This window comes from Crotalus tigris, unplaced genomic scaffold (genome assembly GCF_016545835.1).
Source record: "Crotalus tigris isolate CLP2741 ecotype Arizona unplaced genomic scaffold, ASM1654583v1 scf7180000017725.2566008, whole genome shotgun sequence".
Classification (NCBI taxonomy): domain Eukaryota; kingdom Metazoa; phylum Chordata; class Lepidosauria; order Squamata; family Viperidae; genus Crotalus; species Crotalus tigris.
Window position 1 is genome coordinate 2,074,758 of NW_024096593.1, and position 288,358 is coordinate 2,363,115.

The 288,358-nt window shown below is 37.2% G+C and overlaps 4 protein-coding genes across 11 annotated transcripts in view; 3 read left to right on the forward strand and 1 right to left on the reverse strand.

Moving 5' to 3' along the window:
- The first annotated feature begins 27,648 nt into the window (after nt 1-27,648).
- LSM6 (LSM6 homolog, U6 small nuclear RNA and mRNA degradation associated) lies at nt 27,649-32,900 on the forward strand. 2 transcript variants are annotated; one of them, XM_039338999.1, is made up of 4 exons: nt 27,649-27,691; nt 29,328-29,441; nt 30,519-30,632; nt 32,670-32,900. In XM_039338999.1, the coding sequence occupies exons 2-4, from the start codon at nt 29,348-29,350 to the stop codon at nt 32,702-32,704; spliced, it is 243 nt and encodes an 80-aa protein (XP_039194933.1). In that variant the 5' UTR covers nt 27,649-27,691; nt 29,328-29,347; the 3' UTR covers nt 32,705-32,900. The 2 variants fall into 2 exon arrangements, with proteins under 2 accessions (XP_039194933.1, XP_039194931.1); XM_039338997.1 differs by lacking the exon at nt 27,649-27,691 and adding an exon at nt 27,698-28,141.
- A 4,903-nt stretch (nt 32,901-37,803) lies between these two features.
- Nucleotides 37,804-56,057, forward strand: REELD1 (reeler domain containing 1). 2 transcript variants are annotated; one of them, XM_039338898.1, is made up of 7 exons: nt 37,804-37,839; nt 39,521-39,737; nt 43,386-43,608; nt 44,020-44,192; nt 44,966-45,260; nt 48,663-48,726; nt 55,254-56,057. In XM_039338898.1, exons 1-7 carry the CDS (start codon nt 37,828-37,830, stop codon nt 55,866-55,868), a joined length of 1,599 nt encoding a protein of 532 aa, XP_039194832.1. In that variant the 5' UTR covers nt 37,804-37,827; the 3' UTR covers nt 55,869-56,057. The 2 variants fall into 2 exon arrangements, with proteins under 2 accessions (XP_039194832.1, XP_039194833.1); XM_039338899.1 differs by lacking the exon at nt 37,804-37,839 and adding an exon at nt 38,921-38,946.
- A 17,013-nt stretch (nt 56,058-73,070) lies between these two features.
- On the reverse strand, nt 73,071-240,377 carry SLC10A7 (solute carrier family 10 member 7). 4 transcript variants are annotated; one of them, XM_039339000.1, is made up of 12 exons: nt 238,392-239,815; nt 234,463-234,545; nt 233,407-233,543; nt 231,924-231,999; nt 196,009-196,047; nt 127,336-127,371; nt 110,876-110,959; nt 98,953-99,118; nt 97,423-97,474; nt 92,352-92,425; nt 77,860-78,005; nt 73,071-75,877 (listed from the first exon to the last, which is right to left on the reverse strand). In XM_039339000.1, the coding sequence occupies exons 1-12, from the start codon at nt 238,489-238,491 to the stop codon at nt 75,833-75,835; spliced, it is 1,038 nt and encodes a 345-aa protein (XP_039194934.1). In that variant the 5' UTR covers nt 238,492-239,815; the 3' UTR covers nt 73,071-75,832. The 4 variants fall into 4 exon arrangements, 3 of the variants coding, with proteins under 3 accessions (XP_039194934.1, XP_039194935.1, XP_039194936.1); XR_005556198.1 differs by lacking the exon at nt 73,071-75,877 and adding an exon at nt 89,723-89,881 and having other exon boundaries at nt 77,871-78,005; nt 238,392-239,819; XM_039339001.1 differs by lacking the exons at nt 73,071-75,877; nt 77,860-78,005; nt 92,352-92,425; ... (3 more) ...; nt 127,336-127,371; nt 196,009-196,047 and adding an exon at nt 226,773-227,701 and having other exon boundaries at nt 238,392-239,814.
- A 46,318-nt stretch (nt 240,378-286,695) lies between these two features.
- Nucleotides 286,696-288,358, forward strand: part of POU4F2 (POU class 4 homeobox 2) — a 3,607-nt gene continuing 1,944 nt past the window's right edge. The window contains exons 1-3 of one of the 3 annotated variants that reach the window (XM_039338901.1): nt 286,696-287,215; nt 287,351-287,397; nt 287,925-288,358. The exon at nt 287,925-288,358 is cut by the window's right edge and continues 1,944 nt beyond it. In XM_039338901.1, coding sequence (XP_039194835.1) covers nt 287,115-287,215; nt 287,351-287,397; nt 287,925-288,358 — 582 coding nt within the window. In that variant the 5' untranslated portion in view covers nt 286,696-287,114. Of the gene's footprint in view, nt 287,398-287,924 lie in introns of all 3 variants that reach the window. The other 2 variants (XM_039338902.1, XM_039338900.1) reach the window with 2 other exon arrangements.

Sequence of the window (288,358 nt, forward strand, 5' to 3'; positions counted from 1 at the left end):
AGCTGGCGCGGGGTCAGCTTCTACTACTGGCAGAGGCAACCTACTGAGGCCATCAGCATGGCCCATTTCTTTCCCAGGCTTGTGGAGTAATGAAAAATCATATGCAGACAAAAAATAGACCACCTAAGCATTCTAGGGGAAATGATGTGGGGAGTCTGCTTACGTGTGGTAAACAGTCCCAGCAGAGGCTTATGGTCAGTGAAGACCGTGAAATGCCTGCCATATAGAAAATCGTGGAATTTTTTAATTCCAGCAACAACAGCCAGAGCCTCCCTGTCTATCTGAGCGTAGTTGCGCTCGGCAGAAGACAGTGTTCTGGAGTAGTATGCAATAGGAACCTGAGTTCCATCAGACCTGAGGTGACTCAGGACAGCTCCAACCCCGTAGGGGGATGCATCACAAGCGATGCACACAGGAAGAGACTCGTTGAAATGTGCAAGAACACTGTTAGAAGTGAGCAAGGCCTTGACTTCTTTAAAGCAAGCCTCATGTGCTTGTGACCACAGCCACACAGCTTGTTTGTCTAGTAGCCTGTGAAGAGGCTCAGCTACACTAGCTTTATGTGGAAGAAAAGAATTGTAGAAATTCAGGAGGCCTAGGAAGGCCTGAAGTTCGGCCTTAGACTTTGGCCTGGGTGCTTGTAAAATAGCAGTTAGTTTGGATTCAGCAGGATGAATCCCAGCAGCATCAATTTTGAATCCCAGAAATTCAGTAGAAGGCACCCCGATCTTGCATTTGTCTTTTCTGAGCTTGAGGCCTGATTCCCTGAATCTTAACAGGACAGCCCTAAGTCTTTCAGCTAGAATGTGTGTGGAGTCTCCTGCAATCAAGACATCGTCAAAGTAGGGGCAGACCCCTGGTATACCTCGTAGTGTGTTTTCCATTACGCTTTGGAAAATCCCAGGAGCGACATTTACTCCAAACTGTAGCCTTTTTACTTTAAAGGCTCCCCTGTGGGTCACAATGGTCTGAGCTATGGCAGCATCATCATCAACAGGCAGCTGTTGATATGCTTGAGCTAGGTCAAGCTTTGCAAAAACACGCCCCCCCTTGAGAGAGGCCAGGATGTGACTGACCACAGGAACAGGATAGGCATGTTGCTGCAATGCCTTATTGAGTGTGCATTTGTAATCAGCACAAATGCGAATGTCCCCATTTGCCTTTAGAGGCGTGACAATGGGGGTCTCCCACGGGCTGGAATCAACAGGTTCTAGGATTCCCTGTTGGATTAGTTTGTCTAGTTCAGTGTCAATCTTACTTTTTAAAGCAAAAGGGACCCTTCTTGCTTTAATCCTAATGGGAGTGACAGTGGGGTCTAGCTTTAAGGACACAGGTGGTCCTTTGAATGTGCCCAGCTGGGGGCTGAAAACATCTGCAAATTCTTTGCAGACTTCCTGTAGGTCGAGTGTTTGTAAGCTGTTGAGTCCTGTGACGTGTATCCCCAGGGCCTCAAACCAATCGAGTCCTATGAGACTCGTTCGTTCACCCCCTACTACTAATAAGTCTAGTGGACCTTCAAAACTCTTGTATTGCACGTTAAGGGTGGCCTCCCCCTTAACACACACTCTTGAGTTCTGAAAATCTGTTAATACAATATCAGAAGGCCTTAACTTGGCCTTAGACCCACTACTGGAACAAATCTTCCTAAATGTATGCAATGAAATGATGGACAGGGCAGACCCTGTGTCTAGTTCCATAGATAATGGAACCCCTTGTAGCTTCACGTTGAGTGACAGCTTTTTCTTCATGGGCTTGTGTGTGCCTGTTCTACAGATGCTTCTTCGCGAAGCGCAAAACCCTACCCTATTCTGGCTGGGGAATCTGGTACCTTTCAGGCGTTCTTCTTGGGGTTGTGCCTTTCGTCGGCTCAGACACACAGCTGCAATATGCCCTTGTTTGCCGCATGCCCGGCAGGTAGCGGAGCGGAACTTGCAGTCGGTTCTCCTGTGGCGACCTCCACAGCCGATGCACTTGAGCAGAGCCGAAGAGCTTCCCTTCTGGTTCTCTTCCTTCGCGGGGTGTAGACGGTCGACTTCCTCGTCCGGATCCTCCTCGGAGTTTCGTCGGACGTCTTCCTGGTGCACGGACGCACCCTCTGCACTGTTTCTGATCGGCCGCATGTTTTTGATGGCGCTGCCTGCTGCTTCTTCTGCGGTGACTTCCCTTAAGGCGTCTTGGAAGGATAATTCTTCCTTGGCAAAAAGTCTCTGTTGTAGCTCTCGATGCCTTAGCCCGCACACGAATCGGTCCCTCAGTCGTTCCTCGAGGTCCTTGAACTCGCAGGGCTTGGCGGCCTTCCGTAGCGCGGCGATGTATTCCTTGGCTGTTTCACCGGACCGTTGATCCCTCTGCTCGAAGGTGTGGCGCCATGAGATAACGGACACCTTGGGGTGGAAGTGCTCTTTCAGCAGCTTCTTCAGGTCTGCGTAGCTTACAGACTCTACTGGAACAGGTGCTGCAAGATTTTCTGCGATTTCGAAGGCGTCTTGGCCGCAAACGCAAAGCAGGGTGGCGGCCTTCAAGCTATCTTCCCTCACTTGGTTTGCCTTGAAGTAGTTCTCCATTCTGGATACGTAGGACTCCCACCGCTCTGGATGTGAGACGTCGAATTCCGAAAGCCTTCTGATTTTCGCCATCTTCGGATCTTCAGGAGACGGGTCTATCAGCCAGCCTACCCCCGAATGCGCACCGGATTGGCGGGTAGCTGCCGAGTCGACGCCGTTCCTCTTCCGCCGCTCAGGACTCCTTGGGTAAGCTTACACTTCTTCCTTTCCAGGTAGTGCAAGGCATCCCACCTTCGTCGCCAGTGTTGCGTCCTTGGCGGGAAAACAGACACGAGAAGCAGCTGGAGTTCTCAGTTTCTTTTATTCAGCGTTCAGCTTACAGGAAGATGGCTTCAGCCTCGCCCAAACGCCTCGCAGCCTCTTATATAGGCAACTCCCGGGTAAATGGGTTACTTTTCCCGCGCCAGCACCCGCGCATGCGCACGGCGCTGGCGACAGCCTGTCTGGTCCCGGGCAGCTTTGCACCTGCCCGGGACTGCCTGCAAACGCCCGAGCCATTTGCAAAGGCTCGGGACATAACAGATATAATTGCAGAATCTCCTTTCCAGCTCCTCTGCAGCACATTGTGCATTTTCTGAGATGCTATATGCAATGGCAATGGGATGGGGCATACTTACCTTCAGAATGGATTCATTTTATATCAAAGCTCAAATGGATTATTCTTACACACTAACTGGAGATTTCAGATCATTTTTTAAATCATTGCACCTATGACATCTGTCCATAAGGAGGGATACAAATTTATACCAATATATAATCTAGTGTAGTTTTTTTTTAATTATACATTCTGTTTATTCAGTATCAATTATTAAAAATTCTCTGGGTCTATTTCAGGTAATCTTTTTCCCCTCTTAATCTATCACTCAGGAAATTATTAAATAAATTTAGAAGAGTGTTAAATAATTTGAATTCTCTACTGTAAGTCTTGGTTAAATAATTCCATCTATTATCATTTGCTATTAGCTATTGTCATCCACTCAATTAACAGAGCAGAGGGTTTTTAATGTATTGTATATTTCCTATCTGTAAATAAACATTATGAGATCAGTCAGGGATATTACTGAGTCATCATACTTCTCCGTTTTAATCTCTGCAAGCCTAATTCCACAAAAGGCTCATATATGTATCTTCAATAGTGTGAAGTCCAAAGCAATACATAAAGGAACATATTTATATAGAATCTATATTAGACTGCCCAGACAAAAACACATGTTTATTAATCAGAAGACAGAACCTAACATTGCAGTCAATTAAAGAAGAAAATATTATTCTAACATATTGCTTGCCTACTTAATATCAGTCTCTGGTACTTTATTTCTTATATGCTTCAGAAAAGTAATTATTGGAAACGACATTGAGTCAAATCAAAAGAGGACAAATATGAAAATTAAGGTACATGAAGTGTGGTTGCAATTGCAACCTAAACGGAAAAAAGGCCACTTGATGCCCTCCAGCAGATGGGAGGAGGTGGTTAGGAGAATTAGGTTTTGGGTTTTTTTTAATTCACAAAGTCAGGACTAACTACTGTTGAAAAAAACATATTATCCAAAAAAGAGTTAATTATGCATAATGACATTTTAGACAAATAATTGCATCTTGTGTGTTTCTCCAAGTATTAATCTTCTATTCTTCCTCCATTCTGTATTTTACCAGAAACATTGATACTAATGAACCCCAATTGTTGGTCTTCATCAGGTGTTGATATGCTCTAATCAAATTAGTTTTGAATTTCTTCTTCAAACAGTGATTCTGACATATGGCCTGGACAATCAGCAGCTAGTAGCTTGATTAGCCACAACCAAAATGATTGCATGTTGCTTCTCACACAACAATATTCTACTAATAAGAACTTTATAGTCATTGGTTGACATTTATTTCAAATGTGTCTTTGTGATATTTGCTTTTAGTTTCCTGTATTGTTAAAAATGACAGTGGATACTGTTGCTAGTGTTGCTGTTTATAGCTATATCTTATTTCACTAAGACTTCCAGTGGAGAACTTTCCTTATTCATAGATTGAACTGAAGTATGGGGAGGGAGAAATATAATATATGATGACTACCTTGTAACTAAGCAAGGGCAAGAACATTGGGCTATTTCAGAGAAAACTGGAAAGCCAATTTTCCATCAGTCGAATGAGAACACATAAGAAAAGGCAGTTTTTGTTCTTCATAGCACTTGTTCAGGCCCATTGTTGGTAGCATATCAATAAGTAATCAGTCCTTCTGATAAACCTTTTATACACTGTTGTGATCTTTTTTTATTACACAAAGACTGTGACACATGTGAAAGGAAGTTGGCTTATTTTACTAATGGGATTGGAAAATAAAAGCTCTGAAATGCCCACTCCAAAAGAGCATAAAAATGGAGAAGTATGTTCATTTTTTAAAAAAAAATCCAAAGAGAATAGAAAAAGAGTAATTTCTGTTCAGTTGACAGTTTGGCAATTGCAATTAAGTAACTCAAAGCTCAAGTTTGGCATTTTTCTTACACGTTATATGATTGATGTTTGCACTTTGGAACCTTTAAAATATTTAAGCAGTAAAAGAAATGAAATGAACTGCAACCAGTTAAGGTCATCTTCTTAGGACAAAAGATGATAAAATATTAAAATGACAGAAACAAATTTCCCAATAGTTAATATACCATGACTTCAGAGATATGTATTATTCAAAGCAGAGAAACATGACTGAACTCTGGTCTATTGCATAATAGAGAAAGGATATGAAAGTTCAGGCCTTCACAAGTAGATATCAAGGAGAATGAGAAAGGGACAAAACATGCATACCAAAAACTGGTTGAATGATTACAGTTGATGGACAAAGCAGATGTGAGACACACTTATTCAATTGCAAAAGATAAAAATTAGTTCAATTAAAAACTGTGGCTAACTGAAGCACCAGGATGAGATGTCAGCATTGGCAATTTGCATAGTTCAGTTTAAAAATTATACAAATTTCTTCTGAAACTAATGACCAAATTGGCATCCTTTCAATTCAGAATCCTTGCAATTCTGCCAGGGAAAATTAATGGAGTATTGATGTATTCTCTTGTTTCATTTTTAAAGCAAGCAAATAGATGAACAATACGGAACTGACTCATACTGAAATCAACCATTTCTCCTCACTAATGCTATTATAGACATAATGACTGGCAGCCTTTGATAAGACAACCTTAGACATGTTTATTTGGAAAGAAGCCCCATTGAGCTCAGGAGAATTTACTTCCCAGTGAATAGATTAGGAACCTGGACCACTAAGAGAGCCAGTTTGGTCTAGTCTAGTAGTTAAGGCACCAGATTAGAAAGCAGGAGAGTTCAAGTCCCACCTTAGCCATGAAAGCCAGATGGGTGACCTTGGGCCAGTCAGACTCTCTCAGCCCATCTCACCTCACATTGTTGTTGTGAAGAAAATAGAAGGAGGAAGGTGTGTCTGCCTTGAATTACTTGCAAAAATAATAAAGGTGGGATATAAATAAAATAAAATAAAAATAAAAACAGGAAACATATCCAAGCAATCTTCAGTTATTGAAGCACCCCAGAAAGATTCCAATTTCAGGGTTTTTTTTTCTTAAATTACATTAAAATAGAAACCTAGATATGAAACCACATAATTCATGAGTTACATTTTGAATTTTGTTACTAAGTGCATCTCCATTGATCAGGGACTGAGAGCCTGTGGTCTGTCAGAAGGTGGGACTTGAACTTATCATGTTTGATGCTATCTCTTGTTAAATAGCCAGGAAAAGTTTTTGAGAAAAAAATAGCATCCCAATTAAATTGCACTAAAAGGGAGGGGTGATTCCCAAAATTGGCTACAACAGTAATCCACAACTGAGTCCCAGAGCTACATGTCTCTTGGTGCAACCCATAGACCTGCCAAAAGGCTCATTAGCTGTAATTTTAGATACGAAAGAAAGGGGAAAAGTGAAATTATTAAATTGGAGATCATCTTTATTATACTAAAATTTCAAAATCATGGCCTACTTCTCTGAACTGGTCTTGCTTATTATGGGGAATATGGATTCCTTTAGGTCTTTCAAAGGCCAAATTCCCCATTTGACCCCCACTGGTTGGACATCCTATTCTGCCTAAGTTTCAGATCAGCTCCTTAAAAGCACTTAATGTTAGTGCAGGATCTGTCCTTGTTCAAAATTAAAGCTTGACTCTTATGTGGCTGTTTCCCTTTCTGAGAACATAGTTTATTTGGTTTCTTTTAAAAAGATACATGTATTTAAAGTGAAAAGGCACAGTATTCCAGGCAACATCTGTTAATAAAATATTTCATCTAGAAATTGACAAGATCTTAATGAAAATAATTCTAATGAAGCTGTCTATTGTGTCTCTGCTCCCTTACAGTTTCTATTTTTGACTAGCATGCATAAAAAAAAAAAAACTTTCAGGGATTTCCAACTTACAATTTGTTTTCTGTTTGCCCTTACCTTTGTAGCTATTATAGAACTGTAATAAAAATCTTAAAGAATTCATATTATATTGTGCATGGATGTTAGGACACTTTATACTTTTAGGCTTCTAATCTAAAGCATATTTTCAATAAGCAAATTCTGTTATGTTCAGTGGGAAGTATATTCTTACAAATCCATTTTGCGGGCTGGAGCTTTAGCTTATCCTTATCCCACTCCCACAACCTGCTGTTAGATTTTTCTGTCTTTAAAAAAAAAATCACTTAATCTGAATCTGACAATGAGGGCATGTCCTACTTTACCCATTTAGGTAACTTGTAAATAAAATAAAAAAGAACAAAAGTTATTGGAAGAATGCCCGATTAGGAGAATAAACTCAGAAAGAAAAACATATTAAGAGCAGGCTTTCTAGATTAATGCCACTTGAAGAAATAGTTAGATTTCTAGATGCTTTTAGCAAGCAATAATGACAAAATCATAGGAAAGGCTTAGGAATCTTCCTGATTACAGTATAGAATTATTAATAAACTGAAGAATAACTTTAATATATTGGTAATACTTTTATTTCCCCCCCCCCATCTTAATGTGATGTTTGTCTATCAGACAATCAGAATAAGACTACAGAACAGCATAATTTATAAAACATTAAGGTACTTCAACTAATTGTTCTTGTCCATTCAGCCAAATTCAGTGTGTTAATTCCTCATGAACCTATATTTTTGTAGAAGAATTAACCTATCTCTCCACATATACATACCCCTCATATTATTCCCTTTCATAGTAAGCAACTGTCTATTCAGCTCAGAAAAGAAGCAAGAAGTTAGGGCCATGAGGGGTGTGTGTGTGTGTGTGTGTGTGTGTGTGTGTGTATTTGTTTTCTGAGGTTTTCGCGGGTATTTGTATGTAGGTCTTTGGCTGTTCGGGTTTTCTCCCGCGTAAAATTGGAAGTGTCTTCGTCGAAACGTCGCCAAGACACTTCCAATTTTACGCGGGAGAAAACCCGAACAGCCAAAGACCTACATATATATATATATATATATATATATATATATATATATAATTCAATAAACCTCTCATGACTCTTTATCCTTGCAAACTATCCTTGTTTCCTGGTGATGCAGTAGTTAAAGTGCAACATTGCAGGCAAACTCTGCCTACAGCTTGGAGTTCTATCTTGAGATAGATTCAACCTTCCATCCTTCTGAGGTTGGTAAAATGAGCACCTAGAGTGTTGGGGGGAATATGCAAATAATGCTTTGATATTGTAAACTGCCCAGAGAGTATGTAAAGCACTATGTGGGGGTGTATAAGCCTAAAATGCTATTGCTATTGCTATGTCCATTCACTGGTTCATATACTGTTTGCTGTTCTTTAAACTTCTCGTTGTTTGGGAGGACAGGGAGGACCACATCAGTTCTTTTGAACCACAACTTCCTCTGACTCCTCTTCCTCTCAGCTCATTGACAATGATTTCCTTGCTCTATATAATCAAACTATCTCAACATACATCTTTCATCCTGGTCATTTGCTTTTGTATTCAGTCCATGTTTATTCAGAACCAGTTCATTCTTGACTCTCTTTTGTTCACCACTGTCTTTTTTAGTAACTCACTTCTACTACTGCTGATTTATTTTTATGTTTTCCTGGCATGCCCAACTGTCACACCTATACAACAAAGTGGACAGCAGCGTGTTCTCATTCCTAGCCATTTCTACTTCTGTTGAGTAACATTCGTTTCTTGTGACAGACCACATACTGTCCATTGTATGTCGACCAGCATTTGCACATGTTAACATATTAGTGGAAAACTCTGCCAGTATTAAATTGCTGTCCCTACTGCTGATCCTATCCCACCTCTGCTGCCTCTATTCCCTGTCACTGCCACTCACCTCACTTTCTTCAAGGTAATGAAGGCAAAGTCTATAAACTTGTACATGTCTTGAGGCTTGGACAGTACCAGAATAGGGAGGAAATATTATTTTAATATTGGCAAACAATGTAACATAATGGGCCACACAAGAAACAATGTGTTACTGGAGTATATTTGTAGTATGGTCAGGTATCATAGACTAGTTTATCACTAGAGATTAGAGATGACCTGGCTTCAGTTCTCCATGCTCTGATAATTTACAGGTTAGTCTACTGCAATACATGATGGATAGATTGGCTTGGTTGAATTCCCAATTCATTTCTCAATTCAATTACACTATGTTATGTAACTTTTAAAGATTTCCATGATGTAAGATATGAGTACCTAAAGCAGTGGTTCTCAACCTTTTTAATGCCGTGACCCCCAACCGGTCGTAAGTCGAGGACTACTCAACCGGTCGTAAGTCGAGGACTACTCAACTGGTGCAGCACCGTTTGCAGAATGGGACTTTTGGCGGGCTCAGCAGGGCATAGACAGCCTGGACAATTCCTATTGGCTTTTGAAAGCCAATAGAATTAGACTCTATTCAAGAGAGTCTATTCTATTGGCTTTCAAAAGCCAATAGAATAAAAGGGAGTAGCACAGCTAAGGAAAAGGGGGAAAAAATGGCGGACTGCATTGTTTGGCGACCCCCGTGAAATGGTCGTTTGACCCCAAATGGGGTCCCGACCCACAGGTTGAGAACCACTGACCTAAAGGATTCTTATACACACACACACACACATACACACACACACGCCTTATACTATATACATATACATACATACATACATACATACATACATAATGTAGAGATTTTAATGGATATATCTCAAATGCCTTGAACATCTGAAAGCTACATAAAAATATTGATTATTATCTTAATCACACATAAACAGTGACAACAGGGCCAGAAATCAGGCTGAGTCTGGACTATCAACATATTTAAAAATATTTTAAAGCCTGCTGCCCTAATTATTACTATCTTGGGATCTCTTTACTTTTGTAAAACTAATTAAACAATGTAAATATTTAGTCAATTACATTTTATTTATTTTAAATAACATTCAAAATTAACTTAATTAAAATTAATCAGATGCAAAAATATACCATTGCACAGATTACAGAAGAATCCAGAATGCCTCAGATTCTTGGTTTTATGCTTGTTTGGCTCTTCACTATTTGGACTCCACACATTAATAGTCCTTAGTTTGACATAAACTGTTTGAACTTTGAATTAGCTGTATATTCACTTTAAAGAAGAACAAGTAAATTGAGGAATCCCTGATAGTCTCTGAGATAGGTTGTTTTCCTGCAGCTGTTTTATTACCCAACTAGTAACACCTGAAGATGTTACCTAGTTGGGCAGTGAAATGATGGCAAGAAGAGAACCAAGTTCAAAGAGCACTAAGGTCTCCATAGTTCAACTTTGAGCTGCAAGTATTTTCTTATTTGGATAACAAGTAAATTGTTTAATGTTGAGAAAAGAGTTTTGTACTTTATTTTTTCTAGGGGTCTTAGAATAGCTTAGAAAACCAGAATAGTAACCCACAATTTGGGCTCAATAACTGGAACTACTTATAATTCGTTTGCCTTTGCAACAAAACAAGTGCTTGTATTTTATTCACTGAGGCATGATTGAGCAAACCAAAAATTAGTATGATATAGAAACTTAAAATAATTTTAAATGTTGTAATGTTATATTGTGCATATTTATTATGTTACATAGTTTGTTCTTGTTTTTGCATATTACCAATAATATTTGTGGTCAATAATTATGAATAATAATTTAGAAATCTAATAAATAAATTATTGGATAGGGTTTTTTGTGTAAGAATATGGTGATTGTCAAAACCCATGAAGTTGGATGCAGACTTGTTCTAACTTGTTCTAACTTCTACTAAAACAATGTGGAATTAGTTATGGATAAGTTCTACTTGGATTCACAAGTGCAATTCATCTTAGATTGATTCAACATATGATATTAAGGTTAAGATATTGGCTATTGGTTCTTTGGCATTCCTGATCTTGGAAGAAATGATGTTGGCACCACTATTGCTTGCAACTATTAAAGTACTTCTAGTAATAGACCACTTTAATATGCCTAGTGTTTTCCTGCCATGACCAAATAAATGTTTCTTCCTAGAATTGCAGCTCTTTAACTATAGACATTGACTTAATGATCAAAAGATTCAATGGGGAAAGCCAAAGTTGTAAACCACCAGTTGAGTTTCCTGCTACTGGCTATTCTAGCAATTTGTTCATAATTCCTTTTACATTTTTTTAATTGCTTGGTGAACAGCTATTTTGAGATTTCAGAAGGCTAGATTACAGAAAGTACCATCAACAATAATTTTCTAATGTTTATATCAACGATTTGGATGAAGGGATAGATGGGGAACTCATCAAATTTGCAGACGACACCAAGCTGGCAGGAATAGCCAACACTCCAGAAGACAGGCTTCAGATACAGAAGGATCTGGACAGACTTGAACACTGGGCACTAACTAACAAAATGAAATTCAATGGTGAAAAAAGCAAGGTTCTACATTTAGGCAAGAAAAAGCAAATGCACAAGTACAGCATAGGTGGCACCATGCTCAATAGTAGTAACTGTGAGAGGGACCTCGGAGTCCTAGTAGAAAATCACTTAAATATGAGCCAGCAGTGTGCTGCAGCTGCCAAAAAGGCCAACACAGTGCTAGGCTGCATTAACAGAGGGATAGAATCAAGATCACGTGAAGTATTAATACCACTCTTCAATGCCTTGGTAAGGCCACACTTGGAATACTGCATCCAGTTTTGGTCACCACGATATAAAAAAGATGTTGAGACTCTAGAAAGAGTACAGAGAAGAGCAACAAAGATGATTAGGGACTGGAGGCTAAAACATATAAGGAACGGTTGCTAGAATTGGTTATGTCTAGTTTAACGAAGAGAAGGACAAGGGGGGACATGATAGCAGTATTCCAATATCTCAGGGGCTGCCATAAAGAAGAGGGAATTAAGCTATTTTCCAAAGCACCTGAAGGCAGGACAAGAAGCAACGGGTGGAAACTAGTCAAGGAGAGAAGCAACCTAGAACTAAGGAGAAACTTCCTGACAGTGAGAACAATTAATCAGTGGAACAGCTTGCCTCCAGAAGCAGTAAATGCTCCAACACTGGAAGTTTTTAAGAAGAGACTGGACCGCCATTTGTCCGAACTGGTGTAGGGTTTCCTGCCCGAGCAGGGGGTTGGACTAGATGACCTCCAAGGTCCCTTCCAACTTTACTATTATTATTATTATTATTATTATTATTATTATTATTATTATTATTATTATTATTATTATTATTATATGACTCAGATTTGCAATTAGCTGTACATGGAGTTGAATGCTGTAATTCAGAACAATGCTTAAATATATATTGTCCATGTGGCATAGTGGTAGAAATATTAACTGAAGATCTGGGAAATAAAGGTCCAAATTTAGCGATAAAACTCATTCTCTCATCCTAATTTATATCACAAGATTCTTCTGAAAATAAAAAAGGAAGGCAGAAACAAATCCACATATACTACTTTCAGGACTAGGTTATAGCATCAGTCTGAGATTGATCAGGAATAATATTATCAAGGCCAAATCAGGAAATAGAATGAAAGATTCACGAATGACAGGACAAACAGATTATATGATGGAGGATTTTTATTGCCAGAACCAAAAGCAGAATGCAAAGCTGATTTACCTCAAACAGTAAAAATCCACACTAGAAATGAAGCATTACTTCTTTGAAGCAGTAACCCCTAAAAAGAGTTGGCTCAGTGTTTTGCTAATGGAGGCAAAAGACAAATGGCATCCCATTCCATATAGACAATTCAAAGCCATTGGCTGTATATTCATTCTTCAGGACTGACTATGGGAAACCATCACATCTCTAAGAATCGTCTCAGGAGCAAAATAAAAGCCAGATGGCACACCCAGAGAGGAAATGTTAGGAGTTCAGAGGAAGAATTGTTATTGCTTTGCCTTCAGAGATGGCTGGCTCATTTTGTCTAATGCTAGTACTTTACTTATTTATTTATATAAAGTCCACATGCTAATTATTTCAAATAAAATCAAATACTTTGATTTGTTTAATCTTTTTAAAATACTTGATTAGTTTCCTTTGGTTTATTTCTGACAAGGTAAGGTGGAACATACAGTAAAATTGGAAAACAAAAATAACATTGCAACACTTAATATGTGAAATTTTAATTTAAAAAAAAAATAATTTTACTATGAATGTATTGTTATCAACATAACACACATTCAATTTTTTTCTTTATCCTTCCCATTATTTTTTCCTATTTATAGTACTCTTTCTGATTTATACTGCTATTTGAAACTCCTTATAGTATTAATTGTTATCTGCAATTTATACAAAACTGCATCTTCTTCCTCCAGTTTTTGTTAAAAACATTCATGTGTTCTGCCCAATAAGCATTCTTTTTTATTATTCAAGTTTTAGTGGCAAAATAATGAAGCCAAAATGAATTTGGAAGTTTATGTCTTGAGGAAGAATTTGTGGTGTGCAGCAAATTTTGACCAAAAACATAAAGGATAGATAGATTGATTGAACAGAGTTAATAAAAGTACCATAATAGGAAATTATAAAAAGGAAGAGGTAATAATTAGCCATTTACAGATACAGTAGAAGACTAATTTTCTTATGCTTTTAAAGCACATATCTCAGTGAGTAGAATGTTCAAAGCTGTCAGTTTTCATCCAGGATTCAGTTTAGGATTCAAAACTGAGTTGTTATATAAAATTGTTTACACACATAAACCAATGATTTGGCTTGTCATTTTCATGTTCTAACGTATTTCACTTACCCTAGTTGGACCATTGACATTAAGTTTTTAAGGTCATATAATGCATAAGATTTCCTGCAGAGAATCAAGTCAATTCTTTACCCAGCTTTTTACAACCATTCCAGTACAGATTTACTTCTTGCAGCACTACTCCAGTTTCCTTTAGAAACTATTTTGTCCAACATATAATTTTTTATGGCTGAATGATACTGTTTACAGACATTTTAGCAGGTCTTAATATGCATTGCCTAAGAACAACTAATCTAATACCTCATGAGGTTCGCAGAATCAAGAACTACATAGCAAGAAGCAATTCAAGAGGACCAGTCCTTAGTCTTATAACACCAATAATAATTTATTATTGTTTTAAATTCTCCATAGGCAAGGTTTTCCAGATGAATGTAAAGTTGTAACAACTTTGAACTGTGTACAAACAATCCATGAGAGTAAAAAACAATCACATTCATAATTCATGAAAAGTTCATGGCCATAAATATATCAAAGTAAATGCCAGCACAATTCATTAGCATAAACTGAGCATAAAAATGACTGCTTGATTGCCACCGTATCATTTTTTGTTTTTTGGATGCCATGCTTTAATTATCTAAAATGTAAGCTTTTGGAATGTCCATCTTACATTTGAGTAACAGACAAACATTCACCAACACATAGCAACAACTATTTGTCAAGGTTCTAACTGATGGAACCAAATAAATCAGAACTCCGAGGCACAAGATTTCCTCAAAGAACGTATTTATTGGATACACGATGTCGGCACAGTCAAAGGTGAAACCAAATCTAAAATCCCCCCCAAAAAAGTTCAGAGTAACTCAGTGTAATAGTTCCCACCCTTCTATTTTGTTGTAAATCACATTCTCCAATAAAACTACTTGGCAGGCTTTCTGGCAGGACGTCCCCCCTTCTCCATTTTGGTGTGGGAATGACCTTGGTTCCCATGGGATCTATTCACGTTTAGATTAGCAAAAATACTTCATCCTCCCTCCCTCTCTTGTGGCAACCTAGAACGACAAAGATGGTTGCAGCCAGGTTCGTTGTAGAATTGACACTATTTTTGAAAGCACACTCATTTTTTGCATGATTTTCAGAGGCTGTGGAGACCATGTGAGAATGGGGCATGCTTTTGCACAATTTTTGAAGGCTGCAGGCATCATGGTAGAGCTTTCTTTGAAGCTGCTCAAGAACAAAGACTTCGTGCAATCTGAAGCTGCCTTGGGGAGGCTGCTGGAGCTTGTCAACAGAACACCGCCTGAAGGTAAGTAAGGTGTGGCAGATCCTGAGGAATCACACATATAATTGAACTGTATTTTTTAATAAATGAATATGTAAAGAATTGTTTCTCTTTTCTTTGGTTGGGTGAGTGGGCGTGACATGCTAGCAGAGTCAAGTTAGACGTTTTCTGAATTTTTGACACGCTGAATCCAAAATTTTCACTATTGCTGCCTTAGACTGATATTTTAAACAAATCAAATATACAATAAACATTTAAGAACTTAAATGCATCAACAACTGCAGCAAAAGCTTAGTTGTCATTTCTTTTCCTCTGCCTATTTATTCTGCATCCCAGTGCAAAGTGTTTGTGCTAACAAGGTCCACTTTGTGATTTAAAACAATAGTTCTTTTCTCTTATACATTCTTCTGATTATTGATAGTTGTGCTTGGGTAGCATGGATCAGAATGATTTTTTTTTTCTGAACACAACAGCAAAGCTTTAAGAGAAGATTGGTGGACTCACAAAAAAAGATTTTCTCCCAATCACATTCCCCTGTCGGCAGTTTAAAGAACTCCCCTTTCCTCCATCTCCCAACCAGATGTGATTAAGATGATACTTGAAATACAGTTATCACTGCCTAGTCACTGTGTAAGAGCTTATTTGCACTATTTTGTAAGCCATCTCTCATATACAGCATCATAGAATATAATCCTTAGCCTCATTCCAGAGTTTAATCACAATAGGAAGGAAAATACGATTGACTAATGTCTATTCTTACTTGGCTATTAGACGTCTAATGCATAAGGAAATGACAGGTTTTGGCTCAACCCTGGCAAGATTCAGTGGTTTTAGATTTTGGAGCCTTCAGGATCCAGGAATTTAATTGTCTTTAGTACTTGTCAGGGTGGCTGAGCCCCAGATCCTGTTCAAAATCTGAGTGACCTTCTGAACTTTTCCTACTAAAGAAGCAGGTAACAGTCATGTCTAGGAGGACCATTGTTCCTGGATTGTGAGGTTCTACTCTCAGTCATTTATGCTTTCCATGGGAGGACTACTATAATATACTGTATCTTGGGCTGTCCTTGAAGAGCATATGGAAGCTGCAAAATTGGCAGTTCAGACAGTTATGTATGCTGAGATGAGCACACATTACATCTCTGCTCTCTGAACTGATTATCAGTTTGCTTCTGGGTTCAATTCAAGGTGCTTTTATGTCCTATAACGCCTCATATTAAATGGGGCTGAGTTATTTGAAGAACTGCCTCTGACTGGTTACATTTACCTGAATCATCAGGTCTAGAAGAAGTGGCATGTTTTGGGTCCTGCTTACTAATGAGTTTTATCTAATGCGACCCAGGAGGAGGCCCTTTTCTACATTGGAATCCTTTGGAACATCACTGCAACTAGAGGTAAGATCATCCCTGACTCTACTGGCCTTTTGGAAAACCCTGAAAACATGGCTTTGCTATCAGGCCTGGGATCCCATTGAAGGGATTTTGTTGTGCTTATGATTTTAGGATGTTTAAGTTTGACATTAGCATTTATTTTATATATAGTAACCATTTTATATTGATACTTATAGTGTTATCATGTAATCATTGTTTTGTTACTTTGTAATCATTATTTTATAGTTAATTGCTTGATCAGATGCACAGCTGGCAAAAGTGAGACAGAGCCTGTGGCCTAGAGGTTAATACAGCTGCCTAACATGCAGACAGCCCAGGTTCGAATCTCAGAAGGGTATGTCTGGTTGAAAAGAGCTCAAGAGTTCGAAATAGCTATTCCAGTTCTCCCTTAATTCTTTGCTAGCAATCCAAATTTTAGATATATATATATTTATTTATTTTATATTTATTTATTTCTAAAATTTGGATATATATATATATTGAAAAAGTAAGGGCTTCATGCTTTAGGTACAGGTGATTGCTTATATGAAAAGAGCACAGTAAGGGGAGGGGGAAAAGGAGTTACGGATGGAGCCTGGGTTGCTGTGTATGAGTCATCATCTGAGAATTGTTTTTTTGTGCATCTTATGCCTGGTACCAAGACCTGATCTTTTTGTTCTGAAAAAGTATAAAAGGTGGTAGAAGACATCTTTTCTGGTTGTTGCCTTCATTCCTCTACCAGCCACGAAGAGGAATCAGGCAGCCCCTCTCTGTTTTGATCAAAATAAAGTTGTAATCTTTGTTGAAACCTCGGCTCAGGACTTTCTTTGGCTCTTTTAAATTCCTGAGTAATGCTGGGGCAATTGTGACGCTAAGTAGAAAACCTTACACCATGAAGATACAGAGCCTGCAAGATGATTGTACTGGTGGTAAGCTACTGGTTGGCAATCTCCCATTTTTGACAAGTTATTTGTATATGTTTTCCTTTTTTTTTTTTACTCTGTCCATTGCCCAGAGTCACATATGTGAAATGAGTAGCTGTTTAAATTTAACGAATAAATACATCCCAAAGCATAACGAAACATGTAATATAAATGTGCATATCTGTTGTATTTAGCTATTATATGTTAAGTCTATGATTTAAAAATGATTCTGTAGAGGAAGATCTTGGGAGTATATGCACACATTAGCACATGTTTTTAAGGTACAACTTTACACATTTTCATTACATTCAGTTATCTTTCATTTCTATCCTAAGATTTTTAAGCATAAACATTTGGCATACTTGCTAGAGGTTTAGAATGTAATGTTGTGTACATCCAGTACTTACCTGAAAGTAAATCCCATTAATGAGAGTAAAAACTTCTTCTGCATAAGCAAGTGTTAAGATTTCACTCTAGAGAGTAAACCATCTCAATCTCTCAATCTGAAAGATTGAGATGGTTGCCAAATATATGCATTTAGGATTTGAATGTTCTTGGTAGAAGGATGTTTTTTTAAAAAAAGAACAAATAGGATAGAAATCCATTCAGGCATGTGTTTTATAACAAGAGATTCGGCGTATCTTCTACAGTTTACTGATACATGCTTCCTGGTAAAATCAAATAGTAAAAGGAATGCAATTCTGCTTTGTTTAAGTCTATCAAAAAAGTCCTAACATTACTCATTAGAAGGATAGTACATGATCTAGTGCTAGGATTAATGTTAATAATATGGTTTACTGGAGCCCTGAATATGGTTGCTCTTTACTAAATTTCCTCTTTACATGAGCTTTTAAAAACCAAATAATAAGTGTAACTCTTATTTTTATTTATCTTAATAAGATATTAATATAATTTAGACATTGATATAAAAATAATGAAAGATGCTACTAGATTTTAAGATTTTGTTTTCATGAACAACCAATATATGCACTAAAGAGTTAACCCTTTTAGAACCACATCAAAACTGACCTCACTACATGTGCTGTTCCACTCACAGTCTCAGACACACCATGGGTATTAGGAGTCTTTATTAAGGCTTCCAAGCCTGAATTAGTATTCTCTGGGCCAGCACCTGTTCTACCCAATGAGTTCCACAGGCTACTCAAAAGAAGCCAACACTAGTTCTCAAGGAAAAGACAAGTCCAGCCCACTAGGTAAAAGCAAGTCTCCATGGAAAAGGCAAGTCCCCAAAACAACGGCAAGGCCCCAATTGAAGAGATGGAATCTGAGATTCAAAGTAAGAGCACACAGCAAGGAAATGGACACATTTTTCTCAGCATCATTTCACTCCCCTTGCTGAGCTAAATAACTGCTACCTGGTGCAGCTCATAAGAGGAGCTGCCTCCCTGCAAGTAGTTTGGCTGACTTTATTTGTGTCTGCCTCCTCTCAGCCCTACATGCTCTCAGATCTGGAGGAGAAGGTAATTCTTATTCATCTCCACTGACCAGCTGCAGCTGTGTGCCCTCTCCATCTGAAATCTCTGGGCTTCTCAGCTGCAGCTGTCTCTCTCCTGTCTCTAGTTCAGCCAACTGCTTGTCTGGTTGCTCCTCTCCACTCCTGGCTCATAGCACTCAGCTGCCAGCTCATCCCCCTCTGAACTAGCATCTGGAGAGGCATCTGGGGAAGTGCCGAGAGGGGGGAGTCGTCACACTACATGAACAGATGTAATTCTCTCTCAGAAGAATTGTTTCTTCTGAACATGTAGAGAAGTCAAGTTCCTGAGATTCTACAAATGTTTCCTAATAACAAACTGAAGATTCTGCTTAAGATGAGTTATTTTGCTTTACAGCCAATATATTTGGTCTCAACAGACATGTCTAAATAAGCAAGCAATGAGTGCACATAAGATTTTCATTTTAATAATCTCATTCCCTTGAGATTATTCAGTAACTTTTCAGTTGTTGTTATTATTATAGATGTAATCTTCAATTTGATTCACAGTCGGAGACTGGTAAAAACCTAATAGTTCAAATCCTAACCAAGGACCTAAGAGTGATTTGTGTCTTCACTCTATCTAGAGATGTAATCTTTACGGTATCCTCTTGGGATGTTTCTTTTAGCTGCAGATTTGTAGTTCTTAGGGACTACTTTGATCCATCTGTATTAGCATCAGTGTGCTTGGCATAAATATTCCAATCTGCTTTCTGGAAGTTCCAACACATTTAGGAGTGGACCTAATTACTGGGATCTGGAATCTTATTCTGTAGATTATAGGCCTATGCCAGTGGTGGGATTCAGCCAGTTTGCACCACTTTGGTAGAACCGGTAGTTAATTTTTTGTTGCCCAAGCTCAGAATAGACTTCCAGAAGTGGCATCCACACAGAGAACCAGTTCTTCACATATTTGAATCCCACCATTGGCCTATGCTGACTATGCAGGAAATTGTTCAAAATTATCTATGGATTTGAGATTATGATTTTACTACTCCAGAGGAAACAAAACAGAGATCTATGGAATAACCCTTTTGCCAATGAGACCAATGAAATGTGCTCATATCTTTATAGGAGTAAAATTGTTTATTTCCATCCAATTGAATAATCTATTCCCATTCTCATTAATAACAGCCCCAAGATATATAGTGGCTATTGAAATTACCAAGGATTAGACTATCTCCTGCAGGCACTGATAAGACAGAATCTGGCCAACTGTCCATTGGAGACTTGTAAACATTCATGATGGTAATATTCTGTAATTCTATGGATATAGAGAAGACATTCTGATTGATAGTTGAATTAGTAATTGGAGAAAGGGCATTATAACTATTAATATAATCCTTGATGTAAATCGTAATTCCATATTTAGGGCAATGCAATGCTGTTATTATTTTATATCCAAAGATTTTAGCCATCAGTTAGTGATTGTCCTCCATGTGTATTTCCTGAAGTAACAGAACATCGACAGAATACTCCATAAGGATCCACTGTTCAGTATCATGCCCTATCTTTTCATGCTCCCAACATTAATTTTAATGCCTTTAAATTTCCAAGTTAGACCAGCTCTTCTAACTTGGTACACTTTTCCTTCCACTTGGATATTTTCCTTATTTTGATTAATTATTAATTATATAATTAATTAAACTTTTCTCCTGTCTATCAAAGGTTACACCAGGAGTAGTTACTACTTGCTGTATGGCTACAGCACAAAGAAGTAACAAGCAATTTCCCAGCCAGCCCTGCCATCTCTCACCCACCTCCTTCCTTGTTACCAATCACTTCACTATATATTAAAAATATCATATATTCTCTCATATTAAAATCACTGTCAGTTCTCTGAATCAAAGGTTGTAAATCTGTGGCAGAAGCCTGAGCTGAGAGAGCATTCATTACGAAAATATGAAGATAAGAACATGGCTTCCATGTTACCAAGAAAACAATGCACAAATACAGCGATGTTATATAGCTATTAGGTCAATGCTAGGACAATATCTCATTAAAATATCTCTGAATGTCATGTTTGGCTGTACTTGTTCGAATTGAGATTTGAAGTAATGTTACAAAAATGAATATACAGGACCTTTAAATATAATATGCATATTTTGAATATTTTAACATTGTAAGCTTTTCTGAATGCAAAATAAAAAAATCATAGTCAAAATTTACATAATTAGGAATAGCATGAAGATCTAAACTAAGATGCATTGCTTCATATTGGGCTCTACTTAAAAAAGATCTTATTTTGACGAAATTAAAAATGGAGGAAAAACAATATGACTTTTACAAGACAATTTAGATAGTTATTTAGATATTTACATAAATATCTAAATATTTAGATATTTACGTTACATGGTCAGATACAGTCCCCTGTATCTGAACCAAAAAATATAAAACTGATGATGAAATGGAAAAATAATTGAATCGAACATTTAATAAGCAAACATAAAATACAACTGCTACACAGAAATTTGGAAACAAACTGTCATGATATTTGGGATGAATCTATATGAGCTCTCAGAAATCTTGATTTTAAGATTAAAATTTAGTCAAGGAATGATTCAGACTTTGCATTTGCTAGGAAATTTTCTCAGAAAATAAATGGGAACGTTATTGTTGAAATCTTAGAACCATATATTTCCATTTTGTGCTCAAATATTTTGTATCACACAAAGCATCCTAAATATTTTATTTCATCCCAAGATGATACAACCTTTCCAAATCTCATACTACTGGAAATTTTACTGCTCAAAAAACTGAAATACGGAGTGGGAGTGTGGATAATATACATTGATTCAAAAGTGGAAAAATAGTAGATAATCTCTTTTGAAAGACAAAGGAATAGGGATAATAACTTTGCATTTAACTTTGCATCCTAACCCAAATTATTTCAATTTTCTTTTATCATGTATATGGCTATCTCTGGGTTATTTTGTAAACATTATTTTGCTGAATATGGGAATGTAGTGTAATTTTAATTATGCCAATGTTATGAGAGTGGTAGAATAATTTCATTTTAAATTTCCCTTTCTACTTATGACAAATAAGGAAACCAGTTTCCAACATTTCCCAGAGGAGATAGTTTTAAAGCCAGAAAAATGCAAAATAAATCCGTATTGAATAAAACTGAATGCACATTGAAGAAACCCCCAAATGAGCTAATAGTGATGAAAGTTTTTTTAAAATGTACTGAAATTAAAGTAATATGTGTAACTTAAGGGAAAAGTAGGTACATATAGAGCTATCTTCATTACTAGAGTAGAATGTAACTAATCTTAACTGCAAGAAATATATAATCTTATCATTTTTCTCATATGAACAGCCATTTGTCCAAAATGGTATAGGGTTTCCTGCCTGAGCAGGGGGTTGGACTCGATGACCTCAAAGGTCCCTTCCAACTTTATTATTATTATTATTATCAATCATCGCACAGTTAGCCAGATGTTCAGACTGGATTTGGTATTTTGTCTACCTATCGAGTCCTTACCCAGGACCTGGGATAGGCAGATGTGGATGTTTGATGGTATTACAGGTATCGTCGCAGGATGGAAGCAGTTCCTAATAAGGCCGCCTTTTGCAATTGACTAATAGCGAATTTGTCAATGCCGATGGTGTTCAAGTGGTGCTCCAGTTGTTTTGGGATTGCACCCAAGGAGCCTATTACTATTGGTACTACCCTTGCTTGCTTTTGCCACAGTCTTTTATTATTATTATTATTATTATTATTATTATTATTATTATTATTATTATTATTACTTATCCTCTTTAAATATCTATGGAAATTCTTGGTCATCCAGGTCATGGTTGTCCCAAAGATGCTTTTTCAAACGGCAACTGGACTTTCCTTGAAGATGTTTCACTTCTTATCCAAGAAGCTGAAGAATTGAAGAAGCTTCTTGGATGAGAAGTGAAATGTCTTCAAGGAAAAACAAAGTCCAGTTGCCTTTTGAAAAAGCACCTTTGGGTTATCCTCTTTAAGTTATCACTGATGTGCCTGCTAATGGATGAAAGAGCACCTGGATATCTAATCTTAGTATCTATTCTACTACTTGAATACCCGTATTTCCAAAGCAACATACAATTTTTAACTTCAGTTATATATTAAGGATTGTATGAATTAAATTTTTAGTGTTTGCAGCATTATATTTGGCCATGTTGCAACCATAGATCATTATTTCAGGACAATTTACAGATTTATTTATTTAGCGTAGGGCATAACAAACTGGATTTACAATGTATATTAATATTTCACCTAAATTAAAAATACAATAAAATATGAGTATTAAAAAGATCTATATTCAGATCCCAATGTTTAACTTATAGATAAAATAAAATAAATATAACTCTGAGTCACAATTTCTTTTTACCCCTAGAGTTCTATACAGCTATAGAAAGATTTCTTTATAAATAGCTAGGGGTGAAAGAATGTCTGTGTCTGTATGTAAGTAAAGGATAGCAATAGACAGTCAAATATATTTTAAAGATAGTGAGAAATTTTTAATTTGATCTTCTGCAGAAGAATTCTGAAATTGTTCCCATTTGACACTCAGCAGAAGGTGCATTTCCATAGACTTAATTCCCTTCATTAAGGTGAACTGGTAAAGCCTGACATTACTTTTCGTATTATAATTTCACAACCATTTTATTTTGTGCTGAAGATGTTAATATTAAAATGTGACTGAGAAATTACGATGAATTGAATCATTATGGATTTATAACATTTCAACAATTGTGCAGTGTATAAAGGCAACTTTTTATGTGTCTCAAGGCCAACATAGATGTATGAAATATGGAATGCTAGACATAAACTTTTATTACCAAGTTATAAATAATTTCTGTCACCTCCAATGTTCACCTTTCAAATTCATCTTTATTAAAAGACAAGGATAGCCTTTATTTGATTCTTTGTTTAATATTCTGCTAAAGCTCTGAGACCTAGTGTCATAATGAAGTACTCCAATGAAAAATCTTTTCATCAGTATAAGTTTTTAAAAAGAGAGCAATTATCTGCAATTGTTGATCAACACACATAAGACTATTTGTGATTTAACTGAAGTAAGTTATGTGAAACCAACCTAGCTGAACTGTAGTTTCCCTTCCAGAGTTCTAATCTATTAAACAATCTATTAACAATAAACAGGTAAGCCCTCCAAAGACCATATCATTTACATTTTGTCATTCAGAAAATGTAGCATCTTAAGTTGCCTGTTAACAGATACAATTACACTATCCTTATAAAAATATGTAGATAGAATTCAACCATATTTCTCTTTCATATGCTGATATTATCCTGCATTTGTTAATAATTAATGAGCATTTATTTTGCCTGGTAAAGGAGATAACACATACCTCAGTTTGCTTGTTGGGTGAATATTATTCAGAATTGACACCTTGTTATAAATATAATATTTCCAAAGAACTGTAAATGGTTGAACCATCAACTGCTTCCATATAAGGTAACATCATGAACTTAGAAACTGTGTCCACTAGCCCAAATGGTTTATCTGCCTCTGGCCCTGGCCCATTTAATGCACCACTGTTCTCATAGAAAGCAGTCATGACAAGCCCACAGTAGGACATGAGATTATAACTATTCAGACAGCCATCAATATATCTTGTGATAGCAAGGTCCTGTGTGGTATGATAAGAAGCATTTTATGTTATCTCATTTGCTCGAATTTGATTTTAGTATCTTTATGCCAACTTTCTTCAAACCATATAAAATTTTACTTTTTTCCGTTTCCTTTTTTTAAAATAAGCTATACAGGTCTCTAAATTGTACATTTCCTCATGGGATACTCCAAACTATTGATCAATTTATCTGTAACTATGTATTTTAGCCAGCTTAACAGTCTCTCTATGAGATACTATATGCTGACCAATGCTATATGTAATAGTTTGATTTCATATGGTCATTGCAGTTTTTCTGTTTGCACAACAGTGATACCTTTTTTTAAGGCCCAACTTTTTAATATATACAACTTTAAATTTCTGATCAAGCACAATGAATTCAGATTACAGTAATGCATACTGTACATCAACTCAGAAATATTTATCCCAATATGCATTCTTTTGCATTTGCTTACACTTCATTGATTGAAGTTGCTCTTAGATTTCAACCAAGTTGATTTGATATAATTGTTTAGAGGAAACTTGCTGAGTAAAAAACATAGTGTTACTGTGCTTTTTCCAGTGTTGAATATTTAATCCCAGCAAAACATGAAAGATCTCTGTTACTTACAAATATTAGCATAAAAGGCACTATCTTAATGCTGAATAGTGTTTCCAGATAAAAGAATGAATGAATGCAGATTACATACAATCCAGTCCATGTAAGTATAACAGTGTAATGTTACTTGGCCTTTCCTCTGAATGCTTCCTGTTGTAAAGACCTTTTTCTTATATGCATCAAACTTCGTATTAGAATCTGACATGTAACCCTGGTGGTTTCTAAAATTCATATTAACCTTTGATAATGAAGTATATTCAGTATCAAGAGAGATTATGTCAAAAAATTTATATTGCCTGATCCAGGTAAATCAGCAGTTTTCAAAAGAAATCTTGCAACCTTTACCTTTCAGATATATATTTTAAATATAGGACTTCCTCCAGATATGCTATTTATATTTTAAATTATTATAATTATATGTTATACACCTGTAATATTTGTCCTTATAAGGAAGGTTGAACTCACTTCTGGCATTTTCATTCATTAGAATTTTCAAAACTTAATTTATTTATTTATTTATTTAATTTTATTTATATGCCACCCAATCCCAAAGGACTCAGGGCGGCGTACAAAATTAAAACAATCATCTAAGAATAAAACAATAAAATAATACAATCATACCGCAAGTCCGATCATATCCCGCCCCCCCCCCGGGGACATCAGCCCCAGGCCTGCCGGAACAGGAGAGTTTTAACGGCTTTCTTAAAGGCCGGCAGGGTGGCAGTTGTTCGAACCTTGGGGGGAAGTTGATTCCGCCAGGTCGGAGCCACCACAGAAAAGGCACTTCCCTGAGGGCCCGCCAGCCGACATTGTCTGGCTGACGGGACCTGAAGGAGGCCCAATCTAGGGGACCTCACCAGTCTCTGGGAACTATGCGGCAGAATGCGGTCCTGTAAGTAACCTGGCCCTATGCCATGAAGGGCTTTAAAGGTGATAACCAACACCTTGAATTGCGTCCGTAGACCCACAGGAAGCCAGTGCAGCTCGCGGAGGATAGGTGACACGTGGGCGTACCTTGGCGCGCCCACAGTCGCTCTCGCGGCTGCATTCTGAACCAACTGCAGCCTCCGAACGCTCTTCAAGGGTAGCCCCATGTAGAGCGCATTACAGTAATCCAGTCTTGAGGTGACAAGGGCATGAGTGACTGTGAGTAAAGCCTCTCGGTCCAGATAAGGCCGGAACTGGTGCACCAGGCGAACCTGGGCAAAGGTCCCCCTGGCCACAGCCGATAGATGTTGTTCCAAATTTAGCTGTGAGTCCAGGAGGACACCCAAGTTGCGTGCCTGCACTGAGGGAGGTAAATTTGCCCCCCCAGGACTAATGATGGACCATCCAGTTGACCTTTGGGAGGCAAGACCCAGAGCCACTCGGTCTTGTCAGGGTTGAGTCTAAGCCTGTTCACCCCCATCCAGACCCTCACATCTTCCAGGCACCGGCACATCACGTCGACTGCTTCACTGAAAGGACACGGGGTGGAGATATATAATTGGGTATCATCCGCGTACTGATGATACCTCACCCCGTGTCGCCGAATGATAGAAAGGCATCCAACAATTTTCAGTTGTTTCCTATGTCACTCATATAATGGGGCAAGGCTCTCATACAAATATAAGTTCCTATTATACAAAGTTATTAATAACAGTAATGTTTCTTCTAGACGAACTGACAGTTCTGGGGACACATTTTCACAGGAGATATAATGCCTAAATATAGGAAGCAGTGGATGCCAAAGACTTTATACTGCATTGGGGATCTCATGCAGACTTACATGGCTATTATGTGGCTGTACAGGACTGGAAGGACTGAATTAGGTCACCAGAAGTTGCTTGCCCCCAATGTTTCTCTGATGTGGATATAAATGATAAAAAACATTCCAACACAGTTTATGCAAGGGACCTTTCTGGCAACTTGTGTCTTCAATCTGAAGATAATTTTTTTTGAGGAAAAATAATTTAAACTATACCTAAGGTATGTTTCTGTTTTCTCTGCTTGTCTTTTTTGTGTATCCTTGACACCATTATTCTAGGAAGCATGCTTTACAGACATACCAGCACCTGGAGTGGACTTCCTGCTTTGCTTGTCAAAGGAACTATTTTTTAAAAAGTGGAAGTTGTTTATTAAACAAGAAGGATATTCAGATGATGCATGAAAAAAAAAGCTTATTATGTAAGAGAAAACAAATCATATGCAAATAATTGGAACAAATCATATGCAAATTAAGAACAATTAAGATATGTTTACTCATATCTCCTCCTTTTGATATATAGTTAAAGTAGATTGTACTAGTTTTTCTTTTATCTCACATGGTTGCCCTTATTCAATTACCTAAGAAAACCACAACAGAATATTTAATTGCTTCCTGATAAACGTCAAATGTGGTGGGTTCGTGGGTATCCAACACTGCTGATTAATCCATTGAATTAAATAAAAAGACTGTGATTTTAACTTATTGCATTTTGTAAGAGAGTAATCTGAACCGATCTCGTACGTGTATATTTATTGGTAAGAAAGCCCCTATAAATTGCGCTAACCCCGATGCCTGCCTCAAACCTATTAGGACACAGAGGTGGGAGGAATTTTGGCCGAGTTTGGCCACCATAGCTGCAGCGCACAGCTGAGAAGTCTTGATTGGTCCGTTGAGCAGCCCATCATCCTTCGTTCGGGGAACTGGCTGAGCTGATTTTAAGGAAGTGGAAGAAACCCGGGTGAGTGAAGGCGGGCAGGAAAGGCACGGACCGTGAGCTGTAGTAGAAGGCGGGGCGGTTCAGGAGCGTTGCCGCCGCTGCCTCCGCCTCCGCTGCTGCTGCTCCTGCGTCTTTTGCGGAAGTTTTTGAATGGCGGTGGCGGCCCTTCATCACAGGCGCTGAGCTTCAGCTTTCTTCTCCGCTCCTCCTGCTTCCTTTCCTTTCCCGCCGCCACCTTTTTCGGGCACGCCGGCCAGGCGCTTGGAACAGACGGGATAGGCTGCAGCACTATTCCCGCGGTGCGCGTTTGAGCCGCCTTTGAGGACGGTGCAACCTCACGGCGCGCAGAATTGGGTCGCTGATAGGATTTCCGCAGATCCGGCTGCAGAAGTAGCGGTTTTCCCCGTTTATTAGCTTGTCGGAAGCGAGTCTGTCGCGCGCGGAATACTTTCGCTGCTAAAGGTCTTACAGGTAGTGCTTATGCTGCCCAGTAAAGAGGTTTTTGTTGTTATTTTTCTGTTTGTCTTCAGAGATATTTGCATCTTAATACTCTTGCCTGACGCTACCCCTCTCCCCCCCCCCGTGTAATAATTGCCGTTGGAAGAAGCTGCAAAATGCTGAAAAAAGTGTTAATTGAAGCTGACATAGAAGTGATGAGTTTGTATGATCTGGAATCAAAAGTAGAAAATGTAGGAAAATCTGAGGCAAAGAATATGGAGGAAAATGATAAACTGGAATATTAGAATGTGGGACTCTAGGAATTCAAGTACATTTCTAGTATATTGTAGCTTTAAATGTACATTGTGGATGGTAGCCTTTTTTTGACCCCATCACTTATTTTGTGAAGCCACAAAGAACTTTATGAAATTTCACCATCATAATTTGATGGCAAAATGAAGAGTTTTGACTGCATGATTCTGCAATTTTGTTAAAATAAAGAAGAAAAGAGATACTTTAAGATCTTTATCATACTTAACTGCTGTGTTAAAAATGTCCTGTAAGAATCACAAGAGACATAGCAGTAGTGAATTATTTCAACTGATATCAGTGCTATGCCTCTTATGGCCCTTAAAGGTTAAAAAAGTATAGGTCCTAAATATAAAGAGGTTGCCTACTTCTGCCTTACATGTTTAGAATAAATATCGTTTTTACTAGCCCCCTGGCTAAACACAGATGTTAGAATTAAAAAGGGCACTGCATTCCTATACAAACTTAGTCAAATATAAGTCAAGTGATTTTAATTTGTCTTAGTCTTAAATATATGGGACTGGAATTGGCCACATATGTTTTGGATTTATTTAAGGGTATACTTTTAATAATATTTTAGGAAACCTACTAAGACCAAATGTAAATATTAAGGTTTGGAGGTTTTTTTTCACTGTGCTTAATTTATTGATTACCAAATGATTCTGTATAAAAATGCATATAGAACACAATTATGTCTGACAATTTTGAATGTTTTCAGCTGCAGATTTAATTGTATATTTAACAGAACTGTGGACAACATGTACTGCTTTGAATATTAGATGATATAGTTGAATATAGTGCTTTTGTGTGGTGACTGGTACTGTAATGTTGAAGTAATAAATATTTTGAGTTTCTTAAAGTTAGCTATGTTTTTGACAAATATTAGATTCCTATTTCTGCTTTTCCATAGAGCACTTGAAAAATAGCAAAATGAGTCTACGGAAACAAACTCCAAGTGATTTCTTGAAGCAAATCATAGGAAGACCAGTTGTTGTGAAATTAAATTCTGGAGTTGATTACCGAGGTATATTCTTCCTGCTTCATCTTCCAACTATGATAGATTTATGTACTCTTTCAAAAATGAAATAGATACAGATTATCCTTAAATAGCCTGTTATTGAAAAATTCTTAATCAAAATTGAATTCTGTATTTATAGGAGTTGTGACATTGTGATTGAAGAAGAAAAAATTATCCATGTGAATGGTTTTATATATCTGTATTATGATCTTTATCTTGATTTGTAACCACCCCAACTTAAAATAGAAATTTTCATCTTGGTTGTGATTCTAAGTCGAGGATTACCTGTACCTGTATATTTAATTTGTCAAAAGATGTATAAATTAAGAATGAAATAAAATTTGTAGAGGATTAGTTTGTTAAGTGTGCCTGAGAAAGTGATGTTATTTCTCATATATTTTTGATCAAAATCTTGATGAATGTCAGAAAACAAATGGCTATGCCTGCTTGGTTGATAAGGAAAGCAACAGCTGTGTATGTCAAGAGAAAGCTAAAACAAATTGAATGCAGCGGGAATGGGTTATTTAAAAAGTGAATGATGTAAAATAAAACTAGATAGGGTCAAGAATGAGAGTGCTGCATGTGGATAGAATACCAAAATGAATAGCATGAAAGAACTATTTTGAGGTGGTTTGGTCATATAGAAAAATACATGATAGAATTGCAAAACAGATACAGTATATTAAAAAAGATTAAATGGCTCATAACCAAGGAAGTAATGTTTAATTAGAGTTGGTGAGAGTCTCAAAAAAAAGTGGTAAATTTAAAGAACAAAAGGGAGTATATAAATTAATTTGAGGATGTAATGTGAAGGATAGTTTATAAAGATAGAAAGATGTGGACAGAGGTAATGGTGTTAATAATTATTTGTAGGTAGGCTCTCTTTTCTCATTTTGTATGTTTAATTTCTTTGGCAGACTATTACATTGTATTAGATAGATAAAAGTAGGGTGGCTGTTGTGTCATAACTAACTTTCATTCTCACTAGCTGTTCATTATATAATGATATCTTTATGTTTAAATTTTAGAACAGTACTAGGCTTGGAAGATTACATTATAATATGTGAATGACTTTAATTCTAGGTGTACTAGCCTGCTTGGATGGCTACATGAATATTGCTCTGGAGCAAACAGAAGAGTATGTAAATGGACAATTGAAAAATAAATATGGAGATGCTTTCATCAGAGGAAATAATGGTAAATATGCTTATTATAAAATAATAGCTTTTAATTATCCAATTAAAACTTTATTGGTTTTATCATTTAAAACCTAACTTTTCTCATCTTGCAGTCTTTGAAATAAAAACAAATTCTAGGAATGAGTAATGTATTAATGCAAGAGTGTTATTTGTTTTTAAAAAGTGTTTATATTTCCCTTACAATTTTTCCTGTTTGCTTTTTAAAACTTTTGTTTCCTTTTGTAATTCCAGTATTGTATAGTTTTGGGGAGGTTGATTTGTTTCAGTGTTCAAGAAGACTAATGAAATTTTCATTATTTTTTCTGGATTTGGAGAAATGAAAGTTGATAGGAAAATTGGAATTTCTTGTGAGTTCAATTTCAGTTAGTTTAAAGATATTGTGATAGGAAAAACTTAAGAAAGGTGTCATTGGGAACATTTTAATACTGGATGGGAGACAATGGGTGAAGCCAGGTAAGATGCATTGGCTGTGGGTACAAGGGACATTAGGATCCAGTAGTTTATCATTAATTCTGGATGGGGTTGCATACCCCAGATGAAGTCATTGCCCAACATGGGTCCTTCTGAACTCATGATTCCTCAAAGAGCAGGTAGCAGTCGTGCTAGCAAAGCCTTTGTGCAACTTTGTTGTGCACCAGTTGTGTTCTTATATGGATCACAAGGCCCTGTTCGTGGTCACTCATGCCCTAGTCATCTCTCAGCTGGATTACTGCAACACACTCTACATGGGTCTACCCTTGAAGGGTATTCAGAAACTGCAGCTAGTTCAGAATGCAGCTGCACACACAATCCTGGGAGCACCTAGGGCTGCACATATAACATTGCTACTGCACAAGTTTCCTTCTGGATCCAATTCAAGGTGTTGGTTGTTAAAGCCTTACATGGCATGGGTTCAGGCTATCTGAGTAGCCATTTTTCCCCAATGGGACTAGTTTGCCCCACTCACACCAGCGGAAGAAGCCTGCTATGGATCCTGTCTGCTGTGAATTCCAGCAGGCGGGTTCAAGGAGAAGAGCTTTTCCGCTATGGCCCCATTCCTGTGGGATACCCTATCACCAGAGGTGAGAACTGCTTCCACCCTTTTGGCTTTGTGGAAGGCTTTTCTGGTTGGCCTGAGAAACCTGAGCAGGACATTCACAGCTGGAGGTGGCTGGCAGGGTGAGAAGACTTCATCCCCATTCCACCCCGCTCTCTAGTTTCAGTATAGTTTTAAAATCTTAATCTATGTAGTTTTAATATTTTAATTATTTTTCTACTTGTTTTATAACTTGTAAGCTGCCCAGAGTCATCTTATAGGGGAGATGGGCAGCATAAAAATGTAATAAGTAAAATGAAATATCTAATTACTTTAGACATATGGCAGAAAGAGGATTGATGAGCATGTTAGATCATTGTGTTAAAAAAAAGAACAGTAAATATATAAATTTGATAAAAATAGGAACTTCCATATTTCATATCTCCCTTCCCCATCCTTAGCCTGGTGCTGCCAAATCGCACACAGAGACTTCCATGGGCCAAATCAATCCTGGAACTGTACTTTATGGATTCTTTCAGTAGTGCAAAAAATTTTCCATAAAAACAAAGGAATTTTTCAATTCTGCCTGCTATGTTATGCTGTAATCACTCTTTCCAAAGGAATCCTGAGATGGTTACAAGAAACTTCCTATTTAAAGTCTTGAATAAAATAAACTTAATAGAACCAGCAGTGTTTAATGGCAGTAATTAAAAACATTAAAGTTCTTTGAAAAAGAAAAAAAAATGACCGGCATCTTACATGCAGTCTAAGCCTGGAGTAAACCATTATCCCATTAATGCCATGGCACAACTTCAGTATTTTTCTGAAAGAAGACAACATTAGGGCCAGCCAAACATATCTCCCTCCCTCCTTCCCTCTCCCTCTCTCCCTCTTTCAAAAATTATTTTGTTATATTCCTGCTCAGTAGTAATAAATGATTTGTGAATTGTAGCTACAATAATTATTGTGCATCTGTCATGAGTTTGTTTAATGTATTATAATTTTTCTCCCTTTAAACAGTTTTATACATAAGTACACAGAAGAGGAGAATGTGAGCCTTTCTGAAGATGGAATATTTCATATTAACTTTTCTTAATAATTGTTTTGTTTCTTCCTTCCATTGTAAAGTTATATAACCTGTATGGAAAGGTTGTTTTTTTTTTTAATGTTAAAACAAAGTAGAACATTTTCCTGTTTCAATGTTGTTTGTATTTTAATTTGGAAAGAAATAAAAAATGGAAAATAGTGTGATTTGTTTAATCTTTAAAGTTATTTTAAAACAGCATATAGTACTCAAATGGTAATAGTTACAAACTGGAGAATAGCTACACTTAAATCTTTTTGACTGCCAAAGTGGGAAGGACGGTCTTCTGAGTTTTCAGTGACTAGATAGGCAAGGTAACATTCCCAATTTTTTAAAAAAAGAGATGGTGAAGTGCTGACTTTTAACTAACAAACATATTAAAGTAGGGAAGGTATGGAAGTTACAAGAAAAATGCAATGGAAAGAAAATCCAGAACTTAATGTGACAGAAAGAAGTAAGCACCACAATTTGTGAGAAGTTATTTTTTTTATTCAGAATCTTGGCAACTTTTTTATATTGTTAAGCACAATTTATTTTGTCTCCTCAACAGGCTTAGGGGCTTCCTAAATCTTATTGATAGGACATAGAATAAGATAAATCTTATTCTAGGACATAGTTATCATGTTTAACATAACATTCAACAACTTAGTGAAGCTCTTATAATTCCATTTTTCTTATTTTCTTAAATCATAATATTCTAATTGTCATTTCAAGACTAACTACAATTGAGATTTTTTTTAATTTTCATTATTACTAACCATTGATTAGACCAGTGTTTCTCAACCTTGGCAACTTTAAGATGGATGGACTTCAACTCCCAGAATTCGCCAGCCAGCACATCCAGTTGTGCTGGCTGGGAATTCTAAGAGTTGAAATCCACCTATCTTAAAGTTGCCAAGGTTGAGAAACGCTGATATGCTGTCCTTCCTTCAACCATTTGTGATTTTGAATTTGGAACACTTAAAAATAAGTGAGTGAATGTAATGGAGTTAACCATACAATTACATGTATTTAGGATGTACTTTACAATTACTTTAAGATTTAAGATCTTTTGTAAATTTCTGTACAATACATGCATAGCTTAAGAAGTGCAATAATTCTCATTTATACTGTAATATAAATAGAAAAGCACAACATCATATTTGATAAATGTAAGCTTAACATTAGATATGCTGCCCCGGTGTGTTGTTTTTATGTTGTAACTGTATCAGACTGTACATCTGATTCCTGACCAAAAGGATAGTTTTCTCAGAATAAAAAATGGATGTAACATCAAACCAAATCTTGATTATGATCATAGACCAGCATAAGGAAGATGGGATACAGTCATTAAAAAAGCATAAAAGATACATCAAGAATGAAAATGTAACTCTCTAAAAAAGTATTATGAGAAGCAAGAAGATATAAAAGATACATAAATTTAAAAATTAAATCTAAAAGGGGTCAGGAGCCTCGGATGGGTATAGAAGAACATAAGGAATTAATATGTGCAAGATTATATCAAATTACAAAGCATTCTTAATATGATGAACCAGGTGCTCATTAAATCTAGTTTATAGTATGGGTTATCCAATGAATTTTGAACACTGCTACACAGAACCTGGTAATGTTTATAGTGGAAGGTTGGTATCTGATAGCAACAGTATGTAAAATTGTCCTGCGTTTGAACGCAGTACAAATACTCCTCAGGTTACAACCATAATGGAGCAAGCTCGTTACAGTTGCAAGTGGTGATGGCTGTTAAACAAGACAACTTAAGGGATGGGGGAGGCCCTAGGAGGCTTAGCGCAGGCCGAGGCTCACCTTCGTTGGGCCTCCTGAGGCATCCTGTGCTCTGTTTCTTGCCTGTTGGAGTCCTTTAGCTTCCTTTCCATCCAGCAACCTAGGGAAAATCAGCTGGCTGATGACCAAAGGGAGATCTCACCAGTGTGATAGCTGGGTAGAAAGGAAGCTGGAGGCTTGACGGTTCCAGCCAATTCACACATGCTTCAATCTGCTTGATTTTCCTTGGGTGGATGAATGGCTGAAGGGACCCAGCAGAGTGGGGTGGGGAGATGCTACAGTCCCCCAGTGGTCAGTTGTAAGGATGAATGCAAGGATGCTGCAGCAGTCATAACTTTGAAATAAGGTCATGAGCTTTTTGGGGGGGGGGGGTCTGTTGTAACTTTGAACAGTCACTAAATGACTTGTAAGTTGAAGACTGCCTGTGATGGTAAGCTAAGGCTAATATGAAAGTCTCTGTAATACAAAAACTAGAGAAGCACATGTTCTCTTGTTTCTATGTGTCCAAAGCTATAGAGGCATTGCCTCTGCGTAAGGAATTTTCTTGGATAGGCTTTCAATGACAACTGAAGGGAGGGCATGACATTGTGCCAGAGTAACGGTCTTTCTCTGCTTAGGTATATCAAGGTTAGTTAAGCCATAGAGAAGGCAGCATACCTGTTGGATTCACCATTAATAAAGTTTGGAGTCTTAGCTATATCCAATTGGTGCTCTGTATCTGCTACATGCTGTTTAATAAGTGCTTTGGCCTGATCCTATCCCATGCTGAGCGAAGTCAAGGATGAGATTTTAATTGCCACTGGCCATTTCTATATGGATTGGAAATCATAGTTAATGGGTCAAAAAATAAATAAAAAAACAATATAGTAAAAAAATAAAAAATATGAAAAGGTTCTCTTTCATCACAAATATAAACAATTTTAATACTTTATCATCTTTTCTTAAAATACAGCAAATGGTCTTTTTTCCTATATCCCATCTCTTACATATAAACAAATGCATAAAACATTTCATTCCTGATATTAGCAAAAGTCCATTAAGGGTTACCATAGATAACAATATATCTATTTTAATCTTAATCAAATAATCTAACTTTGTATTCCTTCCCCTCACTTCTAGACAATCTTGCTTTTCAGTTCCTTCAAATAATGTCACAGAACTTAATTTCACTTTTTCCAGATCAGTCTCTTGGTTCATCATTTGTATATTCCTTTTAATTATGAAGACCTCAACCAGTTTCTTTTTTATATCCAGTGTAATATCTTTTTCCATGTCATTCATGTAGTCAGTTATTTTTAAATCCACTTTCAACTCAGTCTCAATCAGGGCAGGTAATATTTGTTCTCTTATAGTATCTTTTAATCACAGTATATTTATAATGACAGACACTCTTAAAATTAATTTCTGGGTCCATTGTTCAATACTGTATGTCCAATGTTGAAATATTTTGTTTCATTAGTCAGATTTGAGTCTTCTTTTCTTTTAATTGTAATCTTTAGTTACTTCTAGTTCCCTCTAGTGTCCAATATTTAAAGTCTTGTGTTTTTTAATGCATTAAAAGCAAAACTTTTCCAGTGAAAAAAATTCTTTAAAATTAATTCCAAAATCTTATTTCAAAATCATTTGGACCCTTAGACCATTTGTAACTTTCTAAAATCAAGGTTTAAATTATGCTTTTGCCGTATATACCAAAAAAAAATAAGTCCTTAAACTTTTATTTAAAACTTCTGTGAAGCCAGTTTCCTTAAAGGTGCCAACCATGGGTTGAGCAAGATGGATTTTCCTTTGTCTCCCAGAGCTCTAAACCCACCCGAGACTGCTGTTTTGCATTCTGTTCACAGGGAGCAACTGTCTGGAGCACTTGTGGGTGATTTCATGTCATCTCCTTGTCCAAAAAGGAATTATGAAGGCCCAGTCCACTTACCAGCTCTTCATTCTGCCATGGTCATTGGTTCTGACTTTTATGGAGTTGTCTTCAATTTGCCATTTCTTCCCTGGAAATCTGAAAAGAAATATACTATTGAAGATACCATACTGGGAGATTAAACTTGGAGAATATGCAGCAATGGCAAAATTAGTAGCATATAATCACAACGAAAGGCTAACAAAATTTAAGAATGACTTCCATATCAATACACATTACACAGCAAGGCAAATAATCTAGAGTAAAAGATTTGAAATCAGAGATATATGTTTTTTTAACATCTATAAATATTGAACAACAATCAGAGTATGACAAAGAGATTATTGGAAACTAACATTTATCTCAAAATGTTTTAGTAGTTTTTCTTTGTTATGTTGTTAACAAATAGTGGATATTTGGCACTTATTTTGGAAAGTCAGAGATTTAAATTTTATATTGTTAAAATATTGTATTTAATATACTTTAATTGTGTAAGGTTAATTTCTAATCAACTAATAAACAATATGATTAATCTTTAAATTCTAATCAGTGACATACTGAATGCCTACTGTATAAACATGACAATTTCTGTATATACTTAGATATATTATATTCATCTACCAACTTTAATAATAGAAATATTTAAATAAAATATAAATAATATAAACAATTAAGCCAGATTATTCCTAGGTTCTGTTCTCAGAGCTGTTTCTATGTTAGAGAAGCTGTAGTCAAGGAACATGGACAAATGATTTTCCTTATGCTCCAGTGCCTCAAACACCTGTTGTAAAACTTCAGTTAAGACTTGCACTCTTTATTTGTGTTAACAATAGATGTTATGGCTCTGACCTATATTATTGCATGGAAATGACATCATCTAAAAGAGAGATGAGGAATAAGACATTTTCAGGCCTGGATGGAATCAAACTCCTGTTTCCTATATTGCTAGATCTTAATTTCAATATTATTATACAAACCTGGAAGATGAATTGGGCAGGATATGTTTTCCAATGTGCAAAAAAATAAAAATAAATCAGTTCTGTATAGTTGGTGGTAAATGAGAAAATAAAACCCTCTATATACATTTTTTGAAAGAAGTTTCAGATGAAACACTTATAATCTATTATGAACTTAAATTTACATGAAGCAATATCATTTCCCTACACATACATTATGTAATATTGTAGAAACCATTTCTTTGTGATCCTTTTTTTTTCCATGAATGAGTAAAGTGTAAAGAACTAACATGATTAAAACTGGATTTGAGCACTTACTGGCTTCCTGTAGCTATTAAATAATAACAGTAACAGCTGTTGCTCTTCCCATTAGTGGAGAAAACAAAGAGCTTTTTTCTTTAAAGGATGTTTGCCTGTCAGGCTGCAGGAGAAAGTTGCTGTGTCTGAAGGAATATGGGTCCCCAGGTAAGTAATAGCAGCTTGTAATGCAACTTTGGTGTTCAATATCAGGAGACTGCCAGTGGGTGTATTGAAGGATATATTCACTAATTTCAGATATAATAATTTGTAATTGGAATATAGATGATGCTGTGTGAGAATTGCTCTAGCAGGTGTCAAAACAAGACATTTGTGAGTGGCCTCATTGTTCAAAAATTTCAATCATGGTACTGGGTTTTTAAAATGGGTCTCTTCTATGGCTTTACAACTTTCTTTAATATGGAAATGTTTGCATAAATCTATTCAGAGGAATAAAAGTGAACAAATCACTCTATGGTCTGAGAACAAATCTGAGAAGAAAAAGTTCATTGTATAATGTTATCCCATTTAGTGCACTGAAAATAGAAGGAAAAAATCTCTATATACCGGGGCTGTCAAACTGCTGGCCTGTGGGCCGGTTGCATCATGCGGAGGCCGCGCCCACCCCAGCTCCGGCAATGGGAAAAAAGTTGTGATATGTCACGACACGTCATGTGACAAGGCGAGTTTGACACCTGTGCTATATGCTATAGAACAAGCCTACTTTTATTTATTACATTTCATTATATGATGTAGTGAAATATAATAAGAGGAAATATAGTAAAATTATTGAGATTTTCATTTATAATAATATATTTTTTACTTTTATAATGCAATAATAAAAGCCACACCATCTACTGGTGTAGATTTTTGTAGTCTACATCTGGCAGCCTACTCCATTAGGCTGATCATTTATATTTGGACTTCAGAAGCTCGAAGATGGCATGCTATAGATATCAATTTGCCTGGGATTGTCTAAATCAGAAATGCACAAATTGAGGTACCAGAATTGCATACAGTCTCCCTAGTTGTGGTCTCAATAAACTCCAGAGGTAATTATTCAGTTGTAATTTCTAATAAGCAGAAAGTATTACTTAGGCATTCAGGAACAATGATATCTTTAGTTTCAATTAATTTCCCCATCCTGTTACTCAAATGACTCTCAACACAGAAAATATTGCACTTTTTGTTTATGTACAAAGGATGTATAGAGATATAAAGTTAATATTTTTTATGTTTCTATTAAACAGCTGCAAGATCAAAAGAAGGTTGCAGGTAATTCAGTTTGAATGCTGGAAAAATGTGATTTCATTACAATGGATCTGCTGCTGGGTGAATATTTTCTAGATAGGTCACAGAGCCTGAGTAGCTACATTCATCCCCTGCGTATTAAATTATTCCTCAGAAAAAAGTCTCTATGGCAGTGCTTCTCAGCCTCAGCAACTTTAAGATGTGTGATTTCAACTCCCAGAAATCCCCAGCCAGAATTCTAGAAGTTGAAATCCACACACACATACATCATAAAGTTGTTGCAGTTGAGATACTCTGCTCTAGAAGTTTCTGACGTAGCCCCACCACATGCATCAGAAAGTTCAGTTCCAAAGAGTTCCCAGCTAAGAAGTCAAAGCTGCCACTTTGTTCTGAGAAGTTTCACTTTGTGGACTCACCATGGCAGAAATTCACAAATAATTAAATCCTTGCTTCTGGTGGTGTAAAGTTTTTCAAAGCTAAAGCTTCGGTTATATCTGGATTTCAAAGATGTTACTAATAACTGCATTCAGGCTGTCTATTTTTTATAGAAAGATAAAAAAAAGTATTCCTGCCAAATGTATTTGTTTTTTTCTGTCAGGCAGAGGGCAAGATGAAAGCCTGGTCCTTTCTTGTTCTGTGGGCATTTACCATCCTGTACTTGGTTTCATACGCTGATGGCTTTTCCCATGGGGCCACCCTTTCTGCCTGTTCTGATATGAGTCCCAAACACATCCGAGCTCATCTTCAGAATCCTCAGAATAATTACCTTACCATCCATACCAACACTTCCTTTTCTCCAGGTGACAAAGTACCAGGTAAGAAATAGCACCTGATTACAGGATTTTCAAAAATAATTACTGTTTTTCCCCGAAAATAAGACCTGGTCTCTTTTTGGGGGGGGGCTCTGAAAGAGGCCCCACGTCTTATTTTTTGTGTGTGGGGCGTGTCTTTTCCATGGTCTCAACTTGCGGTGGCTGCACCAACAGCCCCACCCAGCCAGCCTACTTCTGCGACTGAAGGAAATGCCTCTGAAGCTGAGAACGGAGCATGACTTCACTTTCTGCTGTGGAATTTCTAGTATTATATCTCTTGCATATTTCCTTCCTGACATCTTTTCTTAGTTCTGTTCAAGTTTTTTTTCTGTCCTTGTCTTTAATATTTACTAGTTTTTTCTCCTGTTTATCTTTTGTATTTTCATAATCTTTCTCCAAAAAATATATTGAAAGAAAGAAATGAAGACCAAAGAATTGGTGATGTCATTAGTAGTATGGACTGTCAGGACCCACTTCAACTAATCACCCAAGAAAGCAGAATTCTTGAAACAAGCATTGTTTCAAAAGGAAACTTTTATTAGGGACTAGTGACAGCAGGGAATGTAAGGCGAGATCTGAAGAAAAGCCTGCGTGAATGATATAATTAAAGCAAGCAATATGCTCCCTCCCACCAAAGTCATAATATTTATTTGAAATCCAACCAATCCACAGGTGGCTTGATGGGCGGCTGACTGGTATGGTAGCTATGCATCTCAAGATCTTCTCCAGCTTTTGTTTCCTTGTAACTGTCTCCTAGATAAGAAGATGCATTCTGTACTCAAAAGGAGGAGGCCAGACAAAGAAAGGAGAAAGCGAAAATTACCACTATGAATCCCCCATGCACCTCTCCCCCAACAGGAGTGACAGGCTCCAAAATAATAGAAGAGCGGTTCTCAACCTGTCGCGACCCTTTTGGAGTCGAACAACGCTTTCACAAGGGTTGCCTAAGATCATCAGAAAACACATATTTCCAATGGTCTTAGGAACCGAGAAACTGCTCCTCTATCCGGCTGCTGACGCTGCCTTCCTCCTCCTCCTCCTCTGCCGGCTCCTCTGCCTCCAGGGCACCCTTCTCTGACAGCATCTGCTCCTGCCATCGCAGCGCCATCGCACGCATCCCCGCCGCCACCCTGGGCCGGCTCAGCTGCATGGGTGGCTGGGCCAAGCCAAGCTGGGTCTGGGCCGCTGCTGGCACTGCCACTGAGCTGCTCCGCTGCTGCCGCCGCCACTGCTGGCTGAGCTAAGCTGCGACGCCAAGCCAGTCCCCATGCTCCTGGTTGTCCGGCCGTGCTCTGCTCCTGGCCGCCCTCCCCTCCCGCACCAAAGCCTCCCCCGCGCTGCCCAACCTGCCTCTCTTGCCGTCGGGGCTGGCAGGCAGGAGCAGCTCCTTCCCAGCTCGTCAGGCTCCAGGCCTCGGAAGCGGCCAGGTGGTGGGGAAGAGGGCGAGGTGGCGGCGATGCCCACATGTGCGTCAGAGGCAAGCCAGCCTGGCTGGGAGGGGAGAAGCGGCGCCTTCCGAGCGGGAGCTGGAGCTCCGGCCGCACCCCTCTTGCATGCGATGAGTCGGGGAAGGGTTTGGTGGTGAAGGGCTGTGTGACATGGAAAGGGGCTCCCGCAGTGCCTGCGGGCAAGGCTGTGTCCCCAAGCTGAAACGCCGCACTTTTCCTACCGCTTCTCCTCCCGTTGGTCAAAGAGGCAGACACAATTTCCCTTTCCCTGGTTCTTTTCATCTGCACTTTAAAGGACAATTTGGGCTATTTTATTACCAGTACCTGTTGCTTGTTTTATTACTTGTTGCCTTTGCTGAACCAGGAAAAATTGGTTAAAGTGATTTTCAGGAGCTGCAGAATGCCTCCAAGTAAAGCCACAGCAATTACCCAGCCAATTTCCCCTGCTAGGGCATCTGTGTGTGTCTCCAGACCTTACTGGACTACTATCCCCAGCAGCCAGTGGGGAATGCTGGGAGTTGCAGTTCATTACCATCTGGGAAAACATGACTCTCCAAAGATCAATCCAATCCATCCTTCCTTCCTTCCTTTCCTTCCTTCCTTCCTTCCTTCCTTCCTTCCTTCCTTCCTTCCTTCTCCTTCCCTTCCCCTTCAATCTCTCCTTCCTTCCTTCCTTCCTTCCTTCCTTCCTTCCTTCCTTCCTTCCTTCCTTCCTTCCTTCCTTCCTTCCCTCCTTTCCCCTTCAATCTCCTTCCTTCTCCATCTCCATCCCTTCCCCTTCAATCTCTCTCTCCTTCCTTCCTTTTTTCTCCATCTCCTTCCTTTCCCCTTCAATCTTCCTTCCTTCTCCATCTCCTTCCTTTCCCCTTCAATCTTCCTTCCTTCCTTCCCCTTCCCTCCCTCCCAACATTTTTGAGCAAGGAAGAGTAAGCTTCTCCAACGAGCATTGCTATATTTTTTTTGTGATTAATCACTATGCTTTAATTATGTTCAATTCGTAACAATGAAAATACACCCTGCATATCAGATATTTACATTATGATTCATAACAGTAGCAAAATTACAGTTATGAAGTAGCAACGAAAATAATTTTATGGTTGGGGGTCACCACAACATGAGGAACTGTATTAAAGGGTCTCGGCATTAGGAAGGTTGAGAACCACTGGAATAGAAGAAAGGAGAGAGCAGACAAGGAGTTTTGGGGTCTGACATGGACACTATTTTGTTTTTACCTCTATTAACTACATGTTAAATGTGGAATGACTGAACGTGCCTAAAATTTGCTTCTTTTTAAGAAAGAGGCGATATAGTGGAGAATTATAGGAGATAAAGATGCAGTACTGGGCTGTAATCTATTTTGCAATTTCTTGAAAATATTATTTCTCTCTAAAAGTGGGTTTTGTTTTAATGCTTCACTTTGAGAAGATTGGAAAGCGCTTTCCCATTTCTCTGGGTGGACTTTTGCACTAACTGGAAAATACTGCTGCTGTTATTGTCTTGTTGCCCCTCTGTTCCTTGCTCCTAAGTCTCACTATTGCCTACATGTCCACATATGGGAAACTCCATAGGTGAAATTCCCTCTCTTGGGATTTAAATGAAGGTAAGAAACCAAGAAGCCTGCAAATAATTGAAAAGAAGATTGTACAATAAAAGACAGGAAATTCTGATAAAGAGACTCTGTAGCCACTTTAGAATATCACACACCATGCAACTTCTCACCTGCTTTGGGAAAAAAGAAAAATATTTTTTCCCATCAAATTGATGAGAATGGTTGAGAAATATGTAAGAAAAATGTGCTCACTATAGCTCAGGCACACATAATAGCAACCTCTTTTTCCAAGACATAGCTTGGAAAAGTAGTTCTAATGTTCTACTTTAATAGAACTTCTAAAAGATTGCCAAGTTGCTTGAGGGTTTTATATATCTTCTGACAAATTGTATCAGAGGCTTTCCAAAAAGTAAGAGATTGGAATGAAATTATTTCCTTCTTGTCAATCATACTTATGCTCAGTTCCTTCTAGAAAACTTGGTTGTGAGCAGAAACACATTTGAGATGTGAAACAAGTGAATTCTAGTATAAACATAATCTCTACAATAAATTGTTGTAGGTGGACTTCACCTCAGAAACCCTCTCCTCCTCAGCCCCATATCTACAGTAATATAAATGTTTTTGCATCACGTCCTTTCCCCCCCCCCCTTCCAGTTACAATCAGGAGTTCACGTGATTTTATGGGCTTCATGCTTCAAGCTCGCAGGGTTCTGAATGACCAAATTGCCGGCACATTTGTATACATTCCTCCTGGCTCCAAATTACTGACTTGTTTTGAAGATGGTGACACCGTTACCCATTCAGACAAATCACTTAAGAAAAACTTGTCTTTTGTGTGGAAAGCACCAGATCAGCCTATTGGAGACATCAGATTCTTGTAAGTATTTGCTCGCTAAGTATGACATTGCGTCTTCATGTATTCTAATAACTCAATTGATGAGAATCAGATAAGTGTTTTGGTGTGCAGGTTTCATTAACAAGAGCATAGAGCATGCTTTTAGTTTTGGATTAAAAAGATGGAAATGTGTAAAATGTTATTTTACTTTCTGATTATTTACTTGAAAAGGATAATCTAGAAGAGAATTTACTCATGTCTGGTATGAGTTTCTAATTAGCAGAATATAGGATCTATGAATATTATACTGTAAGTTTAAAATTGTTCTATGCCTAATATTTTCATGCATTTTTCAATTATACTGCTTGCAGATTTTGAAGAATTGTTTTTTTATTTACTAAATGATTCATTAATGCAGAGAATGATTAAAGCCTTTCTTCAAATACTTTACAGTTTATCAGTTGTTCAGTCGTACTTTGTTTATTGGGCAAAGATTGAATCGTCGACTGTTTCTCAACAAATACAGAATAGAACAATTGCTGAAAATAATGATCTCTCCAGTACAATTAAACCAGCACTACTTCAGGAACCTATTGATCTGAAAGGAACATTTACTATAGGAAAAAGTAAGTTGTCCTCTGACACACATTTTTTCTTGTAGGAAAGACTATAAGTGCCCGTTTTATTTTTTAATTGTTTCTAGTTCTCTTAACTCTACAATAGTCACATTTGCTGCAAGTCTCCATATTGAATTCTAAATTTATTGAGGCAGAAAGTGGATTCTTATTTTCATGAGCAAAATGTCCAAGTCAACTAATTTTTAATTACTGCCCTAATTCAATTTACAGTCTAGTGTAAAGTGAATAGATTATAAGTGAGCAGTTTCTCTAAGATAGCTTTTGCTGATTTTTTTTTTTTTTTTTTTTTTTGTCTATTATGTACCTGGGGTGGTTTCTTCATACGAATAAACTTTAGGAGCCCTCATTTGGATCTTTCAATAAATGTAGGGTGGGGGGAAAGGGCCAAATATTCTTGTTCTCCTTTTCTTTGCATCTTTAAAATGTTAGAACATACTTTTTTTTCCTTTTGAGAAACAGGGGCAGTTCTTAGGCAAAAGTGGAGAGCAGAACTGCCTCAAGTAATAGAAAATATGGCACTCAATAACAATCGCTGCTCTATCCATATATAGTAATCTTCTCGGGTGCATCTGACTGACTTCTCTCAGAAATAAAACAATGGATTAGACATATGTTCATCTAATTAAATAATTTATCTCTTAATACTTTATAATGTATGACAATCGTTTAACATGGAAAAGGTTTAGGTAAATAAGTGTGTTTTCTATTTTGTTCGGTGCAGTTATTTTTTAAGGTTTTGTTTTTGTTTCCCCTCCCGCAAGGAAGTTCTGTTCCTGAAACCATTGTAACTCCATTTGCGACATTTCCACCCACCCCCAGCCTGATTCAAACTGAAGCAACCCTGGCTTTGGATTCAACTTACCATGGAAAACAAGCCTCTGATGTTGGCATCACTAGGAATTTTCTTTCTGAGTCCTTTGTAGACAGGGTCACTTCGTATGACATACTGCTCAATAATGGAATCGACAAAAATGGTGATTTCGCTCTGGAATCATCTCTTCAGCTTCAGGATCTGAATTTCAAAGTGCAAGATTATTTTTCCAGTGCACGCAATAGGTAGTGTGAGAGTACTAAATGTGTGTTTGTTAACAACAATGTGTTAACAGCTGTATATACTGTTATTGTATAGAATGCCTAGGAAATTTATAGAATGTGTGACATTTTTAGGCAAAGTATGAAATGTCTGTGTTATTTAAATATGCTATATGCTTTCCCTAGGCACTGTATATAATACCAAGGCATTATGCAGAATGACAAGAACTATTTAGGCAAAGTATAAAAAGAGAATCATGAAAAGGGTTAGTATTAGGACTAGGGTCAGAGTTAGGCTAACCCTAGCCCTAGCCCTAGCCCTAACCCTAACCCTAACCTTTTATTGAAAAGACATATATGAAAATGAAATGCAAAGTAAAGTACAGGACTTTCTTTCTGAAAAAAAAACCAAGAGAAAAAGACCAGTATTGACCTACTTGTTGCAACAAAGAAGGCTAGAATGGCATTTTAATGGGAGTATTTTATAGCTTGCTGTTAGTCTTTTGGCAATGAATAGAATGCCTAGGAAATGTATGAGATATTAAGCATTTCATACTTTGATGTTCATTTTTTGGCATTCTATAGCTTTCCTAGGCATTCTATAAAATACCTAATTTCACAATTGATGGTAATGTATCTAAAAATTGTCATTATATGCTAGCACTTATGATGTTGCTTAGTTTGGGTAATGAAATGTCTGCAAGAAAGCAACCAAACTCAGTAAACACTAAGGATCCCTTAAGTCATGGGTGTCAAACTCAATTTCATTGAGGGCCACATCAGCATTGTGGTTGCCCTCGGGGGGCCAGGTGAGTGTGGCCAGGGTGGGTGCGGCCTACGGGTGGGCGTGGATGGAATGGGTGTGGCCTATTGGGTGGGCATTGCCAGCTCTACATCATAGGCATCAAGGGTGCTTGTGGGGGTCTGGGCAGGAGTGGGACAGATCTGAGGGTCTCTGGCAGAAGGGGGTGGGACCAGGACAAGTGCCAAGACATGGTCCACTGGAGGAGCCTCACCGTTCCTCTCAGGCCATGCGAGGGGGCTGGATGGTGGTGCAGGCTGCCCGGAGCCCTGGGCAGCAGAGGTCAAATGCCCAGCCTGGCCATCGAGCACCCATGGCGCCCAGCCCCACTTCCCCAAGGGGGCACCCAGCTGCACTTACCTCCTCCTCAAAGCTGCTGCTGCTGTGCTTGCTTTCCTTAGCCAGGTTGCTCATGATGGGTATAAGGGCAAAGTCAGAGGGAGGCCCATTCCCTCTCCATGGGAGGAGACCCAGCTTTGTATCCAAATCTTCCTTAGCAATAGGATGGGAGACCCCCAGGATAGGCCAGGAGGAGGGGGCAAGGGGATGGTAAAAGGGCAGCAGGGCAGGACTAAGGCAGGACTTCCCTCAGACCCTCCCTCTTCTTCTTTCCTTCTTTCCTTTCTTCCTTCCTAAGTACAGAGTGGTGGGAAAATATTTGAGAAGAGGGAGGGAGAAAAACAGGCAAGAAATGCAACTGGGGAGGTGTCACTCTTTGTGAGGAATGAAGAAATGCACCATTGCCTGGAAGTGGCCAGCACATGGCCCTCACCTACTTCACATATCTGGCTTGGTAGGCTCTGTGGGAGGGGATGCCATGACCAGTGTGAGAGTCAACATTACCTGCTCAATGCCGCCCAGCCCCCAGTCTGCCTGGTTTCGACAGGCAGCAGGGCACTCTCCTCACAGCACCGAGAGGCTGAGCCAGGCAGCACAAATCTGAAAAGTGCGACGCCGCCCAGCCTCCAGCCTGCCCGGTCTCAGCAGGCAGCCGGGCGCTCTCCTCACAGCACTGAGAGGTTGAGATGGGCGGTGCGAAGCTCACCAGCTTTGCACCTTGATGCCTGCTGAAACTGGGCAGGCTGGGGGCTAGGCAGCATTGCACTTCTCATCAGTATTGTGCCACCTGGCTCAGCTCTTGGTGCTGTGAGGAGAGTGCCCCGCTGCCTGCCGAAACCGGGCAGGCTGGGGGCTGGGCATCATCGTGTTTCTTTTTGGATTTGTGCCACCTGGCTCAGCCTCTCGATGCTGTGAGGAGAGCGCCCCGCTGCCTGCCAAAACCCCTCCCCCGGAGCCCATCAAGCCGGATATGTGAAGTAGGCAAGGGCCATTTGCTGGCCACTTCCAGGCGATGGTGCATTTCTTCAGTCCTCACCTCCCCAGCATGCACCCAGGGGGCAGGGCCGATACGGCAGGGGCTGGTTCCTCACTGTTTCTAGACGGTCTTGTGGAGCTAAAACTAAATGCGTTTCAGCATAGATGGCCACCACAAAATTGTACATTGGCTCCCGGCCGGCCTGGGCCAGGACCAAGGCAGCAGGGGCTGTTCTTCACTGTTTCCAGGATGGCTTCATGGGCTACATGAAACCACTTCGTGGGCCGCATCCGGCCCCTGGTCCTTGTGTTTGACATGTCTGCCTGAAGTCTTAAGACTGTGTTCCTCTCTCTTATGCAAGTATGTGTTTCATTTTAAGTAAATTATCTTTTTAGCCTTCAAACCCCAATCTTACAGACATTTACAACAAGCAGATTTCATTGAATCACATAGTTAATGGAAATGATACATTTCCTATAATTCTAAACTTTTAAACCCTTATGACATGATCAAGTGTGCCACCAGTACCTCATAAAACAGAATGGCTATCAACAATGTAAGTTCTTTCACTTGCCTTATTGGGAAAGTCTAAATTTCTAATCTGCTCTAGTTCATATTAAGACAAGATCTCTCAGAATTAATCTGGTATAGACCTCATTACTGCTAGTAGCCATGTAAATGCTGAGGTTTCTGGGAATTGAAGTATCACTTACCAAGTATCACCCAGAAGGCTACAAGTTTCTATACTTGCTTTTTAATAAGACAAACAAGAGTGTTTGTTCTGTCATTAATATACTGTATACACTTGATCTCATTGCTGAATCATTACGAAATACTAATCTAGGAAGAATGTCCTTGGATGAGTCTTTAGAAAATTTCATTCTCTAAATGTTGGGAAAATATCATATATATAAAGATGTGTGAGTGAGGTGTGAAGATCTTACTCAATGGTTCACAAGATGTTAAAATTGTGACTGACAATTGGAAATTGGCAACTGTGAGATACCCTGATTACTTGAAAACTCTGTACATCTGTTCTGAAAAGGATAGAGATTCGTAACAGGAAGCAGTATTTCAGCAAACTGAAAGCAAAAACTCAGCATGAATAGCATAGCTGAGATGTGGGAGCTTTCGTCCTCTATTTGTAAAATCAATTTCTATTTGTAAAATGAATACTATAAGAAAGTGACAGCAAGAAAAGTTCCTACAGAATTCAAGCTGTAGTAAATATTAGTACAGTGTAGTACAATTACTAAATATTTATTAATATTACAAGAAATTAATTGGAACTTCCTCTTCAACATTTTAGGACAGAAACCACTTCAAGTATTCCCATGTCTCTTTTGTGTCTGACATGTAAGAAAAGCATGCAGGTAAGCCTTTGGGGAGGTGTGTGTATGTGTGTAGTAAGTTAGGACATATCGTCTTTTAGTAAAGATCTATCGTTTCACCTTTATAATAGCATCATAAATTCTTTCCATGCTAGAAGTCCAGTCTTATAAGGCACATTTTTAGAATTCTGTTTTAGAGGTGCTATTATTCTTACTCCTGTTGAGTAAAAGTCCCCAAACTGCATACACTGAAGTCTATTTTCTGGCAGACTTCGGTTGTTTTATCTGTAACTCACATGCCACCCACTTTAGAACAGAAGCGCTTCCAGAGATTCATGATTTAAAACATTATAATGACAAAATTATCCATCAGAAAGTTAAAACTACGGAGATAAATTAAAACATTTACAATTAATTTATGAACACTTACCAACATGTATTCAAATGACTTACATGGTATATAATGATTTACAAGATATATTGCATCTTATTGTTAAATGAATCCAGCTTCTCCATTGATTTTGCTTATGAGAAATGGAGTGGGAAGGTCACAAATGATGATCATATGGTCCCAGGATGCTGCAATCATTGTAAATACATGCCAGATGCACTTCTGCTGGGGATGCTATGATGGTTGTAAATATGAGGACTGATCATAAGTCACTTTTCTCAGTGCCATTGTAACTTTAAACAGTCACTAAACAAATGGACTACCTATATTCATATATATATATATATATATATATATATATATATATATATATATATATATATTATTTATATAATACTATATAAATAATATTGTGTAATGAATTAGAACCATTGTGTATTTAACTTGAATCATGATGTATTTAACTCAAAATTTGCTGCAATAAACTATGTTCTTAACTATGGTTTGTCCTTAAACTGGGGTATTTTTAACCATGGGAAGTTGTAAATTATTTCCATTTGCATTGGTTCAATCTGCTCAGTACAGGAATCAAGTTTAAAACATCTCCAAAATATGGCTGTCCAATCTCTGAATACAGCTGATGATGGGAAAGTCACTATACCCATCAATAACTAATTTCACTGTTGAAGTATTCTTGACACTAAGCCATCTATCTGACTTTCGCTAGTTTAAAGCCACTACTTCACATCCTACATTCTGTAATATTAGGGAAAAGTTTTGGACACCTTTTAAATGGTATACCATCAGATATTTGACTTATCCCCACCTGTCGAAACTAAACCCATTGTTTGCCTCACTCTGTATTTATAAGACTTAGTTTCTCATTTCCTGATTATTTTTATGTTCCATATGTATATGTGTTCCAGTTTTCCTTGATTTATGTAGTTTACATCTTGTAGCCTACACCATTGGACAAGTTGATGCCCTAGAAATGTCTATAGTCCCTCACAGTGTAGTTTTGATAATCTCTAAAGTTATTAATCCAGTTGTAATTTCTTATTTGAGATTAAGAAGAAAATGTTGATTTTAATTCATGTTAAATGTCATTGAATTCAAACAATTTTTTTCCTTATTCCACCTCCCATTCAGCACTGGTGCATTCATTTCAGATATCCTCTTCTTGTTGGACTTGATCTGTAATAACAGATCATTATTTCTTTGTTTTCAATCAGTGTGTATTTGTGACGGGTAAACACCTTTTCTTCCAGTAGTTCTGAAGCTGCTGGCCCTGGTTGCTCAGCCAACAGTCCTGAGTCCTGTAGCCCATTTTTCACCAGATATCCAGGAACTCCAACATCTAGCGCGGACCTTGTTAACCCGGGTGACATCCGAGCCAATATGACTTTCTGTAATTTACGTCTCACCATATTTTTTATGGGAGAGACACTCTTTGTCTGACTCCTCTGATGAGACCTGTCCAGTATGGTTGAACTTCTGGCATAGCTCTCATCTTCCTCAGAGTACACAAGCCCCACAACCACATCAAGGTAGTGCCTCACTAGATTTATTATTATTATTATTATTATTATTATTATTATTATTATTCTGAGGAGTTTGTAGGCTAGTTGTAGGTCAATGTGTTTGTTGATGGAATTGCTTATGGAGTCCCAGATTTTGAAGAATTCACAAGCATGGCCGATGGTAGCGTGGCCAATGATTTTTGTGTTGCTCCAATCGAACTGGTGCTGTTTGGTGTCAGTATGGGTAGATTAAGGATTTGGGATCATGCTCTTTGACTGCCAGCCATTATTCGTAGATCCTGGTTTTTAACTGATGTGTTGTTTGTCCCACATAGAATTGGTTGAAATTGTTACAGTTGATTTTGTAGATTACATTGTTTCTTTCATCTTCTGTAACTTGTCTTTGGTTCTGGATAATTCCTGGTGGAGTGTGGCTGTGGGTTTGTGGTCTATTACTCTTCCTAGAGGCTGGAGAATTCTGGCTGTCATTTCCAATGCCCCTTTTATGTATAGTAGAGTTAGTTTTTGCGTGGTGGTTGGCTGTATGTTGTGTTGTGGTTTGGGTGCTGTGTGTTGGAATATAAAGTTTTTGGGATAGCCATTATGGAGGCCATTATGAAGAAAGATGTCAAGCAGCCATTTCTCTTCTGCTTTTCTTAGTGTTGTGGTGCTGCAGTGTGTCCTAACCTTTCTGAAGAGGGTCTAGACACAGCTTCTTTTCTGTGTACTGTGGTAGTTGCTTGTGAAGCTGAGGGTCCGGTCCATGTGCATGGGTTTGTGGTAGACACAGTTTCCAGTTATTTAGTCTCCTTATATCGATGTTGAGGAATGGGAGTCTGTTGTCTGTTTCTTCTTCTCATGTGAATTTGATCCCAGGCACTACGTTTTTTAAAAATAATATTTTATTAATTTTCTAATTTTACATTTAGATATTTAAAAAAACAACATGGTGGCTGGGTTAATCAGAAATTCAATAGCATACAAAAATCTTTAGTACAAATCTCAAGTTACATCAAATATTCTCTCTCTCTTTTTCTCTTGATATCTACTATCTCGTATTTAAGCTAATTCAATTCTTATTATATCAACTTAATAAAAACACCATTATTACATTTATCAATAATTTTTTAGTTTATATATATCTTAATTACTTTTACATTCAATCTTTATAGACAATCAATATCCTGTTATTGGTTTTTTTCCCAATTTTTAGTTTCCCATCAATATTCAGATTTAACATTTGATATTTATACTTTCCAGGCTTTAGGTAACCAAAGTTTCCCTTATCTCAGTTCATAACAGAATCTAATATTCAAAATACACATCTTATCTATTTGAGTATAGTCTTGTTCTATTTTCTAAAAGTTATTTATTTCCCACCATATTAAATCATCTAATTAATAATATAGTATCCCTTTTAATAAATCAAAACCATTATATATATTGTTTCAATTAATCAATAAATCAAACAAATTCATAATTTTTTCTGTTGGGTTTAGTTTTTAAATATTAAACAAATAGAATCCTTATTTTCAAATATTTTAAATTTAATGACCAAAATTCCCCTTATCTCAACTTCTTCCTTTAACTCTCTAATTAGTAATATAAAATCCCCTCTAATAAATCAAACCCCCAATTTTCTTCAGCCTTATTCTAGCTTTCTTTCTTTCTTTCTTTCTTTCTTTCTTTCTTTCTTTCTTTCTTTCTTTCTTTCTTTCTTTCTTATTCTAGCTTTCTTTCTTTGCCAATTAGCCTTCCATATCAGTGCTTTTAAATCATCAAATAGATCTCCCTCTATTAATATATATATTATTTGAAATTAGAGAGACCATTTAGTTGCCATTTTTTGGAAGGGCAAGCCCATTTGTATTCATTAGATCATCCCCTTATTATTCCAATTCCCCATAATTGTCTTGATATGTTTATCTTCCATTCAGTCTGTTCTTCTTCTTTCTCCTCAAGTTTCTCCTGATTCATACAGTTTCAGTGTTCTCACTCCCTTTTCTAGGTTTTCCATTAACTGTATTTGTTGGTCAGTTGAGTCCTCTGTCTTAGTATTTGATTGTTCCACTTCTTCTATTATCTTCTACATTGTTAGTTCTTTGGTTGTGGTCAAAATTTGGGTTTGTATATCTAAGCTGGCATCTTGTTCTTTTATGTTGCATCTTATTTTGTCACAAGCTGAAAGAATGGTTTCATTTATTGCTTTCAACATGGAAAGGATATTTTCCTGGTCTTCATCCACATTCTCTTAATAGTGTATTAAGTTGAGGACTTTAAAATCAGACATTAAAAATAATTTTATAACTAGGTATGGAACCTCTATTTCATGTGTTTATAGGTAGTCTTTATAGTAGAAGTCATTTGTCAAGTAAGATTTTATAGTCCAAGGTATTTCATCATCTCATATAATAACCAATGTTCCTCAGATAAAGAAATAGGAAAGCAATTCCCCATATAGAGCTCTGAAAGTCAATAAAGGTTTACATTCATAGTTCAAGCAGGCCAGTTATGCCACCCAGAAGTTCTCTTTACAGCTGAGCTTCTCACAGGTGGTATCGATCAAGGTTGAAAGAGTTTTATCTGAAGTCTGAGCTTCAAGCCAAGTTCTTTTAGGCAATAACAAGTTGTAATACCAAACTTCGCCACAAGATGTCATCAAGTTCAAAATTTTTATAATCCTTTTCCCAGTTTTATTTCTATTTTGTAGATAAATACAAAAGTCTCCAGTAAAAATAACAAAACTTTTAGTCCCTAAGTTTCAGAAACATATAAATCCAATTAGATAAAAATTGTTCTTTTAGTGCTTTAACTCCCCTGGGTAGTCAGTCGCTGCTATTTTTAGAGGGTGGGGCAGAAATTCCCTTTCCTCTCTCCTCACGGGGGAAAAGATACTTTGGGCAGCTTTTACAGAAAAAGAAAATACTTAGGATCTTAAAGAAAAGATCGGATCTCACTCAGGTTCATCCGCATTGCTTTAGAAGTGCTTGGTGGTAAGCTTGACTTCGGTTGTCTGCAGCTTAGTGATGAGTCATATAGCTATGGTTGGTCTTTCCTCCACCGGTTTGGAGGGCTGCCCCGGATCGAGCAGAAAGGCTGCTGCCCTCCCATGATCAAATAGGGGTCCCCTCCTTGCTCATTGCCCCTACAGGGTGACTTTTGACATTTTCAGGATCCCCCAGCAGAACAAAACCAAACACGGAAAACAGAGCTCGCCTTCCAGCGTCCGCAGCATCCACGATGGCAAACTCGAAGTCCCCAGGGACTATGTTATTGAGTAGGTGCTGTGTTTCTTCAATTTGGGAGTGTTTGATGATGACAAAGGTGTCATTGGCGTAGTGTGTCCAGAATTTTGGTTGGATGGTGGGTAGAGCTATGGATTTGAGTCATTGCATGACAGCTTCTGCTATTAGGCCTGATATGGTGATGCCATCGGGTTACCTTGTACTTGTTTATAGATTTTCCCATTGAACTTGAAGTATGTATAGAGACATAGATCTGGAAGTTTCATGATGGTTTTTGTGGATTTGGAGTGTTCTGTGGTGACATCATCTTTGTGCATGTGGTGTTTAGTGAGTAGGTGGTATATGGTTTGTTTAGCCAGGCTGATGTCAATAGAGGTGAAGAGTGCATTGATGTTGAAGGAGACCATAATTTCTTCCTTGTTGATCTTGGTGTGCTTGATGCATTGGAGAAATTGTTCTAGGTTGTTTATTGAGTGGGTTGAGTCATTGACCAGGTGTCTGAGTTTCCTCTGTAAGCTTTTTGCTAATTCATAACCCTTATAAACAGAAGAACACTGACACTGACATCCCCTAAACTCTGTTGAAGATGTTACCTAGCCTGGTAACAAAATGTTCAGAAACCAACCCACAAGCTCGGAGAATGAACCTTCACCCTCAAAAGTCTAAGTGCTATTGCTATTGCTTTGTTTATGTTCAAAGCATGAAGTATTTCTACAGAGATATAAAAAAATTATATTTATATTGTTTTTAAAATAGTGTCAGAAAAGAAGAAGAACAAAACACAAAGATACACATTTTAGCCAAAATGTGCATAACAAGTGCTTAAAAATAAGTGAAAATATACAGCAAGAAAAACATATATATAAACAGTTACAATTGTATACATAATTATCTATTACAAACATTATATAACCATATCTGTTGCTAGTACACTTGTATAACTATTATGCATTTTTAAAAAAACTACTGTATTTTGTATAAATGATACTTGGATTTCATTACGCTTATCATACAGATGCTTGACAACTGATTCATATTTATGGCTGTTGCTGGGTCCCAAGGTCATGTGATCACCTTTTGTGACCTTTTGACAAGCAAAGTCAATGGGGAAACCAGATTCACTTAACAACTAGGTTACTAACTTATCAACTGCAGTGATTCACTTAGCAAGTATGGCAAGAAAGACAGTAAAATTGGGCAAAACTAACTTAAATGACTCAACATAAATTTTGGACTCAATTGTGGTCATAAGTCAAGGACTACTTGTAACCTAATAATTATTATCTGGAGATTATAATGAGATCTTTTCTCTCTATTAACAGCTTTATTCCCATGAAGCTTAATTAAGGCCACTGTTAGATCTCAAGTAATCTTCTTTTATTCAAATAGGCATTTAATGTTTTTGCTTTCAAGGAGACTTTGGTGATACCTACTCCAGAAGTAACTAAGTCTGCACCTCCCATTACAACTTCACCATTGGTCCAGTTTTGGGACTCTCCTAAGACAGACGATTTGGATAGAGAAGAGAATATAGATGTCTACCAAAGTTTATCAGCAGTTTCAAGACAAATAACAAATAAAAAAACAATAACACAGAAAGTTTCAGTAAATTTTCTGCCCCAGGCTGAATTTCCAACATCTGGGCAGGAGACATATGATCAGAAGGCGGATCCTAGGAATACACTCCTAAAAGTAACAAGGACAAAACCCCTAGCTGCTGTTTCTGGAGTAGGAAAAGAAAAGTCACACAAAGAGTCACGACTTGTAGCAGCTCAACTTGGTGTTCTCCTTGGCTGCTCTGCTGTCCTTGGCATGGTCCTAGCTGTTGGCCTCCGTTGCATCCATTCCCAGTATTGCCATAAGCGGACTGAAGTCTCTTTTAGTGAGCCAGATAATAATGTCATTGCACTCCAGGATAGTGGAGAGATGATGCACTTCAGGAAGATACGAGAAAATAGCTTTGTCCTGGTGCAGGCAGAGTACAACTGGATCAGCCCTTCAAGCAGTGTTAAAAAAGCTGTTATGTAGAGAGGCAGTTCATTGTGATATTGTTGATGTTGTTCTTTTATCTGTGAAGTGTGTTCATCTGTGAGGCTACAGTAAATGTTAATAAGAAATTTGACTAATTGCATATATTCATTTAAGTGAATATAATCAAAACATGCATGCTGTAATTACTACGAGTAACAAGAACTGCAATTAAGCATTGTCTCTTAGTCTCTGCAAATAAATAAATACATAAATAAATTTTTTCTTCTGGCCATTCTTTTTCAAACAAACTCAAGCCTTCCTCCCTCTTCTCACTTAGTGTCTTTGATTTGATGTGTGTGAGATTTCTCAGATAAGTCAAATTTTGCCACTTGAACTAACTTTCCATTTCAGAAAAACAATGAAAAACAACACTTGCCTTTTAGAAAATTGATTCCTGGCATAAAACACACTGACTGCCTTTATTATGAATTGATCTCCAGAAATGAAACAAAGATACAGTAAATGCCACCTTTTGGGAGTGGAACATGGCTCCTCACCAGGTGTAAATGGAAAGAAAACTTCTCCTGACCATTTACACCTTGATCAGTTGGCATGTTAAATGCACACACATGGCATTTTGCTTTGTTTCCTCTCCAGATCAGTTTGATACAATTATTGGAAGAGAAGTTTATTAAAAAACAGGAAGGTTTTGTTCAACTCAGGAAGTCCCAACGTGGAGGATATGGATATATATATACATATAATCAAAACTTTTAAACAAGAATTTAGAAATAAACACAAACTGTTATATAGATGGGAAGAAAAAGAAAGAAATCAAAGAAAAAGCAAAAAGTGCAAGAAAGGAACAAAGTTAAATATAGAAAAAAAACTTTATAAAAGAAGTGGTTTACAACATTCTTCACAACAGATATAAATACAAATCTCTTTATACTTATAGTCATTTTAATTTGTTTCTCTAAAGTTACATCATTCTCTTCTTTCTATAATATACCATGTTTAATCATCAAAACCATAGATCACAAATTCATTTTTTTCCATTTTTACACAAGAAGTCTATAAGAGGCTTCCAGTAATTAAAAATAATGTTTTTTTCTCTAATCAAAGAAATCAGTTTATCCATTTCAGACAAACATGGAGGGTTTTTGACCCAAAAGTCTTACTCTAGCTGTGCCCTCTTGAAGGAAGCCATCCAGTGGCGCCAGCTTTTCCTGATAGCAGATGAAAGTTTGAAAGGTGACGCGTAAACTTTGAATTAGCACCTGATACTACCAACTATCTTTGACTTTGAAATAATCTACACTCCAGAGTGAGGTATACACAGAAATATCCCCAAATATGAATATAAGAAAGTAAAGAGAATAATCAGAGCAGCTCATTGAGGAAGGGCTGGGCATACATAGGGGATAGTAGCTGAATTCCAGAGGCAAAAGAGAAATAAGGAAGGAAAAGGGAAATGGAATGTGATAACTTGTCCCAGACAAATCCTCTGTGCAGTTTGGGAATCCTCCTACACTTATAGCTGCTGTTTGAAGATCAGATGGCAGTTGTGACTAAGTGGGCTTTGTGTTGTGCACCAGTTATACCTGTTCCTTGACCAGGAGGCCCTGCTCACAGTTACTCATGCCGCAGTCACCTCCCAATTGGATTACTGCTATGCACTCTTTATGGTCTGCCCTTGAAAAGTATTTGGAAACTTAATCTGGTGCAAGACAGCGCAGCACAGGCAGTTATGGGTGCCAGTCACTCTTCATACGTGATGCCTCTGCTCTGCAAGCTGCATTGGCTACCGTATGCTTTTGAATGCAATTTGAGGTGCTATTATCTGTAAAACCCTTCATGGCTTGGGGTTGGGCTACCTTCTGGACCATGTCTCCCCAATGAAGTCTACCTGTCTTTGTTTGATCTGGCAAGAGAGCCATGATCTGGGTCCTGTCAATAAGCGTGCGAAGTTGGTGAGGCCTAGGAAGAGAGCCTTTTCTGTCATGGTGCCCATCTCTGGAACATTTTTACTAAGGCATTTAAAGACTGGTGTGGCCATCAGGTTTGGGGAGCCTGAAAAATGGGTTAGTCCATTTCTAAAGTTGCGGTCATATTAAAGGTCTGATGTCTCAAGTGTTATTGGCTGCTAATTTATGTTGTTTTTTATTTTGTTTGTCTTTTTGTTACCCCCCCCCTTTTTTTTTTTACTCTGGTTTAAAAATTAGCTACCAGAGAGAGGCATATAAGATAGTTGAAATAAATAAAATAAAATGTCAAAAAAATCAATAATTTTTTTCTATTTTTAAAAATCAAGTAAAATTATAAGCAAAGTTTTAAATTTAATTTAATTTTTCTTAAGGCAAGTCATTTGTTTATAGAACTGCATCTTACCCAAATTATTTTCAATGGTTCAAGTATCAGTTTTGGTTGCTTAAACATGGAATAAAACAAGTATACCACCACCATATTTGATTGGAAATGTGTAAATCATTAATTCATTTTATTAGAAGTATGCTTTACTAAAATTAATTCCAACTATGATTGAATCGTTCCTAGAATTGTGTATTTTACTACTTTATTAAAACAGTGCAGCAAGAAGAATGTTTTTACATTCGTTGTGTGACAAATTTGGATTGGCTCCTGATTCCCATGTAAAGTAAGGAAACCATTTAGCTTAGGTCTTATTAAATAAACACACTCTGCACCTCACAATAGTTGCTTAATTTTAAAGGCTGCATATATTCAATACATTGTTAATGTAATTCCTAATTAACTGAGAAAATAGGTCAACAAACTGGTAAATATTTAAACAACTATCAGCTTTCATTTAAAAAGTTTGTTCTGATGGCTTAGCAGTTTATGAATAAATTACAAAATCTTACATCCTCCTGTACTATTTCTTTATCTGCGTTGAACAGGAATTGCTATGGCCTACAGTCCTTTTTTTCTTTTAAAAGGTTTTGTTCATAGATGCAGCCAGTGCTTTTTTTGTAAAAACAAAAGATGCCAGAACTCACACACGTCATATAACCTGCCTTGCTTACCCTACAAGGTTCCATCCAAAAAAAGTGCCGAAACTCAGTTCTGGGCGTTCTATGACAAAAAAAGCCCTGGATGCAGCAGAGAAGATGAAACCGGTGTATTAAGAATAGGAAAAGAAAATTGCACAATTTTCTCTCTGTTTTTTTCCTGCTGCTTATTAAATAACCACAATGAGCAATTCTGGGCTCATACAGGACCATTCAATGAAAAAGGAGTTTAGAAAGTGAGGTAGAATGGCTGTCACTGTTTGCTCTAATTTTTGCTCAGTGAACATGACCATTCACCTGTCCACTTAATGTATAAGTTTAGTTGTGTAGCTTTGCTTCAGCTTTTTGCAAACTATAAATCCAGCCACCATCTTGTTTTCTAGTTCATGGGGTAGGCAACCTCGGCTCTTTTATGACACATGGACTTCAACTCCCAGAATTCCTGAGTCAGCATAGAAAATCAGAAATGAAGAATCTCGCAGATGAAATTAGCCTGAACACAAAATCGAGATAAATTTTTGGAAACGCTTGAAGTGTGTCCGTGTGTAAGAATTGTTAATGGAAGAAAAGCATAACAAACATAAAATAATTATTTTTTTAAAAAAAATTACAGAGTAAGGTTAATTTTTGCTGAAGTTCATCTGAGAGCCTGGTGTGAGGCAGAAAGTCCACTCTGCGGTCAGGAAAAAGGCATTTCTCTTGTGAAGCCCCCAGATCCACTGATGAGAAAGCTCTTTGTTCATGGAGAGAAATGTAAAAAAAAACAAAAAATAAACCCCTCCCTCTGCAAGGACCAATCAAAATGAGGCAGCAGCATGCAAACTTTTGTTTTCTTCAGAACTCTTTCAGTCCAAATGCTGAAAAAATAGAAAATAAGGAATAAGGAAAAGCAGACGAAAATTTGGCTAACTGTTTAACCTATAAGATTTGCAGATCAAAGTCAGTTCCAAAAGGCTAATATTTTAAAAACTGAATAAGTGAGGAGTAAAATTAGATTACTTCTTAGGAAATAAAATCTCTCCATGTGCAAGTGAAATATAGATGATAGATAAAATAAAATAAGTCAAGATGACTGGCCTATGATATTTCAAGAGGAATGTGCAAAGTGAGATAAGTAGAGTTTAGTATAATAGTTGCCTCAGCAAGTAGCAGTATGTTTGGGTCCTGAAATTAATTATAGTTGGGTTTGGATACATTAGTACTAGGATGGAAGTTCCCAAATGCTTTATTGAAAAACTAGAAAATATCCCAGAAAAAGGTGATGGCAAATCACCTCCATGCTGTTGTCAAAAACAAACAAAACACTTAGCTGTAACCATGTGATCAGCAGGAGTAGCGGTCAATTCATGACCACAGAGTTTAGGCTCAAGTCCATCCCGTTATGGAAGTTGAGTATGGGCCAGCCACTATCTGTCTCAGTCCAAGTGTTTTTTTCCTTACTATAAACGTCCTCCTGAGCTCCTGGGGGTGGGGGAAAGCAAAATACAAGTCTACCTTAATATTAATAATAACGTGATAGTAGAAAGAAAGAAGACAGATTGACAAGAGGGAACCCACAAAGATAACTATAAAGAAAGATATGTTAGGACATGTGTGTAAAGGTACAAAATATAATCAATGAGGGAATTTAAAGAAAGAAAATCCCAAAATATTAGATACAATGGCAAAGATTCTACTTAGATATAGGGGCAAGGTGAAAAGACATTCAAACTTGAATCAGTCTTGCACGACATAAAGAACAGGATAAATTCACAATCTGAGACATGAGAAAAAAAATTCACCCACTACAGTAGGAGCTGAATAAGAAGAATACATATTGGCTATTGGGACTCCCTCTATAAAGGAGATAGGCCTTTCCAAAATGTGATAGACAGATGGTATAGTGTGTGTTTCTGGTGTGTGTGTGTGTGTGTGTGTGTGTGAGAGAGAGAGAGAGAGAGAGAGAGAGAGAGAGAGAGAGAGAGAGAGAGTGAGTTAACAATACTTACACACTCCAGCCCACAGGTCGGCAACCTGTGGCTCCGGAGCCGCATGCGGCTCTTTGGGCCTTCCCCTGTGGCTCCCAGCCTCCTCTGCCTTTGCAGAGAGAGACAGAGACAGAGAGAGGCAATTGCGCTTCCCTGCTTTTCTCTCTCTCTCTCTCTCTCTCTCTCTCTCACTCACTCACTCTGTGTGTGTGTGTGTGTGTGTGTGTGTGTAAAAGAGAGTGCACTCACAGTGTTCTCCGAGGATCTGAAAAACTTACTGGGCGGAGCTCCTCCCTTTGCTGCGTCTCTGCAGGAAGCAGGAAGCAGGAAGGGCAGGAGAGAGCCAGCAAGCCCAGTTAGGCTGACTCAGGAATTCTGGGAGTTGAAGTCCATGAGTCATAAAAGAGACTAGGTTGCCTACCCCTGAGTTGTTGGACAACAGCTTGAAGCTTGCCAGGTGAGCAGCAGATAGGAGGGGGGGGGAAAGAGAGAGGGAGGGAGAGAGAGAAAGAAAGAGAGTGGGGGAAGAGGAGTGGCAGACCAAGGGCAGATAGAGAGGGAGGGAGAGAGAGAGAGACACACACACAGAGAGAGACCCTTTTGACATCTAAAATGAAGATAACACTGCAAATATCCTTTTTTTACCTTTGTGTGTATGTAATTTTATTCTCTTAAAGCATTCTCTTGGTGATCATTGTTTTAATAGTATGGATATTCCCAAAAGTCATATTTTTATTTTTAATGTGTGTGTGCGTCTGCGTGTGTGTGTGTGTGTGTGTGTGTGTCAGAAAACAAATATATACATATATATATATATATACATACATACACACACACACACACACACACACACACCTATAATAAAGGTAAAAAAGGATGTATGCAGTGTTATCTTAATTTTAGATATCAAAAGGATTTTGCGGCTCCCGGTGTTTTGTTTTTGGTGGGAAACGGGTCCAAGTGGCTCTTTGAGTGTTTTGGGTTGCCTGCCCCTGCTCCAGCCAATCAGCAGTCTCCCTGCCTTTTATCACAAGAAGTATAATTTCAGTAATTTATTACATTTTCAAAGAATAAAGAGCTCCTCGTCCCAAATCTATTATCTATACATTAATTCTTAAAGTCTCTTTATTCAGTCCTGGTCAGCCATATTTCACTAATTATTGACAGAAACAAAAAACATATATATTTTCATCTTGGTCAGATAAAGTAACTTTATGTTTTCCCTTTCATTTTTAACAATCTTGATCTTGAATCCCCTTTTTTAAAAAAAAGTATAGAATTTGATTTGTTTTCATTTCTATTCTCAGAAAATCCTTCAGAAATTTAACGTCTCTTTTATAAATAAAAAATAAGAAAATTATCCGAGCCATTCTTTTAGTTTATTACCTGTATATCCCTTTTAAGCTTTAAGATACCAGGTGGTCTAATTAACATCATTTTCCATATTGTTCTTATAACTTGTCATTTTAAACTTCACATTTGAGTTAGTCTCCTCCAGTAAAACTCGCTCATCTTCCATAATATCTTTTGAATCAATTTTATCGATTATAGTAGTCAATCTTAAGATTAATTTCCATTGTTCCCAAATAGCCTTGAATTCATCTAAAGTTTAAGTATCTTGCTCGATTCTATATCAGTACGTCAAATTTAAGTGGGTTTAATTATATTTAATTATAATTTTAATTTTTTTCTGGTTTCTTCTGTGTCCAACCTTCAAAATTCCATTTTATAATACAGCTTTCTAAACAACATTTTCCCACAGGACTATATTTTTATAATTAATTTTCAAGTTATTTCAAATCCCTCTGGACCCTTCATTCATTTATTACTTTCTAAAATCAAGATTCTAACTAACCCTTTGTTATTTATTACCCCTCTAATTTTTAAAAGTCCTTAGTCTTGTATTTAAATCTTCTTTCTCCCAGGTTAAATAACACTCTCACTGAATGATCTAAAACTTGCTGATTCAAAGATTCTTAATAGTTGAAAAGCATTTAAAAGCAATTCCAAAATTTGTCAAGAAATGGGGTTTGATTGAGCTTTTTCTCTACACAATATAGACCATGTTAATGGTTTTGAGCTTGGTGGAACTCCTTGAACTCCCAGCCGCTCAATACACACATTGATAGCAAAAACCTCGGTTCCTGCAGTCCACTCATGAGGAGCAACTGTCTGGAGTGCACATGGGCCTTCTCATGACCTCTCTTTTTTTTTTCTGGAGAGATTACAAGTGGGCAGATTTTCTTATGACTTCATTATACTTTGAAACAAGTCAGCTGACTGTAGAGCAGTCATACCAACCAATATATTATTAGCAGACCTATGTTTCATTTGCAAGAAATGAGAATCTATTTTATTAGTTCATTGCATTATCAAATTTGCTATTTATGCATCATGGCTTCACATTACTGATTTCTCATGTTTTTTGCTTGAAGTACTTGCATTACCTCTTCAGTGCCCTCACCAGCTGCCTTTTCTTAAATGGCACTTTATTATGATAATTATTTTGCAGTGGCTTTAATGACTCCAGTCCAATAATAGGGTCCCTAGATGGTGATCTGCTAACAACTCATATAGTAACCAGGAGAAGAACTTTGATTCTGCAGGTTAAGGTCAGAGATGCCTCATGTCCCCACTGAAGCTTGAAACCACGCTATCCATTACAGCTCAGCTACTTCTAATGTCAACCCATAATTGATTCTTTATAAACAGAGGCTGTTTTACAGGCCAGCCAAAGTTCATAATAACAATTAATATGTATTGTCAGTCATTAGGTGCTACTGCTGAGGTGTCAAGGCCATTCTTTCACCAGTGGGGAGGAAATGTTGATGTGACATAATACTTAATAGGGTGATGACCTAAGTACATAAAGGAGAAGAGAATATCCAAAGTAATCCTATATGTGCTTAGAAGTTCAATGGGAATTTCTTTTAGCTAAGAGTGTGGCTTTTAAACAAGGACTGGAAAGATTAGCAATGTCATATTTGTACTTTCCTGGATGAAAAGGGATGTTTATGTGCCATATTCTGAAAAAAAAAGATTTCTGATTTTTCTAACAGAGGGCTAGCCTTACACAGATCTTCCCCTATAATATAGATGTGGTTCATACAATCACTATATCCATACAATTTGATAAGGTGCAATGTGCTTCATTTTTTCTTTGTGCATTAAGTGAGCCAAACCTCTGAAATAGGTTTGGTGGACAAATTGCCCCATGCATATTTTAGCATATCTAAGCTTATTTTCCTTAGTATTTTATTTACAATGGCCACCTCAACCTGATTCTTTCAGGTTTGTTTGGTTAAACTGACTAGTAGAAACTATGGAAACTGAAGTGTAACTGCCTGGACAGCAGTAATTTTACAGAACTCTCTTGGCTCTTTGGGGAAATTGCATTCACGGACTGGTCTACAAGTATAAGAAAATTTGTTGCATATGTGCTTTGTTGTGGGTACTGTGCTCCTTCAATTCTAAGTTCTTCATCCTGTGGGACACCTTCTGTCATTTTAAGCAGAAATCAACACACAAGTGGTTCATAGATGAATATGACACAATTTCCCCCAAGTTGGCATTATCTAGATCAGGGGCATCCAACCCTGGCAACTTTAAGACTTCAACAACCAGAATTCTCCAGCTAGCATGGCTGGCTGGAGAATTTTGGGAGTTGAAGTCCACAAGTTGCCAGGGTTGGACACTCCTGATCTAAATATTTCCTAAAAATCTCCAGTGAACATAGCTTCTGGAAGAACAATCCAATATATCTGGAAAATGCCTGGTTAAAGCATGTGGAAAGTGCCTCCACTTCATGGTCTTATTTATATACTTGTTTTGCATATGTGTGCATATCCAGTTATTAACAGATGTATTGATGCAATAAAACTTAGCGAGAAATCAGGCTTCATGCCTCCAGCAGCCATGTTCAACAGCTGAAGTTTTCCCCAGCAATACATTTCCATGCTTGGAGATGCAAATGATGAGGATGATATTAAAAATACATAAAATCCTGCTCCAATTGCTATGAAGTCTTACAGAAACTGAATAATACTAATCTTAGCAGCAGGGTAATTACTTTCCATTCTAATCTGGAAAGCAATCCATTCTGTTCATTTTGCAGTGGCCTATATTGACCACAAGAGGCCACTATTGCTAAATGTGTTGTCTAATTCAGGCTTTTTTTTCAAGAAAAGACTGCATTTGTTCAGTTTATTATGCTATGTATGCACACAGATACAGACACACAGAAACACACACAGAAACAGATACAGACACAGATATAGACACACACACACCCATAGACACAGACACAGATACACACTTTTTAAAGATTCCAACTACATTTTTATAATGTAGAATCGTATTGCAGACAGGATCATGGGACTACGAAATCTGGGTTGCAAAAATCCAGAATCTGGCTCCATCAATCACAGAGAGACACATAAATCTCTAACTCTTTGCTCCCATCTGCTGGTCATCCTGGTTTTTTGCAGCCTAGATTACTAGCCCTAAGCCAAAATTGCTTGGATGCATCAATATTAGTAAATATTGCATTTTCACTTTTAGTTTTGTCACATATAGAATACATTTATTTATTCTTATGCTTTTACTTAGAGCTGTTAAAAGATTAGATGTAACCTATGATTATTTTATCCATCTACATGACATTTTTCATTTTCTCTGTCCTTACCATCATTTTGTCTCCTTTTATCTATCTATCTATCTATCTATCTATCTATCTATCTATCTATCTATCTATCTATCTATCTATCTATCTATCTATCTATCATCTTTTCAAAAGGCTGAAAAGAACAAAAAAGATTGTCCCAGTGGTCAAAGGCCCCGGAAACAAAAAATAAAGGCAACACATACTAAAGGGAGGCAAGACTTGTTATCATTCTCTTCATTTTATGTTGATAAAATTGTAAGGGAATAAACTGATAAGTATGTACATTTAGAATAGTCCTTTTTCTGGCTGGGAATTTTGGTCTTACTGGGGAATTTTGGGAGTTGAAGTCATAAAACATAAAGTTTTCAAGTTTGAAATACACTGATTTATGACTCTCTGGCATTATTAGTTAATACTAATTGTGGTCTTTACACTTTGCTTCCTTCTCTCCTTGTAGATATAAAATCCAGCCATTTAAATTAAGCAACATTTTTTCCTTCAAACTGAAAAGCATACTGTATTAAAAATTCATTTTTTAAAAATAATATATATAACTTTATTAAATGCTTGCATGAGGAAAAAAACCCCTGCAGCTAGTATTTTATTTTTCATATGCGGGATTTTGTGGTAATGATCTACCAGAATTATTTGTGACTTTAGAAAAGGGGGAGCAGGACCCTTTTTCAGGACAAGGTTTATGTTTGATGTTTAAATGTATGCTAGAGGCCTCACACTGGAAAACAGGCAAGTTGGAACAAAATGTTTTATATATATATATATATATATATATATATATATATATATATATATATATATATATATATATATATAAAAAAATAAAATTTCCTTCTCACTCTCATGAGTGGTATGTGTCTTCCTCAATCAGGTCCTCTACCAGAGGTCTGGCAGTTTGAAGGTTCTGCCCAGTATCCTGGCTGTCCATCACACTGCTCTCCTCTGGACACAGAGCCCTGATGATGTTCCTGGGATCTATTAGAGCCATTTTCCCAGCTTAGGATTCACAGTCCCAACTGCTCCAACCACCACCAAGACCACTTTGGCCTTTGCTTCCTTCATCTTTGTTTGTTCCTCCTTCAGGCCCTGGTACTTCTCCAACTTCTCATACTCCTTCTACCTGATGTTGCTGTCACTTGGCACCACTACATTCATTTTCATTGCTAGTCTTTGCTACTATCACAATGTCTGGTTGATTGGCCAGACATCCATCTAGATTGGGAAATTCCACAGGATCTTACCCCTGTTATTCTCCACCATCTTTTCTGGAAGTTCACTCTTAACTTGGGTGGGAGATCATACACTGTACAGATGTTCCCCAAATGCCAGCTTTGTTAATTGTTATGTTGTTCAATGTATGCTGCTCCTGCCTTACACTCAGCCACTATGTCTCTGAAGTCTGTTTGCACAGTCTTCACCTTAGGTCCTATCTAGCATGATAGGCCACTGCATCTATAGATCTGGTGCTTAGTTTTTGTGCTGCTATTATCAGTGTCTAAATGCTGTCTTTTAGTTCAGCCCTTTCCAGCCACTGTCACTCAGATATCTGTCAATGGTACACCCCATGCAGAGCCTTGTCTTGCCATGGCATTTTCTCTCCCACATCTGCTGCTGCCTCACCCACTCTCTCAGCAGCTCATTTTTGGTTGCCATCTTACTGAAGTGCTCCTGGATACGCTGGGATTCATCCAGAAAAGTAGCTTTGACACTCACCACACTCTGCTCACCCTCTTCCCAGTTAGCATGCAGTCTCTGGATATTGAGGTGGAAACCTCCATACATTGTGAGAAGCTTGCATGTCTTCACATCAGCGGTTTCCATGTCCTCCTTTGGCCAGCTCACTATACTGGCAGGGTGTATATGTGAATACATAAACAAATCATATCCTATTGGGAATAATCCTTCCAAAATAACTAACTATAACTTTCTGCAGCTGGGGTGGGGCATCCCAGCAATCAGATCAGATCACCAAGGTTTTTTGGAAAACCTGGTGTTAGTAACTTTTTAAGGGCCAACAGGATTGGATAAATTTGATCCACCCACAGAAGTCCATCTTCTTTCAGCATAAAGACCAGAAGGGAACCCTCACTTCCTTTATTCAATAGATGGACACTTCTGGAGCAGGCAGTCCCAAAAGATAACTATATAATACATTAAAGGTGACAACTAGTACTTTGAATTATACCTAGTAGCCAACTAGTAGCGAATGCAGCTTTTGCAGTATAAATGATATTGTGCAAAATGAGATGTACCCCATAATAAGCAGTTTTACCGCATCCTGGATTACCTGTAGCTTTTTGGTAGACTAGGGGGAACACATCGCAATAGTCCAACTGAGAGTTGATCAAGACATGAAAGACAGTAACCATAGCCTGCCCTAAGACTTGGTGCACCAGATGAAATTGAGCAGAAACTTTCCTGGCCACAGGTGCTATCGGTTCCTTGATCAGCTGTGATACATGTAATATTTAAACCAATATTTTGCTTAAAATTAGCTTATTTTAGATTGAGGGCAATAGAAGAAGGGGACGACAGAGAATGAGGTGGCTGGATGGAGTCACTGAAGCAGTAGGCGTGAGCTTAAATGGACTCCAGAAGATGGTAGAGGACAGGAAGGCCTGGAGGATGTTGTCTATGGGGTCGCGATTGGTCGGACACGACTTCGCAACTAACAACAACAAGATTTTTTAAATTATTGAAACATTTTAACTACTTTGGAATTATTAGTATTAAAATATCATTGTAAAATGGAAAATGTTTGGGATATTCACAAAATCCAATACATGCACATAGAACCTTATAAACATAAATGTGAGCACACAAGAAAGCTTGACTGCAGAAGGAAAGAAAACCAAAAGGGATCTAAAGGATCTACCAATTATTCAAGTTATGATAGCTACTAAATGGCCTTGCCCATTTTTCTGATCATGTATGCTGTGGGAATATCCCATAGGCTAGCTTTAACAAAGATGCTCCTGATGTATGTGCATAATAGTTTGATATATATGAGAAAATTCCCTGGTTAGAAATTAACATCTACAAAAATGAGATTATGTGACTATAATGGGATTGGGAGAGGAGTACAAATTTCACCCCAGTAGTTCAACACTGAAACCCAGAAAGATCTGTGGATCTTAATACTTTTTAGCTGGAAGGCTGTTTTCCTTCCTGATGAGCAGATGCTCAGGTTTGATACAACTGCTGTTTGGGAGGTCCTGCAGAAAGTCAATACTTGGAAAACTACATGTCCTGATAAAATCCCTGGGTGAGTACTTAAGGAGTGTGCTGACCAGCTAGCCACTGTTTTCACAGACATCTTCAATCTCTCGTTGCATCAGGCCACGGTTCCATCATGTTTTAAGACTACAATCATTGTACCAGTGTCCCCCCAACATTATAATCACATGCCTTAATGATTACCATCCAGTTCTACTCACTTCCATTATGATGAAGTGTTTGACAGATTGGTAAAGGACTATATGATTTCATGCCTTCCCCCTACATTTGCCTCATTACAGTTTGCCTATCAAAAGATGTACTTTCCTGTGTGCTTCATCTTAGCTTGGCGCACCTGGAGGGGAAGAATACTCATGTGCGAATGCTGTTTGTTGATTTTAGTTCGGCATTCAACACAATCATTCCTCAGTATCTGGTGAACAAACTGGGCCTTTTAGGTTTTAATATTCCTTTATATAATTAGATACTTGACTTCCTTATTGATAGGTCCCATTTTTTCCTAGTTGGCAAGAAAGTTTCCAACTCCATCTCCTTGAGTACGGGTTCCCCACAGGGCTGTGTCCTGAGTCCGCTACTGTTCACCTTGATGACCCACGACTGCTGTGCCAAATCTGCTACGAATCATATTGTGAAGTATGCAGATGACATGGCAGTTGTGGGTCTTACACAGGATGACAGTGAAGATGCTTATAGGGAAGAGGTGAAGGCTCTGGTGGACTGGTGCAATAAAAGTAACCTGGTTCTAACTGTTGCTAAAACAAAGGAGATCATTGTAGATTTTAGAAAGAGCTGGCATAGTCATACTCCACTCAGTATCAAGGATGCAGCTGTAGAGGTGGTCAACAGTGTTAAGTATTTCAAGATGCAGACTACTAACAATCTGAATTGGTCTTTCCACACCTCATCCTTAGTGAAGCGTGCAAACCAGTCTCTGTATTTCCTGGTCTGATGAGGAGAGCACATCTCTCTCCTTCTGTCCTGGCCACTATTTACAGAGGCACGATTGAGAGGATTTTAACAAACTGCATCATTGTCTGGTTTGGGGGCAGCAGTATCTCAGATAGAAAGTCCACACAGAGAGTGATAAGGACAGCTGAAAAGAACATAGGAAGCTCGCTTCCTGGTATTCAGGATGCTGCTTATAAGCGCTATGTGCTTAGAGCTCAAAGCATTGTTAGACACCCCACACACCCACTTTATGGTCTGTTTCTATTGCTCCCCTCTAGGAGGAGGTTTCAAAGTATTTCTAGCAGGACTACCCAATTTTGTAATAGCTTTTTTCCCTATGTCACCCGTCTGGTAAACTTGCAAGGTTTCTTTTTCTTGCCATGTACATGTATACATAATCCAAACTAAACTATTGTTTCTCTGTGTTATATAATATATGTGGGTATATGCATAATTCTGTATTTATTTATTTATGTCATATTTATGTAGTGTATATTGGAGGTGGTGACCCTTTCAGAGCTGTATGCAACAAAATTTCATTTTAATGTGTGCCGATAAGTGTACATTCAAAGTGACAATAAAGTTATTAGTCTATCCTACTTCTTTCTTTGCTGCAGAGCTATTATTTCCTCAAAGTTTCAAGTGTGTCTGCAGTTTTTGAAATGGCCCTGAGAGCTAACACCACTAATATGTACGTCCAGAGGAATTTATTGATGGTCAGGAGGAAATTATTCAGCAGGAAGAAAGTAACATAAATCTGTAAGAACTTATATTGATGGGAAACGTTTTAGTACACATCCTCATAGTAATTAGGTGCCATTTATGAATCAGTGGTTTCTTATTTTCACACTAGTAGAAACTGATTTTTTTTTTTTTTTTTTAAAAAATGAAGATACTTAACTGGGCAGCTCAACAGTTTAATTTCTGGATTTGTTTGGCAGACAGAATAATTAAAATGTAATTCACAAGTAATAACTATGGAAGTTGCCAGATCACTGTCCTCTTCTGATTAAAATCTAAGATGGGTAGTGAATTTAGCGAATCAGATTTTAAACTTCTGGTGCAGTCTAAACATCACATAAATCTTTTGTTCTTTTCACTAGCAATCACACTGCTCCAAGGATGTTACACAAAACAAAATAGCAACAAAAATAGGTAGTGAAGTTAAAGGCCTATGTTGATGAAGATGATGATGATGATAATAATAATAATAATATTAATAATAATAATAATAATGAAGTTGGAAGGGATCTTGGAGGTCATCTAGTCCAACCACCTGCTTAGGCAGGAAACCCTATACAATTTCGGACAAGTGGCTGTCCAGTCTTTTCTTAAAAACTTCCAGTGTTGGAGCATTCACCACTTCTGGAGGCAGGTTGTTCCACTGGTTAATTGTTCTGTCAGGAAGTTTCTCCTTAGTTCTAGGTTGCTTCTCTCCTTGATCAGTTTCCCTCTGTTGCTTCTCGTCCTGCCTTCAGGCGCCTTGGAGAATAGCTTGATTCCCTCTTCTTTGTGGCAGCCCCTGAGATATTGGAACACTGCTATCATGTCCCCCCTTGTCCTTCTCTTCATTAAACTAGACATACCCAATTCCAGCAACCGTTCCTTATATGTTTTAGCCTCCAGTCCCCTAATCATCTTTGTTGCTCTTCTCTGTACTCTTTCTAGAGTCTCAACATCTTTTTTACATCGTGGTGACCAAAACTGGATGCAGTATTCCAAGTGTGGCCTTACCAAGGCTTTGTAAAGTGGTATTAACATTCCACATGTTCTTGATTCTATCCCTGATCATGCAGCCTAGCACTGTGTTGGCCTTTTTGGCAGCTGCAGCACACTGCTGGCTCATATTGATTGTCAGACTTTAATATAATGGATTTCATCTGCTATGGACATTTTCATATTATTTGCAATTATTATGATATATCTTCTGATTCAGCAATCAGGAATGAGCTCCTCTCCAAATTAGTCTATAAAAGCCAAATTATACTATAATATAAAAATATTAACAAAACTGAAACATCCTTTTTCAATAAGCAAAAGCAAATCAACCTCTCTTCTTTCACATGAAATTTTGGAAACTCTTTAGCAATACCTGTGACCAGTAATTTGTTTTATATTTCCTCTGGCATTGTTAGAGCACTCTCCTTCTGATTTTTCCGACACACTTGTTGTTTCTGGCAAGGTAGTGTTTGTTAGAATCATCTATAAAGATCTCAGTTTTAGAGACCACTTAAAGTACTTATCACTTCATCTTGGAGAATGAATCCCATAAATTAGAAACAATAGAAAGAACTCTCTTGTATTTATCAACTTTAGGAATCTTCAATTTCACATCTATACTTTTAAGATTACTATTGGGGGGGGGGAAGAACTGGCATTGTCTGGCTTTTATAATTAAGTTGGGAATTACAGGACTATTGGCTAGACTGGAAGTAAAACAAAACATTCTGGCAAATTACACTGTTATAAAACTGCATGGAATTCAACATGGCATGGCTGAAAGATTCTTTTACCTTACTTTTTCTTTTGAACCAAGCATTATGAAGTTGAGGATACATAAAACCCTGACAAAATGGCTGAAAGCTGAAAACTGAAAATTAATCGATGGTGCTTACCTCATTCCTTTCATTCCAAACATACTGGGTAGATAGGTAACTAATGCTCATTTTGATGTCTATGAACATCATTACTCAAGGTATCATACATACTTAAAACATATCTGAAAGAACTAGTGATTTCACTTTAACATTTAAGTTATGCTAATCCATAATTTAGTTTTTACATTCATCTAGAATTAGCATAGTTACAGTTAGTATATATGTGTGTAATAATGTAATTATTGCTGCTATGCCAAGATCTAGAAATATCACATACAGATGAAGTGTGACATTCCAGAAGTGGATGGAAATTTCTATTGTATGCTACAAAAATCCCAGCAACTTGGAAAGTGAAAGAGCTACTTAACCATATTTAGTACTCATCCTTAATTGGTTTTGGGAGACACGAATACTAAAAAGGATGTGTGCCAAATAAATAACTTGACTTACCACATGACCTTTTGTTTTGGCTAGGAAGGACTTCCTATCTGTCCCTTTTTCTATGTCAGTGACCTTTCCAGCATGGCTGATTTCCTGTCCGCCCCCTGTGGCTGTCCCCCCTTCCTTTGTAGCAATCTTCCCAACATGGCCAACTTTCTGTCCACTCTCTGTGGCTGTCTCCCACTTCTTTTTGCAGTGGATTGAGTACCAAACAAATGAGGAGTACCGGAACAACATTTTTGAGTCAAAAATGTGTCAAGCACCAAACTGTATGAGTTTTGAAGCAGCTGAGTACTAAGGTACCACTAAATTACTATTTACATCTACTAATATCCCTAACATCAAGAAAAAACAAGAAACAATTTTAATGAGTAGTTTTTATTTAAAATTATGTATATAAGCTTTAAAAAAAATAGAAAACCTATTGATAGGGAGGGAATCAAAAGAGAATGACCCTTGTTACAAAATCAATTGCAGAATGCTTGTCTTTTTCAAAGTTAACATCCAGAGAACCTTTTATAATTAAAGCCTTTAAAGATCTTAATCATCTTTAAATACAATGTAACATTCTAAATATGAAAAAGTTATGTCTGTGGATTTAAATATGCACTTCAGCTTTACTTTATGCATCATTCTAGAACAATCTACTCAACAGTTAAGTAAATAAAAAAATATGCCATTTAGTTTTCTCCAACCATAAACAACATTATCTCCAACGTCTCTCCTTGGAATTTGGTAAAATATATATGAAACTGCCATGATACATGTTCATCAAAATCTTGAACCAATGACATCGCAGTAACTTGAGGTAGATCTGTTGGAATAGTAACAGTGTAGTGACTGTTAAAAAGATGTTGCTCAACTTAGAGGAAGACAGAAGAATGGAAAATGAGTCAGAGCAAATTAGAACCATGTTTTCATCTGTAATGGGCAATTAAATTGACTCTCTGTAACAAGGTAACATGCATTCTTGTGCAAATTCTTTACATTTCCCTGGAATTTGCATGCAAAATAAATTGCAAAACTCTTTTAAAACAATCATTCTTTCTGTTACATAGCCCATGACTAAAAGGGCTGTTGACTTGGTAACATATATTTATAAACTTAGAAAAAGATTTATAAAAATAAACAGGAAAATGAGCAGTGTGTCCTTTTTCTAACTTTTTCTCTCTTCAAGTTTTAAAGTTGGTCTTCATTGTATATTAAGCCACCAACAGGAAATGGAAGGAATGTGTAATTTACATCTTGATCTGCTTAGTAGAGAATCTTGCTTGTGATTGCTTTGTTGTGCATTTCTGCAGGTTTTGCTAATTCTGTGGTTATGGTTACAGACATCTATATGTCACAACAACTTTAGAATTATGATTTATGGTGTACATGAAAATGATTGAGGGGCAGGACCCCCATATTTTTTGTGCTGACTTGTTAAATTTCACCAAATGCAATAGCTGTTAATAGATGCTTAGAATTTGCTGATTCATACATCTTTATCATTCAGGAACAAACTGCTTATTTCAGAAAAATGGCCAACTGGACACTAGTGAGCAAGCTATTTGATACAAATTATTTCTAACATCAAACATTTCAGCTTGGCATCAGATAAAATTACTTGGAAAGGAGAGTTAATCCCAACATGTTGGGATAGAAGTAGTAGGCATGTTTCCAACAGTTTAAATCTGAAATTAGAACAACATATAAGATATATGCTAGTCTCCAAGAGGCTGTTCTATTTTTTTACTATAATGCACACATGTTTAAAACCAGCATTTTCCTTCACGGAATGTTATGCAGAAGAAAATGCATAAATGTGCCCTTGAATAAGAAGGCTTCCCTGTATACTGTATGTCAAGAAAAACAGGGTTGTGAAAGCACTAGAAACCCATACATTATTTATAGAATCACATGACTCCCACATTGCTGTGGAAATAACGTTGTCTCTAAATTTGAGATCTGAAGGCCAATATCTTTAAGTATCCTGTTGATTATATTGTTAAATATATATTGTTTTTCCCTTTCTTTTTATCCAAATGTATTAATCAACATCCCTTCTAAAAAGTAGGATTTTTTTAAAAAATAAATCACCTTTAAACTCTGATTGTCAGGTTAATTAGATATACTCATTGCAGTGCTGCTTAAATTTCTATGGAATATATGTATCTTTGCTAGCTTGAGGGGGCAGTCTTCCAACCTCATTAATTTCTGTATGCTGCTCATGGGATATTGAACAATATAGCACTGAAAAGCCTGTAAATGGCAATAAAGTGACTGCTGCAATATTAGTATTTTTTATCGCTACTGGTGGGATGTCCTGCACAAGGAAAAAGGATAATCTGTTTTAGTAAACTATAGCAATGATAATAAAAACAGCTGGGCTTGTAAATCACTGGTGTTTCCTTACAACCTTGTCTTTGAGGAAGTTCAGAGTTCATTTAAGATATGCCACAGCACCATAAAAATGGATCTGAAGTATCTTGTGAAGCCATTAACTTTGAAGGAAGATAGAGAGAACTGTCTCAACAAATGCAAGTAATTTATGCTCCTCAGTTTCTCTCCAATGGCTGTCCCCTTGCTGAATATACACAAACTCAGAAGAAAAAGTCATGTCAAAGTAAGGATGTGACAGAATCAACAAAAGTTAAGTTCATTTCTTACTTAAATCTTCAGGAATCATCTCCTGCAAGGAACTAGAAGGTGGCAGAGGCCAGGAAAACATGTAAAAAGTTTATGAATAATTTGGACAACCCATGCAAAGCAGGTCCATTTGGTCTTCATTCACTGCAATAAAGCTTACAGAAGAGGAACCACTTGGTGCATTGAGATGTGCTACTGAGATGCGATCATGGAAGCTTTAAAGTTTCACTGCTAGGATGATTCACTCAGGAAGAGAAATAAAAGTGAACGAATGCAAATTCTGAGTGCAGCCTCTTATAATAACCAGTCATCTGATTTTGGAATCAATGCTTTTGTCAAAAGTATTTTAAGGCACTCCAGTAGGTATTTTAAATATATTTGTAGGTATAAAAATAAAGTAAGTGCTGAGGAAACATTCACATATGATCATCTCTTGCATTGTCTCTCTGTATGTACAAAATAGGACATATATACATTCACTAGGGCTGTTCCATTATACTTTCACTGGTACTTTGGGCTGCCTTGTTAATTTCATTGCCTGAAAAACATCAAATAAAAGAAATCACAATTAAATAACAATAGGACATATTTTCAAAATAATTACTGTTAATTGTTGCAACATTTCCCAGGCACTAGCAGTAGCAAGAGATACAGGGCTCTAGCCTCAAGTTACAAAATTAATTCCTTGTAGTATTACTAGTTTTCTTTTACTGAAACAATGTCAAGCATGAATTTATGTATCTCTTAGATTGCTAGAAATCAAAACTTTCAGTTTTGTTCTAAAGGTCACATCATAACCTCATAATATCACAACTTGGCTTCAACAATTCCTTTTCTCCTATTATGCTGAGATACCTGAGATTCCTTTTCTGCCCTCCTTGGCAAAGTATTTTACCATTTTAATCCAGGCATTTGCACAAACAACAAATGAAATGAGACATCTACTTTGGCAGGGGGTTGGACTAGATGACCTACGAGGGCCCTTCTAACTCTGTTATTCTATTTCTAATTCTACTATAATCTAAATAATAACAGCTGGTAACATTTATTTAGAGTGAGGTCCTATTTTTATTGGAACTTTTTTAAGGAAAAAAAATATTTTGTCCCTTCAGAAGAAAACAAGATGTTAAAGCACAAGGCATCCAAGGTGTGCTGACCTTACAGAAAGTATGATTTTTCTTTCCCAAATTTGATTACAGGGTTAAGTGTATTCAATCAGGGAAGTAAAAGTTCAAAAATGTCATAACCTATTGAGAAAGCAAGATCTTTGTTTTGATACATAGCACATCCTGCTGCACCATTTTTCAAGCAGAAAACCCTCTTGTTGGTGGAGCTTTAAACAGTTAAATTCTGTTTCAAGAAGAGATCGCATGTCGGTCTTATTAAGGATTTCACTGAAGCTGAGTATAGCTTTCTGCTTGAGAGGAATACTACAATGAAATGAAGGAAATAAGCATCAAAACATGATGCTATGTTTACCTGAAGAGCAGGACACCATTTTTAGACACATCAAAATCAACTGTAACTACTTTTTTTTTAAATCTGCATAAAATTTTAATCCAAACTCATTCAAATATAATAGTGTTTACTGTAAATTATGTAGAGAAATAAGGGGAAAGAACCCCTCTCACAGGGAGATAGATGGTTAACAGATAGATAGATAGATAGATAGATAGATAGATAGATAGATAGATAGATAGATAGATAGATAGATAGATAATAAATAGATATATTTTGAAACCCTATTTATTGCTTACTTTTTCAATGTGTCAGATTGCCAATGTGCATCTGTGTTTAGCACTCATTTTTTCCTCCCTCCCTGGTTAGTCAATATTTCCTCAGAGCAATCTAGAATATCCTACTGTAAATATAGTTTAGAAGAGTTCTGCTGCTCATCTTCTCTCCAGCAGAGCAGAATCTAAAGTGTCTCTTCTGCCTGATTGTCTGTTTTAATAACTGCTGCTTTCCCCCAGCGTCCTGGTGATCTCATTCGATCTCTTAATACCCACTTCTGTACTATGTAGCACAGGGGTCCCAACCCCCAGTCCGTGGACCAGTCCCGGGCTGCAGCATGCCAGCAACCAGGCCGCACAAACAAGCAAAGCCCCATCCGCAAGATGCAGGCAGCACACAAAACCATGCACCTCTGGTCCACAGAAAAACCTCTCCATGGAACTAGTCCCTGGTGCCCAAATATTTTAAATGTGCCCTCAGCCACAAAACAATAGTCCATTCTGAACATTTGAACCCATCCAACATGTTGGTTAGAAGTACCCTCAATTGTGTTCCAAGGATGGAATAAAATCTTTGTCTTCTTTCAGTCCTGGAACACTCATATTAAGCTAAAAATGGTTTGAGACCAGAATGTTTTGCACTCCTAGATTTATGTCACAGCATTAAGACTGTTTTTTGGACATTTTATTCCAGCATTAACAATGTAGTGGCAAATCATAATTTAAAATAATGGTTTCTCTTCTTTATTCCCAATAGTGAACTTGGCATGGGATCATGATTTCTTACCTTTTGTCTAGAAATCATCCAAGATTTTATTGTTGGTACCAAAAGGCTGCCAAGGAGGATCTGGGCTGGGTGATATATAAGCAATGGAACTGAAATTAAGGACAGATGCTTGTAGCCTTCAAATACTATCTTCAGCATTGGTATACCTGAGGGCAGAAATAGAATTCAAATTAAGAATCTTTTGATGATTTTTCTGAGCTAAGAATCATGGGACTGTATTTAACTTTTAAAACATTTTGCTAAAATTTTAAAAAAAAAGCAAAACTCCCAATTTTAATAACAGAAGGCACAAAAAATAAAGCAATAAATTAAATATTAATTTATATATATATATATATATATATATATATATATATATATATATATATATTAATGTATTTATTACACAACATATAATTAAATATAGCAATGTATATTTTAGTCACATTATATTATTACCATACAATAATATAACAGATTATATAATGATCATACAATAGATTTTGGTGGGAATATATTTGAGTTTTTTTCCCCAGTGTGCCTGCCATGCATTCTTCTCGTCTTGTCTGCTTTTAGTTCTGCACTCTAGAACAGGGGTGTCAAACTCAATTTCACTGAGGGCCACATCAGCATTGCAGTTGCCCTTGGGGGGCCGGGTGGGTGTGGCCAGGGTGGGTGCAGCCTACTGGGTGGGCATGGATGGAGTGGGTGTGGCCTACTGGGTAGGCATGGCCAGCTCTACATCATTTGCATCAAGGGTGCCTGTGGGGGCCTGGGCAGGAGTGGGCCAGATCTGAGGGTCTCTGGCAGAAGGGGGGTGGGACCGGGGCAAGCGCCAAGGCATGGTCCATTTCTTCATTCCTCACAAAGGGTGACACCTCCCCAGCATGCACCCAGGGGGCAGGGGCGATCCGGCAGGGGCTGGTTCCTCGCTGTTTCCAGACGGCCTTGTGGAGCTAAGACTGAATGCGTTTCAGCATAGATGGCCACCACAAAATTGTACATTGGCTCCCAGCTGGCCTGGGCCAGGGCCAAGGCAGTGGGGGCCATTCCCTCACTGTTTCCAGAATGTCTTCGCGGGCCGCATCCGGCCCCTGGGCCTTGTGTTTGACATGTCTGCTCTAGAAAGAGTGCAGGGAAGAGCAACAAAGATGATTAGGGGACAGGAGGTTAAAAGGTATGAAGAATGTTTGCAGGACAATATCTAGTCTAGTGAAGAGAAGGATTAGGGGTGACATGATAGCAGTGTTCCAATATCTAAGGGGCTGCCACAAAAAAGAGGGGATCAACCTATTCTCCAAAGCACCTGAAGGCAGGACAAGGAGCAATGGGTGGAAACTCATCCAGGAAAGAATCAACTTAAAACTAAAGAGAAATTCCTGAAAGTTTAAATGGCTTAGCTACACATAAGGGAAGATGTTTTGCATGTTCCACAACTAGGATTGGAATTTCTGTCACTAAGCATATTGGTCATAAAGCACATTGTTGGTGACAGCAATCTTGGCATTCCCTATTGCCAAATTCCACAAATCCTTAGACAAAGACCCACCCCAATCCAAGCCATTCTGGGCTCGATCCTCCCAGGCTGAATTACTACCATGGACTGTACTCTAAATGCTGCAACCAAATTACTGCAGACACTAGAAATATTTTAAGTTGCAAATATCAATGCAACTATTATGGTTTATAGATCTGGGCAGATCTGGATAGATTTGTTAGGCATTTGGGTGCATCGTGCACATGCTTTTTGTTAGGTGGAAAGTGAGTTTAGGGAGTATTTAGAACGGCAAAAATCTGTGGCTTTGGTTAGGTTGGTTTCTTGCATTTTACCGTCCATGTTTTTGTGTCATATTGATGTTTAGTGTCAGGATACATTTAAATTTGCAGACTTTGGGGCTGCAGGGTTTCAGTTTTCTTATGTTTAGTATCATTTTTTGCAGGTGTAAAATTGACCTAAACACAAATCCAGCTCAGAGTAACACAAGAATTTTAAAGACAAGGCAAAACCTATAACAAAATAAAAGCAAAAAACTCCTCTGTTGCTTTAAACTGCTTGCACAACAGTGCAAGTCTTTGCCTAGTGCTACTTAAGGCCTACTCTAAATAAATAACTAAATGAAACTATTTAAGAAATCTAGAAAAAGAAATGACTCAAAAAGATTGCACCCTTTGGCACAAAAAGATGCTCTTTTTTAGAGCACATGACTTCAGTTTAACCCAGTAGAAAATCAATAAGTATATGCCTCCTATGCTGATACACCACATAATTTCACATATAGCCATCTGTTTTCTTGTTTTTTCACAATGTTTCTTTTGCAATCACTACACTCCATGAAAATAGCATGCTGAACTTCACACCATTTTTAAGCTATAATTGTAAAAACAAATTGGCAAATTCCATCTTGCTCTCCTTTAAGCTACAGAAATGAACAAATCAGTGTTAATGCTTCAGGTGCTGCGTCTGTGTCACCATGGTTGACGGGACCCAAGCAGGCATTAGGAGATAGCATTTGACTTTATGGCACTCTACATGCATTTACAATTTTACAGGAATTTTAAAACTGACATACTGAAGAATGTTTATAAATCATTAATAAAAATGCCTCTTTAATACCATGCATTGTTTGAGAGACATAAGGAGGCACATAGTGTAAATGGTTTTCTTTCTGACTAATGTAATTTATACAAAAAAAAAAAAATCCCCACTGTGTATAAGTATAACCAAGGATAGATAAAGAGCACCATCTCAGCACATTACTCTACCTGATCCAATCACTTGGGAAATCCCTAATGTACGGCACATCCTGTTTCCATGTTATACATGACACATTTGTCTAAAATTACTCAACAGATTTTGACATTGCAGCATAGAGCTTTCAACTGTCATCTCCCAAGCAGGAAATCCACACAAGAGCAACAAGCATCCAAGGATTCCTTTTATCCCAGACATGATAACAAAGATGAAACATGAAGAACTGAAGTTCACATTCTCACTTCCCTACATCCATTATCTATTTCGGTATTTTTATTTTATGTACCTTGATTTCCTCAGAGTGGCAACTGAAATACAGGATATTTAATATGCAAAACGCACATTCATGAAATTATTATTTGGCCCAATTCTTATTTATTCTAATAGTTGGTGTTCTATTTCTTCAGTAGTCATGTCAAATTCATCCTTTTATTACTGAATTACACCCCAAATCACCTTCATATATTTATAGTATATATTTTACTTAAATATTCTAGATAAAGCTTTAGAGGAAGTAGCTACTCGTAACATGGATACACTGGGGTAGTCTTCCCAGTATGACAACTATGTTGACTCCATCATGTCCAATTAGCAGTTTGGCTAGGAATCCTTGGAGTTATGGCACCAGATTGGGCTATTTAACAAAAGACAAAAAGCTTCTGTGGTAAAAAAAATAACACAATATGACTTTTCTGCCCATAAAAAGGCTTGTCTGCTAAACAGAAAAAGAAAGACAACCCCACCAAAGAGCACCTTTTACATGTTCTTTTCACAAAACAAAATTCCTTGGGCCATGTAAATAGGATTTAACCCAAGCTTATAGCAATGAAAGGTGTCTACTTTATATATGGCTGTAATGAAGGATACACTACTGAAGACATCTGTCAAAAGAAAAGTTAAAACATAATCTAATTTGACTTGACTTCTCAGTTTGATATTACTGTCAGGCAATAAGTACTAAAAGCTTGCAACCGCACTACTTTATGGTACGCAAACCTTTCAATGGTTTAAAGCATTTCTCTCTCTCTCTCTCTCTCTCTCTCTCTCTCTCTCTCTCTCTCTCTCTCTCTGTGTGTGTGTGTGTGTGTGTGTAAAAGCATCAAAAGCTATACAGAGCATGGGGGGTGTTAATGCTATACACACATTAAGCCTAGCAGAGGCTTAACACATTTGTTTCAGTTCTTATTTTGTCAGATGCACAAAGAAACAAAAAGAATTGATGCCAAAAACCAGCATTTTGCAAGTGAATTTCAGAAGTGTGATCTCTGGGTAGGGGGTGAAATTTCAGCTGCAAATGCAAAGATAGGTTTAAATTTTCTAGTAGGTTCAACCCATCTATATACACAACCAAGGGCAAGAGAAAAGCAGCCATTTGGTGATCACTTCATCTTACTTTGATATTTTCTGAATGTGGAACTACAATATGCTGCATTAGCATCCAATCCAGAGAACCAAATTCCTAATTTAAAAGGCAAAAATATGCAGTATCTTGATCAGCTGTGCCATTCTACATCATACATGAATACAGCACTTCATTGTATTTCTGGATAGGTAGCACTGATACGGTGAAACAAAATAAATATTTCCAAAAGGAAAAGGAAACAGAAATGTTTGCCTTTTATTTTAACATTTGGTAAAAAAAAAAAAAAAAACACGTGCTCTGATTTTTATGGGACAGAGCACTTTTCTGAAATAGATATTCTTTAGTTTAGACATCATTACAGACTCCAAGGAGCTGAAAGCATAAGCAATGAAAGGACTACAAGAGTGGCATTTATTTGGGAGATTTTAGAACATCTCTGAAAAGAATTAATTGGCTTATTCCCCACTGAAGTAATGGTCATATAGCACATCTACTAGATATAGAGTGAATACTTTTGTTGCTGCTATACTGACTGGGTATGAACAGCAGATAAAGAATTATAGGCCCTTTTCTATGTTACAAATTAATCATGTTACAGATTCTACCACTTGTACTGAAAAAGTTTCAAGCAAAATATGTGCTGCAAACATCTGAATCAAAGTGATGAGAAACAGACATCAATAAATATGTAGAGGTGCTGAACTATGTGGGAGTTTGAAAATGACTGCATTTGGAAACAATCAGAATAATCTCACTTTAGTTTGGGTATCTTAAGAAACATAACATAGTTCCAAAAGTTTCTTTCCATTATACTGGTCTGCAGTAGAACATTTTTGAGAGTGTCTCAAAGCCTATTAACAGATAACTCCATATTAGAAATATTTTTTGTCATTTGATAATAGCCTTAAGTAAAGATGACCAACATTTCTTCCTGCAGAGAACTGCGTTTCCTCAGGGGTAGCTGGCTGTCTGCCTAGTGCAGGGGTTCTCAACCTTGGCAACTTTAAGACTTGTGGACTTCAACTCCCAGAATTCCTCAGCTTTGCTGGCTGAGGAATTCTGGGAGTTGAAGTCCACAAGTCTTAAAGTTATCAAGGTTGAGAACCCCTGGCCTAGTGGGCTCAGCTGAAGCAGGCTACATCATAGTGTCCTCGGACAGTCCTTGATTTCTGTCTCTGATAGTCATGTTTTTTCCCCCAAGTAGCAGAACTGCACTGAAAGCAGAGGGCACCTGAAGTCTCTCACTAGTATCTTGTATTTTGGGGAAGGAGGAGGGGGAAGGTCGATATTATGTTGAGGGCTGCATGAAATTAGCCTGAAGCCACATGATGGATGATCATGTAAGGTAACCCATTCATCAACTCAGTATAAACAATGCTAGATTGCAATAAGCATTTATGAGAAATCTAAGACAGCTAAGATTGTTTATGTCACAGACTACTAGACAAACCTATGCAAACAATTCTTGTTTGAATCCGCTCTTTTCATTATGAAAGAAATATAAGCTGAATAGTAACATTTGTCACAAAAGCAAAAGATTTCCTTAGAATAAAACAAGCACATGCGCATGGTAAATAATAAGGGTGACAAGGAAAATGAAAGCATCTTCTGGAAACATCAAGCAACGTTCACTTTCTCTATGATGAAATTCATTCCACATCTTGTGCCTTCACATTGTATTTTTTTCCCTGCTGACACCATCCACCAATACAACATACATAGTGATAATGACATAAATATTTTTTAGACATTAAAAAGAGAGAAAGTTCAATATATTAATAGAAAGAGCCCAGCAGTACACAAAATGCACACTTCTGTATTATATATAATTCTGTGAAAGGCCACACGGTGAAGATATTATGAAAGCAAAGCCATTAATCTGGGACTTAAACCTATTTCTTTTAGAAAAATCTTTCTCTGGGAAGGAGATGATTCAGTCTCATGGACAATAAATCTTGAAAGAAGAGACAGAAAGAAATCTGTTTTCCCCTTTTGCTTTATAACTAGTAGAAGTAAGTGCAACAAGCCCTCTTAAAAAAACACAGCTTTGGAGGGATTATTTCCAAAATTTCTATTTGGAGGCCTGCAACATTTGAATCTCCATTTATCTGCCAGTCCATCAGATAACTGGGGAAAAACTAAGAGAAAGCACACTGTCCCAAGCTGTTTTTCCTAAGAATGGGGGATTTGAAATGGCACTTTATTCCTTTCTCTCCATCTTGGTCAATTGAATTTTAACTGAATTTTAAATTTATGGTCCTTATTGTTTTAATGATTTAAATCGAATTTTTATTGAATGACTTTAAGCTGCCAAGAGTTGCCTTGTTGAGATGGGTGGCATAGAAGTTAACAAAAAAACAAAAAAACAAACAAAGTCACTTAGTCAGGCAGACAGTGGCTTACAGTGCTGTTTTCACAGAATTAATATTCAGTTGGTAAAAAAAGTAGCACTGCCTGTAAATTTAAGTGTTCTTTTAGGTATAATGTAAAATATGAATTTGATGTATTCTGCTTCTTTTCCATGAATTTGTATAATCTGGGACTGAAGTTTAACAAATAACCTGAATAATCTTTCCAAATATTTGTTATGAAACATTTGTTACCAACATTTAAAGATATTTGTCTTAAATTCAAAAACATTACAAGTCTCTATAATGTAGTGATACTTAGTTAGCAAGGAATTAGTACACGAATCATACAGAAATACATTTTAGAAAAACAAGACAGAACTTCAGTACTTAATTCAGCCGGTGGCAGCATATTGAAGCTAACAGGCTCCATTTTACTTAGGATTCAGATGATTCTCTGGGAACACCAAAATTATAGATAAGATGAGAAAGTTGAGAAATATCTTTTCTTACTGTTGTCAGGAAAACTGTATGATGTCAATGATATCACCAGAGGTTGAATTCAACTTTAAGTGCATTTTATCAGTTTATAATATTAAGGCAACTTTTCTCAACTCAAGAGCTTTTGTTGTGTTGGGATTACCATTCTCAGAATCACCCACCAATCAGTATGACTCGACCTTGCTAAATCTGGGAGCCTAAACATTACCCAACTGGGGAAAACTCTATGATCCTATTTTAGCACTTTTCCCCTTCTTTAGATTGTTTTACTATGCTATTATAAAACTAAGTAATACATTGTATTATTTAGGCACAGCAGTATTGATACAGTGTTGACAGGAGATTAGCATTATTCTGATGTTTACATAAAGATAAGAAAGAAGAAGTTTATGTCAATAATAATATGGTTTCTAAAATGTTAAATATTGATAAGCATAAGGTGATTTAAAGTTTACATCTAAAGTTGAATGTGCCATTAAAAAGCAACTGAATAATACATTGTTATATAATAAAGTTTTCTGTGTTAAGCTTAATACTGAGGTCACCAGTATATTGTCACTTCTTATTGAATACACTTTTTTTTTTTAAAAAAAAAGGAACAAAGCATATGGGTATGGTTTGGGTATACAAAACACCTGAGTTAAAATGTATATCTTTACTGTACATCTGGAATGTTCATACTGATCTGGTTGAAGTGGGATGATCTTTAATGAGGATGTGCATCTTGATCTGAAAAAAATAGCTACATGGAGCTGGAGGCTACATTAATTCTAGATGCTTTAAAAGCCTAAAAACGATGCTGCCATAAATGCTGTAGTTCCTTGATGCTTCCTCCAACAGTCTATAAATGGATCCATTTTTTTTACTTATCTCTTAAATCTATACCTCATCCTTTGTATAAGTACTAGGAATGTTATATGGTTAATCTTCTTAGGCACATTAGCACACTGATTTTAGCTCAAAATGAGCAAAAAGAGATTGTTTCAAATTCCACAGAGTTATGCTCACTGAAAAGAAACGGGATGGTCTTTGTTTCAACTAGGCAAAAATGGGATAGCCCTATAATTCTATTTGGGCAGTTAGCAGATACGATGCTTTTAAGGCAGTGCACGGATGACTATAGTCTGAAAAATTTTAAGATAAAAGAATTTCAAGTCACAAATAAAATGAGATTTCTCTATGGGAGACCTGCCAACAAACTATTATATATAAGGCATTTTTAAAATGATAAATCAACTTTGTTTTCTACAGCAAAGAAGACAAAAAGATCTCCTGTGTCATTATTTTTAAAGATATATATTTATAAAGAAGTATAAACTTGCTGTCACTGGAAATCTGCAATGTGGTTTTTAGTGTCTGATCCAATTAAGTACACATTTAGAAAGAAATGTTACCAAATAAATAATTGGACAGCTGCAACTCTGAAATGACAATGGATATTTATTGATCCCTTTTTGAAGACTGAAATGGAGAAATGTAAACTTCAAATGAATGTGATCTCTTGGGTGAGACTCTGGCTCAATATAGTACACAATTGTTGTCTTCTGATGCACATTTTAGTACTACTGCAGGCAGGTTTTCTAACTATTAATTCAAGATTTGCTACCACCAGATGATAAAGTGAAAATTCTAGAAAATACCTTATTACTCCTGCCTCAATAAAAAGGTTTAATTTGGAAATATTACATTTTAGGTGAAATTATTACTGTATCTTATATTTTATTCTGTGTAATTATATAAATATTCAGTCTCTTGTGAAACTGATTCTGATGACTCTGAAATTGCTCCTCAGTCTGTTCAACGAATGTGGATTGTTGCTGTTGCAGTAGCTAGAAATTAATCCAGAATAAAAGCACACAAACTAAACATAAAACCACTTCTCTGGGCATAAGTTGTTATCTGAAAGACAACTATGAACTATAGTCTTTAATATTGCAACCAACTGTACAGATTCTATCCTGTCATATTTTGGATAACTACAGGCGATTGAGGAATAGCCTTTTTAACAGTTTGCTATTACACTTATATTATTAGTGATATATCCAAAGCAATAGTCTGAACTGATTACACTCAGATCAGTCTTCATATAAATATACAGTGGGGCAAAAAAGCATTTAGTCAGCCACCAATTGTGCAAGTTCTCCCACTTAAAAAGATGAGAGAGACCTGTAATTGTCATCATAGGTAGACCTCAACTATGAGAGACAAAATGAGAAAACAAATCCAGACAATCACATTGTCTGATTTGGAAAGAATTTATTTGCAAATTATGGTGGAAAGTAAGTATGTGGTCAATATCAAAAGTTCATCTCAATACTTTGTTATATATCCTTTGTTGGCAATGACAGAGGTCAAACGTTTTCTGTAAGTCTTCAGAAGGTTGGCACACACTGTTGCTGGTATGTTGACCCATTCCTCCATGCAGATCTCCTCTAGAGCAGTGATGTTTTGGGGCTGTCCTGGGCAACACGGACTTTCAACTCCCTCCAAAGATTTTCTATGGGGTTGAGATCTGGAGACTGGCTAGGCCACTCCAGGACCTTGAAATGCTTCTTACGAAGCCACTCCTACGTTGCCTGGGCAGTGTGTTTGGGATCATTGTCATGCTGAAAGACCCAGCCACATTTCATCTTCAATGCCCTTGTTGATGGAAGGTAGTTTGCACTCAAAATCTCATGATAGATGGCCCCATTCATTCTTTCCTGTACACGGATCAGTCGTCCTGGTCCCTTTGCAGAGAAACAGCCCAAAAGCATGATGTTGCCACCCCCATGCTTCACAGTATGTATGGTGTTCTTTGGATGCAACTCAGCATTCTCTCTCCTCCAAACACGACGAGTTGTGTTTCTACCAAACAGTTCTACTTTGGTTTCATCTGACCATAGGACATTCTCCCAATCCTCTTCTGGATCATCCAAATGCTCTCTAGCAAACTTCAGACGGGCCCGGACATCTACTGGCTTAAGCAGGGGGACACGTCTGGCACTGCAGGATCTGAATCCCTGGTGGCGTAGTGTGTTACAGATGGTTGCCTTTGTTATGTTGGTCCCAGCTCTCTGCAGATCATTCATTAGGTCCCCCTGTATGGTTCTGGGATTTTTGCTCACCATTCTTATGATCATGTTGACCCCACGGGGTGAGATCTTGGGTGGAGCCCCAGATCGAGGGAGGTTATCAGTGGTCTTGTATGTCTTCCATTTTCTAATTATTGCTCCCACAGTTGATTTCTTCACACCAAGCTGCTTGCCTATTACAGATTCATTCTTCCCAGCCTGGTGCAGGTCTACAATTTTGTTTCTGGTGTCCTTCGATAGCTCTTTGGTCTTCACCATAGTGGAGTTTGGAGTGTGACTGTTTGAGGTTGTGGACAGGTGTCTTTTATACTGATAACAAGTTCAAACAGGTGCCATTAATACAGGTAATGAGTGGAGGACAGAGGAGCCTCTTAAAGAAGAAGTTACAGGTCTGTGAGAGCCAGAAATCTTGCTTGTTTGTAGGTGACCAAATACTTATTTTCCACATAATTTGCAAATAAATTCTTTCCAAATCAGACAATGTGATTGGATTTGTTTTCTCATTTTGTCTCTCATAGTTGAGTCTACCTATGATGACAATTACAGGTCTCTCTCATCTTTTTAAGTGGGAGAACTTGCACAATTGGTGGCTGACTAAATACTTTTTTGCCCCATTGTATATCAGAAACGAGTACAGCTTTTCTTCTATTTAGGGAAAGAACAAGGAAAGGGAGGATTGTAGTACAAATTTGCACTCCAAAATGTAGTTAGCATAGCTATTGAACAACATAGAAGAGAAAGGGACAAAATTCATATTTGAAAAAGTAGGAGACGAAATATTTTTGTATCACTTTTAGTTTTTTTTAAAAGAGCTGACATATTCAGCAAGGAAAAGGAAATAGAACAGAACAGAACAGAATATTTTATTGGCCAAATGTGATAGGATACACAAGGAATTTGTTTCCAGTGCATAAACTCTGTGTACATATAAAGACAACAAAGTAATACAATCATAACAATGGCATGGATAAGAGATGGTAGTAGAGAAGATGAGAAGGATAATAATAATACAGCCATACTACATGGGTAAATATCCTTAGACATAAGACAGTACTATGGGAAACAGGTATTCAGAAGAGTGATGGCACAAAGGAAAAAACTGTATATAACTTATTTTTTAAATTAGGACATAGTGCACAATACTGATCAAAGGATAATTAAATTAAGGTAATAGGTTATTAAAGTTCTTGCTGAGAATTTAAATACTGAAGATACTTATTGTAAGCTAGGAAACACTTCCTTGTAGTGTTTTGCATTGCTTCCAGATTTTGCATTGCTTCCAAGCAGATGGGAAGGAAACAAGGGGACAGAGGATAAGGGGAAACTCTCCTGGTCAAACTGAAATTTTGTCATTGTGTTCAGCAATGGCCAAAAACTGAACTTCCTGCAAGTATATGATTCTCTGATATGCCATTTAATAATATTTTTCTGATCATACGTATTCGGGTTTATAAACAGGAGATAAGACTTTTTAAAAAGCACAGGGCTAAACTTTACTTAATGTCTGGTGAATTTCCTAGATTATTTGTGAATTGACAACTTGTAGCAGGCACTATTTCTTCTTTGTAATAAAAGCCTCCTTTAAGTTGAGCTTGACATGATAATTTCAAGCAACAAGCCTAATTATCTTCATCCAGGATGCTGCTTTGACTTCTCAATGTCGCTTACACTCTTCTATTTAAATAATAGCCAGTCCCAACACCATTTAGTTTTCCAACCCAGACAAACTCCGCCAGATGCTATTACTATTATGTCCTCCATAATGCATGTTGCTAACTCATCCGAAGGGAGGGGACTGCTCAAGTGCAGCTAACAAATGCTCCAGTATTATTTTAGAAGAGCTGACCTGATTGTTGTGGCACTTCTTCTAGGCTTCCTTTCTTCTTCAGAATTAACTCTAGGGAATAACATCACGTTGGGTTTTCCAGACAGATTATGTGAAACCATAGCTCAATGTCATTCCCAATCGCCAAGCTTATAATTAAAGGTCAAATAGTCACTTCATCTGCAATCAATCAATAGAAGAAGTTCTAATATCAAGAACCAATCAATCAATGGCAAATACACTAATAAAAGCCATGAATCAAATGCTTGTATTTCATGTATTGCATGTAAGGTGCATGTATGTTACAAAAAGTAGAAAGCAAAGCAAAACGAAAATAAATAAGCCGGGGGGGGGATCTCAGGAGAGGTACAACATTTATTAGGGTTTATATCTCTAATAATCTAATAAAACTAAATAACAAATAAAAGTGATATCATAGGCAGTAGTTAGGCAACCTCATTAAAACCCATAGACTATTTCTATTAATGGTATCAATCAAAATGGAATTAATAGAGCAAATATACTAGTTTCCTATGAACTTGATGCTTTCCAGACAGTTTCAGAATTCAATTCCAGAGTTGTATGGGAACTCTGGGAACTGAGGTCCCAAAACTTTATACCCCAGTATGGTAGGCAGCAAGCTGAAGAAGGCTGAACAATAGTAAGAACTTCTGAAAAGTTTAAGTATGAAAAAGGAGAAGGGTAGAAACAGTTTTTGATTCTAGCACATACAGTCCTTTGTGTCCTGAGCTCACATAGCTATAAAGTACAAATAAAATATTGCCTCCCCCTACAAATCCACCAGCCTATGGGAGGGAACTGTGTTTGCCTCCGTATAAAGCAAGAACTTTTCCTGGATCCAAGCAGAAGAAGTGGCAGATGGCCTCTTGAGCATTTTGCATATGGGAATTCATTGGTTTTAACACAGGGAAAGAGAACTGCCTTACAAGAGCCTTCTTATGCTTCTCTTATTACCACTTCTAAAGCTTCAAAGCTGTCATTTTTCCTCCTCCTTTGCTGGTGCTGTGATACAATCCCCAGGGCACTGAAACACGGCACCCTGCGGAGGCTTCACATGCCAGAATGTTAAAAATCAGTTTAAACTCCAAGTGAAAGAGCTTTTGTGGCAGGAAGCCCCTAAGTGCTCTTGTTTGCTTAGTGGTGGTAGAGTTTTGAAGGCAGATAAAAACCTCTTCACAGAGAACTTAAAAGAAAGTCCTGAAGTTCACAGAGGACCTTAAATATTCAGACACAGGTATTAAATGGGATCTTGCTTGCATCTCCCCAAACCTGCTTAGGTAAATTATAATGGAGTATCTCAACAAAAGGAAGTCAGCATCAAAAGTCCTAATTTCACTGGGAGGAAATCTTCCGATCAGATCACAGAAGTACTTCTATTATTCAAGAAAAATTTGGCTCCACACAAAAACTTTATTACAATGTCAAGCATCACCCCAAAAAGGTTTTCCTGCCTGGTAACATTGTGTTTTATTCGGGGCCAGATTTTTGGGAAAGAGAGAAGAAGGCAGCATCTATGCAATTCTCCCTGCACTTTTCTGGCATTTTACCATGATACGAAATCTTAGAAAATACACCCCATCGTTATCGGCATTATTTTGTTGTTTTAACTCATTCATAATTGTAATGAATTTTTCCTAGTCTTTCTATATAATAAATAAAATATTAAATTGATGAACAGGAAAGAGAATAAAAATGCCTTGTCAGCAACCTTATCAATGAATGGTGTGCGCAATTCCTTTCTCTGTTATTGAGCCGATAGATAGATAGATAGATAGATAGATAGATAGATAGATAGATAGATAGATAGATAGGTAGGTAGGTAGGTAGGTAGGTAGGTAGGTAGGTAGGTAGGTAGGTAGGCAGGCAGGCAGGCAGGCAGGCAGATTCAATTATGTCATAGCAACTGTTTCCTCATGCAAATAGATGTGATAAATATATGTGGGTTTTACATTAAAATGTCTATTGTTCCTTTTTAATAACCATAAATTACAAGACTTAAATGGAACCTATAGCACTGCCTCCCTACCAAATTGCAACTGTATCTCAACTAAACTTTATCTCTACAAGAGTAAGTACAAGGAGGAAATTTTGAATGACCCGAAGGTCAATGTTCTCAGAATACTAATTTGTAATTGAATAAACACATAGTTCTTAATTTCTTAAGACAAATACTGTTTGTTTTTATAAAACTGTTGTTTTACCAAATGATTTTATTTATATAGCAGATACTTTTAAGCTATAATATTTTTGCTATTTAATTGTGTTGAAATTCCTCAAATAATAATTTGAAACAAATCCAACTATCAATATTAGATTACAGATATAGAACATGAGAAGCAAGGAAAAAAGAAATAGTTTTTTTTTCAAAAGAAGCTACAGATTAATAGCACTGTAAAACTCCCAAAGGAGAAAGCCACATTGTCTTCCTCTTAGAAAACTTACATTTGCACACTGCAGAAATTATACTAATACTGCTACACTTTTATATAAACTTTTATATCTTGCCAAATTTCTGAGTCAATTAATAGTAGCATACATAAGCACTTTTATACATACATAAGTCTATGTAGGAGCAATGTAGTCAGACTGAATTGTTGAATTTAATATTTAGTATTTAATAAAGACTTACCTAAGGTTAGAGATTTGTGTGTGGAACAGAAAATAATAGCCACTGTGTCTGCTGGTGTAAAGCCAGAACTCTTTCTAGGAAAAAAATGTGATAAAAAATTAATATCTCTTCTGCCAAATGTTTGCTAATATTTATTTTAGAGACATTATTGTTTTCAATTTTAATTCAGCTTTGCAGATGTTATTATACTCCCATATGCTTAGCATTTGCGTTTCTAAATTTAAGTCAGACATGCACAACTTCCCCTTGCTGATTGAGGTCTGTTGAAAGAGGGGGCTATAAAGTCACCGTTGCTGACATGGGAGGCATATAAGATAGATAGACAGACAGACAGACAGACGGACGGATAGATAGATACTTGTATAAAGTTAAGTAAAAATACAATAAATTTCTTTGAGAGGTCAAAAGTTGCAATCTGAAAATTAGTGTGGCCAAACTTTTTGGAAAAAGCTTTCAAGAATAAATGGTATCCATTTCCTGACCTCAGTAAATGGATTCAAGTATTTGGTTCTATTCACTATGGGCAAACTTTGGGGACCAAAAATGTGGCATTGTGGGGGGAAGGATCTCTACTTTAGCTAAATTATTTGTGTGTTGCTTCCGGCCTTTGTAAGACTGTGAGGCCCTAGGGGCATAAAGGCTACTTGAGTCTGTCTGGCTTAGTTTGTTTCATTGCATCCTATATCAACTTTTTGGTCTTCAGTTTGAAAAACAGTATAGATGTATATCATCTAAAATTATTTTACTTATATTTGAATTAACGGAACAGCAAACCATAATTACATTCTTTAAAAGTAAAAGGCAAATATAGAATGATTTTACTTGCAAATGATCATAATTTTTATCTTTCATTAAAATAATACAATGGCAAAAAATGGTACCTGCTTTTCATTGGCTTTGCCAAATGCCAAAGAAACTATTTTATATAAAGCCTAAATTTTATCTTTCCCTATTTCTTCTTTTCAAAAAATATTCTGTCTTAGAACTTGAAAGTTTATACATTCTTTGGCATTTTACTAGGTCACACTAAATTGATTACTAAATTTGCTTTATTCTGATTACTTGTATCTTATTATTCTTCTTTCTCTTGCAGCAAATTCAAAGATGAAATTACAAAAATGACATTTCTCTTACAAAATCATTTTCTTCAAAGAGAAACCACAAATCTCAACTACAGAATATTAGAAAAAACATTTCCAATCAGAGATAGACCGTAGAAATTAAAAGTGCAAGGAAAAAAATGGAAAATATAATATCTGAAAAGTCTTCATCAGGTGCTTATTTTAAACTTAAAATAGTACATGTAGTTTTAGAATTATCCCATCCATCTGCTTTATAGGTTCTTCCTATTCTTTCAGTTCTGAGGGATCAAAAATTGAAGAATTTGATGACTAGCCTCTCACAACATCCATATCCAGGAGAATTCTAATTTCTGTAGGCTTAGTCCAATCTAGGCAGGAAACTAAATAAACCCACAATTTCAGTTTAAAGTTTGCCTAATATAATATTCACATTTCTGTCCTGAATTTGTTTCACCCAATTAACTTGCTGTCACTTTTTCCATCTGGGTAAATGTGTCTTTTATTGAGATATGATTTCTGCACAATTATTGGTTTTCTTAGCTGCTTTGTAATTATTTTTTCAAGCTGATATGCATATCATGAAAAAGTCATACAAGATTCGTTTCCTGATACAGTATCAGTTTTTGATCAGGGCAAGATTTTGCTGACATAGTCAATCTGTGAAGGACTTTATGCAATCATAGAAAACAAGGGTTTCTTTGGCGTCTTCTCTGGAGGAACATCTTAAATATGATAGGTTTTTAGAAGTGATTCTTAGTTTACATGTTTCAGTGTTCCTTTGTTGTAGCAGTAATATATGCATAGATGCCGAATGGGAAATATATAAATCTTAAAGCAACTGATACAATCTATTTTTCTCTACACTCCCATTTAGGAAATATCCAGTACATGGCACACACACACAAAAAAAATGTCAGTACTGCCCCTGACACTACTCAGTTACATTCCTGTTATCCTCATATGTGTATGATTTTGTATATTAAAGTCATTGCAGCAGAGACCCTTATAAAGCTTTGGGGAGCTGACTAGCAAATATCAGAAAGCAAACTCTGGACTCTTCAAAAATGTTGCAAACCTGCTGAACTTTATTCTCTCCAGGCCCTGGACATTCAGGGACAGGAATTGAAAACAAAAATAGAGACTCCTTAGAGCCTAAGCAAACTAAGAATTGAAAGTAATATTCAAAATAAAATGCTTGCAAAAAAGGTAAACTCTTTCAGAATAGCAGTTTAGAGCTTGTTCTTCTGCTCAGCAACAATTACAATCAATAAGCCTTCCAGCTCAGGTATGGGCATATAAGCAGCACCATACCACTGCAGTCTCTGGTTCCCTTTCTTCTTCCCTAATGAGACTTTCCAGCATGGGGAACCAATTCTCTTTCTGCCCAGCAATGAGCTGGGCAATGAGCTGCATCAAAACCTGGCAGAGAATTTGTTTGCACAGGCCTAATAAGGTCATCCAACAGGTGCTAATTCTGTGGGTTTCTCTTTGCTGTCCTCTGGAATTTGCCAGCTCTCCTCACCCTGATCACCACACTGGAGCCTTCATTACAGCTTTATGTTCAGCAGACACTGAGTCTGTAAACACTCATATTCTGCAGCTGCAGTTTATTCAAAAGGAGGCTGGTGCTGAAAATCACTGATGGCAGTTTCAGTCTGCTTGCCAATTTGCAAAACTGTACAAAAATAGCTTCTTTTCTTTTGAGACATAACCAAAAATGTTAAAAAACTAATCTTTGTAAGAAACTGTAGAATCAACTATTAAAAAATACACTGAACACTTGAATGATTTGCATGTGAACTTAATTTTGTTACCTTTATTTATCAAACATTAGTAAGCAAATGTTTGATATATGGCCCTTTCCTTTATTTTTTGCTTTCTTCTCAGGTGCTGCTCAAGAAAAGGATCAAACTGAGCATTACATTCAAGTGACACAAGGAAGATTCCAGTAGGAGGCGACTGAAAAGTCTAATTCTTGCCACAAAATAGAAATCTACTTTCTGGGAAAAATTATGACAGCATTATTATTCTTCAGTATCTTTGCAATCTTTGATTTCTTTGCACTGGTTGTAACCACACTGATCTTTTATAAAAACAGCTCATAATACTAATTTGGATAGTCTTTCAAATTCGTCAACTTTTTCTTCACATTTCTTCTCATTAAAAAAAAAAATCTTCAGCAAAGGGATTCTTTTCAATACTTTGGATAACTAAAAGTTTGTGGTCAAAACACAACACGTTTTCTATTGAATACAATATCCTGTGATTTTAATATATGTCTGTAATATTTGTACTTGTGTAAAGATGTAGTATATTAGTTTTAGGCAGTCTTCAAGAATTTCCAACCTTTGCCCAATACATACATGTGGCATTATTTCAATATTTTCTGAATATCATATTAGAGGACTCTCTTCACAAAAATAGATGTTCTGTTGATTTATTACTTTTGACATTTATTTTAAATCCAGGGGGTTCAGGACCAGAAACACACATTTGTTGGAAATTCAGAGCCTTCCCCTAAGATAACTGTTATGCCTTCTGAGACTGGCAATGGAACAAATTCAATGCCTTTCAACAGCTTCTTCACGGCATCTCTTTGCTTTTTTTTTGCTGCATCACTTGCACATTTTGGAGTAGTAGTTATTTTGGTTCTTACTTAACCCTCTTTGAACTATTGGTTTCCTTCTCTTATGTATGATGTTTGTTGTTGCACACTACCTATGGTAAAGACACAGTACTGAAACTGTTCTTGAGAGACTTGCTTGTTCTCCTATTGTCAAAGTCAGCAGAGATAGTTGCTAGTCAATTTCATGGCAAGCTAGAAAGACAGCTGTTTTGCAGGAAGCATAGCACAAAGACAATGTATTTTTGTAGTTGTTAAATGAATGGAATAATTTGTTTTTATTTTATTAAGATGAGGGGGAAAGCAGGTGTTGGACATTTTTGAGTTAAAGAGCTGTCTCCCTTACAATAACTATCACCTAGTGGCTATCAATCTTGAAAATTCACCACTTCAGCCCAGATATTTAGAATTCAAATATAGGAATATTAGTAATAAGATTGTTGAATAAAACATTAATACACATACATATGAACATGAGATATTTCCTCTATGTTTCAACATATATAGTTTACGGGATTTTTTAAAATCATGGCTAGTTTTTAAATAATGATATAAATTGGGTAATAGTTATATGTGTCTATAGTTACCTATCAATAATTTTGTGTATTCTCTATAGGTTGCCTAAATAGCTATTTTCCAATCAGATATTTCTTTTCCTAATATATAGCTTCTGCTATTCTATATGGCAGTGGTGGCGAACCTATGGCACGGGTGCCAGAGGTGGCACTCAGAGCCCTCTCTTTGGGCACCCGTGCCGTCGCCCCAGTCCTAGGCCTTCAGCTGGGTTTTATAAAACCTTTTCGCTTTAGCCCTCTGCCGCCATGTGCAAAAAAAAAAAAGGTTCAATCAGTCAATTTCAACTTCTTGCGGGAAAAAAAGATCTTGCAAAGTTGGAATTGATTGACTGAACCTTTTAGTCCCACCTAGTCTGCCATTACCACTGCAGCCATGCCCACCCAATGGGCCACGCCCACCCAATGGGCCACGCTCACCCAGCACTCGTCAATGCATAAGTGGGTTTTGGGTTGCAGTTTGGGCACTCAGTCTCTAAAAGGTTCGCCATCACTGCTATATAGTTATTTTCCAACAACTTTAAGACCTGCATTTTTTTCAATAGTAGAAAACTATTTCTTGCTTTATTGTTAGGTTGTTCCCCCCCTCTTATTTTATTTTGTACTGTAAGACAATACATGTTTCATTTTATCTGGTTATAGATTTCAAACAAATAAACAACCTGGCTTTGAGAAGTTGTCTTTTTTATTTTGATCAGTTTATACCAAAGCACTCAGAATCACAAAGAAAGAACAAATTTATCCTATACCCAGGTAGTCTGTCATATAGAAAAAACATTACTGCCATTACTTACCTTGTAGAAAAGAAGAAAGTTAACATCATAAATCCTAGTTGAACTGAAAATACTAAAATAAAAATCAGCTTGATGTTAATACACAATACATTTAAATGTGTGCTTTAAGAATATAGTCATTTTCCTATATAAAAAAGCTAATAGTCTATAAAGTATTAATACTAATCTTCATTTCCCATATGGTTGTAAGTACATAGATCAGACACTAATATAATTCCACACTTCACTATATTTTTATATTTGAAATTTAGTAACATCTTTCTTTCTTTCTTTCTTTCTTTCTTTCTTTCTTTCTTTCTTTCTTTCTTTCTTTTCTTTCTTTCTCTTCCTTTCATTCATTCTTTCTGTCTATCCATCCATCCAAGCAACCAATCAAGCAAGCAACCAACCATCTTCCTTTAAAAACATTCTCCAGGCCAAATTTTACACATAGACGACAACTCATTCTGTTTATGTAAAAACAGAATATCAGAATGCTAGTTTACTAATAATACCCAGCTAGAAAACTTTGATATCATTTTGTTACTTTAAAGCATTTCTGTAATTGTGGATCAGTATCTATCCCTATTAACTGATTAAGAATAGAGGATACTGAAGTACAATAGAATGTAAATCTAAGACTTGCTATAATTAGTAAATTATGAACATTAAATTGAAGGTAATATTCCCCAACTTGGATTCTTTCCAGATGTGTCAATCTCACAGAATTCTCCATTCTCAATTCTTGGGAGAGAATCTAGGTTGGGGAAATTGCTGAAGACGTCATAGAAGTACTGCACAAAAGCAGTACGCCTCAGAATTTCTTCTTGTTGTGCATGATGTTATTGTCAGGTTCTTGTAACAGTCCATCATCTATGTGATATGAGAATCTACAACTGCTGTTTACACAGAAGGCAGTTCTTATCAATAAGCTCAGAACCTGGCAAGCCTTATTTTTTAAAAGAACAATTCTTTTCAAAGTTGTACCTTTTTGTAGTATTTTATCTTATCTTAATAGTAATTTTATTTTTAAAATATTTAATAACAGTGAAATGTTATTAGATAATCAATCAATCAATCAAATACATAAATAAATAAGGTGACTAGTAATGTCCATTTACAAAAATACTGAAGGATTATTGCTATATAAAGTTATACTATTTTTGTAGACCACAATAGTACATATTTTAATTGAAATCACTTCATTCTACTGAAGTATTACCAATATATTTAAAGGCACAGATTGGCATTAAGACATTAAAAAGAATATAAACCTTCCAAAAATACAATCAGAGACAAAAGTATTAAATAGATGGCTATTCTATTTCAAAACAGTTTTTTAATTGTTTTGTATTATACTGATCTTTGACCGAAATAAACTTTGAATAGATTGCTAAAGAGATGCATATATTGTTCAGTATACCTAAAACTCTGGCCACAACACAGAGAAACTCAGTACAGTATACATTTTCCAGATTATTTTAGTCCTCACTTCCTGGAATAAGAATACATAGCTCTTTGAAAAATGCCCAAAGCATAAATAGTACTTACTTATAAAAACTATTATGATCAGGCTAAATTTATCAAGATCAATATTTGGATTAGAGAAAGTATCACAGAATGTTGTATAGATGATCATCAAGAGTACACAACTGCTGATAGCACCAAATGGAGGCTTCCTTCTCTCAAGCCATTCCTTGATGTATCTTCGGACAATCTGAAATACAAGGAAATGAACCAACAGGTTGCCTCTTTTCAATGCACACAGGAAGCCAAGTAGGGTATCATAAAATGAATCTGACAGTGGAAAGTCATAAAGAGAACAGAATAAATTGGATGATAGCCACAATGGATTTCAAAGTTTCTCTGCCACATAACACTTCTTCTGGGGAATTTAACATTTGTAGTGCTTCCATTGGGTATCCATAAGGAGAATATATTTTCAACTATGTTCAAATCTATCCTTAATCATGCCAAATATTCTTTGCTAGCTGTCACTGAGACATAGCCATTAAGTCTCCCCAAAGTTTATCTCCTATGCTAATACAAATGGATGTATATAATTATCATAATCCCCATTGAATCAACAGACAATACCAAGTATAACTTGGGGAATCTTAAAAATCTGACATCCTCAGGAATTCCATGAAAGCAGATAATCAAAAGTGATCCATGGAACATTTAAATATTTAAGTAGCTAGTAATGCACCAGAAGTTTTAATTAAATTATAACTCATGCTTGAAAAGCAAAAGTGCATGCATTTTGGGAGCTTAAATAATTCAGAGTTTGAAGATCTAGATTTTCTGAATCCTAAAACAAATTCAAAATGTATACTTCTACAGTATCAGATTCACACAAGGTAAATAAATTGACAGTGTTTAATGTAACTGCTCACATTCAAGACTGGGAAAATAAAATAAAATTACTTTTTCAATCAGTTTTAATGCTTATTAATGCTACCACAGAAAGCTTCTGTAAGTAGATTGATCATTGTGATAGATATCATATTTTAATATAATTAATCATAATGTCTTTCGTAATTATTTGAATGAATAGTTACTTATGAAATAATGTTAAAAACATATCCCAGTTGTTAAAAACATATCCCAGTATTGTTATTGTTCATAAACAATATCTAACTCATAATATCATTACCCAATTCCTATGTGGAAGAAATCACAAGATATAAAATTTATCTATGTGGTTTACACAGAGATAATTAAAGCTCTATATTAGCTTATTCAATATTCCAGACAGTGTATTGAGCTGATATCTTCTCATATGTTGTAAAAAACACAACAGACTTAAATGAATTTGATGAAACTGTGAGCGGAATCCATTTTTTGGTAATTAAATTGCAGGACTTCTCAAGATATGTTTAAACAAAGTGTACTGGAGACATGGATAGGTCATATAATTTTCCTTTATAATATAACTATAATATTAATGTTAATTAACATGAGAAAAATAATCAAATCTAAATGAGAAAATCCTAAAATAAAATCAAACAAGCTATCAGATTTTCAAAAAAAATATTATCTGACTAATTTAGTCTTGAATATAAAAATATTTTTACTGCTTGCTTGGCCAAAACACTAAATAAATTAATTGCAAATTGTATTAATTCAGATGAAAATGAATTTATTAAATGTAGATAAATAGAAATCCCACCAGAAGAATTTTAAATTATATTTTCATGGGGAATGAGCTCAAAACAGACCAACTATCTCTTTAGATTGGTAGGGAAATATCAAATAGGAAAAAAGTTATTTCATTGAAGAGTTATATAATAAATCTCTAGCTTTCCACATATGCAATTCAAAACATTTCACAGTAAGTACATCCATAAACTTTCACCATAGTAGCTGGAACCTGTAACTCCCAAGTTAGAGATAATCAGTACATCAAAGGTCTGAAAGTCAACATTTGAAAACCATTTTTTAGTCAACTACATATATTGAAAATGTGGCAATCTTGCCCATCTCCTTCCATTTCATTGTTTTTATTAGTTACAGCCTATCATTTTAATGAAGAAATATCTGTAGGGAATGAAAGGGCAAAGTTATATATTTAAGGAATGTTATAAGTTACGTATTGTAAAGAAGTTTGTTTTCTAATGTTCAACCTCCCTGTTTTAATTCAATACCAATGTGATCCTTTTCCTACTTTCAATATAATGTTATTTATTAAAAGGCATCTTACCAATTATGAAAAATAATTTAAGATATCAATGTTAACAAAAGGGTTAGCACGTAAACTCTATACGTTTTGTTGCTCTTGAATATAAGATTCTGCCATGGAATGGGTTAAAATTACTGACAGTCACTGAAGATGGGGATTGGAGTAAGATGCGAATTGCCAAGCCTCCATTCTCATTCTTTGGCCAAATTAAATAAAATTATATCAAAATAATTTGGAGATGATAACTGAGTCAATTTAAACTGACATATATAACTAAAATACGTTATGCTCTGCTTGAAATAATGAAATCAGAAGTCATGTAGTTTCTCCCTTTGGTGGATATGGCCAAGGAACAGAAAAGTCTAGGATTTGGTATTTAGACATATGGGTAAAATTATCAGTCAGGTAATCAAACCAGATCCAAAATTAAGTCTGTTAGGAAAATTCACTGAAAAAAAGAAAGAAGAACATAATGTTATGGCCTGATTTGGAAGAGCCAATCTTGCCAAGACCTCTACAACTGAAGAAATGCTTAAGACAAGACAGTCCCTGCTAGCCTCAAGCTTCAGCCCAAGTCTCTGATCCAGATTTAGCAATGCCGCCAGCAACCAATCAGAATGATAAGAGTTTTGGGGCAAATCAGAGAGGCCACTGAATCATTTGGTTTACAAGGGAGAATACTTTTGGAATAAAGATATATTGTATTTGTAATATTTCTGCAAGTACTGTATCCACCAGAGGGATTTCCTGGCTGATCTCTCTGTGTTTATCTTTGGCTGTTCAGTTTTGTCCAAAAATCATTCACAAATGATTTATTTCCCACCCGCAAATATTTCACACCTTCCTCATAGTTCATGGAGTTATGTTTTATGTATTACTTACAACTGTTTTTTAAACAATATTTTATTGAGTTTATATAGAAAAGGGAAAATTAGGAACAATATGGGTATGGTAAGGGAGGGGGAGGGGGGAAGGAAATAGGGGATTTAGGGTAAAATAAGGAAAGATACAATCACATATTTTAAAAAATAAGCAACTGTCCAGATCGTAATAATGAGTGAATATCTTAAAATAAGCTTAATTATAGCCATATTACAAACACAACTGGTTTTTTTCTTAATTCCCCTATACACACACACACACACACACACACACACACACCACACACAGGGACAGAGTATTTTAAAAGAATCCTCTGTCTTCTCATATACTTCAATTCCTTCAAGTTTCTTTACCGCAGAGAGAACAAGTAGAAAAAAGATCAGGTTCATATAAAGGCCAAATATGTGTGTGCACTTGTACACAGAGGAAAGAGATAATGAAAGAAGAGGAACATGGAGAAAATTCTGATCCTATTCTACTTGCCTCTAGTCTGTATCTACAATGAGTTGCTCAAAGAGAGTTTAGTCCTTGACATTTCAAAAACTTCATCTTTATCTATAAGATCATAACAGAAAACATTTTTTTAAAAATAGGCAGTCTGAGAAGCAATAAAGAAACCAGAAGGTTTACTGTGCATTAAAAGAAAACACAAATGTTCCACATTTCCAATCTCAAACTGTTACAAGCCTTAATGCAGACATGTCAAACTCGCGATGTCACATGACGTCATGCAACATATTGGAGCTTTTTCGCCATTGCCGGCAATGGGGTGGCCGTGGTTTCCTGATGATGCATCCGGCCCACGAGTCGGCAGTTTGACACCCCTGCTTTAATGCATAACACTGCTGGATGCCTGACACTTTTTGTATAAGCATAGTATTTCATCATGTGATACACATTGCTTAAAATGGTTCTTCCATAGCAAAATACCATGCTATAGAGATAATTAACACATTTGGATAGATGATAGACAGTTAGACAGACATAGATCTCACAGATACTCACGGAAATAATTCCAGATGCTGCCTCTAAATGTTTGAAACAATGGAAGGGGTGTTTAAGGCTTAATTGCTATGTGGGAATGGGACTAAGAAGAAGTCACTGCAGACCACATGTATAAAATTCTGTATAAGCAATATACTTTTTGATTCCACACATGGTTCTCTTATGAATCCTGAGCAACTTCTTCTGACCCCTCTAGTTCTAAGAGAGATAAAATCTCTAGAGACTTCCTGTCTCTGGCTCTAAAGCAGGGGTGTCAAACTGTCAGCCTGCGGGCCGGATGCATCATAGCGAAACCGCACCGACCATATTGCCAGCAATGGCAAAAAAGTCATGATATGTCGCGACAGGTCACGTGACATTGTGAGTTTCACACTCCTGCTCTAGAGGTTGGAGCCAGGCCTGAGGTAAGAGCTAAGGAAGAAAGGCTAAAACCAAAAACAACAAACCAAACAGAGCTGCTTCCTTTTAAAAAAAAAATCTGGGCAGGAACTAAAAGGATGGATAATTGATTCATATTAAACAAGAATTACTTACCTTGAAAATAACATGTTACAAAAATTCGGAAAGTAAATGAAAATTTTAAAGATTCAGTGCCCTCCCTATGGTGTTTTCAATTGCAGAAATAATTAACATTTTCTAACACAATAGAGCCAGATTATCCTATACAAGCTTTCATGGAAAAATATAAACATTTAAGATTTTATCACTGTAGCCAGACGGTAATTTTGAAATTATAGATAATTATGTGTGGAAGTTTCTTTTTCCATTCAGCTTTAAAATCTAAGCATTGTTGTGAATTTCCCTAATGTGGGACCATATTATGCACATAGTACAGCACTTGGAAAACTTAAAACGTAAAGCAAAGAAGATAATGGTTTTTACAGATGTTCTTCCAATAGACAATTCAGAAATGGAAGCTACAAAACAAAAGTTGTAAACAAAAAGGAACTGGATCCTTTTTTGGAAAACAGCTATGTTTTGTTTATCCTTAGATCCAAATGTAAAAAAAGTGTTATGAGCTAAATGCTGCTTATAAGTTTGTTGTTTTAGGATCTTATGAAGTAAATAAATTGAAGTCTTTTATAAGTCTTTCTATTTTTTCCTTGTTTTAGATGGGGTTAGGCTGACCTGACTAGGGGTAAGGAATTTTCGTAAGGTGATTTATTTCTATAAGCCTTATTTAGAAATATTAGCAGGTATTTGTTTTCATTTTATGTTTCTTTTTCTTTGGTTCTTTTAGTTTTTTCATCCTTTGTCTTTTTAAAACTTTTGCTGTATGCAATGAAATTTCATTTTGGCCAATTGGTGTACATTCAAAGTGACAATAAAGTTGTTGTTATTGTTGTTATTATTGTTTTAATTTTTTGTTTCCATTTTATATTTCTTTTTCTTGGGTTTTGTCTGTTTTTTTTTTTTACTTTTTGTTCCTTCTTAAAAAGTTACGTCAGACATGTTTTTATTTTCCTTTATTATTGGTGTCATGTAAGCCTATGAGCTTGGTGGAATGTAGAAGATCTTAGCTAGCCCCCTCAGATAGAATTTGACAATTTAAAACAAAACCAGAATTTAGAAGACAACAGGCAGTAAATGCTGTCTCTGCAAAGAAGTTGAAAAAAACAATGGACCACCTGATTAGCTGCTGCATCACACAAACTGACTACAACCAATAATGACAAAGTAGCAACAATGGTATTAGAATATCTTGAAGAAATGCTACTTGCCAGTAAGCAAGATGAAGAAGATAAAGTGCTCTATGATGTAAAATTCAAACAGACAAGCATCTGCTAACACTTCAGACTTAACAACTGTCAAAAAAAAAAAAGATGACAAAAAGTCTGAATAGTGGACTTTGCAATACCAGGACACAGAAGTATAGAAATAACTGGGAAAATAATATAATATAAATACCTGCAAATAGAAGTATAATGACTATGGCAAAAAAAGCAAAGATAATCCCAACAGTAATAGGTGCCTTGGTGCAATCCCCAAACACAAGGCGCACTACTTGAATACCATTGGCATTGACAAACTCACCATCAATCAGTTGCAAAAGGCTGCCTATGCCAGCTCCTTGGTAAGGACTGGATAAATGTACAAAATTGCCAAATCCAGTCTAAACAACTGGCTGATTGTGATCAATTGTAATAATAATAAAGCTGTTTCATTTTCATATGATTTATGCATGGGAGTCAAGCAGCTTAATTTGCAATACAGAAAGGCACTTACTCATATGATATGGGCTTGTCCTGGCATACATAATTCTACATGAAGTAAACTACTTACAGGTTTGAAATGAAATATTTATTTCAATGGTTCTTATTTTTATTTTTTCTTAAATATATAATGATAGTTCCACAAGCCTTGCCAGCATAAGAAGTATGTTGTATGGGCAAGGTCTGTGTAATTTGAATCCTTCCCAATCAAGATTCTAAACCATATAGACGGTTTACACAAGCATGGGAAGCTCATTGCTTTAGATTATTCATCTGAAAACGGAGGTGCAAGAGGATCAAGTGAAGGAGACACAGATGAGAAATATACCCGATCTGTGAGGATTCACTGTATTCCTCATAAGATTACAATTGTGTTAAGCTGGTATACTATAAGATGCCAAGATGTCACTTGTTTTAACATGGTAATTATGTTAACACAGAGATACAGTCCACTAAATTAAATAGACATCTGTGCTAATTCCATAAAGAATAGGAAACTTTTGGGGTTTGGGATAATTTGAAATTTAAAGAGTGGGAGGTGGGGTGGGCAGGTTCACTTACAAAATGGCTGTCATAGAAACTTACCCATGAGACAATGGCTGCTATGGTGCTTCAGCCATAAAACACGTTTCCTTGAAGGCAAAGTAGTCCCCCTGCATACTTCTCTTAAATAAATAATATTTAAAAGTTGGAGAAAGTAATATAGGCATCAATAGAAATGTCTGTGAATACTTTACTCTTTCACTAATAAAGTATATCAGTGCTTTCCCCCATTTTATAGCGGACTATGAGGAACTGTTCTAACAAAAAAGAAATTTACAACCTCTTATTTCATTTCTATATCTTCTTTCTCAATGTTATCACTTGCATTCTACATTAGCTCTTAACTAAAGAGAACAGTCCATTTTGTTCTGCTCATCGTTTATAGATATTTTTTCATTGCCATTCTCTAATGCTTTTATCAGGGGCCGAATCCATGAGATTAACAGCACTGGATGCAGAAATGGCTATAAATTTACCTAGTTTCTTAAACTGAAGTCTAATCCTATCAGATTAAATTTATTAAGCTTTTGAATTGGGACCTTTGGAATGTGTACCTTTCAAACCAACATCACCCAAAAAATTGTTCCCTGTCACACAGAACCAAATGTAATCTGCTCATACAAGTAGAAAATATCTGATATAGCCTTCACTCAAGAAAGGAGTTACGGCTCAGAGAAATGACCTGGTTACAGGGCAGTCCTAGATTTCTCTGGAGCTTTCTTGGTGCTCACTGTAACTTTCCTCTTTGCTTCAAAATGCTTCATAATGCTTCATCTGCTTTACTTGTTTGTCACAGTTAAGAGAAGAAACAAAATAGATAAAACACAGAAAAGAATATGATTGCTGCTATGCTCAAATTGATGCTTTTGGCTAAACCTTATAGCTTTAATAAGTATTTTAAGAAATAATTGAATCAATGTAAGACATTAAGATATGTAAAATGGTTAATGTACAAAACATTATGTTTATAAAATCATTTTGGACAGTTTGCCTTGGAACTGAAACATGCACATTGTTTTGGAAACAGAATGAAATCGCTCTGTTTTGTTCTGAATATAGCTCAAAACATGACTGATCTGTACAAAGTGTCTTGCTGGCAGAAAGAGCTAAAGACATTGACAGAATCAGTATGAGAGGAGAGACATAAGATGGGGGGGCAGGTGAGGTGATGCAAAGATGGAAGGAATGGTTTGATAGAATATGCCATCCCTCCACTAAAGGGACACCAACTTTCCAGAGCTTTGCTTTCCCTTTCCACACCAATAAATATATAGGCCACCTAAACTTGCTATGGACTAACTTTACAAAGCCTTGCTTTCCCTTTTCACCATCAAAAGGACATCTTTGGTGGTGTAAAGGGAAAGCAAGGCGCTGGAAAATTTGTCTGTGGCAAGATTAAGTGGTCAAGATATGCTGAAGTGACGACGGATTATCATGCAACTGTCTTGCTCTATTCACTGACTGAAATCATTCTAAGATCCCTACAAGATTTGTTTCAGCTGAAACCCAGAACAAAAGCATTCCAGGATTCAGTCTACCAATTGGGATAATCCTGAATGTCTCAGTGGAACATTTACAATGCCATGTATCTACTTGGAGTTCAGAAAAAAGCATTTTTGTTTTGTTTTGTGCATATCCAACCAGGAACCTTTAGTAGAATAAGAGGTTAAATTTCAAATTTCTTCAACAGAAATAAAACAATCTAGCATCACTTTAAAATATACTTACTGAGCATTATGGAGAATGTTAACATTATTTGTGGTTCAGAAATTGCATTAAGACGTAATCTGGTTTGTTTGTAAACTATAGTTTATAATTTAATATGAGATGTGAACACAGGTCTTGTGGCTTATTTAGCAAGTCCCAAATGATGGCTTAGTATATGAAGCTAGTGATTGTGTTCATGCTTCATACAATTTTGTACTGAAACAAAACCATCTAACAAACTTATGGTTTCAATTGCACAAAGCCATATGTTCATATTTTAAATTAGTGCAATTGTAATAACTAATTTGTGCTTTAGTTAAGGATAATTTAATATAAAGTCCTTATTCCTGACTGGCAAACAGATTACCAATGGGCAACTAGAGAATGCGTGAATGATAATGTAAAGACATGGCTTTTATTATTTATTCATAGAGAACAGTAGGTTTCAATGTGCGCCTTTGAAAAATGTTCAAACTGGTGGAATATAATAAAAGCACTGTGGAAAATTCTATTTCATTAACTTTTAATCATAAATCACTCTTTAAAATAAAACATAAAATAAAAGTCTGTCAGAAGCACTTAGGTCTAGAAAGGAGAGAAGGACAGGAAAAAAAAGGAAAATATTACCAGGACATTCATTTTTTTCCAGCTGTCTGACACTTTCCTGCTAAAATGAGACAACCCAAACAAAAAAACCCACATTTTTTGCCTAGACATAAGGGTTTAGACCAATATGGTTGAGAGATAAATACAAAATACTGCATCTTATTGAGATAAAGATACTTTGCTATATGTGGCATAAAATGTGAGAAACTGTGGCACATCATGTACTACAGCCTTCAAAAATAGTCTCCAGGGATACAACAACACAGATCTATCCTGCTCTGCAATAATATAAAAATCAAGTCAAGACTGTAGCAAATCACTTTTTATATGAAGATTTCTATTACATTTTTATTCTGTAACCTGTCCAGTTCTTAATCAAACATTTTTCACCCTCTATTAAAAAAAAACAACATCACTTTTATGGCAGTTATGGGGCCCTTTACACAAGAAAGGAGATTTTGGAGAAAATATACAGCCAAGGGACGACAACATAATTTGTATGCAAAAGTTCCCAGATTCAATTTTTGACTTCTTCTGGATTAGCTGGAAAGACTCCAGTCCTAATCCCCAGAAAAACTGTTGCCAGTTGCAATTATTAATGCTGAGCTAAAAGGAATATAGGTCTCACTCTGAATATGACCGATTTGCTGGTCCTTCCACATCGGACAGGGAATTGGACTATATTTCAGTCATGAGATTATTATCTACCTTTCATGTGTTTTTCAATTTTAGTGCTTTTTCTAAGCAAAAATTGTAATGAAACCATTGAGTATACACACATTTTCAGAGAGGAATATTATCTAACTTTGATGTAGGCCATGTGTATTTTTAATTGCCAACCCTGTTAAACAACTGAATATTGAATATATAACATTTTATACTCTGAGCAAATGGCAAGACTTGGTCACTAGAGTATGTAAATACCATCATTGGTTATTTCATACAGATATCAATCTTGCACATATATCTATAGAAATACTGGATTCCAAGAGTGATCATATGATATAAGCCACCCAGTGACTTATTTACTGTGTTCGTTAGAAAATGCTTAGTATGTAGAAGGTTGAAAGCTATCCTACCCTGTGAATAGTGGCCCATTTCAGAGTTAGACCAGCCTGTGGTTATGTATTTGTCAACTCAAAGTCCTCAAAGAACCCCAGCTGAGAGATGACTTAGAGCAAAAAAACATAAGCTGCCTTGCATGCATGAAGCAGTATGTTGTGCTCAGCAGGGCAAGCAAAATTGCACAGTCAGGTTTTTTTTTAAATTTAGCCTTGCTAATTCAAAGACTTCATATCACTTGCCAAAAATGGAGAATCACACCCCACTCTTTGATGTGACTCAATTAGAGCTCTGCAAAGCACTAGCAAGGTCCTAGTCACCAATTTTGAAGTTCTTTCCCCAACTGCTAGATTCCCTGTCACCAAGCTTTTGGAAACCGAGAAAGAGAAATAGAGAATAGAATTAAGTTCAAGTAATTAATGAAAAAAACCATCCCATGAAATTCAGCATCAAAAAACATCCTTGGCTAATACTCTTTTTTTCTGCCTAAATGGTATTTACTGTATAGTTTATCTTCCTTTAAGCAAAAAGAGAAAGGGAGAAATGTTACATTATTAGGAGATAAGGACGTTCTTTTTTTTTACATAATGTATATCCTGTGCATCTGCCTCCTGGTGACCTTTTGTTGTTATTGTTCAAAAGCATGAATCTCTATGCTTAAAATGTTCATCTTCACCATCCCCCAAATAACATGCAAAAGCCTCTGTGTGTCTCCACATACATATATTTACTGTATCTTAGTTCAAATTTAGGAATCAAGAAACTGTGTACTAAGAGAAAAACATATATATCTATGATCTAAAGCAAGGGTCTCCAACCCCTGATCCATGCATTGGCACCAGGCTGTGGCGTGTCAGGAAACAGGCTGCACAAACAAGCAAAACCGAATCTGTGGGATGTACTCAACACACAAAACCATGCCCACTCTGGTCCACAGAAAAACCTTTCTCCATGGAACCGGTCCCTGGTGCCCAAAAGGTTGGGGGCCGCTGATCAAAAATTTGTATTTACTTATATATATATTGACATTTTATAAGGCTGTATAGGAATTTGCTTCAGATGTATAACACTGAAGAAAGTTAAGTAATGTGGAACCCCCAATGAGGCTAGATTTATTTATTTCATCACTATTTCACTTGTAAGTATGACTCTTAACTGTATGTCTCCCTGAATTTATTACAAAAAATGTGTTTCTTAATAAGTCTAATGATGTTAATACAAATGTCCCCATAGAGTCTCTGAACAAAGTGTAAAAACATCTTTTTTTATTGGTGTGGTTCTAGTTGGTAATGGTATTAGGACACAAGGATCCAGATTTACCTATGGTTTCATGTCCTTCAACTACTTGAGTTTTATATTAGGAAGATGAGTGCACAAGGCTTTTATTTTGTTTTATACATAAACATATCTAGCCGCAATTTGAGAACAGGTAGCCAAAATACTTATTTTTTGTAAATAAACAGAACTAGTTTTAGGGCACAGTCTTATACTTCAGCACATAAGTTTGCAGGACTATTTTCTTTGTCCTGGTTCTCTTTGCAACTCTAGCAAATGAAGTGGCTTAGAGATGCTGTCCTCATTTTCACTGTTCCTGAATCAGACGACAATTTTGTCCCTCCTTCAGGTACATAGAATTTATTTTGACACTAAGAAGGTAAGTTTTGGGGAAAGCAGATATTCATTCTCAACACAATTCTGTTATTAAAATTTATTTTTAGAGAGCTCTTCTTAAGTGAAAAACAGTTTTCTTTTACAACTCCAGAAATGAACCTACCTGTCCAATTATGAGTGGAACTACAACAGTCATGAACAGCTGTGAGAATATAGATGAAAAAGGCACAGAAGAGGAGGATCCAAGCTAGGAGACAAAATGAAGTGCACGATTAATACAGGATTTTAATTACAGTTGACTTAATAATGAATTTGTTTAGATCAACAGTGCAGTATCTCTGTACAGCCCCTGCAGCATTCCAACAATTATATTTATGTGGGTTGTGTGTGTCTCTGCGTTTAAATTGCTGAAATATTGTAAGAACAGAGAAATCACATAAGATGTTTTTTATTATTATTTATTTAATACTTTGCAGTCACAGACCAAAATGCAAGTGCAACAAAAGAAAACACAAGAAAAATATAATCACAAACAATTAACACCAGAAGCCTTGGCTAAAGGGAATTACAACATTCTCCTCTAATAGTTACAGCTCTTGAAAGAAATTTAGAAACCTGAGAAGTTATATAGGAGCCATCCCCTAGACAATATAAGACCAAATTACTAACATTAGAACCAGAGGGATCAATTCCAAGGAGATACAATAATTTAATTCTGGCTGTGTTATACGTAGGGCAGTATGATAAGACATGCTCCACAGTTTCAACTTCAGCCCTATCACAGGGGCATAGTCGCTCACTAAACAGGAGCCTCTTGAATCGCCCGTCAAGTAGTGCTGAGGGAAAGACATTGAAACGGGCTAGGTAAAAGACTCTTCTATACTTGGGGATGGTTAGAGTATACAAATATGAAGCCATCCTCAATCCATAATTATAAGAATGGCTGAAGATCAAAGGGGAGCAGGTTTTAAATATTGCAAATCTATGTCCATAAGCTGTTGGACTACCCTAAACTGGGCGTCCTTGAGACCATAATCTCCCAGAGCATCCCCCGTAAAACCTAGCAAGTGGAGTTTCTTCGTCAGCTCCCTCTCCCAACGAGAAATATGAGAGTCAGCAAACACAGGGAGAGGTAGCTACCAGGGACTGCCAAAAAGAGCACCCGAAACCACCATTAATCCACGCCATGCATTCAACTGAACGAATGCCCAGTTCCAGGTACATCGAAGCAAATCCAACACAGGGAGGAAGACCCAGAAGTTTCCTAAGAAAAACAGCCTGGGTTCTTTCAATATAATCCTTGAAGCCTCGTATCCATATGGGAATTTCATAAAGAGTTTGGGCCAGGGTTTTGGCTTTATATATACACAGAGCAGAAGGAGTAAACTGGCCTACTTGGGTAAAAAAGAATCTTATAAGCTGCTGATGGCTATAGGAGGCCGAATTCAGCACCTGGGTTCGACATAAGATGTTAACATTCTCCGGAGAGCAAGATCTGGAATGAAAATACTAAAGTCTTACAAATTTTCATGGTTTCTCAATATTTCAGAATTTTGTTTCTGTTTTATTTATTGGCTCCTGCCCTTTGAAAAAGCTGCCAAAAATTTGAAAGCTGTTTATACCAGTAGTTATGAATATTCCTGCGGCATCATATAAAAATATGGGAGAAATCCAGGAATATATTACATACATTGAATTTGTCACTGTACACATAAACATATCCTTCAAGGTAACGCAAGCAATATCCAGGAAGGTCTTAAAGCTCAATGACTGACCTAATCCTCTATCAAAGAATTAATGATTTGACAGTTGTTATGATATAAATATATAAATCAATCAGTGACAACTATTCTTGGGTCAATATTAGCATATATAACTCTTAACACCTTCCAGATGTTCCCCAACCTTTCCACGTTGGCAGGCCAGTGCGGGGGGAGGGAGGGAAGAGGGGATGGTTTTGTGTGAGGGGCAGAGGCACGTGCAAGTGAACAGCTTCATTTGTGTGAGCAGCGGGCGCTTGTACCCTCTGCTTGCATGAGTAAGGCTGCAAGTGTGAATGGGGCTGCGCGTGAGTGGGGCTGGGCAGATGTACACACTGGCCCACCGCTCACACAGCCTGGTTGTGAATAAGCCGTGGCCCCATAGTGGGCCATGGCCCACAGGTTGGGGACCCCTGTACTAGATTGTACAGTTTGCAACATGTTCATACAGCCTCATCATTGTCTTGTTGGTGAAACTGGGAGTCATAAACACAACTGGAGAGCAAAGGTCAGGGAAGGCTGCCTTATATTAAATTTCTTCAAGATGTGGTAGAAACACACTTTAGAATTAAAGCCAACACTAAATTGCTGTTAAAACACACTGAGGCTTAGAGAAGAATCAAGACCTTTATCTTCAGTTGGAGCTTATATCTCTACAGGCCTTCCATATAGCAGAGTTTTTATTCCATTTCCATCTCACAATCCCTCACAAACGAGTCCAAAGCCAACCCTCAATCAGCTCCCTTCTACTTGCCTTGAAACATTGAGAATACTCATCGAGAACAACTTTAAGCCAAGCCATTTATCAGACTACTCCTTTCTAGTCAAAAGGGCAATATGATTAGATAATAGCCACAAGGATTTACTAGTACCCTATTTAAATTCCAAAAAACAAGTGAAAAATCCATAGATTTGATTTATTTCACACGCATGCCTTTGTGACACAGCATTTCCAGGATCATGTGACTGCAATTCAGGGACTTGGTGCCTGGCTTGCAATCACAGTATCTGAGTGAGCACATGATTTCTGACATTCCCTGCTGGCTTCCCACAAGCAAAGTAAATGGGGAAGGCAGCAGGACTCTAAAAGATATAGTCACATCATTGATGTGTGTCCAGGGCTCGGAAGAGAGGGATGAATGGTTTAACTTGGGAGATAGGATCAAGAATCCAATGCCCATGGAAAAAGAATAGTCAAAGATAATTAACCTGACTGGAAATAGATTTTAAAAAATTAAGACTTGTTTTACTGGTGAGGTTGTCCATATTCCTTTCCTAGCATACTTTGGCTCCAGCAGGGGCCAAAGACACCTTGCTTAGTTTTAAGAGTTTTCAGGCATGATTGAAGTTAATACAAAGGCAGAATACAATACCTACAATTACAGGCTTGTAGGGGGGGGGGAAACCCTCAATTTTTATTTCGGATAAAGTAGAAAACTAAGCCGGAAAAACATTGAATCAGAACTTGCAATGATTCAACAACATAGTAACAAGCAGGTCCAAAGCTTATGTGGGCAAGTGCAATGCTAATGAAATTATAAAGCCACTTTTTTTCATTTAAATCAGTTAATCTTTTCTTAAAAACTTCCAGTGTTGGAGCATTCACAACTTCTGGAGGCAGGTTGTTCCACTGATTAATTGTTCTAACTGTCAGGAAATTTCTCCTTAGTTCTAGGCTGCTTCTCTCTTTGGTTAGTTTCCATCGTTTCTTGTCCTGCCTTCAGGTGCTTTGGAGAATAGCTTTACTCCCTCTTCTTTGTGGCAGCCCCTGAGATATTGGAACATTGCTATCATGTCACCCCTCGTCCTTCTCTTCATTAAACTAGATATACCCAATTCCAGCAACTGTTCCTTATATGTTTTAGCCTCCAATCCCCTGATCATCTTTGTTGCTCTCTCTGTACTCTTTCTAGAGTCTCAACATCTTTTTTACATTATGGTGACCAAAACTGGATGCAGTATTCCAAGTGTGGCCTTACCAAGGTGTTATAAAGTGGTATTAACACTTCATGTATCTGGATTTATCCCTCTGTTAATGCAGCCTAGCATTGTGTTGGCTTTTTTGGCAGCTGCAGCACACTGCTGGCTCATATTTAAATGATTGTCCATTAGGACTCTGGGGTACCTCTCACAGTTACTACTATTGAGCAAGGTACCACCTATACCGTATCTGTGTATTTGTTTTTTCTTGCCTAAATGTAGAACCTTACTTTTTTCACCATTGAATTTCTTTTTGTTAGACAGCACCCAATGTTCAAGCCTATCTTCTGGAGTGTTGGCTACTCCTACTAGCTTGGTGCCGGCTGCAAATTGATGAGTTCCCCATCTATCCCCTCATCCAAATCATTGATGAAGATGTTGAAGAGCACTGTGCCCAGAACAGACCCCTGGGGCATCCCACTACACACTTCCCCCTATGTAGATGCAGTTCCATTGAGGACCACATGCTGAGTACGGCCGGTCAGCCAGCTGGTGGTGATGCTATTTAACCCACATTTTTCTATCTTATCAAGTGGAAGGTTGTGTTCTACTTTATCAAATACTTTACTGAAGTCCAAGTAAATTATATCCACAGCATTCCTCTGCTCCACTTATTTTGTCACTTGGTCAAAGAATGCAATAAGATTTGTCTGGCATGATCTTTTTTTGACAAACCCATGTTGGCTTTTGGTAATGATTTTGTTTGCCTCTAGGTGTTCACTGATTCGTTGCTTGGTTATCTTTTCCAGAATCTTCCCAGGTATTGAGGTCAGGCTGATAGGTCTGTAGTTTCCTGGATCCATTTTTTTCCTTTTTTGAAGATGGGAACTACATCAGCTCTTTTCCAGTCCTCCGGTAGTTCCCTTGTGCTCCAGAAACTGTTCAACTTGTCTCATTTTGACAGAATAACAAATATCTGAGCAATGGTATTCTTCAAGGAGAAAATTCTTTAGCTTTGGTAACAGTGCTGGCCTGGTGTTTTGTCCAGATGGTTGGTTACCAATGTCCCTTTATCCTCACCTGGTTTTCATGTCTAAGATGAAACTAGAACTCACCATCTCCTGGTTTCTTGCCTGTTGCCTTAACCACTAGATTAAAAAAAACACTAGCGGCTTGAAGAAAAGTTAACACATGCAATATGTCCAGTTTCAATATCAATGGCTTGTTCCTATGTTTTATCATATGTAAAGTTGTAAATATAAAAACAATAGCTGGGAAGTGGTCTTATCCTGGGCATTTCAGAAATTTAGCACCACAGTCAATACTAGCAATATTAAAAGTATGTTTCTTTGTTGCCTTTATTTAAAAGATTTGTATGGCAGACCATCTTTTTTTAATATATTTTATTGATTTTTTAAGATAAACACCTTAATATTTGGCAAACAGCGTGTTGTCTGGGCTTATATTTGCAAAGTAATAATTAACAATCAGTTTCTATATTCCAAAGTCTACATAATAGCTTTGCTTGATTTTCTCTTCTTCCAATAATATTCTCTTTGCCAATCATTGATACAATTCTTATTAGTTTGATAGTTAACAATTAAATATAAATATGTTTTAAAAATTTCTACAAATAATAATCACATCAATATCATACTTCTTTTCTATCTGGTCATCTTGGTTGCCTCGTCATAAATTCTGTATATTTGTTTTCCCTACAATGTTCAGAACATTCTTACTGGTTAAGATTTTCTCAAGGTTAATTACATTTAAGTATTTAAATCTATTTTCCTTGTACAAGCCATACCAACACTTTTACATTTCTCATGTCTTAAAAAGTAAAAAAAAGACAAAAAAAGAAGAGAGGGAAAAAAGAGAAAAGAATAAGAAAATAATATACAACTTAAAATAGATATCCCTCTTAGATTAATATACATTTATTTCCAAACCTTTTCTGTTCTTTTTATCCATAATTAAACATATGTTTAATCTTTAGATGTTCCATTTAATAAATCCAATCATCTAATCTTTAACTCTATTCAAAACATTTTTTTATTATCCATTGGAATTTTCTTAAGTTCAATTACATTTAAATATCTAAAACATTTCCTTTATATTGACCATCCCAAACATTTTTATATTTCTCATATCAAAAAACAGTAAAAGAAAGAGAAAAGAAAGAATGATATATTACTTGGGGGGTTCATCCCTCTTAAACTAAATCTTTCTATTTCTTCAACCATATTTCAAACAAGTGTTTAATTTTTAAATATTCCCTATGATACATCCCATCATCTAATTCCTCAATACTCACTTTAGCCCTCTTCTTTTGTGAAACATCTTTCCCAATCAATATATTCTGTTGAATCAAAGAGTCTTTCCATAATCCTACATTTGTGGTAGATATAAGAGGCAAATCAAGCAACATGTCTTTGTAAAAAGATTTTGCCATTTCATATTAATTGAAGATACTATCTTTTCTTTCTCTCTTAGTTTCTCTCATCATCCCTTGTCTCCCCATTTATCGTTGTACTCCCGACAGCTCTGCAATCCATTTTGTCAAATCTTTTTTCTTATCCTCAGATTTATTTTGTGTTATATTTTCCATGTCCAATGTTTCTTGTAAGTTCTTCTCCACTTGAGTCAAGTCATACTTGCTTATATTATTAGGTTCCATCTTTAAATCTCTTTCCTCCAATTTATATCCAATTTATCTGCTTTATCTATTATGCTATGAGAGGGTTTTTTTGCCATAAAGTCAAATTGGAGATGGATTAATTTATGTTTTCAAAATTATTTTTAATTTCCTTGAGGTTTAAGATCATTGTTTTTTGAATTAGTTGCAACATCTTATACATCTCCTCCTGGAAAGTATTTGTTTTTTCTTGATACATTCTTCCTGCAGATCTCTGATTTTCCATAATAGCCAAAAATCAAGGTTTTCCTTTCTCTGAAAACAGCTTTAGAGTCACAGTTAAGTTAATATTTGTAATCCAGGAAGGTTAGATTTTTTTTAAAAAAAGTTTATAGTTCTCATTTTGTATGTAGCTCAAAGTGTTTTCTTTTTTTGTCACAGCTATTCTCTATTATTAGAACTTTGAAGGTCATAAGAACAGATTAACTTTTCTCGGGCTTTGGTCTTGTATTAGAGCAACTGTTGTTATAATTTTCATCCACCACTAGATGTCAGCACCAGTTCATTTTTTTCCAGTTTTCAAAATAAAGAGTTATCTTCTATTTTCATAGTTTAAAATGAATATCTTAAGAGATTTTAGACAAATAACAAACTTATCCAGATTTAGGTCTTATATTAATTTCATTTCAGTATATTTCTCCCCCATGTTTAATTTGCTGTTTCCATCTGCAGAAGGGTGGAGCAAATTCCCCCTCCTCACTTTCAGAGGTTTTTTTTTCTTGGGTTTTTTCCCCAAGAAATTAGTTAATACGTAGAAAATCGATGTTCTTACCCAGATCCAAGCATGTTGTTTACAATCAGCTTAAAATAGCTGATTGTAAAAGCTTTGGGGCTTTGGTTGCTTGTAGCTTGGGCTAGACTCTGAAGTTAGGCTAGCCTTTCTCCTGTAGGTTTCTGGAAGGCTTTTCCTGGACCGATCAGGTTGAACGCCATCTCTCCATGGTCCACGGGACTTCCTTCCTTCTTTGCCACCTCTTCGGAGTGACCTCTAGCCCATTGAAGGTCCCCTAATAGGCAGTAAATCAGCTGTAGGGTGCGGAACCCCGCGATCCCTTGGCTGCTGCACTACTGCGCAAAACCGGAAGTCTCAGCAGACCATTTTAAAACACATTTCTAGGCACCTCATAACAACAATAAAACATCTAGCTATAAAAACATAAAATTGTAAAAATGCATGCTTTCTCTTCCATTCAAAAAAATCCCACTTTGTAGAAAGGCAACCAACTCTTCATTCTAAGAATAGTATACAATGCTATATTATTTGCATTAACACTGTCCAAATGAAGTATATTAAGTAATGAAATTAAAGAAGCAGGAGCTTTAATTTACCAGGATTGGTTTACATTACAAAGAATGCCAAACAACAACACAGTTCATAATAGCAGCTCTTTTTAAGTTTATTTTTTGATTACTTGACTTTTTTTGTTCAAAGACCACTAACACTGGAAAGCTCCTCAATGTAACAGTTTTAATTGATTTTTTAAAAGTACTGCTATCATGCCTATTAATTGTTTTATCTCTGTGCAGATGTCTTTTTGTCTATGTACATGTATGTGTACTTGACATTCCAGCATATTGTAGTATAGCTAAAACCCAAAAAGCTTGATGGAATTAAATAAGATTTCTGAAACTGTTCTCCTGTGAACACTTTTGGTCAAATTTGGAACACAACAGCATTTAATTATTTATGTTGTTAAAAAAAAACCTATGCTATTGTACATAGGTATGACTGTCATTTAATTTCCCACTGGTGCCTCATATGTATTGCCATTCTAGAACATTCAGAGAAAACTGGCACAAGCATCAGTAACCATTAGACTATTTCTCCCGCATAACAATATCCTGAAGCAATCTTTTCTCAAAGGCACGATAAAGAAACATAATAGTGGCACGTTAATGGAAGGAAGGTGCATATTTTGCTACTGTGATATTTATTTTTTTAAAAAAAAGGAAAAGAAGAAAGAGTTATGCTTTATAATTGATTATACTCTATATACCAAATATTTTAGATTTGATATGAAAATATTCGATCTATATTTCTTGGAGTTTCAAAATGTTAGGTGGCTCAGGTCTAGGTATTTTCTTTTGTCACTACAGTAAAGATTTTAACTCCTCATTAAAATAATCACACTCAGAAGCCGTTTTAAAAATGTTTTATGATTCTAGTTAATTAGCAGCCATGCAATGTTTGGTGCTCTCCCCTCTCCTATTCAATGTATACAGTACATGAAGCAGTTGGGTGAACTCCTTGGTTGACATAAGATGTCAGTTTTGTTTAATCATTCCCACCAGTAGTATGAATCCAGTAAAAGAGATCAAGAAGCATAGATAATTCTCAACTTACAGCCATTTGTTTAGTGACTGTTTTAAGTTACAATGACTCTGAAAAAATGATTTATTACCAGTTTCCATACTTACGACTGTGTAATCTCCACAGTCAAGTGATCAAAATTTGGACACTTGTGATGATTGGAATACCTGGAGTCATGTGATTGCCATTTGCAACCTTTCCAGCCAGCTTTTGACAAAGTCAATAGAGGAAGCCAGATTTTCTTAATGATTGTCTGATTCACTTAACAATTCCATGAATGTTGGATTCCAGTGCCTGGAGGCTGTGAGGGTTTCAATGGGGAGGGGCATTGTCTTACCTGAACGCCTTTTCTCAGTATGGAGATGGAGAATCCACCAATGGGTTTAGACTGTGTTCCTGCCCAATCAGATAAAGTCAGCCAAAGTTGCAACGCCTGTCCTGGGCTAGAGTGTCCCAGTCTTGACGCAGGCGAAGGCATGACTGACAGCAAGACGTGTTGGCTCCTAAATTGAGCCCTAGGCCTAAATCACCTGTGAGGGCGGGAGTGGATTCTCCATCTCCGTGCTGAGAAAAGGTGTTCAGGTAAGACAATGCCCCTTCTCCAGCACTGGAGATGGAGAATCCACCAATGGGACATACCAAAGCTTCCTGTCCCTGAGGGAGGGGAGCAGGCCAGTCCGGAGTGGCACTTTGAGGTATTACCGGTTGGAGAACCCTCCTACCAAAGGAGGCCTCCACCGAGGCGAACCTGTCAATCTTATAATGCCTTATAAAGGGAGATGGTGAAGACCAGATGGCTGCTTTGCAAACGTCCTCGATGGACGCCTGAGTGGCCCAGGCCACGGAAGTAGCTGCACTACGGGTTGAGTTGGCCATGACCCATCATGGAACCGGCAATGACTCAGCTTGATACGCCCCCAGTATACATGCCCTAATCCACCTGTCAATCGTGGAAGAAGACACCTTCCGACCCTTGGAAGAAGGATGGAAGGAAACAAAGAGGGCCTCAGAGTTGCGGAAGGCAGCTGTCTGTGAGATGTAGTAACGGAGCGCTCTGCGGACGTCCAGAAGTTGCCATTGCCGTTCCAGGGCATGAGATGGGTGAAGACAGAAATCTGGGAGTATGATTTCTTGAGCCCTGTGGAAAAGAGAATTGATCTTAGGAAGAAAGGTAGGGTCCAGACAAAGGACCACCCGGTCCTGGTGAAAAAAGCACAAGTCATCTCTAATTGAAAGTGCCGCCAATTCTGATATTCGTCACGCAGAGGTGATTGCCACCAGGAATGCAACCTTGTGCGATATGTAACGTATATCACATGTCTTGAGGGCCTTAAAGGGCAGTCTGGTTAGAGCCCGAAGAACTCGCGGCAAGTCCCAAGAGGGATACCTGTGCACTACAGGGGGCTTGGTGTTAGTAGCACCCTTGATGAACAAGCGGATCAAGGGATGATGACCTAGGGAAACCATGGAGTCACAGGTAAGTACAGTGGAGAGAGCGGCGACTTGTCTGCGCAATGTGTTTGGAGCCAAGCCCTTCTCCAGATCCTGCAAAAGGTAATCCAATATATGTGGAATTGTCAAGTCTGGAATGGTCAAGTTGTGGTTCGAGCACCACGAACAGAAGTTCCTCCACTTGGCCTCATAAATACAGTTGGTAAGGACCGAAGGGAGGCCTGGATTATGGTAATGACCCCTGGCGAGCAGGACTCCTGGGACAAGATCAAGCGCTCAAGTGCCAGACGACTAACTGGAGCCCTTGGGGAAGAAGGGTCCCCTGGCTGAGTGAGACCCAATTGGGGGAATCTTCCATGGGGCTGCTAGAGAGAGGTTCATGAGGTCGGCAAACCATGGTCTCCGTGGCCAATACGGGGCCACTAGAAGAACTTCCGCTTGCTCCCAAAGAAGTTTGTGGACAACCATCGGAAGAAGAGGAAGAGGAGGAAAGGCGTAAAGCAGTCCCTCCGGCCACGGGCTCCGAAGAGCATCCGCCCATTCCACCCCTGGAGACAGAAAGCGGGAAAAGAATCGCTGGAGATGAGCGTTTGGCGGGGAAGCAAAAAGGTCTAGAACTGGCAATCCGAAGTGGTGGCAGATCTCCTTGAAGATCCTTGGGTGCAGGCGCCATTCCGAATGGTCCATTGTCGCCCGGCTCAGGAAGCCGGCCTGAGTCTTTGCCTCCCCTGAAATGTGGTCGGCCTTGATGGAGGCCAGGTTGGCTTCTGCCCAGGAGCCCAGCAGGAGTGCCTCGGTCAAGAGTACACAAGATTGGGTGCCCCCTTGCCAGTTCACATGTGCCTTGGCAGCCACGTTGTCCGTGAGGACCAGAATGTGATGCTTCGCCACTGTGCTGCGAAAGTGGCGGAGGGCTAGGTGTACGGCCCTGAGTTCCAACCAGTTGATATTGTGTCAAAGATCGGAGCGGGACCAACGGCCCTGGGCCCACTGTGAGCGAAGGTGCGCTCCTCAGCCAAACAGGCTGGCATCGATCGTAAGGGTGAGTCGATTGGGCTCCTTGAAGTAAGACCCCTTGAGCATGGCCGACGAGAGCCACCATGTGAGGGATTGCGAGACATGAAGCGGAAGTCTCACCCTTCAATTGGAGGAACTGATGTTCAGTCTCTGGAAGGGGAGCAGGAACCACTGGAGGTTCCTGGAGTGGAGCCTGGCCCAAGGTACAATCGCAATGGCAGAGATCATCTTCCCCAGTAATTGGGAGAGGCTGGCCAATATTACCGTTTGACCCCTGCGCAACTGGAGAATCGACTCCCTGATGCTGTCCCAGCATTCTTGGGATAAATAGACCCGGCATTCCACCGTGTCTATGATGGCCCCTAGGTGTAATAACCTTGTTGCGGGGATCATATGGCTCTTGGAAAAGTTTACCGAGAACCTGTGATTCTGGAGCAGCATTATCACCCGTTCGAGATCCGCCTGAGCAGCCTGGATCGATGATGACTGGATTAGAATGTCGTCCAGGTATCACTGGACTCTGACTGGTACCATTCTCAGGTGAGCTGCTAGAACCGCCAGGATCTTGATAAAGACTCTCGGAGCCAAGGATAGGCCGAACGGAAGTGCCCTGTACTGATAATGGTGTCCCCTGTGGGCAAATTGTAGAAACCGGCAGTGGGTGAGACAGATGGGGATGTGAAGGTACACTTCCATGAGGTCGATGGACATCAGGAAGTGCCCCCTTCTTATGCTTCCCATAAGACTGGAGCATTTGCATGGACTGGAGCATTTGCATTTGAGCATTTGAGGTGATGAATGGCCTCTTGCATGAGTCTTTTCTTTGTTGGATTTCTTAGCTGGGGACAAGAAATGAAGCGATTCAGGGTTTGGAGATGAACTCCAGGGACAGTCCATGACGCACGGTGTTTAGGACCCATGCATCCGTGGTGGTGGCTTCCCACTGGCGGGCAAAGAGAGTCTGCCCCCGATGGGAGGATCTGCCTGAGAGTCACCTGGATTGGTGGAATGGGCGGCCGCTCCTGCGAAAGGGCCTTTTGCCCTGAAATTGTTGCCTGGGTCTGGAAACCTGTCTGTCAGATTGTCTGTCCTGTCTGATAGGGAAAGACCAGTTGGGCTGGGAATAGTTGGACCTAACTCCTGCGTGAAAGGACTGCCTCCGTGAGTAGGTGTTGGGACGTTTGTCTGATCATTTAAGGAGGTGATTAAGGACCTTACATTTATCCTTATTTTCAGTGAGGTAAGGATTCAGGGCTTCACCAAACAATTTTCTTCCCTGATAAGGGGCTGCTGATAAGCGCCATTTGGACTTGGAGTCAGCATGCAAGTGTTTTAATCAGAGCATATGGCGGCCAGTGACGTTGGATGCCATGGCTCTGGAGGAAAATCTGGCGGCCTGGAGGGTGGCATCGGAAGCATACTCTGTAGCCGCCACCATCTTACTCAGATCTTGATGCGTGCAGATATCCTCCATCGGTATCCTGGCCTGAAGCTGTCTAAGCCAGCAGAAAGCAGACCTGTTAAAAAAGGATGCAGAGGTAGCTGCTCTCATAGCCCATGTCACAGCTTGATGTGTTCTGTGGTAAGAGAGCTCACATTTACGGTCCTCAGCCTTGAGGGCCTCAGAAATGTTGCCAGGAATGACAGTTGGATACACAAGGGGACCTAAAGGTTCATCTACCGCAGGCACCTCCAGAGCCTCCTCCAGGTCATGGGCCACATTATAAAGCCTTTTCTCATTGCTACTTGGAAGGGGAAAAGAGGCCGGGGATATCCACTGCTTTTGGACCGCGTTGAGGAACATGGGTGGGCAAGGAATGCGATATTGTGTTGTTACCAGTTTGGTGAAATTCGGATCCGCCTCCGAGTCTGGAGTATCTGAAGTTGCCGGTGTGGAAGGATCGGGTCTGAGATGTGCCGTAGAAGTGGCCTTGCAAAGCAGGGGGACAAAAAAAGAATGGTTAAAGAGACCGCTAAGTGATGGTGTCTCGGGGGGGGGGTCCTCCTCCTCAGACATTGGAATCTCCAGATCAGCCTCATACTCGCGAGATGACGAGTCCCTGGAGTAGGTGGACTGAGAAGGGGAAGAAGGCACGCGATAGGACTCAGTGGCCAGCTGGTGAATGGGTAGAAAGTTGACTGCGGCTGACCTAGTCACTTGTGATCTGGCCTCAAGGGCGCGCTCTACCGCCTGTGCAATCATCTCAGCTAGGCGGTCCTCCGTGGGAAGGGAGACCGGTTCACTCGACCTAAGCCCAGCCGCAGTAAGGGTGAAAGTAGCTTCAGGGGCCATGTGTTGAGCCCATGAAGCGGAGGACTGAGCGATGGGATGAACCCGGTCCATGTCCCACAGTGCAGGAGACAGGAAAGGTTCCCCTGTTGACCATATCCCCAGGGGAGAAGCGGAAGGCCCCAGGGGTAGATCAAAGGAAGGCACTTTGGCCTGTGAGATCTCCAACCTGGCTAGTTTCTGTGCTTTAGAGAATTCCTTCTCTAGGGCTTGGTGTCTCCTGCTGGCCTGTTTTTCAGCTCCCTTGGAGTTCTTTGAGGTAGACCTGGACTTGGCCTTGGCCAAGATCTTACCTGCGGCCTCTTGATTAAAGGATTTGTGGCGTTTTGCAGTCGAGGAGGACGGCAAGATGTCTTTTGTGGAGGGCCTAGAATCCTCCATTCTCAGGTAACACAGGAGCACGATAGGGGATGCCTGGTATCCGGAGACAGCTATTGGTTGGATAAGAACAGGCACACTATAGGGGATGCCTGGAATCCAGACAGAGCTGATCGTGTGGATAAGAACAGGCGCATGGTAGCGGACGCCTGGTATCCAGAGACAGGTATTGGTTGGATAAGAACAGGTGCACTATAAGGGATGCCTGGAATCCAGATAGAGCTGATTGTGTGGATAAGGCATGGTAGGAGATGCCTGGTATCCAGACAGAGCTATTTGTGTGGATAAGAACAGATGCACTACGGAGGGCGCCTGGAACCCAGATAGAGCTGTTCGTGTGGATAAGAACAGGCGCACGATAGGAAACGCCTGGAATCCAGATAGAACTGATTGTGTGGATAAGAACAGGCGCACAGTAGGGGACGCCTGGTATCCAGACAGAGTTGTTTGTGTGGATAAGAACAGATGCACAATAGTGGACGCCTGGAACCCAGATAGAGCTGTTAATATGATTAGGCCCAGGATCACAATAGGGTAATCCTAGTTTTCAGGGAGACCTGGAGACATCAAAAACCCAGAAATTGAATCCTGTTAAGCAGGCTATAAAATGCATATATTACAGACCTGAGTGGCTGTGGAGATCAAATACTGACTGAGGTCTGACAAGCCTTGGAATGATGTTGAGGGAAAGATCCAAAATGGCTGCCCACCTCTAGGTGACACCACTGATTAGCCAGGTAAGGTTGTATTTAGAGCAGATGAAGAAAGTAGGCCTGAGGAGTCTAGTAGGCCTGTTCTGAGGCAACAGTGGCTGTGCAGGGTCCCTGTGCAAAGTGAGGCTCCAGGGGCATCAAATGGTGGCTGCAGGGGAGAAAAGAGCATAGAGCAGGCCCCAAGATGGTGGCCTCAAGAAAGACCCAGTCCCAATAAGGAACACAAAAAGGAGGCCACACCCAAAAAGGCTGCCACACTCAAAATGGCCACCACTCAAAATAGCGGCCGCATGAGGTCTGGGGGTATTGCTGCCGGCACCCCCTTCCACCCTCATGAAGAAAGGCTGGAAAAGAGGTAATCGGCCTTCCAAACACGTGCCAACTGCAAACGGCTGTTTTTAGCCTTTGCGTGTGTCCGGAGGCTTTTCCAGGCAATGGGAACTGTGGAGGGCTGAGGAACAGCACTGAGCCCAGTGCTGTCCAAGAGGAGAAGGAGGGCTGTGTTACCGAGGGGAAGGAAGTCCCCTTAGCCTCAAGCCTTTATGGTTGGAAGTGGGGGGGAGGGGGAGGAACGAAAGCCTCCGTTCCCAGTTAAAGGCAAATAGTTCTTCAGCCAACTGAGAGGAAAAACACAGTGCTGAATACAGCACTGTCTCAGAATACTGAAGAGAATAGAGAATAAAGAATCCACCAATGGAAACTGTACCTGCCTAAGAGCCAACTTGCTATGTCTGTCTTGGGCAAGATCAAGTCGAGACTGGGACACTCTAGCCCAGGACAGGCGTTGCAACTTTGGCTGACTTGATCTGATTGGGCAGGAACACAGTCTAAACCCATTCGTGGATTCTCCATCTCCAGTGCTGGAGAAACAAGTTTTAGCTTAACATTGCAAAATTACCTAGAAGTTTAGGCTTCATTATAAGCTTTTTGGTTAAAAAAAAAAGCTTTATTAAGAAAATTGCATGGAGGTATTGATTTGATCTTGATTTGAGAAGTTCTTTTGATCAAATTCTCTGCTACTCTAATATTTGGAACCAATATCCGTTTGCACATGCAAAAGTCCATGTCATCCTTTTCTCCCTTTGCTCTGCCCTTATGTTCAGACAGTGACAACAACAAAGATACAGACCATCAGTCTTCACCAGTTTTATTTTTCCCAATCAGAAATGTGGTTTTAGCCCAACGCTAAATGAGTTGGCAGATAAGACAAAGATACAAAGCTAACTTTTTTGTGTACAAATTGATAGATCTTAACTGGAATTTCATGCTACAGAACTACAATAATTTTTGACCAGCTTTATGGCTCAGGAATAAGCTCCAATGTGCCCTTGGCAACCACCATTTTATTAATGAAAAAGAGGACTAGCAAGCTGAAATATTACATCTTTTACATTATATTTATTTTCAAGGATATTACCCCCAAAGGCATTTCTCGAAAACAAAAACAGTAGGTGGCTATAGGATCATTGTTTTATTTGGAAGCATGCATAACCCCTTAGCAAAAATGTAGATAAGCTAAAGTGGTGGAGATTGGGTGGGATGGATAGGAAAGTTAGAAAGGGTAGAAGGAAGCAACCATATCAGACTGTCTTCTGTAATTAGCAATGTCTATTACAGAAACTCTTTTGTTAATTAGGAAGCTTCTCCCTTCCTTTAATCACCATTTTATGAAAAAGCTCATGACATGCCCTTAGACTATAATGTATCCATTAGTCCAAACTAAATTGCATGCTCCTATGCTAGCTATAGGTCAGTCATACAGACTATTCTCTCAGATGAGGTAGTCATGAGCAACGTTTGAGACATTTTTATTTTTGCTGGCTTAAAAACATATTGTTAATGTATCTTACACTAGCAAATAGTGTACGATGAAATGCATATATTGTCCATTGGCAATGTTTTGGTGAAATTGCAATACATCTTTAGGAAGAAAGTGAAAGAAATGCAAAACACTGACCATAAATCCTTCCATCATTTAAAATAATCTGCAACAACTCATTTACAATAGAACAATACAGAGCAATCAGTATAGAGCAATAGCAACAATAATACAATAACTCATGTAGAATCAACATTAGGATACTTACAAAAAGCAGTAGGAGCAAAGGAGTTATAACAATGCCCTGAAAGAAATCAAGAAACATATTTGGTTATAAATAGATGTTACTATTTGCTACATCAAACGTCAATGCAGAAAACCTCATGGAACCTCCTCCAAAGTATCTAGATATTTACTTATGAACTCAATATAATGTTGTTTTATGATAGAACAGGATCATTTGAGATAATACAGCACAGGTCCCCCAATGTTAATCCTGCAGGAATATTGAGAATTTTTAACCAGTTATGACCTGTAATGTTGGATACCATACTTCCAGTATTTTTGAAGACATCAATTTTGGACAAGTTATTATACCAGTTTTTACCAAGTTTATATATAGACTTCTTTAACATCTTTGTGAGCAAGGACATTTCAGACTCATACACAGATTAAGGAATTGTGAATGATCTATATTAATTGCAAGTTAGTTATGTCTTCAAGATTAATTCTTCAACTTCTAACATAGACATCTCTTTGCTTCTTAGATGTACTCCATAAATATGCAAGTTGTAGAACCTTCCATGCTTAATAAGCAGGCCCTAACCATAAAGGGGACAGGTGGCTTACTATCTTATTGTCTGAGCTATGGCCCTCTCCTGAGTAAAGTCTGCATCAACTGTGATGAATTAGGTGTCGTGTGATTTTGTAATGTAAACTGATATCCCCTAGGAAGTGAGCTGGTATCTCAGAACTCATTTCACTTGATTAGACTCTGTGTCTCCATGGTGGGAAGGCAAGTCTTTCATCTAATTTAGTCACACAGGACCACTTCAGCTCTCCGCATCCCTGAGGCAAAGGAAGGAAAAAGATTTGTTTTCTTCAGTGACAGCAAAGAGGTTTAAGGCTGATCACTGGGCATAAGACAAGTTTTTAAGCCTCAGGATTTTAGGACTGGAAGATAACATGCCAAACATCGTCTTTACATCAGCAAATGTCAATTCTCTCTTTGCACACTCAGTACTTAATAATGAATTAACAAAAGCAGTTTATTACTCAATGAATATTAATTCAGTACCATAAGCAGCTCTTCCCTTCAAGGCTATTTTCTCTAAACAATTATTAAATATAGTTTTCTAAATATAAATATGCTAATGTGTTATCACTTTAAAATATAATTAAATTTTTTTTTTATTTTAGAGAAATTCAGAAGTGATCCACATCCTTTGATTTAAGTTTAAATTCCACCTCCGACATAACTCTTTCCTGCTTTACTTTGGTTTTCTATTTTTAGTCCATCCATTTATAAAGAAAACTTTTATACCTTTCCCTTCAGAGGATTCTTGTTAGAAATATGAAATAAAATTTTATACAAAACATATAGACACAATGGGGTTTTGAGGCAGGATAAACTATACGCTTAAAACAAATAAATAAAACCTATTTTTTTATACAATTCCAAGACTCTTGATTGTAGATCAAGCCAAAATATCTTAATGTAAGGATCTATAGAAACCTTAATTCCTCTGGAAGAAAGACTGAGGTTCCTTTCAATTTAAATTTTTATTTATGAATAGTTTAAAATACAATATTTTCCCCAATTTCCAAGAAGAAATGCACTTTCTAGTGTCCTGGCCAATGCATGGCAAGTAACTGACCAGCACTAGATTCTTATTATGTTGAATTTTATATAATTTAAAAATGATTAATTACAGTTATATAAGTCTGAAATCATTAAACTCCCATGTTCTTGCTTTTCTACACAACTTCTGTATGTAAGCATCCTTATTTGTTTGAATACTACTTTTTTATCTTTTGCTTTCCCCAAGCAATGGCAAAAAAAATTTTCCTTCCACCCTTTGTTATCCTTACAATCACTAAGGTATCATTATATAAAGTGATAATGATTTTAATGCCTCTTCATTTCAATCTGCATTTCCAATCTCTAGATCATATTGATTCTTGTTTTTAGTTTCCCTCATTATAACATCTTACAATGAAATGGAAACAACACTATAATTACTCCCTTCCTTTGAAAGCAAAGTCTTTCTCAGAAGAGTAGAGTGGAACTCAAACTTGTGCTAATACACTTCCACTAGTGAATAGGGCTTCCTTTTCCACTGCCCAACTTCAAGTTCTTGAGAGCTACACAACTGTGTCCAATTTTTCACATTTTTTTAAAAGAAAAATGAAGTTAAAACTATAATTAAAAAATGTATGGGATAAAATATGAAAATTTTGGAAAAATCATTTGTTGGACAAAGTGTAAAGATATGCACTGCTTGAGTAAAAACTAGTTTACTTTTTTGGGGGAGCCCATTTTTATTGTCTAACATCACTACGCACATTTTAGATCTTTTTAAATAATCTTTTATCTACATGAAAAGACAGAGATGTAGAAGAGTGAATGTGCATATTTTGTTGGAAGTCAGACAATACCAGTAGAAAATAAAGGTTATTTAGAAATTCTCCACTTATACTTTAGTCCTGTACGTTTCCAGATTAGTAAACTGAAATACATTTCCCAGTAAATACAGAGGGATCTTTGTTGCTTCTGCATTATAACTGTACAGTAGCAATGTTTTAAATAAACAAGGAAATATACAGTAAAGGGATGATCTCATTTCCATCCCGTGGCACAAGGGGAAAAAAAAGAAAAATAAATCCATTCTATAAACTTCAACTTGGCTGCTTTGGTGCAAGTGCTGTCAAACATGCAGCATACAGAAATGCTGTGTCGCAGCATTTCTTGGCACAAATTGAACATCTGCCCTTGCAGAGGCAAGGTCATTGAACAGCAGAGCATTCACAAAGTTGGGGTGGTATGTTAAGCTCTCTGATGCAGCCCATAATGGAGTAGAAGTTGTGAAGTGATTGCTTTTTACCATTCAAAAAAAAAAAAAACCCCTTTCAAGAAATCCATTTACACCTCTGATGTGAAAGACTGACGGAATATATTTCAATGATTTTAGTGGGAAAGAGGAAAAGGAAAAAAATTCACGGCCTGACCCAAAATACTCATGCAAAGAATGGCTCTGCATAGCAGCAGTCACATCGGAACCTGCAAATGCACTTTTCTTTACAACGAGGATCATTTAACATGTCATATTTTAGAAAACCAGTTAGACATTTCTAAAAGGAAAACTTGTGTCGAAGAATAACTTTTTGCTACATCTTCTCTAGAAGATCAAATCAACTTATTTCAGTTTCAAATGTTAACTTAGATACAGGAAAGAAAGATGGTTAGTTTTCAAACATATAATACATTACTAATTTGCCAAACTAGTCAGTAGTGAAAAACATAAATAATTTTAAAGCCACAAGCCACAACAATTAGTTATTTAGCAATGAATTATTCTAGCTTATTTTGTACTACTTCTTCCAAGATAATATACATATATATACACACATACACATGTAAACATAATCAAAACACTACAAGTTACTTCAAAAAAATTAAGAATTTAAAAAAGCTACTGTTATAAATGGAGATAAGGAATTAATATTAATGTTATTTTCACTATTTACAGTGAATTGTAAACATTTCACATACAGTGGGGCAAAAAAGTATTTAGTCAGCCACCAATTGTGCAAGTTCTCCCACTTAAAAAGATGAGAGAGACCTGTAATTGTCATCATAGGTAGATCTCAACTATGAGAGACAAAATGAGAAAACAAATCCAGACAATCACATTGTCTGATTTGGAAAGAATTTATTTGCAAATTATGGTGGAAAATAAGTATTTGGTCACCTACAAACAAGCAAGATTCCTGGCTCTCACAGACCTGTAACTTCTTCTTTAAGAGGCTCCTCTGTCCTCCACTCATTATCTGTATTAATGGCACCTGTTTGAACTTGTTATCAGTATAAAAGACACCTGACCGCAACCTCAAACAGTCACACTCCAAACTCCACTATGGTGAAGACCAAAGAGCTATCGAAGGACACCAGAAACAAAATTGTAGACCTGCACCAGGCTGGGAAGACTGAATCTGCAATAGGCAAACAGCTTGGTGTGAAGAAATCAACTGTGGGAGCAATAATTAGAAAATGGAAGACATACAAGACCACTGATAATCTCCCTCGATCTGGGGCTCCACGCAAGATCTCACCCCATAGAGTCAACATGATCACAAGAATGGTGAGCAAAAATCCCAGAACCACACGGGGGGACCTAGTGAATGACCTGCAGAGAGCTGGGACCAACGTAACAAAAGCAACCATCAGTAACAAACTACGCCGCCAGGGATTCAGATCCTGCAGTGCCAGACGTGTCCCCCTGCTTAAGACAGTACATGTCCGGGCCTGTCTGAAGTTTGCTAGAGAGCATTTGGATGATCCAGAAGAGGATTGGGAGAATGTCATATGGTCAGATGAAACCAAAGTAGAACTGTTTGGTAGAAACACAACGCGTCGTGTTTGGAGGAGAGAGAATGCTGAGTTGCATCCAAAGAACACCATACCTACTGTGAAGCATGGGGGTGGCAAAGGGACCAGGACGACTGATTTCTCTGCAAAGGGACTAGGACGACTGATCCGTGTACAGGAAAGAATGAATGGGGCCATGTATCGTGAGATTTTGAGTGCAAACCTCCTTCCATCAGCAAGGGCATTGAAGATGAAATGTGGCTGGGTCTTTCAGCATGACAATGATCCCAAATACACCACCTGGGCAACGAAGTAGCTTCATAAGAAGCATTTCAAGGTCCTGGAGTGCCCAGCAACAGCCCCAAAACATCACTGCTCTAGAGGAGATCTGCATGGAGGAATGGGCCAACATACCAGCAACAGTGTGTGCCAACCTTGTGAAGACTTACAGAAAACGTTTGACTTCTGTCATTGCCAACGAAGGATATATAACAAAGTATTGAAATGAACTTTTGATATTGACCACATACTTATTTTCCACCATAATTTGCAAATAAATTCTTTCCAAATCAGACAATGTGATTGTCTGGATTTGTTTTCTCATTTTGTCTCTCATAGTTGAGGTCTACCTATGATGACAATTACAGGCCTCTCTCATCTTTTTAAGTGGGAGAACTAGCACAATTGGTGGCTGACTAAATACTTTTTTGCCCCACTGTACATGACATTTAGCCCACCAGAGTCACTTAGCAGTGAAATGGGTGGCATAAAAATTTAATAAATAAATTAATAGCGTGATCATCTATTGGATGTAGTCTTTCACTCCTGGTGGTAAAGAATAAGATGGTTAGCAATAACCTTCCACATTTGATGTTTACTATATATTTTGACGGTGTGCTAAGCCTATTTAAAGTATTTCATATGCTTTTGTTTCTCCCCAAAAATCAGTGGGAAACTGGGATGCCAATATTCATGTATTCGCCACTGAATTTTAGTATTTTTAATCTGAGGAGTTCTGGGGATTTGAAAGGGAGTTTGGGATTTTGTGTACATTATCACTGCCAAATCAAGTTCTGGAAATGGTACTTTCCCCATACCTGGAAGGCACCAAGTTGGGGAAGGCAGGTCTTATATGTCTGATACTGTATCTGTATGACGCCCAGAAACATTTGTGATGAGATCAGCATCTATATAAATTTAAATACATACATACATACAAGTGCACACACATACACTTCTGCTTCAGAAGTTGCAGTATCTGGCAGTTTCCTTCGAGGTGTGCTTCAAGATTTATACGGCATAAAGCTTGGTTACTTGAGGCACTGCTTGTCTCTTATAAAATCTGCCTGGCCAATTTGATCCTGTAGGATGCTCCAGATGCTTTCAATTAAACAATATCATATCTCAGAAACATGGAACACTACTATAGCAGTTATCTGCTTTCTGGAATGGTTCCCCACAAGATCCAGATTGCCCCCATTCTGCTATTGTTTAAAACAGCCCTATGATCAGGCTATTCACCGAGCTTTCATCAAGGGAGAGGGAAATCCCTGACCGCATTGTCCTTCACATTTTTAAAAAAGTTTTGGTTTTATTGCAATTTTTTGTTTGATTGTTATGTACGGCCTAGAGCAGGGGTGTCAAACTGCCAGCCCATGGGCCGGATGCATCATCCGGAAGCCGCGCCCACCCCATTGCCGGCAATGGCAAAACTGTCCCAATATGTTACGCAACGTTACATGATGTCGCAAGTTTGATATGTCTGGCCTAGAGTCATCAACTATTTATTGTTTAAGAAAAAAAATTAAACTAGACAATTCTCAAAACCTGGTTTTTAACCAGGCAACAAGCAAATTCATAATTTTTTTTAAAAAAATAAAGTAATGGTTATTAGCACAAATATTTATTGGTTTAATGATGGCAGTTGGGCCTGCAATTGCCATTGCTAAGGATGTGTTCATAAAACATGATGCCAAATGACCATGATGCTTAGCAATGGTAATCCTGACACTTCCAGTTCCATCATTAAGTGACTCTGATGGGCTAAATGTCACTGTATGTGAAATGTTTACAATTCACTGTAAATAGTGAAAATAGCATTAATATTAATCCCTTATCTCCATTTACAACAGTAGATTTTTTTAATTCTTAAATTTTTGAAGTAACTTGCAATGTTTTGATTATGTTTACATATGTGTGTGTGTGCGTGCGTGCATGTGTATAAATATATCTATTAATATTAGAAAAAAACATTAGAACATACAATACTTTATTTAAAAGATTTGCATTTTCTTTCAGGTAAGCCTAATTCAATAGAGAAACAATTGGCACTGATATCTTAACCTAAGAAAAGGGAGTACTGGGCATGTGTAGGCAAGGCCATCATTTGTGACCTCTTGATAGCTTCCCCATTGACTTTCCTTGCTGGAAGCCAGAAAGGTTGCAAATGGCAAACATGTGACTGTGGGACACTGCAATAATCAGAACTCTGAGGATCCACTGTAAGTACCACTTGCTCAGTGCTATTGTAAGTTCAAAAGATTGTAATGGGAGCTACAGGAACGCTATGCAATCAGTTTATTCTCTTGAAATCTCCTTGTCTTCAATCAAAAGCAATGTGATCCTGCTGACTGCAAGAAAAAGACAGGCAAAGATTCTGTTACCTACAGAAAATATTTGTCTTTTTTCTTTTCCTCCTTCCCCATCACAGATAGAGAGCCCACAGAGGAAGAGATTTGGTGTACTGGGCTATCAGTACGATCAAATTGCTTTCAAAGTGCAGAAGAGTAAATAGCATACTCCCTAACAACCCCTTCCTATACAGCATCTCTGCTTTCTAAGAGGAGAAAAAAAGAAAAATACAAGAAAACATATATTTATTATAATGGGAATCAGGTGACTTACAGTCATTGCAAATGTCATAAATTGGCTATATATTTTTTCAGCATCTTCGAATAATTACTGATTGAATGGTCAGTAAGTGAGGACTACTTATAAGTTAATTTAAAGTTAGACAGTAGGATGAGTTCTTAGCTTTCAGTCCCAAATGCAAGCTTCATGTTTTTATTATCCTTGAGACATAATCTTTAGTGATTTTTTAAGAGAAAGCCCTGCATGATTAACATACATACCACAGCAGGATATATAACACTGGTCTAATATATGTCAGACAAGGACATCATTTCTAATGTTTGCAAAATATACATCTGGAGAATAATTTAATTTGCAGATAGATATATACGCAAACACGATTGTTTAATGATCAGCTAGGCAGACCGACTTATAGCAAATTAACATTTTGTGACAACAACCTTATAAATCAATCTCTATACTTTGATGCAGGTACTATAAACAGATGAAAAAGCTACAAACTGATCTATAGACAATAAGTTCTACATTAAATTCATTCAGTGCTTATAACTTTGGTCTACAATGTTTAAAGACTGAATTAAAAACTGCTTTTTGCTTATGGAGGAAAATTTCATATGTAGAAATGCATATTATTGTTATTAGAACATATAGTACTATATTTAAAAGATTTGCATTTTCTTTTGAGTAAGGCTAATTCAATAGAGAAACAATTGGCATTGATGTCTTAACCTGAGAAAAGACTAAAATCTAGCACTCCTATTGTACAGCTTTAAATCTTTATTATATGTCCCAAGAAACAGACAGAAGGTATGTGGTATTTTTTTGATACCTGATTCTAATTTAAGCAGATCATTCAGTATATGGTAGTAGAACTATATTATTTCTCCTTGGGAATCTATTTAGTGTTTTAAAAATCATCTCAGTGATTTATCTACTGTATAGTGGAAGAAGAAATAAATGAGTTTGGTATAAAATGAGGGATGTGAGAGATTAAGAATTAGAATCGATAATTTTTTTATTTAAATTTAAACTATTGTATTTGTAAACTGATAAAGTTATAACACAGGTTTAATAATGATAGAAATTTAAAATAGAAATGGAATATTTAAATGTATTATGTTAACTGAGGGGAATAGAGAGGGGATAGTGAAATTTATTGAGTGGTGTTGTTTATATATATATTCACTTTTGAATGTTTTTTTTTTATTATTAAATTTTTTCAGAAATTTTACAGATAAACATCCACCCCCCCCTCCCAAACCACCCCACCCTCCCCCCCCCGACTTCCCAGAACTGAATATAGGATTATTTAACAAATTTTAAAAAATAACGTTTACAATTTATAAGATAATTAATAATAATAATAAAAATCGTAATCATAATATATATAATAATAATATACATAACATAAGCTTTAAAGTGAATAATATATACTAAAAAAAAAGGAAAAAAGAGGAAAAAAGGAAAAAGAAAAGAGAGAGAGAAAGAAAAAAAGAAAAAGGTAGACCAAAAATAAAACATATATAAAAAAATATATGAATAATAATACATAAAGCGTAAAAAAAAAGAAGAAAGAAAAAAAAACAATCATTACAAGTTATAGAAAAGCTAAATAATATTTTTCCATATCCAAATTATGTTGTATAAAATTTATCCATTTTTCCCATACCGCAAAAAAATTTCTCTTGAGATTGCTCCTTTAAAAAAGCCGAAATCTTTGCCATTTCTGCCAAATACGAAACTTTATAAAACCACTCTTGTAAAGTAGGCAAGGATTCCTTCTTCCAATATTGTCCTATTAACAGCCTAGCGGCTGTAATCAAATTTAACATCAATATAACCTCCTTAGCATCACAATCAATAACAATACCTAATAAAAATAATTGCGGAGTAAATTTTACCCTCTTTCTAAAAATTCTTTGAATATTCCACCATATCTTAATCCAAAAAGCTTTTATATGCTTACACGTCCACCAGATATGATAATAAGTAGCATCCAAGTGTCCACATCTCCAGCATTTCGGCTGTAAATTAGGGTACATAATGGACATTTTCTTTGGATCAAGGTGCCATCTATAAAACATCTTATAAAAATTCTCTCTTAAATTTTGCGCTTGTGTGAATTTAACATTTCTTATCCAAATAAGTTCCCAAGTATCCATTGAAATCGATTCACCAATATTCTGTGCCCATTTAATCATACAATCTTTAACTAATTCAGATTCTGAATCCAATTCCACTAAAACCCCATAAACTCTCTTTATATGGGTTGGCCTTTGATCTCTTACTTGTTTTAGAAGAATTTCATCTTCTCTGAGCCAGCCCATTTTACAATCCATCTTCCATCTATCCACTATTTGTCTATATTGGAACCATGAATAAATTAGATTTTCATGTGTTAATTCTTCCAAAGATTTTAACTGCCAGTCTTGGCCATCCCATCTAAGTAACTGTGCATAAGAGACCATATCCATATTAACCCCTTTCCTTATGCCTTCTATGGCATGCCGAGGTATAGCCCATAATGGTATTTTAAAATCACATTTATAATACTTCCTCCACACTCTAAGCAAAGAGATTCTTATAATATGAGACTTAAAAACCCAATCCACTTTTTTATTAAATATTAAATAGGCATGCCATCCAAAAAGTAAGTCCCAACCTTCCAAATGAAGTATTTCTATATTTGTTAAATTCACCCAATCGCTGATCAATGTTAATACTACAGCATCATAATACAATTTCATATTTGGTACCTTGAGTCCGCCTCTCTCACGAAAATCTTGCATTATTTTAAGTTTCACCCTTGGTTTTTTCCCTGCCCAAACAAATTTATTAATACCTTTTTGCCATTCATCTAAATTACGTTCACTCTTTAAAATAGGTAACATTTGAAACAGAAAAATAAACTTTGGCAGGACATTCATTTTAATAACTGCAATTCTACCCATAAGGGATAACTGTAAATTGTTCCAATTTTTTAAATCCTTCTGTACCTCCGTCCACAGCTTTTCATAATTATTTTTATACAATTTTGCATTGGAAGCAGATAATATAACCCCCAAATATTTTACCTTATCAACAATTTCAAAGTCTGTTAACTTAACTAGAACCTGTTTATCACCATTAGTCATATTTTTAGCTAATATTTTAGTCTTATTATTATTAATTTTAAAACCAGAAACACGTCCATATTGTTGGATCAATTGTAATAATTTTACCACCGAACAAGTAGGTTGAGACAAAGTAACAACCAAGTCATCTGCAAAGGCTCTTAATTTATATTCTTTTTTATTAATTTCTATTCCTTTTATTTCTTGAGACTCCCGAATTTTAATCAACAAAATTTCCAATGTTAAAACGAACAATAACGGAGATAACGGGCATCCCTGTCTTGTACCTTTTTCTATTACAAAAGCCTCTGACAAACCCCCATTTACAATAAGTTGAGCAGTCTGTTTTTGATATATATTAGATAATACTTGTAATATATTTTGTCCAAAATTCATCTCCTTAATTAAACATAACATAAACTGCCAATTCACTTGGTCAAAGGCTTTTTCAGCATCCAAAAATATCAGGCCTGCAGAGACTTGGTTATTCTTTTCTAAATACTCTAATAAGTTAATGATTTGTCTGACATTATTTTTCATATACCTTCCAGTTATAAAACCCGATTGATCCTTATGTATAAGCTGCTGCAAGATCCCCATAAGCCTGTTGGCTAAAATTTTTGCAAAAATTTTATAATCCACATTTAAAAGAGATATAGGCCTATAATTTTTAGGCAATGTAAGATCTTGATTGTCTTTTGGAATCAGTGATATAAATGCATTACGCCAAGATGGAGGGATCTCTAACCCCTGTAATAAGTTATTAAACAATTCACACAACGGTTGAGTCATCTCTTCTACTAGAGTTTTATAATAAATAGATGTCAACCCATCCGTACCCGGCGCTTTGCCCAATTTCAATTGTTTAATAGCTGTAACAATTTCTTCCTTAGTAATTAAACCATTAATCTCTTTTTCCTGATCTTCTGTTAATTTAGAAAAATTAACTTTACCTAAATAATTGTTTATATCTGTAGTTTGAATATTAGTACTCTTGTATAATTTTTGGTAGTATTCTAAAAAAGATTTCTTAATCAATTCTTTCTGATAAACCAATTTACCATTATAATTTATTTTATCTATATTCCTCTGTTTCTGTTTCTTTCTTAACTGATAAGCCAACCATCTCCCTGGTTTATTAGCGTTACAAAATGTATTTTGTTTCATAAATAATAAATTGGTTGCAGCTTGATCAGCCATCAACATGTTAAATTGTGTTTTTAACAATTTTATAGCTCCTTTCACCTTTTCATCTAAAGGATTTGAAATTAGGAGTTTCTCTTTTAATTTAATCTCCTCTTCTAAATCTTTACGTTTCTGAATCTGTTTCTGTCTATGTAAGTTATTCATTTTTATCAAAATACCACGCATAAAAGCTTTACTTGCATCCCACACCATTGACATTGATGTTCCCTTATTCATATTTAAAGCAAAATATTCCTTTAAACATTCCTTTAGTTTGTGAACATTTTTTTCTTGTTTAAATAAATTCTCATTCACCCTCCAGGATCTCCTGTCTTCTTTCTCAGCAAACAGTTCCATCCAAACTGGACTATGATCAGACAATGTCCTAGGAAAAATTTTTACATTCTTCACCCTGTTGTATAAATCTGTTGTGATAAAAAAAAAATCAATTCTTGAGAAAGATTGGTGTCTATCTGAGAAGAAGGTAAAATCCCTTTCTTCTTGGTTACGTTCACGCCAATAGTCTCTCAATTCCCAATCTTCTTTCATATCAAAGAAGGCTTTATGTAGTTTAGCCTGTTTAAAAAAAGTAGAAGAGCCTTTTTTGTCCTTTTGTATGTCTAAGACACCATTCCAGTCTCCCATTAAAATCACAGATCTATAGTCCAACAAGGTTATTTTCTGATGTAGCAACCTGTAGAATTGCTCCTGTTGCTGGTTTGGTGCATACAGCCCCACAATAAGAATTTTCTTACCATATAAACCAAGTTCAAGCATAACATATCTTCCATGAGGATCTGATTCTAACAGGATAGCAGATAAATTCTGCTTAACATAAATTACCACACCCCCTTTTTTCCCAGGGGCGGGAGATACAAAATGAGATCCCAAACGAGGATTGTTTAAGTATTTTTGGTCTTTAGATGTAATATGAGTTTCTTGCAAGCAGATAATATCATTGTTGTGTTGCTTTAAATAATGGTAGATTTTTTTTCTCTTTTGAGGAATATTTAATCCATTAACATTCCAGGTCAGGAGCTTTGCCATCTCCCTTGGCCTTGAGCCTGGAGAAGATCCCCTCAAATTCTGCTACTGAAGAGTATGTTGCAGAGCTTTTGGGTCTTGCTCCTCCCACTGGCATTGAGACAATTTGCTGAGTAGATTCTTTAATTTCTCTTTCTTTTTTCTGTTGTTCTTTTTCTTTACGTTTATGTGCTGCACGGGTCATTCTCTGTTCTTTAACCTCTGCTTGAGACATCCATACCACCTGTCCAGCAGTCATCGCACCTGTGCCTTCAGGTTTCTGTTCCATCTCTTTATCACTCAGGACTTTGTGCATCATGGGCAAAGGTGAGCCTGCACCCAGGACCGTTTTGTAAAATTCCTTAGCTTTAACAACTGTATTAAGTCTATAACGTGTCCCCGCATGGCTCAAAACAATACCCATCGGAATCTCCCATCTAAATGGCATCAGTCTTGCTTTAAGTTCATTTGCTAGAAAAGCAAAATCTTTTCTGCTTCTTAAAATTTTAGGTGGAATTTCCTTTAAAATAATAATATCTTGGGCAGCAATCTGAAATCTTTTATTGTAAAAAATTTGCAGAATCTGATTTCTCAAAGACTTCTTAGCAAAATATATCACCACATCTCTAGGCAGATTCTTCTGTTTTGCAATCCAAGAATTAACTCTATAAATTCTTTCCACTTCCCCACGTAACTCATCTTTATCTATATTCAAAATAACAGCCAAGTCATTAATCACCATTTCCATCAAGTCTTGGGTTTTATCTTCTTTCAGGCCTCTTATTCTCAAAGCATATTCCATCTGTCTGTACTGGAACATGAGAATATCATCTTGTGAAGTTTCCACTTTTTTCTGCATATCTTGGAATTTATAATCCAAAAGTTCTACTGTTTCTTCAATTTCCTCCACTCTAGAATCCAGCTTCACGACCACTGAGGCCACTCCAGATAAAGCTAAAAGTATGTCATCCCTCAAAATAGTATTATTTTGTTCTAAAAGCTCCTTCATCTCTTTCTTCATTTCTTCCTTGCTTTCAGATTTATTCTGTTCCAAAAGTTGCTTCATTTCCTCCCTAAACTGTGACACAGCATTTACCATTATTTCTTTAATGTCTTGTGCTGATGTGCCAGATGGGGGAGGTGAAGGTGGAGTAGTTTTAGGTTGCTGCACTGAGGGTATTATTTTAAGTTGTTGTTGCACAGTAGAAGTAGCAGGAGAAGAAGTTACCTTAGGAGCTGTAGTAGCTGGTTGCCGTTTTGAAGCCATTTTAATTTATCTTTCTTTCTTCATAAAAATACCAATAGAAAATAAAAAATCCAAAAAATTAAAAATAAGGTAAAATAGAATAAAATAGAATCAATTTAAAAACTCCCAAAAAATAATAATAAAAAAAAATAAAAAGGAAAGCAGTATTAAGCAACAGTTCAGCCAATCCGTCTTTCTAAGGAAAAAAAAACTTTCAAAATGCCATTTTACTTTCACTCTCACTTTTCCGCCCACGAGAAAAAAAAGAAAGCTCAAAAAATAAAAAAAAATCAGCACATACTAAATAAACTAAGTAAACTAGAAAAAAATAAAATAAAGCTAAACTATAAATAAAATCCTTTAAACAGTTCTGTCCGGTTTAAAATTACTCACGGTTACTTTAAATACGGAGATGGTAGCGGCGTTTCGCTTTGTTTCCGAAGAAACAAAGACAGCTGAGAGGCGGAGAAGGCAATGAACTCCGAGGGAGCACTCTTTCTACCCCCCTAAAATAAAAATCCAGGGAAGGTTAAGAGGTTCTACCTCTATTCATGCGATCTCTACCCCTTCCCTTCGCCCGGGAAGAGGATTGCGAGCCGCGGGCCAGCTGATGAACGCTGTGCTCCGCGGATCTGACACCGTCTCAGGAGGACGGCTACAAAGTAGCCGCCATCTCCACCGCCTTAACCACCGGAAGTCCCCACTTTTGAATGTTTGACCACCTAACCATCATGGTGGGTCTTGAGTACTTTTTCTTTAAGAATGTTAAAAAACCAATAAAATGTCTTAAAAAAAAATCATCTCAGTGAGTTTCCTGTAATTCAGTGGAAAATAGCACTCAGCATGGACTACTCCATGAACTCTGGCAATCTGCAGAGAAAAATGAAAAAGTAGAAGCTTTCCTAAGGTCCCATTATTTGTTATGGCTAAAATAGTAAAAATGTCTTGAGGTTTATTTTGATGGATCCTGTCAAGTGGGCTGTTAAGTTATGAGCTGAAACAAAACCTATTTTCAGTTTCATACAGATACCTAAATGCTGAACATAAAGTATATAAAATTGTAAATACGGTCTTTGTGAATAGAGTCTTAGGGAGACAAACTGTATGAATAAACATACTTAAGTATGAATAAACATACTTAAATAGAATTGCAGAGTCAATAATGCAAGAATTAATGGACTTCTTGTAACAACAGTCCAAGTGAAATCCTAGATGCCTGCCATTTTGCCCAGCTTTACTCTATTCCATTCAGCTACATGTATTTGTTTGTCAATAACTTAGTCTTCCAAATGATTTTCTATCTCTACCTTTCTACATTTCTATCTCCATATTACTACATATCTGGCACTTGAGAGGAGTATTAAGCAGAAAAATAAGTTGCTTAGACCAGCCTGTACACTTATTGGTGTTCAAGGGACAAGTACTACATTTAAGAATCAGAGGACAATAAGTTGATTGATTGATTGATTGATTGATTGACTGATTAATTACTCTGGGTACATCCCTCTCCCACTGGCATTCACTTTAATATCACCAAGATAATCTTCTGCCTGGTATAGTTTTAACTCCATTCATTGTTTAGTTTATTGTGATTCTGCCTCAGAGGCTCTGTTTGCTCAGAGGGGCTAAAAGCTACACTATCTATCCTTTTTACTAGTACAAACTGAGAATTTAACCTGGCTTTGGAGGTTATTGTCTTCTTCATTGCTTATTTATGCTGTATCCCTGATGTGGGAAACACTGCTACAAACTGTTAAGTAATTGGAAGCTGTAAAATCAGTATACTTGTTCTTCATATTCCCAAGTCAAGATGTAACACTCTATACTTACGCTCTGCACATACACGTCTTTCCTTCTCAGCAGGTTGATGGGGAGAAATGGAGAGTATCTTTCCTTTTGTTCCACCAATCCCCCAAGAAATCTACTAGAAGGCATCTCTACACCACCACTACACCCAGTGTAGCATTCCCTTTATTTTCCCTATCTTAAAGACATCCCTTTCTTCTTGTAGATCCGGTTACAATAACTGAGCTGAGTTTACACAAAGTATTTGTGCCAAGGAGTGCTAGGGTAAGCAAGCCAGCAAGGCTTCTGAATGAAGTAGCATTATTCTTCCAGTATGGTCTCAACTGTGTGCTGTTAATACTTTTAACAAGATGGAAAAGTGATATGGCTGTATGGTGTCTCTGAAACAAGACTTGTAAATATTATTTTGTGGTGAGTTTCATACTTCAAGTGATGCGCCATGATTCAAAATAATTATACTTAACTAACAAAAAGATTTAATTTCTACAAACTTTTCTGAAAATTAAGTTGTTAGATATAAGACAACTTCCAGAATGGAAGTGCTTGTACCACTGATACTGAGTTGTTGATTCAAGGATATCTTAAGTCGTTATATTATTTCTCAGTAATAATATAACCAGTTAACCCAGACCAATCTCTTACACTTATTTATTAAATTCAAGTCCTACTGTGTTCAGCAGAACGTTTTTATGTTAATTGTATATTTAATAATTGCCCTCACTGCGATCCTATGCTATCATCAACATAATTGAGGGTGGGCTTTATATGTATTAATTCTATGCAGGGGGACACAATATTAAAAGATTTTATACAACTGGAAGACATGCTAAAGTCAGATTTAACAATATTTGATTGTAATCCTGCTAACACAGAAATAATGATTTCATTATTTTACAACAAAATGAAAATGTGTAAGGAACCACTTCAACACAAGTATTCTTTTATAAATGCAAAAACCTTACAATCACATATCCTGCAGACAAATACTCATCCCAATATTTGGATGGGGAGCCATCTGGGAGGTCTGTGGATAATAGAATGGGAGGTTTAAAAAAACAGGAAAAAAAGCACAGAAAACCACTTTTTGTACGCGAAGAAAACTTCATGACTGGGTTCATGTATTTACCTGGAATCAAGTTCAAATCAAAGGCTTTATTTTTTTTCATTAAAAAAAAAAGACCAAGAAATTAAAAACTTTATCTGCCAGCAGAGGGCATATTCAACACACCTGATAATATTCTTCTTAAGCTAGTACTGCAACCCTAGAAATGCTGAAATTTAACTATGTACATTTTTACTGAACGATTGATTGCCAGCTCTGACAGTGTTATTTAACTCTTCCCATTGCAGTTAGGAATTAATTTTCAAAGATCTTCTATGCCTGGAGTTATACAAATGCTCCTATTGCATTTAGCTAAGTGTTGCTTTCCGCCCAGCTATAAGCACCTTAGCTATTTAACAGTCTCCAAAGATATTTGATTAGATGTAGCCCCATCACCATGTCCACTGCTGTTCCTAGGGGGGAAATTATTGCAATATCCAATCTGAGTGGACATTGTTTCCCTTATGAAAGAGCAACGGAAACGCTGGGTCATGTTGTATTATATTGCTCATTTTATGCTGATGCTCAGCAGGAGTTACCTCCATTTTTAGTCAAGCTCCCTGGTCATTTTAACTCTATTTGCCTCCAGCTGTTACTATCAGATCAATCTGACTATATTTTGCTGAATGTTGCTAATTATTGCTTCACTGCCTATATGATATATCTATGCTGCAATCTTTTTTTAAGCTTTTAGATAGATCTTGTATGGTCCCACCTATTTTACTTGTAGCTGTTTATCTACTGACTGTCTATATTTATGCTTTAAGTTTATATGCATTTTTATTTATTTTTATTAATTGTTTATATTCAAGAATTTGCATTTCAATTTATTTAATTATGCTGAACAAGGACCATAATAAAACATTCGTTTATTCTGACATGCTTCTAGTGAAGTACGCATTTGTAAAAAGTTGTATTTTCAGCTTACATGAACAATCACCAAAATATGGGTGTGAAGCTTAAGTTGGTACACTATTACAATATTAAGTTAAATGCTTTTGTATTCTATCTTTAAAGTACTATAGAAGTATCTTTTGTGTCTCTTTTTATTTATCAGCAGCATCAATAATCATTCTACTTATTTCCTTTATATAGTTTTTATGAGCAACCCCCAAAATGTTATATAGCTTTTTGGTTTCAGTTGACTCCAATATCACAAAGTTCTAATTAATGGAGATTAGATTTTTTTAGGAACAATTAAGTGATATATTCTTGATAAATAAAACAGATCATACCTCTCTGCTCTATAGTTAAATAAAATCCATATAAACTGAAAATGAATACAAAAGGTATGGAATAATTCTGCTATGATTTCGTAATAGTTAGAAGTTCTGATATTCAGAATATTGCCAATTTATTCTGGTTCACATATTAACAATAGACCAAAATAATAGCAATCCTAAATATATATATAAATTATCTCTCTCCATGCCAAAAATATAGATGCTTTCAGCTTCATACACTTTCTAGCTAGTATTATGGAAGTAGTTTACCATTACCTTTCTCTATCATTTTTAATTTATTTATTTATTTATGAGACTTATATACCGCTTTAAGTGCAAGCACTCTCTAAGCGGTGTACACCAGTAAGCAATGTATATATATATATTTACATTGCCCCCAACAATCTGGGTCCTCATTTTATCTACCCCGGAAGGATGGAAGGCTGAGTCAACCTTGAGCCAGTGAGATTTGAACCGCTGACCTGCTGAACACAGTCAGCTAAAGTGGCCTGCAATACTGCACTCTAACTGCTGCGCATCTTCTGGGCCATTTAATAACCATGGAATTCATAAACAATTTCCTTATCCAAGCAGATTAATTATACTTAGCTTCTAAATTTAGCCAAGACTGACTACATGCTGCCACCTGCTGAAGCATCTAGATTATCATGATATTCCAAGGGGCTCTTTGGATTTTTTTTTTAACATAGATTTTTTTTTTCTTAAAACAGCATTATCTCAAAATTCATATCATGGAGGATTAGTTTTATCTTCCCAAATTTCTTTGTGTATTGAGGTCCAGGCTTGTTCTTTCAGTCTTGGCCAACATAATTGTGTATCACCAAAGGCTTGATATCTAATTTTAATACTTTATATTTGAGCTACTATGTTAATCTTTGAATGTATATACACAAAGTGATACCAGGTTATGAAACTAGAATAAAAAATGTGGATAGTTCCTCCAGACACATGACATTTATTCTCCATCAGCACTAGGTTCTCTATGGATATTAAACAAGTTCTGACTTTATACTAATAGATAAAACCTTTGACTAACAACTCAAGCAACAATTTTTTTCTTTCTATTTCTTTAAAAAAAAAGCTATGTCAGTAATTATTGTCCAAGCAAGTTTATCTGGTAAGACAGACAGGTAACATTAAATCAATGCCTATATGATATGTACTTTCTGGTTTTAAATTTTTCTTTTCTTTTTGCTAGTATTTAAAACAATCCTTTTAATGGAAATAAATAGAAATAATTATATAAGCCTTTAAAATATAAATTCAGCACTTTGTCTGAAATGGTATAGGGTTTCCTGCTTGAGCAGGGGGTTGGACTAGAAGACCTCCAAGGTCCCTTTCAACTCTGTTATTCTATTATACTCTCTTCTGTCCCCAATTTGGATATCTGGCATAAACATTTAGGATTTGGTTGGTGTTTGTGCTAATACAGCTATTTTTCTTGTAATAGTCAGATTAAGTATCACTAATTAATTACAAAATATAAAAATAAAGCTTACAAAAATATAAAATTAAAATTATCTTCTACACTAGATGGTGCTATATTACTTTCAAGAAAATACATCTCAACCTAAAAAGAAATTGTATAATGTTGATTTCATATTTGAAATTTTACATTGGAATGTTAAGCCATTATAAAAGGTGACAAAGGCAATACAATAAATGAAAATAATGTACTATAAAAAGATAATTAATGTTGGCAGAAATTTCTTATATAAAAAGTGTAATATACGCCATTTCCAGAATTACTACTCATCAATATTTTCAAACCAAAGCGTACAGTCTTTTTAAGCAAACAGTTATCATTGACAATCATCTGTCCTTTCTAATTTATAGCTAAGGAAAAAAATCTTTTATATCTGCCTAATAAAATGAAGGTTACTCTAGGGTTCCAATGGTTTATTCTTAGAAACTAAATATATGCAAAATTTGCATATTTCAAGACATTGCCAAGCCAAATTTTTATTTTGCCACCATTAATATATTTATTTACAATCAGAATAATCTAAACTAAGTAGAATTGATTCTCATTAATACAAGGCAGTTACACTATACAGCTGAAGTTATGCTAATTCTGGGACTATGCTAGGACTCAGAAGAGGCAGAAGGATATCAAATATACCACCACAAAAAGGTTATTGACAGAACATCACAAATCAGTCTGTGCAACTCTTCTAGCTATGAAGATATGCAGAGGAAAATATGCCAAATAAGGATAGGGGCAGCAACCACATTCATTTCATTCACACTGTGCTTGAAAACACTTTAGTGCATTTATACCCTCTCTTCTTTCTAAGAATTGATGGCAAAAATATATATGATTGCCTACCCTGTAAAGTAGGCAATGTTAACCAACAAAAACCAGCCAAAATTAGCTAATGAGCATCAGTCTTTCATTGGGGTTTGAATTCTCCTATCTTCTCCATTTCAGCTTAACAGACCAAACTCAGTACGATGCTGGTACCGCATTTATCATATTTTCAATAAAGAACAGCTGCCAAGATACGGCCCTCCCTCTCCCCTTCCCAATGAGCATTTGAAGCAGCAAATTTTCCATCTCTTTCATTATTGTGGATGGGGATATATTAACGTGCATCATTTCTTTTTTTTTTGTCTTTTATATCTTTCCATCTATTACAGGATGAGGGTGTGGTAAATATTTTGCACATGAAGAATTTGTGCCAGATGTTTCTATGCGTGAATTTTATGCCTTCAAAAGACAGTGCCACAAAAGTCTCTTAGCTGTCCCTAGGCTGTTCCAGCTTTTAATATCTTTCTCCCATTAGTACTACCATGGTTTGCATGGTCTGTTCCTTCTTTATGCAAACTGCAGGTTACTATCATTTGTCAGTGTGGCTCTTGGCTGATGAATTTATCACTCTGTTTTCAGGAATATGGAAGATACTTCTATTTCCATTATTTTCTACTTGTGTGGCTTGCATGAGCTGAGCTAAGCAAATACTGGATATGTCAGCAATTCCATTAATCAATGATCTTCAGTCCTGGAACAATTCAAATAGTTTACTGATCAGTAAAGTACTTCCTTAACTGTTATGTTAAAATAAGAAGACTTAGTTTAGCTGTACTATTCTCATTCATAAATGATACTTAACACATAGTCATGGTCATAAAAATGTATATTCAAAAAGTTAAATGCATTTATACCTTATCTAAAATTAAGTTCTGTTTCAATCCATTTTTTCTATTCCTCCAAATAAAGGACAAACCAGTTCAACGCTCATAACAGAAACCCAGTTTAAAGCATCCCAAACAGTATAGTCCAATCTATGAATACAGTCAGCAAAGAAGAGGCTACCATCACCCTGGGTAATTTGTTCAATTGATGAACTACTTTGACTGTTAAGAATTTGTTATTATGTTCAAGCGGGATTTTCCTTTATGTAATTTATATTACTTTGAGTCTTGCCCCCCTGGAATAATAGAGATTAGGTCTGGAAATTCTTTCCTGTAACTTCCTTTCAGATGTTTCAAGAGAGCTATCTTTTTTCTTGGTCTTCTCTTCTTAAGACTAAATATTCACATTCATTGATTAGAAGATGTGATTTTGATTTCTTTTTAATACATTTGTGTGCAGTGCTCTACAGGGTGTTAAAATACATATTCTTTGTTAGTTCTGCTTCTTTAAGAAACTAAAAAAAAAGTGGATTGCAGCTGACTATATTCATAGATTAGGGTGCTTTAAACTGGGTTTCTGTTATGAGCGTTGAACTTAATTGCCTAAAAAGTCTCTTACAACTTCAGCACTCTATGGCTGCAATATCACCCAATCAGTGAGGGTATCTGTATGAGAAACAGCATAATAAACCCACTAAGTTCAACTGAAAAAAAGATCTTTAGAATATTGCTACATTGAGCCTATCTGCTACTAAAAGCATATACAAATTGAGCTATTTTGACTTCTGGTGATAAATGTTACTTTTTCTAGCACAGAGAAAAATATAACACAGTTAAAAAACTATTGGCTTTTAAAGGCAAGCATTACATTTGAGTCTTATGTGTGATTTACTAAGAAATCAACACTATTTGTCATTAACACCTGAGTAATCAGTTTTCTCTAACATTTCACTACAGATAGTAAAACTGATTTATTCATTTTTTGAAGCAAACTTAAACACTGTTTTCCCTACTGATATCAGTTTAGAACTGTTCAAGCACCCCAGTTATAAATATTGCAGGGCAGTGCACAGAGTGAATTGAAACCCCCTTTTTGGAATTAAGTGACTCTGATTTCAAAAAAGAAAAAACAAACCTCACACTATTGTAATCTATATTTGTGTTGCTTGGGCTCTTTGCCTGCCTGTCTGGCCCCACATCATCAATTATGAATAGCTCTATACAGCTGTAGCAGTACCAAGTGTCATGGGTTTGTTGGGGATTTTTGAAAAAAGAACAAAAAAACAGCTTTGCCATTTGATTGTGTCTTCTTTAGTTTTTTTAAAAAAGAATCCGGACATTAAAAAAAAACTTAGTTAACAATGGATTATTTTTAAAAGGGTATAACGTTCTAAAGATTTTAATTGTTCTTTTGTAAAGGAAGGCACAAGAAAAACAAACATGAACTTCTTAATCTATTGTGACTCTGCACAAAATACACAATTATCTTCTTTTGCATATGAATTTAAAAAAAAATTAAAATATTTGGTTGAAGGGAATCATAACCAGACCTTTCTGAAGAAAAAAAAAGAAATATTTCCATATATTATATATAATTTATGGAGAAACATAAAACATCATGAGAAGAGGAAGAGGAAGCTAAGTCTGAAATCAGGTTATATAAATATCCAAAACAGTTACTTTTAAATAGTCTTTTAAATGAAATGTTTATTTTAAAAACTGCTTAACAAATGCTAAAGAATTAAACTATAAAAATATTAAGACGTCATCAATATCCCACACTTCAATGATTGCATCTTTCTTCCAATTTCCTACATATTAGTCTAAATATATTTCCACAGCTATCACAACTGTAACATTACAAGAGATATAATCTCATGTTTTATACACAGAATGCACCAGCTGGTACCTTACAAATTTATATCCTATATCTCTTGAGAATACATAGATTTGTGGAAACTACATTTCTACAGCACTCATTCACTTCAAATTTATTAAAATCTGGTATAAATTAAAACTTTAGTTGCTTTTTTTTCTTTAAAATAAAGTTCAAGAGGTGTCTCATACTATATTTGCATAGTATTATGAAACTACTTTGCAATTATATTATTTTCCAGTGAGACTTAATATATAACTATCTGAGAAATTTTCTAAAAGCCTGTGATTTCAGCTTTTATAAATATACTTGAAAAACTGAATATAATTCAGTACTTTGGGCAATTATATTTGCTATGATTTTTCACTGATGGCATCCAGTAAATGTGTGGACAGCATCATAGATAAAACATATTTTAAACATACTTTGTAATTTTTTCCATAATCAGTTCAGGAGAATGAAGACAATTAAATATATGTATTCATAGCAGAAAATATTAAAAAGGAAATATTATCACTTTTAGTGGATAATAGGAATCACAATTCAGGGATTACTACCCGAGAAGTCACCAAAGCAACATAGCATAGAAATCTTAATTCACTAGCAAACCTGGGAACAGAAAACCAGGAAGAAAAACTGATTTATTATGTATCATTAATGGGAGCAATGCCCAATAAAACAAAATACTCATTCATGCATTCTCAGCTCCCAGGAAAGGCTCAGTATGGAAGCAGGAGACCACAGTAGAAAGAAAAGCTTGCAGCACAAGTAGGTTTCTGCATATGTAACTCTGCATACAAATTACTCTGGTCCATGGAGTTCTTCCCAATTTGTTACTTACATATATGTTAGATTACAACTGACATCATTCTCAGACACTATTAAGCATACCCATGATGTAGCCTAACACAATGGTACCAAATAGAATGGTAGGAAATACCGAATAGGAGAATAAAACAGGCTTATTTTTACTTAGAAATTGGGAGTCTAAAATTTATTTCAGATTTTCTTTTTTCTCAGGGCAAATTACTCTCATATTTATTTACCATCTACCAATACAAGAAATTTAATATTTATGAGAAATTGAAGATTGTCCATAAACAATTCTAAGTGAATATCTGTAAATCAATACACTTCCTTTTAATTTATTGCTGCAAAAATTGGAGCTAGTATATTACATAATATTTCTCTGAGAAAGCAGAAACTATATCACATCTAATCATAATCTTCTAAAACCTAAAATTCCCTGCTGTGACAGCCTTCACATTGGACTCTGTGACTTGTGTAAAACCTATATTTGGAGTCTTAAGTATTCTTTTCATATTATATTAAATTAAGCAACATGCAGGTAAGCAGCTCTCTTTATTTTTATTTAAAATAAATAAATTGTTGGCTGAATTAGAAAGATAATGTTTAAACACAGAACACAGAAAGATAAGGTTTAAAATTTCACTCTAGAAATTTTTCAGATCCAACTGTCTTGTCAAAATGAAAAGTCCTTTCCTTTCCTTTCCTTTCTTCTGTACCACAAAGTGGATTTCAGCAGGAAATTCAGGGAAAAGTTTAAACCTCTTCCTAATGTGCAGTGGCACAGATCAGTACTATAGGATATATCTTCTTGAAGGTTAAAAAAACAGAACACTCAGCTACATGCTACTTATTTGATATTAAAGAGAGCTTGACCCTAAAATGATTTTCTGATCATGCAGGAATAAAACATTATGATTCACATATTTTTTTCCTATTGTTAAGGTATATTATTACTTATAAGTTGTAATTGATTTCAAGATATCTTTGAGAAATGCACAAATAGCTATACATTACCAACTGGTTGCCAGTCATTAAAACCTATTCATTTATAAAAATCTACAGGTTAAACCATGACAAATAAAACAATTTTAATGTTTTGGAGTGGGGAATAAAATAATATCCAGTAAATGTTTAATACTTCTGAATACCTTCAACTTTTAATACCTTCAACTTTTAATCATAGGACTTAAGACAGTCAGGATGAACAGGTAACATTTTTGAGAAATAACATGATATATAGTAAATCCTGTATCTGCACTGCAGATTTTCCAATTGTTTAGTATATCTTTTTGTTGTTGCTGCTGTCAGGAGATGTTTTAAACTGTATTAGGCTTCTTTTAGGGTTTACAATATAGTTTTCCTATTCCGAATCTTTCCTATTTGGATACCTATTCCAAAATCTCCTCACCCTAGGAGAGACAGAGGCTGGTTATTGCATATTAGTGGAATATTGTGGTATTAGTGAAACAACTTGTCAATCCCTGACCTAAGGTACAACCATATTATTTCTTCTTCCCCAATCCCTTCCTGAGCATTTTGAAAATCATTTGTATTCTTTTTTAAAATATATATATTTTATTAGATTTTATACGGGTAGAGAAAGGGTAGGATTGGTGCGGGTACAGGAAAATCGGGATAAAAGGGACAGGGTGTGGATAAATACAGTAAATACGTAATTCAGCGAACAAGCTGTCGTCCGGGGCTTCATATTAAGTATAATTGTTTATATAATACTAGACAGTTATAAGAATAAATCAGTATAGTTACAACTGACATTGAATAAAATACTGATATTCCTTTAAATAATTAGCATAGTTGGTAGCATAACAACTATTTCCAATCATCAACCTTAATACTTAATATAATAAAACTCTAAAATCTCTTCTTATTCTAACGTGTTTCAACCCACTGATAAAAATTTTCCCAAGTTTTATAAAAGATTGAGTCTTCTTTCTCGTTCATCTCTAACGTTAATCTGTCCATTTCTGCACAATCTAAGATTTTCAAAATTATAATCTGGTCTGATGGTAGATTTTCATTTTTCCAAAATTGGGCAAATACTATTCTTGCAGCTGTTAATACATGTAATATTAAATAATCATTTTCTTTGACATAGTTAGGTCTTAATATTTCTAACAGAAACAATTCCGGTTTAAATTCTATCTGCATTTTCATCATCTTTTCTAACCATCTATGGATCTTAGACCAATATTTTTTTGTGATAGAGCATGTCCACCAGGCATGATAATAAGTACCCGGTTTTTGCTTACATTTCTAACATGTATCTGGTAAATTTTTAAACATTTTGCTAAATGAACTGGTGTCATATGCCATCTATAAAACATTTTATATAAATTTTCTTTGTATGTTACTGCTTTAGTAGATTTAATGTTTTTATCCCACAGTTTTTACCAGTCTTCTAATTCTATAGAATATCCAAAGTTCTTTGCCCATACTATCATTGTCTCTTTTACTTGTTCTTCTTCCATCTTCCAATTTAATAAGTATTTATAAAGTTTCTTAATCAAATGATCGTCTGTTTTTAAAAGTATTTTATCAAGTGGAGTCAGCTCTTTATAAAATCCCATTATTTTTATGTCTTTTTCATATCTTGTTTGAATTTGCAAATAGGACCACCATGTTAAATCAATACCTTGTTGTTGAAGGGCTTGCCTGTCTTTGAGTTTTCCGTCCTTGTCCAAAATGTCTTTGTAACTAACAAGTTTATCATAATTAATCAAATTTGGGTAAGCAAATGCTTCCATCGTTGAAAGCCACTCAGGAATTTTCATATACATTTTGTGTCTAACTTTCTCCCATTCAGAAAGTAAAACATTTCTTATAGCATGGTTTTGAAAATACTTGCCAGCCTAGTTGAAGGTCATATCCCTCTAGATAGAGAATTCGCTTATTTCTCAGAGTAATCCATTCTTTAAGCCAAAGCAAAATAGCTGCTTGATAATAAAGTCTCCAATCTGGAAGTCCAAAACCCCCTCTATCTTTCGAGTCTTGTAGAAGTTTACATTTAATTCTTGCTTTCTTTCTTGCCATATAAATCTTAATATCATTGCATTTAAATCGTCAAAAAATTTCTTACCCAGCTTTACAGGAACTGTTTGAAATAAAAAAATGAGCTTTGGTAAAATGTTCATTTTAACAGTCGCTATTCTTCCTAACAATGATAGTTGAAGATTTTCCCATTTTTCCAGGCCCATTTTTATTTGTTTTATTAGTCTCTCATAGTTATCTTCTTTTAGTGATGTATATTTCGCCGTCAGATAGATACCTAAATATTTAACTTTTTTAACTATTTGAAGGTTTGTCTTTTTAGCAAGTTGAGTTTTTTGTTTATCAGTTAAGTTTTTTGTTAGCACTTTAGTTTTTTCCCTATTTATTTTCAGTCCAGCCACTTCTCCAAATTTCTCAATTTCCTGCAGAAGTTTAGGAGCTGTTTCCAAAGGCTCCTCTAAGATAAAGACCAAATCGTCCACGAAAGCCTGTAATTTATATTTCTGGTCTTTAATCTCAAGACCTTTAATTTCTATATCTTGCCTGATTTTTCTAGTCAATACCTCCAAAGTAAAAATAAATAACAAGGGGGAAAGTGGACGTCCCTGTCTCGTGTCTTTTTTAATATCAAAGCTCTCTATATAATCTCCATTTATAAGTATCCTTGCTGATTGTTTCTTGTAAATTGCTTGGATTGCTTTAATAAAGTTTTCACCAAAGTCCATTTCCTGTAGTTGTTGAAACATAAATTGCCAATTTAAATTATCAAATGCTTTTTGTGCACCAGGAAATATAAGTGCTATCTGGTTCCCTGGATGATTTTCGTAATACTCCCAAATATTTAAAATAATCCTTAAATTGTTCTTTATCTGTCTTTTAGGAAGAAAGCCATTTTGATCTGGGTGAATAAATTCTATTAAAAAGCTTTTCATTCTTTCTGCCAAAATTGCAGCAAAGATTTTATAATCCACATTTAGTAACGATATTGGCCTGTAGTTTTTGATTTGTGTAGGATCTGTATCTTCCTTAGGTATCAAAGTAATATTAGCTTCAGTCCATGAGTTCGGAACTTTTGTCTGTATAAAGGTTTCATTACACAAGTCCTTCAGAAAAGAAGTCACAGTATCTTGTAAAGATACATAAAATTCTGCAGGTAGTCCGTTCGGCCCTGGTGTCTTATCTTTCTTTTGTCTTTTAATTGCCTCTATGATCTCCATCACTGATTATCTTCTCATTTAACCTCTGTCACATATTTTCTGATATTTTTGGAAGATTTGCTTTTTTTAAATAATCCTGAATTGCCTCTTCAGAGATTGTCTCAGCCTTATAAAGTAGTTCATAAAAGGCCTTAGCAATTTTTTTAATACCATCATTATGACAGTGTATTTCACCCTTTTCATCCAGTAATTTACCTATTGATCTTTTTTCTCTTTCTTTTTTCAATCTATATGCGAGCCATCTACCCGGTTTATTAGCGTTTTCAAAAAAGTTCTGTTTGGCTCGTTTAATCTGTTGTGCCATAGTATCAGTCTCAAGTAGATTTAATTTATGTTTTATTAAGTCCATTTGTATCTTCAAATTTTTCTTTTGTGGATCAGTTTGTAACTCCAGCTCCAATATACCAAGCTGTTTTTTTTTAATTTGGACTGTGTGATTCTCTTTTCTTTGTTCTTTTTAGCAACATAGGTTATAGTTCAGTGGTTCTCAACCTTTTTAATGCCGCGACCCCCAACCGGTCGTAAGTCGAGGACTACTCAACCGGTTGTAAGTCGAGGACTACTCAACTGGTGCAGCACCATTTGCAGAATGGGACTTTTGGTGGGCTCAGCAGGGCAGAGACAGCCTGGACAATTCCTATTGTCAAGCCAATAGAATTAGACTCTATTCAAGAGAGTCTATTCTATTGGTTTTCAAAAGCCAATAGAATAAAAGGGAGTAGCACAGTTAAGGAAAAGGGGGAAAAAATGGCGGACTGCATTGTTTGGCGACCCCCGTGAAATGGTCGTTCGACCCCAAATGGGGTCCCAACCCACAGGTTGAGAACCACTGTTATAGCTAAACCTCTAAAGCAGCAGTTCTCAACCTGTGGGTCGGGACCCCATTTGGAGTCGAACAACCATTTCATGGGGGTCGCCAAACAACGCAGTCCGCCATTTTTTCCCCCTTTTCCTTAGCTGTGCTACTCCCTTTTATTCTATTGGCTTTTGAAAGCCAATAGAATAGACTCTCTTGAATAGAGTCTAATTCTATTGGCTTTCAAAAGCCAATAGGAATTGTCCAGGCTGTCTCTGCCCTGCTGAGCCCACCAAAAGTCCCATTCTGCAAACGATGCTGCAAGTTGTCTGCAGCGGAGGTGAACTGTCTGGAAGTTTCCACCCCTCCCTGCTGAGCAACTACTAAAAATGTAAATAAAGGAGGGCCAGGGGTGGGAGGTGGGAGGCCAGCAGGCGCAGGGAGGGTTGCTGGCGCGCATGGGGCCCGGCGGGTGCCTTACCTCCCTTGGGCTGGGCCAGCTGGTGGCCCAGCCGGTGGTCGGCGTGCTCTGTCTCTGCCGCTTACCAGCTACGCCTCGGCTGGCGCAGGAGGCGACACCATGCATGTGCGGCGCTCTCGGGCAGGGAAAATCCTTGACGTACGACCGGTTGGATAGTCCTCGACTTACGACTGGTTGGGTAGTCCTCGACTTACGACCGGTTGGGGTCGCGGCATTAAAAAGGTTGAGAACTACTGCTCTAAAGTATGCTTTTGCCGTATCCCAAACATTTTGAATAGAGGTATCTTCTTTTTTATAGATCTTAAAAAAAATTCCATTTCTTTTGTTGCTAATTGTAAAAATTCTTTTTCCTTCAAAATAGATTTATTCAAAGACCATCTCAATCTTTTCTTAGATCCTTTCCATGTCATTTTAATTGGATTATGGTATGCCCAAATATTTGGTTCTGTTTCAACTTCCTGTATCATAGTCTTCAAGTCATGGGAGATCCATATCATATCTATTCTTGACCAAGATTTATGCCTGTTAGAGTAAAAGGTATATTGTGTCTTTCCTGGATTCATCTCTCGCCATATATCCTGCAAACATAGTTCATCTTTCATTTTTAAACAAGATTTAGGTAAAATATTACTTCCTTTCTTCCCTTGTTTATGGCTTTTGTAGTCTCGAACTGCATCCACAATTGCATTAAAGTCTCCAAATATACAAAGATTATGGTAGTTTAAATCCACAAGTTTGTCATATAGTTGTTGAAAAAATTGCTCTTGTTTCTCATTGGGGGCATATATTGCCACCAACAATATTTGTTTTTGATTCCATGAAATCTCCATCATTACTATTCTTCCTTCCTCATCAGAATAAATTTGTTTTGGATTCAACTTTTCTTTTTTATATATATCACTATCCCTCTTTTCTTTTGTAATGCCGAAGAAAAATAAAGTTTACCTAGTTTTGGCTGTTCTAAAATTCTAGAGTGTTGTCTCTTAACATGAGTCTCTTGTAGACAAATTATGTCCATTTTAAGTTTCTGTAGCCTATGAAATATTTTACTCCTTTCTGATGGGGAGTTGAGACCATTTATATTTATTGAGTATATTCCAATTTCCTCCATAATTTTAATTATTTCGGGATCTCAATCTTCTAGGTGAGTGTGTCTGCCTCTGGTCTTTAGGTCTGACGTCTTCCTCTGATTGCGTCTTTTTTGGTATCTCCTCCTCTGTTTGCTTAGAAGTCTCTGCAGTAGACATTCCCTCTGGTCTCTTAAACTCCATATTGCCTTTCTCCAAAAAGGCTCTGTGATTATTAAAAAATTCCTCTGCTTGGAATGGGGTATCTAATCTATATTTTTTCGAGTCCCCCAAAATCAGTAGCCCTTCTGGAATCAACCATCTAAAATTCACTCCTCTATCAATCAGTTTCCTTGTTAAAAATTGATAATCTCTTTGTGCTTCCCTTATTTTTCTAGGAATCTGTTTAAGAACTACAAGCTCTTTATTTTTATACTTAATAGGTTGGTCCCTTACTATTCTCAAAATTTCATCTCGCCGATTTCTTTTAAGAAATCTAACGTGGACCTCCTTGGGCACTCTGTTCCTTCTTGTGTAATTCGAATTGACCACTGCATTAGATCTGTAAGTGCTAGATCACACAGAGAATATGATGAGTCAATCAGTGTTCCTTCTAAGAATGTGAAAACTGTTTAAGCTATCACTGGTCCTGGAGCAATAGAAACTGCTCATACCACATATAAAAAGGGGGAAAAATAATATCATTGGTAGTATCTCTGATCTACATGTCCATTACTGTACATGTATAGCTATTAGCAATCTTTTTTTAAATAAATGGAGCGGCTGTTACAAGGAAAAGTTTCCTGACGATAAAGACAACATAACTCATGCATTTAAAAGATATTTTTAAGCTGTGAAGATGAATTCACAGCAAGTTAATATCTTTGCAGACAGAAACCTTTCCCAATAGCTATCATTATAATTGCATGTTGCTGATGTATCAAAAATGGAAGAAAATATTTTAGGAAAGATTGTTGCTCTGCACTCTCAGCGAAGCTCTAGAGGAAGCATATTGCCTGGACCCTTTTCTGATTTACATCCTGGATGTGGACCCAAAGCACTGATTGCATTTGTGAATGACATTTGGAGAGAATGAAATGAGGTGGGGTGCAGAAATGGAATGGGGTGCAGAAGTGAAGCTTAAATCAAAATGATCTAAGTTCTATTTCTGCACCCCACCAGAAGCCGTTCTTTCAGCCAACCTCCAGAAATAAGGAGTCCTCTTAGCAGGGAGCAACTGCTTGCAATGTTTCCTGCTAGCTTCCAATTGGCTTTCTGGGGAAGTTGGGAAAGAAGATTACAAATGGTAATCACATTATGGCAAGGCACCTGGCAACTAGCTGAACAAGTTGCCAGATGTCCAAAATGTGATCATGTGATGGTGCGGGGAGCATGGTGCAACATTTTATGATGGCCAAGAGCAGCTCTCCATGATCATTGTAATCACAAATCACATCATTTTGGACATCAGAAATGGTTCTGAGAAGGCAGCAAGAATTGAGTAACTCTTTCTAATACATATGATACTATAAAAACAGACCACATTCTTATTTGGTTTTAAATTTTATTTATTTATTTATTTAGTGCCCATTTCACTTTCAAGCAACTCTTTAAATGGAACATAGTTTTATCATGTCCTGTTTCATGCTAGAACAGTTGCTCTAGTTTGTCTCATTTCTTTCCTTTTGTTTCATGACTAATTTCCCCCAAGATTTACTACAAATAATGGTTTGTCTCACACTTACAAACTCTCATCATTCTTCTATTTCCCATTACAGGTAGTCCTCGACTTTACCACTACAACTGAGCCCAAAATTTATGATGCTAAGTGACATTGTTGTTAAGTAAATTTTGCCCCATTTTATGACCTTTTTTGTGACAGTTGTTAAGTGAATCACAGCAATTGTTAAGTTAGTAACACGGTTAAGTGAATCTGGCTTCTTCATTGACTTTGCTTGTTAGAAGATTGCAAAGGAGGATCACATAACCCTAGGACACTGAAACCAACATAAATACGAACCAGTTGTAAAGCATTCAAATTTTGATGGCATGACCATGGGAATGCTGCAAGAGTCGTAAGTGTGAAAAATGGTCATAAGTCACATTTTTCAGTGCCGTTGTAATATCAAATTGTCACTAAATGAATGGTTGTAAGTCAAGAACTACCTGAAATTTTCTCAATTTTCATCATAAACATAGTTTCGGATGTATATTAATCCAATGGTTTTGAACAGACTTCAGTTTAATTCAAAATAATATTTAAAATAATTATGATTTTTGCTAACCTTATTCATTCTTAGATCTTCAAACAGCCCAATCATTTTTTCTATCTTCTCATTGCCTGTACAATTTTTAGAGTCAGTTCTCCAGCACTAATGTTTTGATGCTGTGAGTTTTCATAATTTCATTAGTTTTCTGAATTTTGTATTTTTATCTCTGGCAGAGTGGGTATACTCCAGATCCTATGTATTAAACAGTGCCATGTGGCAAGACCCAAATGGCATGGTTTAATAGATTCCTTCTATGTTGCAGCACCTACCCTCTGGAACATCATGGATTCTGAGTTTCATTAGTTCCAATATTGCTTAGCAGTCTATAAAAAATTTGAAGAACTGGATGTTCCCTCAGCCTGGACATTCCTCAGGTCTGCTGGTTGGGTAAGCCTGCCAATATGATAGGTTTTTTTATGGTTTGAATTGGGCTTATCTTTAGGTGCTATTATTCTATTGGTATTTTTCATTGTTTACATTGGATTTTTAATCTTACATTAGCCACCCAAAGTTACAAAGCATGATGGGCAGCAATATACACGATTAAATTAACTGACGAACTCTGATAAAACCTATCAAACTATTTCCATCCCTTTCCTCCTTCTCATAGTTTGTCTGGTGTCATACTATATCTCAGGGAAACACAAGATATTTTCATATATTCATTTCATTATGACTGTCACCATTTTCTCCTACTTATCATACATTTTAGTTCACAGTCTGTCATATGCCATGATCATCACCAGATATAAATAATGACCTCTGCCACACATCAGGATTTTGGTCAATAAAGACTTTCATGTTTTTGCAAGATAAAGAAACTGTAGACACTAAGTTATTTTGTTATTTTATTCATCTAGTGCTATAAAGCTGATAAGTAAGCATGGTTTTATCTTAGAACAGTAACATGCTATGTAATGTAATATTTTCATTTTTAATACAAAGGGGAAAAATAAGGAAGCCAAACCATAAAGCTATAGAAATAACAGTCATAGTTTAAGAAACATATTTTTAACTGTTTGAAATAAATCAACAATGGTAATTAACTTGCCAAACCTGAAAGAAGCAGCTCATACAATCAACCTAGATAAACATAGGAAGTAGGAAGACAGTGTTATCCATATGTCCTGGAAATGTAATAAAATCTCTATTTTAAATTCCACATAACTTCCTACTTGAAGAAAATACACTTTGTAGCAACAAACAAAAAAAAAATGGCCTAAAACTGGAAGAACATACCTTAGACTGAACTCTGGTTATAGCTAAATTAAGAATTACTGGTGCCCCAATAATTCCTTTCAAGTCCTGAAACCAGCAAGTAATTATTAATACAGCATATATCTCAGATACAAGAATCAACTTTAATTAAGCTCACTATTTATATGAATAAGATTATCTCCTTTAGATCTTACTTGTAGCCATCAAAATTACCAAAAGAAATTGAGCAACGTTTCTAAGAAAAACACTGCACTTTTCTGTAAGAGTATATATTTTTTCATTTATTTACAGTGTTATCTTTTTTATATTTAGCATTACATATACAATTAAGCTTTGAAATCTGTACTCCAGAATAGAAAGTTACTATTTTTTGTACTAACCAATCTGACCCACCATCAGAACTTAAACATTATACCCCATCTGTGGAATTTCTGTATAACAATCTCACAAAGCCAAATACTATATTGTGTGTGTATCTTGAGCTACACCTTCAGTATATTCTATTTAAGACCTTTTTCCAGTTGAAATATTTGAGCCCAAACTCTGAACTGCATTTAAAAGGTGCCATTTAACAAGGTAAGTGATCAATATTTCAGATAAGTCTCGACTTCTTTTTTTTCATTGCCCAATAAGAAGAGCATTGCCAATGTTCATATGCCATTCTCATTAATGCCATTTCATTGAATTTCATATTTCAAGTTTTGAAGGGGGAAAAACTCTGAGAATTATGAAAACCACAAAGAAAGGAATGCATGAAGGGGGTTTGTTTTTCAACAGCCCATGGTCCAACAAACAGCTGATTTAACAAATGAGTTCTCAATCAATGAAGCACTGAGGCACATAAGAAAGGCAAGTCAAAACCCATTATATTCAAAAGCATTGCTTAAATTCCGCTTCAGCACACTGACCCTGTTGCTCAATACTAAAGATTTTACAAGTCTGTTCCTTTCTTTTTTTCTTAGCAACATTCCAAAGAGCTTTTGTTTTGGCGTTCACTCAGTTGCACCTCACAATTAACACTGCCAGACTCTTCTCTAATCAATTATTCATAGAGATTACTAGCATATCTTTTGAGCACCTTAACTTCACATCAGAAGAGTGTGAGGGGTTGACACATGCATGTGTACATTACAGAATAAAAGGCAGACTCTAGGCAGGTTTTAACGCTAAATGAGAACAAGGCTAAAAGAAGTGAAATCAACATTTTCAGTCAAAGCTGAGCTTCAGGCAAGCTGCAGGCAGCGCACAGCGTGAAAGAATTTGGCTCTAGAAAGTGCCCATGTGTTGACAGCTGAAGAGAGTTTGAAGGCTTAATGGGAAGAACTGTTCCATCAATGATACTGTTACATACTACTCTTCTTACTGGATTTACTAGTCAATGATATATATACACGTATACTGTATTTTTCAAAATTTTTAATAATGGGAAGCTCAGCTGCATCCAATGTGAATGAAGGCAAAATAATATTTATAAAAAACTTTTGATAGCAATTATAATTTTAGGGTGCGTCTAGTTACCCAATATTACAACCCAATGTCTGGGTTAAATGTATCACTAGAGAAGCATATCAGTTTATATCACAATTATACATCCTTGATATACAATGATACAATTGACTAGTATGGATATGTTTTACCAATGAAGCCACTAGCCACAAAATAATGGGATATAGTACAGTGGGTGCTGGTACTGAAGCAAGATGGCTGGTGACTCCATAAAAACAGCCATTTAATTCATAGGTCTGTAAGAAAAAAATAGGTCAGCCTTCTCTACTCTGATGCTTTGATATGTGCTGGAATACAACTCTTATCTCCAACTGCTATGGAAGGGTGAGGAAGGGAAATCTAATCAATGCAACCATATGAACTGGGATGCTGAATGCCCAAATAATCGGGACGTGTTTTTTTCAGTGGCACAATGCAACTGACCAATTCAGGTTTTCCACCTACCCCAACTAATAATAGACTTATCTGATGACCATCGTTAACAATAGCATAACAAGCTTTTCTCTCTTCTTTCTCAAACAAATCTTTAATACTTTTATGGATTCATAAAGTAGTTAAGATTCCAAGAGCATGTGTAAAATTGAATCCTGTAGATTCACTTCAAATCTCCACTTGCAAATATAATTTGAAGGCCTGTTTTTAGATGGATTTAATAGTATAATGCAAAACATTTTTTCACTTTGTTCTATTTTTATACCTTATGATTAGTTTTAAATGCCCCTTATGAAGAAAATGAATTGCTTTCAGCTAATGTCTATGAGTGAAGTATATCACAACATCCAGATAGATCTCACTTTAAAAATACAGACATGAACAAACATATACCGGTACATTCCATTCATAGAGTGGAAATAACTTCCAATTATTTGCACTCAAAACTATAATTGGTGCTACAGTATTTATTTGCCTTGAATTTGTATATATTCCATTTTAAACCTATGGATACTGCTTGGACGCTTACATACATATACTGTATTTTGCCAATTTCTGAAGTGTCTGTTCTTGTTTCTTCAAATTGTTTAGATGCTTTTAGTGTTTTCACTATTTTTGTGCAACACATTATGGTTAATCTTATAATTTGTGTTAGTGAGACAACGAGCATTTAAAGAAACCTTAAAGTGATAATCTTTACAAGGATTGCTCCAACTGTCTTTTACTTTCGTTTCCTTTTTTTTTCTGCATTTGTGCTGTACACTTTATAACACAGCAACAAAGTAAGATGAATCCTGATTTGACCTTAAGTGGCTTGCTATTCAGCTGAGTGGTTTCCCTGTAGGAATAAAAGCTGACACTGCTTTGCCTGAGTTCTTTCAATCAATATTAGTGTGGGACAATACACATTATATAGATATGAAATAAAAGCATCCCTATTGATATAGATGGATAGACAGGCAAATTCCTAGTTCAGATCTTAAAAGGTTATGGCAAACAGCAGGTTATGCTTGGCGGGGATTGATAAATTTCCATCTCTGGTTAGGTAAATAGAGATATTTGTGCATTAATTCCAGTATTTTAACTATTTTAATTTAGCTTAAAATTAAATACTATTATTGAAAACATAGTATTTTAAAATTTTGAATACATGTCTTAAAATGAAATCTAGTCAAAATTATTGTATATAATAATAAAGATGCCAGGGACAATAATGATATGCTCTCATATTTATTAATATTCAGTCTCTGATTATAATATTCTTTAAATACGCAAAAATGAAATATTTTTCTGTTTTTTTAAAATCCTTATTCTTCATAGTATTTACAGTTTTGCACATAGCTGTGATAGAATGTTCTGTTATATCAGACTTATGATTAGATTATCAATAAATTTAAATTACATATTCCAAAATTCAAAGTTTACCCCTTCTGAAAAAAAAGTCAATAAAAGTAACTGAAACTGGAAAATGCTATAAATGTAAATTATCATATTATAATTTTAACTGAGGTATTTCCAGTTCCAGCAACTCTTACTGCCCTTCTTATATGGTGGAAGAGAACTGCTTCCACCAATGAAACTCAGTGGACAAGACATGGTATTGAATATATATGCATCACTAAGGTTTGGAATAGATTTGGGGGGAGGGTGGGAGAGAAATTAATGGTTTTTTTAAAATTGATTTTAATCAAAACCTAAGCAAAAAATGTTGTTGAATATCCTGTTCACTTAGAAAATGTTAAATACAGGTAGTCCTCAGCTTACAATCACAATTGATCCCAAAATTTCTGTGAGACATTTCTTAAGTGAGTTTTACCCCATTTTACAACTTTTCTTACCATGGTTGTTAAGTGAACCACTGCAGTTATTAAATTTGTAACACAGTTAAGAGAAACTGATTTTCCCATTGACTTCTGACTTTGCTTGTAAGGAGGTCGCAAAAGGCGATCACATGACCCCAGCACACTGCAACTGTCATAAATATGTGTCAGTTGCCAAACATCTGAATTTTACTCATGTGACCATGAGGATGATGCAATAGTCGTAAATGTGAAAAACAGTCGTAAGTCACTTTTTTCAGTGATGTTGTAACTTTGAAGGTCACTAAATGAACTGTTCTAAGTCGAGGGTTATCTGCACTGTTTGTTTTTTTTTCCAGCTAGTTAGCTTCTAAGGACAAACAATGGATAGAAATGTAACTTCCACATGTAACTCCTTTAGAAAATTCTTAGAAATGTTTCAGTAGCAAGGCTATATTAACACAAATATATATAAGACAGAAACAGAGGATGACAGGCCAACTTTTGATTTTGATCAGCTTATTTTAGCCTCATTTGGAGGATGTTTTTTCAGAGTCCTAAAATTCCAATATGCTTCATCTTAATGAAGTGTGTGTGTGTGTGTGTATAAAGATAAATAAAATTGATGAACTCCGGGATATAAAATAGTCTTTATTACTAAGCTTTCGTGAACTAGCTGTTGACATCATCAGAGTAAGGACTGAAGATTAGGAGAATCTATACATAAACTTGTATGACCGCTATAACGGTCAAGATATAGAAGCACTATATCTTGGAGTCTTGGGAGATGACCTTTGCTTCTTTGAAATCAAAGGTGTGGCCATGTTCAGTCATGTGCGCCCACACCTGGGAATGTTGTTCCTGTCTTTTGACTGCCAACATGTGCTCATATATTCTGGTTCTGAGTCATTTAGATGTTTCACCAGCATAGTTACAATGACATTTGTTACAGTTGATTTTGTAGATAATGGATGATATGTTGCATGTGGGTAACGGTTCTTTGAGGCGCATTAATCTGGAATGTAGGGTTTGACTAGGTCTATGTGCAATGTTGATGTTATATGGTGCAATCCATTAACAATCCCATTAATGTATGGGATTGTTGCCCAAGTTGTGGTAGTTGGTAACTCAGAGTCTGAATGTAGCACCCAATCTTTGTAACAGTGCCAGACAAAGTTAGCTGGGTAGCCATTTTGCTTGCATATATGGTGAAGATATGCTTTTTCTTTGGTTTTTGCTATCTCTGTGCTGCAATGAGTGCTAACCCTTTTAAATAGTGTTCTTATGCAGCTGGTTTTGTGTGACATAGGATGGCTATTTTGATAGTGTAGGATCCAATCAATGGATGATTTTACGGTAAACAATGGTTGAGAGGTTACCATCTGGATGGTGACAAACCAGTACATCTAGGAAATGTAGGTGTTGTTGCTCTCCTCCTCTGCTGTGAACTGGATGTCCGGATAAATTGAGTTGAGCTTCTGCATAAATTTGACAGTGTCACACCGTTTGATGATGGCAAAGGTGTCATCAACATACCTGACCAAAATCTAGGTTGGTAGTCAGACATTGCTATGCGTTCAAGGTCTTGTAGAACGGCTTCAGCAATGACACTTGAGATGGGTGATCCCATGGGCATGCCCTTTACCTGCTCATATATGGTATCTTTAAAAGTAAAATACGTTTGGAGACAAAAACCTAATAATAGGATGTAGTCTTCCATGTTAGGAGAATTAGGGTGTCATGGTTCTGCTTTTTGTACTAAATTTCTAATCAGAGATAGCTAGATTCTGGGGAATAGAGGTGAATAAAGATAGTACGTAAAGAAGATCATGATCTCATCATCATTCGCCTTTACAATGTAATTTCATCAGAAAATCCTCAGAGGATTTTACTGTGGTGATAAGATTCAACAATCAGGTTGGTATGCCCCTAAAGGATACAATGGGTCTTAGAGAGACTCCTACCTTATGGATTTTGGGGAGTCCATAAATGCGTGCCATGGCCGTGTCCCTGAGTCAAATAGCTCTGTGGTCTTCATCATGTATTCTGTTTTGTCTCCTGAGTTTGTTCAATGTCCTATTGAGTCGGTTGCTGAGAGATGTCATGGGATCTTTACTAATGATGCGGTAGGAAGTTGCATCATTGAGCAAATCATAGATTTTATGATTACACTCATGTTTGTCTAAAACCACAGTAGATCTGCCTTTATCAGCTAGAAGGATGATAATGGAAGCATCCTTCCTTAGTTCTTCTAGAGCCACACTGGATGATTGGCTCTAAGGCTGCAGCGAAGAGCCAATCATCCACCGTATTGAGGTCAATGATGATATCAAAAATTCCATCAGGCAGCGGGTATCAGGACTGCTCATCAACCACAGGCCCAACTATATCTTACCAAAATCTGAAAGTGGGTTGTGGGCATGCCATATGTACATTCTATATCTTGACCATTATAACGGTCATACAAGTGTATGTATAGGTTCTTCTAATCTTCAGCTCTGATAATGTCAACTGCTAACTGACGAAAGCTTTGTAATAAAGGCCATTTTATATCCCGGAGTTTATCAATTTTATTTATTTTAGTGTGTGTGTGTGTGTGTGTGTGTGTGTGTGTGTGTGTGTATTTAGTGTGTGTATTAGTATTTTAAAAGACATATATATCCTTAATAACTGTAAAAATCCGAATCCTGGGCATATCTAGTCAATACTACACAATCTTCGAATTCCAGGATAAATATAAATCAGCTGTTTATTGTTAAAAAATTTAAAACAATAAAAACAACTATTTACAATGTTAAAACAAACTTAGCTTTTGCTGGTCCACTGCCAGCGTCTTCAGAGTAAGGCATTGGGGTGGAGAATATATAAATATGTGTGTGTGTGTGTGTGTGTGTGTGTGTGTGTATGTGTATTTGTTTTCTGAGGTTTTCGCAGGTGTTTGTATGTAGGTCTTTGGTTATTCGGGTTTTCTCCCTCTTAAAATTGGAAGTGTCTTGGCGACGTTTCGACGAAGTCCCATTCGTCATCTTCAGGTTGGTGTTTTCGGCTTTGTGCTTCTAGGAGAAAAGTGCAAAATTGGAGTGCAAAAAAGAGAGGGCAGGACGACTAAGGCAATTACAGGCATCAGGAAGAATGGCCCTATCACACGGGCAATGAGTAAGTAGTTAGATCGGCAAGGGTATAAAAAGAACCTCCCCACCCCCTTAGCCTCACTCTGGCAGAGGACCAGTGGAAGCTAAGTTGTTTTTTAACTTTGTATATAATGTTTTTATTGTTTTAAGTATTGTTTTAACAATAAACAACTAGTTTATACTTTCCTCGGAGATCGAGGACTGCATTATTGAACAAATATGCCCGGGATTCGCATTTTTGCAACCATTAAGGATATCTATCTATCTATCTATCTATCTATCTATCTATCTATCTATCTATCTATCTATCTATCTATCTATCTCCATAGGGAAAAACAATGAGGATGTAGTTGTGAAAAAGGACCATAGAAAGAGGGAAGGTGGGAGGAGAACGAGGATGGGGAGTGCTAGGAAAGAAGGTGAGGAGAACAAACAACGAAAACACGGGCAACGTATATTTGATCATATGAAACTAAGGCCCCCCTCAGCTTACGGTCACATGAGGAGGGGAGAAAGGGTGGTGATATTGGTACAAGCAAGGAAAGCAAGGAAATTAAGGCTAGCAATACGGAAATTACGATCAAAACGCAGGTGGATTGGCTGGGACCTGTAACAAGGTCTAGGAGCTGGGCGCAAAGAGGGCCACATTTATAAATAGCTTCCCCCATCAACTGGAAGTTACCCTGACGATGCTGGCAGCTGCCAGCGAAAGCTTGGTATTTTATCCTATTAAAACTTTTTATAGTTTTATAATTTCCTGGTGTTCGTGCATTTTTTGCTAGTTATTATATATATATATAAAAGAACACCTGGTCTACCCAAATATTACTTTTGGATATATGTATATGAAGGTTGTATAAAATTCTATTCATAAAATCCTATTCATTGGAGCCTTCAAGAAAGCTCTTTGGAATATGATACTAAATGTATGAACAGCTTCAGATATGTTCATAAAGAAAAATAAAAATTAGGATCTCTAAAAATCCTAAAATCACTGATACAGATCCAGGGAATCAAAACAAAACAGTCTTACCACAGGAAAGTTTTTCCATAGAAGGCAAATTTTTTTATTCTGCCTTTTTTACTTTAACATACGTAATATTCTTTCCTCTTCCTATTTTCCCACAACAACAACAACTGAGACAGTAGCTGCCCAAAATCATCCAAGCTAGTTTTCATGCCTAAGGCAGGACTTAAATGCATAGTTTCCTAGTTACCTGGTACCTTAACCAATAGACCCGTGGTTCTCAACCTGTGGGTCGCGACCCTTTTGGGGGGTCACACGAGCCTTTCAGGGTCGCCTAAGACAATTGGAAAACACATATTTCCAATGGTCTTAGGCAGGGCTTGTCAACCGCCTTCTCTCCCTCCTCCACTCCGCTCCACCTCACTTGTTTGTGGAAAATATGCTGCTTGGCGGCAGTCTGCACGAATTCTACAAAACATGCCCTGCAGGGGGCGCATGAAGAGCACAGGTGCAGAGCAAGGCCCCGCCCTCCCCAGAGACTCATTGTGCAACAACCAGATTGACTTCTTATCATGCACGCAGGTCAGCAAAGGGGAGACCGCTGCAGCACCCAACTCCTGTGCCCGTCAACTGGCGACCCCCGAACTTGTGCTTGTCAGCTGGGAGGTTTGGCGACAGTCGCCAGTCTCCTTTGACACCCCACCCGTCCTCGACTCCTCCTCCGCCCGTTCATGTCGAGCCCGCCGGGGCTTGACAGGGAAAGAGGGAGGGAAGGAGGGACTCCTCCTCTTCTCCTAAGCTTCAAAGCATGATCAGCTTCCCAAGGGTGCCACAATCCTCATGAAAGCGGGGGGGGGGAGGAGAAGCAAAGGGGGCGAGAAAGCTCGCAGCGGGCTCGAAGGAGCACCTGTCAGCATTGGTAACGAGAAATTCCCCACAAACCCTTTGGGAGGAAATCGCCACCTTCTTCTCCTTGGCTTTCCGCTCTTCTGTTCCTCAGCAGCCAGGCTGCCAAGACTCTGCTGGCTGGAACTTCCTTTCCTTCTCTCCCTCTTGGTCTCTTCCTCCTTCTCTCCCTCTCCCTTTGTTCCTTCCTTCCTTCCTTCCTTCCTTCCTTCCTTCCTTCCTTTCCTTCGCCTCCCTTTGTCTCTCCTTCCCTCCTTCTCTCCCCTTGTCCCTTCCTTCCATCCTTTCCTTCGCCTCCCTCTTTGTCCTTCCTTTCCTCCCTCTTTCCCCTTGTCCCTTCATCCTTCCTTCCTTCCTTCCTTCCCTCTTGTCCAGGATCGGGGTGAACCTCTACAGCTGATCCGCGCTTCTGCAGAGCAGGCAAGAAGCAGGTCGGCTATAGCAGCTCTCCTTGGCTCTTGCCCAGCAAACGTGCCCGAGCTTTGCTAGAAAACATGCTGCTTGCTAATTTAGCAGAAGCGCGAATCAGCTGTAGCCCTGCGCTGATCCTGGGGCTTCTGCTAACTTAGCAAGCAGCATATTTTCTGGCGAAGCTGAGCAAGTGAGCGGGGCGGAACTCTCCTCTGCCTCTGGCAGCCTGTCCCCCTCCCCTTGTCCCTTCCTGGGCACGGAGGGGGGAAGGAAGGGACGAAGAGGGAGGGAAGTAAGGGACAATGAGAGAGGGAAGGAAGGAACAATGGAAGGGAGGGAAGGAAGGAAGGGACAAAGAGGGAAGGAAGGAAAAAAACTAAGAGGGAGGGTAAGGAAAGGAAGGAAAGAAGGAAGGGACAATGGGAAAGAGGAAGGGAAGGAGGAAGAGACTAAGGGAGGTGAAGGAAAGGAAGGAAAGAAGGAAGGGACAATGGGAAAGAGGGAGGGAAGGAGGAAGAGACTAAGGGAGGTGAAGGAAAGGAAGGAAAGAAGGAAGGGAAATGGGAAGAGGGAGGGAAGGAGGAAGAGACTAAGGGAGGTGAAGGAAAGGAAAGAAAAAAGGAAGGGACAATGGAAAGGGAGGGAAGGAGGAAGAGACTAAGAGGTGAGGTGAAGGGGGGAAGGAGGAAGAGACTAAGGGAGGTGAAGGAAAGGAAGGAAAGACAATGGGAGAGGGAGGGAAGGAGGAAGAGACTAAGGGAGGTGAAGGAAAGGAAGGAAAGAAGGAAGGGACAATGGGAAAGGGAGGGAAGGAGGAAGAGACTAAGGGAGGTGAAGGAAAGGAAGGAAAGAAGGAAGGGACAATGGGAAAGAGGGAGGGAAGGAGGAAGAGACTAAGGGAGGTGAAGGAAAGGAAGGAAAGAAGGAAGGGACAATGGGAGAGAGGGAGGGAAGGAGGAAGAGACTAAGAAAGAGGTGAAGGAAAGGAAGGAAAGAAGGGACAATGGGAAAGAGGGGGGAAGGAGGAAGAGACTAAGGGAGGTGAAGGAAAGGAAGGAAAGAAGGAAGGAAGGGACAATGGGAGAGGGAGGGAAGGAGGAAGAGACTAAGGGAGGTGAAGGAAAGGAAGGAAAGAAGGGACAATGGGAAAGAGGGAGGGAAGGAGGAAGAGACTAAGGGAGGTGAAGGAAAAGAAGGAAAGAAGGAAGGGACAATGGGAAAGAGAGAGGGAAGGAGGAAGAGACTAAGAAGGAGGTGAAGAAAGAAGGAAAGAAGGAAGGGACAATGGGAAAGAGGGAGGGAAGGAGGAAGAGACTAAGGGAGGGGAAGGAAAGGAAGGCTAGAAGGAAGGAAGGGACAAGGGGAGAGAAGGGAGGGAAGGAAGGCAGGCACCCACCCCAGTCCCATCCCAGAGACCCATGGATTCCCCCCCACAGGCACTCTGCAACCTGAGTGATCAGCTGGCCATGCCCCCTGGCCATTGATCACGTGATCCTGGGACACTGTGAATGTCATAAGTATGAATCAGTTGTCAAGCATCTGAATATAAATCACATGACCCTGGGAATGCTGCAACAATCGTAAGTGTGAAAAAATGATCATAATTCGCTTTTTCAGTGCTGTTGTAACTTCAAACAGTCACTAAGCGAATTGTTGTAAGTCGAGGACTACCTATACTTTCCCATTTTTTCCTCTTTTTTTTGGTCAAGTTTTTGATACCCCCCGGCCAGCTGGATCGGGGGTTGGGGGTCACCACAACATGAGGAACTGTATTAAAGGGTCGCAGCATTAGGAAGGTTGAGAACCATTGCACTAGACCAAACTGGCTCCTTTAACAGATTTATAGCAATTTAAAAAAATAAATTAAATATTTTTTTACAAAGTTAATAGATCTTTACTGGGCTGGAAGTCCTTATCCATGAATAACAATTGTGACTACCTAGGATTTTATAGATATAAAAGCTGATTTAGATTAAATTCTTGAATGCAGAAATGTAAAAGCTCTCATTTTGTAATAAACTTGTGCTGGAATCTCTATTCCTCAGTCTTGCATGGTGAAACACACCATACCTCATGAAAAAAATTCTACAAGACTTACCCCTTGTAATGATGTTTACATGACTTTGGATTTACATTCTTTCTGTACTGGAGAAGGTAGCTTTGATTATTTGCCTACTTTTGGACATTGCAAAATTTTGCTTGAATTGTTATATATTTTATCACTTGAGAACAGGATATGAACAAGCTAGGGAGAAATGGATCTCTCTCTCTCTTTTAACATTCAGGATGATCAACCTTTGTTGGGAAGATTTTACAAATACTTACATCCCTGCAGGTAACTGAGTGCTTTCCACTGATCTATTTCCTCATTCTATTGCATATTGTTCCAGTACATGGGAGGTTATGGCATCCTAATGGACACTACTCTTTCTGAGGCTGTACAAAAACCAAAGTACACTATTAGGTAATGAATCAATGTGTGTGGCTGATGGCTAAGGGATATCAAAGTCCCTGTAGCTTGAGAAATGGCCCTAAACTCTCACCAAACTATACACTTCTAAGTACAGATTTGATGGTGGAATATTTTCCATTTTACAGTTGATGCACTCTCCCATCTCCCTATAAAAGGAAGACAAACAGCTAAATTACTCAATAGAATTTTACATCTACTGTAATAATAGAACCCTTCAGATTCTAAGAAATGAATGGAAGCATGGAGCTGTCCAGGACATAATCATGACTAAAGAAAATGCCCATTTCATAAATAAATGTTACACAATAGTTTTCATAAGGGAAGAGAGGAACATTACGTTTATGGCCAGGACAGCTTCCAGTATAAAATGTAGTAAAACAAAAATAAATGAATACTATGGTTATCCAGCTGCCTTCCTACTTTAATGATTTATGCTGATGACATCAGTGTAATAAAGCTGGTTTTAGCAACATGTTATCATTTGTGAAGTCTGACATAACCTAAGAATTTATTTGTAAAACATGTCTTAAAATAACTATCAGAAACTAACCACATGAATTGTTTCATTTATAGTTTATTGCTGTGTTAAATAATCTCCTGAAACCTATTTGCAAATCAAATAATGAGTTAATATAAAATGACAACTTATCAGCGGAGTAATATAACTGCTCGTATTTACCATGCATTATGCTGAATGTTTTGTGTATGTGTGTTTGTTCTTTACTATTAAAAATAAAACATGGAAACCAAAGGTATAGTATAGGTGGTACCTTGCTCAATAGTAGTAACTGTGAGAGAGATCTCGGAGTCACTTAAATATGAGCCAGCAGAGTGCTGCAGCTGCCAAAAAAGACAACACAGTGGTAGGCTGCATTAACAGACAGATAGAATGAAGATCACTTTACAATGCCTTGGTAAGGCCACACTTGGAATACTGCATCCAGTTTTGGTCATCGCGATGTAAAAAAGATGTTGAGATTCTAGAAAGAGTACAGAGAAGAGCAACAAAGATGATTAGGGGATTGGAGGTTCAAACATATAAGGAAAGGTTGATGGAATTGGGTATGTCTAGTTTAATGAAGAGAAGGATGAGGGGTGACATGATAGCAGTGTTCCAATATCTCAGGAGTTGCCACAAAGAAGAGGGAGTCAAGTTATTCTCCAAAGCACCTGAAGCAGTGCTTCTCAAATAGTGGGGCGTGCCCCCCAGGGGGGGCGTGAGGCTCCATAAAGGGGGGCTCGTTTGACCTCGGCAAATACTGTCATATTGGATTTCTAGATCGGATTATCCGACTAACTCGCAAGCGGCAGCCCGACGCGGAGGACAACATGACCACCAACGCACGTGACACATGCAAAGGACCCGATTGGATAGACATGATGCTCTATCCTGATTGGCCAAACCCGCCGTGTGACTTTTAGACCCGGAAATCGGTCCTTTGTACAGAAAAAAAAAATTTTACAGTCGCGCGGGGGGCACGAAATGTTTTCTTCTTCCTAGGGGGGCATGACAGAAAATAATTGAGAAGCACTGACCTGAAGGCAGGACAAGAAGCAATGGATGGAAACTAACCAAAAAGGGAAGCAACCTAGAACTAAGGAGAAATTTCCTGATAGTCAGAACAATTAATCAATGGAACAACCTGCCTCCAGAAGTGGTGAATACTCCAATACTGGAAGTTTTTAAGAAGAAACTGGACAACCATTTGTCTGAAATGGTATAGGGTTTCCTGCCTGAGCAGGGGGTTAGACACTAGATGATCTCCAAGGTCCCTTCCAATTTTATTACTATTATTATTACAAAAATGCAAATATCAAATTCATATTTCACTGTCCTTTTAGGACAGGAGTATGGAACTCTGTCTGGTTTGGAGATTACACACAGCCTCCTGTTAGTCTTGGTGAGCTTTATAGAGAAAGGAGACTCATTCCCTGAAGTCATCCAATTATGAAGAACCATTACTACCTCTATGTCCCTGCATTGAGAAAAATGTCTCACAATAGAGTGAGCAAGAAGACTTTTTGATGAAGGAAAATGCATGTGGTTCCAGCAGCAGCTCATTTGGTTTATATTTTGGGCCAATTTTTCTGTGCCTGAGGAAATTTGTATGAATTGAAAGCAAAATATAGGGCACTTGCCAATGAGATGGCAACTTTCCTAGGCCAGGTACCTTCTTGTTGCTATTGAGCTTCCACTAGGAGTACAGACAAAAACACAATTAAGAATACAATTCAATCTACACAAAAAATAAAATACAAAATTAAAAGATGACTAAAGAAGTTTTCAAATATAGAAGAAATCACTCAGTGTGAAGTTATTGCCAATAAAAGAACACAAACATACCTATTTCTCCTATTACCTGACAATAACAGCCTGAACATGACATCTGTTATTATATTGCTAAAGAACTAGAAGTAGTATAGTGTTTGTAACTGGTTTAATTGTTCTGTTCCAATTAAAAAGTATATGAGTTATAGTGTTTTCTCACAGAAAGAAATTAGGAATCAGAAGTGCTTTGGAAGAAGCAAAGAAATGAATGCTAATTAAAATAATATTGGTGAATTCCCTTGACTCCTTAAGTTTCTAGCTACTGAAATAGTAAGGCTTATATTCAATAGATTTTAAATAATTTGAAGAGGCGTTAACAGATCACAATCATAATGGCAAGAAGTACAAAAGCATAGCTTACACAGTACTCAACCCTTAACAAATTCAGCACAATGGCTCATATTCTGCAGTTGTTTTTGCCATATGCAAGAATGCACAAGACCACAAGGGAAGAACCAACATCTCATTCATCCCACATCCAATCATTCTCCAAAAATGCCTTTTTCTGGCTTACTTCCTTTTCTTAATCATTTTTAGAGTATTCCTATCTATAATCTTTTATTAAATATATCATAGAAAGTATTTTAGAGAATTATTGATAGGCAGAGAATGTATTAAGCTACCATAGCTATGAATTTGATTGTATGAGATCTATGGAGTTTCTCAATCATCCAGGTCATTTATTGTATGAGGGTTTTTTGTATAGTTTTTAATATTTTTTAAAAACTGTTCTTAAATTATTGTATATATTTGGGTTTTTTAAACTATTTTTGAATTGTCTGTGAGCTGCTTAGAGCCACACACAGAGATTAGGTGGCTTTATAAATTTGAAAAATAAATAACTAAATAAATAAAAAATAAGCAAAGCATGCCTTTCTATCCATCTTTGGTTGTCGTTGTTGTTGTTTGGCTGCAACACATTTCCCATACTGTAGTTCCATCACATTGAGTTTTGTACTTCCAACATAACATTTAGGACCACACCCTTATTTTTAAGCTACTTAAGGCAGCAGTCTCCAACCTTTCTGGCTTTGCAGACCAGTAGGGGGGAGAGGGCATGGTTATATGCAAGTGGTGAGCGAGCAAATGCGTGCACACCTCCATTCATGCATGCCCGCTGCTCGCATAAATGGACCTGCATGCATGCACTCACCCACCGCTTCTGCAGCCCATTCTGAACAGGCTGCAGCCCAATAGTGGACCACGGTCCGGGGGCTGACCCTGGACTTAAGGTGTATGAGTACTTAGGCACTTAATGTAGCATATTCTGAATAAGAGAATCAATCCAATTGCTTACATCAAGAACCAAATTCACTAGTCAGCTTCCCAACATATCTTCATTCCATCTTAGAGTAGGATGGTTTAAATATGGACAATGATTTTGGTCCATCCAGCCTTCCTGCTAGGTATCCCCTCTACCCTTCCAATGGAGAAATAACAGAAATAACAATTGCACCCATACAGTATAAATTCTTTTTCAGTAAAAATCAATATATCATAATCAAGGGAGAAGAAAAATTCCCTGCACAATCCAAACTATAATCAGTAATTGTTATTAAGAGCTCTCATTATACGGTGCAAGTGTAATTAGAGTATTATACTCTCACAGGATGCAGTGTAGAGAGAATGCTAGAAGCCTTCATAAATTAGTGCCAAATCAGTCTCCTCCCCTTCACCTTGAATGAGCATTATTATATTTACATATATTAAATCAAAAACTGATCAACCATTCCTAAAATTGGCCTAAAGACTATCTACAATTTCGTGTTGGTTCTTGATCTTTATTATCCATCTCCAAAAATAAAAGGATTGAAGTTAGCCATCAATAATTCTGAACATTATCTGCTGAATCCTGTAGATTCCAAAACATTAATAATTCAGCACCTTATGGGAATGTTGTCATGGTGGAGCTACAACTTGTCTGCAAACGGAGCTCAGGGGATGTTCAATATGATCTATTCCAGCGTATGTGCACAATTGCTATATTCATCATTAAACAGAAAAAACATTATCTTTTTTAACTTATGGTTTTTAAGATATTTTTGTAGTTTACACAATAAAACCTCTTGAGCATTAAAAAATAAATAAATCCCAGGCTTTAAACACCTATTGCTATCTAAATCAGTTTTAAAGGAGGAGGAGGAACTAGTATCTCTAGATATATCATGCTTTGCAATAGGGGTGAATATTTGTAGCTTGGGTGTAGGAGGAGGATGCTTTTTCACAAATGAGCAATTTCTGTGGTTATATAAACACCACAAAATGCCACTAGAAGAGAAAGCATTAGCAATCAATTGCATAACCCAAGTTATGGCTTATAATATGATATAGCATAAATACCATAATAGCATATCAAACAAAAGAAAAAGTGAAATTAATTGAAAAGTCAGCGAACCCAAACAAAACATAGCCATTTAAAACTGGCAGAGATGGCTTTCCTTTGTAATGCAAATATTACAGAGCACTTAAAAATAAAAACCACTCCAAAATGTTGCAAAATATTATTATTAAAAGCTGTTTGTGTGATTTTTAAAAATATTTTAGAAAAACAAATAAATTCCACATCACAAACTGATTAAAACAAAGGATAAATCTGGGGCTGTTATTTCTAAAGCATTAACCCCACTGAATACAAAGTGATTAACTCATGAAAGGAGAGCCATAGGTTTGTATTGTATTTCATTCTCTTTGTTAAACTTTTGCTCCTAATAAAACACTATAGGTCAGTGGTGGTGAACCTATGGCACGTGTGCCAGAGATAGCACTCAGCACTCTCTCTGTGGGCACATATGCCATCGCCCCAGCTCCACCTCCTGCTGCGGTTCCCTCACCAGCAGCTCTCCCGGAGCAGAGTCGCCCCCAAGCGTGGCCCGTGTGGAGCAGCACAGCCAAGGACATGGCAGCCAGACAGTGGAAACAAGACTCCACCCTTATGCCCCATCGCACGCAGTTGATGCTGCGGTGCACAGGCAGAGGGCGTGGCTGCCATGGCACTGCTGGACCGCCTGGGCGATCGGCGGGCCGTGGAGGCAGTAAGTGGCCCTGTGGGCGGACAGGGGGTGGGGGCGGGGTGGATGGGGGGGCAGGAGCGGGGGCAGGGGCGGGGCTGGTTTTGGGGCATTCAGTCTCTAAAAGGTTTGCCATCACTGTTATAGGTGCTTTAGGTGCTCCATTCATTGCTAAAAACCAGTAGTAGTAAAAAAGTGTTTCTATAGTGTTACTGGATAGATTGCTATACACAGATGAGTACTTCTCCTCTGAACCCTAGTTTAGGTTTTGAAAAGCATATGGCCTGTACTCAATATTGCTCATGCTACTCAAATGATTCAGAATTATACTTAGCTTGTTTCAGGGATGGCATTCTCTCTTAAATAGCTGTTACACACAGAGGGGGGGGGAGATATCTTTACAGGAGTTATTCAGTTGACATGACATACATTTTTCAAGAATGTATGTAATGTTTTGCATATATAGCTGTTTGTAGGAATAAAAGAAGCAGTGGGATTATGTTACTATAGATAATCCTAACTAAAGGGAAGTGAGATGGCTCAGCAGTTAAAGACAACTTGTCAACTGGAAAGCTGACAGCTCAGGTTTGAGACCAAAGTGCCGTGCAATGGGATGAGCTCCTGTTACTTGCTCCAGTTCCTGCTAACCAGCAATTCAAAAGCATGCAAAGGTGAGTATATAAATAGGTACCACTTCAGTGGGAAAGGAACAGCATTCTGTACAGCGCAGCATATAGTCGTGCTGGCCACATGATCACGGAAATATTTCAGACAACACTGCCTCCTTTCGTTAAGGAACAGAGATGAGCACCGCCCCCTAAAATCGGGCATGACTAGACAAGGGAAACTTTTACCTTTTAATACAACTTAAACCAGATGGTACTTTACTACTACATTACAGAGTAATGAAACTTCAGTATTAGAAAGTAGCATCCATGTTTCAAATTTCTCTCAAGAATATACTTGTGATACTTGCTTTATTCATGAACAACGCCTAGGATTCCTAAGAAGTATGCATTGAGAACTTTGAGAGTTGGCATTTATAAACCTCTGGAACACCAACTCCTGTGCCAGGTAACTGAGAAATTGAACCTATAGGCAACAGACTCAGCTGTTACTGAGCTTCATTGGACAAAATAAAGATCCTTCACTCTGGAATGCATACAGTTTAGTATGTTCCTTTCCTTATTTATATGGCAATTGAGAATTGAGAGTGGAAGAAGAGAGGAAGGCTATTCTTATATTCACTAGATCTTTTGAAATCCTTTCTCCATTTTTCATGCTTTGCTGAAAGGAATATGGCTGAACCCTTAACTAGATCAGGGCTTTTCAACCAGTGGTATGGGTAGCACCTGTGGTACATTGGCACCTGGCAGGTGGTACGCAACCATTCTAGGAAAGTGGTAGCGGGGGAGGGGAACGAGCTGAACCAGTGGCAGCACTGCACAAGCCTGAGCGAGAAATGGCTGGAGCTGCAGGGCTGCCAGGGCTCAGAGGAAGCGCTACGATCAGTGCTGCTTTCCAGCTGATCGGTGCTTCTTCGGGGCTGTCAAGGCTCAGTGGAAGCGCCAGGATCAGCACCAGGCTCTAGCTGGAGCTCAGCGCTGATCCTGGCACTTCTGCTGAGCCCAGAAGCGCCGATCAGCTGGAATGTTGCAGCATCTCCAGGGTCTTGTGATTTACATTCAGATGCTTGGCAACTGATTCATATTTATGATGGTCACAGTGTCCCAGGATCACGTGAAGTGACCAAAACGTGCTGCAACCACCCAGCAGATGGGAATAAAAACCAAATACCCCCCCCACTCCCGCTGCCAATCATCAACAGAAATGCTCACAACAATGAAAACCTCGAACAGGAGGAAAAGCGCCGCCGGGTGGGCAGGCAGGTGTCTTGCTCGGCTGTGTCTTGGGGGGCACTTTTTTCAGTGCCATTGTAACTTTGAACAGTCACTAAGTGAACTGTTGTAAGTCAACGATTACCTGTACTTCATCACTTTTTTCCTTTTTTTTTTTTTTTTGGTCATCAGGTTTTTGACACCTTGCTAGGCGACTGGTGGTACTCGGATATTGCCATATCCTAAAAATGGTACAATGGGTGAAAAGGTTGAAAAGCCCTGAACTAGATGACTTTTATTTCTCAAGTGAGCATAAGCATTTATGACAGCCATATTCAAGCTATACACATTTAAAAATTAATAGTACGATAGGTTTTTTAAATTGGATATTTATTCAAAAAGCGTATTTTTTCCCAAACAGAAGTGCAATACCATTTGCCCAGAACTGTCCTAAAATTTTAAAGGGGATAAATGCAGGTTTGAAAAGCATTCCTTTCATAGTCCCTTGCCAAATTTTATAGGCGATTTTATTTAATTTTGCTTTCTGTGTTGTGATTCCATAATTTCTACCTGTTTTATTCATTTACAAGTAAACTGCAAGGAGAAATTATTTAAATGTTATTTTTCTATTCTTTGCTTTTGCTTCAGTCACAGCAAAGTACAGTCTGTTTATTTTCTTTGTTTTTATTCATTTTATTAAAAATTAGTTAGGACAATAAAACTAATATAACTAAAACAGAAAAAATAGAAAGTACAGAAAAAAATAAAGAAAAAACACAATAAAACAGAAAAGAATTATATGAAGAAGTTACTTCTCCCTTCATCACAACCAGTATAAAAAAATTAGTAATATATCACCTTCTCTTAAAATACAACAAATGATCTCTTCTTCCTATATCACATCTCTTATCTGTAAACAAATTCTTAAAGCCTTGTCATCTCAGTAATCAGGAATTTCTGAAAGTCCATTAAGGGTTACCTGAGATAACATATCTATTTTAACCTTGATTTATATTCCTTCTTTTTACTACTAACAATCTTGATCTTTAATACCTTCAAATAGTCTTCTAGAATTTGATTTCTTTTTTTTTTTTTTTCTTTGCCCTTCTTACAAATTCTTCATAGCTTTTACCAATCACTTTTGTAAATCCAATATAGGAAAATTATTCAGGTCACTCTCTTAGTTTATTATTTGCAAATCCCTTTTAATTACTAAGACAACAGCTGGTTCCTTTTGTAAGTCTATTCTAGTTTAACATTCTTTGCCATTGATTCTTGTAGTCTGTCACTTTTAAAATTCTTTTCAAATAAGTCTCTACTTGTTCTTTTTCTATAACTTCTTTTAAACACAATCAATCTATAGAGGTAGACACTCTTAAAAAAATAACTTCTCGGTCCAGTTTCTTATAGGACTTTCCAATCAGTACATAATTTGCTGTCTCAAGCATTGGAATAATATTCTCTCAAAGGAACTCAATTCTACAGAATTGTGATTAAATTCTATCCTAGCTAATCACTACAAGAATACTCTTCCTTTATTCTTTTCTTTTCTCTATCTTGTCAGATAACACTTGTTCTCTTTCTATAACTTCTTTTAAACACAGTCAATCTATAGAGGCAGGCACTCTTAAAAAATTAACTTCTGGGTCCAGTGTTCAAAAATATTCTTCAATATCTCCCACGTTAAAGAATCTTGCTTCATTCTGTATTTTAAGTCAAATTTAAGTGCTCTCGTCCTTCAATATTGAGTTCCTTCTAGTTATCTGTAGTGTCCAACTGTTAAAAAGTTTTATTTTTTTTTAATTTCAAAACAAAAGTAATTTTCCATGGGAAGGATTCTTTATTCGAAGATTTCAAATTTATCTAGATTTTAATCTGTTTCTAAGTTTTAATCACTCTTTTCTTGCTCATTAAAAAAATTAAGTCCTTAAACTTGTATTTAAAACTTCTTTCCCTAAGGATTGGAGGAAACTCACCTAGGGCTGTAAAATGTGTTGATCCAAAGTTTCCTAATAGTTGAAAAACAGTTAACAAGCAATTTCCAAAAGTGATCAGAAAACGAAATATGCAATATTCCTTCAAAGACACCGGCTACAGCTTGAGAAAATGGTTATTTCCTTGCCTCGAAGAGCCCTAAGCCTGTCAAGGATGGCTACCTTGTGGTCTCTTCATGAGGAGCAGCTCTCTGGAGCATTTATGGGTGATTCAAGTCCTCTCCCTCTCTGGAGAGGAATTATTGAAGAGCTGGTTTACTCACTGGCTCTTCATTCTGCTTTTCATGAAATTATCTTCAGTCTACCATTTCTTCCATTGAAGTCCCTTAGCTGCCTATTTTCTTTGAACTTAGTATACAATTCGATTACTAGATTTTTCTGTTTGAATACCTAGAAAAGTATTCTGAAAACCACAAATAATGTTATTATTTAAATTAAGTAGCAAGATTTCACATTCTCACTATATTTGGGAGCTTCAGACTGCATACAGTGCAGCAAATTGACTTCCACAAATTAGAAAGAGAAACCCAAATTATTAAAGCATATTAATAGCCCATTTTTGCTTTACATATGATAACTCATATAAACCTTTCCTACATCATAATTTTATAATAGTGTAAGGATTTGCATATTTCAGTGACTCTATAAGCTACAACTGTACTCACAAATCATTAAGTAATCATCAACAGAAATAAAACTGAATAGCATAATAAATTATGGAAGATTTTTCCTCAGCAGTTCCATGTGAGAAAGCACAGAAGAAAGGACTGGACCTTACAGCACTTGACAAAAGGGCAACACAAATGATCCTTCCCTTATGAACAAAAATAGCACAAAGCATTTACTTGAGTGTCTATGTGTATATATTTTCAGTCAGCAGAAAGATATGTCTGAATACAGGCTGTTATGCAATTTAGATTTCCTAAAGGAGTTTCCATGTCACTACAAAAGCACAAAAAGACTCACTGCAATCCTAGGTCTTAAAATGCAAAATTCTTGAAGGCCACTAAGAAGTCTAAACCAATCCTCCATAGACCTCCCTTCCATTCCACAATATAGGCTTGGTTCCCACCAGCTACTCCATGGATAATGATGGCTACCATGTTGCTTATAGGACTTTCCAATCGGTACATAATTTGCTGCCTCAAGCATTGGAATAATATTTTCTCAAAGGAATTCAATTCCACAGAACTGTGATTAAATCCTATCCTAGCTAGTCACTACAAGAATACTCTTTCTTTATTCTTTCCTTTTCAAATCTTTCCAGACCACCAACACTCTGATACCATTTCATCAGTCTAATCCTTCATAAACCCCACTCAAATGCCAAAATCCCAAAGTTCAAACCCCTCTAATTTCCAGTTGCTAGTGCTTAACAATATAATACTAACTTTGAACTCATAACCTTCCTTGAAAGTAGCTACCATAAGGTGCCATTGTTTTTTTTTTAATCTATGGTGCATACATTCATAGGTTATAGGTTTGCTTAACTGTGCAAAAGAAAGTGCAATATGTGAGAATTTTGCATATATCAAATACAAGCTCTAAAGATGTAATTAATTATTCTAAACTAAAGCTGTAGGCCGCAGACTACTTCTTTAAGCAAATACTATCAAAATGGGGATGTTATTACATACAAATTAAAAGAGGGGGTTTTTCAATTTTCCATTTTTTCTAAATGAACCATTTTTCATAACAACATTAATAATTTAATATCTGAAACATCACACATGGAGTATACTCCTAGAAGACATTTTTATTTCAAATGTGTACAGTCTTTAATCAATAAATGGAATCTACATCTGTAAATCTTTCATCTTCAATGTCAGTCAAAAAAACAACAACAACCCATAATGGTGGCAGAAAATCATATAAATTGTTTTGTGTCCTGAAAATATTTTTTCCACATATATGAAACTCCATTTTATTAAAAATGATTCTTAAAAAGACTAACATTATGTTCTGATCCTAAGACCAATAGTATCTAACTTTAAGAAAACTGGTATCAGTGAACTACAGTGCAATTAAGCAATAATGCACAACAGGGTGTACCCTAATAGGTCACATTAGCCATTTGTTTCAGGTGTACTGATAGGCAGGAGGTCAATAGGAGGCAAACTTCAAATACGGTAAGTGCACCAATGGCTCATTAGTACATACAATTACTAGTTGCTATAGTAATGTTCAAAGACTGAGACGCTGGGAGTGAGAGATAGGTATTGTTACAAATATCCTCCATTAAAGAGTTTTTTCCCCACTGGCAGATATCAAAAATCACAAGAACAAATCAGCAAACTTTATGGCTATATTTCTTCATCCATGGTGTTAATTAATCCCAGCAAAGGTACAGGAAAAAAAATCTTACTGATAAAGTGCTTTCTATGTTTGCATGACCTTAGTTGGGGACCACTTCTTAACTACTTTGGGTGAAATGTTCATTGAGCCAGCGTTCCATCTTGCACAATGGCTCATCAGATGCATCTAAGAAGCCCATAAGTAGAGGAGATGAAGGGAAGCTTTCTCTTACACTGTTGCTCTTGAGCAGTATTTGGAGACTGGATGTTCCATGCCCAGAAATGGTGTCCAATCTTTTAAGACTAGTAGCCATTGATTAAATAGTCCTCTAGGAATTTGTCTAGTTCTCTTTGAAGTTATCTAAACCAATAGCAACCAGTGTAGTGCATGTAGGCACTATATTTCACAGACTGATTACATGTTGCATGAAGAAATGTTTGCTTTTTTCTAAGGCAATTCTATATTCCCTGATAGATAATGAAGTTAAAATAGTAGAAAAGATTTGGAAATAATTTAGCATAATTCTGGCAGCCACCTCATAAACTTTTGCAGATTTATATGCTGAAACTTAGTAATAAATAGCTAGAAGACATGCTAAATAAGGAACAGCAATGCCATCATCTATATGTGCTACATATGTTTGTTTATATTTTATATTTCTTAACTGCCAATCTTCCTCAGATATTAACTGTCAAGTACAATTCAACATGTTAATGGCAATCTACAAGGTCTCAAACAATCTCATCCTAGAATGACCACAAACTACTTTTCACATACAAGATAAATTCAATAAATAAATAAATAAATAAAATAGAATGGAAGAGCCCCTGGTGCAAATTTCATTTTTTTATGATAGAAAATTTATAAAGACCTGAATGGTGGCTCCTCATTACTGTCTTTGTAGTTGATGAGTCCAAACCATTCATGCACTTTGTCACATGCACACATTATACAGATATTATTATATGACAATACAGCACAATATATAATAATATATCTATAAATCATTATAGTCAATTAGATGAGAAAATCTTGAAACCAGAATGTAGAACAAATGTCATATACTAAATGTCAACAATTCACTTTCACAAAAAGTATTTATGAAAAGAAACTACCCTTTAAAAACTCACATCAAACATACATTAATGATTTAAATGGTGAATTGTATTAGTTTTATGCAATTTCCAATTAAAATCAAATGGTCTAGTGGTTAAAATACTAGGCTACAAACCAGGAAACTATCAATTCTAATCCTGCCTTAGATATGAAAAAGTGGCTTGCAGAGTTTAGACCAGTCAGTCTCTCACTCAGCCCAACTCACTTCACAAGGTTGTTGTGGTGGGAAAATGGGAGGAATATGGATTATCACACACACACACACACACACACACTAAATAAACAGCAACAATTAAATCTTGTGGACATGCCAATGTACAATTCAACATTAGTTTTTTTTATATTATTAAGGTAACTGAATGGAAGCAAGTAAATTTGGTGTGTTAATAACACTTAATGTTCTCTTTTCCTTTTTTTCAAAAAAGTGTTCTAAAAATGCATAATATGGGGTTTCCCACTTTTACTTTTCAAATATTATTTTTTTAAAATGTTGAACAATTAGCATAAAAAGGCATAGCAGAATTTGGGGCAATATAATAAAATAAAATGGCAATCAATTGGTTAATTCCACACCATGGAATTTCTTTAATAATGAAATCATTGCTAAAAATCCATCATTATTAAAAAAATAAAAGAGTTGGCTCAGCTTATGAAAATTAGATTTGTAAGTTGTTGGTCATTCCCATAATTAAATCTGTGTCACAAATTTGGAAGAAAAATGGACATTGTACTTAATGCATTTACACAAGTCCTGTCAGCCTGCATAAAACATTTTGCCTACTAAAACTGAATAGATAAGAATTCCATATATTTTTATTAGCAGGACATTTTTTGTAAGAATTGGAGGAGAAGTTTAAAGGATTAATTTTATGTATCATTATAAAGAAATTTAAAAGTTTAAATACATCTAGCCTTACTCCCATGGGATATGTACAGCTTCACAAAAAAATGATCAAGAATTGTTCTACAAATATTGTATTTCCTAAACAACTGTTACACTTTGACTGACACAAAATTTTAAACAGAATTTTATTAGCCTCCAAGACATAAAAGGATTCCAATGCAGAATTGAAATAGCATATAGATTGGGAGGGGGTAGCGGTGAGAGACACTTTCATAGATAGTGACATCTAGCTTCTCTTTGCTAATCTCTGGGGTCTGGCTCTGGCTAGTACTTGGACAAATGATCTCTAGGGAATGATGGCGCTACAAAGGCTAGACTGGGAACTTAAAGAAATATCTGGGGGAAAGGTAATGGAAAGCCACATCTGCAAATGAAAATAACATGGAATCATAAAGAGTTGAGCTATCCTGACACCAAGAACTCCAAGAATCATTCTAATTTTTGCTCAGCAAATCTAGCTACTGACGTTTTCAAAGAACTTTTAAGAATATTTCAGAACTCCAATAAATTATTTTAATGTGCTTGAAAAACAGACACCATAACCATTTGCAGAGGGTTTTGTTTTGTTTTGTTTTAGCATCGAGCTATTAGCACTTCAGTATAATAGGCTCATTACGAATGTCTAAAATAAGGGAAGAGAAAAGTAGTATAACACTGCAATTTATTTAATACTTCAGTGACTTTTTCAACCGTAAAATAAGATTGAAATTTAGGAGACAGGAGACACCTGCTTACAGGCGAAATCTAGAATTTTACTCAGTTAAGTGAACAGACTGGCAGAAGAATGGAGCAATATATCTTTTATGAGAGAAACTCCATTTGGCTGGTTAGAAGAAATCTTTGCTTCAACATAAAGCACAAAAATTAAGCCCCCTCCCCCCACCTGCTGCCTCTTATGTTCTAACCATCAGTAGAGTGTTATTTTTTTAAATTAGCATCATTTGTGGTCATATTCACAAAACAATCATTTATTATCATTGGCAAGCTCTCAACATTCAGATTACAATAAAATTGCTAAAATATTTAACATAATTGCACAAGTAGTATACAATAAAAACAACATCAGATAACATTTTACTTCAAGATGCAACTCCAAAATGCTTAGCAGGATAGAGGTTTTTAGATTAAAAGGAAGAAAAAGGAGGGAAATGAGATTTTTTTTAAAGGCTGTCCAACTAGCTTGAATTACCTTTAAATCAATCAGTGATTTGAAGGTAAGAAGTGAAGAAAAAGAGGGAAAGAAGTAAGTTGGTTTGAGGTGGGATGCAGTTTGGGGGGAAATGGGCGGGCAAGACCGAATGTGCTGTGTATCAATTTGTTTTATTTTTTATCTGAAGTATTTGTAAGATTGTTATGTATGGTAAAGTTGAAAATAAAAATTTTTACCAAAAAAAAAAAAAAATCAGTGATAAACTAGGCAGGAAAATAACCTATTCTCTTTTACAGATTACTATGAGCACATTAATATTGCAAGGAAATAATCATATAAATGAACTAGAAAATCAAATTACATATAAACAGCCTATGATTAATTGCATACTACTGATCCTAATACTATAAAAATTTACTCAAAAGTAAATCCTGTTCTATTTCATGGGGTTACTTCATAATGGAACTGGTATCTTTGAACCACAATTATTGCTAATAACAATCAAATACTCTGAATGAATTACTAAAATATTAGCATACTTTATTAAGTTGTTCTCTTGAGGGAAACCCAAATCACTGATGTTCTGCAATTATTCTAAATCCAACTTTTAAACGAGGGGAGGAGATAATGATATTAACTTCTTATCTTAGAAAAATTCTCTGTGGTATAAAATATTCTCTGAATATATGTAAATTGAATTCATCTATCATTACTTATTACCAGTCTAGCTAGAGAAAAAAGTTTTCTGGTACAATTAATTCTTTAAAAGCGTATGTTTTAATTAGACTTATGATGTTATTACATAAGTTATAAATGCACATATATCTGCCTGCAAAACTACAGGAATTCATTTCCAAGCTAACATTAGTTTGAAGCTTAGTTTCCTTTTTAAGCCAGTCATTGCCCATAAATGCAGTCTATCAAAGCTAATATGTTTGAATACCAAGAGGATGTGTATCCTTTTCTAAGCCAATCCACATTTATATACCCAGGACTCTCAAACCTAGCACAGCAATTTGCCTTACAAAACTGTACTTCAACTATATCTACCACTCTGATCTCAATTTTAGCCTTCTTTATAGTCTGACTTCATAATTTAAAAATTATCTGTAATTATGTTTCTATAAGGGGATGCAATCCAATTATCTCAGAAGTTCTTGAGCTTACAACGTCCGCCATACCTGGTTAAATTGATACAAGATTAGATCCAACATTTAGATAATTATAGATTCCCTACTCCCTATTAAAATCATCTAATGCAATATTCTACATTCTAGATGGGGACAATTTCCCTTATGCTGAAAGCAGTATGCAAGCAGTAAGAGATACCTGAACCAAATATGTTTGGGAAGGATTCCATGGATGAGAATCCTCCAGGGGAAAACAACTCAGGCTTGGGAAATTTTGAAAAGTGAGATAATAAAGGCCCAGTCTAACTAACACAATACCAATAAAGAGGAAAAATAACAACTCTCAAAAGAAACCAGCATGGTTGCATAAAGAACTCTTTGATCAATTGAAAGATAAAAAGGACAAGTATAGAAAGTGGAAAGAGGGACACATAACTAAGTCAGAATATCAGCAAATAGCCCGAGCCTGGAAAGACGAAGTGAAGAAAGCTAGGGCTCAAAATGAACTAAGGCTTGCAACCACAGTCAAAAATAACAAAAAAAGCTTCTTTCAACATGTAAAGAACAAGAAAAAAGTGAAGGAAACGATTGGTCCATTAGTGGATGAAAGTGGCAAGAAGGTGACAAGCAACAGGGAGAAAGCAGAACTATTTAACTCGTTTTTCGCATCTGTCTTTACATAAAGGGAAAAAACAGACCAACTATCAAAAATAGTGCCATAAAAAATAAAATAGAAATACAAGTTAAGATAGGCAAGAAAATGGTAAGTGAACACCTGTCCAGCCTAGATGAGTTCAAATCACCAGGACCAGATGGATAATACCCCAAGGTTCTTAAGAAACTGGCAGATGTGATCTCAGAACCACTGAACTATATTTTTCAAAGATCCTGGAGCACTGGGGAACTACGAGAGGACTAGAAAAGAGCTGATGTAGTTCCCATCTTCAAAAAGGGGGGGGGAAGTACCCAGGAAATTACAGATCTATCAGCCTGACCTCAATACCTGGGAAGATTCTGGAAAAGATAATCAAACAACGAATCAGTGAACACCTACAGGCAAACAAAGTCATTACTAAAAGCCAACATGGGTTTGTCAAAAACAGATCATGCCAGACAAATCTTATTGCATTCTTTGACCAAGTGACAAAATTAGTGGACCAGAGGAATGCTGTGGATATAATTTACTTAGACTTCAGTAAGGCATCTGACAAAGTTAGACCACAACCTACTACTTGATAAGATAGAAAAATGCGGGTTAGACAGCATTACCACCAGATGGATCCGTAGCTGGCTGACCGGCTGTACTCAGCGTGTGGTCCTCAATGGAACCGCATCTACATGGAGGGAAGTGTGTAGTGGGGTGCCCCAGGGCTCTGTTCTGGGGCCAGTGCTTTTCAAAATGTTCATCAATGATCTGGACGAGGGGATAGATGGGGAACTCATCTAATTTGCAGACGACACCAAGCTGGCAGGAATAGCCAACACTCCAGAAGACAGGCTTAGGATACAGGAGGATCTGGACAGACTTGAACACTGGGCACTATCTAACAAAATGAAATTCAATGGTGAAAAAAGTAAGGTTCTACATCTAGGCAAGAAAAACCAAATGTACAGGTATAGTATAGGGGGTACCTTGCTCAATAATAGTAACTGTGAGAGGGATTTCGGAGTCCTAGTGGACAATCATTTAAATATGAGCCAGCAGTGTGCTGCAGCTGCCAAAAAAGCCAACACAGTGCTAGGCTGCATTAACAGAGGGATAGAATCAAGATCACGTGAAGTATTAATACCACTTTACAAAGCCTTGGTAAGGCCACACTTGGAATACTGCATCCAGTTTTGGTCACCACGATGTAAAAAAGATGTTGAGACTCTGGAAAGAGTACAGAGAAGAGCAACAAAGATGATTAGGAGATTGGAGGCTAAAACATATAAGGAACGGTTGCAGGAATTGGGTGTCTAGTTTAATGAAGAGAAGGACGAGGGGGGACATGATAGCAGTGTTCCAATATCTCAGGGGACATGATAGCAGTGTTCCAATATCTCAGGGGCTGCCACAAAGAAGAGGGAGTTAAGCTATTTTCCAAAGCGCCTGAAGGCAGGACAAGAAGCAACGGGTGGAAACTAACCAAAGAGAGAAGCAACCTAGAACTAAGGAGAAACTTCCTGACAGTTAGAACAGTGGAACAACCTGCCTCCAGAAGCAGTGAATGCTCCAATACTGGAAGTTTTTAAGAAGAAACTGGACAGCCATTTGTCCAAAATGGTATAGGGTTTCCTGCCTGAGCAGGAGGTTGGACTAGATGATCTCCAAGGTCCCTTCCAACTTTATCATTATTATCATTATCATCATTAATGTTCATTTATTCTCTCTTTTATTTCTGCACCATGTTCTCTCCCCTCATGTTGCTCTACAGCACACAATTAAGGCAGCAATTAATTTTTTTGGTGTGAGAAAATTTCTGAAATAAGCAAACATAGATATCCAGATATCCCTTTTTATTTATTTACATTTTACTCCATATCTATACATCTACTCTAATTTATCCTAACTTATTTAGCATGTGACCTAAACTTTTCTATATCTTAGTTTTACAATATTTCCTAAGGTCTTTGTATGCTTCTATTGAATTTTCTTTTTATGCTATTGCTCTCATATTTAAAAGCCTACAGTACTTTATATTCAACTCCAACAGGTTCCAACAAACTCTCAGTCTGAATTACTTCAGTTTTGTTTTTTAAAAAATCTTGGTATTTTTGTACTTGATTCTGGAGGCTCCTTTCCTTATCATCTCACAATATTTCTATTCAACTCTTTATCACCTCTTTGGTATAGTAACCCTATCTCAGCTACCTAGTTTACTATTTCAATCATTCCATTCTCTTTCTGTGCATTTTCTACCACTAGGAATTTGCCTCATCTATCAGATCTTAGATTTAATATGATTTCTAACGCAAATAATTATTTCTTCAAGGGTGGGTAGATAAAACAGAGTTTAAAAAGATAGATTTAGAAAATGTTGGTTCTGAAAATTCAGTCTAGGAAGTAGGAATTGTGACATAAAAAAATGAAAAGGAATAGTTTTAAAAGTCAAACTAATCTTGGAGTTTTGGGATAAGCCTGTACTTGCTAGGCTCCAAAAAGAAAAGTCAAGAGCAAACAATGGATACCTGAATTACAGAGTAGTTATAGATTCAAAGAAAAGGTAGAAATTAATTGATGGTTTAAGAGACAGAATGGTAAAAAGAAAAGGGATCAATTATGTAATCTATGGATGAAAGAGAATCTCAATTATTTGGCTTTGTTGCATAAACAGTACAAAAACTATATATGGAAAAAGTATCGGCTAGCAATTGAAAAAATATGCTAGCTGGTTGATCTCTAATAGGTTAGAAATATGCCAGGTTTTGACCATGAGGTCAAGATTGTGGATTGACTAATTTATGGATAACTTCATGGCTGCTGACTTGGATGCTAAGTAGGATATTTGAACATTAATGGAACTAAAACATATTATAGGGCTGTAGTAAATACACAGAACTCAGTTATCAGACTGAGTTTTTCTGTAACAATTAACCTGGCAGTTATACATTAGATTTTATTCATAGGGATGTATAATAATAATATACTATTTTTTTCTACTGGAAGATGGCAAATAATCTTTTTTCCCAGATGAGCAGACAAATTATAGGTCTAGCCTACAATTCAGTAACTATAAATCAGAATGCTTGAAATGTTAATGAAATATGGGAATGTAAAGACTTATACTTACTTAGGTTAAGGATTTAACCTTCATAGCCAACAAAAAGAACTTCTTGTATCAGTTTTTCCAGATTATTGTTATTAATTTACAGTAGCTGTGCAATTTATATGTGCAATGGATGGATATACTGTATCCATTTTATATGCTATCATAATTTTCAGTCATTCAAAATAATAACAAAATTAAAATTAGAATAATACAATACATTCATATTTCAGATCCATACAATTTATAAAGGCGGATATTACTAGTTATTATTTGCCATATACATTCTGGAACTGTTTTCATTAGCTTCCAAAAGCAAAAGTTTGGCCTCAAGAAGGAGACTGTTCCAAAGTATAATGGCCACAATATAAAAACATTGAATGCAAGAGTCTGTTATCTTAAAGACAGCCCATGAAGAATGCATAGCAGTAGTCTAGGCTACTTAACACTGTGCCTTAACTCTAGGGAGTGTCACTACCATGGACCATGTGGATAAACTGTCCAACCATCCAACTTTGCTAAATATCACTTAAGGATGGCCCCATCCTTGCTAATATTCAGAAAATAAATAAAACTCAGCTCTTCTGGAAGGATTTTGGGGATGATGTGATGAAAGCGTGCTCCTGAAGAAATGATGTCTCTAATAGTTGGGTTTGTTATATTACTTTATCATTATGTTGTTATATTTAATATTTAAATCTTGTTATTATATTAAGTATTTGCTGCTACAGTCACTTTTAATTGGAATAGCATATAAGCCTTAGTAAATAAATAAACAAGAGAGTGAATCTCTATTGCCAGGGCCTCCCACTTCAGATAGGGCCAAAATTAGTACAATAGTAGAAGCTAGGCAAACCTCCCTCTGTCACAACCTGCCTACTCAGCTTTAGCATGTGTCCAGGAGTACCCTCAAGCTGCAAACCTGCTCCTTCAGGAAAGGTGTTATCCCACCCAGAGTTACACCCAAAGCACACAGGGATCCTGTTTGAACAACAGCAACTTTGTCTTGTAGCAGTTCAGTCTGACTATAATAGGCTACATCTACTTGGTCAAGATCTCCATAGCATGTCCAGCTTTGCCTAGGGTGAATTGTATAGGTGTCTATAATCAGCATATTGTTCATATTTCACACTGAACTGATGGATTTCCATCAGTAATTTCATGTATGTGAGAAAGTAGGGGGAAGAATAGGTATTCCATAAGAAAGTTCTTAACAGATTGGCTTCTCCTCCCTATTACCACTGATTGAAACTACCCAGTAAGGAAGAAGTAGAACCACTGTACCATGATGCTCCAACCCCCAATCTTTTCAGGTAGTTCAATAAGGATACCATGATTAACAGAAATACGTTACTGCAATAAGAATAAGTGCACTCATCCCACTTAAGACATGACAAGGCTCATGTATTAGAGCAGGGGTGTCAAACTGACAGCCCATGGGCCAGTTGCATCATGCAGAGGCTGCGCCCACCCCAGCTCCGGCAATGCAAAAAAAGTCATAATATGTCATGACACATCATGTGACACAGTAAGTTTGACACTTGTGCATTAGAGTGACCAATGCCATTTTCGTTCTATATCTAAGCCTGAATGCAGAGTGAAAGGAGGCCAGATAAAACACTCCCTCTCCAGCTTTCTGTAGCCGACTCCTTGCTACGTTCTCAATAAACTTCCCGGAGTTGGACACTGGACAATTCATATTTAAAACATACAGGTTCAGAGATGGCTTGCTGAAAAGAGGATCACCACTATGATCTTCAACACAGGACATCATGCCTCTCTCCCTCAAAGAAACGTTTATCAGATCACATGTCATTCTCCTAAAGGAGTGACAGGGGCATGAATTAAGCTTGAAGATGGCAGAGGTCATGCTAAGGAATATCCATTTCCCAAGTTGAAAGATAATATTGCCAGATGTTATCCCAAGCATTTATGGCTCTACCAACAGAGAGTAAATAGAAGAGACTTCATCAGCAACATTTTGCATTAGGAATTGAGATTTCCTGCCCATCATTCCCTAATACAGAAGAATCAATCTTAAAAAAAATCACCAAATGGAAGTGACACTATAAAATCACAGAAAAGCAGAGAAAATTCACTATTTCACTACTCTTACCACCATGGTACAAACTTAAATAATAATCCAGTTTAGTCTAATTCTGTGTTCCTCTATCACATTCCAGGTATTACTTCTGTCACTTCTTCTCTTGGAGAAACTAAGTGCTACTAAGTATCAATCAAAGGAAGTTACTCAGGAGCAATTATTCCAAAGGCTTAAATTGCTTCCCAGTTCCATTACTCTATCCAGATGCTCAGTGGAACTGCTACCAATAACTTGGGGAAATTACCATCTGTTCTCTGAGATCCATTAGGTGTCTGGGAGGAACCCTTTTAACAGACCATTTCAAGCTTCAGTGTGATAGCCACAATCTCATCTAGATCAGGAAGACAAAGGATCTAGCCTAATGTCCTCAGTATTCAGATCAAACATCAATTCTTTAAAGAGAAAACGGAAATCCAAAGTACATCTGCTTATGTGCACTTGGGACAAATTCATAGTTGTAATAGAAGTCACATATACCTGAGTTCTCCCTGAATCTCCCTAAATGAATAGAAGCTGGAGGAACCCTCAAACAGCAAGAAGCTCAGGAAGGGATCTTGTAAGGTATCTTGACCCTTCACATATAGCCATTTATACTGCATTACTCCTAAAGCAATGATTCAGATTCCCACAGTAATTGCTACTCCATCTTCCCAGTCCTAGAAATAGTTCTTTTCTACACATGATATGCCTGCAAAACCAGCCTTTGATGAACAGAAAACTAACAATCCTGGGTATCCAAGTTAATTTACATTCTAAAAAAAATGAGAACAATTTAAAAATGCCAGATATTTTGAGTTAAAATTTTAACATCAAGAACACATCTTAATACAAGCGCATTTCTAATTATCAACCTTGTGTAACATTCCTTAGAGCATTTTTGTACATCGATTTTAATCTATTAGTAAGCATTCATGATCGATAAAGAGCATTTTCATGCATCTTTATATTATGTATTTACTAATACCATTAATAAAAAAGATTTGGACTATAGCGAAGTTAAATAGTTTACATTATAAAAATATAATATAACCATGCCCAGAATTTGATTTGTATAACGCACTAAATAAGGGAAATTATTACTGAGATTCCTTTTTTGTATGTTTTACAGTATATTGTGCTTGGAGATGCTAAAATGTACACTCAGAAATTATATTTTGAATGGCCCAGTTATTTTTACTCCTTCCATTAGTTTCCCTTGGGATGTAGAATAAGCTTGTTCTCTGGCAGCAAAATATGCTAATCATGTGACTTATCACCCGGTGAATTAGCATTGCTTCTCTCATCATCTGAGCCATATTCCTTTAAAAAACCATGGCATCTTAATAGAAAGTAATGACTGTGTGATAAACCTCATTAGAAAATCAATATATTGACACTAGCCTCCCAAATGTCTGAATAGTAATGGATTGTCTCCTCATTAAGAAGACTATTAACACGTACTTAAGCATCATTAAATTATACTGATCAAAGATTATTCACGTACTAATTTTCTGGAAAGCTGTAGATACTGGAAAGAAATGTAAGCTTATGTATTTAAAAGAGAAGCATGATATATGATAATGGCAATTTAATTCAATATACAGTAATAGTTAAAAATGTACAGTAAGGCTTTGAAACAATATTGGAAGGTAATATTACTTACCAAAAAACTTCCAAAGGCTGAGTTAAATATAGCAGCTGCCTAAAAGAATGAAAGAAACATCAATAATAATCTTGCTATTTCATGTATAATACTGAACTTAATTTATATATTCTAGTAAACTACTGCCATTTAAAATCATTGCAAATACCCTATGTAAAGTCACATTTCAGATAATAGTTATTTTATTATTTATGTTTACAATTCGCATTTTACTTTTATACTCATTGGGCAGCTTAAAAATCTATAAAGGAAGTTGTTAAAAAAAACATCAATTACCATGTTTATGCTTTACAAAATTCCTTATAGGAAAAGCACAGGTAGACTTATTTTTTAAAAGGAAGTCAGTGGAAAAATAATGTAATATGTAATTAATAGTACGATGCTTATCTGAACAGAATATATATTTAAGTATATTTTAGTGTATTTCAAGTAGAATACTGAATTTACATTTTGCTACAAGCATTTAGCTGAATATATACTGCAGTAAAATTACAATTTATCTATGTGCTTTAATTCCAAAGGCCAGAAAGAATATAATGAATCCAGCAAAAAGAAAAAAGAAAAATAAATGACTCAACTGAGTTTGAAGAAATGTTTAGCTTACCTAAATATCCAAGAAATAATGTTGGGGAAAAGCATTCTGACAAACTACTAAATTCTGAGAAACAGAAAATGCTTAAATCTTGTAAAGCTTCAAGTTTACCATAAAGGAAGGAATTCTTCCATGGCATCCAGTCCGATGATGTAGAAACAAGTACAGCATAAAAAGGGGGGGGGGCAGAGAAAAGAAAACGTGCCATTTACATGGAAAACAGAAGCAGAATCAAAGTTACCACCAAGGACATCTTCCAGCCATAGAGTAAAAGATTTTTGAAAGAGTTTGAAAGTTTGAACCCAGTCCAAAACACAGGCTACGCTGAGTAGAACCTACTGCTCTATTATGAGAATGCAATGAAAATGAATGGCTAATGAGATGCTTGGTTCCAGAGAGCTTAGCTTTCTTATTCAAGTTCATAATTTATTCAAAGCTTTGATAATTTCGTTAGAGTCATCCTTGGCTGGCCTTATCAATAAAAGATAGCCCTGGACCACAGGGCTCAATGGCCCATACACAAGCAAGCACAGTCTTGTAATATTTGTTTTGCTTTGCTTCCTTGTTTGGTTGCTTGCTAAAAAGGACAATGGCATATGGCATTCCATGTTGTGGGGAGAGCTTCTGAATAGAAACAGCTAAATAAAATATCACAGTTGACAGTTATAAAATTACAACAAAATATTTTCACACCTCTACTTTATCAGCATCTGCCTTTGAACACGAGGAGGAGGAACCAGTCCAAATAATTATCTTAGCAACAATCAGTAAACATGATATGGTTTAACAAGTCAGAATGTAACATTAGGATTTCAACTTGCAATTCCACACCTTGATAAACCTTGAGGAAATAATCTATGACATATGAAGCAATGTGATTTAAGTTAAGTTCAGGTATCTGAAGAATCACCTGTTCTTACAAGACTGTTCCTATTCTTCTAATCATCTCCCAAGATCTCTTCTGGTATCCTACTGCCTTGAAGGGCACATTACAGTGCTTGTAGAATGGATTCATGAATTCTACCTGTATTCAAATGGTCATCCCTGACATTATGATGGGAAGGATATGGGCTAAACATGAATTGATGACTGAATGTTATGACTGAATTTCTTACAATATAGACAAAATGAGGAGGCCCTTGAGAGCAAAATTTCTTGGGTGTATTACAGACCTAGAGGTATTTGATACCATGTTATATTTTAGGCACTCACCATTTTCTTCTCCTGAACATTCTTAGTTATATATTATATATAATGGTTTTTTTGAAGAGGCTTTTTATTTTTTTTTGTTTAAGTAGCTTAAAGATAGAAAGAAATACAACAGTTAACCACTGAACAACAGCTATTTCTGGCTATATTGTATATGTTTCACAAAAAACGTAGCTTGTACTCTACTACTGTATTTTTTGCTATTTTCTTTCAGACCATTCAATGAATGGTAGCCAAATACATCTTCCTAGGGAGAGCATTCCTTAGCTTAGGTGCTACAATAAGTAGGCCTTCTCCTGCATAGCAGACAGAGCTGCAGCATCAGTCACAGCTGGAGAATCTTAAAGAGAGCCTCTCCTGTTAATCTAAGTCACAAAGCAGGTTTGTAACAGGTACTAAGCCTTATAAGGCCCAAACCTTAAGATATTTAAGATTTCAAATCAGAGGGATTAGAAAAACTCTGATATTACTTGGTGTCCTTCTTTTCTTTATCCTTAGCAGAATTTTGGTTTTATTCCACATCATTTTCCCTGGGAAACATGGTCAAATGAAATGCACAGAATAAAGTCTGCCAAACCACTGGCAAGTAATAATGAAAGAGGAAATTGGGAACAGCTAAAATAACTAAAAAAAAAACCATTTCTGAATCCTCATATTGTGTACTTCAGCAATTACAACAGGCAAAAGTAACTGAAGACTCATCCCACTTTTCTGCTTTTGATTGCATGCAAACAAAACCAAATCCTGGCTTAGAACTAACAGACTTGTAGCAAATCATTTATTAATGCAAATTGGCATAATATTTACCTATCACTTTGGGAAGAAAAGTATAGAATTGTAATTCTTCTCTGGAATATTTAGAAATCAATACTGTTAATTTTTCAGTGGTCAATACAAGTCATGAATTAATGTTTTCATTTAATTGAAAATACTGTGTAGGGTAACCTTTACCTTTTTTCTCCTAGTACATGCTTAAAAATGTTCCTGAAATTAGTTCTCTCTTAGGTTAAGCATATGCACTACACATATACTAATTCTAGCAATAAGATAAAAATGCCACACTTACAAAAATTAATTCTAGATATAAAATTTAATACTAGGCATAAAAGGGTAGATAATTAGTAGCACAAAATTCAAATAAATTTATACTGACCAAAAAGATATGACTATAAGCAGTATGGACTGCAATCCTGTAATATGCCTACTTGGGCTAGTTTTTGACTGTATCTGAATATTCTGACTATAATAAAATTGCAGTTACTGTTATTTATCACTACTTTCTCTGGTTTAGGCATGGGATAAATGCATTATATGCATTAAATTAACATAACAAAACAGTACAAGTATTTGTGGTACATAGATGTTTACATCTTACAGCTTGAAACCATACTGGATGGCCACTACCTTGGAAGCATATGAATACAAGATGCTTTTAGTGTTAGATAGGTAAAATCTATTACATATTATAATGTGAAGAGGTCTAAAAACTATGGTTGCCTTATTTAGCTTGTGAAAAATCTTGTTTTGGAATAAAAAGGATTATTATCCCAGTTAAATGTTAACTGCACTTTTTAAGAAGCGGGTGTTTCCTCTAGTCTGCAAAGCGCATACCTTAGAGGCTGCAAAAATAATGGTGATTGGTTAAAAAGCAGTGTATTTTATTTCAGTTGCCACTCATCACTATTTGTTTGACTCCAGGCTGAAAAAGAATATATATTCAAGTTATTGGCTACAGATGCTAAATTGAATCAGGTGTCCTTTCCTCTTAAGAAAATTAAGTTTCTTTTGTGCACGAATGTTTTAATGAGAACAGAGCTTGCCGACATTGACAAATGGGAAGGACACCAGAGAGAGCATGCAAGCAGGACAATATGTGCATTTTACATTCTTGCAGCCTATTTTTCACTGACTATCCTGAATGACTTCACCATTTCTTAAGGGACCTATTAATCTCAAATTTAGTTATTACACAACATTTATTTGAACATATATTCTGGGGATGATGACAGTTAATAAAGGCTTTTTTTTACGAGCAGTATTTTTACATATTGTTCCAGCTATAACTCCCGTCTCATTCTTCTGCATTGATGGAACATTCAAGTTGTGATGTAGCTTTATTTAAGAGAGAGAGAGAGAAAGTATCTATATTCAGATGCTGTTTTAAGCACGCAGGGACCCTTAAATAACTGTAAATGGATATTAAAAAATACTATTTCAGGATAGCAAAATAAAAATGTGTGAACTGTTCTACAGGTAACTACATATCTATAAAATAGTCTCTTGAAGTAAAAACAATTCTCATTTCATGCCCCCAAAAGTCTTGTGGTTTTTAAAACTTCATTATTTGTAATAAAACTGTAAAGTCCAGCTTCTATTTTATAATGAGCATAGAAAATTCAGTAATATCTTGCTCTGGATATAGAGTATCATATTGTTCAGCTCATTTATTTTTCCAATAAACAGAACTGGATGACACTTAGGCCTACTGTATGTTTACTTGATAATCCTATTATTGATTTGTTCTCATTCTTTCTTTCACACATCTAGCAATTACATAATAGTTTTCATAATAAATTTTCAATTTTTTTTCAAAATAAAATTCAAAAGAAGTGGAATAAGTTTTAATACAGCCAGACAATAGAAAAAGTTTAGTTTTCTCTCATTTATAAGAGGCTACTTGAATACAAGTAATTCTCAAAAGGCAACTAGACTTTCTTGGTTTTTTTCCCTTGAAAATGTTTCATTTCTCATCCAAGAAGCTTCTGTCAGTTCCTGAACTGACAAAGCTTCTTGGATGAGAAACGAAACAAAAAACACCTTTGGGACAACCATGACCTGGACGACTGAGAATTTCCACAGACAAGTAGTCCTCAACTTAAAACCATTTGTTTAGTGACCATTTGAAATTAAAATGGCATTGAAAAAAGTGACTTCTCTTTTTCACACTTACGACTGCTGCAGCATCCCCGTGCTCATGTGATCAAAACGCAGGTGCTTGGCAATTGGCATGTATTTATGAAAGTTGCTCTGCCTCAAGATCATGTGATCACCATTTGTAGCTTTCCCAGCTGCTTTCCAACAAACAAAGTCAATGGGGAAGCCAGATTCACTTAACAACTACATGATTCATTTAATAACTGCAGTGATTTGCTTAATGACTGTGGCAAAAAAAGTCATAAAATGGGTACAACTCACTTAACAATTGCTTTGTTTGTTAACATAATTTTGGGGCTCTGTTGTGGTCAAAAGTCAAGGGCTAATTGTACTGGCCAGTGACAGTATCCATTGTAGGGAGAAAGGAGATTTCAGTTCATAATTCATTGCAGCTTTCTCTAACCAAACCTACTGGATATATATACTGACTGGGAATTTCCGAAGTTCCTATCTAATACATGTGGTATGTACTGGACTAGAGCTGCCAGAATTTAAATTAAATTGAAGCAATTTATTTTGTATTTTTAACTGACAAAGTATTCAGAGACTTAAACAATTTTGTTTTTAAATCCCTGAATTAAAAATTAGCCATTGAACCTGAGCTTTAAAAAAGAAAAGCCCAAAATGGATACTAATCAATAAGATTATCATAACGTCTATATATGTATTCAATCTATGGGATGCAGCATTTACAAATATGATTTCTGCAGCTATTATAAATGCAGAGTTATTTACATTTACAAATATTATCTATATTCTGGGCCATCTTTACATGTAATCTGCTATAGACTACAGCAAAAACAGAATCTGTGTAGAATGCATCTTTAGCAGAATCTTATAATTAAGTCTACCAAATTTACTATCCACTTGGGGGTTTCTAGAGGACAGATAGAACCACATTTCTATACAGAGTGAGAAGGACAGTTACCTCCTTTAATATCCTTTTGGTAAGCAGCAAAAGAAGGAATGAGTATTACATCCTTTTTCTGCCAATTCACTTACGTGACTGCTTTCAGCTTCTGGTTATCTACAGTTATTAAGCTGGTGTTTAAACACATCATTGTTGGCAGTTGACAGTGTATTCAAAATACTGATTTTCACTTCAAACATTCTAAGGGATCCAGAATGCTATTGAGATTCTATTTCATATATAAACAGATAACAATTATAGTGGGCGTTTTCTGTGAACACTTAGGTTTATAGCCCGCTGTTCAAGCAAAAGCTCAAGATAATCTTATACTGTTTGTACAATTACAAACAATTATATCAGAATTAGTTTTAGGTATACTGTGTCTTTAGTTGTTGTTCCACCTTATCCTGATGAAAAAAATATATTTATAAGTTATTATGAAAAGAACAAATGAAAAGTAGCACCTTCAAATATAATGGAAGTATAGAATGGACTATAATGATGTTATTCAGTTAAACTGGTAATCTATTTGGCTATTATATTTCAAAATTGTAGCTGATTCAAGAAATGATGACTATTATTTAAAACTAGGTCATTCCATCTTAGTTTGACAGTGTATATTAGCTGTATCAATTTCAGACTACTTCCAGATACAATCTAAAGTGCTAATTTTCATTTTTAAAATCTTAACCTGTGAATATATTATCTGAAAGACTGGTTTCCCTTGTAGGAGTATGTATAGAAGCCTTATTCTGTATTTATTCAGCGAAAGTGGGTTGGCATTGCCATGAAGGTGATCTTCCTAGAGGTAGGATGCTCATTGGCATCTTGTCTATAAATATTGTGGCACCAGTGAAGTTCTTTACATTAATATCTTTGGTCATTTAGAGTTAGACAACTGAGTTCTGCTCTTTTTTGTATGATTTAACTTTAGTGCTTTGCCTTTATAAGAGGGAATTTTTCCATGCTGATTATTATTGTTTACTGAATTATAGTACTATTCATATTTTCCACATTATTAATATTTTGTTATATCTATAAACCACATTATACTTGCTATATGTCCAAAAAAAAAAAACCAACCCACTATCAAACAATGCATTTTCCCACCAACTAAATTTGTCTCAAGCACATTGTTTCTATTATTGTAATCTATTGTTAATGCCCATGTTTTTCTAAAAACAACGGCAACCAATTCCTCTAGTATTTTATTACTTCAGGAAGATCAGTAATCTGTTAGTGATGGCTTCAGAAAAGAATTCACTTTTATAGCTATGTCTGCAGAAATCAGACAATAGTATTGTCTTATACTAGGTAAATACACAATAAGAGACGATTACATCAGCATCTTTGTACCACCTGGCATTCTGCAGACTTATGATCTGATACAATCTAACATAAATTTAATAAAAAATATAAGGAAATCAATCTTTAGTTCCTGACAATAGCATCAAACAAGGAATGAACTTTTACACATTATTATTGCAACATGAATGCATTATTCACATGGGTCATCTGACTGACTTTTATCCAATACTAATCAAATAAAAGTGAAAGTGAACTAGTTGTTAATTATTTGTGATATTCCCCCTCTGCAAATGCTATTTTCCAAGTCTTTCCCCAAATTCAAGTTAACATCCTTTGTGCAAAATGGTGCATATAGTTTCTTATGCAGAGATGCATCCTGTTGCTATACAATGCAAATGGAGACCATCACTAATCCAGAACTTTATGATTTTCCTTTGTTCCTAACTTAGCCTGGAAGGACAATGGAAGATGTGCCCTTTCTGTGATTTATGCATGTATGGGTATATGTGGGTGTTTGGTAAGGTATAAAATCTATTCATTTTTTAAATAATTACATTTCATATCCCCCCAGCTATATATAGGTTCTCTTTCTCTTCCAAGAAAATTGCAGATAGAGGGTGCATTACATAAAAGGCATAGGGAATTTATAAATTTTCTCTGAGAATAGATCCAGATGATAGCATCATCACGGAGGATGTAAGAATAAGAGGAAGGTTTACATCGAACAAGCAAAGAATCAAATTCAAATCCTACTCAAGTGTTATTTCTTAAAATCTCTTACTAGAGGATTTTCTATCATCCTCCAACTTCAACCTCTCCTTCCCCCAGTCAACAAAATATCATTCAACAAAATTATTTTTGGTTAGGAATAACTGCAAGATTAAATGCCAGTTCCAATCTTCCTACATAGAATGTTACATCTGGGAAGGATTTAACATTTTAAGACAATGAGGATTTATCTTTCTATTCAGTAGGCATATTTGTTATTATTTGTTATTACCTTGGTTGCCATGAAAGCTTGTCTACTCATAAAATGGCTAGCAAATTGCATGCAGCCACTTTCAAAACATTTACTCCTGGGATGCAGAGTAGAGGAGCTAAGTCCCAAATAGACCATTGGGCTATACCCACCCATCATTTTTATTTCTTATGTACTCTATGTGGAGCAAAGAGGCATCTTGTAAATAAAAAGTGACATGATATATAATGCTATATTCTAATTTAATCTTTTTTTAATCTAAACAATTTCAGAAGAAATAGTTTGTATAAAGGACATTGGCCCTGGTCACCACATAGTCTATTCTAAAAACCTTTGAATTAGATTTTATTCAGTTTTGTTTCTCTACATGTCTTGTTCTTCAGCATGTTATTTCTACCTCACATGTTATTCTTTAATTTTCCATATTCTTTTTAATTTTGAATTATGCTATATGTGTATATGCTTGGAGGGAAGGCTTTATTCATAGCTGAAAGTTATTAAGCTTCTTATTTACTACTGTTACTTTAAAATAAACTAAAGTTCAGATAATCATTAAATTAATTTTATAAAATCTTTATATAACAAATAATAAAAATATATTACAACATAAAATTAAAAACATGGGTTCAAAATTAGTGAAACATCACATAAACAATGTAAAAGTTATATTCACTATAGTAATTTTGCAAACATATTCATTTTGTGCTACAAATAATAGTATCAGTTAAATCATTATAGAGAAGGCATTCTATATATACGGTGTTACCAATGAAAAAGAGTTATGTTCTATATTCTTTAAGGAACTGAAATACCAAAATTATTTTATGAAATACATTCTAAGAAATAAAAATATTTTTTATTATTTAGAATACTCTGAAAATTATGTTTAAGCCTTGGAATTCGTGTTTGTTAAAATAAATAGTATTAAAACTAATTTTCAAGTATAAAAAGTACATAAAAACAAAGAATATATACATTGTTAAATCTCCTTGCACAATTGTATTATTAACCAAGTGTAATTACAAGCATAATTCATCATATAGCTATAGGACTGACCCTTTTCAAGAGATCTGCAGGTGTTCTTGAGAAAGCAACATGAAGCAATAGCCATTATATAGCATAATTGCATATATAATTTTATTTGAAAAACTGATGACACCACTATCCTTCTGACTGATGGAAGATTCTAGTGTAATCTATCTGCTGCTTGCATTAAGTCACATAAACTAATGATTTACACTGCATGTCTCCTCAAAATCAAACGCCACTGAATTCAATGGTACTTACTCCCACATATGTAAATAGGAATTAGTATGCTGTCTTATTTTCTTAGGCAGAGAAGGAATGTGGGCTCCAAATGGATTTATGTGTGAAAAGAAAAGGGATGTATGTGAGAGGGAGACAAGACTACAATATTTCTGATCATAGACGAACTCAATTGCTGGGTTATTTTCAAAATCTAACTTTTAACATGCACAGTTGCAGGCAGTAAAAGGTTACTCAATAATGAATAAAAGACAGCCCCAAACCACTAGCTATGAAACTATCTGAAATTTTAATTTATGACTCAGTTTTGCTCACTACCAAAGGCTTATTAGCTTAGGAGGCTAGGCAATAGCTGTCATACCAGAACAAATGGTTTGTCACTTTATGATTTAATAGAAGAGGCCCCTGAACAGCAATGCCTAAGTAACTGCCAACATGTGACTCTCCTCTAGTCAAGCACTTTATATCTCCAAGTGACTTTTCCTCTCTGTCTTTTAAATTACCTTAGAATGTATTCTCTAATGGATACAGAACAATAAGCAGCCTTCCAAACAAGATGTTTCATTTAAAGCTAAAAATGTCTTAGATTTTAAGTTGTGATGAACCACGTCAAGGTCCTGGCCCCGGGTCCACCTCATGGCAAATAATCTATAACACGATTAGAGGCCTGGACATATCAATGTCCCACTCACCCCCAATCTCAAACAATATCATTTTCTAAATAAAACAAAAAGATCACTTAAATAGTGCTCTTTTAAGTGTATCTGGAATGTTTTATGACCACAAACATGTTTCTGCAGATGATGTATTCTGCTATTTTACTGTAAGTATAGGACAAAAGAGCATTACTTACTCATTATAAGAAAATCAACTATATCTAGTATCTGAAGAGAAATCAGAGCACTAAGCACTTACAACTGAGTACTTGATTGGTTATTTACATGTTTCATCAGAAAAAAACCCAAAATGGGTGGGTGATGAGAATTGGGGAAAAGAAATAGAGGGATAATGAGGAGTACCTTTCTACAACATAGATATCTTATGATTGATCACTTCCCCATGATGGCAACCTTCTGGTGTAAAGGCAAGAACTACTTTAACGATCGCCTGGAGGTTATAAGCTTATAAGCATACTCATGACATGGTCTCAAAATTCCAAAAGTACCCACCAAAGTTCCAAGGTTGCCTGCTCTAGGTGTAGTTCTATAAACTATGCCTTCTACAATTAGATGGTACTCTTTCAAGTATAATAGTTGCCCTTTGATTTGGCTTAATCTTAGTTCCAGCAATTCTTGGGCCATACCCACTAAAAAAATGGTATGGGTATCTATTACGATTAATAGAATAACAATTTTAATTTGCAGCCAAACCATAGCTAAGATAGACTGTAATCCTATCCCTCATTTTGCGAATATGTGTCATTTTATTTAAAGGAAATAACTTTGAAATGTAGACTTCAACAAAATATGGAAATACAACTGTCAAATGTACAGTCTGGATTCAAAAGTACAGGGGCAGCTGACATAATAATAATAATAAAGTTGGAAGGGACCTTGGAGGTCATCTAGTCCAACCCCCTGCTCAGGCAGGAAACCCTATACCATTTTGGACAAATGGCTGTCCAGTCTCTTCTTAAAAACTTCCAGTGTTGGAGCATTCACCACGTCTGGAGGCAGGTTGTTCCACTGGTTAATTGTTCTAACTGTCAGGAAGTTTCTCCTTAGTTCTAGGTTGTTTCTCTCTTTGATTAGTTTCCATCCGTTGCTTCTTGTCCTGCCTTCAGGCGCCTTGGAAAATAGCTTGACTCCCTCTTCTTTGTGGCAGCCCGAGATATTGGAATACTACTATCATGTCACCCCTCGTCCTTCTCTTCATTAAACTAGACATAGCCAATTCCAGCAGCCTTTCCTTATATGCTTTGGCCTCTAGTCCCCTAATCATCTTTGTGGCTCTTCTCTGTACTCTTTCTAGAGTCTCAACATCTTTTTTACATCGCGGTGACCAAAACTGGATGCAGTATTCCAAGTGTGGCCTTACCAAGGCATTGAAGAGTGGTATTAATACTTCACGTGATCTTGATTCTATCCCTCTGTTAATGCAGCCCAGCACTGTGTTGGCCTTTTTGGCAGCTGCAGCACACTGCTGGCTCATAATTAAGTGATTGTCTACTAAGATAAAAGGATATCCACTAGATAAAAGAAGTTAACTCAAAATGCATATTGGAAAAGCTAAGAAAGTTCCATAAAGATGTCTATTTTTGCTTTATTGATTGTACTAAAATTTTTATCAATATGATATACAATGAATTATGGGCAGACCTCAATATTTAATGTTTAACATCTACATAAAGTCACTGGGTTAGATCATCTGATAGCACAAAATTAGGTAGCATCAATATGCTACCATATTAACAATCTTGGCCAGAAAAGAAATGTAGTGATCCTGACCTAGTTCCTGAAAACTGCATTTCGGGAAAAAGGCTCAGACCTAATTTCACGAAGATGGAGTGACTAAGGATTTAAAACCAACATATTTTAGGAATATGTTATCTTTAACTCTGGATAAAACTATTCTCCTCTAATCATAGCTCAAAATATGTGAGTGCTCTTGAATTAACAGGTCCTAGTTAAGGATAAGAAGATGTCACGGCCAAGTGAACTTTGTACAATTGCATCAGATATGTTGTATTTGCTCATGATCACTCACATCCATACCACCTTGTGTTTAGATTATTGCAACTATTTAGGAACATTCAAAAGCTAGAGCTAGTTTAGTATACAGTGGTTTAGGTAATCATGGGCATATTTTTGTTTATTCATATAGAACTACTTCTGTAGGAACAACATATCAATTAATTAATTTCAGATGCAATCAAGGTGCTAGTTTTCACTTTGACACTCTTATATATTTAGGGCCTTGTTTTCAGTGAGACAACCTACTCCAGACTGAATCAGATTGACCACTGAATTCAGGAAAGAAAGTTTGCTGTGAGTCTCTCCACAAAAGGAATGTCATCTACACAGAGATCCCACCATAAAGACTTCTTAATAATGGCCTTCATCTTCTGGAGGAGCCTATCTTGAAAGATATCTGGATCAACTCCTCCTTTATCACCTTTTGTAAAGTTGTAAAATGTGGCATTGTCTAAGGATGGAGGATTAGATGGAAAATCATACTATCACTGAAATGCAGGCACACTGGCAGGATGTAATACTTGGAGATTTTTTGTTCTTGTTTTTAATCCTATTTATTTGATTGCTGTAACTCAGTGGTTCTCAACCTGTGGGTCGGGACCCCATTTGGGGTCGAACGACCATTTCACAGGGGTCGCCAAACAACGCAGTCCGCCATTTTTTCCCCCTTTTCCTTAGCTGTGCTACTCCCTTTTATTCTATTGGCTTTTGAAAGCCAATAGAATAGACTCTCTTGAACCAGTTGAGTAGTCCTCGACTTACAACTGGTTGGGGGTCGTAGCATTAAAAAGGTTGAGAACCACTGCTGTAACTACTTAGAATCCCAGAGTGAAATGGCATATAAAAACACAGTAAATAAAAAAGTAAATATAGGAGTACCAAACCATCTTATCCACCTGTTCAAAACATATAGTTTTGAGATATATTATAACAAGTTATAACAGATCATAGGGAAAAAATAAATAATTCAAAATTAGGAAAGAAGTGTTGGAATATTGTACATTGTCATCTTATTTACTTCAATTATATACAGAATATGTCATGAGAAAAACTGGACTATAAGAAACAAATTAGAATTAAAATTTCTTAGAGAAATATCAACAACTTCAGATATACAATTTGAGGAATGAAAATAAAGAAGATTTAAGGAATCTCTTGTTTAAAGTGAAAAAATGTGCTCAGTTTAAAAAAAGAACCTTGAGATTGTGTCAACGGACAATATCATCCAAGTGCATAAATGTATTCTAGTTTCCTCCTGGACTTGCAGCTGCTACTTGAAGAGGAGGTGAGAATTGTGGCCAGGAAGGCCTTTGCACAACTTCATCTGATGCACCAGTTATACCCTTTCCTGGATCAGGAGGCCTTTCAGACTGTCACTCATGCCCTAGTTACCTCATAGCTCAATTACTGCAACATACTTTATTTGGGGTTATCTTTGCAAATCACCTGGAAGCTTCAACTGGTATGAAATGCATAGGTATGAGCACTGATAAGCATGGTTTGGTATGCCTGTGTAATATCTCTGTTTCATGAGCTGTACTGATTGCCAGTTTGCTTTCTGGTGCGATTCAAGGTCTGGTATTATCTACAAAGACCTACATGGCATAGGGCCCAGCTATTTGAGAGAGAATCTATCTTCCTATGTATCTGCCTGGCCAATTCAGTCTTGTAGCATTGGCATGCTCCAAATCATTATCATTATCAGGACCCCAGAAATATGCCTTCTCTTTAGTAGTACCTTACTCGGGAATAAGATTCCTCCTGAGATCCAGACGGCCCTAATCTGTGGTTGAAAACTGGCTCTTCATCCAGACCCTTGACAAGAGAGAGTGAGACTCCTTGCTTCATTCATTCCAGTCTATTGTTATTGTCATCTCTTATCAGCTTTATTGTAATTTCCTTGTTTGATTGTTGTTAGATACCCAGAATCATTGTCATGTGGAAGGCATACATACAGGTGGTTGATCGATTAACAATAGATCCCACTTCCCCCCCCCACCTTGCCCCCACACTCTCTAACTGAATTGCAGCATTTTCTGGTGTTTATGTTTTGTGTGTATGTGTGATTATAAGCTGTCCAGAGTTAGCCTATGGCAAGATGAGCGGTCCATAAATTTTATAAGTAAATAATAAATAAACACAAGTTTAAATATTAACAATAATAATAACCCCAAATAATGTACTACTTTGATATACTTGTGGGGTTGCATGCTCTGAAGAGGATAAGTACTACACCAGAACTTCTACTACACTGGACAGATCTCATCAGAGGTGCCAAATGAAGAGTGCCTCTCCCATCAATAATAGTACCAATAATAGGGAGATGCCATCTATAAAACATTTTGTAAAGGTTCTCTTTGTAAGAGGTGGCCAAAGTAAGTTTCTTGTTTCTTGCCCATAGTTCTTGCCAAATGTGCAGATCAAAATTAAGACCAAAGTCCTTGCTCCAATTCAACACAATCACTTTTACTTGTTCTTCGTACATTGCCTGATCTAACAAATAGTAGTATAATTTTTTAATCATTTTATCCTCCGACCCCAAAATTATTTTATCCAATTCTATTGGTTCTAATTTAATGCCTAACTCTTTTTTGTCTTTCCGATATCTCGCCTGCAGTTGCAGGTATGCCCACCATTCTAATTCTATCCCTTCATTCTGGAGGGTTTTCCTGGATTTCAATTCCCCTCTTTCATCTAAGATGTTTTTATATGTTATGGTCTTGTCTAATTGGGTAAATTTTGGGTGTACATATATTTCTAACGGTGAGATCCAACTAGGTACTTGGGTATAATTTGGCTTCCAGACTGGTTTTTGCTCAAAATTGGAGGAATAAGGGAACCCCAACGGAAGAAGAGATCCTGCATAAAATTCTATCCTGTGCTGAGATGGACAGGCTTACAATGATTATGAAAGACAAGACAGAACATGAATACTTCGAAATCTGGGGCAAATTTTACCGTTGGTATGAATTAAGAACTGCTGGGACTTCAAGTTAATGGTAGAATTAAAAGATATACATAACTGTACATATAATTGTATATATATAATTGTATTGTATAGAAGATGAGGCTTATATAGAGGTTAAGAACGATGTATTAAACTTTTGTACCATGATAGGAACTGATAGGAAAATTTATTCTGGAATGTCATGTTTGTCCACTGTTGTTTTAATTGTATTATGAATAAAAATTATTAAATAATAATAATAATAGTACCAATAATAGTATATGTCTTGGGGGCAATCCAAAACATCTGGAGCTCCATTTGAACACCGTTTGGCATTGATAAAATCACTATTAGTCCATTGCAAAAGATAGTTTTACTTGCATCATGAGATGATACCTTTAACACCATCAAACAACAACATCTGCCTATCCTAGATCCTTGGAAAAGACTCTGTAGATGGATTAAAATACCAGATGCAGTCTAAACATCTGGCTGACTATGCGACCAACCATAATAATAATAATAAGTAATAAAAAATGAAGATGCTAATGTGCTCTGAGACTTTAGAATTTAAACAGACAACTGCCATATAACACCCCAGACTTAACAATTGCCAATAAGAAAGACAAAAAAGTCTGGGTACTGGGTGTGGCAGTACCTGGAGATAGCAGAATAGAAGAGAAAGAATTAGAAAAGATAACAAAATACAAAGACTTGCTAATCGAAATAGACTGACTATGGCAAAGGAAAGCAAAGATAATACCATTAGTAGTAGGTGTCTTCAATGCAATCCCAAAACAACTACAGGTAGTCCTCGACTTATAACAGTTCATTTAGTGACTGTTCAAAGTTAAAACGGCACTAAAAAAGTGACTTATGACTGCTTTTCACACTTATGACAATACAGTATCCCCAGAGTCACATGATCACAATTCAGATGCTTAACAACTGACTTATACTTATGGCGGTTGAAGTGTCCAGGGGTCATGTGACCATCTTATGCAACCTTCTGACAAGCAAAGTCAATGGGGAAACCAGTTTCGTTTGACAACTGTGTTACTAATTAACCAATTGCAGTGATTCACTTAACAACTGTGGCAAGAAAAATTGTAAAATGGGACAAAACTCACTTAACAAATGTTTCACTTAGCAACAGAAATTTTGGGCTCAATTGTAGTTGTAAGTTGAGGACTACCTGAGAGCACCACTTGAACACTATTGGCGTTGACAAAATGACCATTGATCAATTGCAAAAGGCAGCTTCACTCTGAACAGTTTACATCCTGCGACAATATTCTTAACACCATCTAACATCCACATCTACCTATCCCAGGTCCTCGGGAAGCTTTCAATAAGTGGATAAAGATGCCAAATCCAATCTGAACATCTGACTCACTGTGTGATGAACCATAATAATATATATACTATCCAATTTCCATGATTCAAACCTTATTTTATGCCTACATTTGGTATTGTTTTAACAGAAAGATGTCAAATGATTTCTCATACACATATCCCTTTACAGAAAATATTTTTGTTACAACTGTAGGCTAAAATAGAAGAGATTCAGCAACTTCTGGCATGAGAGCTTAGGGGTGATATGTTGCACACTCAAAACTGCTAGTCTACCCAGACTACAGTAATCAGTATGGGGCTGCCCTTTCATTATGAGCTTGCATTTGTCCAGTGCTCTGGAGCATATTGATTACGACAACACACTCAGCTCAAGAAACAGTGCTAAACCTTGTTCAGTCACAAATGTCTATTTTTGAGGCATTTTCCAATATGCTTTTAGCTCTGCATAAATTTGAAAGGAAGAATATCTGTCAAACTGAAGTCTCTATTATGGCACACTAAAAATAAGGATGGGGGCAACTATTCATTTCTTCAATTACAACACTCAACAACTAGGATAAACGTGCCAGCTTTGAAGTTCCAGAATTGTTCTAGCAAAGAAAGATATCCACAAGCAATAGTAAATGAACATTGAAAAAATTGAATGCCAGAATGGAGCCTTGCAATAACTGATTTATGTCAAAGAAAATCAAGAATATAAAGGAAGCAGAAAATGCATAGATGCTAAACTTTTATTATTAACCTTAATAATGTAATATATAACTTCTATATCGGAGATCTAGTATTAGCTTTTGTGGTAAATGAGTAATGGGATACAAAAAAAAATTTACCTAAATCTTGAAGAGATCTGGAGGTTGTTTTTTTTATACTGGTGATTGGAGGGTTTTTTTTTAAACTAGTGACTCCTACGGCATCAACTGATTTAAAGTCCAAATAAACCTTTTTGGAAAATATTTCTACTTGCATTTGGCTAATATACAAGATGACAATATGAATATATTATTTTTAATTAAGCTTTTAAACAACAATGTAACTAGCAGCCCCATATTACTCATTTTATAATAAATTCTCTAGCTATGCTTATAGAGAAACCCACCTACTGACTTTCTTTCTTCATTTACATATCTGTGCAGGCCTATTCTTTTTTCTTCGGAGCCCCTTTGCCCTTTCAATCATGCAGCATATTACTCCACTGTCAGTGCAAAGCAGTTCCTAACAACGGGGAACCCAGCTGGGATAGGAAGAGGGCAGCAGGCTCATGCATTAACATAATAATCCAACTGTGTTCCCATAGGCCCTTAGGGCAGACAGCATATTAGGTAGGCCTCCTGTGCAGACCCAAGTGGAAGCTGCCTTATCACCTGCCTATCAACCTGTGGCAGTTATAGCCAACTCAATAGCACCAGCTCCTGCCAAGCTGTGGTGCCCAATTACCTTGCTACAAAAGATAGAAAGCCATTTTTCCCCATCTGTTTAATGTACCTGATGCATTTCCTTATTTATGATTTGAATTTCTGCATAGTTTCCAGAGGGATTGACTCGCTACCATTTTAACTTTTGAAAGTCTAGACGATGAGGCAGAAATGAGTCCTCAACATTAAATTCCCAACTCAAAGTATTCCTTTCAAAATGTTATCTTTCAGCTGCTCACCTCTCAATAACAGAGAGACAGTCTTAAAAAAAGTGACATACCCAAAAGTGATTCACTGTACCATAGGTAGCACTACCTTGCTTCAAAAAAAAAAAAAAAAGGTGGAAACAACTGTTTTCAGCCAAACCAGTAAAAAATTACTTGCTTTGTATATAATCAAGTTTTGTATAACAGTAATTCTTCAACACAATAAAGTACATCAGAAAGTGTAAATCAGCCTTCCCCAATTTGATCTAAATACAGGATTTTGAAACAAATAAAGCCCGAACAGTTATTATTAATAATTAAGTTACAATTAAAAACAGTGTGTTTGTTACATTCAATGAGTGTTTATTATTTTAAAAGAGTTTTGGAAGCCAGAATTAAAGGTGTGCTGAGCTCTAGGAATATTATGTTCTTAAATAACAGGTTTAAGTTGAATGAACTCTTTTATAAGTAGTACAAGGTATCAACTAGGTGATGGGAAATACTGAAGGAATACAATTTATGCAAAAAAGATTAAAGTAATATAGACTGTGACAAATATGCTAACTTCACTACGGTTCGGCTAGCTAGTTGGAGTATTTGCTCCCTCCAAAAGTTTGCCTCTAACATTACTTTGTTCTGTCTGTCTAGCACTGAACAACTTCCTTGTTCATTTCCATGCTCATTTAATAAATTCTCGGTCCTTTATTTATATCAATTTCATTTGTGTGTAATCACTTTTGGTTTATAAACATTTAGATATAATCAATTTGAAAAGATTTTTTTAAAGAACTTGATAATATTGTCTAACTTAATTTAATTTACATGATTAGATAAACTGCTTACTAAAGAAATTTCAAAACGGGCAAGCTCAAGAGAAAAACATAACTCTTTTTGCAAAAGGAATGAATAAACACAATAATGGAAGTTTTTTTAAAAAAAAACTGTAAAAAAAATACAGTTCTAGGGAAGGTTACTCACAAATCAATTTCACTGTATTAGGTATGAATTAGGTGCTCTTTTTTAGCACTAGAGAAAAACCTAGCAATTGCCTTTATTCAGAGATAGCACTGAAAATTCAGGTCTACAAATATCCACAGCATGAATAACTTGACATCAAACCTGTGTCTTTTCCCAATCACAAAATGAAATTCAGAAAGAGCTGTTGTTACTTGTCCATAGAAAATGAATAATCAAGAATGTTTCCAATATATATAATGTTTATCCAGAATAGATGATCCTAGTCAGAATCTTGGCCCCTCTGATCAGATATATCAAAGATATTTATTGATAAAGTTTATTTCCCTTGTATGAGATAATACAAGGCAACATATGGAACTTTGGATTTTGATTCTATTTGTATAACATGAGTGACCCAGCCAACACTCTTTCTCAATTCAGTAGCTTCATTTTTGGGTGCTGCACAACCTGGCAAAGGGTGGTTACATCTTTGTGCAGAAGGGTTTCCCCCCCCCCCATCCTCCAAGACCCCATAAAAGGGGCTATAAAACGTTTCGTTTCCTTTTCATCTACTGTCCTTTTGTTTCCCTCCAGAACAGAGATTTCTAAACCTTTGCCATCCTACCTCCCTTTTGGGTAATCTTAATATACACACTTCCTCTAAAAATCCAAATAAATACCAAAAAGAACAAATAAACAATGAAAACAATACAACTTTAAGAAAGGTGGATTGAGGAGATACATCTCAGTTTGAGAAAATTTGCTTTAGAGGATTAAAAAAAAATCTACAGTGGTATAATTATCACTGTCAAATTAGTTGAGAAGAACCTAACTCATCTCCATTATTTCTGTCCCCTTTCCATTCTTCCTGGGATATTAATTTTGTTTCATACAAAACTACAGTTGTTTAGATCTAAACCAAACTTGCCTGGGTTAAATAAGTAATTAATTTGTGTGTGTGTAAATGGTACATTTATAGTATGTCCACATTCCATTACAGGGAACTATCAGCAATATTGAAGTCAGAATAAAAATACTAATTCAGAATCTAAATTCTTTTAGACAGCTTTTAAGAAGAGAAATGATGGTGTTGGGCATCTAAAAAATACCTCCAGGCTATACCCGTGCTTTACAGAAGTCTGTATAGCCATCTGAGACCTCTTCAGAAACCTATACACAGTTGGAAGAAACAGCAGAGCTCTTTGAACTTATTCAAGATCAACAAAATGTTAATTTTTTGATGAAACAAGATTCTACTTGGGTTACAAACAATTTTCAGTCACACATACATATTTTAAAAACCGTGATGGAATTGCCTTCCCATTTAGTCTTTAGTATACTGACCAATAGTTCAATGTATTACGATCTTTATAAGACAATGCAGATATTCTATATATTCTATAATACAACGATAAAAGAGCATACATAACTTTTTATTCCTTTAAATATATTTTATTTGCAGAGTTAAAAAATCAGTTACCAAAAATGGGAGATCCTCACAGAAGCTGGAGTTTACACTGTAAATATTTCTAGCATGCCAATATTCACAACTCTCAAGAAACATTATGGAGCCAGCTCACAAAATGGCAGCAAGAAATGTCCAAAATTCAGCAGAATTCTCCAAATTTTGCCAAACAGGGAAAGAATGAGTTAATCGAGACTAATTTGGATGTGGCTAAAGCATACATAAACCATACACTGAAAATACTTTTGGAATGCAGGATTGTAAAAAACATCACATAAACTTGAATTTATACTTTAAAACTACTCTAAATTAAGAATCAATTAGAACAGACATGTCAAACACAAGGCCTGGGGGCCAGATGCAGCCCGCAAAGTGGTTTCATGTGGCCCAAAAAGCCATCCTGGAAACAGTGAGGAAACGGCCCCCACTGCCTTGGCCCTGGCCGGCCGGGAACCAATATACAACTTTGTGATGGCCATCTATGCTGAAATATATTCAGTCTTAGCTCTACAAGGCAGTTGGAAACAGTGAGGAACCAGCCGCTGCCACTAAAAAAAGTGACTTATGACCACCTTTCACACTTATAACCATTAAAGCATTGCCCTTGTTACCTGTGCAATGCCGCCCAGCCCCCAACCTGCCCGGTTTCGGCAGCAGCAGTGCGCTCTCCTCACAGCGCAGAGAGGCTGAGCTGGGCGGTGCGAATCTCATGAGAAGGGCAATGCTGCCTAGCCCCCAACCTGCCCAGTTTCAGCAGGCAGCAAGGTGCAAAGCTGTCAAGCTTCGCACCGCCTGGCTCAGCCTCTCGGTGTTGTGAGGAGAGCTCCCTGCTACCTGCTGAAACCAGGCAGGCTGGGGGCTGGGCGGCTTTGCACAGGTAACATTGACTCTCACACTGCTCATAGCATCCTTTCTCCCAGCGCCCACCAAGCCAGATATGTGAAGTAGGTGAGGGCCATGTGCTGGCCACTTCCAGGCAATGGTGCATTTCTTCATTCCTCACAAAGGATGACATCTTCCCAGCTGCGCTTCTTGCCTGTTTTTCTCCCTCCCTCATCTCAAATATTTTCCCACCACTCTGTTCTTAGGAAGGAAGGAAGGAAGGAAGGAAGGAAGGAAGGAAGGAAGGGAGGGAGGGAGGGAGGGAGGGAGGGAGGGAGGGAGGGAGGGAGGAAGGAAGGAAGGAAGGAAGGAAGGAAGGAAGGAAGGAAGGAAGGAAGGAAGGAAGGAAGGAAGGAAGGGGGGGTCTGAGGGAAGTCCTGCTTTATTCCTGCCCTGCTGCCTTTTCACCATCCCCTTGCCCCCTCCTCCTGGCCTATCCTGGGGTCTCCCATCCTATTGCTAAGGAAGCTTTGGCTAGAAAGCCGGGTTTCCTCCATGGAGAGGGAATGGGCCTCCGTCTGACTTTGTCCTTGTACCCATCATGAGCAACCTGGCTAAGGAGAGCAAGCACAGCAGCAGCAGCCTTGAGGAGAAGGTAAGTGCAGCTGGGTGCCCCCTTGGGGAAGTGGGGCTGGGCTTGGTGCCATGGGTGCTCGAAGGCCAAGCTGGGCGTTTGACCTCTGCTACCTAGGGCTCTGGGCAGCCTGCACCACCATCCAGCCCCCCCCCCTGCATGGCTTGAGAAGAACAGTGAGGCTCCTCCAGTGGTCCATGCCTTGGCACTTGCCCTAATCCATCCCCTTCTGCCAGAGATTCTCAGATCTGTCCCACTCCTGCCCAGGCCCCTATAGGCACCCTTGACGCAAACAATGTAGAGCTGGCCACGCCCACCCAGTCAGCTACACCCACTCCATCCACGCCCACCCAGTAGACCACACCCACCCTGGCCATACCCACCCAGCCCCTGAGGGAAACCGCAATGCAGATGCGGCCCTCAATGAAATTGAGTTTGACACCCCTGTATTAGAATAATTAGCTATCAAAAGTATAAAACTTTTGAAAGTAATGATGTATAATGTTTTGGGAATCAATATGTGGCTGACGCCTATTGTCCCAGAGTGTTGAGGTATTTGAAATGTGCAAGAGCAATATTCTTATGTTAAGTTGTTGCTGCTGCTGCTGTTTATTACTATGTTAATAGAGTAATGATTCTTAACTAATGATAAAAATGATAAAAATAATAAGTATCATCAACACTAGGCTCCTTTTACACTACACTGCTATTAACAGATTTGAAGCAAGTTGTCATCATCATCATCATCAAGTTGGAAGGGATCTTGAAGGTCATCTAGTCCAACCCCATGCTCAGGGAGGAAACCCTATACCATTTCAGACAAATGGCTGTCCAGTCTCTTCTTAAAAACTTCCAGTGTTGGAGCATTCACCGCTTCTGGAGGCAGGTTGTTCCACTGGTTAATTATTCTAACTGTCAGGAAGTTTTTCCTTAGTTCTAGGTAGCTTCTCTCCTTGATTAGTTTCCATGGAGATGTTAGGAAGATATAAGGAACCATATTCTATTTGTTTGATCTTGCATGACCACAAGTATGTGTGAACCAAGGATCTAAAATCATTGATTCTAGTGTATTTTATTCAACCCTAGTTTGTCAGGTTTAGCCATAATATGGATAATGATTTATAAAAGCAGAATTGAAAGCTTCAAATTTTTTCCTCACTATCCCGTAAGAGAATAAAATGAAAGACTGAAAACCTGAGACTAGATCATGTACACTCATTGAGGCAGTAGAGAATAATAATTGCTAATTACATTAAACCAGTCAAATGTGTGCATGGTAGTTTTAGAAGTTAGATTTAATGTATTTTTTCTGTAGAAGACAAATTTAGAATATTTGATAAAGAAATAAAACTTTGTTTTCGTACCTAAGTTTTGTTTTGTTATTAAATAGCAAATGCTACTAATGTGATCTAGAGCTAAATATTTTGGACTGGCATTGGGAAAATCCAGATTCTAGTCCACCCTCAGCAACAGAGGCTCACTGAGACTTAGCCAGTCGCTCTCTCTAAGGCCAAGTATCTTAACGGATTGTTTCGGTAGGGGAAATTGAAAGAAGAGCTTTATATAGGCCCCATTGAGCTCCTGAAAGACAAGCGAACTATAACTTTAACAAATCATCCAATCAGAATAGAGCTGGAAGGAACCTTGGAGGTATTTTAGTCCAACCCCCTGCCCAAGCAGGAGACCCTATATTATTTCAGACAAGTGACTGTCCAGGCTCTTCTTAAAAACCTCCAGTAGTGAAGTACCTACAACTTCTGATGACAAGCTGTTCCATTGGTTAATTGTCCTCACTGTTAAAATGTTTCTCCTAAGTTCCAGGTTGCTTCTCTCCTGGATTAGTTTCCATCTACTGTTTCTTGTCCTGGCTAGAGGTCCTTTGGTAAATAAATTGACCCCCTCTTTGTGGAAACCTCTCAAATACTGAAATTCTGCTATCATGTTACCCCTAGTCCTTTTCTCTAGACTAGCCAAACCCAAATCCTGCAACCGTTCTTCATATGTTTTAGTCTCCAGGCCTTTAATCATCTTAGATGCTCTTCTCTGCACTTTTTTCGAAGTCTCAACTTCTTTTTTGTAATGTGGTAACCAAAACTGGATACAGTATTTCAGGTGTGGTCTTACTAAGGCAGGGGTAGGCAACCTTGGCTCTTTTATGACTCGTGGACTTCAACTCCCAGAATTCCTCAGCCAGCACAGCTGGCTGAGGAATTCTGGGAGTAGAAGTCCATGAGTCATAAAAGAGCCAAGGTTGCCTACCCCTGTACTAAGGCTTTATAAAGTGATACTAATACTTTACATGATTTTGATTCTATGCCTCTGTCTATACAACCAAGGATCCAAAAGCCAACTTTTGCTATAGAAAATGTTGATTAAAAGTAGTTCCCCAGAACTACTGAAATCAGCTTCTCAAACTGATGATTATGATGAAAGTGGCAGTCATAGAGTCACAAGTTCCCCATTCCTGCTGAAGTGTATATACAGTAGATATGAAATATACATTTATTTATCTTAGTTCCATACTTAGCCAGAGAGAGCTGGATATTTTAAATGATGCATGCCAGGAAAAAGAAAGGAAGAATTATTCCCTACAAACCTGAGAAATTAAACAGCAGAAAAACACTTATAGTAATAGTCTAAGAAGAGAGTACAAAAACCAACTGTGAGCTCAGAGAAGAATAAGACTTCTTTAGGCCAAAGTCAACCTTGAAAAATGGCTCAAATGTTAAATTAATTGAAAGAAGTATTATGGTAGTAGTAGTAGTAGTAGTAGTAGTAGTAGTAGTAGTAGTAATAATAATAATAATAATAATAATAATAATAATAATAATAATAATAATAAAAAGTTGGAAGAGACCTTGGAAGTCATCTAGTCCAACCCCATGCTCAGGCAGGAAACCCTATACCATTTCAGACAAATGGCTGTCCAGTCTCTTCTTAAAAACTTCCAGTGTTGGAGCATTCACTGCTTCGGGAGGCAGGTTGTTCCACTAGTTAATTGCTCTCACTGTCAGGAAGTTTCTCCTTAGTTCTAGGTTGCTTCTCTCCTTGATTAGTTCCCATCTGTTATCTCAGTGAGTAAGATTATTACAAACCATCTTAACTTCTTCTATTGCTTATTATATACAACTAAAACCAAGCAATGATGAAATCTGAAAATTATCAACTGTTAGTTTATAAGAAAAGGTTTCAGACACTGATTGTAAAAACAGAAGTTTAACATCAGGCACAGTTTCAGTAATGATCAGTCCATTCTCCTTTCCTTTAGTGCTGCTAAGTGAGAGTGAGAGAGCAAGAAAGGAAATGGTAAGGCTGTCAAGTTGGAAACAGATAAATCAATTATGTCCTTTAAATTACTCCAGAGGACGGTCCTCCTGGGGTTTAAAAATGTCTGCTTACTCAAAATTGTCCCTTAAAATTGCTCAACATGTATCAGAGGCAATAAATTGCAAATGCAATTTCATCATGAACACAACCACTCATGCCCACCCCCCATGCACTTACATTCAGATCAAAGAACATTAACATTACTTTATATAAAAGAAAGGGAAGTTGCAGTCGTTAAAATGCAAACAACTGGCCTACTAATGACACTCTTGATAACAAAGACTGAATAGAATGGAGCCAAAAGGAGAGGTTTCAGACTTGGACAATACATGTGTTCACTTAAATACTGTGAATGCACTTGTTTTGTTCGTCAAATTGTTATTTACGTCTTATTTTTAAAAATATATATATATAATCAGATTTAGACTTTTTTCTCTCTCCAGAAGGCTGATTATCTACTTAATATTTTCATCAGAAATAGTGCTTGGAGGAAACAGCAGATAAGCTATACTTTGGGGTTTTTTCCAACTAAGTTCATATTTTTAACAAAATATAAAATTACAGAATATTCTAACTGACGTTATGCAGTTTGACTATCATAAAGTAATACACAGTAGAAAGGATGCCTGCTTGCTATCATTAACCTATTTTTATTCACAAATACACTAGATTTTCAATTTTAACAAAAGGGTTAATTAGGGATACCAATTTTTCACAGACTGTCAATAATGGGCATGACACACACTATGTGCCCATCAGTAATTCTCAGGTACCTTTGATCTCAGTCCCAAATGATTGCAGTTGCCTACCATACCCTGACCCCCGGGACACTCTTAGAACCAGACATCTGGCTACTTTGTTGTTGTAGACTAATCTTATCCCACAAGAGCACAAGAAATGACACCAGGCAAGAAGGCTCCTGGCAAGGGAAAAAACAGTGCAGTATTAGCAGACTCTGCAACTGAGTTGGCATTATCACAACTGACTTCACATTTTTATAGGCTGGGATCATATGGTCTGCTTATGCTCTACAGCATTTTGCTTTAGCAATGTAAGGGAAAGGAATAGCTTCCTACAATGTACCTGTAAAAAATACAGAATATGCTCAGTAGAAGAAAATTGTGAAAGAAAAGAATAACAATTTTTTAAAAATGAAATTTTATATAATATTATTCCTTTTGTGATACTATACTGATTTATTTTTCTTTGGTTAATCTGTATTTTTCTTCTTACTGCTGCAAATAAAGAATTCCCAATTTGCTGAGTGGGGGACACTAGAATAGCTACTATAATTCTACTTCAGATCTATTTTGCTTCACTTATTATTAAAATTTTCACACAGGAAAAAGAAGTTGTTTTTCTTGCAGTTATTGGCCTTGTAATGTTTTTTATATTGATTAAAGAATATCTAGGACCTTGCTGCCTAAAGAACAAACCTTACCCATAAAGCCATAAAGACTATGTTAATAGTTTCATCATCACAATCATAATCAAAATTGGCATGAGAGGCAGGGCCTTTTAAGTATTGGCTCCATATTTAATAAAGTCTTTCCCAAAAAGTAGCCTTAGAATGCCTCATTACTTCCTTAATCTGGATTTAAATAACTCCTTTTTCAATAGACTTTTATTGAAATCACTTGGATATGTAATTTCATTTCAAACACCAATTCCATAATGTGCAAAATTTTAAAAGATTTTCTATTTAGAGAAAAGATAGGAAGTCTTGTGCACTGCTTTTCTGAAGGCCAATTTGCATTCTTGATAAAGTTACCTCTCTCTCCACATACTTATATGCAGGGCACTACATAAACCAAACGCTAAGAAACTGGTAGCTATTTCTATAATTGCAGTTTTTGCCTACTCCAGAATATCATCTTGTGCTTATGTAAAACTCACACAGGTCAGGAAGTTTGTATAGAACATGGTGAAATAGACAATTTGGCAAATTCTCTCCCTGTATTTATTCAACTTATATGCAGAATATATACTGATGGAAGCTGAATTGGAAGGAAATGAAAATGACTTCAAAATTGGAGAGAGAAGCATTAGTAAGCTGTACTACTTGACCGCTGAAAATGCAAATGATTTGTAAGCTCTAAAAATGAAAGCAAGGAGCACTACAAAAATATCACTAAGATAAAATATAAAGAAGACTAAAGTAATAAGAGGTTCAGCGACTATCAACAGTAAAGAAACCAGCAGTCAAGAAATACGGAGACTAGCGTAGCAATGAAAAGCCTTGGAAAAGATACTCAAGTATTTATATATTATACTTACCTAGGCTTAGAGATATTTTCTCACACAGAGAAAATATCCGATACAGTTTAATTTAGGACTTTCACCCTAACATATGACACACACTATATCTATACAGAAAAAGTACAACATAACAAGTAGGTTTTTTATCCTTAAAAAAAGACTAAATACTGCTGATGTTTGGATAATGTATAAACCCTAAAACTAATCAGTGACACCTTTTTTCTACCTACGCAGCTCATGAAAGGAATTATTTTTATTTAAGCTCTAAGAAGCATGATATACATAGTAAATTGTTAAAAAACTGCAGCAATTATAATCCAGTTATGCCTACAATCTAATTTTTTATTAAAATTTCTAGCTGAAAAATCCTTAGATTTATCCCATTATATGTAATCTAAACAAAAAATGCAAGCAATACACATTCATTGTTTGATATGTTTGTGTATATTGCACTTATATTTATAAGGAAAAAAAATAAATGCTTCAATGGTACAAACGCCAGTACTAATAAAAATATAAAATAGTTTATTATTTCTCTGCTCTCAAAAATCCATTTAATACTATGTGGTGCTTGTTTTTATTTTTAAACATTTAGAGATAATATAGTTGACAATGGCAAGTAGAATTACTGCTGCCTTGTAGTCTGCAAACACTCAGTGGTATTGAAAGTTTTCAGCAGAGGCTAGTCAACATTAGATAATTTCTTCTTCCATGTTTGGCCATCAAAAGAGGAAAGGACTTTGGAGTCCTTGGTGCTTTCTGAATTTGGTTGTTTGCTTGTTGACATTTCATTACCCAATTAAGTAACATCAGTGCTCTGACAATGTTATCTTGTGCACTGATGATATTATCTAGTTGGGTAATGAAACAATTGCAAGTAAACAATAAAGGTCATAGACCAATCCTAAGCTGCAGGTATTCTCTTCTACTGGAACGAAAGGGTTTCCTTGCCTTGTAAGACACAGCTGTGTAAAAATATGGACAATGGATTACTAAACTGAACAGAGCAGCTAATGTTTACTAACAAAATGATGATAAATCTGCTCTGAGTTGAAAGAAACTATTACTCTGATCATCACAACTAAAATTCCTTGCCAATGCTTTGCTCAAGAATTCTGAAGTTTTACATTACTATGCTCAGTTTTCAAGACTGACCATATATCAGGAGAACAACGCTAATGCAGCCAGGGCTATTAGCATCTCCACAGAAATCAGTTATTTCTCATTTTCATTGGTGTGCAAAAAGACCGGGCTCTGAAGTCCCTAATACCTCAGGTAGCACAGGTGTTCTCTACTTGGAGCAGCTGGCATCTGCTAATTAAAAGCTCAAAGTAACATTTTTCCATTTTTTTGAAGAAATTTAAACAAGTTCCTCTGCAAGTTCATCCTAGTTAATACTGTTTGACATACTGCATCATTTTTTCTTCTTTCCCAATCAACATAATTTCCAAGATAGTGAGATGATTAGGTTATAAGAAATATTAATAATATACATGGAGCTTAATTTCAGAATATATGTGGTAGATAATCTACTTTCTCTAAAAGTAAAATTAGTAGAAAATTAATAATAAAAATAAAATTAATAAAATTTAAAGAATTTATTTAGCACAGTTCATTAATAATTCACACCTTGCTGGATTCACATGTTATGCAAAGTCACATATAATGGTTTTACCTATCAAAATGGCCAGGTTCACATAACATATTAAGCCAATACCAAACATACTATATTGTGGATTAGCATAATATATTAATCTAGCCATACACTTACTGGACAAAACAGCAGCTACATTCAGATGTTCACTTTAATGTGGTAAATATTATTTTTCCCTCTAAACCAGTGTTTCTCAACCTTGACAATTTTAAGGCATGTGGACTTCAACTCCCAGAATTCCACAGCCAGCAATGCTGGCTATGGAATTCTGGGAGTTGAAGTCCACATGCCTTAAAATTGTCAAGGTTGAGAAACATTGCTCTAAACAAAGAAAAGAAGGCTCAATGGGTTGAGAGGATGGGAAAAACCAAGAAGATTATGTTGGATGGAGTTAATACTGGGGAGGGGGAAGGAGAGGAGGAAGAGAAAAGGAGGAGAGGGAGGGGGAGGAGGAGAGGAATGAGATATTCAAAACATAAAAAACACCGAAACAGTACACACACAAAGTAGAAACCAGACAATTAACAAGGATAGAAAGCTACAGCATAAACTGTGTTATATTGACTAGCTTTAGTTCTATGTTACTTCCCTTTCTTAGTTAATGCCTTTCATTTCTTTATTGCTTACTTCCTTTTCCCAATCTAGATCAGTGGTTCTCAACCTGTGGGTCGGGACCCCATTTGGGGTCGAACGACCATTTCACGGGGGTCGCCAAACAACGCAGTCCGCCATTTTTTCCCTCTTTTCCTTAGCTGTGCTATTCCCTTTTATTCTATTGGCTTTTGAAAGCCAATAGAATAGACTCTCTTGAATAGAGTCTAATTCTATTGGCTTTCAAAAGCCAATAGGAATTGTCCAGGCTGTCTCTGCCCTGCTGAGCCCGCCAAAAGTCCCATTCTGCACCATTGAGTAGTCCTCGACTTTCGACCAGTTGAGTAGTCCTTGACTTACGACCGGTTGGGGGTCACGGCATTAAAAAGGTTGAGAACCACTGGTCTAGATAATGCCATTTTTCCTAAAAAAAAATTAATAATTTATATGTAACATTAAAAAAAATTGTTTTTTGAGGATTTGTTCAACCATCAGGGAACAGTTCTGTAAGATACAAAGAACCTGAAAATTGTTCTTCCAATCTCTGCTTTTCTCTTTTAGGTTCTTTCAGCAGGTTCCTAGTTGGTAGGATACCTAAAATCATCTCAGCATGGTTCTTGAACATTTACCGTTAGTCTGGCTGCACAAATGGGAAAAAAATAGGAAAAAACAGTCAAGAATGAAAGAGTTTCCTTCCTTTCTCCTCTTCGCAGGTTTGCCCTGGGAGGCTCCTGTCCCAAGTTAAGTAACACTTTTCTATCACTGCAAAGGACTGTATTGTTTTATGCCAAGACTGCTCATTATATTCTCCATGGAATTATCCCATCTTTAAGAACTATGTATTTGGCAGCAAACAGCCTTACAAGAAAGAAATATGTGCAGATTTAACCATCTAGGTTTAACTGAGACTTGCCCTGTGTATGTCATGTAATCTCCCTGTTGATCATGAAAGATGCTCTACTACAACATCCTGACTAAAGGATTCTGAATACATCAAGGGATGAAGGTTTCTACATGGGTTTGAATATTACTGTAGTTTCGAGTTCCAAAATTTTACAGCTCTGTGCACACAGGTCGCACCCAAGCCAATCACACTTTCATCTCACAGGTCTGTTGTGATACAGAAAATGAACTGAAAAAGCATCGGACATAATAAAAATATTTCCAGTACATTTTAACTGATGTTTCAAAATAAACTGTTTCTCTAAGAAAATAAGAGAAAATATTATCACAAAGAAATCAAAGCAGACTAAATATAAACAAAACCTTTCTACTTTATGAATTCTGATTTTATTCGAGAGCACACTATTACAAAGACTCTGATCTTTGTGAACTCTTGTTTTTATCAAGACTGCAAAGGAGGAAAAAGATCAGCATAATCTCCTGATCTATTCTTACACAATTTCAGAGTCCACCATGCCCCCTACGAACTTGATATTTTGCCAGTCGTGATAAGTCTGTTAAAGCTATCATTTTAAATTTAAATGATGAGAGGTTTCATTTGTTTTCCAAGCAGAGATGAAACCTTTTTCAAATATACTCCAGCTGCTGTGACCTTGGTCTATGACTTAAAAGTTCACATGAAATAATTTATTTTATCCCAAGAGACCTGTCAAGATTTCTCTACTAAAATGCTTTTAGATTTGATGGCTTTGTGTAAAAGCCTAATATCTTTATACTAAGTATTATCATTTGAACTCTGAATAACAAAAATAAGACAAATTTAATATAAATTTAAAGGTGTAACACCAAATCTACAGGGATATTTTCAACAAATGTGGTCAAGCCATGTCAAACTTGAAAATAATTAATAAATCATGCTGTCACTGTCAGAAAGGAAGTAGAGGTAACTTGCCACTGATGACAGTAACCGTCATCCAGGATCCTGTCATTTGTTAAGAAGGACTTGAAGAAAATATGTTTCTCTTCTCTCTCTTTAAGCCCAAGAATATGACCAACTATTTTCAGTCAATTAGATTCATAGAGTCATAGAACAAGCTCAGGCATAACACATGAAACAAAAAATATTAATATGCTTCACAATTCTTGTTTTGTAGATATTCACATCCAAAATGAAAAAGCAACTTTGGCAAGAGTATGGAATTATTTCCTTCACATGTTGGCTCTACTTTAAAAAAGCTGTTCCTTTTCCTGGGCTCATAGGAGAGAACCCTGTTAAACAAATGAGTAAAAAAAAAACCATTACATTTGTTTATTTATTTATTGGTAAAAATGATTCGAAGCTACCTATTTGTGTGTGGCAAAAATATGTAAACTTCTTAGGATTATCATTTCCTTTGAACATGAAATTAAAGTTGTTTTTATCAATGGGATGATAATCAGTACAAATGTGGAAAAGGGTTACACAGCTATTTCCAAAGAGCTGGACTTTACCATTATCAGACAGATGGTATACAAATTAAGGCAATTCAACTCCATTGTTATTCTCCTTAGGAGGAGTCAAGCAACCAAGATCACACCAAGAGCAAGATATGTAATACTCTGGATACTCTCAAAGAATCCTAGGGTAATATCCAGCTTGTCCAGAAGGATACCATAGTCAATGATGTTGAAAGTTGTTGTGAGATCCAGGAAGGCCAGAATGGTTGCATCACTGCCCAGGGTCATTCACAAGCATATCCAGGAATTGGACAGTGACTAGGAATGCTGCTATTTTGTTCTTAAGAATGCTTTCTCTAAGGCACATGACCTAGAATAAAGCTGCTATTACTGGATAGAAAGAACTCTAGGAGTCTTTGGTGCTCTCTGAGCTTGTTTTCTTGCAGACATTTAATTGCCCTAACTAGCTAACATCATCAGTGCTTAGTTTCTAGAAAGAACTCTAGAAACAATATTCTGAACACTTCCCTCGCCTCACTTCCATTTTTGAGTTCATTCTACATGAGATTTCTTTGTATATTTTTGACAGTTCAAAAGCCAAGGCCTGCCCTGTGATAGAATAATCTTAAGATTTTGGCTATGGAGATTCTCAATTATCCACGTCACAGTTGTCCCAAAGATGTTTTTCCAAAAGCCAACTGATCTTTATTAGGGGGTTTTCTTTGAAACTGTTTTGCTGCTCATCCAAGAAGCTTCTTCAGTTCTGAAAGACTGAACTGAAAAAGCTTCTTGGATGAGAAACGAAATGTTTTCAAGGGGAAAAAACCCCAAGAAAGTCTAGTTGCCTTTTGGAAAAGCACCTTTGGAATTTAAGATTTTGGAAAAATCTGAGATTAAGAGAAGCAAAACATAAAACCAAATAGAATATATGTCTGATTGAAGTGTGCAAGGAATGTAAAATCTACATTGCTTGATGTACAAAGCAAACATATGGCTCTCCATAAGTTTCATTGCTCTATTCTAGACAAACTGATTTTTTTCAATTGTGGGATTCATAATAGCCTATCTGCTGCAGTTACTGTTAATCCAGAAACCAGAGCAGATATGTAAATTTTGGGCAGGACTTTGAAGCAGAGATCCAGGATGACACTGGATGGCAGTAAATAGACACAGTGGGAACAAAAGACTTTTTACTACCATCTAATGATAGTAAAGATGTACTATAGTTGGAGTTTCTGAATGGAAATCCTAAATCCCTTCCCTACCTGGATGTCATCAATTTTAAAGATAAATTTTAACTAGAATAGCAGAATGGCAGATCCAGATTCATTTTCCCAGCTGGAACCTTATACAGGTAGTCCTTGATTTACAACAGTTCATTTAGTGACTATTTGAAGTTACAACTGCACTGAAAAAATGTGACTTATAACATTTTTCACTTACGATGGGGTGTCAAACTCAATTTCATTGAGGGCCGCATCAGCATTGCAGTTGTCCTCGGGGAGGCTGGGTGGGTGTGGCCAGGTTGGGTGCGGCCTACTGGGTGGACGTGGATGGAGTGGGTGTGACCTACTGGATGGGCATGGCCAGCTCTACATCACGTCAAGGGTGCCTGTGGGGGTCTGGGCAGGAATGGGACAGATCTGAGGGTCTCTGGCAGAAGGGGGTGGGACTGGGGCAAGCACCAAGGCATGGTCCATTTCTTCATTCCTCACAGGGTGACACTTCCCCAGCATGCACCCAGGGGGCGGGGCCAACACGATAGGGGCTGGTTCCTCGCTCTTTCCAGATGGCCTTGTGGAGCTAAGACTGAATGCGTTTCAGCATAGATGGCCACCACAAAATTGCACATTGGCTCCCAGCTGGCCTGGGCCAGGGCAAGGCAGCAGGGACTGTTCCCTCACTTTTTCCAGGATGGCTTTGCGGGCCACATGAAACCACTTTGCGGGCAGCATCCACCCCGGGCCTTGTGTTTGACATGTCTGACTTACGACCACTGCAGCATCCCCATAGTCACATGATGAAGATTCAGATGCTTGGCAACTGACCCATATTGCAGTCTCTCAAGGTCACGTAACCATCTTTGGCAACCTTCTTATAAGCAAAATCAATGGAGAAGCTAGATGCACTTAACAACCAGGCTACTAACTTAAGAACTGCAGTGATTCACTTAACAACTATGGCAAGAAAGGTCATAAAATGGGGCAAAACTCACTTAACAACTGTCCTGCTTAGCAACAGAAAATTGGGGCTTAATTGTGGTCATAACTCAAGGACTACCTGTACTTTCAGATTCTATCTCCCATCCCCAATTCTGGACAAAACAAAGCATACAGAGTATACAGTTTTGATCAGTGCACAGCTCATCTATGCTTATCTTGTTCTGTCCAAGGGGTAATTTGCTCATCCCTAAACTTGAGCATTATTTCCATTTTAAATTTACTGTATTTATCCTTCCCCAATAATTCTTTGTCTATAAAGCAAATCATTTCACATAAGAAAATAGGAATTAGCTAGTTGCAAAGTTAGATCACTGGTTCTTTAGCTCACTTGATACCTGGAATTTTCCACAATTTTAGACCAAGAATATTTCTAACTGTAACTGGAAATGGACTGTAATTGTGATTTTCTAATGCACTATTCTGTAAAATTATGAAAGGATCATTGTAACACAAAAGCCATATTGATGTTACTATTACAATGGATCTAAGTTGGCAAAGGTAGCATCATCATTAACTATGGAAAGCTTTTGTGAGACAGTTATACATTAAATTCATTTTAATTAAGAGACATTATTTCAAACATTATGGAGTTTTTGCTGGATATTATAAATCATCAGAATGGCTGCCAAACAAGTCAGACCTTTTCAAAACAGTCACCTTACCAATAATCTAAAAATGTTAACATCTAGCTTGACAACAGCTCTGGAAAAAGTAAAGCTACCAGATTACTTTATAAAATATTAGTTGGTCTAATGAAAAACATCATCTTATTAAAGAGTTTTCTCTTATTCTTCTAAAGAAATGTAAATATGTATGCTTTTGTGGATTTAGTCCTCTTCATCTGATACATGAACTAAAATACCAGGTAAAGGGAGATGGCAACAAGATGCATTATAAGAGAAATTATAAAACATACAACAAACAAAATTTCTAATAATAAATAATGACAAGATTATTGTTTCCAGATAGGGCATCATTGTTTTTCTTTTTGTAACTACTCAACAATTGATTCAGCAATTATGCAATTAGGAAAATCACCATCTCACTGCAAAATAAGAAAAGAGGATCCTCCCTCCTACTTTCAGCCAACATATGTCCAACACTAAGGTACCTGGCACAATGCCTTGGAAATATGATTGTTAAATAAGCAAATGCTACTTTTGATACTTTTCTTTACGAAAAAATGTTTCATTCAGTATCCAATCCAATCATTCAGTATCCAATCACCAGGACCAGAGATTTAGTCTTCCGAGCTTTCAGACTGGTCCTAGAGCCCATCCTCAGGAAACTTCTCTCTCACCAGAATGTGTTTCATTCTGTGCTTCATTCATGTTTCAATCACTTAAATTTTTAAAAGGCGAGATACCCTCAAGCCACATTGTTTCTGTACCTATGTGCATAGGTAATAACCACAAAGGTTGAAGATCTATTCAAATTTATTTAATTTAAAAGGTAATTAAAATGTAATTTTAAGCAAGCTAAGTTTTGCCGAAAATTATTTTGATATGTTAAAATGAGCCCGTTGCTCAAAATTTGAGAAATGTATGCTCTTTTTAAAAAGAGGTGTAGTTTAAATCCCTGCAATGCAAATATATTGTTTTATCTGGTGGCAAAATCCTTCTTTCTCCCCCTAAAATACTACTGTATATTGTGAATGTTTTTACATATAAATAAAAAGTATGTGTTTTTAAAAATGCAGTGACACTACCAAGCTTAGGAAGCATTATTTCATGTACTGCCAAACAACTCTGCCTAGTAAAAAATATTTTTGTACAAGAGTACAGCATTTAAAAAAGAACAAGTAATGAGAAAACAAAATGTAAAAATCTTACCTCATTCCCCCCAACAGCTTTTGTTAAAATCACTGCTGATGATACTGGTGGAGGCATGCAGCCTACTGTCTGCAAACTAGAGGAAAGAAGGATAAAGGAATACGAACTTTATTTTTTCTAATTAATCTCCAAATGTTCCATACAAGAGAAGGGGCACAGCAGTGTACTACTTGCTAATAGACTAAGTAAAATAAATGTAAAATGTAAAGTAAATGACTTCTGAATCTTGTGCTTACAAATAATTAGCTGATCAAATGTCTCTGAAAAACTTTCTTATTATTTATAGCAATTGTACACACTGGATATCATCCAGAAAATATTCCATTGCTAGGGTACCCAAGGCTTTCTGTCTTCACTAGAGGTGTCCAAATAACAGGTTCCAAAAAGTCAGCATTGCAGGTATAACCATGCAATCAAAGCCCCAGCCCTTTTTAATGTGCATTGCATTGTCTCATGAACATAAGGAGGAATGATGCCCTTAACGTTTTTTAACCAACTCTGTAGATGCCCCCTGCACAGGAAAAAAAAGATATGTACACCCAAAAACATTTATTTAGAGAATTCCCTGGTAAAAGTGAATGAGGAAATCTGGTCTGTACCAGAATTGAAGTTTCTTCCTAACTTCAAACCATTCAAATCTGAACAAACTAAGAGGAGAAGAAAACCTTCCTGTTACAAAGTATTGCTTTTCATGTAATTAATTTTCAGACAAATTATATTAAAGTGATTTGAGTATTACTGAGGCTCAAGCTAAAATTCTTGATAACTTTCATCATTCAAATTTTATTGTCCTCAACTACTCAATAACCTGCAAATCTACTACATGGAGGAATGTATCATAGTTCCTTTGTAGACATCATTGTATCATCACAATACATTCCTAGATAAACATATGACTTTCTTCTTTCCATTTTCATTAAACAATTATACCATCTGCTTTGATAGTTCTTGATATTTTTGTTGAGGTTGATACCTATGCACTTATTTTTCAGTTTTCTATGACTACTAGTCAGTGAACATATTTGCATATTAAATAAAATTCAAAATTTTGAATAACAGTGACTATAAGGAACTTCTGAAGTCACTATTTGAAATAATGAAAAATAATGCAAAATGCTGAAAAAGAAATCTCTACAAAATTGTGTTTTGCAATTCAGTATGCTATTTCATGAACACACAACATTTATCTTTCTATTCTACCATGTCTTACTGTATTCCTAGTCTACTACTCTTTGTAAGTGGTCAGCAAATATACCATAGGTATGTTAAAAAGAGTCATGATTTGTAAGTCTCTAGATATAAAATTTGTTGCCAAGCCTAAGTATATGTGGTATAAAAATTCTGAAAGAGTAATCTAACAGTAAGTGTCAAACCACTAATTGGCACAAAAAATAAGTTCACTATTTTTTTAAAAAAATGCTAGCGTTACTGGAAGTGCATTACTGAAAGAGCAGCAATAAATAGTTCATTGCTTAAAACATACCCTTTTAAAAGCCATTCGTTTATAGATGTAATAGATAGGAGCTGAAGAAACAGCCATATAACTGTTGGGAAGAACACAAGTGTGAAGATCTGTACAAAAAGATGCAATTTTACATGCATCAAAGCACTTGTCAGCTCCTGCAAAACAAAAGGAAAAGAAAAAGGTTGCAGTTTTAATAGCTGAAGTTAGACTCATGTTAGTATCATTAAATGTATTAGGTGCACACACTTTCAAAAAATCTGTTTCTAAACTCAATACACAAAAATATAACATGGCATTGTCTAAAATAATTAAGTACAGATTGAATATTTTATTTATTTCATTTTTAAGTTATTCATACATTTCATTGAAATGATTTCAGTCCATTTTAGCATACACACATATAAAAGGAAAAAAAAACATGACTATATATTTGGAGTGAGTAGCTGTACTAAAAAGCCTTTAAAATAGTATTTTTTCATATGGTACAGATCTTCCATCCTCATTAAATAAATGCATAGCACAAATACCGTAATTTCCGGCGTATAAGACGACTCGGCGTATAAGACGACCCCCGACTTCAGAGCCGATTTGCATACCTAGAAAGTCGTCTTATACGCCGGAAACTACTGTAATTTCCAGCGTATAAGACGACTCGGCATATTAGACAACCCCCAACTTGGGAGCCGATTTGCATGCTTTAGAAAGTCGTCTTATACACCGGAAAATACAGTAATTTTAATATATGCATGGAAATTTGAGGGTTAACAAGAAACAACCCACATAAACTACTTTTGTGCTCTTTTATAAAACGGCCATCTCAAGACATATCTATGCCACAGATTATGCTGATATAAATTTTAAAAATGGGGTTAAAAAAAAGACATATCAGTTGGGGAATTCTGAAGTTGAAGTTAAAAATGAGAAAGACTGACACACACACCCCAACAGTGTTCAATTATAATATCATCATTTTAAAATGTGGCCTTACTACCAGACTTTTAAAATAACCCAGAATTTTGTTACTATTTAAATAGCAAATGAATAAATAAAAGATGAATATTCAGTTTGCAGTACCTCTGTTTTCAGGGATAGTCCACTATTGAAGAATATAGCAGAGACAGCTATATATGTGATGGTGATTTCTGGTTTCAATGGTCCTGGAAGAGAAAACGTATTTGAACCAAGAGTAAACAAAAGCAACTAATTTTTGTAAGTCTTCCCTTTAACGTTTATAGATGGCTATTAAGAAATTCTCCAACTGTGCATTCTATAGAGAAGTTGAAACCACAATTTTAAGAATTCCCAGACTGGAAGCATTAGCCAAACTGGGTATAAGAACTCTTTTCTCTCTCCAACAGCAGAAAGAGTAAAAAAGACAATGATATAAATAGTACAGTTTAATCAGCACAGAGGCTATGTCAAAATTGTAGGATTATTTTTTTGTTTTTCTTTTTTATTAGTTTAATAATAAAAAAAATGTAGGATTATTAGACAGATTAGAAGCAGAGCACAAAGTGGTACAGTGGTACCTTGGCACTCAACTGCTTTGAAACTCATCGAATTTGGTACTCAATGCATGTTGATATGAAAATTTTGCCCCATACTCATTGTTTGTTTGGTACTCAACGTACGAGCTAGAATTTGTCAGAATTGGCTACCTTGTGAGTCATTATATTATTCCTTATGGGAAAAAACTGTTTGGTATTCATCATTCTTAGTACTTAGCGCACATCCCAGAACCAATTAACGATGAATAGCAAGGTACCACTATATACAGGTTACAAAAACATATGTCATAACTAACAATAACGTTATAATTAAGAGCAATAATGTAAGTCAGTAAAGCCAGCCATAAGGTCTAGATCTCTAGATTGTTTCTTGTTAATTACATAATTTCCATTTTATGCCATCTTAAACTATATTTGCATAACGAAGAATAGAGATTCAAGATCTGGACATGCACTTTAAAGCAAGTTTTTACTAATTTTAACCATTGTAGGTAATGCCGAAAGTCCAAATTTAGAGTGAACAAGGTCAGTTTACATAAAATGAAGAGAATGATGTTTCTACAAAGCTGGTAGTAGCAGAAGATGGTAAAAGACCCAAGTTCCTTTTTATTCTGCAGCTTAAGAAGAAAAGTTAGGTAATTGTCACACCATTATTCACTAGAGGCAATGTTTAGAAAGGAACAGAATGTGGGGAACAGACATGAGTGCTTTCTGGTTGCTTTTAAGTTTTGCCTCACATAGGAATCTGCAAAATGTCATATAATACTGATTATCTCTGATGACACAAAAACAGGGTAATAGGTACTCATAACACTTATATAACAACATTACTGGCACTATTTTAAGTTCTGATAATTGGGGGAGAAAAACACCAATGTTTTCTTGGCAGCCAAAAGTAATGCAGGCTGAAGTATTCCTCAGGCAGTTCTAAGTACAAAACCAGAAAACAAACTATTAAAATGAAACATGAGGGGCACAGTTTTGGCACCTTGATACTACAATAATCTGAATACTTTAACTTTTATTTTTTTTTCTTAGATTCAGGTTTGTTGCATATGATCACTGCTTGTATTTTAAGAGAGGCAAAATATAGTGTAATTATATAACCACATAAAAGTCAGTACTGTACTATTAAAGTCAAACATCTGCAGCCCACTATCAGGAATATCTAATTACAAAGACATCAGAGGGCCATATTTTGAAAGATATTTCTGGAAAAGAAGAAAGGGGGTTATCAAAAGCCTGCTTAAGAGGTATGCAGGCTGCATTTGAAAACATTTGTAATTAAATAAAACAGGACAGCATAAACTTTTCTGAAAAATATTTATTTAAAAATACCAGGTTTCTAAAATAAATCAAAATCCCACAAAATCCCCACTTGTAGGAACATTTAAAAAAGTGAATTTGGAAAATAAAAAAAATCTACATTCACTCTATTTTGTCTCACAAGAAATGCAATGGAATCTATAGAATTTATGAGAAATAATTACTTAAAGCAACCTTGGGAGATTTACTTTGAGCCTATATAACTTCTATGCACAATATTTCACGTTCCTCAACTATATCAATATAAGTAGAAGTGATCATTAAAATCACTTTAGGAAAAAGCATTAATTTCTCATGAGGTTTAGGAAAAATGGTATACAATACAGAAACTCATGCAAAAAAAGCTGGCAGATGGCAATACATATCTTATTATTGTAAAAGTAGTGTTTTGGAAATACTCAAACATGCACTTTAAGACAATTTATTTCTCACCATCAGAATGATCTCTCTACCTATCAAAAGTTTACAAGTAACTGTAAAGAGTGTAGATAGAAAACACTACAGCATCTTCAGTGAATCATTTCTCTTTCTGTCACAAAACAGGAAATGCATTAAGTGCAGATCACATGCACAGACATGTCTCACAATCTGATTTCAGTACTGCATAATATAGTAGATAGTGACCAACACTGTATATAACTTAAGGGCTGTGTTACCTAAAATAAAGCTACCTGTCCTGTTAGATAATGAAAGGTTCCACTGCATGTGAAGTGAGGTGTTATGGACTGGAAGCCAAGCTTTATCTACTGTAGCCTTATGGAACACTTTGTCCCTGACCCTTTTCTGTTGTTGTGTTAACTTTCCTTGGAGATAGTTTGATTCCTTCCATCATGATCTTAGAAGCCTCTAAAAATCTTCCTTTGGAAGAAGGCCTTTGATGAGGTAGAAGTCTAGTGGGGAGTATTTTTTTCTTCCATTCAAATGTATCCAATTCTTGGAAACTGCCTGAACATGTCTCTGCAGTTTTCTTGGCAAGTTTTTTTTTTCCAGAAGTGGTTTGCCATTGCCTCCCTCCTAGGGCTGGGAGAAAATGACTGGGCCAAAGTCACCCAGATGGCTTAGTGCCTAAGGAGGGACTAGAACTCATGGTCTCCTAGTTTCCAGTCTGATGCCTTAATCACTACACTAAACTGGTATTTTACTAAAAATACAGATATAAAGTTACCCTTGCCTCTTGTTATGGTTATTATATTATTTGGATGTTTTTGAGATTGCTGTTCGAGATTGTCTATGGAGATTCTCAGTCATCCAGGTCATAGTTGCCCCAAAGACGTTTTTTCACAAGGCAACTGGACATTCTTGACAAGAAAGTCCTAGTTGCCTAGTGAAAAATCATCTTTGGGCTGTTTGAGATTCATCTGGCTTATCCAAAGTGAAAAGATTGGGGTAGTATAGAAACTGATAATAAAAATAGAATGGTATGGTTAGGTGGATGGGTAGGTGTCCTGTATATACACACAGGTAAAAAAAAGAGTTCAAGAAAGTGGTTAAATGTAATGGCTGTTGGTAAGCACACTCATTTTCTAATTTAGGAATAGTTGATCAAATTTGACAACCATTTATGAACTGTTCTTCAAATAAGAATTTCTATTGCTTGAACGACTTTGAAGTTTCTACACTTCTTGCATATCCTTAAGTCCTGTAACTGGGGCGCTACTGCCTTCCCTAAAGGTGGGTGAGCGTCTTTATCCCTACTTTTGACAGCAGCTGAAACACACAGGAGTTGTCTCTTGCTACAACTGCAGCCGGATCCTTCCACGCGGAAGTGGAATCTCTACGGGCTCGCTCGCTCGGCGTGCAACGTGTCACTGCAACTTTGGGAGTTTTGAGTCCGGGAAACTCCGACCGTCCACTGAAGGAATGCTAAGATGCAGAGCCGGTATTATTTGCAAGGAATGGTTGGAAACGATTCGAAGCGAGAGGAAGGTGATTTGGCAGCTGGACTCCAATGGCGCTGCCCCGTTACGAAGAGCGAACTCTTGCATTGCTCAGGCAGAGATGCCCCCGCCCGACTCAGTCCCGATTTGGGGGGCTACAGCGACAAGGCTTCGGCTGGGACCCGGGGCAGCCCTGCCCAATTCTCTCCTTGCTTGCAAACAAGCGAGCCCCGAGTGGGAAAGAGGTGGCCAGGACCGGCAAGGAAGGCGGGAGCTCCCCCGGCAGACTTACCCCCCTTCACCCCAAAGGCCGGCTCCAGCTTGGCGATGGTGATGACCAGGACGATCCCCAGCATGAACCAGTCCTTCCTCAGCCTGTCCAGAATGCCCATGGCAGCGGCGGCGGGGCTGGCCGAGAGACTTCGGCGGCTGCGAGCAGCGAGGAAGGAGGGCGGGAGGAGAGTTAGTCAGGACTTCCCTCGGGCCCTCCCGCAGAGCGGCTCTGCAACGTGCCGCCGGCCGCAGCCAAACCAGTTAAACGCCGCTCCCGCCGCCGCTGGTAAGTATCCAGTGACAGGAACAGGCTCTCTGAAAGCCGCCATCACTACCACGCGACTGCTAATAGACTCGCGCGCACTTAGCCTCACTGGGGGGGGGGCAAGAAGGAGGCACGAGTGCAGCAACTCCACCAGGCAGGGCCTAGGAGGCCGCCGCGACTAGGAGTTTCGGCACCCATCGGAGAGCCCCACCGAGGGGCGGGACGACCCAAGCAGCCACCAAACGCTATCTGAATGAGCGCACCGGAAGAACTGGGTCCTAAGAAGAGTGCCTCTGAAGCAGGATGAAGGTTGGCTGAGCCCACCTCGGGTACTTCTCCAAGCAGGAAGGAAATGCCGGAAAGTGCAGGAATCCTGCACCTCAGCCCTTCCTCAGCAACTGACAGTCGGAGGAGAGCCAGCAAGCCATTCTCGCCAGCGGCAGGAGAAAAAGGAATTGGAAACGTCCAGTGGTGATGAAAGGGCTGCGCGCCTCTTCGAAGCTTTACGTTCGCCTTGTGACGCACGGCGTTTAGCGTGAGAACGGGCCGGAGGGCGGGACTGTACTTTCAATTCCTGGCGTGAGACACGTGTCGCAGGACTCGCACTTCTGGAGGGCGAGCAGAGAGTTAGGGGTCGTGTGGGCGCGCGCATCTAAGCGGTTGATGATTAAAAAGCGGCCGGAATTCCTTTCCTGTATAAGACTGTGAATCGTGGGCATATAGAGTCACAAGGGCACGACTTGTTTGGATTTGTTTCAATATTAGTTAGCCGCGCAAAATTAACCAGTGCTGAGAGATTACTTTGTTTTCTTTGCAATAGTGAAGAATATTTTTTTTTTCTTTCCTTCCTGGGTGATGCGATCTTGTGTGAGTTCATACAGCGAGTTCATCGAAGAATTTTATGCAGGGCGGGAGAGAGAGAAAGAGCTGCAGGAACAGGTTGGGGAAAATCTCCGTCCCTGGTTCTGCCTCTTGAACTCGGCGCTGACTCCCTCCTTTCTGCAGCCGCAATTTTAGTCCTGATCCCTGGGGGTGGACTATGCGGTTCTGAGCCAAAACAAAATCTCGAAATAGAGCTTATCGTTTATTACGCCTGCATGCATGTAATTGATTTGCTGTCTCAATCCTCATGGCAATTTACAGAGAACAAAAATAAATAAATTTTAAAGCACCACAGGAAGAAAAATATTGCAATATCAACTAATCTATGCCGTCGTTACCCATTAAATTGGCCATAATGGGTAATGTGGTCAGAATTCCTAAGTGTTCAATGGAGAAAGGACAGGCCACACGTGCTTTGGAAATTCCTGCAAGGTACCTTCTGGTCTGGTCTTTAAGGGCTGTGATGCATTCATAAGCATTAGGATTTTCTTGGCCTCTTTAGTTCTTTTCCCTGCTCTCCCAATTTATAATATACGGATGACAACTGCCACAATTCCCAATCAGGCTGCTGGGAAAGGCTGGGCTGCAATTCTGGAAGCTCTAGTTTCAACTTTTGAAGGACACCAGCTTGGGGAGTGTCATATTTGCTGATCACCTTTGTCAAGGATTTACTTTTATCACTCACCTGTTCTACAACAGTTGTATAATCTGATAAAAGCAACACACCCACAAAAATGAAACACTATTTCATACATTTTAATTTAATTATACTCTCTATTTAAATAGTGGTGCAGTCCAATATGCATTCACAGAAATAGAATTACCTGACTTCAAGGAAAACTACTCCCTATTAAAAGATTAAGATACTTATATGTATATTCTAGTGCAGTGGTTCTCAACCTTTTTAATGCCGCGACCCCAACCGGTCGTAAGTCGACTACCCAACCAGTCATAAGTTGAGGACTACCCAACCGGTCATAAGTCGAGGACTTTCCCTGCCCGGGAGCGCCGTGCATGCGTGGTGCTGCCCCCTGCGCCAGCCGAGGCGTAGCTGGCAAGTGGCAGAGATGGCGCAGGCAGACCACCGGCTTGGCCACCAGCTGGCCCAGCCCAAGGGAGGTAAGGCACCCGCCAGGCCCCACGTGTGCCAGCAACCCTCCCTGCGCCCTCCCACCTCCCACCCCTGGCCCTCTTTTACTTACATTTTTAGTAGTTGCTCAGCAGGGAGGGGTGGAAACTTCCAGACAGCTCGCCTTCGCTGCAGACAACTTGCAGCACCGTTTGCAGAATGGGACTTTTGGCGGGCTCAGCAGGGCAGAGACAGCCTGGACAATTCCTATTGGCTTTTGAAAGCCAATAGAATTAGACTCTATTCAAGAGAGTCTATTCTATTGGCTTTCAAAAGCCAATAGAATAAAAGGGAGTAGCACAGCTAAGGAAAAGGGGAAAAAATGGCGGGCTGCGTTGTTTGGCGACCCCCGTGAAATGGTCATTCGACCCCAAATGGGGTCCTGACCCACAGGTTGAGAACCACTGTTCTAGTGCATGGGTGTCAAACTCACCACGTCACGTGACGTGTTGCGATGTATCATGACTCTTTTTGCATTGCCGGCAATGGAGTGGGCGCAGCTTCGGTATGATGAAACCAGCCCATGGGCCAGCAGTTTGACACCCCTGTTCTAATGTATTGTAGGAAAAGTATGTTATTCTCCAGAGGTTGCTGAAATACTGCTGTTTAATTGCAGCTAGCAACTGTGCATGGCTGCTTCCTGATGGATGCCAGACAAGGTTTATGTAAGATAGCAGATGCTCCCCTGTTTCTATTTTAAAAATGCTTCTTTAAATCTTACCATAGAAATGAAATTTCTTAAGAAAAGTTTCTATTTAAGAAATGCCTATTTAAGAAATGCCACAATTGCATTGCTGTCATCAGGTAAGAGTTACTTTTATTTACAAATTTCATGCATATCTTCTCAGAAATAATACTCAGAGCCATATTGTAAAGTAAATGGAAGGATTGGAGCTAAGTTTATTTGTATGCAATTTTCTTTCATTTATATTTATACCTAGAGAAAAAATGTCCACGATAAAAATAAAGGTATTTCCCCAACACAAAGTAACTTTGCAATTAAAATATAGCTAAAAGAACATGTTCAAAAACAGCATTAAAAAAACCAAATACAATTTTTGCACATCTGTTCAGAAGTGAGTTCCACAGAATCCCACCATAAAATAAGTGTGTACAGGACTGTAGTTTGAAGGCAGCATAAATGAGAAATTATCAGGACTATTGAAAGAGACTAAGCAGTAACTCTGTTATGTTTAACTTGGAAAGAGATCTGATTCTTATTGCTGATGTCACACATTTATTTATTTATTATTTATTTATTTACAAATATTTATATGCCGCCCAATCCCAAAGGACTCAGGGCGGCGTACAAGTTAAAAACAGTCATAAAAGAATAAAATAATCCAGTCATACCGCGAGTCCAATCATATCCCGGCCCCCCGGGGACATCAGCCCCAGGCCTGCCGGAACAGGAGAGTTTTAACGGCTTTCTTAAAGGCCGGCAGGGTGGGAGTAGTTCGAACCTCGGAGGGAAGTTGATTCCACCAGGTCGGAGCCACCACAGAAAAGGCCCTTCCCCGAGGGCCCGCCAGACGACATTGTCTGGCCGACGGGACCTGAAGGAGGCCCAATCTATGGGACCTCACCGGTCTCTGGGAGCTGTGCGGCAGAATGCGGTCCTGTAAGTAACCTGGCCCTATGCCATGAAGGGCTTTAAAGGTGATAACCAACACCTTGAATTGCGTCCGGAGACCCACAGGAAGCCAGTGCAGCTCGCAGAGGATAGGTGACACGTGGGCGTACCTTGGCGCGCCCACAATCGCTCTCGCGGCTGCGTTCTGAACCAACTGCAGTCTCCGAACGCCCTTCAAGGGTAGCCCCATGTAGAGCGCGTTACAGTAATCCAGTCTTGAGGTGACAAGGGCATGAGTGACTGTGAGTAAAGCCTCCCGGTCCAAATAAGGCCGCAACTGGTGCACTAGGCGAACCTGTGCAAAGGTCCCCCTGGCCACAGCCGATAGATGTTGTTCCAAATTTAGCTGTGAGTCCAGGAGGACACCCAAGTTGCGTGCCTGCACTGAGGGAGGTAAATTTGCACATTTTGGCTTATCTGTTCCTATATTCCTATATATTGTCTTAATTCTAAAATTCAGGATGTTTCCTGTTATTTACCTGAATGGCATCCAGGACCCTATTTGTACTCCGCATATGACTGATTCTTTGAAAATATAACATTGAATCACAAATTAAACAGCCATTTTTCTGTCTAGGATGGTAGAATAACCTATGGAGTTATTTTATGTTTCTGTGTGTCATTCAAACAAAGAAATTGAATCACTTTATTAAATCACAGAAAAGCATGTTGTGTAGAGGCATCATGTATGGTTATGACCATTAGCTTCTGTTCTTGCCTTTCCCAGCTGATATGTTCTGACCACACATTCTCAGTAATGACTCGGGTATCACCTGTTGGTGATGCTGGCTGGAAGTTCTGAGCATTGCACTCTTAACTAACTGCTCCCCCCAAAATTAAAATATGTAACTGGACAGTGAGGAAAATCTATTCCATCCCTTTGTATTGTTTCCACTGGTCCCAACAGCCCCCCTCCCATCTCCCATCTTGGAGGATAATTTCTTCAGCTGCTGTTTGCCCTTTTAGACTCCATACATGAACTAACTTTTGCACAAAACCCTTCAAAGTCTGCAACTATAGCCAGCCACTCAAATGTTCAGCAGTTTATGTGGTACATGGTAAAAAAAAGTATAAAAATGAGGAAGTAATAAAGAAGGGAGGGTGAATAAATAAGTTTTCACTCTCATTTTTATAGGATATAGAAGGCATAAACAGAACTACCTCTCTTAAGCTTTAAAGCTTAACCTTTTACAGCTACAGGGTAATTTCCAAGGCCTTGTTTGACTGTTTGCTTGCTTGGTTATTTTATCTCTTGCATTTATATGGCTGCCATCCACAAAAAGCAACCTTGGACAGTATACAACTTGTATATTTGTAACCTTTTCATATTAGTAAGACAATTCAGAATTTGAAAAACCAGTCCCTTGGAATAACTGCTAGGGGCTTTTGCAAACTAACTACCATGAAGGACATAAGATGTAAAGTACAAGTTGACTAGAAGGCTGCTCTTTTTGTATCCACAAACTCAAAGGTTTGGTATTGTCCCTTCCTAAATTTGTCTTTTTCTTCTAAATTTCAAGCAAAGATCGGAGTTGCAGTGGCACATCATATTTATTTCCTAAGAAAAGCATGTTTGAATATATACTTGTGTACAAATGGATGTGTAAAACTAAGGCAGGGAGCCTGCAATTGCACGAATGGTGTCCACAGATATAAGGAGACCACTGAGGATCATGTTGAGGATCGCAAGGGTTGCTGGGTCAGGATTGTTCATTTGGCTGCCAAAGATTGCCATATAAGGTTGCCATATATCCAACCTTATATGACAAAACAGAAACAAATCCATCTTGTTTAGAAATGAAAAGATGACTGGCAAGCCCCTTGGCACTTTTTGCTATTCTTCAATATTGTTTTAGTAATAATGACATTTCTGTATAGTCAATTTGGAAAAGAACATTAGCATTAGTGGCTAATTCAGTCATTTGATCAAATAGAAGCTGTTGTAGAGAACTGAGCCCCCTGATTCTGTAACATCTGCCATTCCTTTGGGAAAGGGCACACCTATTATAAAATAAAGACAACTTAATCTCTTGTGATTTATTCTATTTCATTATGTATGAGTTCCTGCTGAATGAGATTTCTCTGAGTCTTAGGAAAATATATATGATCTTCTGTACTTCACCTGGAAGTCAGTGGACTTTTTTCAATGTTAAATAAATCTCTTCTAATCTTAAAATGCCACCTCCTTGGCTATATATGCCATTGCTCTCTCCTTCAAACCCACCTTTTCTGGGTGGCTTAACTTATTCCTATTTCCAACCATAATTTATCAGTGTTGTATGCATTTTCTCATATTCAGTATGGCAATGCCCATCTTTTTAGCCTTTCTACACTGATGTTTTACATTCCACTCTGGTTTAAATTGGGAGAAGAAAATTTTCTCTCTATTTATGGAGCTCCATAAAATATGCACAATATGCACTGCTAGCAATATATGAAACAATAATATAATTGTGATCTTGGCAATATCTAGTTGGGCCTTTTGATGAAAAGATATCTATAACATGGAATTCTGTTACTAAAGTATTGTTACACATTATAATTTTGATCTTTGTGTTCTTCCACTGCACTTAGTTACACCTTGTATTGCTTAGACACATTTCATATATGTGTGCACATGCAAGCTTCATCTTGATTTACGGCTTAGTACAACAAACCCGTCCAATTGGAACATAACTGGTAAACCCTGGTTAGATAAGCTGTGATTCAGCATGTACTCTGCCACTAATCTGACATGTTATAAATATGCTGTAGAAGGCACTTTTGGTTGCATTTCCCTGCAAGGCAGGGGTAATCGACTCATGATGCTAGAAGAGTATGTGGCTGTACAGTAGTGTCAAAAGTCCTCTGAATAGGGTCAGAACACTAGAAAGTGTCCTCTCTTTTCCTGCCACCTGTCGCTAAGAGAGAAAACAATGTCATTCTCAGAAAGGGAATGACAAGGAGAATTACTTTACAGTGGTTACAGAGAGGGAGAAAAAACAATATAATATTTGGCTACAACCAAGTGTATTCCTTAGTTTAATCTTACTCTTCTTGCAGCCTCAATAAATTGCTTATTCATTCTAGGGTACAGAAATGCCAGTGGTGATGCATCATTATTAATGTATTTTAACATGTAAACAAAATCCAAACCCCCCAAACATATTTTTAAATGATTTATGGCTTTTCTGCCATTCAGCATCATACAATCACTGGAGGTGATGCTGTGGAGCAGGAATGACCAAGCCATGGGTTGCCTGTCATCCTTAGGGACTGTCTGGTGTTCTGTTATAAGGAATGTACAGTAGCCTCCTTTCTATGGTTCCTCAATATCAGTCAGTGGATTGCTCAGGAGCATTTCCCAGTGGGAAGCAGTCTGTGAACAAAGGTATACTGGTAATGTGGAAGTTGTATGCTATCTGATTTAACTGTCCCTGGGGAAAAAAGAAGGGATGAGGGGAAATAGGACAATGGTGGCTATGACTGAAGCTTGCAATTAAACACACAACTAAGGTATTTTCATTTTACGTATTTATCAGCTAAAAGGTGAGATAGCCTAAAAAAGTGGTTAAGGTGTGAGGCTAGAAACTGGGAGGCTGCAACTTTTATTCTCACTTTAGCCATGAAGCAAGCCAGATGGGTTTGCTTAGATCAGTAACTCTATCTCAGCCCTGGGAAGGATGAAATGACAAACCACTTCTGAAAAACCTTATCAAGAAAACTGCAGGGACTAGGTCCAGTTTCCAAGAGTCAAAACAACTCAAAGGCAAACACATCATTTATCAGCTAAGACAAGTTTTTAACCTTCTGGCCCACAAGCCAAAAATGCCAACAGAAGACTGGCTAAATAACTTCATTTGGTTGTTGCCTAAAGCCACTAAACATAGCTTGTTGTCAGCTAGAAGACTTTGGAGCAGTGCTTGGGCTAAGGGACCATAATCTATGGCGGCATGTTCAAGAAGATGGTAGCTGGAGTCATACATCATATTAACACATGATTTGTGTAACTGATGTATTGAATAAACTACAATAAACTTGCATAATATGCAGAGGCATTACTGGGATAGAATGTGAGTTTGACTCAAGAAGAAAAGAATGCTGAACTGGTATAGAAAAGATAACTGAATCCTGGGAAAATAGAAAGTATGAGAAACCAAAAGAATTTTGCTTCAGTTGTGGTAGGCATAAGTTGAAGTACAGGTAGTCCTTAACTTACGACCACAACTGAGCCCAAAATTTATGTTGCTAAGTGAGAAATTTGTTAAGTGAGTTTTGTCCCATTTTACAACTTTTTTTTGCAACACTTGTTAAGTGAATCACTGCAGTTGTTAAATTCGTAATATGGTTGTTAAATGAATCTGGTTTCCCCATTGACTTTGCTTGTCAGAAGGTTACAAAAGGTGATCACATGACCCCAGGACACTGTAACCATCATAAATGTGAGTTGTCACGCATCCGAATGTAAATCACATAACCATGGAGATATTGCAACAGTCATAAGTGTGAAAAACATTCATAAGTCATTTTTTTCAGTATTGTTGAAACTAAAAAAGGTCACTAAGTGAAGTGTTGTATGTTGAGAACTACCTGTAGAGAGGGAATTTGACAAGCTTTCAAGAGATTATTACAATACTCTAACTGCATTAAAGTATATTTTAAGTCTCCTAATAACTTCTGTTTCATCATATTGCTTATCTCAACATTTTAATAGTAATCAATCCAAATGCCATTTAAGTTAGATGATATGTGCTCCCAATTTATGTTTCAGCTTGTTTGTACCTGTTAATCTTTTACATGTTTCTTTCTCTGATAGTCTAGAGCTGTTTGATATGTTGTTTCTTAGCTAATGTGGTTAAAAATGTTAATTCACTAAATGTTTGTATGCTGACAGGCCTAGTTAAAGTCTACTCTATTAGGAATGATGTATAAAAAACTGTTTGGATAGTGGTCTGACCTTTACATTCATATCTCTTTAATTTCATATGCATATGACATTCTTTATCCTCATAGAAATATTGAGGTAAAGGATTTTTATGAATGCTGTAGGATTTTTACATTATATGATCAGATGAATATCATCTGATCATGCACTGAGACAGCAGAGATTTCTGAATAAAAGGAAGACACGCCCCCCCCAAGATAAATATACCTCAAATGAAAAAAGAGGGTAGTAAATAATTTAAATTAGGAAGAACAAAGAGAGTCAAAAGGAACAAGATAAAGACATGTATAAATTATAAATGCAGACATTAAAAAAGAAATATAGCAATATAAGAGAGAAAGGTTACAACCCATTTTGACTTCTCATAAGTATTAAATGGTATAATTTTCAGTTTTCTCAGCCTCCAAGAGAAATTGGTCTTACTATTTTGCCCAAGGAAATTAGTCAAAATTACATTAAATGAAAAGAAGCTGTTCTAATATCTGCTGAGAATGTGGCATATTTGAAGAAGTACCTGCTTTCATATCCAGCTACCCATATATAAACTGCTTCCCTAAAGCTGATACTATCCAGATGTCTAGGACTACAATTCCCATTATGTCAAACAACATAGCTGATGACCACACTGATTGAAAGCAGTGGTAGTTATACATAATCCAGAAGCTGCTAAATTGAGAAAATTGAATTAAATTGTCAGTAGATATGAAGCATTCCATTGGTCATATATATAGTTACTCAGACATCAAAAATACTGCACATCAAAAATACTGCACATTAAAACGTGTGTTAATAAAAATCCCTGAGATTATGTTTGGGAAAAGGCAATCAAGATGAATGAAAATTCCTAAAGAAGGAAATGTTAGGTGTACAGTTGCAAACAATTCTGATGAGAAGAAAAAAATGGAGGACAGTCAAGTCAATGTGAAGATCTTGGTTTGTTTGATTTATAAATAAGATATACAGGAAATGGAAGCAGGGCCATGCCCCAAGGGAAATGATAGCCTAGAAGTGGAGAACTTATGTCAGGAAAGTAAAAGTCAAGATTAAGGTCAGTGGTGGGATTCAGCCAGTTCGCACCACTTCAGCAGAACCGGTAGCTATTTTTTTTGTTGCCCAGGCCCACAATGGACTTCCGGAATTGGCATCCACACAGAGAACCGGTTGTTCACATATTTGAATCCCACGAGTGATTAAGGTGCTATTATAAGGAAGCTAATAATAAAAACAAAAAGGGTTTATTTAAACAAATTCAAAAGAAAAGGATGGAAAAATATTTCAGTGTATCAGCTGCTCAAGGAAGAAGGCAAAAAATAAACAAAAGGTAAAAATGTATAAGAAAAGGCAGAGCTCTTCCTATTTCAGTTCAGTCTTCTGCAAAAAATACCCCAAAATGTGTTCCACCAGAACCTGAATATTAAGATGAAGGAACAAAATTGAAGTTGGCAATTGATAGAGACTTCCTTAGGGAATAGCACTTTACTTTGAAATAATTTAAATCTTCAGCCTTCGGGAGTCCTGAAGAAAGTAATTGATGGTCTGGTTGAACCCTCTTTCACAATAGTGTGAAATTGATATTGGGCATATCATAATATTGTTCATGTATTGTTTTTCATGCTGTTGTGCACAAATCCTGGAGAACTAGAGCAGTGCCAGACAAAGAAGGAACACATGTTGTCCCTGACTTCAAAATAGGGGAAAAGAAGATCCAGCAAATCAGTCTGATATTGATATTTAGGAACATTTTACAATAGGTCATAAAGAGATTGATATGTATGCATCTTGAAAAAAAAATTACCAGATGTCCGCATGGATTTGTCAAAACTGATTTACCCTATTTTTTTGTTGAGTTACTTATTTAATAGAGTGTGGGAATACTGTAGATGTTGACTATATTTGACTTCAGTGAAACATTTGACAAAGTATCCCATGGCACGCTGAGAAACAAGCTACTTACGTGTGGTCTGGATGGCATGACAATTAAGAGGATACTGTCAAGCTTCCCAACTAGAACTCTGCAATAAATAAATCACAGATCTCTTGATATTTCTCAACTTGGCTATGTTCCTGTGTTAGATTTGGCAAAAATCTCACAGATTCATCTTGACTTATATAAAAAAGTTATTGACGATAAGAATAAAAGAGACAAAATAATTGATTCCCCACAGCCAGTAAGAAGATATCCCTTTTTTTTCTGTCTCACACACACAAATCAACCAACTCTTGATGTTGCCTTGAAACAGAACAATTATGTTTATATAACTACCATCTTTGACCTGAAAAGAGTTATTACATAACCCTCACATTTATATAGCTTGCTTGAAATTCAATCCTTTTTAAAAATGGTTGTTCATCAAATCATTGTCAAGTGGAGTAACACAATGATTACTGTTCTGCTCTTCAATGTTTTCTTTAATGACTGGGTGAGGAGGTAAAGGGAACAGAACATATTTGTTCTGTTGAACAGTCAAAATGTTTGGTTAACAAAATTAAAATCGATAAGACAAAAAAGAAAAGCTATAAATATGAATTTTAAAATATTGAAAATAAAATGTTTATTATGTCTATTCAAAATATAAACTCTAGAACCCATGGCATGCTGCATTGTTCCATATGTATAACTATAGTCCAGAAATGATTTCCAAATAAGATTAAATTCTACAATTCTAAATTCTTCTATTCTAGATATTGAAATATATCCCCACAGTTTAATTAGCCATTAATTAAGGATTCAGAGAACTGAAATAATCAGAAAAAGTGAAGATGATCATGGAACTAGAAACTAAGCCAAATAAATAATCACAAAAGAGTTGAATGTAATTAGCTTTGAGTGTATGGGATATGATTTATTTTTTCTTCCATTTAAGCATGTAATAATAATAATAATTATAATAACAATAATAATAAAGTTGGAAGGGACTTGGAGGTCATCAAGTCCAATCCCCTGCTCAGGCAGGTAACCCTATACCATTTCCGACAAATGGCTGTCCAGTCTCTTTTTAAAAACTTCCAGTGTTGGAGCATTCACCGCTTCTGGAGACAGATTGTTCCACTGGTTAATTGTTCTCACTGTCAGGAAGTTTCTCCTTAGATCTAGGTTGCTCCTCTCCTTGATTAGTTTCCATCTGTTGCTTCTTGTCCTGCCTTCAGGCGCTTTGGAAAATAGCTTGACTCCCTTGTGGCAGCCCCTGAGATATTGGAACATTGCTATCATGTCCCCCTCATCCTTCTCTTCATTAAATTAGACATACCCAATTCCAGCAACCGTTCCTTATATGTTTTAGCCTCCAGTCCCCTAATCATCTTTGTTGCTCTTCTCTGTACTCTTTCTAAAGTCTCAACATCTTTTTTACATCGTGGTGACCAAAACTGGATGCAGTATTGCAAGTGTGGCCTTATCAAGACATTGTAGTGATATTAATACTTCACGTGATCTTGAATCTAGTTCTAGTTGTCTAGTTCTCAAAGATTGTATAGATCCCTGCAGGTTTTGGGGGTTTTTTTGACAAAAAGTTTCAGAACTGGTGTGCCATCGCTTCCATTCTAAGACTAAGAGAAAGAGAGTAGCCTTCTAATAACTTAAACAATGAATTTAAGTTATTGGAAGACAGATTCATAATAAATATTAGAAAAATAAATAACATAAATAAATATTAGAAAAAGTTAGAAAAAGTAAGAACCAATGATAGAACCGATCATCCAGAGAGGTGGTGGTCTCCCCATTAACAGCACATGTACAAGTATTCAAGAAGTCTAAATTTAATCTGTCCTGTATGAAACAAAGAGCTTGACAACTACGTGACTGACTGTGATTCAAGAAAAGCAGTATTAAAAGTCTACTGATAAATATGGGCTTCAGGACAGAGTGGCCTTCTGTCAACTTACTTTCTCTTTTTAATCATTTTCCCCTTTTTTCTCCTTGTTCCCTCCCTCTCCCTTCATATTTCCTCCTTCTCTCCTTTTACTTCTTAACTTGGACTTTTACCTTCCTCTTTTCCATCTAGCACTTGGCCTTCCTGTTCCTGCAGTTATATTGTTAACATATGTCTTTGTGAAATAAGTAAACACTAAGCTATTACCAAAACTGCCTTGGGGTTTTGTCTCTTTATTGTTTGTCAAGCAAGATCAAAAGCTAAGCATTGGTGTAATGCAGGGGCAGGCAACCCAAAACACTCAAAGAGCCACTTGGACCCGTTTCCCACCAAAAACAAAACACCGGGAGCCGCAAAATCCTTTTGATATCTAAAATTAAGATAACACTGCATATATCCTTTTTTACCTTTATTATAGGTGTGTGTGTGTGTTTGTGTGTGTGTGTATGTATGTATATATATATATGTATATATTTGTTTTCTGACCTACATATGTATGTGTGTGTGTGTGTGTGTGTGTATATACACACACACACACATACGCACACGCACACACACATACACATTAAAAATAAAAATATGACTTTTGGGAATATCCATACTATTAAAACAATGATCACCAAGAGAATGCTTTAAGAGAATAAAATTACATAGGTAAAAAAAGGATATTTGCAGTGTTATCTTCATTTTAGATGTCAAAAGGGTCTCTCTGTGTGTGTCTCTCTCTCTCTCTCCCTCCCTTTCTATCTGCCCTTGGTCTGCCACTCCTCTTCCCCCACTCTCTTTCTTTCTCTCTCTTTCCTCTCTCTCTCTCTCTCTCTCTCCCTCCCTCTCTCTTTCTCCTCCCCTCCTATCTGCTGCTCACCTGGCAAGCTTCAAGCTGTTGTCCAACAACTCAGGGGTAGGCAACTTCGTCTCTTTTATGACTCATGGACTTCAACTCCCAGAATTCCTGAGTCAGCCTAACTGGGCTTGCTGGCTCTCTTCTGCCCTTCCTGCTTCCTGCTTCCTGCAGAGACGCAGCAAAGGGAGGAGCTCCGCCCAGTAAGCTTTTCAGTTCCTCGGAGAACACTGTGAGTGCACTCTCTTTTACATACACACACACACACACACACACAGTGAGTGAGAGAGAGAAAGAGAGAGAGAAAAGCAGGGAAGCGCAATTGCCTCTCTCTATCTCTGTCTCTCTCTGCAAAGGCAGAGGAGGCTGGGAGCCACAGGGGAAGGCTCAAAGAGCCGCATGCGGCTCCAGAGCCGCAGGTTGCCGACCTGTGGTGTAATGGATACTCCATTGTGCTATTCCATATAATTATGCCTAAGGAAGCTAATTGGCCATGGTCAACTCACTAGGGCCAACTTGCCATGGGACAATTTGCCACAGGATAACTCGCCATGGGACAAGAGTTACACTAACATCAAAGAAATAGTGGAATAGACTCATTAAAGAAAGGTTGCCAAAGGAGAGACAAAATGAAATGTGAATGACAAAAATTAAAATAATGTTTTAAAACTTTTTTAAATAATTAAATTGAATTCTTGAATTGTCCCACAACAAGTTGTCCTGTGGTGACTTGGCCATGGCAAATGGGCCATGGCAAGTTGACTATGGCAAGTTGGCTGCAGAATGTGCAGAATTGCTCTCTATGTAAAGGAACAAACTTGATTTACACAACATGCTGAGCAAAATGCAGCTTCCTGTTTTGTCTTACTGTGTTATGACAACACACATATTGTTATTGGAAAACTGTGGTTTATTGAAAACTGATGTGAATCTATTCATATGTTATTTGATGAACTCGGGCTAAGATGGACAGTATTAATATTTATTTCCTACGTACTGTATATGTAGGGATGTGGGTCTCTATATATGTTGTTCATAGTATGTTTAGGTGTGCGTCATGTATGTGTTTCACTTTGAGAGCGGGCAACTAAATTTCATTTTTGATGTGTGTCGTTGTGCCCACAGTAAAAAAATGACAATAAACGTTATCTTATCTTATCTAGCATAATCCCTCATTTCAGAAATAAAAGTCAATCTCTTTGGCTACCTTAGTGGAGAATGCAGGAGATAACAGATGTCTTGAAAAAGATCAAAATAAGATACTGCATTTTAATCAGAGTTTAATGTGCGTTCTAATCCCTCTCTGCTCCCATAAACCTATGTTAGAATAAATAAAAAGAAGAGCAAACCTGTTATGTTTGGTGATCGGTGAGGCATTGACGAGGCAGCAGGAGCAATAACAACTCTTTATTAAGGTTTTAACAGAAGACTGGCTAACTGCCATTCCACCCCTATTTATACACTCAACAACAAGGCAGTGGCCAATAGGATTCAAGTATTAGTTCCCGCTTAAACACAAGTTAATGAGCATGTAGACAGAAAGTCTGGCACTTAACTGACTTAGTCTTGTGACCGTTTTTTTCAACAGTCCCAAGCAATTCACCTCAGTACATTACACCCTTTTCCCCAAGATAATTCATAAGGACAAATATTGAACATATTCCCTTAAATGTGTTGGTGGCCTTTTCGCCTATTCCGAATGCCTTGGAATGGCTGGAGGCCCCCGGTCTGTCAGCTCACCTGCCAGGCTTGGTAGACCGGGGCTGTGAGGCCCGTTCGTTATGGGTAGAATCGAATCTCTGTGGCTGGTCTGTCCTGATAGACCCAAGCCAGTGTCCAAAGGTGGAGCAGACTCCACTGGTCCAGAAAATGGAGCCGTCTGCTGGCATTGCCCATTTGATGAAGTATCAGTGTTTGGGACTGACTTGCCAGCCGCTGGAGCCCCTCCCTTAGTCGGAGGGTTTCATTGTCGCTGGCAGATTCTAATGCTCGACTACAATCGTGCTGCTCCTGAGTTTGACTACCACAAGAGTCATGAGCTAGACTGTCACTAGAGTCATGAGCTAATGGCTGGTTCACTAACCTCTGCCGCAGTTGGTCAATGTGCCTGCGTAGCACGCAACCGTCTTCCAGGACCACTTCGTAAGAAGTGGCCCTGATACCTTACAAACCACAGCTACCACCCACAATGCCCCTTGCCCGTAGTTCCTTGCCCAAACCGGGTCGCCAACTTGCAAGCACCGTGGTGTCTTTGGCTGTGTTGTTTGTGAGGCAACTCTATCAGGATTCAGGCAATCCAGCTTTGTGATCAAACGCTGGTCCCATCTTAATTCTGCTGGGCTTCTGCCCATGGAAGTGCAGGGAATCATGCGTTGGCAAAATAAAAAATCAGCTAGCCTATGCTGCCAGTTGCCAGTTATGATCCTTTTCAAGGACTCTTTGGTCATCCGGACCATGCACTCTGCTTGGCCGTTTGAGGCCAGGTGAAAGGGAGCAGATGTGGTGTGCCTAATCATATTAGCCCTCAAAAAAGACTGGAATTCTGAAGCAGTAAATTGAGTCCCATTGTTTGAGACTATCACGTCGGGTAGCCCATGTGGGGCAAAAATCCTGTGCAGTTCCTGGATGGTCCTGGCAGTAGTCATAGTACGGATAGGTGCGACCTCTAACCACTTGGAGTAAACTGTCCACCACAATGAGGAAGAGTTGTCCCTGAAAGGGCCCTGTGAAATCAATGTGGATCCTGGACCACGTGCCTTGTGTGGTTCCCATCAATGGACTGGGGCATGGGGCATCTCTGGTCTAGATTGCTGGCAAATGTGGCAGCTGTGTACCTAAGCCTCAATATCTTTATCCAGCCCAGGCTACCAAAGGTAGCTTCATGCAAGTGCCTTCATCCGGACTATTCCTGGATGTCCCTCATGCAGAGACTCTAAGACTCTAGCCCTCAGTGAGTTCGGGACTACGACCTGACTACCCCACAAGATGCACCTCCTTTGAGCAGACAACTCGTTCTTCCTCCTACTGAAGCTCTGAAAGTTAGGCCCTGGACTACTTTCCAGCCATCCTGTGAGCACCCAGTTCAACACACGGCTCAGCATTGTGTCTGAAGCTGTTCTGGTAGCCACATTCCCTGCATTAAGGGGAGACTCTGGCAGATCCTTGATAGCCAGGATGTGAGTGGCTGAAGCGGGGTCGGGCTCTAAATGTGGCAGGGGCAGTCTACTAAGGCCATCTGCATGGCCCATTTCCTTGCCTGGTTTGTGAATCAGACTATAATTATAAGCTGACAGGAATATTGACCACCTCAGCATCCTAGGAGAGATGATCTGAGGTGTTTGTGTGAACAAACCCAGAAGTGGCTTGTGTTCTGTGAAGACCGTGAAGGGCCTACCATACAAATAGTCATGAAACTTCTTGATCCCTGCCACTATGGCCAATGCTTCTTTATCTATTTGAGTATAATTACGCTCTGCCGAAGACAACGTCCGCGAGTAATAGGCTATTGGAATTTGCCTTCTGTCAGCCTTTAAATGACTCAACACAGAACCTACCCCATACGGGGATGCATCACAAGCAATGCAAACAGGCAACTTCTCATTAAAATGCATTAAAACTGAGTTTGAAGACAGCAGTGATTTGACTGCTGAAAAGCTCCTCTCATGGACATTCGTCCACCGCCACTATGCATTCTTGTCCAAGAGCTGGTGTAACGACTCTGCCACTGCGGCCTTGTGTGGTAGAAATGCATAATAAAAATTGAGCAGTCCTAAAAAGGCTTGAAGCTCCCCTTTAGATTTAGGATTTGGGGCCTGTTGAATTGCTTTGAGCTTGGATTCAGCAGGATGAATGCCTTCTGCATCTATGCTGAAACTGAGGAACTCGGTTGAAGCTACCCCAATTTTGCATTTTTCCCATTTCAGCTTCAGCCCCACTTCGCGGAAACGCTGAAGGATGGCCTTGAGCCGTTCTGCCAATTTCTTGACTGATTCCCCAGCTATGAGGACATCATCGAAATATGGGCACACGCCTGGAATACCCTTGAGCATGCGCTCCATCACTCCCTGGAAAAGCCCTGGGGCGACACTGACCCCGAATTGTAGGTGCTTAACCTTGAAAGCTCCCCTGTGGGTAACTATGGTCTGAGCTTTCACCGTGGCCTCGTCCACTGGCAGTTGCTGGTATGCTTGAGCCAAAACTAACTTGGCGAATATGCGACCTCCTTGTAGTGACGTCAAGATGTGGCTGACTACAGGCACAGGATATGCATGTTGTTGGAGTCCTCTATTGATAGTGCACTTGTAATCCATGCGTATGGCCTTAAATGGCGCAACTATGGGAGTTTCCCACTGACTGCTATCAACTGGCTGCAGGATGCCATGCTGCACCAGCTTATCCAGCTCTGCATTGATCTTCTGCTTGAGGGTGAAAGGCACTCTATGCGGCTTGATCCTTATTGGAGTTATGGCAGGATCAAGCCAAAGGGCTATGGGAGGTCCCTTATATTTCCCTAATTTGGGACTAAAAACATCAGCAAACTCTTGGCAATCTGCCGATAAGTCCACTGCTTGTGCACTGTTTATTCCAGTCATATTGATTCCCAATGCATCAAACCAATCAAGCCCGATAAGTCTTGTGAGGTTGCCCTCAATTACTATGACTTCCAGGGGGCCCTCAAATCCTTTGAATTGCACCCTGAGTGTAGCTTCTCCTCTAACTGTTACTCGGGAGTTTTGTAAATCCGTTAACATGAGGTTCGATGGCTTGAGCTTAACTCTTTTGCCTCAATGACTACAAATGTATTTGAAAGTTCCCTGGGAAATTATGGATAATGCTGACCCTGTATTTAGTTCCATGTTGCATAGAACTCCATGCAGCTTGACTTTGAGCTGCAGCTTCTCCCTAAGTAGGTGATGGGCACCTGTTCTATGCACACTCCTTCTACTGGCGCAATAACCAACCCTGTGTTGCCCGGGGCCCCGGTACCTTTCCAGGGAAACTCTTCTGGTGGGCTTTCTCTATAATGACCCTGACAGACAGTGGTGATGTGGCCTTGTTTGCCACACGCCAGGCACGTTGCTGTGGGGAACCTGCATTCTGCATGTTTGTGTCGGCCTCCATACCCCACACATTGAGAGAAGGGAACTGCCTTGTCAACTGGGCGTTGTGGCCTTCTTTCTAGTGGCTGCTATAACTGATCGATCTCCTGACCCTCTCAGCGCCCTCCTGGTGGACGGCCTCTATGCAGGGAGTGCTCCTGGAGAGTCCTAAGGCCTTGACGGCTCCCCCGGCAGCTTCTTCGGCTGTGATCTCCCTTAGGGCATCTTGGAACGAAATAATCTCTTTAACGAACAATTTCTGTTGGAGTTCCCTGCACACTAAGCAGTTTCGCAGTCTCTCTTCAAGGTCTTTGAATTTGCAGGGTTGGACTACTTGACGAAGGCGGCTATGAACTTGGCAGCTGACTCGCCTGGTAGTTGGTCTCTTTGTTCAAAGGCGTGCTTCCAGGCAATGACCGATAGCTTTGGCTCAAAGTGTTCTTTGAGCATTTTTTTGAGTTCAGAATAAACAACAGACTCAAGCGAAATTGGAGCGATTAGGTTTTCGGCGATTTCGAACGTCACCTGGCCACACACAGCAGTGTTGCGGCTTTCAAACCATCTTCACGAACTTGGTTGACTCTTAAATAATTCTCAACTCTCGCGATGTACGAGCTGCACCTCTCTGGATGTGCGATGTCGAATTCTGAGAGTTTCCCGAATTTGGCCATGGTGAGTTGTTTTCGGTGTTTTCAGCTCCGCAATACCTTGTGCTGCCAAGGCTTCTTTTAATCTCCCAGGGACAGTTCCTTGGGAGTGCTCTTCCTCCAGTGTTTTCATACTAGCAGGAATGAGGGGGGGAACGTGGTCCAACCAAGGCGTCGTCGCTTGGCTTACCCCCTTAGTGACTCAACTCTTCTAGGTTGGCAGCACATCCCATCCTCGTCACCACTGTTATGTTTGGTGATTGGTGCGGCATTGACGAGGCAGCAGGAGCAACAACAACTCTTTATTAAGGTTTTAACAGAAGACTGGCAAACTGCCGCTCCACCCCTATTTATACACTCAGCAACAAGGCAGCAGCCAATAGGATTCAAGTATTAGTTCCCGCTTTAAACACAAATTAATGAGCATGTAGACAGACAGTCTGGAACTTAACTGACTTGGTCTTATGACCATTTTTTCAACAGTTCCAAGCAATTCACCTCAATACATTACAAAACTTATGTTAGAATAAATAAAAAGAAGAGCAAAAGAAATCATATGGTAGTTTCAACTAACTTAAGGTAGAATGTCAATGGATAAAAGAAAATCTTGCAATTGTTTTTCTCTTCTACCCTTTTCAGGAGCTGAAGGTTACAACACTGTTTTTTAAAAACATTTTTTAGTCCAAATAACCATCGTTTCTCCCATTCATTGAAATTTTATTTTTTCCTTTACTCACACAGATGTGCATGTGCACAGAAGTTATATGTTTTATGTAAAGAGCAATAAAGCAAGATTCTTTGCGTTCTCATACCTCCCTGATATTTAATGGTATTAATGCCATACACTCTTAAATGCTGTTTGTTGTTCTATATTCTTTTTGTTGTTACTCTGTTATCTGCGCATATGGGTAAATAATCTCCATTTTGAAAGCTTTCCCTGACTGGGAATACTTCTTCTAAGAAAGCTGAGGGATTTTTCATCAAAAGAAATCAGATGTAAAAGCAAATCCCAGCTGAGAGCTGTTTCTTGCATTATATTTTAATGATACATACAGACACTCGGGAGTCATCACTACCATATTTGAAATGACATGCAAATGTAACATGAGAATACCAATATCTCCCTAGGCAAAGGAAAAACTTTTAGAGGCAAAGACTTTGGAGAATAGCATTGTGACTTTAAATTTAAGCTGACAAATCTTCAAAGCCACCTTAAACAGAAGAGAAACTATTGCTAACTTAACATTGGGCCAACTAGTCCTCTTTCCTCCATATTATCATATGTTGTCCCCCCCCTTCACTTCACCATCCTTGTAAGTGCCTGGCGTCCATGTTTGTGCAGGCTTCAGGGGATTGATGGTCCACGCCCACCCCCAGTATGATAGATAAAAGTTGATCTCTTCTTTTTCAAAATTGCCTCTTCACTTTTTTCAGTATGACTTGGCATCATTATGTTGCTCTGGAAGAAGAAATCTATTTGGGCTACTTTGCTAGATGTGCACAAATCGTAAGTTAGCTATTTGTGTGTGAGGAGTGGGTGAGATAAAGGAAGAGGAATAGATTTGGCACTTGACCACTCCACTTCTGAAAATTGTAAGAACTTCACCCTTTCTTCTGTGCATTTTTATCTCCTGCCTCCAAGTCCAGGCTGAAGTAATAATAACTAAACTGGTAATCAATATTCTTACATTTAATTGCAGAAAGAAGTCATTTTAATCTGCCTCAAAGAGCAACAAATGTACAATGAAGTCTTTACTGGAAACAAGGGAATGTATGGAAGCTTATTCTTATATTTAGCTAAGTAGAATTTTGTTCATCATATAGTGACTCTTTTTGCATTTGTATGCTATTATAAACATATTTATCTTTAAGATGCTCATAGTATTTTTCTTGTTTAGATGTGACCCCATACAGTATACTTCATTCCTATCCTTTCCAATCAAGCCTTCCATTTTTATTTTATCTTTAATTAAGGAAACTTAACTAGGAACTGGTTTTTGAAGATAATATTGGAACTGTCTGCTTCCTTCTAATTCCATCCAGATCACAACAGTTTTAATTTTTCCAATCCAGTTATCTGAAAAATGGTGCTTTCTGATGCCAAGGCATTCACAGTCTTTTTATATAGCGTCTATGGAGCTACAAATTGAGATATTTAAAAACAATTAAAAAGGAAAAAAGACCACAGATATAAATTGTCATATGGTTTTGGCATTTTCTCATGAGGCTTTTGCAATTTCGGATAAAGTCTTATGAGATTTCACATAAGAATTAATGAGATTTGAGATCTGAGATTATCAACTGTGAGATCTGAAGATTCAGTTTCCAAAAAGGTTGCTGGCTGAAACTGATTTGCTTCACTTTTATCAATATGAAAAAAAAACCCTTTACCTATTTTAGTTGTAGTTATACTTCTAATAAAACTGACCAATAACTACTAACAATGAACAGTGAAGATCTTTAGTTCAGAAATATAGAATAGGGTAGTTTGAAGAGCAATCAACATTTTGATTAAGAACAGACTGTAGGGAAAAAAAGAAGGATAAGAAAATGTTTTAAAAGTCATTGAGAAATCTTTCTGTCTTGCACTTGTGTTTTCTTGATTGTAGTCTGTTTCGTCTTCTACAACCTAGTCATGCAAATCAGATTTTATTGTGGATTTTTAAAAATGTATTTCTAATTTTCATCTTTGCAGCCATGAAAAAACTTACCAATTTTGGAACATTGGCCAATATATTTGGTGGAATTTCAAGAGATTTTGCTTCTCTGATACTATGAAGAATCTCTTACTGTGTTTTAAAGCTTCAATATCTCTCATATAAACATAATATTTTAGAAGTGGGGTGTGTGTGTGTAAAATACATTTGATGGGGCTTAAATAAATTTGGATCCAGTTTTAGAATTATGAAATAATATATTTTCTGTTAAAGTACATTTGAATAAAGATTTGCATTATATAACCTGTCCAGCAAATATTCAACACTCTGCAATTCTTTGTTAATCATATAGAAATAATAACATTTTATATATAGGATCCCTTGTGGACTCTATATTAATGTCTGGCTGGTAATATAACAGCACCTCTAGGCATAAACAAACGTTTATTAAAACAATAATAATTTCCTGTAGACTGGCCGGTATTGTTAATTTCCTAGTAGATACTTCAAGAAGAAGAATGTAGATAACTTTATGCAAAAATGAAAAAAAATACCAATTTAGCAATTCTTAAGTAGTATGTGTTTGTGTGAGTTACATATAGCACCGCCTTGAGCACAGCACTGCTTTATTTATGTTCACAAACTTTTTCTTGTTTGCGAACCATTAAAGATAAAACAAAATCATTTTCTTTTTTAATTGAATCATGAACCTTTTGTAATGCAATCTGAATCTCATATTAAAATGTATTAACACATGCCAAAACTAAGTTATCTAGGTGGTTACTAAGTTGAACTAGTTGAAACGCAGAGCACATCCATGAAACAATAATAATTTAAGTCTCATTAATTCCATTTGGATGTATACTAACAAAATCTGCACTAGCCTTTCTTATCTGGTGCCCTCAAGCTGTCCTGGGTTTCCAAGTCCCAGAATTCATAAACAGCATGGCCTTTAGGCATCATGACTAGGAATCCTGGGTGTTACAATTTCATTATATTTAAAGGGGAGCACATTGAGGAAGGCTTAGCTTCTACTGTGAAGAAAGGAGCTCACTTAATTGCAGTTATGGCCTTTGGTCATGATTTATCAGACTGACACATGCTCAGTTTAAAGCAGGTTTGATCAGTCTGACTGCTTAATTATTTTTTATTTTTGACTCAAATCTATACATTAAGTAATGAGGCATCCTTGATGCTTTCTGGCTTGATTGTTTTCTTGCAGATATTTCATTACCAAACTAGTAGAATCATCAGTGGTAATAGGAAATGGGGTTTGCTCTCATTTTATATTCTAGTGGCTTGCCCCATCACTTTTGGTGGAAGTGGTCCTTATTCTCACCCATATAGCTCTATGGGCCATATAGCTCTATGCATCATATAGTTCTATGTTGGAGTGTCTAGCAGTTATTGGGTTAAATGCTAGGTATGTGGATGGGTCAGGAGGAGTTCCAAAGGTCTTTGGGAGACTTCCTGGACACAAGCCACATGGGAATCTCTTTGTCTGTAAGAAGCATGGGCCATGGAAGGTCACACTATAAGCATAAAGATGGTATGAAGAGCAATAACACTTTCTTACCTAAAGGGATGATCTAAAAGATGAACAAAGATGTATTTCCAGCAGCACCAATCACAACGTGAACGCAAGTAATCTTTCTCATTAAAATATATTTTGTTTATTATAAGATCGTTTCTTTTTGAGTTAACTATCTGACTGGATTTAAAAGAGAACACTTTAAGTTTGTGTCAGAATAGTCCTGGTGGCCAACTGATAGCCTGTTTGGCAGTCTGTGCTTGGCCCTTTTATGTTAGTCCAATATTCATTTTAGTGTTAATATCTGCTCATCTGACCATTTACAGCTGGTGAGGAGGCATTCTGATCTTTTTGTTCCCTTTTTGGCTTGTTGATTGTTTCTTTTGAATGTTTGTTTTTAGTATATTTTATTGTTTTTTTAAAATAACAATCTTTAGTGCTTAGTAAACAACGTGTTGTCTGGGTTCATATATTTAACAACAGTGAATAGTAGTTAATTTCTATACTTTCATAATCAACATATTAACTAGAAATACTTTTCCTTGGTCCTCTCTTCTTCCTATAGGTTCTCCTTTTACCAACATTAAGAAAATATAGTTCTTAATACTATCAATACATACAAATTTAAATATAAACATTTTTCTAATATTTAACAACATCAGTATATAATGCCTTTTCTAATCAGCTTATTTTACAGTTGCATTTGCAAAAAATCATCATGTGAATCACTATAGGTCCTGTTTTCAGAACTCTTATTTAAGCTTAGTTTCCCCTCAATAGTAAAAACATTTCTTGTCAGTTATAGTTTTCACAAAATTGATTACATTTAAATATCCAAAATATTTCACACGTTTAAATCATCCCAATATTTTTACATTTCCCATATCATAAAAAAGAAAGAAAGAAAAATATTATACTACTTATACATTACATTTCTCTCACTGTAAAACCCCATCATTTCCAAAATTTAACTATTCTTTTAACCATATTTAGACAAATGTTTTGGTCTCATGATATTCCATCTGGAATGTCGGGTCATCTCTCTTAAATCTAGTTCTCGCCTGTTCTTATTTAAGCTTAGATTCCCTTCAGTATTCAGAATATCAGTTATAATTTTCTCCAAGTTGATTACAATTGAATATCCAAAACATTTCATTCATTTAAATCATCTCATTATTTTTACATTTCCCATATCATAAAGCAATACTATACTACTTATAAATCACATCTCTCTTACTATAGAACCTATTCGTATCCAAAATTTAACTATTCTTTTAACCATATTCAGTGTTTAGTGTTGCAATACTCCATCTGATGTCAAATCATGTCTTTTCAGTCTGGCTCTTGCCTTCTTCTCTTGCCTAGGAGCTTTCCAAGTCAGTGTGTTCAGCTTGCCATATAATTTTTCCTGTAATTTTATAGGTATTGTTAGAATGGGAAAGACAAATTGAGTAAGGTGCTTTTGAGGAGGAGTTTCGCCCATTTATACTCATTAAGACGCTTCCACTTTTCTTCTCCCTCAATTACTCTTTCCATTTTTTGTCTCTCAGACTCTAGTGGTTCTCCTGACAGCTCTATTGTCCATTTTGTCAAATCTTCTTTCTTTCTTCAGGTTTGTTTTGATGTTCTGAAAAACACCTCCCTCCGACCCCCATACAAAGCAAACGGACACATGCCATGAACTCAGAGCTAGACCGCAAATTCGGAGCCAAACCAAAGCCCGGTATGTTGCATCACAACCTTCTGCTCTGGACATCACATCACAGAACTCAGGAGATTATAACGCTAAAGCTCAGGATGTTACAACATAGCCAACCACCCAGGATGTTGCAACACAGAACTCAGGATATCACTACACCAGATCTCAGGATGTCATCACACAGCCCATTACCCAGGTCGTTACAACACACAAGACTAATGGGCACACAGCCAGCACCTCAACTACTCAGGATGTTACAAAACAGCTAAACAATCCACAAACAATGGCTCCAACACAGCCAACCAATCCACCTGCAGCAACAAAGCCAGCACTCCACACACCCCCACCAGTATTTATAGAGAGACGGCAGCTCCGATCACACTTTGCTCGCACAGGCACGAAGTCGAAGACCCCGGCCTGAAGATGACGAGTGGGACCTCATCGAAACATCACCAAGATACTCTCAATCTTACACGGAAAAGACCCGATTATGCCAAGATCTGCATAAATATATATATGTATGTGTGTGTGTGTGTGTGTGTGTGTGTGTGTGTGTGTATAGTGGTAGTTTGTATTTGTCCTTTTTCTTTCTCCAATCACGCTTCATAGAGAAAGTGACTGGGTGAAACGTGATTGGAGAAAGGAAAAGGACAAATACAAACTACCACTCGAACCTGAAAGGGGGAATGGATTGAGGGATAGAGGCAATCGAAGAGACAAGGGGTTTACATCACCTGCCTCAGAATCCAAAGAAAAGAAGGTAGATGAAGATACACACGCAGCTAGGAAGGACAGAAAGAAACGAACCACCGGAGCGCAATTCAACCAATTGGGTCAGGTGACGAGATCGAGGAGCCGAGTGCAGACTCCGGCCTGCCTATAAAATGACTCTCTCACACCCTGACGGTCCAGCCCTGATGATGCCGGCAGATGACGGTGAAAGCTTGGCGTTTTTAATTAAACTCTTATAGTTTTAATCAATACCTTGGTGTTCATTTTATTATATATATATATATATATATATATATATATATATATATATATATATAAAAGCAATCAATAACAATTAATTTCAATAATTCCATAATCCACATAGTAGCTTTGCTTGATTTTCTCTTCTTCCAATAATATTCTCTTTTATCAATCTTGAATTAGTGCATTTTTTTAGTACTTTAGTAGATAACAATTGAATATAAACATTTTTCTAGTATTTCTACAAGTAACCACATCAATATAAAGCTTCTTTTCTAATTGATCATCTTAATTACCTTGTCATAAATCCTGTTTTCAGAGTTCTTATTTGGATTTGTTTTCCCCGCAATGTTCAAAACATTCTTACTAGTTAAGATTTCTTCAGAGTTAATTACACTTAAGTATTTAAATCTTTTTCCTCATACGAGCCATCCCAACAATTTTACATTTCTCATATCTTAAAATAAAAACAAAAAAGAGAAGAAGAAAAAAAGGAAATAGTATACTACTTGAGAAACATGTCCCTCTTAAGCTAAAATACATTTATATCCAGAATTTTTCTATTTTTTTAACCATATTCAAACATATGTTTAATCTTTAAGTATTCCATCTAATAAATCCAATCATCTAATCTTTTATATCTATTCAAAACATTCTTATCAATTGAAATTTTCTCAGAATCAATTGCACTTAAGTATCTAAAACATTTCTCTCATATAAACCATCCCAACATTTTTATATTTCTCGTATCATTAAAAAAAAACTGTTACTTGAGGGGCCCATCCCTCTTAAACTAAAATTCATTTATATCCAGAATTTTTCTATCTCTTTAAACATATTAAGCAGATGTTTAATCTTTAGATATTCCAGGTTATAAATCCTGTCATCTTATTTCTTGATTCTAACTTTAGCCTCTTTTTTTGCCAACCATCTTTCCTAATCAGTATGCTCTGCTGGACCAGAAGGTCTTCCCATTGTCTTTTAGATGTTGTTGTAGGTTCAAGAGACAAGTCAAGATGTTTTTGTAGGAATGTTTTGCCCCTTCATATTCATTGAAAACAAATTTCTTTCTTTCTCTCTTAATTTCTCTTATCATTTTTTGTCTCTCAAGTTCTCATAGTTCTCCTGACAGCTCTATAATCCATTTTGTCAAATCTTTTTTGTTGTCCTCAGACTTATTTTACAATCTTGAAGTGTAGGTTATCTTTTCCATGTCTGATATTTCCTGCAAGTTTACTCCGCCTGGATTAAGTTATAATTCCTTCCATTGTTAGGTTCCATCTTTAAATCTTTTTCTTCTGGGTTGTGTTCAATTGTCTGCTTTATTTAATTGCTCTCTCTTTTTATTTTCTGAGAGTTTTTTTGTTGTTGTGAGGTTAAATTGAAGATGTGTTCATTTATATTTTCAAAGTTGTTTTTAATTTTCTTGTGGTTTGAAGTCATTGTCATTTGTATTAGTTGCAGCATAGTATACATTTCCTCCTGGAAAGTATTTGTTTTTTCTTGTTATGTTCTTTCTGCAGATCTCTGATGTTCCATGATAGCCAAAAATCAAAGTTTTCCTTTCTCTGCAAACAGCTTTAGAATCACAATTCAATAAGAATTTATAATCCAGGAAGATCAGGTTTCCCCCCCCCCTAAGATTTAGGTTCTTGCTTTGTAGATAGTTCAAAATGTTTTCTTTTCTTTATTGCAGCTGTTCTCTGTTTAATTAAAACATTGAAGGTCATAAAAACAGGTTATCTTTTTCTGGGCTTTCTGCCAGTTCTGGTGTCAGAGCAACTACAATTGTATATTTTCATCCACCACTAGATGTCACCACCAGTTCATTTTTCAGTTTTCAAAATAAGCAATTACTTTCTTCTGTTTTCATCAATAATCTTTTGAAAAGAAAATCTTAAATAATTCCACAATTTCAAACTTATCCAGATTTAAGTCTTATGTTCATTTTATTTCAATGTATTTCTGTCCCCCATAAAATTTTAATTCGCTGCTTCTGTCTCTGGGATGATGGAGCAAAAGTCCCCCTCCTTCTCACTTTTGGAGGATTTTTGCTTCTTGGGTTTTTTTCCCCAGGAAATCAATCATCAAGTAGAAGAGAGAGAATCGGTATTCTTACCCAGTTCCAAACACATTGTTTACGATCAAGCTTAAATTAGTGCTTTTTTACTTCGGCTGCTTGTAGTTTGGGCTAGAATCTGGAGTGAAGCTAGCCTTTCTTCTACTGGTTTCTGGACAGCTTTCCCCAGACAACCGGATTAAACGCTGTCTCTCCATGGTTGGCAAGGCACCCCTCCTTCTTTGTCGCCTCTCCAGAGCGAGTTTAGGCCCATTTAGGGCCCCCAAACAGAAAAAAATTGGCCGTAGGGGGTGGAGCCCTGCGATCCCCCAGCTGCTGCATTACTGTGCAAAACTGGACTGAGAAGATCAATATTATTACCCAGCTCCAACACGCTGTTCACAGTTGTTCTTAGTTGGTGCTTTTGGATTTTGGATGCTGGTAGCTTGGGCTAGTCACCGGAGTGCAGCTAGCCTTTCTCCTGTCAACTTGGAGAGCTTCCCCCGGATCAAACAGATTGACTGCCATTGTTCTGCAATCATTGGGGTGCCCCTCCAGGGTGACATTAGACCCATTTAGGGTCCTAAGGCAGGGCGAAACCAGCCATGGGGTGTGGAGCTCTGCAATCCCTTGGTCATGTCACTATGATACAGAACCGGGAGTCAATTGTCCCTTTTGAATGTTATGTAGCTGTTGTTTATGTCTTTGTGCCTGTTGATGGCTGATTAATCTGAGTGGGAATTCTCTAGTGTTCTTGCTTGGCTTGGTCTAGGATGCTCACGGTTTCCCAGCTGAAAGTATGGTTAAGCCTGTCCATATGTTGTGAAATTAAGGAGTTTTTTCATGTTGGTGTTCATGGATGTGCTCTGCTAGTCTTCTGCCTATTTGCCCTACATAGTGGTGGTTGCAGTCCTTATACTATATGTTGTAGATGTTTTTTCTTCTGGGGAGGCTGGATCTTTTGATTTACTTGGAATGTTTTGGAGGGCTTGATGTTTCAGATGTATGGCAGTGTTATCTTTTTCATAGCTTATGTTGGCAATGCTATATTGGGTTGAATCGTCAGACACTTTTTGATGAAGCTTGTCCATTGATTTTGTTGGAAGATGTTGTATAGCTGATCTGTTTTCTTTTTCTGATGTTCAGGGTTGCTGCAGTTTGTTTGTGCTCCTCTTGATAGTGTTCTTACATAGGTTCTCTAGTGGGAAATTGGGTTATTATTTTGGTAGAAGAGCACTTGGTTGGTGTGTGTGGTTTGATGATAGACTTATATTTCTAGTTTGCCATGCCTCATCTATTGATGAGGATATCCAGGAAGGATTGTGCTTCCCCCCCCCTTTCCTTGTGAAACTGATTCCTTGGAATATGTTGTTGATTTTGTTTGTGTTCTCTAGTTGGTCCTTCTTTATTATGACAAAGATATCATCTACATACTGGATTTATATTTTGGGATGCTTGGAAGTGCTATCATTTCCAAGTGTTGCATTATGGCCTCTACTATCAATCTTGAAAGCAATAGATGATCCTTTGATTTGTCAATATATTTGACCATTGATTTGAAAGCATGTGGTTAGGCAAAGGTTAATAAGATCCATGATTCTGGGTGTTTCAATCTTGGTGTATTTGGTTAGGTGCCATGTGCTGTAGAGCAGGGTTGTCATGGACTTGATATGTTATTTGTATACTACTAAAATCCCTGTGTCTGTAAATTTTAACTGGTTGAAACAGTGCATCATAGGGCAAAACCTGTTAACAAAGATTCATCTAATGGGCAGAATGTGAGACCATTATTTCCAAGGGAATGAAACTTGAGGAAGTTGTTGCTCTTTCAGCATTGCTGAGCTACTTCTACTTTCATGTGATCTTTATTTTCAACATTCCATGACAATTTCCCAGCCTCTCATGCAATGCCTCCTCTATCCAGCAGCAGCCACTTATCTGCCTGTTGGAAAGGGAAAAGAAGGAGAAGGGATGGAAGGGGAGAAAAGGGAAAGAGGGAGGAATGAAGAAGGAGAGAAAGGGAAGGGGCGAAAGGAAGGAAGAGAGGGAGGGAGGTTTCTGATGTTCCCTGCCAGATTCCCACAAGGAAACTCAATGAGAAGCTGACAGGAACTCAGCAGTCGCTTCCACTCCTGCTGCTTTTTTACCCACCTGTAGTCACTCTGTTTCTTCTTTTAGATAATGAATATCTCTGACATGATGACTCAATGGGGCACAGATTGTCTATTTTTCAGTTAAGGGGACCTAGAGTCATTCTATGAGGGAGATGAATGGTCTCTAAATATGATGTATTCATGTGTTAAATAAATAAATTAAATATAAAGTTGTCTGGAGAGATAAGTGTTTTCTGAAATAAATACTGAAATGCTATGAGGTGATACAGTATCTCACAAAGAACATCTTAATTTAAGCTTAGATTAGGGACATAGGTATAAATAGTCACAGAACCTGCAAGTACTTGAGGAGGACATGAAGATGCCTTGGTAGAAAATGAAACCCACCATCAATAGGCAACACTGTTGAGCATCTGTTAAGGGTACATATCTTACAGGAAGCCCAACGGGAATCATTCCCTGGTGTTTTTTTGCTTCAGTTCTGCAATCTGATAACTCAACCACCTCTTGCATTGATACAGCTAATAATAGCAATGGGAAGAAGTACCAGCAGATTCTGTTGCTTGTCTGCTCACTGGTGACAAGTGAAAAAGTGATAGGAATTTTAAGAGAGAAGATCATTAGCACCTGATGACAATTAACAATAAGGTAGCCACTGGCTGAATATACATGACACTAAGCCAGTGTGCTTTTAAGCTTAATATTAAGTCAGAGGCCAGCCAATGAGACCATGCTCAAAGGTAGCTAAATGTAGGTAAATATGTATAGATGAAAGTGTACTTTTGACTGTGAGCTGGGAAGTCAGAACACATTTCCCCCTAATACTTGAATGAACAGAATGAACAACTTTGATTATGTAAGAACAAGGAACAGTTGTGCCTAGTAGCAGCTTGAAGAAATGATAGGTTCTTAATCTACAACTTCCCTGCTTTCACCAGTGTAGACTGAGGCATATGTAAATATTAGAAGATTAGATCTGACCTGATAACTTCTTTGCCTAGGTATGAAAGAGGCTTTAAAAAATTATATCAGTTCACAGTCTGCAAGTGTTGCATATTCATATTAATCTTAGTTGTTACGCATTTGAAAATTCAGGGAATGAGAACACTCTAGTTGCCTTCGTATTGCTTGGGGGTTTGCTGTTCTATCAAGTCAATTTTCCCTCCTCAAATTGAATCAGCACATGTACATTGAAGTTTTCAACATCACCCACAAGGTTTTTAAGGCTTGTCAGATGAATCTGCATAGTCTCTAATCATGAATAAAAATGATTTCAGATATCATCTTCATTTCAAGTTTTATTTCATGGGATTAATTTAACTGATTGTGCTGATGGCAGTATTAAGCTGTTACTGCAATTAATAAATGTTCAGTTTCAGAAAAAGCAGAGCTCTGGATTTTGTTAATTTTTACTATATTTTTGCAATCAGTATAAGAATTCAAAAGTGCCACCTTCATAGTTTACAATAATATATCATTTTTATAAACATGGTCCTTTTATTAATGAGAAAAGTCTTAGAATTTCCAATTCTTTTTATGGCATTTTCCTCAACTTTTTAAATTTGGTTTCTTACACATGAATGTGAAAAAGTCTATCTGGAAAAAAAAACTGTTTTTACAAGTTGCTAAGGTGTCCTGGCATAAAATTAGGAAGACCTTGATGGAAATGATCCAAGATATAAATTTCAGGGGGAAAATTAAAAGTAACGTGAAAATGTAGCCATTGTCAAGAACCAAAGCAGCAGTTAACATGACCAAGATGTAGATTAGCAGTGTGAGGCTTTCACAAAGGCAGCTCTGGAAGAACCGATAACTTCATTAAAAAAATTAAATTAAATTTAAACTTTAAAATAGAGTATAAATAAAATACAATTAAAGATTATTCCTATATATTTAATAAGTTTCCTCATCTATTCCAAAGACATTTGTGGAAAAATTTGGAGTGATTTAAAGGATGAACCCATTGGCTCACTTTAATACCTCAAATTCTAGATAATATTTTAACTATTCATCTAACTATTGTGAAACCATTTTTATATATCCAAGCAGGCTTTATTCTTGCTTTTCTTGAAAGGAAGCTCCCATGCCAGAAAGTAAACTTATTTTTTAAAAAAGAGCAAAGAAACACCTAGAGGAGCAATTGATTGTATATCTTTACTTTGTAGGATTGATGGTGTTGATTATATGGAAGGCCAGCAGCTAATTAAGCTAACTATAAATTGCTGCTCAGTAGAAATCCTGCAAGCTTTCTGATCAAGAAGCAGCATTTTGGTAGCTGAGTAAAATTGCCCAATTACTGTGCTGATGAGTTCTTCTATAAATATTAATGATAAGAAATCAGAAATGTCCCTGAAGGAAGACTAAGCAAACCTGGGTCAATAAATAAGTTAATCAAGTGCTCTGTGGTCTCCAGATTCTGAAAACCTGTTTATATAAGTCAGTTTAGATGGGACACAAACCTTGAGACTCAAAAAGACATGTGAACACGGCAGTCAGGGGCACCAATGTTCCCATAGACATCTTACTGGATTGCTGACATTGCTCCCTCTCCTATGTGATTTCTTACATATGCATACACATTCAAGAAGAAGGAAGAGTAGAAATTGGTATGACACAAAATGAAATATTAGCTTCCAGCCTCACTTCGTTTGCATCACCTTGACCATGAAATAAACACTTTCTAAGAAATAAACATGGTAGGTCAGCCGGGAAACTTCAGGTCTTTATCTAAAAGTGTGCCCATCTGAGCAGCGTCAAGTGGGGATTTCCTGATAAGAAAAGAGATTGTGTAATGGCTGGTAAATTAATACTTTGTAATCAGTTGGGTCTCTCATGACAAAACTGTGAATGGGCCAGCCATGCAATGGATATTTTGAGGTGCAATACACTTTCTCAGATATCAGATTTCTCTAAATACACTCAATAAATAGACACATCTACAGAAGATTCAAGGGAGGCATTATGATGAAAACAGGATTACACTGAAAACTGCACCGCCCCTCTTACATGTATTATGAACTTTCTCACACACACATGAAAGGAAGCTTGTGTCTTGATGGTGGGACACTGTTTTGTCGTTTTGATGAAAGTACTGAATTTTGTGGAAATCTTTGTCAGCAGAACAAAAAAAGTTTAGGAGATCTGCTCCAGGATATCATTTACTATGATTTGGACATAATATATCAACTTTCTTAAAGGAATATTTAAATGGCTTGAGAAAGTAGATCTTGTTAAAAGACCATTGCAATTGTACATAACAGTCATGTTTAGGGATGTAATTGTAAATCAATTCTGTGATTCAAATCAGGGAAAAAGGTGTGTGTTTTTTGTCCATTCAAGAGTCAGAATCTAGGAAATGGATTAACTTACCTTGTGTTCATACACAAGTTCACACCTTTCCAAATTTTAGAATGCAAGTCCTTACATGATTAAGAACCTGGTTCCTTATGCATAAAAATATCTTTGGGATTGACATATTCCACAGTTTTTTTCCTTTGGTTACATGTTTGGTGCCCCTTATACTCTATCTTTGCAATCTAATAACGTACACTAATCTTACAGCATAGTTTGGAAAAGTCTTTATCGTAAGCAAAATTGCTTTGCTTGGCTCATTGAAGCAAGATACCTGCTAATAACAACGGATGTCTGAAGTACTTGCTTGTCAAAAGGATGTAATTACCTTATGCTGTATAATTAACTTTAGATCTTTCTGATATGACTAGTTTCCATAATATATAAAATTATGTTCTTATTTTTCTAATTAGGTTAATATTCATGAAAACTCAGTCATTTTTCATTCAGCCGAATACAACAGAGGCTGTATTTATATATTGTGTGATTTGTTCTTATAATCTAACAGCAACATTTCTAGTTGGAATAAATAATTAAATTTAAGCAATACTAGTTGCATTATGACAATTTTGTCAAGACTCATAAGCAAAGTGCTCAGTTTTTTAAAAAAGAAAATGCCCTAAATAAATGCTCCATCATCTCTAAAGAAAGGCCTGCTCCTTAATCCTAAAATTGGGGAGAGAATTGTTATGGCTCCATGGAAGAAATATCAATTTGTGTATGCAAATAGGCACATTGTTACATGACTATATTTGTCTTTTTAAAGAAGAGACTCATATGGGAGTTGCTTAAAGGGCAGGATCAATCTTCAGTATCTAATTTAATTTAATTTAATTTGTCATTCTGATTTCTGTACTTTTGTGTGTATGTGTCAAAATTTATCTATCCTGCTTATTCAGAGTCCAACTTTGTAGGTTTAAACACTTCCCAGCCTTTGAATATATTTTCTAAGGCCTTCATTGCTACACTAAAGTGCTAGATCTGCTGCATATTTCTCCACTGCTGGTTTCTTACTATTGAGAGTTTATTTAAAAGGCAGAAGCTATCCATCATGCTTCATTGTGTATTTTATCATTTGTTTGGTTTTCTTTGTATTTCCTAGTACCATTGCTTCAATGTGCTGCTTGATTTTCATTATTAGAGCCTACAGATCATTTTCAGCTGTCAGAATAGTGCTGTTGATTGATGTTTCTTTCTCCAGTTTTAAAACCATATTCATCTTCTTCCAATCCAGTCTCCTTCAAAATGTATCCAGCATATGTTAAACAAACAAACAAACAAATAATATTCTGCCTTGCATTACCCTTTTGCTGACCTGGAACCAGTCTCTTTCACAACTTAGCCCTCCTTTCATGTGTGTTTGGGGGGTGGGCGCTGGAAAGCAAGGGTACGAAGCCTTCAGAGAAGGAGTGGGGGCTAGGAGGAACTTTCACCTCCCTTAAGCTGGCCGGTTTTGGAAACCAGAGCAGAAGGTGAATTGTCCCCACAACAAGTTGGCTGAGATGTGGTATACCATGGTGAGGTGGCTGGGGTGAGGTGGTGGGAGTAATGTGGCAGCAGTGAGGTGGCAGCAACGAGTTGTCATAGACCCTTCCTGTATATTTTTAGCTTTGGCTTCTCTTCTCTTTTTGGCATTTTCCACCATCTGTACTGATGTCCAGTTTGGTTTCTTCTGTTTCTTGGTCTTTTCAGATTCATCCTTAACAACTTTTTACATTGCATTCTGTAGTTTCTATGATTCCCTATTAATGAGGTTCAATTATTCTTGATACTCTCCTTGATTGGTGAGTGTATGTTTAGGATATATTCTGCAAACTTTGTTCTTCCATGTTACAGTTAGTCCTAGACTTATGACCACAATCGAGCCCAAAATTTTTGTTGCTAAGTGAAACAGTTATTAAGTGAGTTTTGCTCCATTTTACAACCTTTCTAGCCATAGTTCTTAAATGAATCACTGCAGTTGTTAAATTAGTAACATGGTTATTAAATCAATCTGGTTTCTCCATTGACTTTGCTTGTCAGAAGGTTGCAAAAGATGATCACATGATCCCAGGACACTGCAATTGTCATAAATATGAGTCAGTTGCCAAGCATCTGAATTTTGATCACATGCCTTTGGTGATGCTTCAGTGGTCATATGCGTGAAGAATGCTTATAAGTCACTTTTTCAGCACTGTTGTAACTTCAAACTGTCACTAAATGAGCTGTTGGAAGTCGAGGACTACCTATATTTCAGATGTGATCATTTCATGATGTTTCACAATCAGTCCATGATTTGTCTTTGTCCTTATAACTGAGTTCTTCCACCTCTTTCTACCAATAATATAGTCAATTTGATTCGTTTGTTTCACTGGTATCTATGTATACAGGTATCAACAGAATATATGTAGCTCAGGGTTGAACCGTTGAGATTGGTGGTTTCTGTTGTTGCTTGCTTGCAGATATTTTATTATCCAACTAAGTAACATCATCAGTGCTAGTGAGTGTGGGGTTTGTTGCTTGTTTTATACAGTAGTTTGCCCTACCAGTGTTGGCAGGGGTGTTTGGCATGTGCCAAAACCCTTCTTGCTTTTACAGGAGCTGAAGGGGGCAGAGTTGGAGCTGGGAAATAGAATAAAGTGAAGAAATAAGGATGTTCACAAATCAGTTTTGGGCAGAAGTTTCATCTGAGCCTTTACTGAAGATAAGTACTCTTTCAAAGATTTTCACAGCTAAATATACAAAAGAAGTCTGGGTGCAAGGCAGTGTATGCAGTTTATGCACATATAGGCCTTGGATTGATTAGAAATAAAGAAAAATGTGGAATAGAGAGAATTAATTGCATAACAGGAATATAAAGTGAGCTTAATTGGGCTGGAATGTCAAGAAACTGGATGCTTTGGAGAAACTTCAATTAAAACAAGCTACATTTAATATTCACTTTATAGAATTTTGAATCCTAAAATTTAAACATGCTCTGTTTACTTACCAATCAGTTAAGAGAGAAATGCTAACAATTACTACAATGTTGAAAATTAGAGATTCCTAATCTAATTAAAATATTGACATAATGTGTTCATGGTGAGTATAGTTACAAACACATGTATTATTTTATTGGATTTGGAGGCCACCTTATATCTCTAACACAAATCTTAATATTGGAGAAATGTATTGATATTTTGTAATGATAATATTTTGTTTTAAATTGTTTTAAAAATGATTTTTGTATTTTCAAATTTTTAATGGTTATTCTTAACCTGATAATAAAGAAACAAATACAATATTACACATGTCTATTTAAAAATAAGCCTTACTAAGCTAAGTAGATATTTTTTTCCAAGAAACTACATGGAGTTACAAATGTAATGCTCTACCAAGAAATATAAATGATATGTGACAGGCTTTTTCACAAACCTCTATTTCCCCTTAACTATAAAGCTATGCTAAATGAATGCCTTTACTATCTGTTTCATTATTTTTTATTTCTAGTATCATGGAGGCAAATGACAAATTATTTCACAGTTTTAAGCATGTCCTAATAGGAATGTTGGGGAGGGCAAGAATTGCTTTCTTAACAGCACCTTTCAAAGCAGTGGCAATAATCTTAGAGATTCTTAAAGTTCTTAGGCCAGAATGTCACAGGGAGCACAACTTTCCATACCAGGTGGCTGGAACACCAAGTTCTGATGGAGACAGCCCTTCCTTTCATCTAACTGTGGTAGAAGACTAGTTGATTGCTATCTTACAGTTGACTATGGGAATTCCAAATGGCCTAACCTTTTTGGGGGGAGGGTTCTGGGAAACTTCAAATAGAATATAGATTTAGACTGAAGTTGTATTATTGCATTACATTCTGGTTTGGAAGCATTATTGCTTCAGACAGGAAGACGATGCAGAGAGTGGTGTGGATGAGAGAAAAGATTATTGGCAGTTCACTCCCTTCTATCCAGACATAGCACATCAGCGTTGCTTGAGCAAGGCCCATAGGATTGTCTGGGACACTACACATCCTCTTCACAACATGTTTTCCTTGTTACCTTCTGGGAGGAGGCTTTGTGGAATCTGAAACAGAACATCCAGATTCAGTCACAGTTTTGTTCCATACAGTATTAACCTTGTAAACTCTAAAGCTTTTTCTTTCCGCTATGTATTCAAGATGGACAGTGATTAATATTTATATGTATTTATATGTAAGGTAGTAGGTTTATACATATGTTGTACATAGCATATTTATATGTGTGTTTTGTATGTGTACACTTTTGAGAGCAGACAACAGAATTTTATTTTTAATGTGTGCCAGTGTTCCCACAGTAAAAAAATGACAATAAAGGTTATCTTATCTTGTCTTATTTATTATTGTTTTAGATAACCCGGCTCCTTCTCCTTTGGATTTGTTTTTTTAATGATTTTGCTTTAATAATCATTAATCCCCCTTAGTGATATGTAATCAATAGATAGTTGGAAAATAATTTTCAAATAGATATATCAGTCAGCTGGCCTGTATTGTTGTTTCAGCCTTTTTTGGTAAGTAATACTCTGTCTGCCAACTGGGTTATCTTTACTGCTTCTATTTTCTTTTTCTTTTTTATAGCAACATAACATTTTCTAGATGACATATTTTCTAGTTTTATCCTACCAGTTGATAAACCTTTCAGTGTGCAGTATATTTAAATTTTCAATCATTTTAGTGAAAGCAGTACAAAGTAACAGATATTGATCAACATTATATGTTGAATGAAAAAGTGTTATGGGTTGAAAAGATCTAGGTGCTCATTGAGTTTACAGTGATTTATGATGTGATATGATAAATGACAATAACTTTACTAATATAATAAAATATGCTTTAAAAAGAAAGATTTTGTTCCAAAATCTGTAATGATCAGACTTTAATATTCTATATTATTGTTGATTCACAGGGTTATTTTTTCATTTTTTTCTGCATTATTATCCCTTTAAAAATATATTGCAAAAATTGCCTATAGGCTTCTTCTAAACCATGGTTGTCTAACCTTTTGGTTTACCTGGGCTGCATTGCCTGAAGAAGAATTGTCTTGGTCCACATATAAAATATGTAATATATATAGTTAATGTGTATAAATAACATAATAATGTTAAAAGTTTATGATTTTGTGGGACCATATTACTAGTTGTCCAGAGCTGCTTGCAGCCTGTGGGCCATGGGCTGGACATGCCTGTTCCAAACGGTTGAAACTGAAGTGAAAAACAAATCAGGTTGAACCATCTTCCAAACCAATATACAACGTACTCCATTTATTTCAGAAAAAGGTCTTGATCCAAAGGACTGTGTAAGTTTTTCTCATTTTCAACGTTCCTGTCCATCACAGATTCCATCTGATAACTTGCTTCCAAAAGCCACTTTTTAAAAAAACTATGCCATTCTTTTCTAGAACAATCCAGAAATTAGTTGTCATGGGGAGGGGAAATAGAGAAAAATTATAATCCAATATCCATAATCACAGTTTTATCCAGCATGGTTGTATTGAGCCTGTCTTCCTCCCCCCTCATCCCTCAAGTTTTGCATTTCATCTTCAGCCCATGTGTGAAACAACTGCCAGTTATCCTTAAGTGTACTAGTTTTAAAGATTTAAAATGTTTTAAAGCAGTATTTTTTTGTCTTTAAATTTATCACCACAGCTTCAAGATACTGCATGCAAATTCTGTAACATTTTGTCAATCATTATGATAGAAAGAAGATTAGCTTCAGTGTGATCAGAGATATGTTTTGGACTGCAATGAGATGCGTGCATGCCCTCTACCCCCAGCCAGCCATTTTTTGGGCAGAAAGCCAGAAAGAAAACTATTCACATTGTTTATAATGAGTTATATGTGCACAGATCAGGACAGCACTATTCACTAGTGATTTAGAACAGACATAATAGAGACAAGTTACTGATTGACACTGGAGATAACAAATTTATGTCAGTATTTTTGTGGTGACTGACTGAAGTACTCAGTAGCTGGGAAAGACTCTATTATTATTTCCCCATTACCAGCACAGCATCTTCTAGAGTTTCCAGTCACTGTTGTGTCAAAACAAACAAACAGAATAGATTTGATATTATTTCATTGATTGCTATGTAATACTAGGAAAATATTCTCGATTACTAGTAGAGAAATTAACTACATCTGAAAAAACTACTTACAAAACATACCTCACATCCTCGTTAAAAAGGTTGCTGCTTCAAGAAAACTATTCTTCCAGTGGACTTTGTCTTCTAACCTTTTAGGGTTGGCCATAAACACTACACAACATCTTACATTTAACATATTAACAATCTAGTTAAATTCAGCCAACGGTGGATCTGAATAAACTTGAGTGTGATCTCCTTTCATATTTGACAAACAAAAATATTTCATTCTCTTGTAATGTGTTTTGAAAGGGTGTGCTAATGAGTCATTCTGAATGAAAAGTTATCAGAAATGGAAGAACTTATGCCCTATGCCCTATATTGCTGAGCACCTGCTGGTATGGATGGTTGTAATCTGGGAACCAACAGAAATAAATCCAACATGAAAAAATTCCTTGTGTTTTTCATATATTTATTTTGTCCATTCCTGTACACCAAGGGAATTACTATTACTCCACTTGATTCCTGATCAGGAGTTTGCTCACATCCTTTTCACATTAACTGTGTTCCATTTTCTTTGTCTAAGGTGCTGAATGGTTATGAATACTAAGGACAGCCACTCAGTAATTATTTTTTAATTATTAATTGTTTTGTTAGACCCTTTTTTTTACAATGTACTTACACTATTGTAAGTTAAATCAAAATATAGATGGTTTCTAGGGAGTTCCCCTTATGTATTTTTTTTCTCCTTTGATAGCATTACTCAAATTCTGTGCAAATACACTTTGAATAGTATATAGTTTGCTTCTGACTTGGAGCAACAGCTCCTAGATCTCTACAAAGCAGCACCAAGGTGAACTGAGCAGATTAAGCATCCTTGAAACATTTTCTACTCAAATATCCTGATTGATTTCAATCAACTGCCAAGAAACATGAATCTAGCAGGTATTTGCTGGCTACTGTCCAGCAAGACTTGTTAAAGTTATCATCCTTAACCCCCCCCCAAAAAAATCAAGAATTCTGAAAAGGAACAGAAATTATTCAGATGACTATGTTTTCTCAGTTTAATAAGAAAGATAGTTAGAACTCCATTTCTTTCAAAGAAGAATATATTGCATTTCATTAGATGGCTGTCATGCATCAAATTGGTCCATTATCTGATCAATGGCAATCATTCTCTAAACTGATCTCTTTACATTGGTTTTTTTTCCTCTCCCTCCCTTTCCTCCAAGACTGAAATTTTCCAATAGGCAGAAAATAAAAGGGCACATGACCCTTTTCAAGTTTCTGAACTGATATGGGGAATCCCAGTGAAGTTGAAGATGTAGAGGTCTCATCAAAGAGGAGGTTAACATTTTCACAGGAAACCTCAGGTATCTTTATTTTAAAGTAAGTTCCCCTATGTTTCCCCCCAAGTGGGATTCTGAAGGATCTACAGAATTGTCATTTACCTGGCAATTACACACCTATTGAATTCATTGTTGAAGACCCTGGCAAAGAATTATGATTTTTGTCAACTAATCAGATTTCTTGAAGAGTCCAATTTCCCTCTTTAGTTTACAGAAAGAGAATTTAGAATGGTCCAGTAACCAACAGTGTACACATGTAAGAGCTGGATCAATTATACATTTAGCTAAGGGTGAGGGGAAAGAGAGAAGTGAGCAAATAGGTAGCCAAAAGGCAGTGAGTTTAAATGCATACATTCAAGACAAGCTCTCCCAAGAACTCCTGGATAAATTATGCAGTGGGATTTCTGGATTTCTTTCAAGTAATTACGTTTCGATTTCTTACATTTTTTTTAGTGCCAGGAAGCACAAGGCGCCACAGATTGCAAAAAGCTTCATTGATTGTTCCGTGCTTTAAGTTTGATTTCGTGACTTGACTTAACTTCGGAAAAAAGGTACATTCACTGGCCAGAGAACAACTAGCAGGTAATTGCCAAAGACAGCTCCACTCTCACTGCTCTGTTCTTGGAAAGGAAGGACATCAGGTTTCAGCAGTGAAACAATTAATTCCAAGGCAGCCTGGCAGAAATGCATGGACATTTACTGAAAAGTATATATGGCAGGGCTGTAAAATTGGTTACATTACAATTGTACTGCATAACTTTGAAAGGCTGAATTTAAGTGCATTCATGTATCCCTGGCCTCCCAAAAGTCCCTTCAAGAATCTGGTGTACCTGTGTGTGTGCAAGAAAAATGGGCTGTTTTATTATGGCTTTTTGCATGAGCTGGGCTGACTCAAAATAATTCATATTTCATGGTCTCGGTTCTAAGAGAATTTCCAAGTAAAAATGCATCAGTTTATCTCTGTCAGAAAGGTGCTTTGTTTCCTCATAAGTCCCCCCCCCAATCAGTGACACTTACTTGCTAATAAATATATATAGATCTGCAGGATGCCTGCCTAGCAAGTAGGCTCTGAACACAATGGAACTAAATCCAAGTAAAGAGTGGGTTGCTCTATAATGCTCCATCTATAGGACCCATGAAGGTAGACATCCAGAAACTGTTTGCAGAGGCTTCTCAGAAAGTCCTGGGCAGTACAGTGTTCTCCAATCTCTGGGAAATCTTACCAACTCACTTCCACCTTCTTGGCTTCCTGATTTCCTGCCTCATGGATTTCCAGAACAAATTCACATATCATGGTAAAATGCAGTAAGTAGTTTGATTCTGACATAACATCTTTATAGTGTTTGTGTCAATGTGACACATTCAGGGAACTAGAGTGAAGCAAACTGTTTCTTATGTACAAATCTGATTGTAACACTGCAAGAGAAAGGCTGAGCTTGCCCTTGTTTTCACTTCTTCCCAATCTCTAGCTCCAGGCAGGCTCAACAACACTCTCCTCCCTCTCTGGAGGCCAAGTGTAGGAGCAGCTCTTTGGGCTAGAAGCATCATGGGGGAAGGATAAAGGAACTTCAGCATCTGGAAAAGGATTGGAGATGGCTGATTTGTTGCTCATGTTACTGACATCTTGATGAGAATATGTTAGGCACTCCTAAACGTATTGGGAGGGGGGGTAGTCCCTTTTATTCCTTCTACTGTCTTTATCAAGCTACTGGAGGTGTGGGGCTGAGCAAAGTGCTCAGCTCTGACCTGAAGTCACATTTCCCAAATCTAGAGATTCTAGTTCTCCTTGGTACTCAGGAGAAAAACTGAGCAGGTTGTTTCAGTTCTTTTTTCTATTTCAGAGTAGAAAGAACAGAAGAGACATGCAAGGCAGGCTTCTGTTCTTCCTAAGTCATCTGCTGTATAATTAGTTTTCCACCAGATAACGCTTGGCTTGAAGTAAACCCACCTGCTAGAAGCCTAATAGGACTTTTTCGGAGAAACTAGCAACAGTTTAATGGGAGAGTTTCACATCAAAAGGTAATAAAACCCTAGCGTCGGGTTGGGCAAAAGCATTTCCTTCACTCACGCCTCCTCCTTACTGCGCATCTGTGTTTGTGTATGTGAGCGCACTAAAAAAACCCCTAAAAGGCAAGACTGTTTGAAGTGTTCAAGATGAGAGCGTTTGCATTCCACTCTAAGTTAGAGCGTCTGCAGCTGTCCCTGTCCAGGGTCCTGATCTCAAAGTTCTTCTGTAGATCGAGCACACAAGTCAAAGCTTCACGATGCTGCTTGGCTGATTTCACTGCCTGCGCTAGAAGCCACAGTATAGAATCTATATTATATATTGTGTAGAGTACAGAAGATAACCCTGTTGGAAATATGCAAGAACCGCTATCTAGGCAAAAGGTTCTGAAAATCGTTAATCCCTGAGAAATAAGATTAATATTTCGAAGCAGCTCAAAGCAACTCCTTGATTCAGTGGGGCATAAGAAGAGGAAGTTGGGAGGGGTGAGATACAACACAACTAGACTTGCAAGATTCTGTTATTTTGCCTAATTTCAATAAAGATAGCTTGGGAGTTGATTTCCTGATCTGGTCTCCTGATGGAATTGACAATTACATTATCCTGGAAGAATTTTTAGTATGGGGCAAAGAAAATGAGGAAATTCTTTGATCAGGCTCCTTCACTGGGAAAGCACATAGAAGTGGCAGGATCTAACTTATGTATACACTAAATAAAATGGAGGTGCTAACTAATATGTGTTCATTGCTATAAATAGTAGATTAAAATTTCATTTGGCACATTATGTTCAGTAAAATATGAATGTGTTGCTTTAAATTTTAATCATAAATCAGAACAAAAATACATGAGGAGTGACAGAGCTTTATCCACAGATGTCCATGGAGGTCAGGCAATGAGAGAGTGGCTCTAATTTCATTTAGTCACAACCTTTTGTGGGGAGGATATGCCGAAGACTAGTGGATTTGAAAGGCTTGCAAAGGCAGCCTTGCTCTGGTACTAAAAGGTTCGTACCGCTTAGGGATAGCTGCATTTCACATCTATCAAAGGCCATTCGGTGATTTAATATACTGCATGAGAACATCTCTCTCCCTAATAAATTGAAAATCAATAAAGATTTGGTTGTTCTGCAGAACTAAGACTTACCTGTAAGTTTACCCTGGAATGCCTGATGAGTGCTATGGAACTAGAACTATAGCTGATTTCTCACTAAATTCACAGAGGCTACAATCTCACAAAGGTTGGTATCCAAAATATATTACATCAGGTGGCACAGCTTTATTTCCTTGAAGGGGTGGTGTTTTTTTTTTAATCTTTAAAAATGACTAAATAGGAAATCACAGAAGTTTGAATAAACTTGTTTAGACTGTCCTATTCAGCAATTGTTTTAGGCTTTAATGGTGACACTGAGGATTTCTTTCAAACTCCTTTCTCAATCCCAAAAGGAAGCTTGCAACTCTAACTGAGAAGAGGATCATATGTATTTACTGACAAGGATTGCAATCAGATCATAGTTAAGGTTCCTAAGTTTCAATGAACAGATCATATTGTTTAGTAGACATTTAAAAACCAAACATTTATCTACATGCTTTGAACTACAACTCTAATCATTTCAAATTCATTGGCCATGATTTCTGGGAATGATGAAGTCTGTAATCTTTATCATCTCCAGAACTACTTATTGGGAAAGGCTACCTTAATCTACATTAATAGCAAGTGAATAAAACTATTTCCATCCTGGCCAGACCTTTGAAAAAAACAATCATGGAGATGGTGATGTTTTAATAAACTTAACTAAATGTAATATCAAGGTTTGCCTACTTCTATCACAAACACACTCTTCAATAATGAATATATTATAATCCTTTATTTACTGTAGGAAGTGGTGACAAGTGTTTAGCATTTTGGAGATCACTTGTCAGTTGCTATTAAAATCAAGATTAATTCATATTAACGATATGCATTCTCAGTTCTCCCAAGTGACAGCATGCATTAAAACAACTATTGCAAGTAATTAAATTCAATACACAGGGTCAAATATTTTTAAAAGCAGTATTTAAACTCTAAAGTTCATTTGAGAAACATGCATGAAAATCATCTTGTTAATTATCATTTGGAACATTAGGGATTTTAAATTTCATCTTAAATCTTTTGGGGAAATTTGGAAAAATGTAATTGTTTTGCTTTTATTTTTCAATGTTTCCTTCAATTTAAGTACTAAATGGCTTTTATTTATTTTAAAATTTCAAACCTGTAACCAAATACACAACTACCCTATCAGATCACTATAAGCCTACCAGCTATTTTCTCCTTGCTTTTAGCTCTTTCTTCTAAATTTATTTTAAATAATACAATGAAAATACAAAACTATTATCTGTGGATTTTTATTAGGCTTTTGAGATGCTCTGTAGTTAGTCTAATTAGACAAGCCAAAAGCCTTTTGGAGATTAAGCAAATTGGACAACTCTTGTTAATTAGAACATAATTTAAAGTTTGAAATTATATCACTGATAAAGTAGCCTAATTAGCATCACAATATGGTAATAACCTACCAAGACAGCCCTGTGGAGGGCTGGTATGAACTCCTTAAAGGCTTGCAAGAATCTGTTTTCTTTCTATGATATCATTAATAAAAGATTTCTATAGACTTCAGCCTTTCAACGGGTCCATACAATTTATAGTACACACAATGCATTATCCCATAGTCTGGCTTCTTCTTTTTTTTTTTTACTATTATGAAAACTAATAAATTCGTCAAGCTGAATTAAGCATACAAATCAGATGAGGCATAACAGATTACATATTGAAGTACCGTGTCTCCGGAGCCTAAATGAAATTTCAATCTAATAATTCCTTCCTGGCCCGGCCATAATTTGTTTAGAGATGTTGTTCCACTCCTTTCCAAGCGCTGTTCGCACAATAATTAAATGATACTCAAGCTTTTAACTTTGATTTATTTCATTTCACTGAGCTGGCGACAGTGAGAGCTGATACAATGGATTTTCGTTTATATATTTATTTCCTTGAAAATTACAAAGCCTACAGTCTGGGGTGAGAAACTCACTGAAGCTGCCTTGTTTGAAATTAAAGAAAGGAGGAGGGGGACGAAGAGAGAGAAAAAAAGACCCTACTGTGCTGAAATTAAAAATACCACAGGAACATAAGAAGAGTTCTGCTGGATTGGGCTATACAGAGCAGCATTCTGTGTCACGCAGAAGCCAACTGGATCTATTTGGAAAGCTCACATGTGTGTGATCCTGCACTGTCCCAGCAGCCAGTTCTTAAAGTATCTATGATTCAGAAGGTTCTAAACAGCCACCAAAGCAATAGCGTCTCTACAATCTGAACAGACATACCTACCCAACCCCATAGATATTTTAAAGACGGACCCCAACTGTCATAATCTTAGTAGCCCTAAAGACTTGTTTAGTTTTGAAATCAGACATGCTGAACATAAGCATGGCTGCAGACATAGCGAAGTACTAAGGTGTCAAGCTGCAGAAGAGTTGCCCAGAAACCTGAACACTGTAGGTGAGGCATTCAGTTCCCCCAGCGTTGCCGGCAGCTTGAAGCGCACCAGTGAAAGCTTGGGGATTCCTTGCAGAAATGCACAAGGCCAAGCTGGGAGGCACAGCTCAGTTAAGAAAGGCTTGCTGGCAGTTGACAAGCATAATCATCAGCGGGCTTTACAGCAGCGGTTAGTCCTCCTACCCACCGCCACCGAGCGGCTCCTCCCGCAGCAGCTGCCCTTTAAGGCACCCACAGCGAGACAAAGGTGACGGGAGTGGGAGTGAGTGAAGAACAGGAGCAGCAGGAACGTCGGCCACACGCTCCGCCGCGCGCCCACCGAAGAAGGGAACAGCGGCGGCAGCAGCAGCAGCAGAAGCGAGAGGAAACTCCCAGGAGCCCGCGCGGCAGAATAAAATCGGGCGCCGGCAGCAACTTACCCAGCTTGTGCCAGCCGCTCACCCGGACGGCGCCGTGTGTGTGTGTGTCTCTGTGTGTGTGTGTGTGTGTGTATGTGTGTGTCGGTGATGAGTCCTCCCCGTTGCATCTGCGCAATGGGGTCTCTTAGGGCGTCTCTCTCCCGCGCCCCCTGTCTAATTTCAGTGCGATGGCTAATGAATGACGGTAATTCGAAGCGAAAGGCTTTCACAATTTCTCCACACCCCTTTTCTGCATGTCGCTCCATGCATGTTTCTCCCAGTCGTCTCACCCTTGCTCCGCATCGCCCTTCCCCATAACTGGGGCCGTCTAAGTATTTGACTTTAATTCCCACCCACCCGAAAGCTCAGCCTGTCCAGCTTGGAGGCCATGGGAGTTGTAATCCGAGGCATTTCGCAGGGCTGAGGGCTGGGGAAGGTTGTCCTTACAGACACGGGTCTCCAAAGTTCATTCACCAAAAAACGGGCGCGGGGGAGCCAATTCAAAAGTCATCTACGCCAAAGCAACATAAAGATTTTTCTGGCCTTTTAACCACAGCCCTTCTCCCAGGAAAGCTCAAGGAACGCCTCGGAGATACGTTCCAAATAGCGGGCCCTCTGCAGACCCAGCCCTCCGCCTCCCAGGCTCCATCGGACACCTCTCTTGGTCGAAACGAGGGCCAAGGCGCAACTTTACCCGCGCTTTTTCTCCTTCACATTTCACTTCGGCTCCAGCATAAGTGTTTTGCTTTTTCCTCAAGCCTTTCCACCCCCCACCCGCTTGCACCACAATCTCTCACACACTTTTTCACAGTGTCTTCTCACAACGTTTTCACACCTCCCGCCAACATATTTCTAATGAAACTCTTTTCTGGTATGTCTCGCCATTCTTTTCAGCATTATGTAAACGCCAGTCTTTTCCTGAGCGCACGCCCGCGTACCTCCCCACGTGTATACACGTGGGGCAGGCATAATAGCATCGCGCACTCCGATGCTTTTCGCCACCGCCAAGCCTCTGCTTCGCGCTCAGCGGCTCGCGCCGCCCCACACGCCTCTCACAAGACGCATGCGCCTCTCCCCAGTCGGCCCCAGCTTTGCCGTCATCCAATGGGTGGCGAGCAGCGAGAAACAGAGGGAGAGAGAAAGAGTCACACTGCACAGTTACTCCGGGGTTTCTCTCGCGAATAGGCACCTGTCAGGCCAAGGTGTACCTCAGCCAGTTGCTGAAGGGCGGCTGAGCCAAGAACAATAGGGCGCCCCTCGACCTGGAGTAGGGCAGGCAGGAGTAACTGGCAGACCAGAACTTGGGGGCTCCAGCTGCGCTTAGGCTCCGAAGGCTTCGCTGGAGAGGAAGGGAGGGGTATCTGGGTAGCAAAGAGTGGGGCAGGAGGTCTCGAGACCCTCAGTGGAGGAGACGAGACAGGAGGACAAGGGAAGACGGAAAAGGATTCGGCCTTCGGCAAAAAGAGGGACGGAAAGAGACTTTCCCCAGAGTTGCGAGCCGAGGGAGGGGACAAGGAGCGTACGGCGGGGTAACTGTCGGAGCAGTTAGACGGCGGAGTGAGACGAGAGGTGGCGGCTGAACCTGAGGGAGATAGCTAGGCAGGCGCCTTCAGTTTGTGCGGCAGGGGCTGCAGTTAACTTCTCAGTGAGCGTCTTTTCCCGCCTCTTCGCCGTTTTGTTCTCGCCGGCTTTCCGGACTCGGACCCGGATCCGCCGGCGGCCACAATGATGATGATGTCCCTGAACAGCAAGCAGCCCTTCAGCATGACTCATGCCAGCGGCGGCAGCCTTCACGAACCCAAGTACTCGGCCCTGCACACCGCCTCGCCCTGCAGCTCCTCGGCGGCCGGCGCCGCAGCGGCTTCGGTCAGCTCGCCCAGCAGCAGCACCGCAGGCAGCGGCGGCGGCGGCCGGAATAACGCTTCGAATAGCAATAGCGCCAGCAGCAGCAGCAGCAGCAGCACCTCCGAGGCCCTGCGCCGCGCCTGCTTACCCACCCCGCCGGTAGGTCGCTCTTGGGGTAGGGAAAAGAAGAACAGCCTCAGGAAAGATCGATCGTTTCTCGGCCGCAAGATTAGAACGGCACCTCCCGCCCTCCCCAAATCCTACAGAGGCTTTCAGTAGAGTTCCCGTGAATTTGTATAACACCCAGCGTGTTAGTCGAGCCAGGCTATTTGCGTCTCTCTCTCTCTCTCTCTCTCTCTCTCTCTCTCTCTCCCTCTCTCTCTCTCTCTCCCTGCCTCTGTCCCTTACTTCATCCTACTGTTACTTGCTTTCTCTTTTCTCCTACTCTTCACTACCTTTGCTTTCTTTCATTACCTATTTTTCATTATTGAACTCTTCTTTCTTTCCTTGTTCCCACTGTTATCTACCATTCTTTCCTTTCATACCTCCCACTTTATTTCGCCCCTTCCAATTCTCATTCCTCTCTTCTTCTTTTCCTATTTCTACCACCTTCCATCTCACTTCAACAGGGACAGGGTTGGCTTGGATGGCACCCAAGGAGAAGAGAGTGGAATTCCCTCTTGGCAGCAGTAATGTGTGCCTTTTATTTGCAATTTCAGAGCAACATCTTCGGAGGTCTAGACGAGAGTCTGCTAGCCCGCGCAGAAGCCCTGGCTGCGGTAGACATTGTGTCGCCAGGCAAGAGCCACCACCACCACCCACCACATCACAGCCCCTTCAAACCTGATGCCACCTATCACACCATGAACACCATCCCCTGCACTTCAGCTGCATCCTCATCCTCGGTGCCCATCTCGCACCCCTCTGCCCTATCTGGCACCCACCACCACCACCATCACCACCACCACCAACCTCACCAAGCTCTGGAAGGAGAACTCTTGGAACACATCACACCAGGACTCGCCTTGGGTGCCATGACAGGGCCAGATGGTTCAGTGGTTTCCACACCAGGCCATGCCCCTCACATGGGCAGCATGAATCCAATGCACCAAGCAGCTCTCAGC

Excerpts from the sequence above, each read along its gene's own strand:
- LSM6 (XM_039338999.1), top strand. The coding sequence starts at position 29,348 with ATGAGTCTACGGAAACAAACTCCAAGTGATTTCTTGAAGCAAATCATA. Across the intron at positions 29,442-30,518 it reads TTCTGGAGTTGATTACCGAG|GTGTACTAGCCTGCTTGGAT; the intron begins GTATATTCTTCC and ends CTTTAATTCTAG. Across the intron at positions 30,633-32,669 it reads TTTCATCAGAGGAAATAATG|TTTTATACATAAGTACACAG; the intron begins GTAAATATGCTT and ends CCCTTTAAACAG.
- REELD1 (XM_039338898.1), top strand. Across the intron at positions 43,609-44,019 it reads ATTGGAGACATCAGATTCTT|TTTATCAGTTGTTCAGTCGT; the intron begins GTAAGTATTTGC and ends AATACTTTACAG. Across the intron at positions 45,261-48,662 it reads TTTTCCAGTGCACGCAATAG|GACAGAAACCACTTCAAGTA; the intron begins GTAGTGTGAGAG and ends TCAACATTTTAG.
- SLC10A7 (XM_039339000.1), bottom strand. The coding sequence starts at position 238,491 with ATGGGCATTCTGGACAGGCTGAGGAAGGACTGGTTCATGCTGGGGATC. Across the intron at positions 234,546-238,391 it reads GGCCTTTGGGGTGAAGGGGG|GACCATTGAAACCAGAAATC; the intron begins GTAAGTCTGCCG and ends TTTCTCTTCCAG. Across the intron at positions 127,372-196,008 it reads CAGCCTTTGGAAGTTTTTTG|GGCATTGTTATAACTCCTTT; the intron begins GTAAGTAATATT and ends GATTTCTTTCAG.